This window comes from Thamnophis elegans, chromosome 2 (genome assembly GCF_009769535.1).
Source record: "Thamnophis elegans isolate rThaEle1 chromosome 2, rThaEle1.pri, whole genome shotgun sequence".
Classification (NCBI taxonomy): Eukaryota; Metazoa; Chordata; class Lepidosauria; order Squamata; family Colubridae; genus Thamnophis; species Thamnophis elegans.
The window spans coordinates 59,765,359-60,053,716 of NC_045542.1; the positions used below are offsets into that span (position 1 = coordinate 59,765,359).

A 288,358-nucleotide genomic window follows, 5' to 3' on the forward strand; every position below is an offset into this window, starting at 1 on the left:
GCCTCCTTTGGCAGAAGAGTATTACAAAGAGTGGCTGAAATGCCAGAGGCTTCGGCGCTTCCCCACCCTGGGACTCAATAGCTTGGGCATGTCCCAGCATTTGGGCTCTCTGAGCAGTGCACTGGAGAAAGACCGTTGGCTTACCTGAACGGTCGTTCTCAGGGCACTGCGAAGAGAGCCCAAACCCACCCGGGTGTTTGTATTTTGAACGATGTGGCTGTATTGACTGTAATTGATTACAGGACGGTTCCTTCGTTTTCGAATTGAGCATGTGCAGGCAAAGGGAGGCGTGGTCAAGAAAAACATCACTCAGTCCAAGGGCAGATAGGCTGTGTTAACCCAGCATTTGGGCTCCCTTCGCAGTGCCCTGAGAACGACCGTTCAGGTAAGCCAACGGTCTTTTCCAACATAGAAAGCATTGACGGGGGCTAAAGTTGAAACCATTCTTTCATATTGTCCATACCTCGAGTTACAAGGAGAAGGAATTGCAGCTGGATCTGATGCTATGAAAAGCGGAGCTGTCTCTTTTTCCCATCAAAGCCAGGAATGTTCTGGGTCAAGTGTTCCATTGCACACTAAAAAGGTCTGGTTTTTGAAGGCAGGCCTGTGCCATTTAGCAACAGGGAGGAGGAAGCTTCTTTTAAAAGCAATAGTGGCAGCTGTGGGGCCAGTGAAAGACTGTGCAGTAATGGGAAGGCCTATATTCCCCCCTCATTTCTCTTTAAGATGTCCCCTTTCCAAAGGGGCACTAGTTCAACAAGGTAACTTCAGTGGAGCCCAGGCGGGAAGGCAGATTGGGGTGGAGGCAGGACTCTGAAGCAATTTAAGGTTGGCAAATACAATGAGCTCAGGCCTGGGCCTTTAGGCGGCTTAAGGTTGTGACCATGAAATAGAACTAGAAAGCAGATAATGCAGGGAGGAAACTGCAGCTTTCCAGAGACAGTCATGGCTACTTCAGCCTTTGTGACTGGGAGAGAAATTAGGTCGGTTAAGTATAGCCCTGGAATTTCAAAAAGCCACAATTTCAAAAAGATATGTGTACAGTACAAATAGAGAATTGCATATGAAGTAGAAAACAAAATAGTAATATAATTTCTAGAAAAGAAGAGATGAAACTGCTTGATTTGTAAAGACTTTCTAGAAATAATCCCGATCGTAACAGAATTCTGTGTCTGTCTTTGGTGCCATCTCATAAACCATATTCATTACACAAGAGGTATGGTGGACATCGTCAAGACATGATGTTAAGTAGTGGCAAGACAGATTCTGGATATATTTGAAAAACATTTTTTGCAGGGTATATTAAGCGTTATGCACACACAGTTTTTGTGTTTAATTTGAAAATTACTGTTTACATTGTAACTAAAATTCTTCTGCAGCATTTTGAGAAGGTAGGTTGCTAAAAGAAAATGGACTGACTACTCCAGACACCAATAAGAGGGGGGAAAAATAGGTGACATTAGTTAGATTTGTCTCCATGTTGATTTGCTTCTTATAAGCATATAGCTCTTCCACCATTTTCACCTCTTAATCCATATGTTCTTCCCAGTAACTAAAGATATGCCTTCCACAGCCCAAGTGACATCGAAACTTGTGAAAATATTACAGCCACATCAATATGGATTTCTTGGGAATAATACTGAAAAGATTTGCCACTATCACCTTCTGAATTTGATTCCGGAGTTTTCTTAGGTGAATTGGCTACATTCATACAGGCAGAGTCCTATCTGTGGAATGACTCTTAACTAGCTAAACTTCAATTCACTTAGCTTGATGCTATACTACCTCTAGTTGATTTTTATGACTTGAGATAATATTTTAACATTTGCATAGATTAATATTTCTTCTGAGAGGAGTTATAGAGAATCTTGACTAAAATAATATTGTATCTCCTCTAGTACATTTCATGATGAGAAGCTTGCCAATAAACCACGCTCATCAATTAAAATGATAGTAATCCACACCTTCTTTCAAATTCAATAGGCTCAAATTTTCCTCAAACTGTCCATCTGTGAGATCCTGCAGAAACGAAGAGAAAGATCACAATCAGAAAGTTTCACCAAGATACATCATACATCTGAAGACTTCTGCAATCACAGTACCTATTGTCAATACAGAAATAAGCCGTGCTTAAGACTTTGTAACTGAATCCAAAGTTATCTTACACTAGAAATTCCCGAACATATACAATGTTATTTATGCCACTGCAGTGAAAGAGACAATATTTTCTTGCTTATCTTTCTATACCTCTTTTTCAGCCCTAATTTTTTTTTGCCTGGGTTGTACTACATAGAAAATTGGGTTGGTTAAAAATCTAAGGACTGCATTTTACTAGTGAAACTTCATTAATTTTGACCTTGATTAGGATTTGTTTTGGTATTTTAGAATTTTATGCAAATCCAACCTTGGGCCACAGAGATCCCCTCCTTCTCTTTTTATCTGAGAACTGCTAATGAATAGATACGAGTTTCTAACAATCAATTCTAGAGTTTGATAATGACTTATTCATACATTACATGTAATAGTGGATGCTGGCTGTGCCCTTACCCCCTACCACATAGGCTCTTATTCAGCTCATTCATATAGAACATGAAAGTTTATGTTTTATGATATGGGTGTCAAACTCGCCAGGTCACATTGCCATCACGTGATGTATCACTATGTTTTTCCCCTTCAAGGAGCTGTGGTGGGCATGGCCTGTACATGACGCATCTGGTGCATGGGCTGCCAATTTGACACCCGTTCTATTACATTTTTTCACATTCAACCCTAGAAGTCTGCTAGTGCCAAAGTATCATTGTGGAATCAAGGCCAGGAGTTTTGTTGCTAATTCTGATTACCTTATCCTATACAAAAGGAACTCTAGAAGTTGAAGGCTTTCTGCTGCCCCTGATATAAGATATTAATGCCAAAGCAAAAGTAATTTTATTTTCATTCTGTGATTAAGTTCTCTTTGACAGTAGTGAAAAGTTAACAAGTTTGGGGTTTTTTAAATTTTTATTATTTTGCAAATTTAGACTCATTGTGCGAGTATGACCAAAAACAGGTGGTAAGTTGGAATCTGCTATTCTTTCCCAGATGATGCTCCCATCTGTGCAGAACAGTCAACTAGCATTGCTAATACTTTTAGCTTCTGCCAGCCCTTAGGGAACACATAATACATTCAAGGGGCATCATAATCTGAACAATAAAGAAAGCAGCAGGTAGACTGAAGATTACAAGGCCCTTAATTTTTAGCAAGGAAGAGTTCTACAAAAAAACTGATGATCATGACAGTGATTTATTGCAGTCAAATGCCTCAAATAGCTATAACAGCCTGGCTCAGACAGGCTGTCAGAACCCCATTTGTTAATTTCTGTAGGAGATAAACTTGCTGCCCCTCTTCCGATTTAAGACAACTACTAAATCTTAGTCTAAACACATGAGAATTCAGCCTTTAGTTTGCATCTTCCAAGGAGGCCTGGTTTTTTTTCCCCAGAGAATTCTTTTTCTTTTAGAAATTAGGTAACATGCACATCCAGTGTGGCATATTTGTACAAAGACCACTCACCAAACTGGTGGGCAATTAATTCCAATTTCTGACTTCTGTTGCCACCCTCAGCCGGGTAGGAACCACTTGATTTTTTTTAGGATTCAGAAATAAATGGCTCATAGAGTGAAAGGATTTTATTGAATCAATATGAAGAGAGTTTTAGAGAAAGAAAAATATACCAATCTACATCCCTTCACCTTGCTATGAACCCCCAATATAGCAGATGGGCTTCTGAACTCTGAGGATTTTGGGTCTCTATAGCAAGCCAAATTGTCTGGAGGCTTTTGCCAACTTTTATAATTAAGAGTTAGGGAATATAAATAATAACAACTGAACGAACCTCGGTACATTACCTTATGACTTGGTCATAACATCAAAAAGGGGACGTTTTGCCAAAGATACTTTTAGAGAAAAAAGGGCTCCTAGCAGACAGCAGCTGGAAAAAATCTAATGACATCTCTGGTCAATAACTAGGCAACTCAGATAACTGATTCTGTTAAAAACAAAGAACTGTGCTGATAGAAACAAATATTGTATTTCAGGGTTGAAAAGAAGGATCCTCTGTGCTCTCTGAGCTTGGTAGTTTTCTTGCAGATGTTTCATTATCAAATAGGTAATGTCACTACTAGTTGGGTAGTGAAATATCTGCAAGAAAACAACTAAGGACACCACAAAACATTGTTTCTGATGTTTTTGGTCAGTAACTGGGAAACCAGCAATCTGGTAAAAATATTTTTGGGAAATGCTGTTCTAGTATGCAGCCATGGCTCCATCTCCACTTAGAAAATGTTAGATTAAGGAATTTATGTTGCCCTTCTTACTTTGTTACTAGTAGGAACATAAAGAAAATAAGCAAAGGTGAGACAATGATGCAATCTTCAAAGCTTACTAAACTCTTTCCACACAGGTATTTCTTATATGGGAAGAAGGGAAAAGAGGTCCACTCCCAACTATCTTTTTATTATAATTGTCTATGATTTCATTCCACTTCTCCATTCAATACATTTGAAAGAAGCTGTGCTTGACCGGGTAACATGGAGAGTACTTGCCTATAAAGTTGCCAAGAGTTGGACATGACTGAATGATTAAAACAACAATTAAAGCATTCAGGAGAGAGCCTTTAGAAATTGTCAGATGAAGTTTAAAACAAAACAAAGCATAGAGCTGTACTAATTCAAAATTGATCAGACTTGAGGTTTTTTGTTAATGTATTAGCAACCTTAATGTTTGAGAGCATTTATAAAACAATCCTTTCGGTTTCTCACAGCTAGACTCAACCCTGGCTCTGCATCCTCCCTTAGAAACAAAGAATGTTCATTAAAGAGGGAGATGTTAATAGCTTCAAAGGAGCCTACTGACCACTTACTGTCTTAGATGACATACTGTATCTTCTGATTTCCCTCCAACCTCCCTAAGACTGACTTACACAGCGAATCCCGAGACTTGGATTCAGGAGGGTGTTTGGTTGGACATGACTTGATACAGGCTTTGTGTAGAGAAATGGTATAGGAAGTAGGGCACGGAAGAATGAACCCTCAGAGCAGGATTGTGCATGGGAATAAAAGGAATAGATGGAGAATTTGATCCTGGAAATGATGCACGTAGGTGGCAAGCTAAAAATGCTTAACTCACTCTAGGTATTACCTACCACTAGTAACAGCCAAGTGATATTTTGCTATTTAGCAATATATGTGAAACACTGACCTCCTTGAAGAAAAAGCCTGAAAGCCCTGTTATAACACTTCGTTTTTAATCACAGGAACTGCACTTTTTTTCCAAGCAGCTTAGCCAGCATAATAGCAGTGACAGCTTAACATATTAGTCTGATGGATTTTGCATAATGAATGGCTTCTTCATTGAAAGGATCCTTTCAACAAGCAGTTGGACTATTAACTCTGGTTAAAGGTGATCCTCCAGTTTACTGTATGAAGAGGAACCTTGTGTCTACTTGCCTCTCTTTTGCCATATAAGGTTATGATAACATATCTCTCCCATCTATACTTCATCAGTAAGTAAATCGGGTGACATCATTCTCAACTTCAGCATTTATTTTGAGCTTTTAATTTCGGAGTACAAGTAATTCATGTTTGCAGCAGCATTAGTCTCAAAAGCACACATCATTCAGATTAGTGAGAACAAAGACCCTATTGCTTTGGCTTTTATGCACACATAACATTTAGTATTTATGCAGGTTTTTCCAAGTGTTCAAAACACATAAACTGTAGCTTCTCAGTAATCTTAATAGCACTCCCCATGGGAAGCCATTATTATTCTATTACAGATGGGGAGCTAAAGCTGGGAGAGAACTCATGATTGCACTTGAACCAGGGATTTCTCATTCTTGCTAGCAAAGCTTGTAACCATAAAGGAAGAGAGGCAATGATACTGTAAAAACAGGCAGTTAGGAAGCCAAAATGACCTCTTTGTAACTGAAAGACTTTGAGGGTAAAAATGTATGTCACCTATCAGTTCATTTGTTAATGCAAATGTTTTAAAACATAGTTAGCCTCCAGTGACCTCTTTCAAAGGGAACTGAATCCAGATTAAGTTCTGGAATCTATAATCTAACTGCAAAATCCTGTGGTATGAACAGCAATCTATAAAATATGTTCAACCGCATGGACAAAGAATTGAATACAATGGTTGGTCAGGAAGTGTACATTTCTCTTCCTAAATACAAGCAAATACAAAGGATATTAAAACTCAGTGGTTGGGCTGAGTTACACCAGATTAAGAACTGTCAACTGCAAATGATTTCTTTTCTTCTCAAGGCTTTACAGAAATCTAAACAATAAAATGTGGACAGCAACATTCTTTGCTTGACTAACTGATACCTTTTTCCGCATGTGTTGTATGTTTTTATTGAAATACCCAGAAAGGAACACACTGAGCCGTTATTTTGTCTTACCAGTAGAACTTTTAAGAGAATGCCAAAACAAGCTAACTTGCAGGATGGAAGGTGTGCTGCACAGTTGGTGCTTGGTCTGCCCAAAGGTTTAATGTGTTTCCAAAGCAAATAGCCAAGCCTTCCAGAGGTATTAGCTAAAGAAAGCCCATCTCCTGCTTCCGGGCACATCCTTTAAAATAGGTCAATGATTTCTGAAAGGCATGATGGATTTTGCAGAGTAGCCAAAGCACAAGGCGGTCAAACTCCTAAAAGTTATGCTCTAAATGAAGCCTCAATCCAATTTTAGATTTTACAATTTAGTGAACTGTTCTTTACAACACGGCTTGGCTTTAGGTCATCCAAGACGGTACCATCTCCTTCAGACGATCACAGTGACCCTGCATTTTCATAAGGGTGATTATTCTATGGCAATGAGAGACTGCATATGCTTAGCAGAAACATATAAACAGAAACTCACACTCACACACCTACAAAGCCATATTTAACAGCCTCAACAAAACAAGTTAAAATAACATTGAACTTGGTCCTGGAATTTGCAAATGAAAGTACATATTCTCAGCAAAGCTGTTATAAGAATACCATATTTTTGGACTATAAGACACACCTTTTTCCTCCAAAAAAGAGGCTGAAAATCTGGGTGCATCTTATACAATGAATACAGCATTTTTTGCCTCCAGAAACCGCAGCCCCTTCATCAAAATGGCCATGCATAGTTTTTAGAGAGCTCCTGGGGGCTGGGGAGGGCAGAAATGAGCAAAAAAGGAACACTTTATAAGCCTCCTAAAGGCCATCCATGCCTTTTCTTTGACAAAAAATGGGAAAAGAAATGCGCCATTTTTTGCTTGTTGGGGGGGGGGCAGCCTCCCAGGAGTACTCTACAAGCCTCTTAAAGGCTATTCATGCCCTTTTATTGAAAAAAAAAAACAGGCCCATTTTCACGAAAAACGAGCCATTTTTGGAAGGTTTGCAGATTGCAACAACTTTTTTTAAAAAAATTTGCCTCTTCAAAACCTTGGTGCATCTTATACTTCGGTGCGTCTTATCCTTCAAAAAATATGGTACATTTCAGAGGGTTTTTCAGTAGCTACAAGATGCGAGAGTAACAGATCTATTTGCAGACACTCCATGAAATGAAATGGAAAGTAACTATTAATTGATCCCTCCTCCTTGGTTACCTTTGTGTTGGGCATCGTTTTGCATTAAGTTGGAGGTTGCTCTGTCCTTTACCTTTATTTTCTCCCTCATGAAATGCTTTCTTTTTTTCTTATAAAGGTTGTATTTTTTTCTTCTAGAATAATGATGGGTAACCTTTTTGCCATCATGTGCCAAAAGCGGAGGGAGCACGGGGAGGTCATGCGTACTATGCACCCTGCCCTGAGGCATGTGCACATAACTCCTTGTCCATGTGCGCATGATCCCCTTCCCCCACTTTTTGTGTGTGATGGCACGGCGCACCCATTTTTCACCCTCCCCAGGCTCCAGAGGCATTCTAGGAGCCTGAGGAGGGAGAAAACACCCCCAACCCCCGGAGGCCCTCCAGAGGACAGAAACAGCCCGTTTCCGCCTTCTGATTTGCGTGTTGGGCCAGTTTTCACCTCTGGGGGCTTCATGAATAGCAATAGCAGTTAGACTTATATACCACTTCATAGGGCTTTCAGCCCCCTCTAAGCGGTTTACAGAGTCAGCATATTGCCCCCAACAACAATCCGGGTCCTCATTTTACCCACCTCGGAAGGATGGAAGACTGAGTCAACCCTGAGCCGGTAAGATTTGAACAGCCAAACTGCAGAACTGCAATCAGTTGAAGTAGCCTGCAGTGCTGCATTTAACCACTGCGCCACCTCGGCTCTATGAAAGCCTCTGGAGGGCAAAAAATGGCAGAAAATGAAGGCCAAAATCAGCTGGCCAGCGCGTGGATGCGCACTGGAACTGAGAGGGCAACGCCTTGCGTGCCCTAAAAATTGGCTCTGTGTGCCACCTGTGCCACACATGCCATAAGTTCGCCATCATGGTTCTAGGGGATTATTTGGGGGACATAACCTCCTTATTTTCACTGGTAGCTTGTCTTCTTCTGTCTGAAGGAGAAGTTGATGTTGTATGGGACTGGCAAAATGGCTAGTGGGAAAGAAAAGGGATAGTGCTGACAAGTAGCCAAGTAACAGGTGAACACCCTCAAGGAACTGGGACTGGGAACAACACACTTTCATCTCTTCACTTATTTTCCACCTCCCTTCTATTTCTACTGTTGTCTCTGTAACTGGCAAGGGAGGAAGGGCTGATGACATAATGATGATTCGCCCTTGGGCAAAGATACATGGGACATCAGGCACTTCTTACAGAAAGTAAGCAAGGCTATAGTTGTCAATTATTTTACAATGTTTTTACAGTTATCTAAAAGGCTCAAAGTGGACAAAAGGCTTATGATATGGAGTAAAATAAGACAATTTGAAGTAGAATTGTGCACTGATGATAAACATGTAAGTACTAAAATGCATAAGCTTTTGCTGACATTGAAAACTGGAAGAACATGTTAAAGACTGTATGAGAACATAGGCTAAGATTTTTGGTTATAATACACAGATGGATTAAAAGGGTTGAAATTTATGTTGTGATATGAAAGAGATTGAATAAATTAATACATCTTGCTGAGAAGAATAAACTACATTGCAAAAAAGACAATATCTATATTTACTGATGGCTGGTAACCCCTTAGGCACCTTTTGAATAAAAATGAAAAAATCTTGTGATTTATGGCTTTGATGATTAGATTGAACAAATTATAGAAAATAATTGTATTTATATCTATTGTGAATAATGTCAGAAACCACATCTTTGTATCTTTTTTCTTTTATTTCCTATTTTTCTTTTAATTTTTTATTTTCTTGCAGATTTCTTTTAGATTTCGCTTTCATTTCTTTTTCTGTTTATATTCCTTATTATATATTAACCTGCATTCATTTATTGTTCTTTTCCTTAAGATCAAAGCTTAATGCATATAAAGAGGATATATAATGTATTAATACAGATGGATTCGGAAACAGAATTAGTTAAAGACTGCATGATAAAGTGGGCTCAAAATATTGAAGCACCAATAATGTTGGATACGTGGGAAAGAATTTGGGTAAGAAATGTGAAATTTACACAAGCCCAAAACCTGAGAGAAAATTTCTACAAGATGTTCTATAGATGGCATTTAGATCCTAAAAAATTGGCCTCAATGTATTCGAATTTACAACCCAGATGTTGGAGATGTGGTTCTCTTGATGCTACATATTTTCATATATGGTGGACTTGCCAAAAGGTTAAGGCATTTTGGATAAAAATATGGTGGATTATACAAAATATTCTTAAAAAAAGGATAAAATTTACTCCTGTTATTTTTGTTAGGTATAATTACTGATTGTACAGTGGTAGAGGTTAATCTGATTTTGCATTTAATAACGGCAGCAAGACTGTTGGTGGCGCAACACTGGAAGAAGGAAGATTTGCCTACAATCCAAGAATGAACACTGAAAGTCACAAATTTAGCTGAGATGGCGAAAATATCTGCATATCTTAAAGACCATTCAAATGAGAGATACAAACGAGACTGGAAAAAATGGATCGATTATATACAAAATAAATATGGAACTAAGAAATTCCAGATAGCCTATGCTTAAGACTAGGAATGATTTGAACTGTTTAAAGTTAATTTAGCAAGGAGGAGCTAAGTTCAATGTAAAGAGGTTATTAATTTCTTACTTCTATTTTTTATCAATATATCTTAGACTGTGGTTGTTAAATATCTATACCGTGTACGGGTTCTGGGAAGTCGGGGGGGTAGGTTGTGGGGACTCGGGGGGGAGGGTGGGGGGAATTATTCCAGGTTTGATTTCAAAGTAGTATGATTGCATATGTATATTGTTTTCTCTTACAACATGATATTCTCTATGTAATAATATACATGTGATTATATGTTATGGAAATGAAAATAAAATATTCTTAAACAAAAAAAAACCTGTTCTAATTTTGGATAAGGAAAGGCATGATCGCAATAATCATTTAAAATATACTTTCGTACTATGGCAAAAATTATAGATTTCACATATTTGACTCCAAGTTGTACTTACCAATTTCACACAAATAATTAAAGGTGGGGAAGCTTCTTTGAAATGAAGAATTGGAATTCTGGGTTTGGAAGTTTCCTGAACAGAGATCAGTACATTTCCTGGTCAGTTTGATGTACTATAGCTGTCCCTTTGAGCTTATTACAATGAAAAGCATAGTTTTTAGAAATAGTTCTGTGGTTGCCAGTTTTCCTTTATACTGCTTCATTAGCATGTGGTTAACCAAATCTCCTTTTTTCCACTCATGGCTTTTGCATCATTATTCTGGTGCAAAATACCTAGTTTTGGAAATCCCCTTGTCGGGTAGGCATTTGCAAAAATACTAAACTTGATCAATGCATGGCCTGGACGCAGAAGGTAATCCATTTCCCCGTTTTGCCTCTAGAAAAGACAATTGAAAGGAAGAGATCCTTCTCTTCCTCTAATATTGTATCCTAACTGCCTAAGGTTAGGAGGATGGCTTCCACTGAGAAATTGCCTTCCTTCACAATACCTCTTGTAGAACTCCTTTCATTCCACTCTACATTATTTATCAAATCAAATGACAACCCAATTTCCTTTAACGTTGCTTTGGCCTCTAAATAGGATCATAAAAGTCCTACACTCCTCCTGGAACAGAATTCAGACGTTAGCCTCTGGAACATTTTTTTTAACTGATTGTTTTTTTAGCATTGAAGAAAAAAAGTGGGATTTACAATACCCAACTCCATTCTATTCTATTGTACACAGTTTTCTTTCCATACATAGATATTTTTTGGGCGGGTGGAGGAGGGGAAAAAATATCAGGATAAAATTTTCAAGTAGGTGATGTTTTATTTGGAAACTTAAATTTTGTTTTTCATTTGTTCTGAAGATTCCTTTATCTTCTGCTTTATTTACGTATGTTTAAGATGACTGTGGTTTATAAGGAGAATAAAGAGTGCCAGCTAGTGGCCAAAACCCTTCTATGGTCAATTCATTTGATGCCATACCAAAATCACAGGGTTTGTTGTGAACCCATGCAGTAAGTTGCATTAAGCCAATTGTTAAACTCAAGCCAATTTTATATTACAAAGTTGAACTTTTCATAAAATATAAAACATAAAAAATAGGGCATAAAAACATGCTCTATAAAATGTAGTGTAGAATGTATTTGACATCTGGAAATTTTCTGAATCTACCTCATTTCTGGAGTTCCTAGGATTAAGAATTACTATTCAATCAAAAACAAGTTTCAACTCTATTCTGTATTTCTATATTTCCTCATTTGAGTCCAGATTTTGGTTCCAAAGGGACAGCTTACAAATCCACACAGCATTTAACAATATACTCTAATCTGCATATTTAATTTAAATTTATATAGAAATTGGATTTCTGAATGAAATACGTTTTACATAAGGAATATGTTAACTCCTAATACATCCTCAATTCTAACATATTAAGAGTGTTGTAGCTCTGTGTGTACTATACTCACATGATAAAAACCATTTCACAAATAATAATGGCTAAAACAAAAACATTACCAACCTTAGATTCTTCATATGTGTAAAATCCTTTAGTGATTTTATTTTTATCCACATCACAAAATGCAGTCACCTAAAGGGCAGAGGTAAGCAAAAAGAAATGGTCTGTTGTTCTATTAAGGACATAAAGAACCTGTTGGTTGGACTGTGTGCTATATATATGCAATTTAGCTGGTGGACTATTTAATACAGAGCCAGGTGGCGCAGTGGTTAAATGCAGCACTGCAGGCTACTTCAGCTGACTGCAGTTCGGCTGTTCAAATCTCACCGGCTCAGGGTTGACTCAGCCTTCCATCCTTCTGAGGTGGGTAAAATGAGGACCCGAATTGTTGTTGGGGGCGATATGCTGACTCTGTAAACCGCTTAGAGAGGGCTGAAAGCCCTATGAAGCGGTATGTAAGTCTAACTGCTAACTGCTATTAATGCAGAGCTGTGCTTCCCTTATTTTATTTGTTCAATTTATATAGCCACTCTTCTCAGATACTGTATGTCTGTGTGGGCTGTCTCATATAAGTAATCAAAATTATAACAGCAAAAAGCTATTAAAACAAATTAAAACAATTAAAACCATAGTGTAGAACAAAGAATCACACCTGACACAATTGCAAAAATTATATAATAAAGAATACATTAACTTATAAAATGTTAACAAGTCTTGTTTATATACACAGACACAAACACACACAGTCCTAGTTTAGTGACCAAAATTGGGACTGATAAGTTGGGTCATTAAATGAAGCAATTAGTAAGTGAAATCAAAACCATGCTTATGATCTTACTTCAGCTCTCCTTTGCTTTATAGACCAGGGAAGGTCATAAATCCAAGGATTGGCCATAAAGTTATTTTTTCATCACTGTTGTAATTCAAAGCAATCAACAACAAAGGCAGTTGCTAAATGAGGACACCCCCCCCACTGCCCCCCCCCCCATATCTTATGGGACTTGAAATCAGTTTGAGCTGTTATCTACATGCAGGATTTTTCATTTAATTTACAAAATGAACATTACAACAAAAATTGCAAGAACGAACAGGATAAAGGCAACATGGATTTTATTATTAGAAATGCTACATGTCTATTTTGAAGATTTGTCTTACTTCAAATCACTCAAAGTACTGAAGAAACTGATTAATAGTTCAGATTACAGCAACAACAAGCAATCTCAGATACTTTCCATACTAACATATATCCACATGGATGGCCCTCATCTTTATTTATCTTTGTACCATCATTGCTTATGTTTTAATGAAATAATAACAAAGGAAAAGTGACATGCATCCAAAAGCAGGAAACAAATGTATGCCTAATTGTTTATGCAATTAGAAGACATCTAGTCTCCTAGGATGCTCTTATGAACTACTTACCTTAGAATATCACTATTAAATTCATTTTTAGAATATTGCAATTAACAATTTTTAAAACTTCTCACCAGTAACAGGCCCTTGTGTCTGCATTTGTATGACTTACATAAAACTCTTCACAAAAGTCTTAAATATGTACAAAATGCCCATGAATGATTACTTTTTATTAGAGATACTACTAAGGAAAATACAAACTATATTTAGCCTTTAAAAATAAATGGTCCTTGTATTGAAGGGGGAAAAAATAAATAGTGCAATTTTTGCTATACTAGTACAGTCTCCTTATACCCATTACATGACATTCTAACTCAGTATTTAGCAGTACCTTCCTGATGATGTTTCCCAGAAGCAAAGTGTTTTAGACTAGAATGCAGGTGGAGACAGCAGTCAGATAGGGGTTAACTCCATCCAGTAACCAATAGGGCTGAGTCTACAGATTATAAAACCATCCTCTGTGCTGCTCCTCCCCAGCTTTAGACGAAGTAGACTGATGTGTAGTTGATATGGAGAAGGAGAATAAAGGAAAACCAGGAAAAAGGAAAGAAAAAGGACTACCCTAGTCCTATCAAAGGATGAAACCTGACTGGAACAGAGTGGGGCTGACTGCTGTCTCCACCTGCAGTGAGAATAAGCATATCAACCAACATCCATTCTCCATGATTGATGGAGACAGCAGTCAGATAGAGGGACATACCCAAGTTTGGCCCGTTTTAAGGGAGGGATCCAGTCCCTGTGGAAGAGGAGTCCAAGGAATGGACTTGTTGTAAAACCCTCCGTCCAAAGGCAGCTTCAGCCGAAGCAAAGCAGTCTATCTTGTAATGGCGGATAAAGGAGACTGGGGATGTCCATGTGGCCACCCTACAAATTTCCTCCACCGAAGACTGAGTAGCCCAGGCTGCTGACGTGGTCGCACTACGAGTGGAGTGGCCCATTATACCATGTGGAGGAATAAAATCGTTCACCCTTTTGCCTTAGATATACAGGCTCTAAGCCAGCACCCTATGGCAGAAGAGGAGACCTTAGAGTCAAGGGAAGCTGGCTGAAAAGAAACTAGTAAGGCCTCAGAACGCCTGAATGCGGCACAGCGTTTGATGTAGATATGTAATGCCCTGTGAACGTCTAGGGTATGCCACTTTTTTTCTAACCCATAAGTGAGATGGGGACAAAAATTAGGTAGTTCTTGAATCTTATGAAAGGCTTAAGGTAATCCTCTGGAGCACTGGCAGCTGCATTAGGAGAGGTCAGGGCCACCACTGGCAGGTCTATGGCAGGAAGGCCGAGAGCCTTAACTAAGGCATGTCCTACGTTATACAAACATTTATCTAGGGAATTAGGCAGAGGACCGATGCCAGGGGAGGCCCATTGTCTTTGTACCACGTTCATAAAGATTCTAGGAGAAGGAACGACCTCCTTTTCAACAGTGGGTTCCAGGAAAAGAGGGTCCTCTGAATCCCATCTCTGCAGCCGCAATCTTAGGCATTGGAGTAGGCTTAAAGCCCGCAATCTTCTTTGCCTTAAACAGCAAGGAATGAAAAAGAGCAGGTTTAAACAATCACACAAATGCGGGTTGATCAGGGCCCAAATCTTCATCCTCAGAGATGAAGGCGCCTGCTCTTCTTCATCCCCCACCGTGGAAGGCCGAGACTCGGAATGGTTGGAAGAAGCCTTAGAGGAATGCTTCTTTTTACTTTTAGATTTGGCTTGGATTTAGAACTGTGAAGATTTCTTGTGTTTGAGGCCAGCAGCTATGCCTTTTTCAATGGCAGAGGATATGATGGCAGCCACATCTAGGGTTATTGCAGGAGTTGGCTGAAACCCTAGAAACCCCAGGGAGGAAGAAGCCTGATCTGCCTCTGGAGAGGGGCCTGCCCCATCCACTGAGTCATCTCCACTATGAGGAGAATCAAAAAATCCTGTACCATCCCCTATCTGAGAAGGGGAAGCTCGATCAGATAGAGAATCCTCTGAATCAGAAGAAAGATCCACAGGAGGAGGGCTACCAGGAGGGACAGGAATCACCTGGAATGGATGAGGGCTCTGTCTGCCATCCTGTGTGCGCTTGCTAGAAGCTGACTTGTGTGACGAGGACTTGAGTTGCCTCTTTCCCCCTTTTTTTGCTGCCCTAGGAGCCTTTGCAAAGGGCTCCTCAGCTGCCTCAGCTATTACCCTTTTTCTTGAAGGCTGAGCTGATGAAGAGCCAGCAATAGGGCTCTCTGGTGGAGAGAGCTGGGGGGAGATTACTGCCCCAACTCCTGTGCTGGAAGCCATCATTAGAAGTCAAGCAGAAACAGCTACCCTCAAGGTAAATGCTGATAAATGAGCTCCGTTACTGACTGTTGGCTTCAAAATGGCGCTCGCTGCTCTTCACACCAAATTCAATTGTCACACACTTCTGCTGGCTTGAAATGGTGCCTGCTGCAATCTCTGAGGGAAACAGTCAGCGATCTTCCTAAGGACTTTGCAGACACAACGCTGTATTCCTGACAATAATCACAGGGTTTCCATCCTTGGGCTTGTCACTGGGGCAACCTCCAGCAATCCAATCGAAAGAGAAGTGTCGGATCCGCTCCGCTGCCTAATAGGAGCCTCCAACAATCACTGCGAGGAAAAAAAAGCCTCCGTCGCTTTAAAACGGCTGTTCCAGCCGCACGGCTAGCTCCGCAGCAGACAAAGCCCCTTGCTGAATATAAGCACTCCCTCTTCCTGCAAGATCTTAAGAATGGCAGGGGTTGAAATATTAAAGTTTTAGAAATAGCCAATTAGTAAGAAAGAGCAATTTAATCAAAGAAATACAACTACACATCCAGCCCAAAACTGGCTAAGTCTAAAGCTGGGGAGGAACAGCACAGAGGATGGTTTTATAATCTGTAGACTCAGCCTTATTGGTTACTGGACGGAGGTAACCCTATCTGACTGCTGTCTCCACCAATCATGGAGAATACAACTGCAGGTCTCTTGAATTATGGAAGAGTTTCTTCTGGAACTACAAGGCCATCATCTATTGATCACGTTCCCAGAAATGTTATATGAATTTGACCACATGCACAGATTTCCAAAGTGAAAGGAGGGTTTCTTCAATAAAGAACTTTAGGCAATGGAAACTCATCCCTCTTGCACTGAACAACCCTCTTAAATGTATGGCTAGATCTGTCTTAGTGGATTGAATATGATAGCAAGAAATAAGGAATAGAAAGAAAGAATGAAGGAAAAGTGCTAATTTCTGCTAATTTCATCCCATATATTGAGCTCTACAAGACAAAAAGAATCCAAAATAACAGGACAAATAATTGTTATGATGCAAATATAACTAAGCAAGTCTTTGTTCTCTGTTCTGCCTCAATGCAATTGGCACTGGAAATGGACTTCAAGTGGGTCTTGCACACTGGCAACTGAGGTGGCGCAGTGGTTAGAGTGCATTACTGCAGGTTACTTCAGTTGACTGCTAGCTGCAGTACGGCAGTTCAAATCCACAGGCTCAAAGTTGACTCAGTTTTCCATCCTTCCAAGGTGGGTAAAATGAGGACCCAGATTGTTGGGGGCAATATGCTGACTCTATAAAACCACTACTTCTTTGTTTTGCTTTATCATAGAAAAGCAAGAAACAACTAATCATGTTTTTTAATGTTATTTCTAAGGCTAAGATATTTCAAGTCATTATGTCAGCAATATATTAAGGATTATGATGAAGCTTTGTTTTGCAAGGGCAATTTCCTGAATTTCCACATCTTTATATATCACTCCTTCTTCCCCTTTTCAAATGAAGTACAATAAAATATGGGCATATACATGAGGCTGTTTGCATAAGTCTATGTATTTCAACATGTAACTTATAATAGGTGAATGGTGACAGAATAGCAGCTTTCCTGACATATTTTATGATATTTGAACTAGAATAGCTTATATTTATTATTTCTTTAAATTCAAAACTTTAACTATTTAGTTGCATAAGATTTTCTGGACAGAAAACTGTACAAATTTGCACATTTTCACATGTGATTGTGGCGGTACCATTTGTTCAACTGAAGGATAGAATTTTTCTTTTTTTTTCTTTTCTCATTAAAATTGCTTTTGCAACTTGAATGGCAGAATGAAGTCATAAAAGTAACTCTTAACATTCATGATACTGGATCTGGATAGACAAGCATAAAGCAGACCTTTAAGCATCCCATAAAAGATTGGTTTTCTCCAGCTGCAAGCTCAAAATGAATTGGATGCTTTTTTTTAAACAAAAAAGGTCTGTTCGGCTTCAGTCTTGCAGAAATACTACAACCATGCTCTGTCAATCCCTTGAATTTGAAAAAAAAAAAGAGATACAGTTAGGAACCCAGTTTCTTAAAACTATTCAGAATCGCAACCATAACAGAATGGCTGTTGTTCCAAAGGGTGGTCCTTGAAATATTATCAACTTTCTAAAAAATAGATTCCTAAACCTTGTCCCAACATTTGAGAAGAAAACATGTAATCCAATGAGTCAGAAATTGCTGTTTTCCAAAGGACCAAAAACAATAACATATAACCTTCTCGCATATATGATGGATTTTAACAGACAACCCTTTTCAATTGGCTCTTTCTGTACATACACATTGCATTTCCCACATGCAATGTGGGAGATATTCTGGGATCCTCTGGGAAAGCTTTAGCAGGCTTGGATAAATCTTAGAAAAGAGAAGGCCTTTTTCTCAGGTGTCTGGGAGTAGGTCTGTCAATGCCTTGGGCTACTCACACAGAACTATGGGAGAAACTTATGCAAAATTCCTATTTGAGAACCAGAATAAGGCCAACTGAAAGCAGAAAATTTGTAAAAGAAGAAAGGGAAAGAAGGAAGGAGAAGAAGAGTGGAAGAGATTATGAAAATACAAATGCAAATACAGAAATACTTGTCCAGCAAATACACATGCATAATACACATTTACACTGTGCAAAAAACAAATCCCTTTAAATCTAGGAGTTTAAATCTAAACTCCTTGGAGTTTCCTTTCAGAGAATTACAGGGAGGAGTCATTTAGGACATCAAATGCAATACCCTATTAAGGATAGGAATCTAAATTAAAGCATCCCTTGTAGATAGCTAAACAGCTTTCTATCAAAACATGCAGTGAAGACAAGCCTTCATCTTCCTAGATGATTGCTGGCTGCCAGCAGTTTGGCAGTTCAATTCTCACTGACTCAAGATTGACTCAGCCTTCCATCCTTCTGAGGTCAGTAAAATGAGGACCCAGATTGTTGGGGGCAATAGGCTGACTCTGTAAACCACTTAGAGAGGACTGTAAAGCAGAGGTGGGTTGCTCCCGATTTGGCCCAGTTTGGCCGAACCAGTAGTGGCGGCAGCAGGAGGCTCCACCCACCTGCCCAGACGCTTTTTTTTTAACCCAAATCACACTTGATTTATACTGTCAGTGACTGACTACAACTCCAATATTCTTTCCATGCATGATACTTCCAAACCAGGTATCTCCTATCTTGTATCTGACTTTTTTTCACTAACAAGTTATCAAAATTAGCAAGTAGCTATTACAGGTGATAGCCAGTTAATTAATAGATCAGATCTATTAGTTTATAGAAACAATTCCAAACAAACCAAACATACGTGAGAAATGAGTTCTGGCTGCAAGAACACTGGTGCTATAAGCTTCGTTTCCCCATGCTTCCAGTGTTGCATATTTTAGTGTTCTCTAGATGTTTGCCTCCCCAATTCTCAGAACCCATTTCCATTGGCAATACTAGTTAGGATTAAGACATGAAATAAAAATCAATTGGAAGGCATCTAGTTGCTTACTCTTCCCTAGTCAATAGGAAATAGGCCATTTCCTTTGCCAGTAACATATACTATAGGAGAACATCATGGAATTCTAAAAGCAAAGAAAGAAAGAAGAACCTTGTCCCATCTAACTTATAGTCTTAATTTCAAAAGATGAAGGGGTGATGGTAATAACAGCAAGAATGATCAAACATATTTAGATATTCTAAGGAATAGAAGGTTTGGGGAATAAAGAAAAGTTAGTAGTCTCTGCTTCTTGGAGGAAGAAAAGTGGTTTTGTGCACCTATTCTGAGAGGAAATTTTAGGCATAAAGTTGCAGCATATATACAGTTACTACTATTTATACTACTTTGGTAAGACCACACTTGGAATATTGTATCCAGTTTTAGTATAGTTCAGAGAAGAGTAACAAACATTAGGGGAGTAAGGCTAAAACATATGAACGGTTGCAGGAACTGGTCTAAATGAAAAGACAGACTAGGGGTGACTTGTTAACAGTTTTCCAATATTTAAGGGGCTGTCAGAGAAGAGAAGATCAATCCAAAGCATGTGAGGGCAGGACAAGAAGTAATGTACAGAAATTTATCAGGGAGAGATCCAATCAGAGCAATGAGAGCAATTAATCAGTGGAAATGACTTGCTTCCTTTGAGAACAGGTTGGATGGTCATTTGTCTGACATGTTTTAGGGTCTCTTGCTTGACCAGGGTATTGGACTAGAAGACCTCCATAGTCCCTTCCAACTCAGCTATTCTGTGTTCTGCATTTCTACTATGTCCTGGATTTTTCTGATAATTTAATATTCTGCTGATATCTTAGCTAAAAAACTACAAAGAAAGCATTCTATTAATACCAATAAGTAAATCAAGACCAAATGCACTTTCTTGAAATCAATCATAACTGAGGAAAGTGGGGGAGGCAAAAACATCTTTTCTCAGATTGTTTCAAAACAATACTCTGTACTGGCTGGGTTAATATTTCCAGCTGTTTTTTCAACTGCCTAGCAAGGCAAAAAAGAAATAACTTTAATTGCAACCTTGATATCCTGGCCTACAGTGTTGCCAAAGCAAATGTTATGCAAAGGTCAGCTTAGAAGAATCTGAGCATCTCAGCTAATTACAGCCACACCAGTAATAAGAAAGGTTTTGCTATTTTGCAATACAGTAAAGAAAAAAGCTGACTTGGCTGATGGTGAAACTCCAAGAATAATTCTATTCTTATAATGCTACTTCTGTTAATTTATGATAATTCTGGGTTTCGGGTCTGCATTGTTATAAAATACACAACAACTGATCAGGAATCACCACATCTGCTACAAACCAGGTTAAGAGAACTACATTGACTCATACTACTAGCCACTTTCAACTATCAGTGAAAAGCTTCACAAACAACTGCAAAGAAAATTTTAGGGATCAATTGCTGTTTTTCATTTCTGAAGTCTCTTTTCTCGACTAAACTCTGAAACCCTACCCTACAGCCCACCATTCTGAAAATATTTCATCACGTGAAAACCATGATAAATGAAAGCATTCAGGGGATTTTACAAAGCACATTGCACAACAGAAGTTATGAAATTTCCATAGCAACAAACAATTTTGGAAAGTGCACTCCAGTGATTAAGATGATTCAACATTTTGGAGTGGAAAACCCTATCAGCTGTAAAAGAAATAATCGTCCGCATGTGTCCAGCAGTTAAGCTGCTCTTATGGACAATAATCTGTTTACTTTTTTATTTACAGTCAAAGGTGGTCTTAAACTACCCAACCAGTTTCATAAACCTGAGTTTGTATGCAACACTTGTGGAGTGAAAGACAAAATGCTAATCAAACCAACACTTTTCTTTTCCTGTACTAAGTCTTTCCTGTGCAAAAGCATGACATCTTATCACCTGAATGGCAGCTATTTTGAACCACCTTGGATATATATTAAGGTAGAATAGAAATATTTCTCTGTATCTGTTTATTTCTTAACAAGCCACCTTCTTCCATACACTGCCTTGGGACATAAAGTAGCTTCCAAGAGCTATTATTTATAATTTAATGACCATATAGCTAATACAATCAAGTATGGAATAAATAAAATATAGTGAGCAGTCTTTTTTTTCAATTCACATCACTATTTTTTTCAAAGAAGATGAAGCAATCAGTGAAACAAATGGCAACTAATATATAATGTTACAGCATTCAGAATTTTCACATGCTCTACACATGTTGCTCTTAAATTATTTTCTGGACAATATTTTGTTAGTAATAACCAGCTAGCATATTCAGTTATCTAATTTATTATTAATATAAATTTTTATTTCAACCCTCTGAAGTTCAGTTTTGTATGTGTATTTGTCATATGTATTACCAACGGGCAAAATGCAACATTTTGAAATAAAAATGAATTAAAAATAATAATCCATGTTTCATACTAATTCATTGAGAGAATGGTTCTGAAAACACATGTCAACAAGAATGAGTGTTTACTGAAGTGATTGCCCACTTGTAAAATATTTGCTCAAACTTACTTTGTTCTGATTAGCTGGAGATAAACTTCTAAAAAGTTTTCTGCCCTGTTTGCCAGCATTCCAAATGGTGAAGGATGTCCAATTACTAAGAATTCTCTCCTCTAGAAACAAAACTCGGTGTGTCCAGATAGTTTCCCTGAGAATTGTACAAAACAACAACAAGAACAAAAACAAGATTTAACATTATTTAGACACAAAAAGGTTCAAAGAGACAACAGGTTAGAATTCTTAAAATGTATCTCAGGAAAATTTTAGATCATGCTGTTTCAAATGTAATTTTGCAATAAAACACAACATAAATACCAATTTCCCCTCTTTTGGGCTTCAAAATAAGGACTAGGGCTTATTTTGGGGTGATGTCTCTCCCCCCGATATATGGGAGACCCACTTCTTCTGCTTGCTCAGGGCCAGGAGGCCCTGTGGTATCCCAGTGATGCCACTTCAAGGCAGGAGGGTGGAGCTAATCCTCACACCACACACTGGCTTACCTCAGGGCCCCTGCAACCAGGCCACCCAAGCCCCAATACCTGCCTCACCTTGTGGCATCAGCTCCAACAGCCCTGTCCAGCAGGACCTTGCATGGCTGCCGACCCACTTCTGCTTGCTTCCAACTGCAATGGAGCAAGAGGTCAAGTGACATACTGCTGCCATGGCCACAAGGCAGTTCTTGGGGCATGTATGGCCTGGCTACAGAGGCCCTGAGGTAAGCCAGTGGCCCTCGGCTCACCTTATGTTGGTTACACCATGAGCAATTAGACAGAATGTGTGAGCGACCAGCTTCACAGGTGCTTAAGTAGGGCTTATTTTGGGAGTATGGCTTATATTAGATACATGTGTAAAATATATTAGGTCTTATTTTGGATAGGTCTTATTTTTGGGAAAACAGGGTACATGCTGTATATGTGTGAGTTGTCTATGTATATATATACATAATATATATATATACATTTGTGTATATATGTGTATGTATATTCTTTTGTCTATTAGGTATTGCCCAGATAGAAGTGCTTAATAATATTATTTCTATACTGCATTTACTTGCTTTTACAAGTAAAATAGAGTTCAAGCAGTAAGTGGAACAACCTAAACTTTGCCCCCCCCCCCCCCAAAGTTTGAAAATTGGGGAATTGGGTAGGTTTTTTTTTTCCACTCGATGTATTTGTCATAATATTTTCTTTCTTTGTTTATATTTTATCACATGAAGATATAGTCAGAAGCATGATCAATTAAGTGTTTTACATTTACATCACTTTACAGGATTATCACTAAAATGTAAATAGACAGAACCCTATTAGACATGTAAAAAATATTGCATAAGATTTTGCTGCAGGTCATCACCAATATTACATTGTCACTTAAGTAGCTGACCAGGCTTCCCCTATCTAGCACTTTTTGATATTCGACAAATTGTTTGCAATGTTCAAGAAACAAAACAGCATACTTTTTCACATTTAACAGTCTGAAACTTCAGTAGCATGGCAACAGTATTTGTAATCAATATTCTCAGCATACACTTCTGCATGACAATTAAAATTAATTTCCCTTTCTTGCTACAAACACTTGAAAGAAGGACAGAGACCTCTTTACAATAAATAAAATACTGACAATATAAAAGCCAAAAACAACATGCAGCATCATTAGTAAAGTTGTGACCTTGGTGCTACTGCTACTGCTACTGCTAAATTCTAAGTTTAATAATACATTCTACAAACCGGCAGATGTCTTTTTATTCAAGTGTGTTTTTATGTCTGAACTTTCAAAATAAAATTCCATTATGTCATAAATAAACATAAGATAACATAAGCAAATGCTTAGATCTATCTGAAATGTTGAATCCATATGGCTTTGGAACTGTAACAAGGAAACATCTGCAAAGGGAGAAAATGGGTCAGGATTATCAATTTTAACTGCCCTCAACAAATTTGGGGGTGGGATTTTTTTTTTTTTTTGCATTTAGTTCCTTTCAACAAAATAAAATCAGTTCTGTTTGGCTTTCAATAACTTTCTTGTTTTGTTTGGGCTCATTTCATACCATCTCAGAGACCTCTTTATCATAATTACAATTTGTTTATTTTCTTAATCAATCATTTCCATAATAAATGCAATATTTCAAAGTGAAATTGTCTAGGGCAGGCGTGTCAAACTGTGGGTGGTGCTCATCTCTGTTTCAAAGCCGAAGAACCAGTGCTATCCAAAGATGTCTCTGTGGCATATGGCCAGCATGATTAAACACACAAGGTGTACAGAATGCTGCTTTCCTCCCACCAAAAGTGGTTCCTATTTTTCTACTTGCATTTTTAAATGCTTTCGAACTGCTAGATTGGCAGAAGCTGGGACAAGTAACAGGAGTCACTCCGTTACCCAGCGCTAGGGATTCACCAAAGTGCCAACCTTCTGATCAACAAGCTCAGTGTCTTAGCCACTGAGTCACTGCATCCCACATAGACCCAGGCTACAAAGGCTATCACAGAAAGATATTTACAGATATGGTTGGTGTTCTACCCAAATTTTCATCCTATTCTCCTTAACCAAATAGCTGAGATCATCTCTAAGTTGTCCTAGGAAAGCGCTAAGACTGTAGAGTTGAACAGAGTTAGTTCAGGATTTCACAGTGTATGAGATAGGACTATATATACTATGTGACCTAAGCAAATAACTAGTCATTAAATGCAATGACAATACTAACAATGTGTTGAAAAAAAGACAACAGAATTACTTCTTGGACTGTAAGTTGTTTTAGAATTCCAAATAATTAATAGTAACATTTAAAGAAAGATAAAAATAGAATACATAGAAAGGGAATTAACCTGAAGAGAATTATGGAAAGGAGAAAGAAGAGTAGCTCCCTTATTTCCTGAAATGTCTCTATTTATAGTGTATAAAGTATATTTGACAGTTAAATGCCAAAAAGTTGGGATAAATAGTAAAAGAACATTTTTCTAATAATTGTTTGGAATCCTTCCAAAGGTTGCTCACAGATAGAATCAAAATGCTGGAAGGATAAAACAGAATTCTTATGTCCCTACATTATGAAACTGAAACTTGTCTTGGATATGAAATATGGTTTCTACTGGAAGCATCTGTAAGGAATGGAGAGACCGTATTTCTATCACTCTAAGAGCAACAAAGACATGTCTAAGCTAGATTACTTACTCTTGTCAAGATTCTTTGATTCTTAACAGAAATTTTCTCATTGTTTAAAATTTATTTCTGCTTTAAGAAAAGGTTTTGGCTTTTGCCAAACTTCTTGATGTGGGAAAATGGGAATTGGGACAAGACCAAGTAATCAAATTCTTTGACTTTTCACCTAGAGTAAAATGTGTGTAGTACTCTTCTCTTTAGAGACAAGTCTAAATATTATACTATCAGCTAGCCAAGCCTATTAAAAATTACTCTCTAGTAATTCAACTCTAAGTAGTTCTCATTATTATCTGTTCAAGTGAATACCTGAACAATACTTTTAAGGTGCAATCTGCACCAAGCACCACTACTCCTGCAGGCAAAAAGTAGCTGGAGGAAGCAGCACAGACTAATCAAAAGGCTCTTCTCCCTATGCCACGTCCTAATCAGGATGGGAGCTGCCAGGGGTTGGCTTATTATCATGAAAACACAAATTCACTGTTCCCATAGAGAGAAGTTTGGCCCTTAAGGAATTGGGTGCCTAAATGAGATGAGGTAAGCAAGAAAATATCTATCTAAATTTGCATCCTGGCCCTCACATGCTCTTTTCTGCGAAGGTTAAGTCAGAAAGTCTGTACCACAAAGCTTTATCTTGGGAATATTTTCGTAGCTTCAGGTTGTGTCATAAGGACAAACAGTGGGTGGATCTTCAGTTCTTGCAGAGAAGTGTGTGACTGAGCCTTCAGGCTAATTACATGATAATTACAGATGTTCTGTGAAAACCTGTAATGAGTGCATCTTAATGTTACTAATATTGGTAAAATATGTTGCTTAAGGAGTGTCAAAAGACAGAGATGATTTGGGGGTTTCCCCTTAGGGTTTCCGGTTCACCTAGGTTGTCTTGTACACTGAGAGCTGTTCCCAGGGCCAGTAGCTGGGATTCCTGCCTTGGGGGATAAGGGAATGCCATTTTCCCAGACGCCCAGAGCCAACACAGGTGCAAGGAACTGCAGCAACTTGCAAGCAGCAATTAAGGAACTGTTTGAAACAATATGAAACTAAAAGCAGTTCTTAAAAAGTTACATAAACCACCTCCAGAGAAGATTCTCACTGGTTAATTTCAATTTTCACACAAATTTCATAGCTAGAAGCAACGGCAATGCGTCATGAGGACCAGTTGGAATGCCAAACTGGGGCTCCACAGCTCATAATCCTGATGCAAAGTAACTTTAAATTGTAGTAAAAGGATAAGATTTATTTTTGTAAGGCCCTGAAATTCTTGTATTCTTTTAATAATTTTGATGATTAGAACCAAACCAAGAAGAATCAGAACACACTTTTATTATATTTCTGTTGGCTTATTACACTTACTTTTTGTAGTGAAATCACATCAAAATTTTAAAAAATATGAATATCAAATCCACTCCTTTTATAAATGGAACTGGAAAAATAAGGATATATGCCCCATCAAATCTTTTTATTAACAAAATACTCAAAATCAGATAGGAATGAAATGCAAAGAAAGGGAATTAAATCTTTTTCTTGAGATTACTAATAAAATAAAAACTCTCTATTGATAATCCAAACTCTAATTTGGCACCACCCTAGTCTTAAGGTACAAACACTCCAGTTAAAAAAACTAGAAAAAGATGTAGAATGAAAGTTTTTTTTAAAAAAAATTATGTCCTCTAATCTATTTAGAAGACATATAACAAATTTCAAATGTTTCAAATTCAATTTCCTCCTCTATTAAATACCAGAATTGATATATAATGTGGAAAACACAATTATAGGTATATTTTTAATTCGTGGCTTTTGATTCTTCAACATACAACAACTTACTATTAAAATAACCACAGCTGTAGGAATGGAAAAGAAGGTTCAGAAAAGACCCTATAATTATTATTAATTATATGCTAATATATTGTATGCACAGATAGATATGTATATATAAATTATATAGATAAAATATAATGTAGCATACATTATAATGATAATAATGGAAAGCCAGTTTAGTCTAGTGGTTAAGACACCAGGCCAGAAATCAGGAGACTGAGTCCCGTCTTGAACATGAAAGCCAGCTAGTGACTTTGGGTCAGTCACTCTTTCTCAGCATAACCATCTCACAAGGCTGTTCTTGTGTGGAAAATAGGAGCAGGAAGAAATATTAGATACATTCATCACCCTGAGTTACTTATGAAAAATAATAAAGATGGGTTACACAAAAACTATATTTATCTGAAAACAATAAAATGCTATATAAATAAAATTACATTACTGTCCTGACCCTCAAAGTCCAAATATGTTAGTGGGTAGGTTAAAATATATTTTCAACATTATTAAGTGACAATATTGAAATATTTGTAAGCAGGCAGAAAAATTTATGATTACGTTGTTTCTATTAATTATATTCATACTACTTCAGTTAGATTCTACCAGAGGTGGTGAGGTCTATCCATCCTAGTGATTCTGCTGGATACTGCGCATCCATTAGGTGGTGCTGAGCTGAACATAATCAAACCAACATCAGGCTCAGGCAATAAGACGGCCAGTCGTTTTTTGTCGCAATGGAGCTACAGCCTTCTCCCTCTTAATGCAAACATGACCCACATGGTGCATTTGATCACTCGAGGTGGCATTTGACGATCCAAAAAGTGGACCCTCCACCTGCGGGAATAACACTAAGAAGATGATGAATGATGATTTAGATTCTGTCATCACAAAGCCCATGCCATTTAACAGGATATCCCCAAGCCTCTACTATAGGAGACTATGTGAGTAAGGCTTTTTCTTCTTCTCATATCCTTTTTGCCATTCAGTAATCTATTCTGTAGAACAAATTAATCATGGGAATTCCCAGAGGGGTAAAAACAGTAATTTATTCCTATATTTAAATGTTGCAAATGTATAAAACGTAGCTCCCCCCACTAGCCAATCAGACATTAACTTCTTTTCCTCTTGCAATGGGAATTGCAAAATTAGATAAATACTATTAGATTAGTAAATTAAATAAATAGTTTCTGTCTGTAGGGCATGTCGGCTCTGACAAAGTATGATTAGAACGCTGATAACTTAGGCTGATTGCTATCTATACTGAAAATTTAAGATGGCACATCTTTCTTCAAACAATCTATATTCTTTTGTAATCGTCATAGAGATTAATTTCTGAAGATACATGTACTAAATGACAGATTGTTTAACTATGATTTCAGATATATACCTACATTTCAATCTGAAATAGTATATTCCAAATGGTTGATTTCAAGTATTATATTTTTCTTTCAAATTTGAAATATTACCTAAATTAGCCAAATCAGTTTTAACTTTATTTAGAATATTTGCACAGGTGTCACTGCTGGAGGTAAATGATTTCAACTGAGTACTATCAAGAAAAGAAATTAGTTGAACATTAGCTATGTGAATCTGCCCTCAGAGACATAAAGGCAGAGCACTTCAGCACCACACCTATTATGAAATCTGAAAATTCCTGTACAAGTTGCTTCAGGCATATGTAAGGATTCCTAGGGAAAATTGCTTGCCTATAGATATAAAAGGATATAACTCAAATAAACTGAGTGCAGTGCAATAAAGCTCCACATTGTTCTTTATAAAAAAGATTATTAAAAGTTACAATAAAAAAATGAAATACAAACTAAAAAAATGAAAAAGAGAAAAGAAAGTGCAGAAAAGAAAACAATAGAAAGGAAATTGGAAAGGAAAAAAAAATAAGAATATAGCAAAGAATAAAAAGAATATAAAGAAATGAATTCTTCATCACAAGTATAAACGATTTAAGTAAATTATCACTTCTCTTAAAATACAACAAATAATCTCTTCTCATATTTTATGCAAACATTCTAAATAAATCAATTGAGCAAGAATTGCTTTAAACATTTTGGAGGTAAAAATGATTAAAAGGGAGATGCCCTCCTTGCTTTCAAGCAAACCAATAATTCTAAAAAAGGGGCAAACTTTATAAGAGCAAACAGCCAGTGACTTTGTCCAGCCTTTTTGACCAGCGTTTTTCAAAGGATTTATTCTTTTAAGGAAAACCTAGTAATGATTCTAATTTTCACCCTTCCAAGTATTATGAATCTTGACTATAAGAGAGAGAAGGCTGTGGATTTCAATGCATTCTTGAAACGATATTTGTTCAGGTCAGACAGAGAAAATCCAGGTGATACCCTGAAATTCTATCTCTCAATGGTGGAACAAAACATTATCAGTGAGATATCAAAAATAACCAGTCAATCACAAGGAAGAATTAATGTTATAATCTCTAATCTCTACCAGATGTTTTTTGGGGGGCTCAAAACAGCAGCTCAATTATAATTCTGTTCAGCATTCCGACTTCTTACCCCATGTTTGCTAATGTACAACTTTGTAGACCTGTCAATCCTTCCACTTCTGTGGAGATAGCCTTTTATGTTTTTTTTTAAGTGTCTGAAAGCTAGATGTATGATTCTTGGGTCAATTAGGCATCTAACATTCAATGGGATTAATCCTCTGTATAATTAGATCTCTAGATGAGCTCCCTGATCTTGTAGATTAGTATTGGTCTTTTCCTCACAGGCTTGTTGTGTGGGGACGAGAATGCTATATGTTGCTACTAACTCCTGAGAAAAGGTAGAACACAAATCTAGCAAATTAATAAAATAAATAGGCCCCTGATCAGTACAAAGAATAATTTTATCTTGAAATCCATGACTCAATGGAAATACTCAATGAAAATACAACAGCATTAAATAGACATCAGTCAACAAAGTGGTCAAAAGAGCACATAATCATTTGGTTTTACGTTTCAAGTCTTTTTTATTGTTATCAATGAATAACAGAACATGTAGAGATAATTGAAGCTGAGGAAAACCCGAGAGACCTAAAAGTCTCTGCACAGATCTGTCTTGGCCCTTTTCATTTTAGGAACCCTGGAAGAGGAACAATCTGAATTACAGTATGGCTTTTAGAAGCCTTTATACACAGACTTGCATAACTTTCCCCCAAACACAGTAGAAGGGAAAAATAAAAGTTTCTCAGACAGAATAAAGATTGTACTAAAAGGCATGACTTAAGTACTGCCATGCTAGTATCCCTTTTCAGATCATGGGCTCCATCGCTGAAATATATGCAATTGTCATCTTATGCAATTGGACCTGAATGTTTCAAGAATTGTATTATTAATTACAAAATAATCAATGCTCAATTTGTTTGCATTACATTGGGAAAAATATTTTAAAATTGAAATATGTTATTCATTTCAGAACCAAAAAGCAAGGGAGGGAATAAGGGAAAGAGGGGGAGAAAGGAAGAGATAAATGGAAGCTTCGTATTTGTGTGTGTACAGAACCCATCTGAAATTGCTTTGTGCCATTTTCTCATTCTGCAAGTATGCTGTAATCCAGGGGTCTGTGCCATACAGTCTTGTAAAATGGACTTAACAGCTTGCTGTTAATTCATAACAAATCCATTTCCAATAAAACATTTTTCCCACAGAAAAATAAACTGTCTTCCAAATACTTGAAATATCATTAGAAAAGGATGCAAAAATTCTAACAATCATATCACATACTGAACAATATGATGCCATTTAAGTAGTAATAGGAAGTCAAATTTTTGCTTTCCACTCTCTATATTCCTTTCTAGTGGTGATCAAACTCTTTCTAGTACATTGTTTGTTACATTTTACAAACTTATCTCAGTAAATAACATATGGATACAAAGAACCACAAAAAAATCACTGATACTCGACAACAGGTATTGGGCAAAAATTCATTTTTTTCCTTTTTTTATGTGCAAAATTCATATCAAGTGTGTTGCTCATAACTTTTGAAACGAAACAAATTATATATACTGAATACTTTTACAGACATTTACTATGCAACTGATGCAATAGTTTCTATGTACAAAAAGGATTTTTCATTATAAAATTGCTCACATTTAATGAGCCTATACTTAACACTGGCTAAAACTTTATGGGCTCATATTTTTCTGTCAAAATGCAAGTGTGTGATGGAGAAAACCTTTTATTAAGAATCTCAGCAAATGACAGAAACATTTAAAGTATGTCTCCATTTTTTATCAAATTTGGAACATTACTTTTAGAATCTCCATAAACTCTAAAAAGATGGGCTTTTAAGGCTTCAATCTCTGTAAAGAACTCTGCATGATCTCTGAACTTCTGTGAACAAATACCAGTAAGTTGTGCAATTGATTTAAAGCTCAATATCCCGTGATATTGAGTCTACCTGATATAATAGAAAAAGATCTTAAAATCAGTTCTAAAGGTCTAGGACAACTTACCATGACCAACTTGCCACTGCCAACTCACTAAGGGACAACTCAATGCAAGATAACTGTACTCTAGACCCATTCCTCTCCTAATATTATTAGTAATATTAATATTAATATAATAATAAATTAATATAATAATAAAATCCCAATGATTTTAATAAAACTAAGAAAGAAGGAAGAGGCGGATGGTCATCTTAATATTATTAATATATAGTAATATCTAACGTACAATTATCTCGCATTGAGTTGTTCCACTGTGACTTGTCTGTGGCAAGTTGTCTCGTGGTGAGTTAGCCAATTCTACAGTTCTAGTCTGGAATCACATGGATCACTGTCAGATGAAAAAGAATGGATCCACACATGAGAGTTCAAGCTAACTACTTTATTGTACTCTGTCTATAATGTAGGAATCTCCCTGGACTGCTTGTCTTCCCTTGGGAGCTAATAGAATCAGTTTCATGGAGATTAGGTGAGGTCAATGATTCAAGGCTAACTCACTGCTTGATTCCTCCTCCCTGCCTGCTGGGTGTTTCCCAATACTTATAAAACAGACAGCCAAAATGATTAAAGCTAGAAACCAGTCAGGTGAAATGTTTATAGGATTGGATCATAATAACTAATTTTCGGGTTAAAAGTTATGTGTTGTAAAAATTCAACTAACATATCCCCAAAAATAATTTGAGACCACAGTTGTTGAGCATCAGGCAACTTACAAGTTTAAAAAAATATTGTAAGTTTGCAAGCAAATTATCCAAAGAAATGCCTCTATTGTTAGGAGATAAACCTATAAACTCTTATCTAATACTCCAAGACATTTGATACAAAACATGACTTACTCTAAAACTGTGTTAGTGGCTGCCTGTGCATGGTAACGATACAGGAGGAGGCAATCATCAACTCGAAACACCTCTCCACCTTTTCGAAGATGTTCATAAAAGAAAAGCAGATCCTCTGGGGTCCCCTGCAACAGACAAATCAAAAGAACTTGATACAGTAAACTATCTATAGTAATGTAAGTCTAATATAATGTATTAGAACCTATGAATAAATTTATTTAATGGATATTCAGAAATATCTTCTACAGCTAATATGTAGTAAAGACAATGCAAAAACTTTATACTACTGGAAATATTTGAAAAAACATTTGATTTCTGTTTGATTTTCGAGAGTAAAAATACCCCTCCCCCACATCTTTAAAGAACATAATATAGCTGTGCATTATGAAATTGAGAGGAACTATGAGGAAGTGCTGCTTTGGCAAAAATACCATGCCACGCAATCTTGACAAGAATAAAAAAAAATTGAGGTTGTTGAGAAAGTGGTGGCCTTTCAACTCCGGCGGTCCTTGGATGAAACCGATTATCTGGATTCCTTTCAGTCCGGTTCCAGGCCTGGGCCTGGTTACAGCACGGAAACTGCTTTGGTTGCGCTGATCGATGATCTCTGGTGAGCCAGGGATAGGGGTCACTCCTCTATCCTAGTGCTCCTTGACCTCTCAGCGGCCTTCGATACCATCGACCATGGTATCCTTCTGCGACAGTTGCAGGAGGTGAGAGTGGGAGGCATCATTCTGTGGTGGTTCTTCTCCTACCTCTCGGACAGGTCACAGTCAGTGTTGGTCGGAGGGCAGAGGCCGACCCCTAGGCCCCTCAATTATGGGGTGCCGCAGGGTTCGGTCCTGTCCCTCCTCCTATTTAACATCTACATGAAGCCGCTGGGTGAGATCATACGCCGGCACGGGATTAAAAACCATCAATATGCGGACGATACACAATTGTATCTGTCTGCCCCGTGCCAACTCAGTGAAGCGGTAGAAGTGATGTGCCAGTGCCTGGAGGCTGTCAGGGTCTGGATGGGAACGAACAAGCTTGCACTCAATCCCGACAAAACTGAGTGGCTATTGATGCTCCCTCCCAAGGATGGTCCAGCTATTCCATCTCTTAGCCTGGGGGGGTGAAATTATACGCCCCTCAGAGAGGGCTCGCAATTTGGGAGTCCTCCTGGATCCACAGCTGACTTTAGAACATCACTTGTCGGCTGTGACCAGGGGGGCCTTTGCCCAGGTTCGCCTGGTGCACCAATTGCGACCGGGAGGCCCTTCGGATGGTCACTCACGCCCTCATCACCTCAAGACTGGATTACTGTAACGCGCTCTACATGGGGCTGCCCTTAAAGAGTGTTTGAAGACTTCAGTTAGTCCAGAATGCAGCCGCGTGAGCGATTGTGGGTGCACCTAGGTACACCCACGTTTCACCTATCCTCCGCGAGCTGCACTGGCTTCCCATTGGTCTCCGAACACGCTTCAAAGTGCTAGTTGTTACTTTTAAAGCCCTACATGGCATTGGACCTGGCTACCTGAGAGACCGCCTCCTGCCAATTACCTCCCACAGACCTATTAGATCGCACAGGTTAGGCCTCCTCCGGATTCCATCTGCCGGTCAATGTCGGCTGGTGACTCCCCGGGGGAGGGCCTTCTCTGTAGCTGCTCCGGCCCTCTGGAACGATCTCCCCGTTGAGATCCGGACCCTTACTACCCTTCCGGCCTTCCGCAAAGCGACTAAGACCTGGCTGTTTTGGCAGGCCTGGGGCTGTTGAATTATCCAGCCCCATTCTAAGTTATGAATGTTGTTGCAATTTTAAACTGTTGTTTTTATTTTTATATTCCCCTTCCCTTTTTATTGTAAGCCGCCCTGAGTCTTCCGAGAGTGGGCGGCATACAAAACTAATAAATAAAAATAAATAAATAAATAGATTGATAGATGCCCAAATAAGGAAACATGTAAAAATGATCATAATTATTTAAAAGAACCTTCCATCAGGAAACTGACATACCTTAACAACATCTCTTGAAAATTTTGTAATTTATGAAACTAAATTCTAACCCTTTTTTGCATTCCGAAGCTTTTTGTGTAACTATTTAAAGGATCTGTAGTATTAACTAATCTAACCTAAATTAAACTAATTTAACATAAACTAAACTAAATTAAAAGCTCAGTTCCACCTTTATCTTAGTGTTCATATTTTCCAAGAAGCAAAGACAGAAGCAAACATTGACACAATCTAAATTAAACACAAAGAAGCAGCTTAATTTGGAAGATTTTGTACAGATCAGGACTAACTATATTGTCCAGCTTTTTATCATTCAAGGGTTTTCTAAGCTTATTACCTTGCAAGTATTTTACCATGGATGCTTTGGTAATATCCCTTCTTCATGATTCAGCTGCATGATTCTCTGTGAGATCTAATATTCAGATATTATTCTGAGTATATGTAATTCTTATACAGGAATTGAATATTTTGGGGTGCCATTTTCATAGTACTGTGTTGTGACTCAGCAGAAGCTTGCTGTGAGTTGCATCGGGATGCAGGAATAATGAGCAGCTGTTGCTCGTTAGGGTCGTCTTCTGCAGATAAAAGACGGATGGTGCCACGCCTTAGTTGCAGAAGTCAACGTCGTTCGTCGTTCGTGGTTCATCATTCGTTTGTTCGTGAGTTCAGTTTTGAGATTCAAAGAGGCACTTGGATAAGTGATTTGCTTTTGTAAACCTGGTTTGCTGTAAGAGCTTTTTGTTTTTGCTTTTGCTGTGTAACTTTTTGCCAGAGACTTTATCTACGCTTATTTTTGGGCTCGCAGCCAGCTTGAGCCAGGACTGATAAAGATATGTTCTGTCTGACTGTCATTTGTGAACGAGCGAAGAGGGGGGTCAGAACAGTTTGACTTCTGCCCAACAAACCTCCATTTAATTAATTATGGAGCAATTACTTGCTGAAAATAGGCAACTGGCTCAACAGATAGCAGTATTGGTGGACCAAATTGCTCAGCTGCAGAGAGCTGCAAAAACCCCCCAGCCAAGGGGGAAGTGCCCAGTAGCCATGCCAGATAAATTTGATGGGAGTCAGGCCATGTTTGCCGCGTTTCTGGGACAATGCCAGCTGTTCCTGAGTTTGAGAGTGAAGGACTTTCCCACTGACCGAAGGTGGGATTTATTATCAGTTTGCTCTCAGGTACAGCTGCCCGTTGGGCTACCTCCTTGTTAACTCAGCCGAGCCCTTTGTTGGATGATTTCCAGGGTTTTTGTCAATACTTTAAACGGATGTTTGAGGATCCTATTAAGGGGGAAACATCAACTAGACGTCTGAAGTCACTGCAGCAGGGGAGTGGTTCATTGCAAGACTATGTGAGTGAATTCAGGCTGCGTAGCCAGGATTCAACGTGGAATGAACCAGCTCTGATGGACACATTCCAAGATGGATTGTCCGAGGCCTTGCAAGATGAACTGGCAAGGGTGGACAGGCCACCAACATTGACGCGTTGGTCCACTTGTGCCTCCGGATAGATGCCTGGCTGCAGAGGCGAAGGCCTCGCTGTGCCTTCCAGGAGACCACCAGCATGCCAGGTCATCAAGAGACTGCAGTGGACTGGGAGGAGCCCATGGAGTTGGGTGCTGTCAGGCCTCAAGTGTCTATTGTGGGGATCTTGGACACCTGGCGGGGAGTTACCCCAAGAATTGAAGGGTTGCGCGGACTGCGGCCGTCCCTCAGCAACAAACTATCATGTCAGACAACTGGCACGTTTGTGCAGCTGTGATACCCCGTTTGCACAACGTAGCGTGCATTCATGGGGTGTGTAATCCCAGGGCAGATGCCCTACCTAGGAAATCGGAGAACTCTGACCCTGCGAACTCGCTTCCACCTTGGACTGTTCTACCCATTGCATCCTGCGCTGCAGTTTATCATCCTGTGAGCATACAGTCTCTGATACGGGATGCGCAGCAGGGTGACGAATGGGTGGAGCGACAAAAGGCGAAAGTAGAGCCGGCTTCCCCGTGGACTTTGGAAGGGGATCTTTTGAAGTATCAGGGCCGGCTCTATGTTCCCACAGGGCACATCCGTCGACGGATGCTCTCTCAGGTTCATGGCGCTTCTGCATCAAGACATTGGGGGGGTTTTCCGGACATTACGCCTGGCATCCCGTCAGTTTTGGTGGTCCAATTTAAGAAATGACGTGCGGAAGTGCGTGGAGTCATGTGTCCAGTGCCAATGGGCCAGGTCTGCGAGGAGGGCTTCGCCAAGATTCCAGCCCTTGCCAACCCCAGTCCCCGCAGGACTTCATTTCTAGGTTCCCGGCGGGGTACCAGCGTCATGGACTGTGTTCCATGGAGGCCGTCACCAACCCTTCTGGTCCGCATTCCGAGCGTCAGAACTGGGGGAAGGGCCCTGCGGTGGGGGATAGTGTGGTGGCCCGGCAGGAGTCGGTGGAGCGGCCGCTAGACTCCGACAGTGAGGGGTCATGAGTTGGCCTTGGAGGAGATGGAGGATCCTGGACAGGGTGTTAGGGCTCGGCCGGAGCTGTTAGAGCTGCCGCCAGACTCCGACAGGGGCTGGTGGTTCAGCCTTGGAGAGGGTGGAGGACCCTGGACGGGGTGTCGACACCAGGCAGGGTGGGAGGAGACGTGGTGGCCACCGGATACCTGGGGAGCATTGGATCAAGGGGAATGTTCCTGCAGGTATTTGGGAATCACGAAGGAGGAAGCACAGGAGATGAGTGTGGGCCATCTTATGGACAATCCATTCTGACTGCATCCAGACCATCGGAACCTGGGGAAGGCTATTCATGCCATCTTTGGGAGATTTGCAGAGTGCAAAAACTTTTTTTCCCCCTTTCGGAAAGCTCTTTATCTGATTGATGAGAATTACATTGATCAAGTGCTGTGCCAGCAGAAACAAAATCTTAGGTGCTGCAGATGGTCAGCTATTTCCTTCTCCAGAACATGGAAACATCCACCTACCTACCTATTCTCTCTCTCCCTACCTACCTACTGTATTTCTCTCTCTTTCTCTCTCTCTCTCTATCCCTCTACCTACCTACCTACACACTCTCTCACTACCTACCTATTGTATTTCTCTCTCTCTCTCTCTCTCTCCCTTTATCTACCTACCTACCTACCTACCTAATTAACTAACTAACTAACTAACTAACTAGTCTCTCTCTCCCTATCTACTGTACTTCTCTCTCTTTCTCTCCCTTTCTATCCTTCTACCTACCTACTTTTTTTAAAATTTGCCTCTTCAAAACCTTGGTGTGTCTTATACTCCGGTGTATCTTATACTCCGAAAAATATGGTACTGCTACTAAGTATGAAGTAACATAAAATTTGGTTTCTGTAGGAGCCATAGATACCACAGATGCAACACTACAGACTGAAAAAGTCTGCTTATTTTTTGCCATTGGGTAAGAAGAACTGTGTAACAAATCTGCTGCAGCTTTCTATTAACCTTTTAATTTTGACGCTGAAAAGAAGTATCTTACATATGTTTCTATTAGGTTTACTAATTAAGGGTATTAAAGAATTTAGCAGAGAATAATGAATACTTGCAATGGGAATGTGAAAAACAACATAACCACCAGAAAAAGAAAACACCAGTTGCTTCAACTTACATTCTAGTGAGATTTATTCTTCCCTGGTGCTCAACATTGTGGTGATGCTATGTCAATGGCAAAATTTAACCTGGCTTCTGTTCTTCATGTCATGCTCCAAGTTAAGTCAAGTTAACCACATGGTTCTAATTACAAAGCAACCTGCTGCCCAAGTTTTTGTGTGTGTCTCTGTATGTGTATATGTTACCACATGCATATTTGAAGAATTTATTACACCATATACCATTCCCAGTGCTTACATATTTCCCCATTCAAACTATTACTTTCAGTAGGTTCCATAATTAAGAATACTGTGATTTAAATGTTCCGTGACTTATTTCAGCACCAATGTATGGAAGTGCTACTTTAAAATATGTATATATTTTCATGCCAAAATGGAAAGGGGCCCACTTCAAATAAAAAGGGTTACAAATTTGAGAAGTATTACCATAATAAGGAAACAATGAACAGCTTGGTAGTTATATATCTTCAGAAACAAATACTGCTACTAATATGTTAATTGTGATAAGGATAAATACTTATTCAGAAACAGGCATAACACTTTAAAGCAACTTTAACCCAAAGAACATCTACTGAGAAATAATTAAAAATATCCGCCTAATATGGACTTTTAGAAAAAGACAATCTCCTCTATGCAGAATCCTTGAAAACATCATTACAGTCAAGGAACACAAGTCAAGATATGTATCTGAACAGTTATCAACATAACACTCATCTATCTACATCTTGAATTCACTTATCTGTATTATTTCTTAACAGATCACAGAGTCCTACTTTTCTATTTGCTTGCAGACACATGTATGCATAAGGAGACCTATAGCCAATGTATAGTTTTCATAATCGTTTCAAACTCTGGTTCTTTCTAGAGCCATCACCAAAGATATGTCTATAAAACCTGTTACAACAATTCATTCATCTAATGGTTAGCCTTAGACTTTCCCCAAATGATACAAATCCAGTTAAGACTTTTCCTAGTGCCCTGATAGGTTTGTAAATTATGTTGGTCCAATTTCAAAGCAGGAAATTTGTGATAAAGTTATAATTGCTTGGTTGTTTTGAAAAACAAAGTTAAAGGATTAACCTCCCGAAACAAAAATATGTGAGCAGCCACAGTTCACTTGGAAAGGAGTAAAGATCAAGCAATGGATTGGATTAATTACCTCAGCATGCTTAACAACATACTATTAAGTTATGCTGTTAATAAGGGCTGTTTTAAAGAATTTTATAAGTATAATTTATTTCGCTTAAAAACTTCATCTTGGACTCAGCTCAAGAACTGATCTCTGTTCAGTTTTATCCATAATGTGCCAAAAATATCAGAGTCTGCATTTTGTCTTTCTTTTTCCCCAGAGCAGCTAGACAAATCCCTAGGCAACCTTACAATATTTTAATTCAGCTATTTAAAAAATTGGATCTAATATTTTCACATTCCATCAGTCATCAGAAAAAAATCCTACTTTCATTTTTACTGTAAATATTCATTTTCTAATTTCTAATATTTTTCCTGTGACCCTACTGAAATATGCTATTCTCTTTTCAATTTTTCTCCTTAGCACTGAACAGAATTAAGGAGAAAATATATCTAATGATTTTTCAGTTACCATTAAACTTTCTCTTTCTGGGATGTGGATATATTTTCTGAAATACAATAAAATATATAATTATGTTAATAAATTTCAGAAAATCAGTAGTGTTGAGACTAAAGCTCACTTTTCTTCATGTAAAGAAAATAATGTAAAGGGATGGGAATATTTCAAGAGCCGAGGTGGCGCAGTGGTCAGCTTCAGCTGACTGTTATCTGCAGTTCAGCGGTTCTAATCTCACCGGCTCAAGGTTAACTCAACCTTCCATCCTTCCGAGGTGGGTGAAATGAGGACCCAGACTGTGGGGGCGATATGCTGACTCTGTAAACCGCTTAGAGAGGGCTGAAAGCCCTATGAAGCGGTATATAAGTCTAACTGCTATTGCTATATTGGAAAAGAAATTATTCTGAAACTTTTAAAAATAAATATTATGAATGGACAAAAGGACTATTCTTCACCTTCTTCCAAAACATTATTTTCATTTCCAACAGAATCCATTTCTATTGTATCAGCCTCTTTTAATCTTATCAATTCATTGTTTCTTTTTCTCTACATGCACATTATGCAATATATGTCCCTTTACTACAATTTTTGCAGCTAACATTTCCATAGCCTCTTTCACTTCAGTCTCTTTTACTTAATCATTCCATTAAACATCTTTCATACTTTTTATTAATATAACTCTATTAAACTTTACATTAGTATGCTTTTTAACTCAATTCAAGCAGATTTTCTCGCATACACTTCCCATTTATTCTGCTGGAAAATTTATCTTCTAATTCTTTTACATACAGGATTTATACTTTGCCTTTTTTGCATTATTCTATGTTCGATTTTTTCCTTCTCCACCATGTCAATTTTCCCCCGAGATTCATTCAGCACTATCAAATAATATGCCCCTTATTTAAAACCAGAAAGTCTTGTCACTTTGTATCATTCACTAATTATCTAAATCTTTCATCAGAAATAATCAAAACAGTCATATTTTAGCTCTATATTTCATTGACATGTGTATCGAAGGATTTATGCTTAAACCACAATTTAAACAACTGGATCTTTTTCCAAAGAGATATACACAAAATCAGTCACCATTCTTACTCATTCAAGTGGTCTCCCCTCAGTTGCTTTATTCCATTCATTTATGTCACCAAACAAAGTAATTATATCAGTAAGTCAGAATACTGCAAATTTTCTAAAAATTCCATTTATGCTTCTTTTCTTATCACCATTCACTGGTGAAAACATGACATATCATCAACTTATGACATCCCATTTTCATACAGAGAACTCCATGACAAGATAATTCTATTACTTTATGCCAAGCTGAAGAGATGCCCATTTTATCTGCTTACATTGGATTTTTTGGGAAATTGTATTTCTCACATCTGCATATCTGTCTTTTATATTATAACTTACCTTGTGTTTCTTTGCATAACAGCAATATGTAACAACATACATACAGGACTCTTCTATCTTATATAATATGCGTTCATTATTATAAGATTTCATGTGTAATGTCTGACATCACTTCAATACACTACTTTGCACTGAAGTTGCCATTCAAAACAATTCATGTGTAATGCTGTATTATGTAAGTACCTTCTGAGTCAATTCTCAAATAGAAGCTGTGATTCACACTGTTTTGTGATGTCTCTTTCAAATGCCAATCAGGGCCCTGTGTCTCACAATAAGTCACAGAGTTCAGTACTAGGCGAAATATTTAAAATGCTGTGTTAATAGCGGGAAAATTCTAGAATTACTTGTAGTGAAAAAGTTGATGTTCCTTATGTGCTTGAAAAATGTCAATGTCAGACCTGGAAGCCATCTTTTACCTTTTGGATTTGAAGGTCTGCTACATTTTCTACTGTAGGAAAATGGGAGGGGGGATTATACAGGGTATGGGTGATATGTAGCCATAACAACATTCCTTCTCAGAAAGTCAAGGTCGCCTTGTCCCTGCATCTGGACGGATGTACGTAGATTGGAGGAATCTTCCTTCGTGGCCATGACTGATTGGACCATGTGATGGACATGTGGGTGCTGGGCAGGGTCTTGAACTTTCAACTGGGTGGGAAAACTTGGACGCTTTCAGATTCAGGTTTTCCCAGATATGCCAATATGACATCTCTAATAAAATGGAACTTTGAGGAAACTCAAGCCTCAGAGTCTTTTTTCACTGCAGGTGTTACTTGGAACCCTGACAGTCAATACAAATTGGCAATAATGTCTTCACAAATAACAGAACAAATAGCATCACATTAGTGCTCCTTTTTTTGTGCTTCCCCAGAGGTAATATTAAAGCAAGCAATAGCAATAGTTAGACTTATATACCGCTTCATAGGGCTTTCAGCCCTCTCTAAGCGGTTTACAGAGTCAGCATATTGCCCCCAACAACAATCCGGGTCCTCATTTTACCCACCTCGGAAGGATGGAAGGCTGAGTCAACCCTGAGCCAGTGAGATTTGAACAGCCGAACTGCAGAACTGCAGTCAGCTGAAGTAGCCTGCAGTGCTGCATTTAACCACTGCGCCACCTCGGCTCTTACTGAGGCTATTACTGCTGACAATATTAACATTTTTATATCATGAATTACAGTGATGATGGTGTTCTCCTGGAAGAGCTGAAGGAACAGGTTGGGGACAGATTGCCTTGGAGAAAATCTAGCTATATGAGTTTGCATCAATTTGATGGCACATAATCAATCAACAAAAACACCATAGTAATAGATCTGTGTTGCTCAGTTCCTCTATCAATGACACTTTGAAAAACAGGCTAATTTCTTAATTAAATATAACTCAGTGAAGTGTTTGATGAAGAATTTCAACCTTGATTAGGATCGCATGGTGCAAGCATCTCTTGAGACATTATTGCACAGATTTCCCAACCTAGAGGCCTCTAGATATGTTAGGAATATAACTCACAGAATTTCTAGCCAAAAGCACTGCTGGGTGGAGATTCTCATAACCGTACTTCTAACATATCTGGAGGGCATCCAACTGGGAAAGAGTAAGATCAATCTTTCCCATAATTAGGTTATGTTCCTCTCCTTTTCATATTACGTACCTTTCCTTCTTCATTAAATCTTCCTACAAGATAAAACCATTCCCGAGAACAGAACCAAGTTGGCATAATTACTGTTGGTCCATGGGATGTGAAAACCTAGAAACAGAATGAGAAAATAGCCTTTTATTTTTCAAAGAAGCATAGTTCTTAAGAAATACATTTGGGGACCTAATACTTCTTGTCTGTTAAAACTCAAAGCCTGGTAAGTATTTCTTTTGAGATAAATGGGCTGTTTTGTTAAGAAAACTGAGTAATTTTTAATGATAAGTAAGAAATGCTATGAATACTATAATAAATTATGAATATTTTATTACAAAGCTGCAGTGGGTAAGAGTACTGTTAATTAGTAGAGTGGTACTGAAAAAGGTAATAAATTCTTTAAATGAACTGTATTTCCTCTCTATTACTTTCTCCTTAGAACAATTTAAAGAATAGGCTACATTTTACATAACACCATTTACATCACAAAATCAACAAGGCAAGAATGAAACATGGTTCCCAAGTAATCATTTTTTCACGCTAAATCAAAGCTGAACTCAAGAACTCAGATTACAAATCTGAGATCATGTGTTTTGCAATATCTCATTTGGTTTTATTGTCAAAAATTAATGAATTTACATCAAAAATATAACAAACCCAATATAACACACACCCCCATTTTTTTACAACCCTATAAATACTTAATTTGAGATAGAATCAGGGCAACTAGATGGAGCCAACCATTTCCTGGTTGGATGCCCTTCCTGATGCCATGCAGAGTTTGCAGCAGATATTTTTTCTTTGCACCCTAGAAGAAAAATGCCTGCTGGTATTTAAGATTGAACTCTCAACCTTCCGAGTGGGAGGCAAGTGTCTTCACTACTAGGCCACCATGCTGCTCAAAGGAGCCCAATATATGAACCGTTATTCAAATGTGATATTCTACAATGAGCTTGTATTCCCTACATAAAGTGTTGTTGGCATTTTTATCCATTCATTTAGAAGTAGCCCTTGCATCTGAAACTTGTCAATGTTTCTTAGATTCAAATAGAGAAAATTCAGCAGCATTCTATAGCTTGTTCTATGACATGTAGTAAGTTTCCCATAAGATCTAAACTTCACAAACATGAAATAAGGTAGTTGGAAAGTAAGCACACCTGTAATTTTTACTATTTACATAATATATGCCAAAATTAACAACCAATGGAAAGTGCTGTCTTAGAACAAATCAAGTGGAAAATATTTGAATGACTCCGTAATAGCCTTAGGCAATTGGTATTTAGTAACATTTCTTTTATGTCCAAGTAACATCTATAAAATAAGAACAAAAACTGGCATATATGAGTAGAAATATTGGCAAATTTAATAACCTAAATATTTACACAGAAAACTGAAGAAAACTAGTATCTAGGAAAATAAATGAATGTGACCCTTGATTTGTATATTTCTGAAAGACAGTTTCAGTGAATTATACCAACAAAGCCTTTTTTTGCTTTAAACAAGTACGTCTTAAACCTAGAGCTGAAATAAACCAGAATATCCGGATTATGTAAGGTAAATTTATTTTTTTCCATTAATATAAGACAAAATGTCTAACATGTCTGCAGACTAATCGTCTTGTCAAGAAGTTAAAGGAGCATAGTGCATTCTGCCTTAGGTATTATAACTAAAGCTACTTTTATGAGCTATACAAAGATAGACAAATATCAGTTGTTTCCAGCTGCTTCTTGTGGACTTAACCTAGCTCATTCACAGCATATACATGATCCATACAATACCACTATCCAGTTATTATGCTGCCAAATGTTTGCAGTGCTGATTCTAGTTTCCTTGTTCCATTACAACTTTCCTACATATTCTTAAAATGGCCTTTAAAAGTAATATTTTTTTTAAAAAAAATGAACTTAACCTAACAGCCATAATTTAGGAGGCCAGATCTGCACAATATAGCTCAAATCACATTCACTGCATGCTTTGGCTGCAAGAAAAATAATCATATTCCATACCTAATGTTCTACAAATCTCTAAAGTAAAACTATATAAGAAGAAAATGGTCTAATTCTGAAACAATCTAATAACTTAACAACATACTTAAAACCATTATCTCTAGCAACATTGTACATTCCATTCATTATCTTGTTTTTAAGATTTCACATAGTTTATCTTCAAAAATCATTCTGAATGAAATTAATATAAAGGAATAAAGACAATATTGAAACTTTAGGAAGAGTAATTATCCTAAAAGATCACTGAAGAAAAGCTATATAGAAAGTTGTATCCAAGTCATACATTTTCAAATGATTTCTCTGAACTTCTAAAGATTTTCTTATTTTCCCTTATTTGTTGACATTCTTGAGTGAGGTATCTTTTCTTGTTCTTTCTTGGTTTGATATTGAAAGTCTGTGTTCAGTTATCATGTCCTTGTTATCCTAGGCTTTTGACTTTGTTGCTTAGTTTTAAAAGCCATTTTAAATGTTCAGTGAATATCTATTTCTAACAGATACATTCCTTTGGTTTATTTGGTTATAGCTAAGCTCATATTTTACAATATCCATTTTGAGTATCACTGCCATTCCATTCCTTCATTTGGTCATTGTATTATACAATGGATATACAATGGATTAAATGACTTGTTCTGGACCAAATAAGTAAAATATGTTATTAGCTCTGTCTTTCAAAACACATAGTATTCTCTCAAACTCTGTCCACTTTCAGAGTTCTTTTCAATCTTCAATCATAGAGAAGAAACATGAAAGGGGCAAAAGGTATCTCTGCAAATATTTACAAGTGCATCCAAAGCTTAGCAGAATCAAGAATATGAATCCTATCATTATCTTTAACAATAAAAAAATATGCAGCTAATAATGTTCTCTAAAAGATTGTAGAATACATGTTACAGTAAGCGAAATGTGGACTCTCTTTTCTAAAGTTATTTATTGTCTTTGAAGCCTCAAATAAATGTGTTGGTATTGAATTGATTAATACTTCTAAACCAAATGTGCTTTTTTTCAAAAGCACAATTGGACTTTTTTTTTTCCTTTTAGAAAAAAAAAACTTTGGGGACAACCATGACCTGGCTGATTGAGAATTTCCATAGACAATACACCTGAATTTTCATAGGTTAAAAGTAAATCTGTTTTATTTCAGTTTCTTCATTCAAGAACATATATGGAGAGAAGCAGGCAGAAGAAGAAAAAGAAATAATGAATTTAAACATAGAAAATTACAAGTAGCTAAACAGACAACCAGAAACTAAAAAAGGTAACTAAAGACATATACAAGAAACTACATTTTTGAAAACTTCAAAAACAAAACATCCCAGCTGTCTAATACTACACTAAATATATTGGTGTACTTCATCAGATTGCTACTAGCCTTCATTTCAAAATCTTCTACAATATTCAGAATAACTAAGTTCCAAAATACTTCATTATGAATAATCATTATGTTTGCAAAGTGGCCCTGGCAGGCTGGCAGCCCAGCAGGGTGGCTGAGAGCAGCACCACCAGGAGGTCAAAGAGCCCCAACGAGGCCAGCAGCAACAGGGGCAGCCGCTTGGCAGCCAGCATAGAGCCCGCTGCAACCGAGAAGTGTACCAGAAGCAGCTGGGTCAGCAGGCAGGGTGAGTGAGAAGTGCCCCAGCAGCCAGCTACTGAAGCACTGCCACTGGGGGGTGGGGTGTTAGGGGGAGGGAGGGAGGAAGGGAGAGAGAGAGAGATCCGATCCAATGTCGGTGGGCTGGCAGTGATGTTCTCTCTCTCTCTCTCTCTCTCTCTCTCTGTCTCTCTGTCTCTCTCTCTCACACACACACGTCATGAGAAGTTCGAAAGTCTGAACTATTTCTTTTACTGTACCCCCACATACTACTTTTCTTGCCTTGCACGAACAGGGGAGACCAGAGCTGGAAAACAGGTTAGTGAAGGGATGTGGCTGCCCTGGGGGAAGAGGGGGGGGGGTCTTTTCATTTTTTACTAAGTGTAAATGTGTGTGTGTGTGTGTATGCGTGTGGGGGGGAACAGAGCTCTTCACGAGTCTTCTCACTGCCCTGAAAATAGGCAGAGATCGTTGTGTATGACAACCAGTTGATGACAACCTTAAATTGCATCCTTCTCCCTCAGAAAGAGCCCCACTCCACTCCACTCCACGAACACACACACACACACACAAACACTCTTACACTGAGTAAAAAGTGAAAAGACATGGAAAAGCACAGAAATGAAGAGGCTTTCTCTCTCTGGTTTTAACGGTATTGTGCTGCGCCAAGGCGCAAGTGGACTGCGGCTGTACATGTCAGCCCCACATGTCGCCACCTCTAGCACTGGCTGTGCCCATCCTGCCAGGCTTATTTTCGGGGTATGGCTTATATTAGGCCCATCCCAAAAAATCAGACCAGGGCTTATTTTTGGGGTGGCTCTTATTTTCAGGGAAACATGGTAACTAGACCTACCATAAAACATGAATGAGAGGACAACTCTCTCCAACAGACACACTGGCTGAAAATTCTGAGAGATGTATGCCTAATACTGTACATTTGGAAGTATTAGAATGGGACTGATTTAGGTTTATTATATTTAGCCTATAATACATACCAGGCCACTCAGTGATGAAAACACCTTGGGAAATGTATAAGTTAACATACTCTATTAACTGGCAATGTACTTTCAACATGATTCATACACACTTAAGTACTACTGATTCAATAGAAGAAACCAAACTATCCAGCTTTCCTTTACCATAAAATAAATGATATTTTTAAAAAATCTAATTAAGAAAGCCTACACCCCATTAATTACTTATTTAATACATTTATATTCCAGCAAAAATTGGTATATATCTTGCAAAATAAAACACAGTAACTAATAAATGAAATATACTGAAATCTGTTAAAGAATACAAAGTTTAAACATGCATCTATAAAATCACTTAAACAACTAAAACATAAAAACAAATAAACTACCTACAAACAAACCTGACAGAATATTTTTAACGTTCTTTTGTCTACTGAAAATCTGTTATTACAATTACTTGCAATCATATTGCAATCATCCCACCCAGAAACAGGGAACAAAAAGAATAAAACCTACACAGTTCTTTCTTTTTTTCAATAGCTGGGAATTATACCTCCCCCAGCATCTCAAACTTCCACGCATTTCTTGACAGTTACTGCCAAACCCTAGAGCAATGGGAACTCTCTAACTTTGTGTGATGATCCTGAGAAGTGCCTAAGACACTCATACACACGTAAATTATGCCAATTTTTGAAGACAGCAAGACAAACCGGTAGAACAGCATTTTGAATTGATTTATGAATTAATCCATAGGTGTAGATTCAGTTAGATAATGAATTCATTCTCCATTTTCTGCCTTGCCCTAGGGAATATGAAGTCATGTTTTTTTTTTTTAACAAATTGCCTCTTGGTCAGCTTTTTCTAGCTTCAGAGAAAACTTAACAAGTGCTGTGTTTCAGTGCATTTTATACCAAATGGTTAAACTAAAGCAGCATGTGGGTGTCTTTATTTACTGGCACTGTAGAGCAGGTATTGGTACTGATTTAAGTTTTAATTGCTTAGAGAAAATACTGGCAACAAAACTTTATTTTGTTTTTGATTTCTAGCTAATCTTGTTGAAAGCTACACATTGTATTGGCATATGTACAGATATGTATTGGCATTATGAACTGCAAACTGAAACTGGACAGAAAGCTATTCTATTGCAATTAACAGGACGTTTGTCTGTTTTTTTGAGAATTGCATATACAAAATTGATTTTACCAGTTAACTTCTGTATGAGAACAAAAGTATAATGTGAACAACTGAAGCTAATTAACATGAGGCATCCTTGGTGTTCTCTGAGCTTGATTGTTTTCTTGCAGATGTTTCATTACCAAAACTAGGTAACATCATCAGGACCAGCACTGATGAGGTTACCTAATCTGCACAATGAAATGTTTGCAAGAAACCTACCAAGTTCAGAGAGCACCAAGGACCCCTTATTTCAATTCTGAGCCTTTATAAATATTCTCCTTTATTGGCTAATTAACACTTCTAAGCCTAAACAATATATATTTCTCTTTTATACAATGAGTATCTCTGACATAAAACAATGAACACGGTTCCCTTTCAGCATATAATCTACAACCAATAGATTTCTGATCTTTTAAGAAAAGGAGCTTCTTAAATCTCTTTGAGTGGGCAAAGGTACAGGTGGCTTTCACTTAACAACCACACTTTCAGTGCCCATTCGAACATACAATGACACTAAATGAACCAGTCCTCATACTTACAGAGTTCCAATATCCCCACAACCACGTGAACTCTGTTTGTGATCTTCACTGCTAGTTTCTGACAAAATCAATGGTAAAGTCAGCAGGAAGTTGCAAATAGCAATCATGTGATTTAGTGCTTAATAATGGCATAGGATTCACTTAATTATGGCACCAGAAGTGTTGGGTACTACCATCACTAAATAGTGCAGTCACATGACATTGTGCTTTGCAACTGCATCACTTAGCAATTCTGGTCCCAATTACCATCATTAAGTGAAGACTAATTTTAACAGACTTTTAAAAAAATACATGTGTCTATTTAAAATTTCTTAAAGAAATCAGATATGAAATTACTAATTTCAATCTGATTTTTTTAAAAAAAATCTTTTTTTTCTGGTGAGGAGGTACTGCTTACAGAGATCCACCAACCTACCACTGTGGTCTAGAAAGATCCTCCAATTTTCCAGACTTACAGAAATACAGACTCACAGCCTGGTGGTTACTGCTCAGCCTGGTGGTTACTGCAGAAAACCTATGGAAGAGGGAAAAGTGAAATACAATAGGAACCCCTTGGCTAAGTTACCTTGAGTGGCATCAAGAAAAAATTATGACTATTGTCAAAGTCACTGTTACAAGCAAAAAAAGTTGTTACCCCTTGATACTTGTATGGTCTAGTCTAGTGCCATTGGTTAATATAATTTCTGGGAATTAAAATAGTGATATTAAAAGTTCATAAATCAAAATTATTCCATAGTTGGTATTGTAGCTGAATTCATACTATTATCATAATAAAAACAACTATAATAATGGTATTCAAACTCTTAAAATTTTTGGCTTAAAATACTTAAACTCTGTGACCGTTTATTATAATTACAAAGGAAAATGAAAAGGATTATATGGAAAGCAAATGGTGGAATTAACAAAGATGGATGATAATAGAAGATAGAAAAACTACATGTGTTAAATGAAAATAAGCAGTGAACTTCAAACAAGGCAGGCAGCATAAAGTTTTCATAGATTTATTCAAATGGTGCATGATAAATTATTGGGTAATATTTTAATAAAATCTTAAAGGATAAATGGGGAAAGCACAATAAAGAATTTATGTACAAAGATAACAAAATGAATGAAACTACATTATGCTCATAGTAAAAATAAGTCTGACACATTTAAATCAAACAAGAAAAAAAATCATGATAAAACTTTTAACAGAACATACAGCCAATTTTTGTCACTAAATTTCTCTTTTTAAAAATTATCCCCCAAAGTTATTATTTAGTTAAGATATCCTTCATTAACACTCTCTTTTAGCACCTTCTTTCACTTTCTTTATCCATATTAAGGAACTTCCCTCTTTGTTCTTTTAGATTTAAATCACAGTAAAATAAAATAAAATGAAACAATACAAGCTATCAAGCTGTCACATCCCAAACAAAGCCTAGTCTTCACAAGATTACATATTTATTACATCATGTGTAAACCATTCATCTGCTTTGGAAGCTGCAAAGTTACAGAAAAAGTAAGTACACCCTCTCTGAGTTCTATGGTTTTGCATATCAGGACATAGTAAAAAATCATCTGGTTCGTAGCATTTCTTAAAAGTACAAAAATAAATCCAACATGGAGAAGTCATTCCATAGGTATGAAGAGGCTAAGTAGCAGCCAGGTGCTGCTAATTAAGTGCCCTTGATTAATAGATCACCAGCAAGTGGGACTATCTCTACAAAAGCTGAAGTTTTAAGAGTTTGCTGGCCTCCAGCATTGTGGTGTGTGTTAACACACTGCCAAAGAGTAAAGACATCAGCAATGATCTTAGAGAAGTAATTGTTGCTGTACATAAAACGGGGAAGGGTTATAAGCGCATTTCCAAGCAATTTAAAGTTCACCATTCTACAGTGAGGAAGAGTAGTCAAAAGTGGAAAACATTCAAGACAGTTGCCAACCTTCTCACAGTCCCAGCAAAGTCACCCCAAGGTCAGACCGTGCAATGCGCAGACATATTAGCCCATTTGGGTAAAGGGAAAATTTTCACGAATTAGACCTAAGAGAAGCCTTCTACAGAGTCAGAATAAAAGAGGGAGATGAGCCGGGGGGGGGGGGAGAGAGATCCAAGATGTATTACCTCTCAGATTCTGCATGTTTAAATGTTAAAGCATGTTAAATGTTAAAGTTCATTATAGTACAATTAGAAAAAGACTGAACAAGTGTGAATTGTTTGGAACACTGCCAGGAGAAATCGTCCTCTCTCTAAAAAAGAACATGGCACCACAGCTTATGTTTACAATATTGCAACTGAACAAATTACAAGATTTCTAGAACCCGGTCCCTTGGACAGGCAAAGGGGAGGTGTCTGGCCATACTGCATAATGCCATGTTTGGTGAAAACCAAACACAGCAGGGGTAAAATGCTCCAGGTTCGGCCCAATTCGGCTGAACCAGTAGAGACAATTGCCATTGGAAGCTTTTTTCCTGCTTTTTAAAGCATTTTTTCCCTGCTTGTTCGGGCAAATAGGAAGGGGGGAAAATGCTTTAAAAAGCAAAAATGAAAGCTTCCAACTATTGCACAGCTCACAGCTGATCCTTACAATCGTCAGCTTTCCCCCCCCCCCCACTTTTTAAAGCCTTTTTTTCCTGCTTATTCGTCTGAACCGGCAGGAAAAAAATGCTTTAAAAAGTGGGGGGGGAAGCTTCCGATGATCGCACGGGTCAAAACTGAACTGCACAATCATTGGAAGCTTTTTTTTTAAACTTTTTAAAGTATTTTTTTCTGCCTATTCGCCTGAACCGGCAGGAAAAAAAGGTTTTAGAAAGTGAAAAAATGTTGGCCACGCCCACCCAGTCCATGATCCCCCACTAAGCCATACTCACAGAACCAGTGGCAAAAAAAATAGATTTCACCACTGAAACACAGGATATCAGCACAAACACCTCATATCAGTTGTCAAACATGGTAGTGGAGGAGTAATGATTTGGGCTTGTTTTGTAGCCACACTACCCGCAGTACCCAGCAATCCCAAGAAACTACTGGTTACCGTAATTTGATTTTGTGACTTAAAGGATTTTCATAAGTTTTGAAGAAAGTTCTACAATACATTTGGCATGTAACTCACTGAGAAAAATCTTTTATCATTCCCTTATTGGGGGTGAACCATATGTTAGATGTCAATGAGAAAATCATTCAAGCCACTCAGGACAATTGGGAATATATAAGCAGCATTTTAAATCCCAATCTCATGTATATATGCATGATTAAATATGTCTTTGTCATTGATACTGCCATGTGTAACTGTCTAGGTTTCTAGATATTATTTATGGCAATCTCTGAATGTTTTATTAGGTGTGAAACACATAGAAAAACATATAATAGACATTTATTCCTCAGTTTAGAAGTTCCGCCACTAACATCTGGATATATGCCACCACAGCTATGTTATTCTTAAGCAAAGCCCAGCCAACAGGACTCGGCATTTCCTTGTGTGGTTAAGCTAAATTTTATTCCTAAAGAATAGAGCACTGTTTTTCTGATATCCCAAACTGTAGCATTGCTATTAGCTTCCTAGAAACACTTCAAAATCTTTATTTACTTCAGACCACAAATTATATTCAGCAAGAGACTATTTTGAAGAAATCTCTATTTTCCCCCACAGTACAAAATTATAGTAAATTTCCTTCTATGAAATATAATTCACATTTATTAGCAGCTTACAACTCTTTCTTGGATTTGCAGATTCTAGAAAAAATGAATTTATAAAAATGTGAGTCATCTGCAGAACTTTTCAATAATACGTCTTAATTCTAACTGAAAGAGGAAATAAAAGCAGTTAACCTCTAAAGGTTGTTGAACTACAAATCCCAGAACACTTCACAACAAACCATCATAAGTTATTTGGAATTATAAATTCAACGTCACCACTACTGCACGGTCATACTGTAAATTAACTAGTAATTTCAACTGTATTTCAGCTAATAATTTCCTAACTATAAATCTTAGGAAAATTGAAACTACACTGGACTATGGAAGTCAGATCAAGATTGAAAAACTAACCACAAAAAAACAAAAACCCATCTCTGCTAATATTTCTACCAAATTGGTCCAATTTGCAAATCAGATGATTCCAAACAACTTGCTACAAGTTTGTGTTGGAGTAGTTCTCCACAGTATGGCACTGCTTATACAATAAAGAACTGCATGAAATGAAATCTTTCTTTAAACTTTTGCATTAAACAGTTTCTTTCAACGTTATCATAAAAGCGACTATGTAATATGCACAAAAGAAAAACGTGATAAGCATATAACCTTCTGGAATGAAGTATTTTGAAGAAAAATTTCACTATTCAGCCACAACAATACAATATACATTTGGAGAAAAAAGAAAAAAGAAGCATTTGAAGAAAATAACATTTTGCCAACTATTATCTACAGGCATAACTGCATACTTTGTGATTATGCCACAATACATAGCATAGTTTATAATGTCTGGATGAAAAATAAAAAGGATTAAACTAACTCTCTAAGAAACTAATATTCCACAGTCAGTAAAGAAATTAAATCTGAAAAGAGATGTAATACTTCAATAAGAAAACAGTTCCTCCAAAGCAGCCATAAGGTACTTAGAGGAAAGAAACTAAGGTTTTAGAGTGGCCTTCACAGTCCTTAGAACCTGATTATTATTAAAATTCTGGGGAAAAATCTCAAACAAGCAGACCTAATCATATTTTTGCTAATCAATTAACTGGGGTGTGCAGGAAACATACCACTGGGCATCAATTGGGAAACAAACTCTGCAGTGAGTGGAAAATTAAACAGGTTCCTGCCATGTCTGACAACTTTTCCATCTAAAAGGTGGAGGAGGGAAATAGAGGCAGAGGTATTCAGCAGGTTCTAACCAGTTCTGGAGAACTGGTAACAGAAATTTTGAGTAGTTCAGAAAACCCGTAAATACCACCTCTGACTGGCTCCACCCCCATCTATTCTCTGCCTCCCGAATCCCAGCTGATTGGGAGGGAATGGAGATTTTACAATATCATTCTCCTGCCATGCCCACCAAGCCACGCCCACAGAACCGGTAGTAAAAAAATTTGAATCCCACCACTGACTAGAAGGTCAGCTAAACTGGCCTTAATTCTTACTAATAGGGATGAAATGGTTGAGGGAATGTAAACTGTAGGAACTTTGGGGAGAATGACCATTTCGTACTAGAATTCACTATAATGCAGGCATAGGTAACTGAAAAAAGTCAGACTGATGTTTTAGATTTTAAGAAACATAACATCAACAAGCTGAGAGATTAGGAAGGTTTTCTTGGATGGAAATTCTAGAGAGAAAAACAGTTAATGATGTTTGTGAAAAACTGGAAAACAAGATAATAAAGGCCCAAACAAAAGCAATACTACACAGAAAGAAAAACAAGAGGCTCCAAATGAAACCAGCATGGCTGTACAAAGAACTCTCTAACGAAGTACAAAAGACTTAATAACAACTACGTAGAAAAAAACTGAAAACAGGACACATAACTAGAATAGAATACCAAGCCCAAATATAAACAATGGAATCAGTATGGCTAAGAGCTGATGTGGTTCTAATCTTCAAAAAGGGAAAAAGTGGATCCAGGAAACTACAGACTAATCAGCTTGACATCAATACTAGGGAAAAGGGAAATCCTGGAATAGATAATCAAGCAGTGGATTTGTGAGCACCAGGAAATAAGCAAGGTGATTACTAAGCCAGCATGGTTTTGTTAAAAGCAGATCATGTCAAACAAACCTTACTGCCTGCTTTGATAAGGTGACTAATTAGTGGATTAAGGACACACTTTGGATATAGTATTCTTAGACTTCAGTAAGGCATTTGACAAAGTTGACCACAGCCTATTTCTTGATAATATAGAACAATGTGGGATAGACAGAAGTGGGCTCCATATAATTTAACAACTGGTTTGCCCAGAATCGAAAATGTGAGCGTGCGAATAGATATATTCTTAGCTGGCTACAGGAAATAAGAAAGTCTTGAATCTATGAAGAGTTTGCTTGTCAACTAGTATAATGGATAAACAGACATAATAGAGCTTCTGTAATAAAATTGCCAAGTAGATCATTTTAGGTCCCAGCTGTACATACTTCGAATATGATACAAAAGCTGGTGTTTTTGGAGCTGGTAGTAACATTTCTGTTATTTATTAAAATACATGACTTTTTAAGACTTTTTTACAGGTTGAAAAAAGATGTCACTGCTTTAGGATATTACTAATATTACTAAAAGCAGAGGCTTTTTGTTTCTTAGGCTTGCATTTTAAAAAAAACAGCAGAACTTCTGTATCACCATGGAACTAAAACACTTCTTCCAAATCATTTTTAAAGTGTGTACAGTTCTAAGAAATACTTATATGTCTGGTCTTTGAGAACTGCTATAAGAAATACAAAGAGAAGAACTTCGAAAGCCTGCATTAATTTATTACATAAATAATGTTTCTATAATATATGCAATATTATAATACTAAATTTACAAAATAACTTGTTAAAATAGAGTTGAAAACATTGCATTAGTAGTAGCTTTATTTTATTTTCCTAAAATTTGCTATAGTGCCTGTCCACAAGTTCCCCACAGCTGTACTAAATTGGCATATACTTTGTTTTATTTTTTAGGCAAGTAGGCAATATGGTAAGAAAAGTAAAGGAGCAAATAATTGTCAAAGTAATAAGTCAATGTGAAACAGCCATTATTGTGAAAGCAACAATTTTCTTCTGATTACCAAACTAGGTTTTCTAAAATTATATATAAGAATATCATTTGAAATTCTTTGTATATAATTTCCACAAGAAAACTAAACATGGTAACAAAGAGGATTTTTTGTAAATGCAGAGAAGCCATAATTTATGCCAAGAACATGCTGATCTGTTACAAAAACTTGTTCTGCAGTGGGGCAAGAGGTGAATCTTTATAAGTCTTTTTCCGTGGTTCTGAATGAACAGGAAATAAATATGAAGTACCCTTAGTTTGCAATGGAATAAGAAAAGAAAAGGCTGAGGGGAAGAAACCCCATAAACATTCCCTGGATCAACTTTTATAATAACTGTAGTTTGGTTTCTTTCAAAGTGCAGCTTCATTTACTATTTACTAAAGAATATGGCTGAAAAGTGTTTTTATTCTTTCAAAAGCCAAAACTTGAAAAGGCAATCTAGTACAGCATAAAAAGGGCTTGATTTTTAAAGTTTCATTTCCAACACTCACTTTTCACTTTGTATTCCCCATCATTGCCCTAGATTTATTGGTCAAGAGTATACTGAAACACTTTTCAGCTCACAGAAAGATGATAAAAAGATCAGGTATGTTCATCAATATAAAACTAGCAGAAAACCATACTTCCATATAAATCCAGCAGAAACACAAATACAGCTTTTCTTTCACTGAAGACACAATGGATTTACACAAATGAACTCCGCGAGCTGCACTGGCTACCTGTCGATCTCCGGGTGCGCTTCAGGGTATTGATGACCACCTTTAAAGCACTCCATGGTAGTGGATCTGGGTACTTGAGAGACCGCCTTCTGCCGATTACCTCCCTTCGACCGATTAGATCGCACAGATTGGGCCTCCTCCGGATTCCATCTGCCAGTCAATGTCGACTGGCGACTACACGGAGGAGAGCCTTTTCTGTTGCAGCTCCGACCCTGTGGAACGATCTCCCCGTTGAGATTCGTACCCTCACCACCATCCAGACCTTCCGCACGGCCCTTAAGACCTGGCTCTCCCAGCAGGCCTGGGGATAAGTTTTTAAATTACCCGCCTGAGTGTTGACTGTTGAATGCAAGTTGGTGTTTTATTATCTATCTTGTTTACTCACTGTTTTTCTTGTATTATTGCACCCCCTTCCCGTGATTGTAAGCCGCCCTGAGTCCCCTCAGGGAGAAGGGCGGCCTATAAATCATAATAAATGTCTAATAAATGTCTAAATGTCTAAACTACCTATGTAATTCTGTTGATCACTGAAATACGAGACTACCTTACTTTAGGATTAAATAATGTAGACTTCAGGAATGATTTGAAAACGACAGTGTGATGGCCATAATAGCATGGTCAAAGCTCTCATTAAGTTATAACAAAATGCTACAAATGACTGTAATAACAATTTATGGGAATGTTCAAAGTCTGCAACAAAAATTGAAGTATAAAAAATTTAGGAAGGTAGTGCTTTCATACCCCATCATGAAATAAAAATGGTTGTTTAGAGAACAGAAATGGCATTCCTCCATTCTTATTAACTGAAAGGCAGTGGGCACCCATTTTACATTATTTTCTAAAACTTAAGAAATGCGCCCCCCTTCAGACATTTAGATCAATAAAATAAAAGGTGTGACTGTCAATGTTCCTTCTAATTTTTTTTCAGTGTGTGCGGAAAAGTATAGTGTTTGAGCGGCACATTTTCATATCTGAGTACCTGAATTTTTTTTAGCCATAATTGCCATCAGAGCAATTATGGGGAGGGGAGGGGGGCAAGGAGGAAAAGGGTCCCCTCCCTTTCCCTCAGACCCCCAAGAAGGAAGGAAGGAGAGCGGGAGGGAAAGGAAAGGAAATGAGAAAGAAGAAAAGGAAAGGAAAAAGGAAAGGAAATGGGGAAGAAGAAAGGAAAGGAAAAGAGAAAGGAAAGGAAAAAAGAAAGGAAATGGAAAAGAAAGAGGAAAGGAGAACGGAAAGGAAATGGAAAAGAAGGAAAGGAAAAGGAAAGGAAAAGAGAAAGGAAATGGGAAAGAAGAAAGGAAAGAAAAAGAGAAATGAAAGGAAATGGGAAAAAAGGAAAGGAAAAGAGAAAGGAAAGAAATGGGAAAAAGGAAAGGAAAAGGAAAGGAAAAGAGAAAGGAAATGGAAAAGATGGAAAGGAAAAAGGAAAGGAAAGGAGAAAGGAAAGGAAAGGAGAAAGGAAAGGGAAAGGAAAGAAAGATAGAAGGACAGAAAGGAAAGGAAAGAGTAGAAAGGATTGGTATTGCTCAAAAATCAAGTCTCAAGATCCTGTGGACCCCTTTGGCTCAGGCAGTCCAATTCCATGCTGGTTCCCTCTCTGCCCGAAGCGAAGGGATCGCAGAAAGACTTCCCAGTCCAGAACGGGGCTTCGGACAATGCAATGGATGAGAAATCCCGGATGTGCAGAGAAACGCAGGCTACAACCAGCCAATCATGTTTTCCCAGGATCCAACGAAACTCCATAGGACCAATGGGAATTCTCCCTTCTACAGCATCATTGGTCTCTGGGCAGAGTCTTCCTTGATTTCACCAATCACCATATGGAGGAGAGAGTTCGGTGCAGAGAGAGAAGGGAGGGAGGGGGGATATTTTCAGTCACATTTAAAGAAACACTGTGCTGCACTTTGAAACTTCTACGTGGTGTTTTCTTATGTGCACGGCCGCACAGGCGCGCAGCTTAGAAGGAACATTGGTGACTGTCTATAAAGAAGTGTTTTGAAACTTTTCCAGATATGCTCATTGTAATATTTTTGTTCATGCTGGAGTAAAGTAAATCAATTCAATCTAAAATCCATGCTGCATATGCTCTAAACCAGTGTTTTTCAACCACTGTGCCGCGGCACACTAGTGTGCCGTGACATAGTGTAAGGTGTGCCGTGGGAGAATTACTTTATATATAGTCAATATAGGCACAGAGTTAAAAATTTTTAACATTTTCTAATGGTGGTGTGCCTCGTGATTTTTTTCATGAAAAAAGTGTCCCTTTGCACAAAAAAGGTTGAAAAACACTGCTCTAAACTGCATTTAATTTTTTTTAATCCAATTTCAGAAACCAAATATAGACAATTCAATTCATAGCATACATTCTGAGTGTGAGAATTATGTTATTTTGCAGATTAATTAAATCTGAAGAGATATGCAAATAGAAGGATAGGCAATCTTTTTTGTGTAGAGTCCTATTTAATAAGGATAATGAAAATCAAATCTGAATGTAGCTACACTCTCTTTCTCATATCCTTTGTCTCTCTGAAAATGTGGAAGAATTGAATTCATTCGCCAGAAGTTGAATTTATCATAAACAAAGATGGCCTTCAGAATCTGGTATGGAGATCATATGTGTTTTGAGGCTGCAATCTACCCATCCCAAAATAACAGAAGGCAGATTCTTAATAAAAATTATGGTTAGAAGCAGAGCTTTTTGCTTATAACTAAGCTAGACAATTCCAATATGAGGTAGAATGTGAGATAAGAAATTCCTTTAATATACTTCCAGGAGCCTCAGACTCCTGGTTTCTCTACAGATATCTTTCTATCAAAACAAGACAATAGGTTTTCTGATTTCACATGTTTTTAAGAATCTTCATTTTTAAGGAACAAGAAGAAATGTTATATAAAATGTATTAAATATCATTTTGTAATACATGGAGTAGATATTAGATAAGTTGCCTACTTTCATGTTTTAGATCTTTCCTTTGATTATGAAGTGTACTATAACAGACAAAAACAGAAAATTTATTTCAGTTATTTTGGCTGAAGGATGCTAATACAAATAGAACAAATATAACACCAAATCACATTGCAACTATTTTACTGCTAGCATATTTCTTGCAAATGGCCAATAGGAATAAATTGTTCCAAATCAGAAAATATTAACTTGATAATATTAAAGAATTGAAAACTTCTAATTTTTTGATGTGACACTGAAACTATTTTTTATCAAAGTGACATAGAAATAGAATTTCTCTATTTTTTTTTAAATTTTGCTTTGCTTTATCTAAAACTAAAACTAGACTCAGATAGCTGCAACAACCTCTAAAGTTTTCCAGTATCCATATTTGAAGGTTTTGTTGAAGTTTAGGGGAAAAAAATCAATTTCTCTTAAGGTCATTGCCTGGGGAAAATAGTATTTAGTTTAAAATATCCAATTTTGTTTTATATAAACAGATCTGTCAGCAGAGATGTAAATAACTTAATAGTCACTGCTTGCAAAGGACCAGAAATCTTTTGTGCTTTTTGTTGTAAAGACACCAAGAGAGCTTAAGTCCACAAACAAATCTTTACAGAACGGATCTGCCTACTTGGCCCACCCAAGAAAGTAAGCAGATCTACAACATACATATTTCAATTTAGCTAGAAATTTAAGACTGAAAAACAGAAATAGGTGACAAGGTGCAGTAGTTCGTTCCAGATAGAATTAGCCTGCATTCTTTATTCAGCTGAAAGTTATAAACAAACCACAGAAATATGTTGTGGTAGCTCTGCCACTTTGGCATTGAAGTCAAGAAATGTGTCTGAACTAACCAAGTCTTAGTGTTCACTAAACCATGCTTACTTCACAACAGATATGTAGATGTTGAACATACAGAATACCATTGTTGTAAACAGTTTTAGTTGAAGGAAAAAAGAGGGCTGTGAAAATATGTGAGACCCATCACATCCTGGACACAAATTATTTCAACTTCTTTCCTCAAGACAATGCTATAGGGAGTTGTGCACCAAAATAACTAGACACAAGGACAGTTATTCCTCCATGCCATCACTCTGTTAAACAACTACTGTATTTTTCGGACTATAAAAAAATAATATAAAATGCACCAAGATTTTGAAGAGGTAATTTTTTTAAAAAAGTTTTTACACTCTGCAGGCCTCCCAAACCCTCTGAACAACTAATTTTTTGTGGAAAAACGGGGCATGCAGAGAGGTTGTGAGGCCTGCAAAGTGCTCCTGGAGGCTGGGGGGGGGGGGGGGAGCAAGGAAAAAAATGGCCTGGGTTTTTTTTATGAAAACAGGTCCATATTTTGCAAAGAAACAGGACATGCATAGGCTTTGGGAGACTTGCAGAGTGTTCCTGGGGACTGGGGAAAGGCAAAAAATGGCTTATTTGCTGATCATTTTTGCCCTTCCTAGCCCCCAGGAGTACTTTGTAGCCCCCCCAACCCTCTGCACATCCATTTTTCTGACAAAAATGGGATATGCGGGGGCAGAGTTTTGGGAGGCCAAAAATGCTACATTCAATGTATAAGACGCACCCAGATTTTGATTCTCTTTTTGGTCTTATACTCTGAAAAATATGATAATTCCCACAACAGTCAAACTATCTAGTAATGATATATTACTATTATCCTTCTCATTTTCTTATTATCTATTTCATTATCTTCTTATGACTATAACTTTGCTTGTATCTTATAATTTATAGTGTTTTATTTAGTATCCTAGTATGATTTATGTTGATTGATTATTTAATATCCTACGAATATCACCGAGAGTTGTATCTTATGATTTATGATGAATGTATTTTATGGTTATTGTGATCATGATTTATCATTTGTTGTTTGTATGTACACTGAGAGCTTATGCACCAACCACACTTGGCCAATAAAGAATTCTAATTCTTTTAGGTTCTTTAGAACTCAAGCTATGTGCAATTGGTGGGAACAGACCCTGCAAATTATAGCTCTATGCAATTTTACAATCTGCTTTACTAGTAATACAATTCTAGTACAGAATCTTAAAAGGTTAGAAAAATAATGAGTACGTAGAATAAATAATTGTTTCTCATTGGAAAAATAAGTAAAATATTTACTGGAAAGTAATATACTTCATTTTAATTATTTGGTAAAAAAGGTAAAACAACTGAAATTATGTAATGCATATATTTTTCATGGAATTATGCCAACACAGAACTTTATATAACACTTCCTATCTTTCAGAAATTATCAGGAATTTTATTTGGATTCATTCACAGAGATCATTTCCAGTTTATCTAATAGTCTGGTCTCACTAAATCTGCTATTAATAATTTAGATCTTATTTTAAAAAAACATCTATTCGTCCAGGATAAATTCCCTTAAGTTTCTAACATTTAATTTAACTAAGCTCTGTTTATATATAGATAATATGTAAGGGAAAAAGGAAATTCAGAATACTAAACAATCTACTAGGCATCCACAATAAATATAAAAAATAAAAATATTAAAATACAAAGGGAGGCAGAAAACTTTACCAAAAATTGGGCGCCTTAAAAAAGTTTTTATCAAGCTGGCAATGTGTGAAATATTTGCACTGCAGTTGGATATGTCTGTAGAGTCAACTGAATTAATGATAAAACAAGGTTATCTCTCTTATGACTGAAGATCTGCAATTGCTGTTTCAAATACATGTACACTTCTAATGCATTGGCAACATCACATTTAACTTTAGGGAATTGGTCACTTGATGATAAACGGCAGCAAAAAGGAGAATTATCCTAAAGATAAGCATAACATGACTTTTCAAGTTTTTATTTTGAATTATTTTTGGTCATTTAGATTCCAGTATGGATATTATGTACCTCTTTTTCTGGACATTAAAAATGAAAAATAATGAAGATTATTTGCTTAATCAATGGTACCTTTTTTCTTTTCTATTGGTGGTCAGAACTCTGGAAGACAGGTATCAGATAGTATTTATGAATTCCATGGATCATTGTATGAGTTTCAACATTACAGTTTTATGTGTCTGCATCACTGTAAATTTATTAAATTATATTATCATGACAAATCATGCAACCTCTGATACACCCAGACATATTAATGTATTACTGCTCATTTATAGTTACATTTATGATTTATCTGATTACATTCCACCCTTGTGAAGCAATAGCTTGCCAAGGTATGTTAGTCCTAAATTTTAGGAAATGATTTATAAATTGCAGTTATCATTGAACCGAATACGTTTTTATTACTTTGATATCCAGCCTTCAGGAAATGAGCCTTACTTCTATTATTTTCTGAAATGGTATGAACATTAAAAAAAATTACAAACCTGATAGCATTTTTAACTTCAACATTCATTCTTGTTAATGATTTTCTCTAGAAACAATTACTCATATATTTTTTAAAGATCTTAAAATCTTTAAAAACAACTATAACTTAACTTCCTCTTATGTATTAACTCACGCAACACCACAGCAAGTGTCAGTGCTTTAGTACAGATTTACCATAAATCTGGGCCAGTATACCAAATGTTCTCAGTATCAGCATTTCCTCATTCCCTTCAGTATTCATTCAAGGAAAATTGTAAACAAAAGGACTGTAAAATAGGACAACGACTATATCTGAAATATTCCCAAGGACTCATTTGCCTGCTTGGAGGTCGTGCCCTTTGATCAAATTAATGAGGGAGGATTGATGAATTAGTTTTTACATGCTTCAAACTCCATTTACTTTACAGGTTGTCCTGCTAAATCAAGGACCACAGCCATATGTATTGATCAATAAATGACAAGAAATAATTTAAGATGACAGTGTCATTTAATATCTTTAATATCTTTAACAACTATATAAACTCAAAGCAGACATGAAATCTGAATCTCTGGTATAATTCAATGGGAGTTACTGCTACACAATTCATATTTAGATCAAAGGAAGAAAGGTATTGAAGAAAAACAAACTCATATTAACAAATGAAATTCAAGAAAATGCATAATTAAGAACATTAGATATAAAATCAATTAATAGATTAAATTCTTTAAAATCTGGTGTGACTCACTTAACCACCTTGTTAACAAATGAAATTCTGATTTCATTTGTGATTGCAAACTACGGATTATCAATAGTAAGAATTATTATTCTATAAAGATTTATTTTAAAAAAATCTACTTTTCTTCTTGTAAACTCTATTTAAAATCATGTTCTATTTCACTACCAATTCAATTAACTTTTCAAAAGAACCTGGTCATTCCGTTGGAATATAATCTCCTATTTCAATCCTGTCTCTTATTCAGCAAACATTTTGCCATGAAAATATCATGAGCCTCTGAAACAAATTATATACATATTATTTTCAGAATGATGTCTTTTCTGCAAATCTTTTAATGATAAAAAATTTATTTCAAAAATAGCAATCAAGCAAGAATATTGATATATTATGTATATCTTAAGGTTTCAGTTTCAGTTTCAGTTTTGGTTTATTTGTATGCCGCCCTTCTCCAGGAGGGACTCAGGGCGGCGAACTGACTAAAGCCAGAATTACAATATTTTGCTAAATTCTAAAACAAATATTTGCTGATTTTAACTCAATGTAAGATGAGACATCAGATTTCAATAAAACTAGGTTTATCTGATATGTATGGGAGATATTTACCACTTGTACATTTAATTCCCTCTAAAGCTCTTTTGCAAAAATATAATATGAAAAAAATAAATTTGACTCTAAATATTTATTTTCCTTTAAGTAATATTACTATTCTGTATTTAGCATGATTACCAACCTAGCACACAGCTCTGTTAAATATTGTTATTGTTCCAAGCATTTATTTCAGCAGGTCTCCTCGCTTGTCATACCTGTGGCCCATGGGCTGCATGGAGCCCTGAACAGCTAGTAATATGGCCCCACAAGATCATAAACTTTTAACATTATATTAAAATGTGCATGTGTGTGTGTGTGTGTGTGTGTATATGTATGTATAAGTATTATATTAATTATATATCATATATATCATATCATCTTATATTATATTATTATATTTTATATGCAGCCCAAGACAATTTCTCTTCACTGAATGTAGACCAGGTAAGCTTAAGTATTGGACAGCCAAGTTTTTCACTAATTCCTCCCTTTACAAATCATGCTACTTTCTGATACAGCACAGTTAGAGAAGGAAGGAATAGAAAAGAGAGAAAAAACACAGAGATATTGGATATGAGATGGGAGGCAGGTAAATTTTAGAAATAAATAAATTATTAATAAAAATAGATTACTCAGAAATCAAATTAAAATGAAAGACATAGACTGGACCGGAAAAAAAATCCTACTTATTTCTGGCCTCATTTTGTACAAATATTTATATTGAAGTTGAATTTTTCAAACCAAACAGCAAAATGAAATGTTATTGCAGAGCCTAATGCTTGAGTAAATCACTGGGGCCACGCTTCTTAGAAACACAATACAAAACATTAATATATAAATCAGTGATTCACTGATTAAGTGCTATCAACTTAACAACCACATGCAAATCAAGACAGGTCATCTTTCTGTGACTGTCATTGAGTCCCATAGAAGAGAATAAAGGTTATAATCTCATAGGGAAGATAAACTGTCTCATCTTGTTTTTCAGGTCATAACTTTATTATAGTCAGAACTGTAAAAAGAAACTGGGATTTTTTTTGCCAGCATTTTCATTGATCATCATGATCAGAGTGTGTAACACTACCATAAGCTTTAGGGAAGTACCAACCTATCTGCTTGCTCTCTTATTCTGTATTTACAAAACTAGAACTACTTGTTTTTACTTTGGAGAATACCTCTGAATTAAGGATTCCAGAAAGCAATGGCTGCCTGCCTGTGATTCTGCCTTTCTTTAATCATTCATGATACAATACAGGTTTTACCACCTGTCTGCTTCATTCTAAGCAAATAACCATGACTGTATCAGTAGCACTTACAAAGAGTTTGGAGAATAAAGGACTGTTGATAGAGTTCATTCAATAAGCATGACGTTAACTTTCAACAAAATGAAGGCCAAGAATGAATTGTGAATTCCTTGACTAGATTAAAAGCCTTTAATTACACAATTATTACTTGTTCGGACAAGTCTTCCATACAACCTCTGTCATCACCCAACAATCATTTGTGCCCACCTGAATATTGGGATGCCATGGCTTGTAACAAGAAGAGAGTGTCTTCTTTGTCTGCTATAAGACTTTTAACTTTTAGGTCAGATGAAATCATGGGTCTCTCCAAATCACTAGCTCTTCCTCATCAATCACTTTTCTGCACGCGCCTTACTTTTTTTGAAAATGAAAATAAATAGAAGGACTGCCTACAAACATTAACAAGAATAAAGTATAAACTTGCCATTTAATTTTATCTGGGAGGAGGAGGTGGGGAGCAGACATGTGAATAATTTACAGGTTCCCTGCCTTTCCTTGATTGTTTAATCAGCATTATCTAATCCAATAATACATGTTTGCAACACTTATGAAATAAAGTGTTAATTGAATTGTCTTATCAATTGCCAGATTTTTAAATCATTACTGTAACTGTTGCTGTCATGCCACTATAGAATATAATGTTTTGCTTAATGGTTGTTCAAGGTAGTACAGTTAAACATAAGTTTTGCAACCAGTTCTCGATTTTACAGTCATCACAATATCCCAGGTACCTCACAACCAATGCACATTTACAACCATTGCAGTGCCCAGAAGTCACATGATTGCCCTTTGCTAGTTTCAGAATGGCCTTCCATCAAGCAATGGAGAAGTAGAAAGTGAAGTTGCAAGTTGCAATGCAGTCATGTGTTGAAAGCAGAAGTGATGTTCCAAATCATGCATAGTCAAGATGATTTTTCCTTAGTGACCACTGCACTTACCACCTGAGTTACCAATCTCAAATATGGTCAGTAAGCGAGGAGTACCTGCATTTATATCACTCTCCCAGTAAGAGTATTTTACAAATATTCAATTTTATATTATTTATAAAATCTGTGGTCACTCAGACTTCCTAACAGGAATGTCTATAAGATTTTATTGAATAATAAAAGCTATATAAAAATAACCTATAATAAAGGGGTTTGGGCTGCTAGACTGAGTGACCTAAAGATACCCAGGCAAGTTCTGTGTCTAAAAGAGGACTAAAAACATGGCCACAACTTTCTATTCCAACACAAAACTTAATTTACATTTCTAGGTTATTTACAGCCAAATTCACCGCAATGTATCCTATGATTCTCTCACAAGCTAATCAGAAAAAAATATTTTAAAAAACCTGACTGTGTCTAATCTGGTGTCCAATTTGAAACTCAAAACAAAATAACTTATTATCATGAAGAGGAAAGCAGACACAATAGCAAAATAAAGAAGATATTGTTATTGGAAGAGACTTCAAAGACTTTAGTAATGTGGCCTGAGGAAACATTAACATCTTCTGTAGCTGTGAGAATATGTAAATATTTTTGCTTATTATCACATGTCTTGATAGGTGAGCTGAGAATGGATAAAAATACTGAAGAGTTAATAGGCCAGATTCCTAGACTGGGGAAAGGGGTTAGCAGGGAGCTTTCCATTTTTTAAAGCATTTTTCTATTTAAAAGAAACAAGCACCAAATATAGGCCCAATTTTTACAAATTTCCATAGATCCATTAGAACCCATAGAAAATATGCTGATTATTTACCAAACTCTTATACTATTCTCTACCTGCTGTGCTAGTAGTTTTAATATTCGGGTTCTTTTATCCATTTATTTCCTATTTTAATTAATTTTTATAAAACAAATTATTGATTTGATTTATGAAAGATGATTAAATTCAAACAATTCTAATGTTTAGAAATAAGCATTTTGTCTTCAGTTACCCAGTGTTCACAAATGAAACGGGTAATGTAAAATTAGCTAAGCTACATTTGACACATTTCCAAACACTAAGCAGGATCACACTCATTCAACAGAAGTAAACTAAGAAATATCAAGCTATAGGTTAGATTAGGAATTTGGAAGAGTATTCCAGCAAATCATGCATGCATCCACAAAGATATCAAGTGTTGAGCTCAGAGAATCTACAACATCTAACAAAGGATAATTTAAAATTGATTATATGTTTCTTGAGACTATGTTTCTCTCTCTCTTCTCCCCCTTCCCTCCCCCCCAGGGATGGGTTCCAGCAGGCATTACTGCCAGTTCGCTCATGGACATGCTTCACACACATGAGCACATGCGCAGTGCAATAAAAAATGTTCTGTGCATGGGCAGAAGCGAAAAACAAGATGGTGGCTCCTACAGTGCTGCCCGAAGAACCGGTTCAGGGCCATGGCATGCCTGGGCGACCCAGTCTGCCAAACCACTATCGGTTCAGCCGAAGCAGTCCGAACCAGTAGGAACCCACCACTGCCTCCCCCCTTGCTCTCTTTCTTTCTCAGCTGCTGATTTTAAAACAATGCTAATGTAGGCCTTATCAATATGTGCAATGTTTTCTATGTCAGATTATAGCTTTTTGGGTCATAACCCATACATTAATTTCTGTATGCAAAAAAACTATGGGCAGATAATCTATCCCATGAGCACCTTAAAATGATTGATTCACAGAGTACTCTGAGCATTAAATGTGGCTTGTTTAGTTTAGTTTAACATTCTGTGTGAACCAAATCATTACAACTTGAAACTTAAGTATATGATGACTATGATTTAATAAACTATTACATAGCATGGTGTAAAGCCAATCTTTACATATTTTTGACAATTCTAAAATGTGAGTAGTAACTAAACTAAGTGATAGAACAGAGGTGAATAATTCAATACATTTCACTTTTTTGTGTAATCAAAATATAAAATTCAATTTCATTAAGATAATGCTAATTATTAAAAATGCCAAGCAGTATTATTACAGCAACTAAGGCAGAACCTGGACATCTCAAGTGATGTTCTAAAATGTATGCTACATCTTAGCATACTTAGCTAATAACATACTCATATGCTAATATACTTAAATACTTAGTTTATTAAACTATAGTATAGCGTGTTCATATTCTGCTACAGAAGTAGAAGCTTTGTAATTCAATGGAAAATAGTATAAATCATGCTGCTCAGGAAAACAAGTTAGCTTGGGAAAAATATATTTTTATTCATGAGGAAGGATACTTTTTTCTCAGTATTACTGGCATTTTGAGTAACAAGCCCGAACACTTTTAACAACAAAAGTAAATGATTACTATTAATTTATATAAGAGAATATAAAGCAGGTGCTGCTTTCTTCCCTAAATTAAACCTTATAATTATTGCCTTTAGGCCAAGGGTTTTCAGTCAATGCCAATCAGTTGAGCTTTTCAATGACTACATTTTCAATGACTTTCACTATAAACAAATGACAATTATTCCCTATTGTTTAGTCTATGCAGATTGGTTCAACTGCAGCTACATGCTCAACCAATGCACACTATTATGAGATGGCAGTAAACTAGTTGTAAGTTCCTTAGTGATTAATCTAGAGCTAAGCACATTCTTTATGGATATTACAAATATAAAACTCAAGTTGGTCACAAATCCTGCCATGAACCCCATATACTTTCAGAATTATGTTGGGCCAATTTTTGTAGTTTATAAACCACTGAAAGTATATAGATACAAAGGCAGAAAAATACAACACTAAACTGTGGAGTAGGTCTTTTGGTTCAAAGTTTGTTGCACTTGCCTCCAAGGAGTAAAAAAAAACACTAAAAAAAAGTTTGTAATTCTACCTCCTTTTGTTAGGTTGTCATCCTGAATTGAACATGTTGATATTGTTCCAGTGATCTACTATGCTGCCCCTCCCCAAGGGCGTTGCTTTTTTGTATCTAAACGTTTATCAGTAAAAATTAGTAATGAATGCAAATCATAATCAACCACTCTAGGTCAAACAGAAATATATTATACTCTTCCAGAATTATCTAAAATCTCTACTATTTTAGTAAATTATCCATTAACTTTTCCCAATTTTTTTTACCTTGGCTAGAAATGAGCAGGGTATATGTAGGTAACAGCCTATATATATTTGTTTGTTTATCGAATTAATATGGCTACTCATCTCATTCAAGATGACTCTGGGTGTCATGCAATAAAAACAATTTACAAATATTATTAAAACAACTGAATTAGTTGTTATCATCTGCCAGCATATGCTTAAATAACACTGATTTATAACTAAACTTGCATTTATTTGTAAAATTAAAAGTTCAATTTGGAATTATTTCTTTAGTAGTCTTTGCTTATGGAACACTCTCTCACTTTTCTTATGATGGAATTTTTTAAAAAAAGAACACAAAATTGACTTGCAAACTACTACAAAAGCCTCTTGCCATAAAATCAATAGGAAAATATTTACCATTCATGAAATTACAATTTGAACATTACTTGAGAATAAATATAATTAAGATCAAATTATTTTGATAATTTTGGAATCTCAGCTGCAAATAGCAAATTATTCAACTGTTATCAACTAGGAGAAAAATAGAAGACATCTGAAAATTCTAAAAATATTCAGAGAAATCAGTGAATAACTATGTGAAAATATTAATTCCCTGCCTTTGTTGTGAAAATAAGCAGCTACTCCAGTCTCTCTTTTCCAATTCTTTTTTCATGAATAGAGGCAACTGCTTCCGTAGCTTTTCAAAATACCTTACCCAGGTATTCTATTGCTATATTCCTATGGCTCACGGAACTCTATTCAATTGCAACTGTAAAAAATTGGTGCTGTGATTTCCCATCATTCAAGAAGAGAAAATGTTCGCAAATTGTAGCTAAGTCTAAAAATAATATCTTGAAAAAATAATATCTTGAAAAAAACAGAAAGAACTAAAAAAAAAGGTAAAATTCCATCCTAATCTGTATACTGACCCTGCTATGTGTCATTCTGATGCTAACTATTTCAATTGGCAAATATAACAAATTAACACACAATATTTAATAAAGTAAAAAATGAAACATGATAGATAAGTTACATTATATCAATTTATCCATATGTAAAAAAAGAGAATTCAAAGATTAATTGTAAAAAAACCCTTCTTTCATCACTTTTCTTCTTTCCCGGCTCACTGGCACCGTTGGAAACTGAAATAACTATTTGCAGAGATATAAGACTCTGGAGAATTGGGAAACAACATCTTTCTCTGATTCTGCTCTTTTAACATAAAAATAAGATTACCCCTCCCCGCTTAATATGTAAATAGATTATATATGTCAATAATCAAACCACCATGTCCGATTTAGGAATGGAGACGCTTTCTGGGAGGGTGGGAGATACAGACAAATTAGATGTCCCTATTCATTATCCAATCTAAGCAATCCCAGGAGAAAAAAATTGGATGGGTGGAGGGAGAGATGTTCTGCTTATAATATGGCATGTACCCTGCAGTTTCTTGGCAAATAAGCATAACAGAAATCAAAACCATCAGGAACAGGATGTTGGCAAACCATAACTTAAAATAACACATATTTTTAATCACAATATTAGGCAGTTTGAGCCTCAAAAATATATATTTGAGAGAAAGTTCACTGATTTGAGAAATTATACAGTACCCAATTTTACATGGACAAAAAGCTGCTACTTGGGAGCTAAAACAAAATTACATTAGACTTCCTAACAAAACATTAGAATGTTATCTCCTGCCTTTCTAGCTGTAGGCCCCAATTGTCTCACAGAGCTCCCCTCTGCTTTTAGCTCCTTATTAAATACAAAGTCAACTTCAAACAGGGTTAGAAGTTTATTACACATTGCTCATTGCTAGATTTTCTGTAAACATGAATCTAGGCAGTCATTCTTTCTTAGTAGCTTCTTAATACATTCTCATAACAAGATCAATGGCCATATTGGATTTGTGGCAGGTGAACCAAAGGCAAGAAATATTTTTGTGTATCTCTGAATTCATTGGATAGAGTACAGTAATTGGCTTAATGCCTGTGCCAGACACAAAATCTTAATTAATCTACCTCACAATAAGTACAGTGCATGAATCCAAGAGATGAACTCTGAGTTAACACAAACTGTTCTATTTTGTTCCTTAACTGCCAGTGGAAGAGGAATTAAGCAGCATGCCGACTTCCACAAACAACTGTATCACAAAATGGAACAATCCCCCAGTGTCTTAAAATTCATTGTAGCCAGAAGTTGGCCTTGAATTCTCTGCAGCTGGCAGAAAAACGAACAAACATTATTACATGCAGAGTCTGACACCCCACAGCACTGAGCAGGAAGATCTCAAGTGCTTGCTTACACTGGATTCCCTGGTAGCATTTTTTTCTTGGAAAATCTAGAGATATTTAAGTGCATGGAGTCTTGTTTGTAAGTGAAATTCTCAATTGCATATTCCCAACAGAACTAACTCTTTTAATCTTCAACAGATTTATTATATACATGTAATAAATGCATTAAACTGTACATAAAAACCAAGAATAATATGTTTTTATAGTCTTCCTCATTCATACATAATCTCACAGAGCCACACACTAATTAGTTCTCACACGCTTTGGAACTCATCATCTTTCTAAATTTCCCTTTTATAAAAATATAAATTTTATTTAAAGTTTTAAAAGCAACAATAAAAATTAATACAAACGAAAAGAGAGTAAAAACAAGAAACAAGAAAAAAAATAAAAGAAAAACCTAAAGTAAAAAAAAACAAAAGAAAAATGTAGAAGAAAAATAGAAAAGAAAAGATAAAGATAGGAGGAAGTGTCTTCCACTATTCTTTACAGCAGTTAAAAATACTATTTTAGACTTTCTAAATTTACATTCTTTTTCTAAAGTTACATCATGATTCTTTTGTCACCTAATTATAAAGAAAATAGATCATAAGCAGTTTCCAGTCAGCAATAAAAGAAGACATCTATGGAGATTCTCAATCATTCAGGTCATGGTTGCCCCAAAGGTGCTTTTCCAAAAAGAAAAATAATTTTCTTGGGGGGGGGGGGGTTTGAAACTTTTTACTTTTTATCCAAGAAACTTTTTCAGTTGATGGTGAATCAAAAAAGCTTCATGAGAAGAAAAACATTTTTAAAAAAACAAAGTCCAACCAGCTGCCTTTTGGAAAAGCATCTTTGGGACAATAAAAGAAAATACTTATTTTTTCTTCCAATTTATATAGCTGCCCATATCACAAACACATGACTCTGCATTAGATTGCAAGAGGTTATAGGAACCAGGAGCACAACTCAAGTGACCCAGAAGTCCCAGATAAACCTCCAAGTGATTCAGTGACCTTTTAAAAGGATGCAAATGACCAGCTGTCTGCAAGGAATATAAATCCTTCCATTCCTCACCATCCAGTCAGAGCTGAAACAGCTTCTTGGATGAGAAGCAAAATGTCTTCAAAGAAAAAACAAGAAAGTTGTTGCACCTTTGGGACAACCATAACCTGGATGACTGAGAATCTCTACAGACTTACATCTTCAAAGCATGTATTATAATATTATAGTAAATGCTTTATTAATAACAGCCAATATTACAGTATCTCCCTCTTATAATGTCAATACCATATTCTTTTTTTTCTTTTCATAATTTATATGTTCACCATTTCTCTAGTTTCTCTGAAAAAAGATTTTTTCTTTTGCAATAATTCATTGTCATTTCCATTTCTCTTAGCGATAACATAGAAAATTCTCACTGTAGAATTATAATTTGTTGAGAACTATTTACTTTTCCTTGGAAACTTTTAAATGCCATCTGAAATAATTTGTGTCTTGTTGTCTCTCCTTTTTGAATTCCCTTTATGTTGCATAAACTGCTCCTGACAATTTTGCCGAGACCCAAACCATTGTTACATCTGTAGCTTAATTAAGATTGTTTTAAAAAAACTACTTTATTTTTTTTACAGTCCTCTATTATTGTTTCTTTCTGTATCAACATTTTATTTAATCACCATCTGAAACAACTAGGTTTCCATTTAAAAATGAAACTCACTGAATTATAATCTGAAAAGATGTTTGGTAATATTTTCTTTATGAACCTTAAATCCAAAAAATTTTCAAAATCTAAATCATGTTGATTCTCAAAACTTATTTACCTTGTGCAGAAATATAATTATACTCTCTTGAATTGCCATTTTAAAGGCTCCATGAGTCAAGAAACACTAAATTATCATTAATTTTTTAAAAAAATTGTTATAGTTTAACTTATAAATTTTTATATTTTTCTAATAAGCTTCATTGAAGCTGTGAAACTCCTTATTCCTCAACCACTCAATTCACAATTCATTAATCAACCTCTAAAACTTCAATTCCTGAAGTTTCATCATGAAAAGTACCTGTCCAGAGTACAGTTGGGTGATCGGACAATCACTTCTTGTCTGAAAAGTTTGTGCTGGCCAGAATTTACTACCTAGCAAACTATCTCTGCTGCAATCCCATTCCTGTTCCTTGTCTTCTATAGCTATAGCTCTTCTAGTCCGCTACAGATCCTCATTTAGAATGGGGCGTTGGTTCTTACCTGATACACCTCTTCTCAAGGCAGGTGGAGACAGCGGTCATGCATGGGTTAACTCAGTCAGTAACCAATAGAACTGAGTCTACCAAAGTGATGTCATCGCTTCAGAGTGTCCTCCCGCTTTTGTGACGAAGGAGATAAGTAGACTGCTGTGCGTTAGTCGGCTGCTTTCAATCCTCCGAAACTCTAGCCTAGCTCCAGAACTCCCTCTGCAAACTAGGCCAGGAACCAAAGGGTGGGGATGACCACTGTCTCCACCTGCCTTGAGAAGGGGCGTACCAGGTAAGAACCAACGCCCCATTCTCCAACATTGGTGGAGACAGCGGTCATGCATGGGATGTACCAAAGCTGGGCATGTCCCGGGGTGGGAATGAGACTGGGCTAGGAGCTTGAAGAGAAACTTGTTGAAGCACCCGCCTTCCAAATGCTGCATCCGCCAAGGCGTATCTGTCCATCTTATAATGGCGGATAAAGGAATTGGGGGTCGCCTAGGTGGTCACCTTGCAGATCTCTTCCACTGAGGCCTCGCTTGTCCACGTTGCTAATATAGCAGCGCTGCGTGTGGAATGGGCCATGATGTTGGATGGAGGTGTGAGGTAACTCGCCAGGTAAGCTCTAGTTATGGTTGACCAGATCCAGTGCCCAACCATAGATGGAGAAGCCTTTAGACCCTTGTTTGTGGGATGGAAAGACACAAAGAGTACTTCGGAGCGTCTAAAGACGGCCGTCTTGGCAATATAGATCTTAAGAGCACGTCTTACGTCTTACCTGTGCCATTTGCATTTGAGACTGTGCGAGGGATTAGGGCAAAAGTTCGGTAGAGTGAGATCCAGAGACCAATGAAATGTTGAATTGACCTTTGGGACAAAGGTGGGATCAAGTTGAAGGACCACGCGGTCTGAGTGAAAAGTACACAAGTCGGAATGGATGGAAAGGGCCGCCAATTCTGAGACCCGTCGTACAGACGTGATAGCCACCAGAAAGGTTGTTTTCAGTGTGAGGTGATGCAGAGAGGCCGACCTGAGAGGCTCGAAGGGTGGTCCAATGAGAAAGTCAAGGACTTTGGTTAGATCCCACGAGGGGAAGCAGTGAATGACAGGAGGGCAGAGATTAGACACGCCCTTAATGAAGGTGCAAGAAGAGAGGCTCATCCCAGGGAAGAGAGAGAACTGAAGCGAGAGCCGACACCTGCCTCTGTAAGGTGTTAGGCGCAAGTCCTTTATCTAGTCCCTGTTGCAGGAATTCTAAAACCTGGAGAACCAAAGCCTCCAGTGGCGAAACTTCTTTAGAAAAGCACCATGTGCTGAAAGTTTGCCACGTTGATTCGTAAATCCTATTAGTGGCCAGGCATCAAAAAGCCTGAATAGTTTGAATAACAGTCTCAGAAAGGTTTTCCGTCCTCAAGACCTTCCACTCAGCCTCCATGTGGTTAGGCGGAGCCAAAATAGGTCAGGATGGTGGATGGATCCCTGGTGAAGAAGCGACAGTAACAGGGGAAGATGACACTCTGGGCCCACTGAGTGGTTGACTAGGTCCGCAAACCATGGACGGTGCAACCAATGGGGGGCGAGTAGGATGAGCTCGGCCTCTTTATCATTTTCTGAATGACCCTCTGTATCAGGGGGAAGGGAGGGAAGGTGTACAGGAGACCTGCACCTTAAGGTTCCGTCCCTTATGCGCCTGGTGTCATGTAGCGAGATAGGTATCTGGGCAGTTGATTGTTGGATGCCGTTGCGAAGAGATCTAGCACCAGGGTCCCATACTTGGTCAACAGCTGTTTGAAGATGCGACGGTTGAGGGTCCACTCCGCAGGATCGATTGTTGTGCGGCTCAACCAGTCTACTCTAGTGTTGTTGGAGCCCATTGTTGGTGTGGAGGGAGAGAAGATTGGCTTCCACCCAGATCCCTAGATGAAAGACAGACTCCATGAGGGAAACTGCTCTCGTTTCCCCCCCCCCCGGCGGTTGACATGCGCCTTGGCTGTTGTGTTGTCTGTCCGAATTAGTACATGTGTGTTGCGAACTGAAGATTGAAACTGAAGGAGAGCTAGATGGATGGCCCTCAACTCTAGCCAATTCATAGCTAGGGAAACGTCAGAGTCGGACCAGAGACCCTGAGCTATCTGATCCTCCAGGTGAGCGCCCCAACCCGTCAAACTCGCATCTGTCGTTACTACGAGATTAGGTTATTCCCTGAAGAGGGACCCCTGAGAGATGGCCGGGGAGATCCACCAGTCCAGAGAGTAAAAGACCTCTGGAGCAATGTTCCCTCTAATTTTTTTTCAGTGTGAGCGGAAAAGTATAGTGTTTGAGCAGCACATTTTCATGCCTGAGCACCTGAATTTTTTTCACAGATGTTCCACCGAGGAGTATGAAGGAGAGAATAAAGGTGAAAGAACGGGGAGACTGTGATTTTTTTAATGCACTCTTCAAAGCAGTGGTGATGACCTTTAAACAGATAAAGCAATAGCTATGGGAGTAGACCAAATCCAAAGGTCATTATGGGCCAGTGTTTTTATCTGAGCCAGTCAAAATGACATACATGAATATACAACCACTCACTTTTTTTAGTATCTTCTTTCCTTGATGAAGAATTCTGAAGAACTCGAAAGAGCTGTGGTGGAATTTTGTTTCCTCCTGAGAGATGGGGAGTGGCGTACGGTAACCCACCCACCCCTGCATGATTAAAAAATATTTGAAAAACAAAAACCCAAGAGTGTTGTGGCTTCTGTCTCCTCTTTACACCGATCTGTTTAAATCGCCTTCAGTATTGGGGGTGGGTGGGGTGGCATAGAAAGTATTCCCGTTTCAACCACACTTTGTGGCAAAGACACACGTTAGTTGCGTTCTTCCCTGGCTCCTGTATGCAAAGAGGCCAGCCTCAAAACGACTCCGAAAGCGGCAAGTGGTGAAGGGCAGCCACTTCCCTCTTCCAAAAGCCCCTCCCCCCTCTCCGGGAAAGTGGCTTTTTGTCGGTTGCCTTGTGAAACGCCGGAGGTTGCTTCAGTAGAAAGGAAAGCAAATTCAGAGCTATGGCTGGCGTCGGGCCGGCAAAGACTTTCCCCTGAACCCCCCCAGCTCCGATTTCCTGATAGATCGAATTATTTCAGCAACATCTCCCCCCACCACAGCACCTCGCCTCCCCTCGTACATCACCTCCACTCGGTTCTCTAGCAAGCCTCATCCTTTGTTTTTGGCTTTAGGAATAAGAATGTTCCAAAGGCTTTTTTTTATAATTTGGTTTAAAAAAAAAAAAGATTCTGCAAGAGCGAATCTCGGTCGCACGGCTGCGATTGTTATTCCTCCAAATAATGGTCACCGCTGGTTGTACGAGTCAGCCTCCTAACTTCAGTCCAAGTAGAGGCGAAGTGGATTGTGGACCTTTTGCCTTCTCTCTTTGCATTGCTAGACGGCGGTGCACGGACGGGGGGGGAGACCCCATCTTTGCTCTCTTCCCATCTTTCCTTCTTTTAATTTGTCTTTCCTCTTCCCCGTTTTCTTTAACTGCTCCTTCTTGGATGCGCAGATAATTGCACAGAGAAGAAGAAGCCTTCTTTTGGGGAATGGATCACAGCAGAACGCGTCTCGTGTGAAAAATGGCCCTACCGTCAAACTGGAAGTCAAGGAGGTGTCGTTTTGAGGCTGGCCTCTTTGCACACAGAGGCCAGGAAAGAGCGCAACTAACGCATGTCCTTGCCACAAAGTGCCATTGAAACGGCAATACTTTCAATGCCACCCCTCCCCCCAATATTGAAGGAGTTTTAAACAGATGGATGTAAAGAGGAGACAGAAGGAGATAAAGCGAAAGTACAGTTAGAGAGTCAACATCCTCCCACCCCCCACCACCATGCCTCCCTCATTAAAACCCCTGGGGGGATACAACTCTTCTCCCGATCCCCCGTAGGAACTTGATCTCTAGGTCATCGCAAAATATCCACGGCGGAGGAGGGAGGGAGGTGAGGAGGCTGCATTCTTCTTTCCCTCTCCCCTGTCTCTGTCTCTCTGTCTCTCAAAGCCGCAGCGCCGGGCAGCAAATCCAGCGCCTGCAAAGGACCTCCTCCCCAGCTTCCGGAGCCTGTGGCAGTAGAAATCACTGCGCGGGAGTTGAAAAGTCCTGCGCGGTGTTTTCTTGCCATGTGCGCGGCCACGCAGCCGCGCACCTTAGAGGGAACAGTGCTCTGGAGTCAACCTGACTTCCGCTAGGGAACAGCTGCTGTTGGTCTTCTGGAATAGCAGAAGAAACCACTGGAGGCAGCAGCTGTGAAGCCGCACCCAAGGGACGATGGAGAAGTGAGAGACCATCTTCCCCAGCAGTTGAGACAGCTGAAGAAGAGGGGCCTGCTGTCTCCTCCATACCTCGAAGGCTAAATCCCTGAGGCTGATCTGTCATTCCCGAGACAGGAAGACCTTCCCCTGAGCAGAGTCGATGAGGGCTCCCAAGTGCACTAGCCGAGAGGTTTGATGGAGAATCCCACCTCCTGAAGCACCTGCAAGGTGTCTTGAAGATCCCGCAGGGCCTGGTTGCATGATCTGGACAACAGGATGTCATCCAAGTAGCAAAAGATCCGAACGGGTCTTGCACGTAAGTTGGCTGCTACGACTGACAGGAGCTTGGTGAAGATCCTTGGGGCTAATGATAGCCCAAAGGGGAGGGCCCGATACTGAAAGTGACAGCCCGCATAGACAAATCGGAGGAACCGTATGCTTTGTTTATGAATGGGTACATGGAGGTAAGCCTCCGTGAGGTCCACTGATGTGAAGAGATCATGTTTGCGCACACTCTCTAGGATTGACAGGAGAGAGTGCATTTTGAACCTCCTGTACCTGATGAATCGATTTAAGAATTTGAGATTGAGGATCGGACTCCAGCCCCCCAAAGACTTCGGCACGATAAAGAGACAAGAGTAGAACCCCGTCCCACCTGGCCTGGAGGCACAGGTTGAATGGCCCGAATGAGGAGCAGATGATGGATGGCCTGCTCTATTAGGAGCCTCTTTTGAGGGTCCCTGGATATGGGGCATGGGACAAAGTGGTTCGGAGGGCTGGAGCACAAATCCAAGAGAAGGCTGAATCTGATCATGGACCTCATTCACGCATCCCCCTATGGGGAGATCCTTCAGGCAGTCACTTCTGCCTCTTGTAGGATGCAATAAAAGGATTGACTGAGCCCTCTTGTTTCTTAGTGGCCGGCTGCAAGACCTTCCGCTTATCCTTTGATTCTACCAATAGAGGCTCCAATGGGGCCCCAAAGAGAAGGGATGAAGAATAGGGAGAGGAGGCTAGCGTCCACTTGGCACGGGCTTCCGCCTGCCACTGCTTTAGCCAAAGCAGGTGCTGGGTGGAGATGGAGGATACTATGGCCTTGGACGCAAAATGGGCCATGTCCAAGGAAGCATCTGCAGTGTATTCTAGGGCCACCTTTATTTTATTAATATCCCTGCGAGCCCTAGAATCCCTGGCCGGAAGCCTCGCCTGGAGTTGCCTTAGCCATAAGAGAGCAGAGCGACTAAAGAACGAAGCAGGGGTACCAGCCCTAATGGCCCAAGCCAAGGCGTGGTGACTCTTGACCAGAGTTTGTTCTATTCTCTTGTCTTCGGGGCGAAGAGCTGAGGCTGCATTAGGAGAAGAAAGGCCAATTATAGGTAAGTCGATAGAAGGTACCTCTAAAGCCTTGGTGAGTTCTGGTCCCACATTATACAGGTGCTTGTCCAAGGTACTGGGGAGGGGACCTGTACCTGGTGATGCCCATTGGTTCTGGACCACGTCTATGAAGAGTCTGGGAGACGAAGTCACCTCCTTTTCCACCTTAGACTGGATGAAGAGGGGGTCAGTAGTGTCCGCCTTGTCCGCTTCCATTCCTTGAGGTGCTTTAGGGGAAGGGATGCCAGCGATCCTCTTGGCCTTAAAGAGGAGAGAGCGAAAGACAGCATGTTTGAACAAACCGACAAATGCAGGTGGGTCCGGGGGAAGACCTTAGTCTTCCGAGGGATCTGAATCTCTTGCCGGACGTTCCTCTTCACCAAAAACCGAAGGGTGACTGGACGTGCCAGGGAGCTCATGTGATGAAGAGAGATCCCCATCCCTGCATCTGAAACCAGAAGAAGAACTGCTGCGTGGAGTAGAGTGGTTAGAAGACCTATGTTTAAGGGCAGCTGCTACCCACATTCAATGGCCTCAGATATCATGTTTGTCAGGTGAGTAAGAGCGGCGGTGGGGAGGGGAAATTTCCTCCTGGTAGAGGGGCTCCTCACCCGGAGTGATGCTCCTGCCACCCTCAGATTCATCCCCACTGCAGGCGATATAGCCTGAGCCCCTGGCATCCTCAGGTTGAATGATGGATGCAGCAGGGGAGAGGTCATCCTCCGAATCAGAGGATAAGTCAGGAGGAGAACTAGGCTGAGAAGGCCTCTGGGCGGGAAATAGATGGAATTCAGTGTGGTTGGTCTTGGCCTTGCTGGGAAGAACCTGGGTGGCACTGTCCTTTGCCTGTGGCTTGGCTACACCCCTATGGGACTCGCTGGGGGCCTTGGGAGAGGGCTCCGTTGGGGAGGCTTCTGGGGCAGGACTGCGTTTGCAGGTCCCAGAAGAAGGGGTCTCATTGGTTGGTAGAGGCACTTGTGGCTCAGGGGCAGGAGAGAAGCTGTACTCACGACTCCTTGAAGTGCCCAAAATGGCTGTACTCATGACTCCTTGAAGTGCCCAAAATGGCCACTGGAGATCTTCACGCCAAAACAAAATGGCCTCTGAGACTAGAGCCTATGGGCTGGGCGCCATGAGGTAGCCGAGGCTACAGCAGGAGGGAGGGCACTGAAGGCCCTGCGGAGAGGCTGCAGAGGTCAAGAGGAGGAGCAGCAGCAGTGATCCAGTGAGGCAGGAGCGCTGAGGGACGGCGGCTGCGTGTAGCGGTGGCAGCGGCACTTTCCAGTGGCGGCGGCGGCTGGTGGCTCTTTTGCGGCTGCTGGCAGCATTGGCAATGCTTGGAAGCTGCTGCGGGCTTGGCAGCATGAGGGAAAGGCCCGGAGGCCAGCAGAGGCAGCAGCACTGAGTGGACCCTCCAATAGCCGTTGTTGAGAGACGCTGCTTGCAGGAGACCCTGTGAATTGCCGGTAAGCTCAGGAGGCAGAAGCCTCGAAGAAGCCCTGGTGAGTCTCTCCAAGAAGCCCGGGGGCTAATTGAAAGACTTAGCTCTGAGGAGCTATCCATTGATTCCTTCCAGTTTGGATGTAATTTAGGTGAAATTTAGAAAAATATCCAATTGAAGGTAATTATAAAATCTATTAAAGTTGAGGAGAAAACAGTTAGAATAGCCAGTTCAGATCAAACTGAGTCTAAAAAAGCTGGAGGACACTCCTCTGAAGCGATGACATCACTTTGGTAGACTCAGTTCTATTGGTTACTGACTGAGTTAACCCATGCATGACCGCTGTCTCCACCAACGTTGGAGAAATCAGTTTTTCTCAATTTCCTAATTTTATATAAAAGCAATTTCTTTTAATGATTTGCTTTAGATCTTTAAATTCAAGCAGAAATCTACTTGGCTACATGTGCAGAAATGTTGAGAAATGTTATATCACTATCATTCTATTATCTTTCTATATTATCCAATTATGATAACAAACTTAACAATGATGATTTTATTGATTTTATTCAGCAACACATTGCAAAGTTTGCAATGTGAAATCCTAACCTTAACTAAACTAATTTCCACGTATATTTTCTTTTAGAAGCCACCAAAAATGGCTTCATCATTTTTATCTAATGCATCAACACTTTGACAAGGAAAGTTTTGTCAGCGTTCCTGTCCATTCAAACTTCTGTAACCTGGTAGAGCTGAAAAAAGAGCAGCACACAAAAAGTCAACATCACATATACATTTTGGATCATATGCTAATTACATTGTTTAAACTGGATCTCAATCCATATGACTTTGTAAGAAATAACAATGGTTTGCAGATCCATAATGCCACTTGCAGTGCTTAACCCTTGAAGAGCCCTTGTGAGTGATTCAATAGATCCTTTCTTTTTTTCTCTTTCCTGCTTCAGTGAATTCTTGGGAGAACAGAGAAACCTATCAAGAGAATATCTGTTTAATGCAGAAAGAAATGTGAGACAGTTATAGGAAATGTGTATTGATCCCCTCACATTCTGGCCTTGAATTTCCTCTAGTAGAACCCTTTATTATCATATTAGTTAATCCACAAATATTACACAAAGGTTCACTATAATTGATCTAAAATATTTTATAAGCAACTTTTACAATTTGCTCAGGAAAGACTCAATGGGTGATTGCCTGTTCACTTATTCTTAAAACAAAATATTCCTAAAAAGAAAGATTTAGTTGTTTTTGGAGGAAATAGTTTGCTTTAACTTCCAACTCTGAGCTATTTTTCAGACTTTAAAATTATCTGTCTTTTATGAGCTTCAAATGGGAAAACATGCCCTTTGCCAATGACATATATTATCCGTTAAGCATTCCGAAAACAGGAGGAAGCCAAGGAAAAATAAAGTACTAGATTTCATTATTATTTAGCAGTTCAATCTACAGAAATATTATAACATTATAAAGCTAAAGTTTTAGTAGGACTGTTCAGTAAAAACCAACTGGAAATCCTATTTAGGATTCTTAAAATTGAATAACCTGAAAAGCAATAATAAACAGCAATGCAAGAAAAATATTTTTAAATATTTAAATATTTATCTAATAATAAAATATTAGATATTAAAATTATAAATACCAGAGTAATTATCAGAATTAATCAATTACTAGTGGAAATTACACTGGCATATAAAATAAAGCTAATTAAACTAAATAATTTATCCCTTTCTCAAAAAAAAGTCCAAGATAATGTACAAATTTTGCTTCTACTTTTCCACATATTTGGACAAAACAACCATTCTTTGAAATAGGTTACATGAAGGCTAACATGAAATCACCCAGTGGACTTTACAATCAAGCATGAATTTGAATTTGAATCCTGTCCTGGATGAACATTACAGTTCTTTCTAACACTACTGCAATACTGGCTGTTTCAATCTGGACTGTGACAAGCAATTCAAATGAAAATCTGGATGACTAAACTTTGCAAATCTGTGGATAGATGGCAATAGTTTTTTTTATCATCATCCTCAACAAGAATGAGGAAGCAATTAGTGTACTTACCTAAATGGGAAAAAGTTCAAGCCATCAATTAAACATTCAAGGACAGAACGGTGCCAAGAACATACTCAAAGTGCACAGCTGAATTTTTAGACAAAATATATCTATCTAAAATATAAGCTCAGAAAAAAGCAATTTACAAAAATTGACTAGGTTCTTAAGAGAATACTAAAAAGAAATTGGAGAAGCCATCCATTCATCCATCTCTCATTTGGCAGCCTATATGCCTTTTGTACTTAAAACTGAGAAAGGGTCCTGCCTTCATGAAAATATCCTGGGTGTACATTTCTTTTGAATAGATTTGTATGTCTATTTTGTTCATATATCTGAACAAAGAAAATTAATGTAATGCTAGAGGAGAGACAGATTCCTTTATTACATATCCAGGAACATATTTGATAACTCTCTGCCTCAAAAAAGCAGACAGTATAGAACCTCAATCAGTTTTGCATCCAATTCTGAATCAAAGATTGATCACTACTCTATTTGCTGACTAATAGATGACCACTTTCCCTTGATGTTATGTATTTTCTTCTTTATTGCTGTGGCTGAGGTTATACAGCAGTTTTAAGTGGATAGATTGTAGTCATGTCGTCTTCCCCACTTTAATAGACTAGATAAATAATATTGGCAAGCAAACAAGGTAAATCTAATCTTAATTGTACACTGCTTTTAAATACCAAGAATACTTTCATATCCGCAAGCTCTATTTATTAGGTTATGAAAAACTGAATTGTAAATCTGAAAAGGTACAGGCCTTTTACTCTTCTCTTTATTCTTGGGCCAGCAAAATTGAACTTCTTGGAAAATAAATACATGCAAAATATATGAATACACCAACTCTTCATTACCAAAAATGTCAAGGGACATAAAAGTTATCTGAAGGGTTGTACAAACTTCAACCATTTCTAGCCTATTAAAAAATCTGTATGTTTCTAAGATTACCACCATATTATCACTCTTAAATATGTCACGCACGTTGTTCACTCCTGCAAAATCTTCAGTAGACGCCTTTCACTATTTATTATCTCATCCTGGCGTCAGGCAGTCTCTCCACTGTCTGATGGGCATTCTGTGTCCTTTAAAAAAAATTATCATTATAGCTCTAGGAGGTCTATAACAACCATCCAAATGTTCCCCATCTGAATCTTAATAAATTAATTCTGAATAGGAAAATCTTGCAATGTGAAGGATAACAGAGGAAATAAGGTAGAACTCCAGTCTAGATGTTCTGTTTAGTTCTACTAAGTCAGTATATATTTATAATTAATGTATTCACAGAAGATTACACTCACAAAGCATAGTTTCCATCGTTTGGTTCACTTTGGTGTTTTTTTTTTAATGAGGCACTAACTGCAACATCAGTGAAATGTAAAATTATTAATAGTCAAATTGTTCAAACATTGCACAAATCAACAACAACATAGATAATAAAAAACTACAGTGAAAGTAGAAGTTAGGGTAAACAGCCAGTTAAAAACAAAACTAACACTGACAAATGAAGGGATCAGCAAAAATTGCAAGTAAAAACAAGGAAATAGATATTGTTTAGAATTTCTCAAAATCAAAAAGGCAAGCTGTTAGATATCTGTTGAAGTAGTTGTTTAAAAGAAATAAAGAAAGAAAAACCTTCAAGATATAAAACATTTAAAAAAATTAGTCTTTTTCCTTTCCTTTCCATCAGGAAAATTAACTGTGTATAATGCTCAGATCTGCAAACTTTTATTAGCTATGGATAAAGTAATTAAACTACAATTAATATCAGATGAAGGGATGCAAAAGATCATGCTGAAATAAGAGACAGGTCAAATTCTGAGCATGTCTTTTTAACTATGGTATATGTATTGTAGTGATTTGGTCTTATGAGATTCAAGGATGGATAAGTACAAACTACTTATGGGCAAATGGGCAAAACCATATCAGAAAATTAGGTGCATTCTTATCCATTACTATGCCAAATAATTGGTTATCCATTACTACTCCAACTACCAATATGCATATCCTTACCAAATCCCTGCTCTGTGATTTCAGAGTACAGTTTAAGTTCAATAACTAAAATATAAACTCCTTATCCACACTGGTCAGTACCACTTGTTCACCTGCATTAAAAAAAAAACATTTCTCTTCTCAAAAAGGAACTTTTCTTCTCGAATTGTCATATTAATAACATTAGTACTATGTACAGTATATTGTTTCTTGTACTTTTCATATTTATTAATCAATGCAATATTTCATTCAAAAATGATGTACCCTACATCTCCTGTAGAACTGACATCTTGACAGTTCACATTAAAACTACTATTGTAATTTGACCTGTAAATAACTGTAGTAAAGCAAAAAAGCAGGGTACAAATGCCTTAAAATAATACAGGTAGCAAGAACTTTAGGGTAAATGTTCTAAATATTCTGTGAAAGTTGTTCAGCAGCAAAACTATATACCAGTGATGGCTAACCTTTTTGTCGAGGTGGCCAAAAGCAGGGGGGAGATAGGGGGGTCACACATGCACGTGCCCTCACCCATAATGTGATGTGCTCCCCCACACATGTGCGCAGAACCCACCCACCCCCGCGCGTGCATGCGCACAGGCCTCATTGAAGCCACTGGAGGGAGAAAATCGACCCAACAGGCAACCCAGAAGTTTGTTACCGAACTTCCGGTGGGCCCCATTGGTCCGTTTTTCACCTTACCCAGGATTCGAGGAAGCCTCCTGAAGTCTGGTGAGGGTGAAAAACAGCCCAATCCGCAAACCTGACGCCTCCAGGGGGCGAAAAATGGCAGAAAATCAAGGCTGAAAATCAGCCTGCCAGTGTGCGCATGCGTGCTGGAGCTGACAGGGCAACGCCTCATGTGCTCTCAGAAATGGCTCACATGTGGCACGTGTGCCATAGATTCCCCATCACGGGGATATATACACTATTCTGTCCTGATGTAATATTTCTACTAATAAAGTCTTATGAAATTACTGATTTTTTAAGCATTATCGTGGCATTTCTATAAGGAGAGGTTTTGCTACCTCTTTTTCAGTTGGAAAAAGGAGAAAAAATTCTGAAGTATTTTTACAGGTGTTGGATTAAGATCATATATCTCACTTAAGTTGTTTCAAAGAACTGAAAAAATAAGCCTTCTAATGTCAGTGTTAGGCCTCCTGTTAAAAATAATTTCACATAGAACTTTTCATTCCTTTTAGTTTGACTTTTTTAATCAATTCCAAATTAAAGATGATTTACCTATTATTATTATTATTATTATATAATGTTAAATGCAAAATGAACTGCATGGGGAAATAGTTCACTATTTGCTACTGGAAGTGATTTCTTATAATACAAATATTTATTTTGGAGATTCTCATAGCAATATTAAAATCTTTGTTAGAATAAGTGCAAAAGAAAGTTAATTATCGATTATTATGAGCCATGATGGTGCAGTGGATAGAGTACAGTACTGCAGACTACGTCTGCTGACTGCCGCCTGACTGCAATTTGGCAGTTCAAATCTCACCACCATCCTTCAGAGGTTGGTAAAATGAGGACCCAAATTGTTGGGGGCAATATGCTGAGTGATCAAAACTGAATGCAGTATTCCAAGTGTGGCCTTACCAAGGCATTATAAAGTGGTATTAATACTTCATGTGATCTTGATTCTATCCCTCTGTTTATGTAGCCTAGAACTGTGTTGGCTTTTTTGGCAGCTGCTCCACACTGCTGGCTCATATTTAAATGGTTGTCCACTAGGACTCCAAGATCCCTCTCACAGTTACTACTATTGAGCAAGGTACCACCTATACTATACCTGTGCATTTGGTTTTTGTTGCCTAAATATAGAACTTTACTTTTTTCACCATTGAATTTCATTTTGTTAGATAGCGCCCAATGTTCAAGTCTGTCAAGATACTTCTGAATCTTAAACCTATCTTCCGAAGTGTTGGCTATTCCTGCTAGCTTGGTGTGTTCTGCAAACCTGATGAGTTCCCCATTTATCCCGTCAAAATCATTGATGAAGATGTTGAAGAGTACTGGGCCTAAAACAGAGCCTTGGAGTATCCCACTGCATACTTCCCTCCATGTAGATGCAGTTCCATTGAGGACTACAGTTGAGTAACTGGTCAGTCAGTTACGAATCCATCTGGTGGTTATGCTGTCTAACCCACATTTTTCTCTTTTATCTAGTAGTAGGTTATGGTTATCTGATCCAATAATTTTGTCACTTTGTCAAAGAATGCAGTAAGATTAGTCGGGCATCAGAGGTGAAATATCAGCAGGTTCTGATGGGTTCTGGAGAACCGGTAGAGAAATTTTGAGTAGTTCAGAGAATCAGCAAATACCACCTCTGGCTGGCCCCAGAGTGGGGTGGGAATGGAGATTTTGCCGTAGCCTTTCCCTACCACATCCACCAAGCCATGCTCACAGAAACAACAGTAAAAAAAATTAAATGTCACCACTGTCTGGCGTCATCTGTTTTTGACAAACCCATGTTGGCTTTTGGTTATTACTTTGTTTGTTTCTAGGTGTGCGTTAATTCGTTGCTTGATTATCTTTTCTAGAATCTTCTCTGGTATTGACATCAGGCTGATAGGTATGTAGTTTCCTGGATCTATTTTTTTCCCTTTTTTGAAGATCAGAACTACATCAGCTCTTTTCCAGTCCTCTGGCAGTTCCGCAATGCTCCAGGATCTTCGAAAGATATAGTTCAGTGGTTCTGTGATCCCATCTGCCAGTTCCTCCAAAACCTTGGGGTATAATCTATCTGGTCCTGGTGGTTTGAACTCGTCTAGGATAGACAGGTGCTCACTTATCATTTTCTTCCTTATTTTAACGTGTTCCTAATCTGTAGTTTATAACAATGGAACTAGTTTGTATCAGTGGAACAATTCCACTCAACTCCAGAAGTTGTAAATGGTCCAACACTCGGAGTTTTTAAGAAGAGATTGGATAACCATTTGTCTGAAGTGGTGTAGGGCAGGGGTGTCAAATATAAATGGCCAGGGGTTGGATCTGGCCCACAGGGCTGCCCTGAAAACAGTGAAGGACCAGCCTGTGGTACCTCTGCCAGCGAAAAAGGAGCTTGGGAGGGCCGCACACAGCTCCATTTTTGCTGGCAGAGGATTGCAGGAGGCTGTCGCAGTCGAAAACAGAGCTCGGGAGCCCTTTTTCACTGGCAGAGTGCTTGGGCCACCACAGGTGCCCCCGACATGAATGACGTTGAGCTGGCCATGCTCATCCCTGCCTCCCAAGGTCAAACACAACCCTGTTTGACAGCCCTGGTGTAGGGTGTCCTGCCTAAGCAGGGGTTTGGACTGAAGACCTCCAAAGTCACTTCCAACTCTGTTATTCTAAAATCCATTAGCTTTTTTTCAATGTATATGCAATAATACAGGTGATCCTCAACTATCATTCATTAGTGACCATTCAAAGTTAAAACACTACCGAAAAAGTCCCTTATGATCGGTTTTCAAATCTATGACCATTGCAGCATCCCCATTGTTGTGTGATCAAAATATGGGTGTTTGGTAACTGACATGTATTATGACTGTCCTGGGATCATGTGATCACCATTTGTAACCTTCCCAGCCAGTTTTCAACAAACCAAGTCAATTGGGGAAATCAAATTTAACAACATGTTTCACATAACAAATGCAGTGATTCGTTTAACAACTGTGACAAAAAAGATCATAAAATGAGGTAGACCTCACTTAACAACTGTCTCACTTAGCAATGGAAATTTTAGGTGCCACTGTAGTTTTTTTTTTATAGCAATAGCAGTAGACTTATATACCGCTTCATAGGCCTTTCAGGCCTCTCTAAGCGGTTTACAGAGAGTCAGCATATTGCCCCCAACAATCTGGGTCCTCATTTTACCCACCTCGGAAGGATGGAAGGCTGAGTCAACCCTGAGCCGGTGAGATTTGAACCGCTGACCTGCTGATCTAGCAGTAGCCTGCAGTGCTGCATTTAACCACTGCGCCACCTTGGCACCTTGGTTGTACGTCAAAGACTACTTTTATCAATTTGATTTTCTAATCCCAAAAATTTACTGTGAAGTCCCAAGACATGTGTACATTTTTTAGCTATTTGCATAGCCTTTCAGGAAGGCCGTTTTACAAATGCCACTGAAAATATTCCAACAATATTTGAAGAATTGCTAATGGTTTTTAAAAGCACTGATATAATCATGCTTGGTCACAGCATAGAAATTTTGCTATTCTAATAATAATCCATTTAAAATGGCATCTCTTAATATTCAGGATTTTTGTATTTCAATACCAATATTTCATGTCATATAAACAGAGGTGGTATTCAGCCTGTTTGGACCGATTCGCACAAACCGGTAGTGGCGGCCTGTGGGTGTGGGTAGGCCCATCCCCAGCCACTCATCCCAGCTCCAAAATGTCCTATATAGTCTCATTTTTGATGCCATGTGCATGTGCACATGCCACATGTGCAAGCAAAGCACATGCATGGAAAAGCCACACACATGAGTCCAGAACAACACAGTAAGAGAACTCATGTGAGCCACAAACCCATCTACAAAGAAAGACTATGCATAGAGCATTAGGTAAGATTATTTACTTAAGAAAATATCAAAAGATTTAACTTAAATTGTCACAAGATGTTTGCATTTTGTATATGCTTATTTCTGTTTACATAATAATGACTTCACAAACGGTTATATCCAACAGGTGAGCCCTAATGTTAAGCTAAGGATTATGATCACAAATTAAATAATATGATAAACAGAACTGAAGAGCAACTGCAGTAGTAGTTACTATCTATATCAGAAAACAATGGAATTACTAGCCTGTATCTTTCAATCAGTATGTGCTCTCATAGAGTTATGTCATACAATATTCAGGAAAGATTACAACCATTCATAAGGTCCTAGATAATTCAAAGTTAACATTAGACATATTGATCAGAATTCATTCTGAAAATAGTCCTGTGAGGTTTTTTAGCACTTACTGACTGTACCACCTCAATATATGGTGGTCAAATTTTAGAATATTTCCTTCCCCTTAGTAAAGTACCTTCCTGTAATGAGAACATGGCACAGAAAATCTTTATTCTTGGTTTCTCCGTAGTTTTCCATTAATAGCACATGTCATTTGGAGGAACATTCAAACATATAATAAGCAATAATAAGCTATAAGCAATTACCACAGCCATTTGCACATTTCTTTTCATTTTTTCCTTCACTTTTGATTATAACAAATTATGTTATTAAAAACACTTTATGTTAATAAATGAGATGACTATAATCATTTGTAGAATCTTTAAAAATATGGATTAAGAAAAGCATGCGGTATTTTACTTCAGTGTATCTGTTTATCTAACAAAGTTTCAGGGAAACAATTCGTTCGGTCCCAATTTATAATCCTTGAATTCCCACCACTATAAACTATATTATAAATGTTTAACAATTTAAAAATAATTTTATAGGCCAATTCTACAAAGATTTTCTATGCATCACATTTAACTCCGTGGGTTTGTGTTTAAGAAAACATTTCAAGAATTAAACTGTTGCTCTTTCAAATTCCAGTTCTATTCAATGTTTGCCTCATACAGCCAATTATTATCCCATGTTAAAAGAATGCTTTTGTTTCATTAGGCAGAAAAATCACTTTAAAAATGTAGTAATATTTTTTTGTTGTTAAAATCACATTTTTACTGAACAGGAGACAGGAATTTTTAATTTAAAAGGAAAAAAAGAGAGATTAATTACAAAAATGAGGTTGCATGAGTTAACTTGGCTGTTGCCCACACAGGCTGCTCACACTGTCACCCAGCGTGCTAAGAGGAAATAGTTGCAGCTTTGAGCCTTGATCTGCCCACGTGAAATGAAGCATGCTGGCTGACCACAGAACGGCCTCTGTTCCCTTTTGCAATTGCCAACATCTGCTGGGCAGATCCATGCATAATTTTATAACCCAAAGCTATCTCCTACCTTTTCCAAACCAAAGTGTGTTATGTTTTTGAAAATATACATACAGTAATCCAAAGCAGATTTTACTTAAGAGTTCTATATCGCTCATTGATGAAGGTTTTTTAAATACCACAAAAATGGGAAGGTAGGCTAGAATATTTTAGACGGTGAATAAGCTTGAGCCGCTACTGTATGTGATTTCAAAATGTGGAATGTTTATCAAAATCCTAAAATATGAATGAGGGTATGGCTTTTCAATTTGTAGTATTTCAACAATGACAAAATAAGACAGAAAGTATTTATTGTTGATTGATAATTCAGCAACCCACAATTGTGAACAGCAAAATCATCTTTGTAACTCAATCGTCTAGCCACTTGCAGAACGTTCCATAGAAAGAGTGCCCTAATTAGGATATCCTAATTTAAGTAAATTACCCTTGGCTGTTGCTCAACAGCAATAATACCAGTCTGGTGCCATTTTTACCAAAAATATCAATCTCTATGATGATAAATATTACTCTTTTAGGTTTAAATGGAATATTTCAAAGGAGTTTAGTGTTCCATAATAGGAACTTACCTTTAGGGAAAGGATATTGGTATACAATATACCAAAGAGTTATGTAAAATGATTCCGTAAAAAACATGAACTATTTTACTTATGCAATAGATGTTATTTTATTTTTATTTTATTTATTTATATCCTGGATTTATTATTTTTATAAGTAAGGTGGTGGATATGCTCCTTCCACCTCCTATTTCCCCCTCAACAACTATCTTGTCAGATATGTTGGGCTAAGAGAGAATGATTGTCACAAAAGTCACCCAACTAGCTTTCATATCTAGGGGCTAGAATTAACAATACAGTTTGCACTGAGATTAACTTTATCTACCACTGGTTTTAAATCATCCAGTCTCTGGTACTGAGGTTAAATTCAAGAAAAATAATACTGCAAACTACAAATGAGTCTGAAAGTGAAAAAATGTACAATCTGTTAAATTTCAACAGCAGGGATTATTTTATGAAGGCTATTCAATGGAAAAAAAGCACACACCATAGTGTTCCAAGACATTCACTCCCCCATGACAACATACTAGGCACACATTTATCAGAGCAATGTAAAAATGTACACTCTGGTTTTGACATGAAGGTTAGAACATTTCAGGCCTTCCTGTCCATACTAAGAAAGTTATAAATATCACTTGAAGATAAAATTCAGAGAAAGAAGTATTTCAATTTTTATATAAAATTAGAACCTATCCTGTCCATAAGGGCTCAGGACTGTTACATATTATACTGAATATAGTACCTAATTTATTCGCTTGTTTATGCTTAGGAGGGTGCTGAGTTTTCGAGTCACCCTTATATAGGTTCCAGGAAAAATACATGGGAAAATCACTTTGGGGACAATTTACACCAAGGGTTAGGTCTCCATGAATTTGGACAGCAAAATGGACATCGCCAATGGATTTTGGAGAGCTTGATTATGCTTAGTAAGATGCCAAGTTTTCAAGCCAGCCTTATCTATATTTCTGGTAAAATACCATATTTTTCCATGTATAAGACACTACTTTTTCTTTAAAATATTTACTTGAAAATGGAGGGGCGTCTTATACACAGGAGGCAGCGAGGAGAAAGCCACACATGCTGGACAAGCCTCTATTTTATATACAGCTCTGTAATTCCTCTCTATTGTAATTGTTTCCTGTATCACATTGCCAGTCTAGGTTTCATTTCTATTGTTCCTGTAATGAATTTCCTGTTTTTGTTGTATTACGCATTCTAACTAAATGTCTTCTGCACAGTGATGGCTTGTAATGTGTTTACTATATGAAACATGAGGGCGTCTTATACATGGGGTCATCTTATAGATGGAAAAACATGGGACATTTAGAGCCTGCCTTATCTACATTTCCTGGGAAATATATGGGAAAACTCCCTTGGGAAGAATTTCTACCTAGGATTAGGGTTAGGTCTGTATGAATTTGGAAAGGAAAATGGACATTGCCAAAGGATTTGGTGTCCCAGTCCCAGATTTTCAACCCAGCCTTATGTAGCTTTCTGGTAAAATACATGGAAAAAATCACTTGGGAAAAATTTTCACCTAGGGTTAGGGTTAGGTCTACATGAATTTGGAATGCAAAATGGACATCGCCTATGGATTCAGACTGCTTGATTATGCTGCTAATGTTGCCGCCCCCCAAGCATAATCAAGCACTCCAAATCGGTTGGCAATGTCCATTTTGCTCTTCAAATTCATGGAAACCAATCCCTAACCCTAGGTGCATTTTCCCCCAATGGTATTTTCCCATTAATTTTACTAGGAAACATAGATAAGTCTGACTCGGAAAAAAAAGCACCTTCCTAAGTATAATCAAGATCTCAGAATCTGTTGGTGATGTCCATTTTGCTGAGAATTTCCACCTAGGGTTTTGTCTCTATGAATTCAGAGAGCAAAGTGGACATTGCCAATCAATTTGGAGTGCTTTATTATGCTTAGGATGGTGCTGACTTTTCGAGTCAGCGTTATCTACATTTCCTAGTAAAATATATGAGAAAATCCCCTGGGAGAGCAAATCTACCTTGGGTTACGGTTAGGTTTCCTTTAATTCTGAAAGTAAAATGGACATCACCAACAGATTTGGAGCGCTTGAATATGCTTGGGAGAATGCTAACATTTTGAAGGTGCCGTACCTATGTTTCCTGGTAAAATACATGGGGAAATTCCCTTTGGAAGTATTTCCACCTAGGGTTAGGGTTAAGTCTCCATGAATTTGGAGACCAAAATGGATATCGCCAATGGATTAGGAGCATTTGAATATGTTTAGGATGGCACTGATTTTTAGAGTCAGCATTATTTGTATCTCCTGGCAAAATACATGGCAAAATCATCTTGGGGGGCAAATCCACCTAGGGTTAGGGTTAGGTCTCTGTTTTGACCCCCTCCCCCGGCCTGCAAATCACCCAGACACAGGCTTGGCTGTTTGCCACTCTTTAATCATGGAGTTATCGACTCCTTTGGCTGAAGGCCCAGACAAGACTCACATGCAAGAATAGTTGGCAACAACCCAAATCCAACAGTCACAGATACAAGACAAACAAGAGTTTTCCAATACTGTTTCGAATGGCTGTTTCCTGCAAATGCCCCCTCCCAACTCCTCCACTTATATACTCTCTTGGGAGGGGCCAAGCCACATCCACCTGGGCTTAATCATCGTCTATGAGTCTGCCTACGGAGCTGCTGCTTTCGTTTCTCCGCCCTTCTTAATCTTGCGTCAGGGACAAACTCCCTTTGATCCTCCCCACTGCTCCATGCCTCAGGCACCTCCTGGTGGCCAACCAGCCTCTCTGGTCCTCCACATCTTCCCTGGCAGACTCATATGGTTCCTCGCTATCCGAGTCCATCAGGAGCTCAACTGGATCCTGCTGGGCCACAACAGGTCTCCATGAATTCGGAAAGCCAAGTGGACATTGCCTATGGATTCAGAATGCTTGATTAGGCTTAGGAAGGTTTTTGAGCCAGCCTTATCTACGTTTCCTGGGAAAATACAAAGGAAAATCCTCTTGGGGGCAAATGTTTATGAAATTGCCTATGAACTATGTGTTGCACAATTATTTAAAACAGAACAATGTGTAAAGGTACAGTAACAAAACAAGAAAAGAAATTCAATATTTCAACTGAGTCATGATTTGTATATGTCAGTGCTTCCTAAACCTAAAAATTGCCCGAAATTAAGTAAAAGTGTTGTTCCCTTGGGTAACAACAAATTAATGCATTATCAAATCACAATAGGAACAGTTAAAGACTTTCTGATAAGTGGTTTTGGGTAATGTAGGACAGAATTTGGAAGAACTGGCATGTTGAATCAGCAGGAGATTATTTTAAGGAAAGAAAATGAAAAGAAGAACTTTTATTTAGATATATAAATATTTAACAGGAAATCTAGTAGCAAACAAAAAAGAGGATACTTTTACCTTGGTTTTGTTGGTTGGTGGTTAGGGTTGGGTGTTTTGTTTTTAATTCCATTTCAGGATCATTTACTCACTTCTTCAGAGTAACCACTAAAATATTATCACCTAAAATAAACTTGAATCTACTACCAGCAGAAATACAACTTTGAAGCTGGCAGTCTTATAGATCTGTAAAGTGCTTTATATGCATGAATTCCTTCTGATAACAGGTGCTGGTTGTAAGTGTGAAATAATTTAAATGTGGGCTAGCATGAAAAATTGAAGAAAATTCCCCATAAACAACAAAAGCTAACTATTTTACAGAGTTTCTGTTTCAATAAGCTCTTTTAAGACAGCAGTAACTCCTACATGGCATTTCGTTTTCCTTTGTTTGCTAGCCACGTGCATATGACAGTAGATTTTGAAATGTGCATGCTGTTTTTTTTTCTGCAAGCTCAGATTGCACTTGCCCAGATCAGAGAAGCCAGTTCATCCACAGGGCAATGCCCAACAGCTCTGCAGTGGCCTGAAGCAGACCACTTCCTCCTTCTTCATATTCTGGATGCCTTACAACCACTCACATTTTCTTTGGGGCTAGGGCATGGCTAGCATTTTGACTCACCACAGAAACCATGTATGTCCTTCCTCCCCTCCTTTGTGATTACACTACTTCTCAAACTGTTTGTTAGCTGAACAAACTGTACTTTTAGAATAACCACTGATTAATAAGCAAAGAAGGCAGATTATAAACATATAATCTGCCATAGAAGATAGTTGGTTCCAAATACTTTAATACCACAGTATCATACATAGTTCTGGGCTTTGATGCAAATTCAGAAACTAAGAAAATTTTTCTACGAACCAGTAACTGGTTAATAATTTTTAAACATCTAAACAGTACTTTAAGCATTCTAGGAGTCACCTTGAGGCAAGAAGTATGGCAAATAAATCTAATAAACAAACAAACAAATAAATAAATTATAGTTGTCTCTTAAAGGACAAATCTTATTTTTAATATTATGAAAGAAAAAATATATCACCAGGTGGATCAGAAATTGCTACATTAGTATCAGGATTACTCTCTTACCAAGAGAGACTTTTACCGGGCATGCGCCCCACAGCCAGGACCGTCACTGCGCCTCAAGCCGCGTTTCTTCCTGCAAAGACCTTCAGGTGTCAGGCGGAGCTCTCGGGTTGCCCGAAGGGCTTTGCAGGAAGAAACGCGGCTTGAGGCACAATGACGGTCCTGGCTGTGGGGCGCACGCCCGGTAAAAGCCTCTCTTGGTTCCCTTCTCCTCCTCCTTCTCCTTCCACAGCTTGTGTGACGCTGCCGCCGTAGGCCGAGAACTGCCGCCGCCGCTGCTGCACAGCTGAGGGACGGAGAGCACGAAAGCAGAGGCAGGGCGCCAAGCTTTGGTTAAGGCAGGCAAGGGAAACCGCGAGCCGAAAGGAAGTCTTGCTGGGAAGACGCAGCAGCAGGGCTTTAAAGGCTCCCCCCTCCCCAGCCAGCCAGCCCACCCAGCCCATTCCTCCCCCACCACCACTGTGTCCAACAGGCCAGGCGTCTCGCGTTTATGGCAGACATAAATGCGAGACACCTGGCCTGTTGGGACACAGCGGCGAGAACGTCCCTGCCGCCTCCGCGCTCCGCCGCCTCACCCTCCCGCCTCCTCTGACCCCACTGCTGTGAAGAAAGAAACACGCACACACACACACACACACACCTCACAATAAAAAAATTACAAATTAAATTACAATAAATTTGAATCCCCCCCTCCCTCCGTCCGATCCACCTTTTCCAGCTGTGGAAACTCCCTCAACTCTCCTCTTGTCCGCCCAACGTAAGCGTGCTCAACGTAAGCGTGCTCATAAGGCATGATTCGCTGCTCCCCGATCAGGAGGCGGGAGAATCAGTGCCTCTTTTGCATATGAAAGTTTTCGCTTGTTAACTCCTCCTTAACTTTTAAAAGGCGAAAAATTCCTTAGGCAAAAGAGGCCCAGAGTTCTCTGGCCTCCTCCCATAGTTAACACTGAGAGCAGACACCAAGCCACTGTGACTTTGAATCTGGTAGCAACTACCCTGGCTTTAATTATTTAAAAAAAATATTTAAAATTCTTCCTTTCCCTCAGGAGACTGGTGAGGCCCCGCTTCCCCTGCCTCTAGTGACTGCACGTTCCTGGTTCTTATACTGTTTGAGACAACTAACTCTTTCCTGATATCGAATAAGGTCATTCCCATACCTGCACCCAAAAAATTTTATCCAGACATTGTTATTATAAAAGCATCTCAACAGTAGCACTCCCAAACTTAATCCCTAACTCCCAAATGATTTTCATCTTTAAGTAACAAGAATTCTACATGGTAATGAGCCCGATACAGTCTCCCTAATTGTCTTCTCAGCATTTAATCTGTAGTTTATTAATATCCAAGGCTATAATTAGAAGAATTGATTTGGTTTGGTCAGCTCTTAAGAAGAAGGGAACTGCAATCAAGATAGGGAACAACTGTTACCCTGAGGAGAAAGGATCAAATTAGGCTTTCAGTGCTTCAACATCTTAAACTTCCTGGATAACAATGATATAGTTGAGAGAAGTTCTATTTCACTTGAAAGTGAAGGTTATGTTAGCTGCTCTTATGTCCCCTAAGGGAGGTAGAGAGGTGAGAGGACTGGTACTTACGGCTGAACAAATAGTTTTGACTGCCTGCCTGTTCTCATTGTCAGAACATTTTGAAAATAATATGCTTAGGGCCATAGGCCTCAAGGAACAAAATGAGATAAAGATAAGTAATAAAAGAAATGTAGGTTACAAACAAGAATTCTTTTGGGGACAAAAAAAAGGAGGTAAGAAGGGCGGGAGGGAAGCTAAGATCAAAATAAACACTATGGGGGAACTAGGATATTTAATAGATTACCTTTTCTAGATGAGGCATCTTTCAGCGAAGCTACAGAGTTTTCCAGAATATTATGCAAGTAAAATATGTGACAAGAGAGACATCAAGTTGGGTTGATTGGGACAGGGGGTGGAGTTTCATATTGGGGTTTTATTTCTGTAAGCCACATGGCGTCACTGTTAGTGAGTTGGTAGCCATATAAATTTTCTAAATAACTACTAAAGGGGAATGGCACAAAGCGGTTATATTTTAACAGGTCAAAAAACTAGTAAAAAGAGTAGATACTGCTATTAATAACATCTTATTTTTCCATACAATTGTTTATTTGCAAATCTGCTATTTTTGTGCCATTCTTGATTTTTGTTATTTTGTGTTATTTCATTTGCATAAAGCTTAAAGAGATTATTTTACAAATTATTTCACACTTCTAAATACTACATATCTAAATAAACCTGAATAAGTGGGCATTGATGTCCTTAGATTTATAAATTGTGTTTTCTGTATTTTTGTAGTAGTATTTTTGTTTGCCTTTAGTAACAGTGAGTTTAGAGATAATAAGGTAACATTGAGATAAATATAAGTTCTTCTATCTAGTTATTGGAAGCAACCTCAAAAAAGAATCATAAAGAGGGTCTCCCTCCCCTCTCTTCTTTCTCACTCTTTCTCTCTTTGAATTTACCAACCACAATTCTATTCTGCATTCTCATATCCTAAAGCAAATTAAAAATTGCCAGCAATGTGTTACATCAATCCACGCATCCATCCTTAGTATGGGCTACAAAATTCAAAAATGATTCCAAAGTCACAGAAGAATAACTGATACAGAATCACAAACAAATGCTATGGTTTCATAGAAACATAACCATATGTCTCCTTGGCCAATTTTTCTACTACAAACTGGCTTCCCCATAAGATCTAAGAAAATGCAAAGATATGCAATTTTAATTATGTTGGAATCTTAATTATGCTTGCACATTTTAAATAAAGCTAAGATGATAGTTAACAAATTGTTTAGTATGTATAGTTTTTATTAGCAATTTTAATTCATATTTGGCTATTCCTCACTTCCTGAAATTCTGCTTTAATTCACTGATATACAGTATATGCATGCCTTTGTATTATTCTAAGCAGAATTGAGCTCAGATTTTCTTCTGACAGAATTCCATCAGTTGATCATTATCTCATTTCTGCTTTTTCCCCAACCCCAGTCATCCAAATCTATCCTGGAGATTTAAAGTGCATTTTTTGAAGAGAGATATACAAAAAGAAACACCGTGTGAGCAGAATGGGATTATGTCTTACTTTCAGATGGGTTTAAATATCCTGCTTCCATGTTCAAAGCAGACAAAGCAAAGCAAGTTATTATGTACAATATAAATGGGAAAATACACTCTAATTTTCATATAGACAAATACCTGAGTAAGAAGCTGATCATGTGTTAAATTATTGATCCACCTAGTATAGCGTTCAGTAGCTTCTGCTGGTTCTCTCTTAATTTGGCAACCTATAATCTGAAAATAGAAACAAAAACATTTTGATGAATGCAGATAACACAATAAAAAATGGGAAAGGTATTTAAGAAATATGCTGAAGATTTTTTTTAAAGCTGTCTTTGAACTACAGAATATTGCATTAAGTGTCTGGCAAATCAGATTCTTATAATTGGTTTTTATTTTAATGGGGTCAGAATCAGTATTACCATACCTTTCACAGCATAGTGTAACATCATTATTTCTATAATAGTTACAGTTTTAGCTGGAGAAAATTAAGGATATGTTTTCAATAGTCTGTTCTGTTTACATGCCTTTTCATTTTTCTTCCTTTTCATTTATACTATAGGCAAGCCACCTATAGTAACCCCAGATAAATGACAAATTTAACAAATAAATAAATATAAATAAATATAAAAATAATTACATAATTCTGCATACTATATACAATTAGTGTTTATTTTAGATCATTTACAAGTTATTACACGACAATAATTTATTAGAAGTTATGCAAAATATTTTCTTTCCAAAATTAGAAACAAGCTACATGGCAGATTTGGCTAAAAGCATAAGAGTAATTGGAACAAACATGAAATTAGTTTTCATATAATCATGCAACTGAAACGGACCATTGAGACCACTGCAGTCATTTCACTACTCAAAGTTAAGAAATTCAAATCAGATTTCACCTATTCTATTTTTATGCATTTGATTTGCTTTCTAAGTAAATCATGTTGCATTTGTTTCTGTCAATTTTCACTGTTATTTTCAATATTTTACTCTATGCCCGTGATGGCGAACCTATGGGACACCTGCCACATGTGGCACACAGAGCCATTATCTGCTGGCATGTGAGCCGTCAGATCTGGCACCCATGTGTGTTCTGGCCAGCTGATTTTAGGCCTTTTGAAAGGCCGGGGGAGGCCATTTTCACCCTCCCCAGGCTTCAGGAAAGCATTCAGAGCCTTGGGAGGGCAAAAACCCATTCACACATGCACCAGTTGGGGAGCATTGAATTGTGGTGTGGGCATGCAGGCCCGTGCAATTGCGCACACACACACAATTTTGGCATGCCTTTACAAAAAGGTTCACCATCACTGCTCTATGCTATCGGTTTGAATTTAATTATCATTCTACAATATTGCTATCTCATTTGAAGTTATGTTAGTGGCAAATCTGATAAGCATTTACTACACTTCATAATCCCAATAATAGATACAAATGTTAAGGTGCATCAAGGAGTTAATCTTATGGTATTCTTGAAACTTGATTTGTATCAGACAGCTACTATTTAACCTGTTACCAGTTTACATTTAATTAATTAGTTTGCTTATTAAAATGCTACAGAATATTCTGTCAAATGTATCTATCAGAGACTATTCAGAACCTGAGAAAGTAAATAATCATTTGCAAAACAATACTGGCTCAAAACACCTGCACATTCCTCCAGTATTAGGAAAACCATTAGTCAATTCTCTGGTTCTTCAAATAGTTTTCACGGAGAGAATGAAGAAGTCCCTGCCTTAATAACTTAAAAATAAATTGGGTGCTAAAGTGAAAGTATTCAATTGCTGAGATTTCTGAACACTAATCCCTCTTCTAATTATAAAGGACTTTACAAGAATCTTGTTTTCTGTTTCAAAGAGTTTGAGAAAACCCCTAGCATCATGGTATGTTTCTGACATCAAGGTATGTTACATTCAGCATCAACTTTGCTTGTTGGAAGCGACTGGAAAGGATGCAAATGGCAATCACATTACTCCAAGATGCTGCAATCATTGTGAATACATGCTGGTGGCCAAGTGCCCATCTTTTCATGTGTAACTCAGTGGTGGGTTCCTATCGGCGTTACTACCAGTTCACTGAGTACGCACTAAACATGCAGTAATTAAGTCAAAGATTACCTGTAGAATTTTCATCCTCAGGAAGTACTAGGGTTACAAATTACAAACCACCAAATGTAATGAATTTATGTTATTTGCACTGTCATAAAGGTACTCTGATTTGAGCCTATCAGTTGCCATCAATCCAATCAGCTATTAAATAAAAATACTGAGCCACTGAAGGAAGGAAGGTGGAAGGAGTCTATAACAATTATACTAAATATTTATAATAAGAAAATGCGCTACTTGCTAATATTAGATCAGAAAAAGGCTTCTGTAAAATCTTATCCATTTAAAGGAGCATTATTTTAAAGCACAGATCTTTCTAAACTAATGTCAGATAACTTGTTTTCATTTAAGAATGAGATATTGTTTGTATCTAAAGGTTTTTTTTCTTTTACCTTCATTTTTATTTCATGAGCTTTATAAAATAAATCTGATGAACATGAGAATTATACATGGGATAATTCAGAAAAATAGATGAAAACAAATACGAAGTGCTGGGCAAACACAATTCTGCTGTTCTGAAAGGCATTTCTTTAGAAAAAGATAAGAAAGCTTAGCTTTTGTACACAAAGCAGACTGACCCGGCCAAAGCTACACAAATACAAATTAATGAACAGCTGCCAGGAGGTGACAGATTAGTCTTAGTTCTGCTTTTATTAAAGCCACATATCCAATTAAAATACAGTACAATGTATAAGCTAGTCCACTCCAAACTGTGAAAGACATTAATGAAAAAGTAGCCAGCTTGTAGCCATGTTCGTATCTTTGAAATATCAAAAAACCATATTAAGGCTTCTAGAAATTACAAGGCATTGTCATCCACTAGCTGTTTGTGAGTCAGATGAACTAAAGTAGCTGTGTTTTCAGAAAAGCTAATAGATTGATAGTTTTCTAAAGAAATGTTTTTAGATTCATTTTCAGAAGAAACACATTTTAAAGCTTGCTGTTTCAGAACTTACCATAAAAAGTTGCTGAATTGCCAATAAACAAGATATACTAAGTGTCAACTTGTAGAGTGTTGCCATGACTACTATCAAGTGGCATAGAGAAGGTAGGAGAATTCCATGCATACTTTTGACCAGAGTCAGATTTTATATTCTTGCAGCTGGCATGTGAATGTGCATGCCCATAACCTGCCATAGCATTTTGTTGGTGAATGTGAGTTGTGAACAAGGCAGAGGGGAGGGGACACAGGGGTAAAGTTCAGACGCCATTAAGTGTATATCATTTTCGGCTCCACAGAAGGACATGCCAAGATGTTAATCCTAATAAATGAATGGTTTTTGTTTGAACTTTGTCTTGAGGCTCATAAATTAATTAGGTCATCTCTTGGGAACTTCACAGAGAGCCTTTGTGATCCAGGCAGACGCCAGCGATATGGCAGTGGGAGTGGTGCTACTCCAAAAAACAACCAAGGAAACTTACAACCCTGCACCTACACCTCCCGCAAGCTCACAGACACAAAGAGATGATGGGCTGCGTGGGAAAAGGAGGCTTTCGCAGTGAGATGGGCACTGCTGACCTGGAGACACCTGTTGGAAGGGAGCCAGAAACCACTCAAAGTCTGGACTGACCACAAAAATCTGGAGGCACTTAGGATGGGCTCAATACTTTAATCATTTTGATTTTGTGTTAATGCACATTCAAGGGGGGAGGAACTTTCTAGCTGACACCCTCTCCCGCATTCCTCAGTACAAATGTGAACAGGAGCACATAGTGGATGCCATCATTCCCTCTACTCAAACGGCTGCCCAAGTGACCACCAGATGGCAACACCGTGATCGGCAAAACCAACCCACAAGTGACCTAACCACGAGGCTAAAAACCGAACTGTTAGCAGACCCTTGGTTCCAAAACAACCAACACATCTTAACAAAAAGACATGACATTGCATGGAAGGGGACGAAACTCTATGTCCCAGAATCCCTACGCACCCTATTTTTTCAGAGGAGCCATGACGTCAAACTGGCAGGCCACTTTGGGTTCCTAAAGACTTTACACTTAGCCCGAAGGCAATTCTGGTGGCCCGGCATAAAGAAAGATGTGGATAGTTACGTGAAAGTTGCACTATCTGTGCCACAATGAAGAGACGACTGGGAAAAAACCCCAGACTGCTGCAAACAGTAGCAGAGCCAACGAGGTCATGGGAGGAGATCACAATGGACTTTATAGTAGAGTTGCTGAAAAGTGGGGGAAACACAGTGATTTGAACTGTAATAGACCTGTTCTCCAAACAGGCACACTTCATACCCTGCAGCAGACTACCCTTGGCTCACAAGCTGGCTAAACTGTTTGTGAAGCATATCTATCAACTGCATGGAGTACCTTGAAGAATTTCAGACAGAGGGGTCCAGTTCATGGCTAAGTTCTGGAGGGAGTTCCTGTGGTCCATTGGGTCATCTCAGGGTCTTAGTTCAGCTTTTCATGCAAGCACCAATGGGGCAGCAGAGAGACTGAACACCATAGTAAAACAGTACCTGAGGTGCTATGTGAACTATCAGCAGTCCAATTGGGCAGATCTTTTATCTTTTGCTGAGGTCGCATACAATAATGCTGTTCACAATAGCACAGGACTCACGCCGTTCAAAATAGTAAGTGGTATGGACTTTGTCCAAATGCCTGAGTATCCAAGCTCCTCAGTCAGCTTGACTGATTGGATGTTGATGCTGAAAGCAACCTGGGAAAATGTCAAAAAAGCACTGGCTAAAGCGTCACAAACCTATAAGAAACAGGCAGATAAGCACCGGGCTTCACAACGGTCATTCCAGGTGGGAGAGAAGGTTTACCTCTCCACAAAATATTTGAGATTAAAACTGCCTAGCAAGAAACTGGGGCCAAAGTGCAATTGAAACTGCCTCAATTGCTGGGGAAGATACACCCGGCATTTCATAGTAGCCTCTTAAAACCCGGGAACTTCCGGGCCCTGTGGTCATAGGGGGCCAAACCCATTATGAAGTTCAACATCCTTGATTCGAGGTGGCACAGGAGACAACTCCAATACTTAAGTGGAAGGGCTACCCATTATCAGAGGCATCTTGGGTAAAAAGTAGGAATATCCAGGCTGATCACCTTATAGCAAAATTCCATGCAGAAAATCCAGGCGAACGTGGGGGAGGAACGCATCCAGCTGTACTCAAATTGCTTTGTTTTACACAAGTCGCTTTCAGGAAGTGAGGGGAGCCGGATGTCAACTTGTAAAGTTTGCCATGACTACTATCAAGTAGCATAGAGAAGGGAGGAGAATTCCATGCATACTTTTGGCCAGAGCCAGGTTTCATATTCTTGCAGGTGGCATGTGAATGTGCATGTCAATAACCTGCCGTAGTATCTTGTTGGTGAATGTGAGTTATGACCAAGGCAGAGGGGAGGGGACACAGGTGTAAAGTTCAGACACCATTAAGTGTAAATCAATTTCTGCTCCACAGAAGGACATGCCCAGATGTTGATCCTAATAAATGAATGGTTTTTGTTTGAACTTTGTCTCGAGGCTCGTAAATTAATTAGGTCATCTTTTGGGAACTTCACACTAAGCATGAAGTAGTGGACAAGGAACACAACACAGAAATATTATTTAAGCTCCATAGTTTTCCCAAAAGAAATGTGTGTGTGTGTGTGTGTGTGTGTGTGTGTGTGTGTGTGTGCATGCACGCATATCTGAATAGATGAATGGCATCACAATGAATACTAATTTCCATCCTCTTCTAACAAGGAGATCTGAAAGTATGTCCCATATAGACCACCAATTTTTTCCTCTCATCTAGTTATGTCCATTTTCAGCATGGCAACCAATTCATATGATATTCAATAATACAGGCATTATTACCGTATGTCCATGTACATAGTATTTGCAGCTTAAAATCCAAGGATATTTTAGCTCAGAAAATTTACAGATTGGGTTTATTATTGTTCAGTTGTGGTTCAGACTAACAAGTTTAAAATCCTTCTATTTATTTTAAATATTTTAAGGCTCTTTTCAAAATAACATAGTACAATTTAAGGTAATTATTTGGGGAAGCTGATCTGCTTGTCTTAGTTATAATATTCAATGTCCACTTAAATATTAAACTAAAACATACAGAACTATTGAAAATTATTCTAATACTTGGCCCATAGCAGAAAATTTAAGCATCCCACTACTATTTAAGAAAAGGGTCTCAAAACATAGCAGATAGTTTAATATTTTAGGGGATGAGAAAAAACACACATGATGGTTGATACCCACCCATCTGTTCCATGTATCTTAGCTCATCATGATAAAAATTCCAGAGGATAAGGTATAAAAAAGTCTCCTTCAACAAATTATCATTCCTAAATTCCCTTTTGAATCTGAAGCAAAAAAAAAACCTTTGTCACGTTGCTGGTTACTGACCATAGAATTACTTCTATTGGCTGCCCACTTTTGAAGCCTAGATGTGTTGACTATTCTTGAAAATCATGGGGTATCATCATCTATCAGAAAATATTGAAAAATTATATATGTTGTGACAATCTGTTAAATCAACAGTTTTAGGCACTGGGTAAAAACAGGGACTATATCATTTATAAATTCCATCAGGATCTTACCATCTCTTGGTTAAAATGATGAAGATTGACAACCCCTTGAAAATGAATATTAACCACTTTCTTCTACCACCAATGTTCTTCTTTTTCAGAATCAGAAAGATGACACAGGAGCTAAACAACCAACAATTATACAACATTCCAACATACCTTTCCAACAATCTGTTACAACTGTTGCAATTTATAAATCTTTCTGTTAAGATTGATAAAAAGCAGAATTTATTCACGTAAAATTAAATTAAATTTAAAATAATTTATACCATCTTTCTAAGAACAGCCAGAGGTATATTTAAGCAATATAGCTACAATTATTTGAATTTGAAAAATCTCATGCAATGTTTCATCTAATTTTTTCTGCATGATCATGATTCTATTATTTCTATTTTTTTTATTTTACTTTCTGTATATGCCACTAATGGAACAGAAAGAAAGCAAAGAAGCAATTACTATCATCAAAATATCAGTTTTAAAAAAAAATAGTAAGAACATACCACTGAATTTAAATTATTTTAAGTGTTTTAAGGTCAAACTAAAGAAACAGTATAATAAAAGCAAACCCTAACAATCTATGGCTCAACTACTTTGTATTAAAACATGTAATAGGAAAAAATGAAATGAAGCTACAACAAAATGCTAATAGTTTCACTATAATCTATTAAACTTTATAAATGTCAAAGAAACATGTAGCTAGGCATGCTCAGTCTCTTGTTATGTAACTAATAATTTTATTATGAACAAAAGGTATCTTGGAACAACTACAAACACTATTAGTAAATTTGCCTTATAAAAACCACTGGAGATCAGGCTGTAATTTTAAAAGGAATTCTGTGTTAAGAATATCTTTATTTGAAAGCCCACTATTTAGGAAAATATCTCAAAATATGTTTTGGAAAAAGAACTTTCAAAAAATATCAAATCAAAGCAAATACACAAAGCAAATCACATGTGGTCAGGAAGCTTCCTCAAGCATTAGTATGAGACTAATGAAATATCTGTATCCAAACCCCAAATTTCTCATTCTCTTTCAAATCATCTCCTAAAAGTAGAATGTAACTTTATCAAGAATGAACTGCTAAACTAAATTCCTAAATGAAGAGCAGATTATTAGATATGCTCCTAACCCATAAATAAATACTGAGTTTCTTTGAAGTTTGGCTTATCCTCTTTGATCTATCCAAGACCTTTCGAAATTCTGACCTTCAACTGTGGGTGTTGAACTCCTTTGAAATCAGTCCTTGCTTTCTAAGTAATGAACATACAAAAAAACCTAAAGATGGGAGAAGGAGTCCAACTGTTGCATTTAATGTTTTCAGAAAATAATATAGGGACAATATCAAACTGTATAACAAAATACCATTTGAAATAAAATCTCTGCTCAACACTGTCCATATATACAGCCAAGATATTGCAATGGAGTTTGGGCTGGACAAATGTGCCATCCTTACCATCCAAAAAAGAAAAAAAAAGTGAAAACTGAAGGAATCAAGATGTCCTTATGGAAATGGCATCAGAGTATGGATGAAGACCATCAGTACAAATACCTGGGCATCCTTCAAGCTGGCAACATCAAGCACACTGAAGTCAAGAAGGTTAGAAGCGAATATATCATAAGAGTGAAGAAGATCTTAAACTTCAAACTCAGTAGATGAAATACTATCAAGGCAATTAACATCTGGGTAATTACAGTCATTAAATACACAGCTGAAATAGTGGACTGGACTCAAGTAGAACTCTATAGAAAGCCCCCAAAAAAATAATGACAATGAATAACACCCTTCATCTGCACAGAGATTTTGACTCTACTTATCCAAGAAAACAGGTGGGAGTGAAATGTTGCAAGTACACCAGACTGTTGAAGAAGAAGAAAATAGCATTGGAAGAATATCTGATGAATAGTGAAGAACATGCACTGAAACTAACATGAAGTCTTACATAGATAGATAGGTAGGTGTTCTGACCCCCACCTTGTTCGTTCAGAAACGAAAGCCAGACAGAACTTCAAAGGAAATATTTGTATCAGTCCCGGCTTTTGCTGGCTGCGAGCCCAAAATAAACACAGATAAATTTTCTGGCAAAAAGTTAAACAGCAAATGCAAAAACAAACTCGTACAGCAAACCACTTCTCCAAGTTGGTTTCTCTGAATCATGAACACGAACGGGGAACCTAGACTAGAACAGGAACGGAACAGAATGGAACGAACGAACGAACGTTGACTTCTGCAACTACGGCGTGGCCACATCAGTCTTTTATCCGCAGGAGAAGACCCTAACGAGCAACAGCTGCTCATTATCCTCTCCTGTGAGTCGGTCAGCCCTGCATCCCAAAACAACTCACAGGAGGTTTCTGCTGAGTCACAACAGGTAGGTAGGTAGGTAGGTAGGTAGGTAGGTAAATATTTAGATGATAGGTAGGTAGGTAGGTAGGTAGGTAGGTAGGTAGGTACTTGTACTTGTACTTGACGCCTCTTCACCCATCGTGGGTATAGGCGACTTCCATGGAAATTTGACGCCACTGTTTTCGGTTCTGGGCTAGGGTAGTCAGGTGGTGCAGCCAGTCGCTATTATATGATTTTCGGCTAAGATTGAATGGGCGCATGACTATATCTTCCGCTACCGGTAGGTAGGTAGGTAGGTAGGTAGGTAGGTAGGTAGGTAGGTAGGTAGGTAGGTAGATAGATAGATAGATAGATAGATAGATAGATAGATAGATAGATAGATAGATACACACACACAGACACAGACACACACAGACACACACACAGACACACAGACCAAAGTGGCCTACAAGAACAACAAAATAAAGGACAGAAAAAATAAATGGCAAAGCAAAATATTACAATAAATGGCCAGTATACTTAAAAAAAGTCAGGCATAGCAGATAACAATAAACCTGGCAATGGCTAAGAGAAGGAAAGTTGGAGAGCGACAAATTCTGGCTGCACAAGAGCAGGTTTTAGGAACAAAAGCATACAGAATTGAGAAGAGCACAATAGATGCCTCTGGAAAAAAGCTAATGAAACAGTAGACAATCTACAGTAGTTAGTTGCTGGAAGAAGATGATATAGACCCGTGATGGCAATCCTATGGCACGTGTGCCACAGGTGGCACACAGAGCGATTTGTTAGGGCATGTGAGGCGTTGTCCTGTCAGCTCCAGCACGCATGGCCAGCTGACTTCAGCCTTTATTTTCAACCGTTTTTCGGGCAAAAAACAACTCAACATGCAAACCAGAACTTCCAAGGTTTCTAAGGTTGCCCCTTAGGGCCATTTTTCATCCTCTCCGGAGGGCCTCCGGGGGGACAGCGGAGGCGGTTTTCCTCCTTGCCAGGCTCCTAGAAAGCCTCTGGAGCCTGTCGAGGGCGAAAAATGGGTCTATCAGGCACCAAAAGTGGGGGGAGGGTGGGGGTTGCGTCCATGTGTGCGGTGGATCACTGCACTCCCCCCGCTTTTGGCACATGATGGGAAAAAGGTTAGCCATCACTGATATAGACTAACTACAAGCAACACTATGACAAAGTAGCAACAATAATACACCGAAAGATCTGTTAAAAAATGCCATTTGCCTGCAAGCAACAACTGGTGGGACTATAAAATAGGCAAAGTAATAGAACAGGAAGAAGCTAAAATGTTCTGGAATTTTAGATTTCAAACAGACAAGCACCTGCCACAGAACATCCAGACTTAACAACTGTCAACATGAAAGACAAAAAAGATTCAGATACTGGATAGTAGAAGAGAAGAGAAAGAACTGTAGAAAAGATAAGTGGATGAACCATGATGGGAGATTGGAAGAAGGGGGTGGGGCCCAGTGTTCTGGGCCGCATGTCCAAAGGCCCGTGGAGACCCAACTGGGCAGAATGGGAGAGTCCCTGTGGTTGGTTATAAGGTCAGGTTGATTGCCAAGCACCAGAATTTTATTGATGTGACCGCAGGTCCACTGCAGCAACTTCTGGCAGGGGTCATAAGTCTCTTCATTCAGCACCATAATTTCAAACAGTCACTGAACAAATCATAAGTCAAGGAGTACCTGTAGCATGCACCATACAACCAATAAGGAGAAAGAAAACCAAAAACAAGTGAATTTTTGTTGTTCAAATGTCATGTATCTGCACTATAAATATGTTCATATTATGGGTGGACAGAAATTTAGTTTAATCTTCATTTAATATGAATCATTCTTATTTATTCTTGAACAAACAAGAATGCAATTATTTTTTGGTTTCACATTTCCTCCTATTACTGTAATGCCATCATTAGATTTTAAAAATATGTGTATGTATTTTTCTGTTGAACAGTTATTTTTAATCCTAAAATAAACACAAATGTTCAAAATATTAGAATGTCAAGCTCAGCTCCTAATGACTATATTAATACTTCTTTTACAGTTGTATTGCCAATGATATGGAAGTGATTAGCTACTGGCTTTTTTTCTCTTTTTATTTCCAGTCTACATATGAAATACTTAAGGACAACTCAACATTCTGGAAAGAGAGAGTTAGTTTCCTGAGGATGGGCTCCAGCACGAGTCCAAAATCTTGATAGAATAAACCTTTGGTCTGGTGACAAACTCAGATTGGATCCTGCAACGTTATCCTGGGACACATATATTTGCCTTTATTCACAACTCAACATTGAACGATTGCAACATTTTTCCATCAATTGCAATCAAGCTCAGCATGTCAGTTAAAGCTTTAAAAAGGTTCAGGTATTCATATTATTGAGGGGAATTAAGGAATAATTATCCCCTTCATAACTTAACATAATACATATGTTTAGCACAAAATGATACAATTCAATGGGAGTCAAAAGGAATCTGGAGCAACAAAGTTTCAAAAATTCAACATAAGATAATAGGTGAAAGCATGCTGTAGTGACTTGGATTGAAGAAGTTGCAAGCTGCATTAGATTATGATGGAATGCAAATTAAATGAGTTTCAGAAGTGCTGCCCCAGGTAAAAACAAAAGGAAAATTAGAAGGAAGTTCTAAGATTTCACCAATAAGCTGCCCCCTTTTATTTTACTTTGAAGAAAAGTCGTGTTTTCATGTGTTCATGATTATAGTTAATGACTGCTGTAGAGATGGGCCAGGGCCAAAGCCATATACCCGATCAGCTCTAAAACTCCAGGAGAGATTTGGCTTTGAAATGATTTCCTTTGCCTCAGGTCTACATGGAAAACATTGCAAAGCTATCACTGCAGCTGCCACTAAATAAATCTTGCTTTGACAAATGGCTATATTATATAGGTATATGTGTATAATATGTTATCCTTAATACAGGACTCTTCACCTTCATTTTATGGAAATTAACTAAAATCTATTTACAAACATTATAATGAGCACCAAAACAGTAAGAGTGATATGAATCAACTGCGTAAAAGAATATTAGTGAGGTCATAATTCCAAGAAGAAGAGCAAAGTACATCCCCATTTATATCCTGAGACTCTGGCAGCTAAGTATTTTGCTTCTGTGCTGTCAAAACCTGAGCTATGGAAGTTTATGTCAACATATGATTAAAATAGTTAGGGTTTTTTTTTATATGCCCAGAAATAGAAATATTTGACACTACCCAATATAGAGAAATAGTTGGTGAAATTAACATATTTTGCTGAAATGGATAAATTAATTTCTTTGATTAGAAAATAGACATCTACATTCACTGCTGACTAGAAGCCTCTTATGGAAATTTTGTGTAAAAATGAAAAAAAATGAACTTGTGACTTATGGTTTTGACAGTTAGGATAGATAATAGAAAGAAGAGTAATGTGATGCAGCGTTAGAGATTAAAATGTATTTGTATTATAACTGCTGTGAAGAAGCCATTACTTTTTTCTTTCGTTTCTATTTTTCTTAACTTCTTTCTTTTCTTACACTATTTTGTTTTCTTTTTCCCTTTTAATAGCCAATTAGTTTGGGTTAATTTTTATCTATTTATTTAAAATAATATAAATTATTTTGAAAAATATGAAAGTAAATAGACTTCTGTTACTTGTGATACACTGACACCTATCAAAATGACCCCATTTTTTGAAAAAGCAGGTGCAAATAAAAAACAAAAGACATATTAACTAGGTAAGATTTATATTAATAAAGACTTGATATTTTAATTTCTTTCTGATCTTCAATTAATATAGTAAGATTTCCCTGTCATTTATCCATCAGTTTTTTCAGATTAATATATCTGTATTTATCTTTTTCATTTCAGAAATATGCAAAAAAATCCAAGTCTACCAAAAGAAGCATTAGCAAAAATGTATTTTTAATTTTCTATATGTGAACAGCTGCTAGTGAACAGCTAGCTAGGAAAGAAGTTAATATTAAAACTTATGAAATTTTCAGTTATATTGATTGACTGAAGTCTTCAACACTCTGGCATCATATTAATATAATCTCCCAATATTGAAATGCTTAAAAGCACTAAAAAGATATCCAACCCATGAACAAATAATATAAAAAGCAATTATTTTGCTAGAAAGTTGGAACAAGATTTATCTATATATTTATTCCGAAAGAATATAGATGAATCCCATAAAAGTTCTTACAATGCCAATGTTTAGCTATTTAAAACATAAAAAAACAACTCTGTTAGTACCTTCACTTGTGGTTTTAGCATACGAATAAAATATGATCATCTATTGAGTAACCATTTTGTAATACTGCAATAATAGCATCATTGTTAGATGTGGTTATTGGCATGTGGAGACCATACTGGATTTAACATTTAATTACTAAGTTGTATCAGAGAGAATGGTTTAGATTTATACTATTTCATTAAAATGTAGAACAGACTTGAACTAACAGTTGCTTTGAAAATCCACTGTGGTTTTGCAGAAACTCCAAACTGGAAAAAGAAGTCTGAAAGCCCAGTTTAATGAAAAGCAAACACACTGCTGAATTTAAGCATGTTTCAAGCAAACTATGTGGAAATATGCATTAAACCATCATAAGCACTAGACTTCCAATTTTTCTTTTTTTTAATGATAAAATGTAGTGAATCTTTTTATTAATATCAATATGATTTTTTAAAATGGCTATAGTTCTAGTTCAACATCTTTTAAAAAAGCACATAGGGCTGCTTTACTAAACCCCATCAGTCAGCAAAGCAGATAAACTACACTGGGTTTTAGACATGAACACGTTTTTATAAAAGAATCATACCAGAATCACATTAAAGCAACAGGACATTTCTTGAATTCTAATGCAATCTTGAACTTTCAGCATGAAAAATCTATTCAGATGTTTCCTGATTTATAGAAAGCATTTTATTTTATGTTGTTAATATAGCTTTCTCAGAACCTTATCATTCCGAAGAGAAATTTGAATTTAATTTAATTTGAATTTACTTTATTTGTATGCAGAATATTATATAAAAGTATAATAGAGTTGGTGGTCTTTCTGTTTTCCTAACTCCTGGAAATTAACAGATTTTAAGACTATTTATCTGAAGTAAAATGATTTTAAAAATTACTGAAACTAAAAGATTTACATTATTTAAAAATATATTTTGTGCATATTAATCTATGTGAAAGTGTAATGATGGAAAGAATATTGCAGCATAATATGGAAAATTTCTACGCCTGTTAGCCAATATTTCCTTTGGAAGTACTCAATTCTGCTTCACCTTCTTTCCCTTGAACATATAGAGTAAGTGAACATAGCTGAATATTTTGAGATCTGATCTCCACGATTCTAAGTTTGCATCTCATACTTTTCTTATCCAATGCAGTTTCATTTCTCAGTGTTAAGTTCCATTCTATTCATTTCAGCTCATAGAGCACAGACATTTTTAATCTTCACTCTTATCTACAGTATCACTTCTCAGTGCAAACTTTCTGAATATGCTTTAACCTCTTCATTCATACTGACAAAAATGTTGAACAGCACAGAGCCAAGACAGAGCCATTCTAACATTCTAAATTTTATATCCCACCAAGCCATGTGGACCCATTGAGCACTGTTTGAATATAGTTATTCAGTCAACTAATCACATATCCTTTGAACAATAATATCATCTACCAAGTAGTGAAATTCATTTTTTTTACTACCGGTTCTGTGGGCGTGGCTTGGGTGTGATATGGCTCGGTGGGCGTGGCAGGGGAATGATACTGCAAAATCTCCATTCCCACCCCCACTCTGAGGCCAGCCAGAGGTTGCATTTGCCAATTCTCCGAACTCCTCAAAATTTCCACTCCAGGTTCTCCAAAACCTGTCAGAAGCCGCTGGATTTCACCCCTGCATTTACCCCATATTTACCATTTTATTCAAGTATGCACATGAGGCACTCTGACAAAGACTTTGCCAAATAAACTGGCAAAGACATCATCTAGGTAAACTAATCTATGACATGCCCAACTAATTCTTATAACACAAGGAGATAAGCTTAGTCTTGCAAACTTTTTTGTGACAATCCCATTTTGGCTCATGTTAATGCTATGTGCATATCCAACTGTTACTAGATAATCTGTTCGAAGTATATTAATATTTTAATTATGACTTTTTATGTATTTTATGTATTTATAGTTTTTTTAATTAAGTGCTATACATCATCCAGAGTCACTTTCATGTAAGATTGGCAGCTATACAAATATGATAGATAAATAAATGAGAAAAAACACAGATTTTAAACAAACAAATCTACAGTTTTTTCTCCTTATTTCCCATTTTGAAAATGAGGAAGTAATCTGAAGACCTCATTCTTCAGCTACCTGACTAGTACTCTTAAGAGTCCTCAAAGATTATGAAAAGCAGATCTGTGGTCACCCTCTAGTAATCTAAGAAGATAATTCATCTATCCCAGGATACTTGGATGTGCATTAATTAGCTACATAATCATCTTTTTGTCTTCCCCAAACTACAATTTCCTCCCCCAAGCCAAGTGCCATAATGTTGACAAGCTGAGGCTCCATTTTCCTTCCATGAGGAGAGAGATGCAGATTAAAAATTAAAATATTCTGCCTCCTCACCACTATCCATTATGAAATCACCATTTTTTTCCTAGCAATGAACTGTATGCTCTTTGTATTTCCCTTTATTTCTAAAACATCCCAAGACTTTTTTTTTGTCTATTTTTGGAATCTCTTAAAAGCCTCCACTTATGTTGAACTTTAGCCCTTTTTATAGGCAGAAAAAATGACCTTGAGGGACAGGAGGAAGAGTTACAACCAATTAGATAAAACAAGTTTTTTGATAGTTGTAGCAGAACTGTAATAAAAGAAAATGTCTCAGATAAGACATGTCTCCTTAGTTCTCACAAATATAAACTGAAAGAGGAGAGAAGCATATTCAGACTTGCAAGGTTATGTCTTTATAATAAAACTAGTATTGGCCTATGTGATTTTGGTTTCCTAGTCTGGTGTACCTCAAAAGGCTAACGTCAATCTTGCAAGTCTATCAAAGAACTTCTTTGTCCAACCTCTGATTACTTTCCCTGTTTACTAGCTAACTTTATATAAATAACATTGAAAACAATACAGGGTCTGGTAGCAGCTCTCAAGTGTTATTTTCTGGATTTACTGAGGGTATAGAAAGAAATTATTGAAGATAATGTTCTCAGTGAGCATATTTAACTGGAAAGGATTGATATTAGAATTTGTTGAGTTACCAGATAAGGGTAATAGATTCTCACCAAACAGGTTATCAATCAGTGCAATCAAGACAATTAATCAGGCCAGACACAAGAGTGAGATATTTTTTAAGATAACTGGTATCTCCCAGAATATTTATGGTTGGATTGTTGTGATCCTCTCATTTACCTCACAAAGGAATATATTCACCATAATCACGTTTGTTTTTTTTAATTTTGGGACTAATTCCTGTGACTATACTAATGTTTCCTTTATAGAGAAAACCACCCTGTGATATAATGATGTCTTGACCACTCCATAACGATTTCTGGAGGCTCTCGTCCAGAGAGCCGAGACCATGCAGATAACCTAAATTACCCTGGGCCAAGAAAACATGCAATGGAAAAAATCACTATAAATCACTATCACAGTCTCAGGCTGCAAAATATGAAACTATCTCCTGAAACTTGAACAAGATGGTGCATGTTCTACTTCATTAATAACACTAAGATAGCTGTTTGTCTATCAGGCAACTTACTCATCCATTATCCACTATGGGAACAAGACAAATAAAAAAGATAACAGAAACAGACATCAAAAGCAGTGATTTTGCTTACAATATAACATTGCACATAGTAAGTAAGTAAGATCTTTATTATGGTCAAAGACCAGCAATATACATTTGTCCTTACACTATATTAAAAATACTAACATTAAAATATAATTAGAAGTATTTACATTAAAAGTGGATAATAACATTATGGTCCAAAGATTGTTAAAAGTATGTCCAGATAATTGGTACAAGATGGTACTATACTGTAGCCAATTTTTTTCTTATGGACATTGCAGCAGCACAGAACTTTGCCACTGCATACGTGGTAACCGGGTTAGTGTCCTGGAGGAGAAAGCCTAGATAAAAATTGTCTGCCCTCCCTGGCAATCTCTCTAATAAGGGGAGAATATATGCAGACCTACAAGCTCTGTATAGCTCGCAATGTAATAGTACATGTGAATTATCTTCCACTTCTCCTTTACCACATATACAAACGCATTTGGCTATAGGTGTTCTCTTATACCTGCCCTGGAGGAGTGCTGAAGGAAGAATGTTAAATCTGGCTCTGAAGAAAGCTATTCTTTGTTTTGGAGAGATCAGGTCATTTAAATATCTTGCCGATTCCCACACACCCTGTTTGATTCTGTCCCTACTGTGGAAAGGCAACCTATTTAGTTTTTCTTTGAACTCCATGTCCCTCATTCTATTGATTACTACTTGCTTTGCTTGCTGAAAACCTAGGGACATTAAGAATAATGGTGAAAGCCCATAAGAGCCTAGCTTGTGATCAATTGCTTGTTTCCAGGGGGAAGGGAAATTGTCAGTCAACACTAGTGGGGACAGTCCCTCTGGAAAGAAATGCATTTTAAGCCAATAAATGACCATCATCTTCCAGGCTCTTACTTGAATTTTTTGGCATGCCTGTCTCAATTCTTAATTGGGCATTTGGAGTTCCATTGGGAGCAGCTAAGATGGGTCGCAGGAATTTTGTTTGAATGGTTTCTAACAAGTCTCTCTTTGCAAGGATTCCTGTTTGTGCCCCGTAAACAATTTGTGCCAATGTTTTGGCCTCAAAAAGTTTTAAGGCAGCAGGTACTAACTGACCTCCACCTGTATAAAAGAAATGTTTGAATGTTTAAAACAGAAAGCTTTACTATAAAACATTTCAGTTGCATTTTAGTTTATTGTAATGTTGCCTCCAAATGAAGAGACTAAGTTTGATAACACTTTGGATTTGCCAGATAAGAAACAATGATAGGAAGACTGTAGGATGCCTATTTGTTTTACAATCCAAACAAGTCAAGATGGATACTTTCATTGTATATATTCCCATGCCATCCTTTTTATCTAAAAGCAGAAAGCACTGAGAATCGGGCAACAAACAGGGCAAAAACAAATAAAATACTTATTAGAAGAAAGCAAATCCATTACAAGGACAGTCTACCCAGGTCAAGCATACACAAGACTAATTTAACAACTGCTACAGTTGTGGACCCTGCAAGCCACATATTTGTTCAATTCCATCTTTTTCTGTCATCTGCCTACTATGCAACATGTTCAGACAAGTGAAATGAGACCTAGGAAAATATGAGCTCATATTTGAATTTGAATTTGAAAGTTTATTTATAGGCCGCCCTTTTCCCTGGGGGGACTCAGGGCGGCTTACAACTCATGGGGAAGGGGATACAAACAATGACACATAAGAACAATACATAATTAAAAAGAACACAACATTCATACCATTCGGGTGGGGGTGGGTTAATCTTTAGCCCCAGGCCTGACGGGATAGCCAGATTTTAAGGGCTGTGCGGAAGGTCTGGAGGGTGGTGAGGGTACGAATCTCCACGGGGAGATCGTTCCAAAGGGTCGGAGCTACTACCGAGAAGGCTCTCCTCCGCGTAGTTGCCAGTCGACACTGACTGGCAGATGGGATTCGGAGGAGGCCTAATCTGTGTGATCTAATTGGTCGCGAGGAGGTAATTGGCAGGAGGCGGTCTCTCAAGTATCCAGATCCACTACCATGAAGGGCTTTATGGGTGGCAAGTAGCACCTTGAAGCGCACCCGGAGATCAACAGGTAGCCAGCGCAGCTCGCGGAGGATAGGTGTTATGTGGGTGAACCGAGGTGCACCCACAATCGCTCGCGCGGCCGCATTCTGGACTAGCTGAAGTCGCCAGATGCTCTTCAAGGGCAGCCCCATGTAGAGCACGTTGCAGTACTCCAGCCTAGAGGTCACAAGGGCATGAGTGACTGTTGTGAGGGCCTCCCGGTTCAGGTAGGGTCGCAACTGGTGCACCAGGTGAACCTGGGCAAATGCCCCCCTGGTCACAGCTGACAAATGGTGGTCAAAGGTCAGCTGTGGGTCCAGGAGGACTCCCAAGTTGCGAACCCTGTCTGAGGGGTGTAGTGTTTGACCCCCCAGCCTGAGAGATGGAACACTTGCCAAATTATTGGGAGGGAAACACAACAGCCACTCGGTCTTATCCGGGTTGAGCACAAGCTTGTTAGCCCTCATCCAGTCCCTAACAGCTTCAAGGCCCCGGTTCATCACGTCCACCGCTTCATTGAGTTGCCACGGGGCGGACAGATACAACTGGGTATCGTCCGCATATTGATGGTATCTTATCCCGTGCCGCCGAATGATCTCACCCAGCGGTTTCATGTAGATGTTGAATAGTAGGGGGGATAAGACCGAACCCTGCGGCACCCCATATGTTAGGGGCCTAGGGGTCGATCTCTGCCCTCCAACTAACACCGACTGCGACCTGTCCAAGAGGTAAGAGGAGAACCACTGCAAAACAGTGCCTCCCACCCCCACCTCCCGCAGTCGTCGCAGAAGGATACCATGGTCGATGGTATCGAAAGCCGCTGAGAGGTCAAGGAGAACCAGGATGGAGGCGTGGCCTCCATCCCTGGCTCTCCAGAGGTCATCGGTCAATGCGACCAAAGTGGTTTCTGTGCTGTAACCAGGCCTGAAGCCGGAATGGAATGGGTCGAGATAACTAGCTTCCTCCAAGGACCGCTGGAGCTGGAAGGCCACCACCTTCTCAACAACCTTCCCCACAAAGGGGAGGTTGGAGACTGGACGATAATTGTTAAGAACGGCTGGATCCAAGGATGGTTTCTTCAGGAGGGGTCTCACCACCGCCGCTTTAAGTGCGGAGGGGAAGACCCCCTCCCGAAGGGAGGCGGTAACAACCTCCTGGATCCAGCCCCGTGTCACCTCCCTGCTGTTAGCAACCAGCCAGGAGGGGCACGGGTCCAGTACACAAGTGGAGGCACTCACAGCTCTCATGGCCTTGTCCACATCCCCCGGGGCAACATCCTGAAACTCAACCCAGCGATGATCTATCAGATTATTCCCTTGTGCCTCGGCTGGATCTGCAGAATCGGAGTCCAAGTCCGACCGAAACCGAGCAACTTTGTCCGCCAAGAACTGGACATAATCCTCAGCCCTACCCTGCAGGGGGTCCCCCGTATCCCTCCTATTTAGGAGGGAGCGGGTTATCCTGAACAGGGCGGCTGGGCGCGACTCAGCGGACGCAATCAAGGTGGCAATATAAGATCTTTTTGCCGTCCTAATTGCCCTGATGTACTCCTTGATGCAAGATGTTAAAAGTGCTCGGTTCGATTCGGATTTGTTGGACCTCCATGCGTGCTCTAGGCGTCTCTTCCGGCGCTTCCTCTCCCGGAGCTCCTCGGTAAACCAAGGTGGCCTCCAGAATCCACTGCCTCGGAGCGGCCGTAGTGGCGCAATCCGGTCAAGAGACTCCGTCGCTGCTGAGTTCCAGGCAGCAACCAGAGTCTCCACTGTGGGCAAGGGTATCAGGAATAACCCCAAGCTCCGTCTGGAACCTCAAGGGGTCCATAAGTCGCCTGGGGCGGAACCATCTGGTCGGTTCCTCCTCCCTACAGTGGGGGTTTGGTCTCCGAAAGTCAAGCCTCAGTAGGCAGTGGTCTGACCACGACAGGGGTATGATCTCATTACCCCTCAGACCAAGATCACAAGTCCACTGCTCCAAGAGGAATACGAGGTCGAGCATGTGACCCGCTGAGTGGGTTGGGCCCCGAACTACTTGGGTCAAGCCCATGGCTGTCATGGAAGCCATGAACTCCTGCGCCCCATCAGAGTGTTCACCGAGCGAAGGCAAATTGAAATCCCCCAGGACCATAAGCCTGGGGAACTCAATTGCTAGCTCGGCTACCGACTCGAGGAGCGAGGGGAGGGCTACTGCAACGCTGTTGGGAGGCAGGTACGTTAACAGCAAACCCACTTGACCCTTGAGGTCCGACTTCACCAGTAGGGACTCACACCTGACAAGCTCCGGAGCAGGGATCCTACGAGGTGCTAAAGACTCTCGGATAACAATAGCCACACCCCCACCCCTTCTCTGAGCTCTCGGCTGATGGAGCACCTGAAATCCTTCTGGGCACATCTCTACGAGGGGGACTCCTCCCTCCGGGCCCAGCCAGGTTTCAGTAATACATGCCAGGTCTGCCCTCTCGTCTAAAATTAAGTCCCGGACGAGGGGAGCCTTGTGAACTACAGACCTGGCATTTAGCGACAACAGCCTGAGACCAGGGTCCTGATTACTCGCGCCATCTGGCCTTGGAGTGGGACTCATAGGGCCGGAAGGAGGGATCTCTATAACGTAGCGAGCCCTCCTTCCCCGGTAATGGCCAGCCCTAAAGTCCCCGCCATATCTGCCCCTCCCCGTTACGACCGTGATGCTCCGGCCCACTCCCGTGTCCATGGTCCCCCCGACCACCCCAATGACCCCCGCATTCCTCGGCAGGTCCTCCGAATCAAACGTACTCATTCACTCACCCAAGCAATCCCCACGTAATAATTAAAATACAGAAATACAACGATAATAGCAATAAAAAGTGGGACCATTCACTCACTTACATACATATCACATGCATATCCCATACTAAGAGAGAAAAGAAGGGGGAGAGAAAAGAAAGAAAGATAAAAGAAAAAAATAGTTTGCGCAGTTGTTAGATTACGAGTTCAAGGAGAGCCAGATGGTTCTCAACAGATGGCTCTGTAGCAGGCAATGATGGTGTTAGCACAAAGGCTAAGCCACAGGGGGAGGAGGGAGGAGGAGGGTGTCTGGAAGGGTTATAGTGGTGGCAGTTGCAGTCAGTCACACAAAGTAGCCAGTCTCTACAGACGCCCAAGTCGTCTCCCCCTCCTCTAGAATAATGTTGGTTCAATAAAGAGCCCAAAAGTTCAGCAGGCTGGGCAAATATAATTGGAAGGTAGGTATCAGGTAGCAATGGCCATGACAGATGGAAATGCAGTCCAAAAACCGCGCTCAAAAAAGAGTCAAATGTCGAACAGCAGAAGGCCCTGTAGAAGGCTCTGCAGCGGCGGCGGCCAGGTGGGGGGGAGAATTCACCGAAAGGAGAGGCCAAGCCGAAGGGAGAGGGAGGGGGGGTGTCCAAACGAGCTGCAATGGCAGCAGATGAAAACAGCCTCCCATTCTCTCCCAGTACTGTTCCAGGCTGACCACCTTCTCCATGGGGCGATGGATAGCCCGGCGTGAATCCCAAATTCCTCACAAGGCGCAGCTGAAGTGCCGAAAAGCCGAAAAAACGCCGGCTTCACCAGCAGTAGAGGGTGGGGGCGAGGCTCTCTTAGCCAGCAGTTAGAAAGGGCCGAAGTTCCCTCAGGCCAGGATTGTAGGTTGGCCTCGTTAAGAAGGCGCCGTTACTGTCTGTTGTTCATATGGCGAGGGGAGGGGGTGCGGCGAGGGGGGGGTGCCTAGCAGTTGCTCACCACCAGTAATTATCAGGCCACTGAAGCAGTCTCCTTCAGCCTCCCTCCGGATGAGAAACGCCGCTCTCCCCGATGGAAAACGCTGCCTCTCTCGCTCCACGCCAGCAAAAACGCTGCCTGTCGGCTAAGAAACCACCATCCGTGGGGGGGGAGGGAACGCCGCCCGAAGGCCGTCCCACACTGACCAACACCGCCGAGGCTCGTCCCAGGACGCCCAAGAATGTCTCTCCAGCAGGCAGCCCTCCGGACACTCTGGATTCCTCTCTCCCAAAAGCCTCCCGTTTGAGAGGTCCAGCGGTCGGCAGAAACACAGACCGGGTATTTTCTCTGTGTTCCAACCTGAGCGGCAAGCTCAGGCAGCCATCTTCCTTCGCCAATCCAGAGCGACTTGCTGGGAATTGCAACTTGCACAGTTGGAGAGCCCCCTCCCCTTTCGGTGTCTCAGGGCTGCGGCTTTCTTCCCAGCTGCCGCCCGCCCCCCCCCTTTCCTGGGGGTCTCACGGCGGCTCTTTGCTGGAGCATATGTGTCTACATGCACACCTATCTTTTATTTACAAAAAATAAATATACACACTCAACTCATTTAGAACATAGTCCGCTCGGGATTTCTTTGACTATGATGCTGCCAAGTTAGACATGACAATGTTGTGGTACAAATAAAGGCCTAAAAGTTAACTCTAACAGTTTATTTGTGTTGTTTTCATTCTGGTTTAAAGAAAAAGAGAATTATCCATTTGGCCCAGTGGTGGGTTACAACCGGTATGCCCCGGTATGGGCGTACCAGTGCCTGCCAGGAGCACCAGGTACCGTTCTAGTATGGTGCTCCGGAGGGCCCACCCATCCGCCTGCGCTCCTTACCGGTATTTGAAGTTTTTGGGGCTTCCGTGCAGGCACACGGAGCATATGGCACCTGCACGACCCTCTCCTGAGCAGCTGGAGCATTGCAGGCAGTAAGCATGTGTGCATGCACACTGTGTGCATACATGTGGTGGGCGCCCCGCCCCGTTGCACTGTACCGGTTGCAACGGGATCTGGAATCCACCACTGATCTGGCGTTATCCTCTTTCAGCCTCCCCAAAGATTCTTTGCTTTGCTACTTTTCTTTTTCAAAAGGACGCTTATGGAAAACAAGTGCCAAACATTTTAAGTCAGAACATATTGTAAAGGTATAAAATTGAAAATGAAATTGAGAATTAATCATAATAATATATTTTCTCACATCACAAATCTATTCCCACGCCTTTTTTTATAAGAAAGCCCATTCACTTCAAAAGACAACTTCTTCATACTTGTAACTTAAACAACTGCCTGAAAGGTGCAGCAGAATGAGATCAGTAAAATAACTAAATGTTATATGGTATTTTATGATACTGCTTATTAAAAGTAATCCATCTGTAGTGACTACATGTGTTGGCAGTTATTTTGCCAAACTGTCTCTTTCACAACATGGTATAACTGTAAAAAGTTTTACTCCTCTGCAACTTGCCATACATATCTGAGAATTTCATCTGGTGGGACCATAACATACTCTTTTACAAAAAAAAAAAAGAGCTTGTTTTATTTTCTCCTTATCCAGCTTTTACACCCCTTTCACAAGAATGCCCAATCTTCTCAACCTAAACCAATCGAAAATAAACAATATTAAGAGGGCTGCTTACAGTTGCACTAAGAACACAACCTGACTTTGCAGAGTGCCTTCTAAAATTAATTACACACATATACAGAATAAAATAAAAGAATGCATACACATACAGAATAAAATCTACCCAAACCAAAATGGTTATAATTTCATCTAAATTCATTATTGGATTTTTTGTATCTGCAACTCTGATAAGTGTTCTATTTTAACTAAAGGATTTTATAATTACAAACTCTGTAATTTAGCAGGTTGAATGTCATCAGCCCACCAGTTATTTAGGTAATCCACTAGAAACCTCAGTTATACTGTATATGGTAAGCTGTAGTAAGTTTTGTAGTAAAACTTATTAGTTATCACATGTTGCTCTATTATAATCTGTAACAATCTTAAATCATAATTTCTTTTTCTGCATCCAGTTCACTGTAGGATAATGTTCCAGTTAATTTTACTATATAGCCTACTTCAAACCTGAACTCAGCCATGTATTTACCAGGTACAACTAGTACACTAATACTAAAAGTACTTCTTGTTTGACAATGGCAATAGGGACTTATGTCACTAACAACTACATTCCAATATGGTCAATGTTATCACAGAGATTTCCAAGCCTTTATGTTAAAAGTCATTGCAAATGAAAATACTCACACTCCTTGGATACTTAATATTAGCTTCCCGTTGCAGCCTTATTCTCTGTGGCATCATCACATCATCCTGTAATAAATGGCATTCATTACTGAATCAGAAAGAGAATCCACCTGAAACAATCACATCATCCTGTAATAAATGGCATTCATTACTGAATCAGAAAGAGAATCCACCTGAAACAATTAACTAGAAAAAGCTGTCAGATCAATCTTCAATTTTCTACCTTAAAAGTCAAAATTACAAGGACCCAGTAGGATGCAAGCACTGGAAAGATTCCAGATACAAAATTACTTGAAAACTGTTGCATAGCCATCACAACATTAAGATTTAAAAATGATTAAAATTTGAAGTCAAAAATCAAAACTTTAGACATGAAACGTACTGCCTTTTTCTGTGTTGTATTGTTTAAAAATAATAATACGATTTTATTTTAAACCATGAGAAATAATATAAAATGAGAAAGATATAACATTGGTGCCTAAATTACTAGCACTATTTTTCTATACCACTTTTTATCTAATGATAGCATACCGATTTATATCAACAGAATACAAACATAAAAGCATTAATTTAAAAATTAATGGAATTAAAGGCTGCGTTAAAGGAAGGAATATTTTGTATAAGACCTAAAATTCCCCACCTGGGTAAACTAGCATATGTGAAAAATCTAGCTTATTTGGGAGCTGTTTGCCATAATTATTTTTAATGGGGAACCCTTAGTAGAAGAGTTCTGCAATAAAATTTCAAATTACTCCAACATTCCAGTTTGTACCACAAGCCTCCTTAAATTTTGTAACAGAGAAAGAACAGCATGCATAAGTGGAAAAAGATAACAAAGATGAGGACAATAGTATAAAAACAAATAAGCAGCCAATGCACATTGTAGAAATAGGTGTACTATAGCATTAGTCTTCCATCTGCATGCTAAGTGGACAATGGCAGGACATATCCACAAAAAGCTTACCACAGTAATTTGGATGAATGGTTGCTATGGCAAGCAATATTGTAGACAGGAAAAGTTGAAATTAGCAAACCAGCTAGAATTAAAAATAGGATTTCTTAGTCACTATGCAGAACCAGTCACATAATTATCTGTTTCTCATCTTTGCAAAGCTTGATGGATTTATAAAAAGGCAAACTCATTTTCACTAGTTTTGCCATTGTTTAAGTGTCCACCAAATGTGTTGATATATAAATGACATTACATGGGAGAAGCATTTTGGGGGATCACTTCAATCTTTTCCCCACATCTCTTCACCACCCATATATGTGAATCCATCCATGAGGGTAATTCTTGCCACCAAAAGGTTGCCACAACTCCACTACAGTTATTCTAATTCCTCTTACAAAGATGGACCCAGGAATATGCTCTCAGGCCTTAATCTCACCTTGTATACTCTCTTTCCTGATTCCAACAGAATGAGTCCATAGACTTTGTGGCAATCAGAAAGTGACCAAAAAGATCTCAGGAATGTAATAAAATGTAGCTTTAATAAATGTGTCCTGGTTTATTTTTCCTTAATGGATTAAAGAGAATGGATTAAAGAGGAAAATATTATTGCACTGCTTCAACTCATCAGAAAAGATTTTGACTGCTATAGCAGATGTAATGTTGTATGGAAGATTCTGACAGGAAGTAAGCTATCAACACTGCCAATTCAGTACAATCAGAGAATGATTCAGAGTATTTCGGTTTAAACCTGCTCATATGCTTCAAAAAAGTGTTGTTCCAAAAACGATTAATGTCTTCAAAGGACTCAAAACTCTTGCAACAGTTATGTCAGGAATATTTTTTTCTGATTTTTCATTTGTGGAGATAATAAATCTATTAACATTTGAGTAAAATTTTAAATTCATTCAAATTAAAATTAAAAATTTGCACCTGACTTCAGAATGTGCACCTCTTATTTAGCTAAGAAATAAATTTTTAATATGCCTTGGTACTAATGATCAGCAAAAATAAACAAGTCATAGTTTTAACTGAGCAATATTAAAGAGCTAAGAACACTAGCAAAAATGAAAGGATATTTTTACTTCTCTCTTCAGCTATATAAAAAGTAACAGAGATGCTGAGTCTTAGCTTTGCATACATACATAGATACAAAGGTTCTAGAAACATGATAGCAGAATATTGTTGAATACAGATTAGTTTACCACGAGTGGGGAGGAGGAGATGGATATTGGGCAATAATAAGTAATATAATCCAGAATTTGACCATTTCAGTCTACTACTTGATCCTACAAAATTTGTAGAATTTATAAAGACTTATCAACATATATTTCTCCAAATGTATTTCCACACAGTAACAATGTAAGCTTTGCCAATGGTCTTCTATGTACTTCATCTGTCCATTTTCATTTTTTATGCTTTAGCTGTAGCATGTGAATAATTATCTTGTGATGTTTTCATGGTGGAAATTCTGACAAAATCCCTGTTTCTTATATATGGTACAGAAAGGAGGATCTTAACCTTCTATATATGGATGTCTAGTGCTGAAGAAAGTAACCAAAAAAGTTTAAATAGCCAGAAAATACTTAGTATCAGCCCCTAATCTGAGGGAAAGAGATTAAAAGACTTTGGAGCCAAACTAAACTATTGTTTTTCCTTCTTTCAGGGAGTGAATGGCCTTGAAACTAAATCAACACCACTGAATACCAAACACAGAGAGTAATAAGATAAGGAGAAAAAAATCTGTGCTCGGTAGCTCCATGTAATTATTTGAAGGTTAAAGATAAACGAAAAAAATAAAATAAAACAGATTATCAAATGTAGAAAAGCTGGTTATACAGTTAAATGTCTTTCTCTATTGAAGATGCACAATGACTTTTCAAAAGGTGTCTCAAGAAGATGATCTATTTATCTGACCATTTAAATATATGATTATGAGGAGACAGATTATTAATACTAAATAAAAGATAACACTAGAAACACTACATGTATTCAATGGGCATACATCAAGCAACAATTTAAAGTTTTGTAGAACTCGTTTTGAAATTGAAAGGATTTCAATAAGCCTTACTTTAAAAGCACTGTGCTACATAATCTTTTTAAAAATCCTCATTAATCAGGTTATTCTTAACTGAACAAAAGGTTGTAATATCCATTGATCACAGGATTTAAAATACATCTCACACACTTATATATTTGTGCTTTTCAACCCACTTTTAAATATATCAGTGTACTCTCAAGATTTTGCCCTCAACAGTCCATCTCCATTTTCAGTTTCTGATTTCAATCAATGCAGTTGTCAATGCAGACTGTACATACTGTATGTTAGAACAAAAAAATGCAGTAATGTTACTGAGACAGAACCTAATACTTTAATAAATATTTAATGATAATTCTTTTCTACATAATAGAAAAACTTGTATTTTAGCTATTTAAAAACTCCCTTTTTATGACCCTATAATGCCTGAATTTGGGGAAGAGTTGGGGTGAATGGATGGAGATGACCGTTTACTGATGGATGCCCTTCCTGATGTCATACAGAATTATAGCAGATATTTTTCTTTATGTCCTAGAAGAGAAACACCTACTGATACCTAGCATTGAACTCCCAACCTTCCAAGCGGGAGGTGCGCATCTTCACCACTAGGCTACCACACCATTCTTGACTTTATTAAATACTGACAAAATATGAGATTGGCAAAAAAGAATAACACTGGAAAATATATGGCTGATCCTGCCCTGGACTTCAGAAATATAAGCCAGAGCTTGAAGACAGTATCATGTGAAAGAAACACATATTTTTGAAGGATAGTTCTCTATAAAATGCAATCAAAACTGTGGCATAAGAATTTGACTTGAATTTAAGTAAGCACTAAATAATAAATAATAAATCATCTCTGTTTCAAAGCTGAAGAGCCAGCGCTGTCCAAAGATGTCTCCATGGTCATGTGGTCATGTGGTCGGCAAAGCCATGGAGACATAAACGCCGAAGGTGCACAGAATGCTGTTCCTAATTTTTTACTTACATTTTTACATGCTTTCGAACTGCTAGGTTGGCAGAAGCTGGGACAAGTAACGGAAGCTTACTCTGTTACGCGGCGCTAGGGATTTGAATCGCTGAACTGTTTACCTTTCTGAGTGACAAGCTCAGCACCTTAGCCACTGAGCCACTGCATCCATATTTTTATTGTACTGTGCTCTATTCAATCGTATTGTCCATACAATTCAGTGCACAACATAAAGACTCTGCTATCAGCTATGTTGCGTTACAGTCGAAGTACAGCATCTTGCAGAAATATCAATTAACTATACTAAAATAATTAAGAGACCTATTCATTTTATTTCTAATAAAGAATCTAGAAACTTAGGTTATACTCCCCAAAAATATGCCACTAAAACTAAAGAGGTACTTAATCTAGTTAAATATTGTTTCTGTTAAAAATGACATCATTCAATGGAAGGAAATTATCATAAAATTCTAATAAGCCAAAATGATCCAAGGCTGATTACCAATTTTTATCATGCAGTCCATATTGCAGAATAGTATTTCAGTTAATTTTTTAAAAAAATCCCGCACATTTACAATATATAAAAACTCCCTCTCACTTTTTTAATAGTTACAGTTCCCAAGATCCATATTCAGACACATTCTACATGAGTGACACCAACATTTTATTCTAGATAATTCATTACCAACTTAGAGAACTGAAAGTGATAAGTAAGAAATGTACATAAAAACAATCATAGACATAGAAATTTAACTGTGAAGTTAAATTTCACAGTTGGTAACATGTTTTCATAAATTATTGCATAGTATTAAACTGTTTTCAACAAGAATAGAAAGTAATTCCTAGATGTGTATCAATTTGAGGAATGTTTCTCTTCTTTCTGTACTCTTAAACACGGAAAGTAATGGGAAGAACATCCATTTCTTTAACAACATATCACATGTTTAACTTATTGTGGAAAAGTAACTCTTAAAACATTGCGGTAATTCAAAATTCTTCTACTAAGCAAATAGAATAGAGAAGAGGGAAAGGCATGGGCTCACTGATGAGTTCTTGTGCTGAAGCAGATTATTAGCATTTGATTGGGAACAGATTTGGAATGGTTAAATGATAAAGCAGAAAACTGATTCCACATATTCCAGTTCAGCGGCAATCAAATATATTTAATTCTGACAAAAGTAGCACTGTAGTGGGGGTTGCAAAGTCCAGTTCTTTTGGACAAGTGTGTAACATTGGGCTTCCATCAAACATTACAACACTGTTTTCATTATCTGCTATGCAGATAAGAATTTTCAAACGCCTAAAAGTAAAGAAAAACATACTTCTAATTACTACTTCTACAATACTTCTCAGTTTTTGAAAGCAAATAAACACATTGCTTACAGGAATATGGTTGTTGTTTCACCAGAAATATTGCATATTGTATTGTATAGACAAGCAGAGAGTTTGCATATTGATCAAATGAACGCCCTTTCTCATCTAAGACTTTAATTACTTGTAAAACATTTCTATTGTTGTCTAGTTCATTATTATATCTGCACCAAGGAAAAAATAATTTTTAAAAAATCCATCATTTCCATTTCCACTTTAACATAAATTGTTTATTTCCCAAGACAGACGTTGTCCAAGATCAGATATAACATTATGTCTGTGAAAGTAACAATGTTTTAAATCATGATTTAACCTTTCACAAGACAAAAATTGACAGTTTTTGTTCAATAAAAAATCAGAACATATAGTTAGTCTAACCATGGAGAAAATAAGACAACTGCACTATTTTTGACTACCAGTAGCAATTTGCAAATTATGTAGAAGCCAGTGAAGTAATTGCTTCATTCTATAAATATGATTATATCTGTGCATGTTGACATTTTCTGTATTTTCACTTAAAAAAACTGAAATAGCTTTTTACATTTTTGACTTCTACAAAATATTATTTCAAATATCCAAAAACTGCCTCCCAAAAACTGGGAAACTATCAGATTAGATTTGTATTCAGCAGCTTCTTAAACTATAAAGTTCATCTAGCAAAATTACTGTTGCCATAGTAAAGAACAATTAATATTGTTCAAGCATTTATTGTAAAAATAGCTTGCTTTAGTTGTTTTGAAGTCTTTTAAAATACACATATGTTCTTAATAATGCATTTGTGTATAAATTGAATATTCTATCCCCTATTAGCATGGGCACAGCTTCTGACTGAATATCCTGGATATTTTTTGCTTCATCAGAAATTTAAAAATTTAAAAAGTTCCTTCCACTTTTCCCTCAATTCAATGACCAATACTTTCTCTTTCAATTTTCCCCATATCAACAATTATGGAAAGCTGGATAAAATACAAAGACTGGCCCCAAATCACACAATGAGCTTCCAATGCTTTGATTGGACTTGAACCTGGGTATTCTTGGCCTAGTCCAACATTCTAGCTATTTTGCCATATTGACTCATTCTTCTCTGCCTCAATAGATCAGAATTCAATTGGTCTGGTACAATTAACTCTGTGCTTCCTGACACTAGTTCTAATTCACCAAGTGCTTCCTGAAATTAAAATCGCCTGTTCCTTATTCACATTTTGAAAATTAGTAAAAACAGTCCGGAAAATGGAATCATTTGTATTTGTATTTGTATTTGTTTATTATTTATAGGCCGCCCTTTTCCCTGAGGGGACTCAGGGCGGCTTACAATTTGTGGGGAGGGGAATACAAGACAAGACATGAGACAATACATAAGTAAAAATAGAACACAACATTCATTCATCATTCGGGTGGGGACGGATTAGAATCTTTATCCCCAGGCCTGATGGGATAGCCAGGTCTTGAGGGCTGTGCAGAAGGTCTGGACGGTGGTGAGGGTGCGAATCTCCACGGGGAGATCGTTCCAAAGGGTCGGAGCTACTACTGAAAAGGCTCTCCTCCGCGTAGTTGCCAGTCGACACTGACTGGCGGATGGAACTCGGAGGAGGCCTAATCTGTGTGATCTAATAGGTCGTAGGGAGGTAATTGGCAGGAGGCGGTCTCTCAAGTACTCAGATCAACTACCATGGAGGGCTTTATGGGTGGTAAGTAACACCTTGAAGCGCACCCGGAGATCAACAGGTAGCCAGCGCAGCTCGCGGAGGATAGGTGTTATGTGGGCGAACCGCGGTGCGCCCACAATCACTCGCGCGGCCGCATTCTGGACTAGCTGAAGTCGCCGGATGCTCTTCAAGGGCAGCCCCATGTAGAGCACGTTGCAGTATTCCAGCCTAGAGGTCACAAGGGCCCGAGTGACCGTTGTGAGAGCCTCCCGGTTCAGGTAGGGTCTCAACTGGCGCACCAGGCGAACCTGGGCAAATGCCCCCCTGGTCACAGCCGACAGGTGGTGGTCAAAGGTCAGCTGTGGGTCCAGGAGGACTCCCAAGTTGCGAACCCTGTCTGAGGGGTATAAAATTTGGCCCCCAGCCTGAGTGATGGAACACTAGCCAAATTATTGGGAGGGAAACACAACAGCCACTCGGTCTTGTCCGGGTTGAGTACCAGTTTGTTAGCTCTCATCCAGTCCCTAACGGCTTCGAGACCCCGGTTCATCACGTCCACCGCTTCATTGAGTTGGCACGGGGCGGACAGATACAGCTGAGTATCGTCCGCGTATTGGTGGTATCTTATCCCGGGCCTCCGAATGATCTCGCCCAGCGGTTTCATGTAGATGTTAAATAGTAGGGGGGATAAGACCGAACCCTGCGGCACCCCATATGTTAGGGGCCTAGGGGTCGATCTCTGCCCCCCAACCAACACCGACTGCGACCTGTCCAAGAGGTAGGAGAACCACTGCAAAACAGTGCCTCCCACCCCCACCTCCCGCAGTCGTCGCAGAAGGATACCATGGTCGATGGTATCGAAAGCCGCCGAGAGGTCAAGGAGAACCAGGATGGATGCATGGCCTCCATCCCTGGCTCTCCAGAGATCATCGGTCAATGCGACCAAAGCGGTTTCTGTGCTGTAACCAGGTCTGAAGCGGGACTGGAAAGGGTCAAGGTAACTAGCTTCCTCCAAGGACCGTTGAAGCTGGAAGGCCACCACCTTCTCAACAACCTTCCCAACAAAGGGGAGGTTGGAGACTGGACGGTAATTGTTAAGAACGGCTGGATCCAAAGATGGTTTCTTCAGGAGGGGTCTCACCACCGCCGCTTTAAGTGCGGCGGGGAAGTGCCCCTCCCGAAGGGAGGCGGTAACGACCGCCTGGATCCAGCCTCGTGTCACCTCACTGCTGTTGGCAACCAGCCAGGAGGGACACGGGTCCAGTACACAAGTGGAGGCACTCACAGCTCTTATGGCCTTGTCCACATCTCCAGGGGCAACATCCTGAAACTCAACCCAGAGATGGTCTGCCAATTTATCCCCTTGTGCCTCGGCTGGATCTGCAAAGGTGGAGTCCAAATCCGACCGAAACCGGGCAACTTTCTCCACTAAGAACTGGACATAATCCTCAGCCCTACCCTGCAAGGGGTCCCCCGTATCCCTCCTATTTAGGAGGGAGCGGGTTATCCTAAACAGGGCGGCTGGGCGGGACTCAGCAGAACGCAACCAAGGTGGCAATATACGTTCTTTTTGCTGTCCTCAATGCCCTGATGTATTCCTTGGTGCAGGTTGTTAAGAGTGCTTGGTTCGATTCGGATTTATCGTACCTCCATAGGTGCTCTAGGCATCTCCAAGGAAGCCTCCGGGATCTGCCGACCCGGAGGGGCCGTAGTGGCGCAATCCGGTCAAGGGATTCCGATGCTGCCGAGTGCCAGGCAGCAACCAGAGTCTCCACCGAACTGTGGGCGAGAGTATCAGGAATAACCCCAAGCTCCGTCTGGAACCTCAAAGGGTCCATAAGTCGCCTGGGGTGGAACCACCTGGTCGGTTCCTCCTCCCTACAGTGGGGGTTTGGCCTCCGAAAGTCAAGCCTCAGTAGGCAGTGGTCTGACCACGACAGGGGTATGACCTCATTACCCCTCAGACCAAGATCACAAGTCCACTGCTCCGAGAGGAATACGAGGTCGAGCATGTGACCCGCTGAATGGGTTGGGCCCCGAATTACCTGGGTCACGCCCATGGCCGTCATGGAAGCCATGAACTCCTGCGCCCCATCAGAGTGTTCACCGAGCGAAGGCAGATTGAAGTCCCCCAGGACCATAAGCCTGGGGAACTCAATTGCTAGCTCGGCTACTGACTCGAGGAGCGAGGGGAGGGCTGCTGCAACGCTGTTGGGAGGCAGGTACGTTAGCAGCAGGCCCACTTGACCCTTGAGGTCCAACTTCACCAGCAGGGACTCACACCCGACAAGCTCCGGAGCAGGGATCCTACGAGGTACTAAAGACTCCCGGATAACAATAGCCACACCGCCACCCCTTCCCTGGGCTCTCGGCTGATGAAGCACCTGAAATCCGTCTGGGCACATCTCTACGAGGGGGACTCCTCCCTCCGCGCCCAGCCAGGTTTCAGTAATACATGCCAGATCTGCCCTCTCGTCTAAAATTAAGTCCCATGGCAACTGAACTTATTTTTTATGGGTTTAAGACTTTTTTACTACTCATCCAAGCAGCTTCTTCAGTCTGAACAAGTTGACTCAGCAGAGTCATGAGTGAAGAAACTGCTTGGAAAAGCAGCAAAACATCTCAAACATAACATAAAATAAGTCCATGATTCTATTTTCCAGACAATTTTACATGGATGACTCAGAATCTTCATCGACATATAGTAAAAAAAACTAGTGTTTCTCCAAAGAACCTTTAAACAAGAACAACAAGACTGGTAGTAAATATGAATCTAGCATAGGTGCAATTATATTTGTTTGTGATAAAATCTTTTTCATTTGGGAATTCATTTTCTTGTAACCTATCATTTGATGAGGTAACGCACAAATATGATAAATAAGGAAATACAAATTATAGAAATATCTTTGTTATTAATGCATTTTCTCCACAGCTCAGGGTCATTAATAAGTATGGTCTCACAGTCAAACATACTTTGTTTTGATGATGTTATGCTAACTTGATAGCCATCAAGACAAGAAAGGAGAGAAGAAAAAAAAAGAAAAAATAGTCAAATTCATGTTTTGGGTAAAGCAAGGATCATAGGACTTAAGCAAATCCAATACCTCTTGTTATATATTCAGAAGCAAAATAGCAGAATGAGTAAGGATAAATTAACAAAAAAGATGTTCTCTACTATAGGAGAAAACAGAATTGCTTCAAGAACATTCATCACTTGATGGATGGCATCTCTTTTTGGAACAAGTAGAGTCTTGGATTTTAAGAGAGCTAATTTCAATAAACTTAGAGAGAGCTTGGGAAGAATTCCATGGATGAGAATCCTCAAGGTGAAAACAACTCAAGAAGCTTGAGAAATTTTGAAAAATGAGATTACAAAAGCCCAGTCTAGCACAATACCAATGAAGAAGAAAAATAACAGCTCCCAAAAGAAACAAGCATGGCTGCATAAACAATTCTCTGACAAATTGAAAGACAAAAAGGATAAGTATAAAAAGTGGAAAGAGGGGGACATAACTAAGGCAGAATATCAGCAAATAGCCTGAGCCTGTAAAGATGAAGTAAGGAAAGCTAAGGCTCACAATGAAGAAAGGTTTGCCACAAAAGTAAAAAAATAACAAAAAAAGCTTCTTCCAACATGTTAAAAACAAGAAAAAGTTTAAGGAAACAATTGGTCCATTGTTGAGAGAAAGTGGCAAGAAGGTGACAAGCAACAGCGAGAAAGCAGAACTATTTAACTCATTTTAGACGCAAGGCATCTGTCTTTACACAATTATGCTAGGTGACATTCTGCCCACCTTCCCAGAGACTCCACTTCAGTCATGAGCCTCCTGGAGTGGGTGCTGCCCTGCCGGTTTATGTGGGCCTTTGTTGCAATGTTGTCTGTAGGTAACAGTACATGGCGACCCACAATCTGCGCCGAAAACCATCATAGGGCGATCCTGACCACTCTCAGCTCTAGCCAATTTATGCTTTGAGCTGCCTCCCCCTGCAACCATCTTCCTTGTGTCAGCTGCCCCTGGCAATGTGCTCCCCATCCATAGAGAATGGCATCTGACATGACTACGACTCTTTCGGGTTCCTTGAACTGCAGTCAAGTGCCACCAGTCGAGGGAACACAGCACTTTCTGAGGAGGACGAACCTGTCTGGGATAATATCTGACCTTTGACTGCTGCATCGGCAGAGGAACCACTGTAGTTCCCTGGCATGAAGTCACGCCCAGAGAACTATCTTCAGGCAAGAGATCATGATGCCAAGAAGCTGTGATAGTTTGACAATCGGTACTGATTTGGTCCTCCTGCACAAATGAATTCTATTCTTGAGATTGCATAGATGGTCTGGAGAGAGGAACACCTGGCAAGATATCGAGTCTATAATGGTGCCGAGGTGTTGAATTCTTGTGGTTGGCTCGAGATGATTCTTCTTTCGGTTAACCAAAAAGCCATTGTCGTTGTAGAGTCCATATGTCTCTCTGGGCTTGGTCGCGACTCGAGGACTGGATGATGATGTCGTCCAGGTAGCGTATCGGACACAGGCGTATTGGACACATGCGGAGATGAGCCGCTCTTGCTGCCAGAAGCTTTGTGATGGTCCTGGGCACTGACGAGAGGCCGAAGGGGAGTGCCCTGTACTGATAATGTCTCCCGTCGTAATGGAATCGCAGGAACCTTCTGTGCGATGCATGGATGGGCATGTGCAGGTAAGCTTCTTTCAAGTCTATGGAGGTTAGCAGGTCCCCCTGCTTTATGCAGTCCAGGATCGACTGGAGGGACTGCATCTTGAAGTGCTTGTAGGCCAGATGTTGTTTTAGGCGCTTCAGTTCCAAGATGGCCCTCCACTCCCCTGTGCTGTTGGGGACCAGGAAGAGAATGGAATAGATTCCACTCCCTTCCTGGTTTGTTGGAATGGGCGCTACGGCTTTTATTTGCAGCAGGTGTTGAATCTCTGCCTGCATGAGGGACCTCTGGAGGGGGTTTTGGTGGAGGGGGCAACAGATGAACGTTCGCAGAGGGAATGTCAGAAATTCTAGGACAAGAACCCTCCTGATGGTGTTGAGAATCCACGTATCCATGGTGATTTCCTCCACCAGTTGGCATAGAGTTGTAGCCGGCTGCTGATAGGAGGATCGCTTTGGCGGTCACTTGCCTTGCCTAATTGGTGGTTGTTGGAACTGCCATGAAAGGGCTTTTGAAAGGAACCTTGTTGCTGCCTACCTCGGTACCCAAAGGAATTCCTGTCCTGGTTCCTATCGCTAGATTGGGGGTATGCTTTTTGATAAGAGTAGGAGGAAGAAGTCTGCACGCTGTCTTGAGCACGAAATGGCTGTTTCCTGAAGGAGTTGGAGCCCTTCCTCTCATTCTTTTTATGGGTGGATAGAAGGATCTTTCGTTTGTCCTTCGTCTCTATTAATAGTTTGTCTAATGAATTTCCAAAGAGATGTTCAACCCCCTTAAATGGAGCTGAGGCCAGCTTCCATTTTGCCTTCATATCCGCCTGCCAGTGGCGAAGCCATAGCAGGCAGCGTGAGGTCACATTGGGGGCCAGTGCTTGAGAGGCGAACTTTGCCACATTCAAGGAAGCGTCTGCGGAGTATTCCACAGCTATTACAATCCTATTGAGATCATGACACCACCGAGACCCCTCCGAGGGAGGTTTAGATCTCAATTGGCGTAACCAGAGTAAGGATGCCCTCGTGAAGAATGATGCAGAAGTTGATGCCTTGATGGCCCGGGTGGCCGCCTGGTGAGTCTTATGGCAGGCTCTTTACGCCCTTTTGTCCTCTGCCTTGAGATTGTTTAGAAGGCCTGCCGGCAAGGCTGAATTAAAAGTCAATGAGACCACCGGGGCATACCCTCCATCTTAGCTTCTAGGGAGTATACATTTCTGTCTCCCCCACTAGGATTAGCCAATGTACCTGGCTGCGCCCATTGGCGCTGGACAACATCCATAAACAAGTCGGGGACCGGAATCAGCTCCTGAGCTGGAGCGTTCTCCTTAAAGAGGTCTTGCTTGGGATCCTGGGAAGTAGAGGGTACAGCTTTATCTTTAGGATCAGATGGACCTAGTTCCGTGGAAGCCCTGGCCTTGTACAAGAAGGCTTTCAATACAGACAGTTTGAAGAGGCCCATTAAGGCAGGTTTATCGGGGGGCATATCCTCATCCTCCAACAATTCAAATTAGTCTGCGGCCTCCTCTTCCCAGTCAGATGCCTCTGGCGTAACTGAGGTGCCTGGAGAATTGGGGGTGCAATCCCTGTTGTCAATGGAATGATGACTGGCCTTGGAAGGCCTGCCACCTCAGGATTCCTTTTGACCGATCCCTTCTGCAATGCCCTGGGAGATGGTTAGGGAGATTACCTCCCTCATTTCAGCTGACAGCGCCAGACCTGTGTCCTCTGCACGTGTAGACCAGGAGGAGCCCAGGTGATGCTTGCGCCTAACAGGGGCTGAGGAATCCTCCTCAGGAAGGATACATTGAAAGGGCTCCAATTCCTCCCTCATGGAGGAACTAGGAGAATCTGGATACCTCAGGGAGGCCTTGGGAGACCCGACCTGAGATTCCCGGTCACTGAAGGATGGTGACTGAACCCCTTGGTGTGAGGGAGCTTCCCCATCCTCAGGCCTGGCAGGAGAGGAATGTGCCACTGCTGCTTCACACTCAGGTGATATGTCCTGGCCCTGAGGCTTATCACACCTCCCCTCTAAGGCCTCATGTTTCTCTGAGTTCTTGCTCCCTGAGGAACTATGGGATTTCTTCCCCTCAGTGCCCTTCTGCCCTTTCCCCCCTTGAGGTGGAAGATCTGGCCTACTGCGCTTCGAAGAGGGTCCTGCCAGCTCCTCCCTTGCAACCAAACCTTCATCTGCCATCTTCACTGGTCTTGGGGGTTGAGATAAAAGCGGATGAGCTGGCTTATTGAAAATGGAAGCTACAGTAATTTGAAGGACACCAGACGCTAGTCAGCCGGCTTCGCACTGAGAAAAGTCCTCTGGTGCTTGCTGGTGTCTCAATTAGCGGCCCAGGAAAGCGCACGAAGAAACATGCTTCCAAGACGGCTGCCACGCTCCTCGAACTGAAAGAAACGCTGCCGCGTCCACTATGGCTCGATTCGGAGGCTCCTAATGCTGTGGACGGCCTGGAAATGCGCAGGAAGCCTCCTGCTGTCCCCGCACTTGCCGGCAGCCTCCGGACAAGTTGCTTCTGCCTTTCCGACCTCTGCGTGCCACCAGCAGCAGGTCGGAGGTCCAACAGCTACCTCAGCAGGATTTCAAAGGCAAGCCAATTCTTTTTCCTTACCTAATCTACCTAGTACAGCACTAATTAATTAATAGCTAAAATCTACTGTGAATTGCTTGGAGAGGCCCAGTCTATCTGACAAAGGACTGAGGAGCTCCCCAAAAATAGTCCTGACGGGCGGACTGAGTTTTTAAACTGAACTCAACGAGGCAAAGGGAAGCTTGGTTAAGAAAAAATCTACTCAGTCCTAGGGCAGATAGACTGAATTTAACCCATGCTTGGACTCTCCAAGCAGCGCACAGGAGGATGACAATTCTCATATTCTTGGGAGGATCTGTCAATCTCCTGATGAGGGCTACAGGCCCCATTCTGCTGTTCTTTACTTTAGTTTTCTTTTACGATCTTGAAATAAAATCTCCATGATATTCAGGAAACAGATACTTGCAGAAAGACAATTTATGCTTTCTCCTGAGTCTGAGCATTTGTAGTTTAGAATTAACAGAAGAGGTCTGCTGAAAGTAAAGTTTCCAGGAAGCAAACATTTCAATGCTGTCACTCTCAACCAAACACTATAGCAAAATCAACCAAAGGCACTGGAGGGTTGGGGGGGTGTCAGATTATGAATACCAAGGAAGAAGGGATATTGTAATCTCATGTACTCCTTTATATCTGCCAGGCAAAGTGATTATGGTCACTATTGTCCAGTCAGAGATGAACAACACAGAACCAGTCTCCTAGAACTCAAGTCTCACAAGCAATCCAAGATTACTGTGTTGAAATGCAACAGCAAAAACAGAATTTGGCAGGGATCCAGTATTTTATTAGATACTTTCAAACCAAGAAACACTGCTAGCTAATCCAAGAGAGAATAATTACTCCACTAATAAAGTAGACATAAGCTTTAAAATCTAGATCTTCAAACTTGACTTTTAGTTTTGAAGTTCTACTGGGGGAAAAGAGTGGATGGGGAAACAAAAGTTAACTGGGATTAACTTCCCAGTTTCATTGGCCAACTAATTCAGTTAGTGACCAATAAGTAGCCCATATTTTTTTTAATGTAAAAAATATATACTGATGAACTGTCACAATTTTCTAAATAAGCTTACCACATTAGAGATACCTTATTAAGTAACTTTTGAGAAGTAGCAACAGCAAACTAAAAATTAATACCTGAGAGACTCTGATTGTTTAAGTTTTTTCTTATGTATTCATGATGTAATTCAGGAGTGTCAAACTGGCCACGCGCGAGCCAGATGCATCATGTGCAAGCCACGCCCACCCCAGCTCCACTAAGGAAAAAAATGTTGCAAAACGTCACATTACGGCAATTTGATGCCATGAGGTTGACACCTGTGATGTGGATGAGCTATCCCAACAACTTTAACTATAATTGTTCATGATAGCAATATTATAATAGAAGCATCTACAGTACAGAGGGTTTCTTGAGATGTAAAATTCCAGGTGCAAATTTATATTTGATAAGAAGGGATTTGAAGTTAGAACTGTGCAGACATATAAGACTAATTATTCATACAGTATTCATACAGTAAGCTAATTCAATAAAGCTTGTTTGCTTATATTAGAAATTAACTGTCTCTAGTTTTGTTCTCATCATTGTTATGGCTCCTTTAAGGTAAAAGAAGGAAAAGCACACTGGGAGGTCTAAATGATTCTGGCAAGACAATTAATATAGCAATCTGCCAAAAGCAGCATTTCTGCTAGATTAGCCTCCTCCTAATTGCCAAATGCTTACATGCTTCTGGCAGCAACACAGAGAAGGTCTCTGGAGGAAAAGAAAAGGTGTCATTTGTTGCTGTAGTTAAAGCACTCATCCTCCTAAGAAACATGATCTCATCAATTCTGGGTTCACTTGTAGAAGCTCTTACCTGCAATGTTGAATATTTAAACAGAACATAACGTAACTTATTTAAGTCCCACTCCACTATTCTGAGAATCTGAAAGTATTAGTTAGCAATGCTGTTGTGACCCCATGGACTACCACTAAATTTTCTCACACAACTAATATATGTATTTTTTATCTAAGATACTGGACTTGAAGTAAAAGTACCACCTATTTAACTTATATGGTTAAAAAAGAATGGGAAAGGTTCAAACACTTCGAAAGTCAACCATGAGAATTATGGGAACAATAATCAAAAACATTTGGAGAGCACCTTGTTGAATAAAATTGTCTTACTTTATGCCTGAAGCAATGTCATAGTTTGTAACATTCCATTGTTCCAAATCAATGGAGTGTGTCATTTCAATTTTGATCATTAAATCAAAGATCAAAAAAATGTGGCCCACTAGCTATTTATGGGAATCTCAGCAACCTTCACTTCTGGTGACACTATAGTCTTTATAATCCTATTTTAATAAGTAAGGGTCTATGTAGAAATAGCTGCAATATGTATCAAATAATTCTCCATGAAACACACATAAATCTATCAAAAACTATCAGCCACATTTATATGATAAGAAAAAGAGATGAACAAGACAGTTGAAAATATACATTTTTATATTACATTTAATAAACAATTCCTGGAAAAGACTTACCGAGTCCAGAAAGCAGAGATACTCCCCTGAGCTCTGATCAATAGCATGATTTTTAGCAAAGCCAACTGTTGATAAAATAAAGTCAATGCAGTATATGAAAATCAATGCAATTTATATTTTATACTTGAAATTATGTAACATTAAACTTAAAAGGCCCAAATACCTATACAAATTAGCATTCTTTCCAAAATACATCTGAAGTATATTCTCATTAAGCAGCTATAGTTTGGCTTGAGCATCCAAAATAAATCCTGATTTGCATCCATATGAAATGACAATGTTTTCCTTCTCTTTCTATGGTTTGAAAGAAACATTATAGTAAAGCTCCGTTTGGAGTAAAGGTCCAAACCTCAGATACAAGAGGAAAAAATTTATTTAACATTTCATTTCCAAACAATGGGCAAAGCCAAGTATTTCCAAAGAAGTTTACTGTATACAATTGACATGATGTGCATCAATGCACTTTTGTTTAAGTATGTATTGTATTTTACACTAATTTATGTATGCAAATATTATTATGTTAATTGGACAGATGGAATGGACACCCCTACCATTCAAATTTTATTTAATCAAGGTTTAATGTTGTTCAGATGCCAGCAATTTATAATGTATCTATGTAGAGTGCTGCATTATTATCCAAATAATAGAATTACACAGTTGGAAGGGACCTTGAAGGTCTTCTAATCCAAGTCACTGCTCAAGCAGGAGATACCATTCCAGACAAATGTGTGTTCAATTCCTTCTTAAAAACCTCCAGTGATGGAGCATGCACAACTTCAATAGCCAAGCCATTCCACTGATTATTTTTTCCATGGTTCTAGATTGAACAAAAAAAAGATGGTTCCTGTGAACATATGCATTATTCATTTTTAGTACTATAATTGGAACTAGTTTGATCCCTTCTTAGAAAAATCTGTTTTTATCCCCACTTTCTTGATTTTTGCAGTCTCAATATATCAATCTAATATTTTTCTAAAAATTTTATAGCAAAAGACATTGAGAATGAAAATTCTTTGTTGACCTTTGTGGCTTAAACGTATATAGTTATAACTCCTATATGAACTAAACTTTGTATCCGTCAGCTCGTGATTTCATGTGGCCACAGGAATGAAAACATTCATTTGATTCAATATGTTAACAACATACACACACCAAATGCAAGTATAAAAATATAGTTCAATCACTAAGCATAAAATTGTAGTTTTTGAAAATGTAAAGCAAAAATTCAAATGTTCTATTTGATATCCTTCATGTTTATTTGCCATTCATTATCATTTTACCCTGCATCTAGTACTTTGTTCTGCACATTTGTTTTTATGCTATTTTATGTTGTTTTTCATACTTTGTCCAGCTAACTCATATTATTAGACAGTAAAAAATACAATGGACCAATGAATAACAATTATTCAATTACTACAAATTAATCAACTAAAATAATTATAATGCAAAAATGAAATATATATTTTTTTAAAAATGAAATAAACATTGAAATGTAAATAAACAGACAAGACAGTGAGCAGTGATGAGTTTGAGCCAAAGGAAAAAAACAACCTGCTCGTGTGAAATAATTATTAAGAGATTTAAGAATTAAGTTATTTGAGGCAAAGGAGGAACAACCTGTTGAAGTGCAGATTATAATGGAACAAGGTATTAAATTGGAGAAACAGATGTTTAAGGTACTAAAACAGTTTAGCCATCAGCTGTTCACAGCAACCTTTTTTGATATCAAGGCAACTATGATTCTAGATATTTCATTCTGTACTATGCTGTTGCTACTAATAATTCCTGTTAATAAACTGATCTGAGAAACACCAATCCTAAAGCGTGAAGTTTAAAGCTGACTGGCCCCTGGCATGGTTGCACGCCGGGTCCAGAACATGTACAAAAACTTTAAAACGGGACTATGAATCTTGCCTTTGGCATGAGCAAGGAATGCATTGTGATACTGCTCTACTGAGGAGAGTCAAATGTCTGTGCCAGGCCTTGGTGATTTTGTAAGGCCTGCTCCATTACTGAAAAGAACATGTTGCCATGGCCACAGGAGTAAAAACCTAAGACCCCATGAGATATTAACATTCCTCACTCTTGGAAAGAAGTAGTTTTGTGGTAGTTTCTTTAAAAGCACTGACCCTCTCTTTTGTGGGGAGTTTTCCCTTTTGTTTTTCTTGTTCCTTTTCCATGACAGAAAAGAACCAGAAATGAATCTTAATCCAGTGTAAACACGGGATGTGAAGACTGTCACATTGTTTCATCCCTGGGGGCTGGAGAGGGGCTTGTTTCAAAGGGAATACTCTCTACACATGTTAACTAATCATAACTACAGCAAACTAAACCACTAAGGATATAGGGACCAACATTTCCAGCTAAACAGGCTCTTCAAATGCACATATTCTGCATTAAAAAGGATTTATACCTAGCAATCCCTCTTCTTATACACCTTTCCTCAACTTACATAGCAAAACCTGAGAAAATCTAAAGTAATGTAAATAGAAAAAACATTTTTTCCATTTTGCAGAAAAAAATGTAGATTTTTTTTTAAAAATTATTCCAATGTGACAATTTAAAGATTTAAAAATTAATTTCTAATTAATTTTTAAGTAATTAACCCTAGTAGCAGAAATCCAAAACAAATATTTTTTTTCTGAAAATGTATAAATAGTCAACTTTAAAAAGTGTTAAACTGGTTTCAAGAAAAAGTCTATTTTTGGAGCATGTCTAAAGAATGAAATTCAAAGCTTGTGAAACATAAATATGGAATAACTTTAATGAATTACTGAACAATCCAAGCAACAGATAGAGATAATCTGAATTAACTGTAGGTTAATTAGCCTTAAATGTTTAACTTATCTACGAAACTAGAACACACAAGGACTAGACACAGTGTTTGAACAGACTAGTGTATGAATAAAACTGGGAATATTTTCTCACAATATGTTCACAGTATGTTGCAAAAATGGCTAAAAATCTTCTTTTTTAATATTAAAAAAACTCCACCAAGCAACATGGCCTTGGGAAAAAAAGTAATATTGAGAGAAGTGATTAATGGTACACTTTAATGTGAAGCTATTTGCTGCTATGGTGTTTTACAACACTCAAGAATGCTAGTTAGTAATGATAATCATACTAAGCCAAAAGTCCCCACAAACAGTTATGGCTTAGTATTATGAGTGATCCTGACTTTGTGGGTCACTATTCATAATTAAAATCAAATTTTGAAAGCATGTGTCCATTCTTCTTAAAATTTCTGGGTTTCAAACCAACAGAAAAGTTCCTGAGATAGTTACCCCTATTTCCACAATGGAGTATTGAATGTGCTGAATGTGGGCACATTTTGGGAATGTAGTGTGACCAGTATGTTGTGGGTGCCTAGTTTTCTTGAGGCTTTCTATCACTTTTTTTAACCCTATTACTGAATGCATACTGTAAAGCACTTATGTGTCTTCTTATTGGAGCAGACAAAAAGTAAACAATGAAATCAAACTATTTATATTCCATTCTTCTGAGGTCGGTAAAATGACGACCCAGTTTGTTGAGGACAATATGCTGACTCTGTAAACCACTCAGAGAGGGCTGTAAAGCACTATGAAGTGGTATATAAGTCTAAGTGCTATTGCTATATGCTAGGTGAAATGCAATTAACCCTGCTGGCTTATACATTACAAGTAGAGAAAAAAGCTTTTTTTAAACATAAGAATAGAGGAGGCGTTTCAAATGATTATAGATGGCTAAAAAACAGTGGATGCCTGGGATGAGTTATTTGCATGCTACATGTTAACCTTTTCTGTTTTGCCAAAAGAATTCTTTCTTTTCTTCCATTTCCTGTTCATTCTCTTTCCCTTGCCTCATCTCCATCAAATTTTATTCCCACTTTTGTGTCACTTTCTCTCCCTTAAACAGTTACCTATTATCTTTATCCCAGCCCAGCCTTTTTGTTTTCTTTTGCTTTGTTGTTATTGTTGTTTTGGATCTGGGTAGAAAGATGAAAAAGTGTGTGTGTGTGTTTGTGCTCGCACATGCGCGAGCACACATTTGAGCACACACTTTTGATTGTTTCTACCTATCAGAGTGGGCTGCAAAAGAAAAAAATGGTTGGAATTTCATGTGAAAGATTCATTCATTTTATAAATGGGATATTTTATTTTACAGGCAATTTATTTTATTCAGTGGGTGTTAAATTCAGTTAATATTATTTTTTCCTGCTGTGCGATTTTTCTGGAGTGTGGATCCAGCAGTGCACCTATGTACATGATTATTAGAGAAAAAAAATACCTCCAGGACTGGAGTAAGGACTTGAATAGTCATGGTGACATATTGGGAAAACAGAAACATGCAAGATGTTTGTCTGTATTTAGAAATAATTTTCTTTTCACTATTTTCCATTTCTGGGAAATGGGTCATCTTAAAGTCACATTTTTCTTTCTCATAAATAAAATACAAACTGTGAAGGTATATACATAGTTATACGAAGATGTGTGTGTGACAGAGAAAAAGAGATGATTAGCATATCCACAGCACATTTTCCAGCTTTTTCATTTAATTGCAGCTTCCAAATAATCTTAATAGCAAAAGGCAATCCTGATTGCATTACCCATTGCATAAAGTGTTTATGAGCATACAAAAATTAAAGTGGAAACAAATTAAAATGTCTTAGTAACATTCTCTAAATGCAATTTATTCTTTCTCCTGCTTTTTTTTTAGCCATCTCACCCAAAAAGTACAACAACTTTAAAACTCAATACAAACCATTCACAGTTCACACCCCAACAAACTGCTCTCCATTCTAGACTGGTTACACTTGGCAATTCAATTTGAATCCGTTACTTTCCAGCCATTTCCAACAACACTGGAGCTATTTGTTTTGGCTGGTATCACAAATTTAACATTATTCATACTTTTCAGTCTAGCATACAACCGGACTGGCTTCTTCCCAGCCTACAACAAACACTTTTTCTTTACTGGCCCTTTCAACCAAGTTATACCTTGTACAAGAACAGATATGTGTTTCTGAAGTGCATATTAAAAATTGACAAGAAAACAAAACAAAAAAAAAACAGGGATATATTTCCAGAAATGTAAGATACAAAATATTTCTTTTTTTTTTTTTGCCAGGCAAGGCAGGGTGATTTACAGTGGATTTTTAAATGTATCCAACTGATGCTCACTGATTTCCAAATTTTATCTGGCAACATCCCCATTCAATTATATTTAATAAAATTTATTAATTTTGCAGTTATGGCTTAATATTAGATCAAACTTTAAGAAGGTATTTCTCTTTGGCAGTAAAAATGGAGCATCTAAGTCTAACGCATGTGCAAATGACACTGGATGATGTTCAAAGGAGCTGGGTTAGTTCTTTAGTAGGATGTAAGTAACTGCATTCTCCAAAGAGGAAAATCAGGATAAGTCAAAAAAAAAATCAAGAAAGCAGTTAGGGCATCACAAAGCTCAACTTTTCTGTACTTGTCCAAGACAATGTGCAAGCAAAAGAGGTGAGCTTCAATCACACTGCCACAATAGCCTCCTTTCCTGGATCCTACTAGATATGCTTTCTTTAATTGATATGATTCATAATTGGCATTAGCATTTAGACTTATATACTGCTTCACAGTTCTTTACAGCCCTCTCAAAGTGGTTTACAGCATATTTTCAACAATCTGGCTCATCATAATATGCTTTTTCTGCAATATCTAATGGGATGGGTAGAAATGATCAGGGAGAGGCAGTCCTGCAAATAACTCACTCCTATGTTATAAAGTACCAACATCACTAGGAACTTGAACTGCACTTAGAAGCATACTAATTCAGCCTATGGAGCAAAGGTGTAATGTGCACACATTAAAGGGCACTCATGTGCCACCATTTTCTGAAGCAGCTGCAGCTTCTGGATGCTCTTCAAGGACAATTTCATGAAAGCGCATTCCAGTAATCCATTCAAGAGATGGCTAAACCATCAGTAACTTAAAAGGAATTTTCCACTCCAAGTAAGGACACAATTGGAATACAATACAAAGCTACGCAAAATCACCGCTAGGCACACAGCCATCTAATCCTCAAACGGGAATTGCGGGTTCAGGGGGAAGCTCAAATGGTCCTACTTAATAAGTTCTAGTTTGTTCAACAAACATTATATTAGGGGAGACCAAAGAAAAAGCAAATAGGCTGAGTTCTTAGCCCATAGGCTCAATTATATTTGTACTGTATGTCTATACAAAGTATCATAAATATCTCCTGATTTCTCATGCTGAGGAAAATGTTACACATGCAGTTTTAAAGCTCCTACCTCCACCTGGATGAGTTGAGTAGTTCTCTCCCAGTATTACCTGAATGCCCGCTTCTTCCAACAAAATCTGCCATTTTTTAATTATATTTATAGAATTATCCTGGTAAGAAAAAGCACCAAAAGGTTAATTTTTAACATTTAAAGATTAAACGTTAACTGGAACTGGTATTCAAATTATAGTAGTACAGTAAAAGTAAAAATAGATTATTATGAATGTACATACCGTGCTGGAATCATTAAAAACAGACAGTTCAATAGAACCTTGGTAATCTTGATCCAGAACAGACTTCAGACATTCATCCAGCCAAGACTCGGCATTATAGACTGGCATAATCACAGACTATAATGAATAAAAATAAATAAACCAGTAGGCTGCATTATCATTCTTCAAGTCCGATTTAAACAAATACAACATTTTTATTATGTATACTATAGAACAATGATTTCTGAGCAGAAAAAAGTATTAACCTTTTCCTCACAAATGATTCCTTTTTCCTTGTTTAAAACTTGTGCAAACACAATTATATATCTCCCAGTGTTGATGTCTTTCTCTTGTTCTGGTCCCTTCTTTCTTTCCAATGCTATCTTGGCTTCTCACTATTTCAAGATATTATCAGAACTGATCTGGGGACATGCTTGCTCATCTGAGATCAACAAAGAACAACTCTTTCTGAATATAATCCTATATAAAGATGCAGATTTCAAACAAACTATTATATTCATATATGCACTGTATACATTTACTAAATTTATAACCGACATTTCATTCAACTGTTGAAAACAGTAATTCTTTTTCAAAAGTTAGGTTTGTAACTTTTATTTTAATATCCCCAATCTGCATCAAACAAAATCAGAAATTGTTCTGTAAAAGGTATTAACAATATAAGTCATTATAAACTAATTCCAATTTTCATTATTGCAATTACAACTGCATCAGCAACTATTCTTTTTCAAAGTCAAATGTGAGCTACATTATATTTATTCCAGTATTCTTACATAAAAGTACTAATAAACTTTGAGGAAAAGCAATATGAATATGCATATTTAAGAGATAACAATCTATCTCATAAGAAAAACAACAGATAGTATAAGGAGTCAATTAATCTGCATCCCAATCTGCCATGGTGTGCACACTTTCCCCCTCTAGCAAGTGTGATGAACTCTTTTGTTGCACTGAACTTGGATCTCAGGAGATTATTTTTATAATTGCCCTGGGTTTTAGAGCAACTCGGCATCCACAATTTAGCATAACACAGACAAACTGCATCATCCTTATAGTCTGAACTGGGAGGGGGGGTCACAGGGATGGCCTTTGACCTCATGCTGTGCTTTCAAGATGTTTCAAGAACCTTTAAAGCTAAGTGCATCAAAAGCGAAGGCTCTACCCTGCCAACATGTCAAAATAACCACAGGGTCACAGCAGGCAAGCATTTTGGCAGGTTACCAAGGCTCTCAGGAAATTTAGTGAATATTAAGAGCAACTTTCCTAAATTGGTATCCTCCAGATCCCTTTTATTACAGCTCTCACCACAAACAGCTAGTTTAGTCAACTTAAGAGTTTGGATTCCTAATCTTACACATTTTAAAAACAACCAAATGAGCATTTTTAAAGAAATATATTATTTTAAAACAATATTTATGATTATTTTCAAGGATTGGTTCTTAGACATCTATATTCTACAAATGGTTCCCCCACAATTGTTTCTTTTGCTTAAGGCACAAAAAACGAATTATTTGTGTCATGGCTCAAATTATAAATGGAAAAGCCTGTCTTTAGTTGACCTCAGCTCCTGTTGTTCTATTGACATATCCATACTATTTTCTTGGCAAAAATATGAAGCTAGATTCAGAATCCTCCTTCCTTCTGGTCTCACCTGGTTTATTTTTTCTAGTTCAATCCAGATCATTTAAGTGCTTCCACTTTCAGTGAAAATAAAGTGAAGTCTTAATAAGTAAAAAATTGAAATTACTTTTAAAAGCTGATTATGAACTAATTATACATAATATAAGAAAGCCAGTTTTGTGTACTGGTTAAGGCATCAAGCTAGAAACCAGAAGACCACTAGTTGTAGTACCACCTTAGGCACAAAGTCAGTTTGGTGATCTTGGGTTAATCACATTCTCTCAGTCTTAGAAAGTTGGACATGACTGAACTGTAGAAAATAAAATTATATAAATATGCATGTGATAGAACTGCAGCTGTTATATTATACAATATAATACAGTAAAAGAATAGGAGCAAATCTTAAGCACACTGTTCTCTATTTCAAAATATACAGTTTTGGGGTGTTTTGATCCTTAAGAGTACACAAATTTATCCCACTGATGTCAGTGTATTGCAAATACACATTTGTAACCAATGCTTAGATCTATTCTTCTACACATGTTAATACGGAAGCATACTTAAAAATAAATGATGAATTGTTATGAGTTCAACCACTTTGCACCCTTCTTGATTACCATGTCAGTAGCAAGGTCCTTCAGTTAAGTATGTACCTTTTTCATGATCAATGATAGTTCATGATCCTACATATATCTGCAATCTTGTATTTGGTATTTCTGCACAAAACCAGTCAAGCCACAGTGAATTTGGAAGAAATAGGGAACATACCACTTGAATCCTACACTCTCCTCCTGCTTTCCTGTTGAAAGGAGCAACAGGTTGCAATTCAGTGTTGCCAAAGAAAGGAGATGATGAACTGTGTGAATGGTCTTGCTTGACAAGTCCAGGATCATTTGCACAAACATCGTCTGGTAAAAGGGGAGGTGATTTACCAGCTTCCTGACAGACTGTTTCAGAGACATCCATTTGCAATTATAAATTCAGAAAAAAATAAACCAAGGCAGGATAGGTATAAAAGAAGACATGCAATCAAATAGAACCTGACCTCTCACAAGCAAGAATTTATCATTCCACTGGTAATTCCCCCTCTCTCTCAACTCCTGCTATAATTTCGGATTATATAGCTACAAGATAATATCATGATGAAAAAAAGAAGCTCCTAAAAAACTCAAGTGACCCTCGGAAAGGATGAAGGAAATGCAGTTGCCAACAGAGAAATTTAAGTCATAGAGTTTCACCAATGCTGCACAAAGGTAATAGAAGAAAGGGGCACAGAAAGAGGAAGAGGCCACCCAGCAGGAAACAGGGGGCGGATAGAAAAAAAGGTCGGCGAGTGCAATGGTTTCGGCTGGTCTTTCCTTCCTGTGAACGCTCTCCGATCCGTCCCCCCCTCCCACACCTCCTCTTTTGCGGGCGCCAGAACTGAGCAGGCACGCGCTCATCCACCCGGTTTCGTGGAAGAATAGAGAGAGAAAGGCTAGAGCGGCAGCGGGGGTGGGGCCTAAGGCGGCTGTATTGTTCCGCCGCCGCTCCGAAAGCAGCAAGCGTGTTTTCAGAGTCAGTGGGAGGTGTAGCGCGGAAATGTAACGTGAGTTAGGCGTATGTGAAAAGTTGCGGGGAGGGAAAATGTTAGCCCGCGAAGCTAGTGTGCTTCTTGGATGCGTCCCCTTTGAGTGCTGTCTCTACTGTATTGTTTCCCGTAAGAATCGTTTCAATAGGAAAGAAACCCTTTGCACAACCCCCAGATGTTAAATCGCGCAAGGCGCTATTATACTAAGCAAGCTCCAATATTTACTTGTTTGCTTGCTTAGTTTGTCAAACATGTACGAGATAACAGGTATAAGTATAAAATGGACATGACCTTTCTATCCAAATCTAATTCTAACTCTCAGAGAGCTTACGCCATACTGATATATATGTATGTATGTAGATGTAGATGTATGTATGTATGTGTGTGTGTGTGTGTGTATGTATGTATGTATGTATGTGTATATATATATATATATATATATATATATATATATATATATATATACACACACACACACACATATATACATACATATATATACACACACACACACATATATACATACATACATACATACATACATACATACATACATATATATATATATATATATATATATATATATATTCAAGGTTTTTGACCATGATACAATAAATCAAACAATTGTCTCATTCTCCTATTCGGCAACCTTTAAAAACGTCCGTTCTTCTTTCCCGACGAAACCACATTTCTTCTTACTCTTTGGAATCACCATCCGCCAATGTGTTTTTCTTCTAGTGAATCCATCAATTAAAATCCTTTTATCCAACCATGTGTCCTCCAGATGTATTGGATTTTATTAATAGTAGAAGTGGTTTTTGTTTTCAGTCTCAAAGCTTACATATGTGTCTATAAATGTTGATGTGGGTAAGCCCCATTTCTTGTTTGCATTAATTGTTGTGAATGATTACTTTTACTGTCTATTATCTTTTCCTAGTTATTTATGTTACTTATATTTTCATTACATTGTCTTATTTTGTTCGTAACAATTGTTAGCCACCAAGAGTTATGTACTTGACATGGGCGACCATACTAATAACCATCATATTGTTTTAATCAATCCATGTTGAAATTTAGGATTTTTTTAAATTAATGAATGGAGTAAGATTATTTTGAAACTGATTCATTTGCATATACTGTTGGGGCTGGGGGGTGTATATTGGATGCCTTATAACTTTATCTGCCTAATCCATTTCCCAATTTTTTGTTGAATATTTAAGTGAATCAATATGCTGTTATAATGTGTGTGGCCACATGCAAGGAAGTTTTGACACTCAAACAAATCCTAACATTTCTTGTTATGACCTTTTGCTTTTAGTATTGCCTACTGTATGATCTTTCTGAAGTTTTAGATATTAGTCATAATGCATGTTATCTTCAGGAGAAAAGCCTGAAGTAAATCTTCAGAGTCACTTTTTCCCCTTCTTTTCTGAAGTTGCCTAATTCATGTGTAATGACTGTGTTCACTGTAAAAATGTGAACAATCATAAACTAGGTATATGAATACACAGTAACTTTAAAATGATTTCTCTGAAACCAATCCCCACCCAAGGTCATGCTCCATAACAACTTGCTTATGAAAGTACACAGTTGTGCTTTTGCTTGTATAAAATGACATTTTGGAATTGACTAACACAAGATGTGCTGGCTTAGTTGGCTTGGAAAAAAAGAGATTGGATCAATTCATGAAATCATGAGGGTATTGACCATTAGCCGTGACAACAATGTGACTGTCTCTAAAAATTATCTACTGGGAGAATAGAGGACTTCTTTGTGCAGTTGGTTGGCCATTGTGAGAATAAACTGGAGAACAGACTAGATGGGCCAATGTTCCCACCCAGAGATACCAATTCCTCAGAGGTCCTTGTATTTTGTTTTATATGTAACTCTTCTATATAAATATATGTTTATATTTGGAAGAATTTCAGTTTGAAGTTTGTTCCTATTGGGTTTCAGATATGTACATGCATAATGATCTTCATTTCATTATGCTTATTTCAGAAAAAAGGATCCCTATTTACCTGTACATTATTTCTAAAGTAGATCCTAGAGTTAACTCCTACATTAAGGGAAAAGAATGCACACATTTACCACTCCATATATGTTTATTTTTCCCTTTACTTTTTTTGGATTTTTTTTTCAAATTGTACTTTAAATATTACAGATTGAACATTTTGTCAGATTGAGTAAACCAGCAGAGATTGCATGGAAGGCAGGGGTTTATTAACTGAATAAAGTGATACAAGAAAAAATAAATGTTCCTTTTGGTTATGCTAAATCTTTGGAATCTTAAATGTGCTAAACATTTTTTTCAGATTTTTAAAATTGTTCTTTTCCAATATTTATCCTAGTCACCACATAAGACTTGTCAACAAGGAGGCCAATTCTAGTGAATTTGAGTGCTTCCATCAAAGTGTTATGCAAAAATATCACAGAAGTAGTATGTAGTAGTTATTGCTTCTGAAGCAAGACTGTCAAACTCCTAGCCTGCGGGCTGGATGCATTACACACTGGCCATCCCCATGCTCGGTTTAGCGAAGGGAGAAAAAGTCCCGATACATCATATGATGCCGCCATGATGATGTGACATCCCTGTTCTGAACGATTGAGTTATCGTAAACAGGGCTGCTGGACAACAACTCCAGGTACAGTAATGAAGAAGTTAGAATACACCTTAGTCCTGATTACCATAATGTAAGATTAAATATGAACTTTTATTTTAATAGTTTCAGTTGCTAGATTTCTTCTTTAAAGTTACTTAATTCTTCTCTAAAAATTTTCTAATTAGCAATAGCAATAGCAATAGCAGTAGACTTATATACCGCTTCATAGGCCTTTCAGGCCTCTCTAAGCAGTTTACAGAGAGTCAGCATATTGCCCCCAACAATCTGGGTCCTCATTTTACCCACCTCGGAAGGATGGAAGGCTGAGTCAACCCTGAGCCGGTGAGATTTGAACCGCTGACCTGCTGATCTAGCAGTAGCCTGCAGTGCTGCATTTAACCACTGCGCCACCTTGGCTCTTAGACTTGTATCCTTGAATTGCTGCCTATAAGTCATTCAGTATCAGCCAGAAGATGAGTGACAGGTGATGCAGAAAGGGGGGGATAAATGATGTCACCTATTCATGGCTTTTTTACACCACCACCCCTTGCTTCAGTTATGTCCACTATTGGCATGCATCCCTCAATAAACTATATTTAAGGGAATATGTCCTTGATGGGGGGGTGGGGAAACACTTCGTACTCCAATTTCCATGAAGTTGCTAACCATATTATTTTGCTACATTTGCTTGACTGTCCAAATTCGTTATCACCTGCATGACATTGTTACGCTGAAAAGAGCAATAGGATAGTATTTTCATTAAACATGCTTTTTTTAAAGTAAGCCCTATTGAATTTATTGGGATTTATTTCTGAACAAATACAAACTGGTTACATAAACTAAAATATTAAGGTACATTATAACGGATGTCTTTAGAAAATAATGAACAGAATGCACTGAAGGCAACTGCTTAGGCGCATGATTGAACTAACATTTCAGATATGTAATGAAAAAAATAAATTAAAGCTATAATAGTGTTGGAAGAAATATTCATCCAGTTCAGTTCCAAACTGAGAGAAAATGGAGGGTGATTGGAAAGAGGGTCCATTTATTGATGAACAGGACCATATGGGTGGTTTTGAGCAGCTGACCACATGGAGTTGAGAGTGAGGAGTTTTTATACCTTCTCTTGGGCTTTGAACTTGAGCTTCCTGTTCCTGTGCAAGAACACATATTCTATTAGCCATTGTAGGGGTCATAGCTGGCTCTAGGTTAACTGAGCTAGTTTGGATGAAGTTTGGAGAGTGATGCAATGTCTTTAGGAGATTGTGAAATGTGATGAGGTCTGCTGCTAGATAGTAGTGGATTAATCCTACCTTTGTTCAGACCTTGCTGCAGGGATTAATGGTTTACCAAATCTGTATTTTAAAAGCTGTCCCAGCTCAGTATCTCCTGAGGGAGATGGGGCAGGGATCTGGGCTCTGAGTTTCTGTCTCCCTGTTAGGGGAAATATTTTATCCTCCCTTTTTTGTAATATTTCTCAAAATATTTCATTCTTCTAGGAAAGGGGTAGCTTCCCACAATAGAATAAATGAGAACATTCTTTTCTCTTTATGGGCATGTGGCTTCTTTGATCTTTACATCATATAAAGTTAAAACATTTATTAAACATTAGAACGTACTTGTAATTTCATACGTGCCTTCTAAATATCAGTATTATAAGATCTTAATAAGACTGTTCATAGATTCTGTCTCTACTTGAGAAAAAAATCAATTGGCCAGCCAAATGAATTCAGTATTACAGTGTTAGAATTTTGCTTTCCACTGTATATTGAGAGGTTAAACATTCTGTTTTATAAGTACAGGAAACATCTGACAACTTAAAATGGGAAAGTGCTTATAGAAATAAATCATAATCTGACAAAGGAATGTACACACAACTGGAAAAAATCCATACCAGACATCATGCAAGATAAATTGCACATGCAGTGTTATATGCTATTCCAGAAGAAAAGAAGATATGTTATAAAGAGTGTTCAAAGAATAAGACCCACAAATAGATATTTTCACTAGGCTTGACATTAATGAATGCCACAAGGACTGGAAAGTCAGTCAGTCACATTGTCTCTAACTCTGCCTAAGAGGAAATAAATTAGCTGACTTGTTTAAAATATAGCTGATTTCTACCCTGGTAATAAATAAAAAAGCATGTTCGTTCTTATGCATATTGTCTTTCACTGAATTATGTTCTTAATGTTATCTGTTCATATGGTTCAGATAGCCTACATTCTAAAAAATCAAAGGTCAGTATTTTTAGCTTCTGTGTAGAAATCAACTTCAGCCAAAATCACTTTCTGTGCAATAAAATATTTTAATCATCAAATAATTCTAAATAATTGTGATTATTTTTAAATGTACTAATATTATCTAAGGAACAGAGGTGACGCTGGATTACACCTAGTATGGCTCAATGCATCAATCAAATGTATCAAGATGTCAATCTCACATTCAGACTCATCTTTTGGAGCATTTGCTATTGAGAGACACATTTTATTTATATATTACCTTTGACACTACTAATTACTCAAAAATCAGATATTAAAACTGTCATCTAATCACAATTCTATAATTTAAGCAACATTATTCTTCCAACTTCAAACAAGTCCTGAGAAAAGGGCCATTTTCAATTTCAGGACATCAGATTCCAGATGTAGTAAGTAGGGTATTCAATACCAAATAAGTAGTAAATGAGAGAAACTTAAAGTAGCTGTTCTAATCTATGGAAAAACTAATGCTGATTCAACAGTCAATCCTCAAACTGAAAATACAGGAATGTGAAGTGCAATCACGTTCAAATAGATGTTTCTCTGTTCAATGCCTAGATTGCAAACACCAGCAATTAAAAAGTATACCTCTCAAAGACCCACCCAATGTAAAGATTGATAAAAGGTAGAAAATAGCAGTAGTTTGGAAAAGATTCAGACAGCCTGATCCACAAATTTTGAACCTGAACCAAAGATTGGAAAGTGACCACAGAAAGATCTACCAAAAATCTGCCGCAACAGACAATGCAAAATACAAACCCTGAAATAACTGCTTAGTTATCTCAATAAGGAAATGTTTGAATTCTCAGGATAATCAAGAAATTCATTACCATTAAACTGGCAAAAATCAGAAAATGTTTGAGGATGAACAATCAGAATAAAAAACAGTAAATTCAATATTGTGTAGATCCAACTAAAGGCCTCAGCAAAACAATCAGAAAAGGAAGCATACGTCACATCATCCAAAACAGGCACACAAAAATATAGCCAGATAATATCAGCTTAACTATGATAGTTAAATCAAAAAGAAGAAATCAAAGAATCCAAAGTCAGATTTAATTGACTCACTGTGATACAAACAGCAACAGACATACTCATTAATATCAGCATTTGAGCAATGTGGTAAGACAATAGGTTATTCCTAACTAGGTGGATCACATATGAAAAAGTAAGAATGTCAGTTGTCATTATGTACATTTGTATATATGTCTTAATCAAACCATTGGCCAATTCCCCCTCGGCAGGATGATTATATGTAAACATGAAAGCAGCAATAAAGACTTTCACTCAGAATTAATTACTATTAAGATTAATGCACTTCCTACTTTTGTTATCGAATATGCAGTACTATGCATTATCAAATATGCACTACTAATTTTGTGGCATTGCAATATTCTCACTTCTATTAACCTTTCTCTTTTAAGTAGGACGTTGCATATTGTAACAATAGGATTGGGTGTTCTTTCTCAACACAAGTCATTTTTGCTAATACTGCTGACAAAAGTTGGACGAGAGAATGTCACTTGTGACTTTTCATAAAAAATAGTATTTCTTCAAAATGTATCATTTCTATGTAATTCAAGTTTTAAATATATGGATACAGAAAATGTATGAATGGTTTAAGAACAACATGTACATAAAACTCAGGGCCAGCTGAAAAGTGCAATTTGTGCATTTTCTATATTTCAAATATAACTTAATTTCATATCAGATTAAAATGTGTGTCTTTGTATTTCATTGCTCCATTTTGTATAATTCTCCTTAAAGTTTGAGAAGATAACATTCTAAGTCTGGGATCACACCATGCATAATTTATTTAGCCATGTTTTATTAAAAGCTAAATCTGGGTTCACACAACATGTTGCAAATGTGGTTTTTTTTTTGGGGGGGGGGGTGGTGCTTGAAAACATTTCACTTCTCATCCAAGAAGATTCTTCAGTTCTAACTGACAGGAGGGTAATGGAAAAAGTGTGTATTCTTTGCAGTCACTTGATGGTCATTCTAAGGGTCAGGTCATTAATTCTCCCAGAGCAGTTGAGGCCATGGGGTTTATCTGTATCCTCAGGTCACCTGAATCAGAATATACATGGGTGTGGAATCTTATTGGGACTGCTGAAAGGACTGCATTGTAAACAGGAGAACTTCCACAGATATTCAAACAACATGCTAAATAAAAACCTAATCATGTGGTAATCTAATATAATGAACAAATCCAAACAATATATTCCCAGCCTAAAAGTAAAGGAGAAATGTGTGTGCAGTACAAGCGTGACATTAAACACCTTCAACTATAATGCTAGACAGTGACAATGCTTGACAAACCTCAGCTCAAAAGTCATTTAAATAATCTGGACCTGCCACTATATGTTATGAACATTTGTTCTTAACTTTATTAGCAGTGTATTGGAATCGGTCAACAAATCAAAAATTATGGATTTTTCAGACATGGAGTTTAGCTGAAAGAGTGATTGTAAAAGTCAAATCAAACCTTTATTATGGTCATAGACAAGCATAAGAGTGATTGTACAATCCTGGAAAGTGACATCTATTGCCAGTTTGTATGAATATTTGATATGTGCTCTATGTTGACATTTGCATTAGTTTAATTTTGATACAGGTGCAGGCAAGCAACATGGTCAAAATAGTGGTGAAATTCAAACATTTTTATTACCGGTTCTGAGGGCATGGCAGGGGAAAGATACTGCAAAATCCCCATTCCCATCCCACTCCGTGGCCAATCAGAGGTGGTATTTACCAGTTCGCCAAACTATTCAAATTTTCCGCTATTGGTTCTTTAGAACCTGTCGGGACCTGCTGAATTTTACCCTGGGTCAAAGGTCTTAAAGATGTTAAGTTTTATGTATCACTTCAGAGACTGTATTACTCCTTTTATACTATAGTGTGTATTTTTCTGATTAATTTAAAATGGTGAAATAAAATGAAATAATAAAAATAATTCTCTCACTCTCCATGCACATGTTGAAAAAATGTAAAGCAATACACTATATAGCAGTCTAAATTTGACATTATTGTTAAATTCTCCGGTTCAGTAAAAATATTGTGTGCATGTGTGTTTGTAACACAGAGACTAGCTGTCTATCATATATATAAAAACTTCCTATTTAATATTTTCATTCAACTATTGGAGAAGGAAAAGATCATACAGAAAATGAAATAATTAACTGTGTACTGTTTAAATATTGTGATTTCAGATTGAGAGACAGTACAACAAAGACACATTTTTCTAATGCCCAGCTGAGCCAACATGCAATGAATGAGCAAACCATAGTCAATAGAGCAAGTTCAAGCCATCACTAAGAATGACTCAAAGAATGTGGACATTGAGAAATATTGGAATGCGCTGCAAAATACCATGCTCCTGGGAAGGCATATTTTAAAAAAAAGAAAGACATCCCAAAAGAAAATTAATGTTTGTTAGCAAATATTAGAGCAAGGAGAAGGAGATAAATTTGAGCCTAACATATGTGTCCATCTCTGTCCAAACAGGACACAAAGTGTGCATCAGAGGAATCAAATTATTTCCACCTTACCCACAGATTAATTAATGTATTTATTAATAATAAATCATTTAATTAATTTAATTAATTAAAATCAGTATATGTGAGGTCAAAGTAATAATTATTATATTATTCAGAGTTCAGTTAGAGCAAAATTTAGCTCTTCCAAGGACAGAGCCAATTTGGTGTAATAGTTAAGGTGCTGGCCTTGAAAAGAGGCAGAGCCAGGGGACACTGGATTATAGTCACTCCTCAGAGTTTAGGCATGAAAGCTGGCTGGGAGACTTTGAGTCAGTCACTCTCTCTCTACCTCATAGGCTTGTTGTGGAGAAAATAGGAGAACAAAGGAAAATTGGTGAGTTCATCACCTTGAGTTGTGCGTGCATGCATGTGGGTATAGTAATAGCAATAGCACTTAGACATATATATATATATATATATATATATATATATAAATAAATCCCAATTGAATATCCCTGTCCATATAATAAACTATTTATTTGTAGTTGGCATTTCTCTTCCCAGCATATTCAACCAACAGTGCAAATTTCTTATAATTCATCATGAGGCAAACTAGGTAGCAGATTTTTTTTTTTTAAAAAAAAATTCTGCTAAAGCTTTGACAATATGTTTTACAGTACTATAAAAGCAGTTAAAAATAAAGCTTAATACTAATAATGGTGGAAATAATGGTTTATCTTCCATTAAACTTGACAATTGTTTTCATAAGTTATTTTAAAAATAACTTGTGCATATGTGAAAAGCAACTGGGTATCACCATAATCTTAATTTCATTGTTAGAATTCTAGGCCAACCAATAGCATGGCTGACACATCCTTAGGTACCTTATTTAACACATGCATTTGTTCTCAAATAAAATAATATACTTTTCCTGGCTATGTTATCTGATTAGTTGGGTATAATCCTCAATTTGCTCATTCTTACCTCAGTAAGAGACTGCTGGAACTAAGCAAACATTTTCTCTCATTTACTAAGGAATCTCCTTTGTCCCAGCACAGAGCAAATAAATCATAGAGACAAATGGCAGTCCAGCAATTGTCAAAACACACCTGAAGTACTTTATGTTAGTTTTATCATTCAGGAAATGATTGATATACAATATTTGTCCTATGACTTCCTGAGATAGAATGAAGAAGATATCTATAGAAACAGGTTTTCAGAAAGAGAGAAAGAGAGGGAGGGAGGGAGGGATTGAGGGAGAGAGTGAGAGATTGGTGAAGGTGAAGAGGCACCTTCAGTGATGGAAGATTTTCCATTTGAATCAGATTGGGCTTTTAAAGTTCTTTTATATTGTAAACTTGAGGTTAGTCACTATACCTTTTTTGGCTTGCTAGTGGAATAAAATGCTTAAATTAAATCAATAAAGATTTCTTCAGTTAATAACTGTGTGGAAGAATAGGGAAAAGGGCTTGTGAGCATCATTCATTGAGTTGATTTTGATGTTGATGTTTAATAAATTTATAGGCCGCCCAATCCCGAAGGGCTCCGGGCGGCTTACAACAACACATTTAAAAATAGAAGTTAAAAACACAAAAAACATTGATTAAAAAGACCACAACATACAACAATACATTTAAAAATAAAGTTAAAAACACAAAAAACATTGATTAAAAAGACCACAACATACACCCAGTCTGATCGGGGCTGGAACTCAATCGTGAGTTCAACAGCCCGTGGCTTGCCGGAATAGACAGGTCTTAAGAGCCTTACGGAAGGCCATGAGCGTGGGTAGGGTCCGGATCTCTGGGGGCAGTTTATTCCAGAGGGTCGGAGCAGCTACAGAGAAGGCCCTCCCCCAGGTAGTTGCCAGCCGACATTGTCTGGCTGACGGCACCTGGAGAAGGCCCTCCCTGTGCGATCTTATCGGCCGTTGGGAAGTATGCGGCAGAAGACGGTCTCGCAGATATCTGGGTCCTAAGCCATGTAGCGCTTTAAAGGTGATAACCAGCACCTTGAATTCTGCCCGGACACCAATGGGAAGCCAGTGCAGCTCGCAGAGGATAGGTGTGATGTGGGTGTACCTTGGTACACCCTATATCACTCGTGCGGCTGCATTCTGGACTAGTTGTAGTCTCCGAACACTTTTCAGGGGCAGCCCCAAGTAGAGCGCGTTACAGTAGTCAAGCCTCGAAGTAACAAAGGCGTGAGTGACCATGTGAAGTGCCTCCCAATCCAGATAGGGCCACAACTGGTGCACCAGGTGAACTGGGCAAAGGCCCCCCTGGTCACAGCCGACAAGTGATGTTCTAATGTCAGCTGTGGGTCCAGGAGGACTCCCAAGTTGCGAGCCCTCTCTGAGAGGAGTAGGTTTTCACCCCCCAGGCATAAGGATGGACTAATCGAACTGTCCCTGGGAGGCAACATCCATAGCCACTCGGTCTTGTCAGGATTGAGTGCAAGTTGTTCACCCCCATCCAGACCCTGACAGTTTCCAGGCACTGGCACATCACTTCCACCGCTACACTGAGTTGGCACGGGGCGGACAGATACAACTGGGTATCATCCGCATATTGGTGGTATTTGATCCCGTGCCGGTGAATGATCTCACCCAATGGCTTCATGTAGATGTTAAATAGGAGGGGGGACAAGACCGAGCCCTGCTGCACCCCATATTTAAGGGGCCTAGGGGTCGACCTTTGTCCCCCAATGTTCATGTTAGAAAGACAGATGTTTTCCCTTTTTAGCTGCAAATGATTTGTCATTTAAACAAGTACAGGTAAAATTAATTAAACAAAAGCGATGCTTGTTCCTATCTTTAAAAGTGTTGTCTAAATAATCTGTCAGATTAGTAAATATAATCATCAGGAATATCTCCAGACGATCTCATCCTGCCAACCTGCATGAGATCACATGCTGTTTGTCTTAAATGACTTCTCTTGCATAAATGACTAATTCCAAAAATGATGATCGGATAAGATTATGAATTGAAATTATATACACTGACCTATTAAATTATGTGCATATGAGATAAATTAATTACTTTAGGCATATGTGATTAGACACAAATATTTGTTATTAGGCAATATTTTAGAGCTTTGCCAAGCTAACCATATTATATCAACCCTCCCATTTCAATTTAATTAAGAGCTAATTACATTTTATGTAATTTATATCAACAGGGGAGCCTCCTATATAGATGGCTGATTAAGACTGTAGCTCTCCTTTGAAATGCATTTCATATCTGTTTCTCAGTGGAACATGATTGAATAGGTCATGTACCATGGTGCTACCAACCTCCATTTACCCTTTCTGCGTTCTCTGTAAATAGCTTTGAATGAGTCACATTGATGAAGATTAAATTAAAGCACAAATGCAGTTGATAGTGTACTGAGTTCACTTTAAAATCAATTATACATTTCTTAAGGACCTGTTCAAGGAAATGTTCCATTTATTATCGTAAAGCTGGAAGCGGGTATTTGCCTGTAGGTAATCAAACCCAGCCTCCTGCACAGGGTAGACTTTATATTAATTCTATTTCTTTGATAGCCTTGATATTAAATACTTTTGCTTCTCTATACATTCAAAGTTTCATTGGCATTGAATTACAGTTCCCAGCCAGTTTTGCATGACGAGGACATTTCTTGCTGAACAAGATTTATTCCATTATATTAGGTACAGGATAGTATGAAGAGTAATATATCCAAAGACTGCTGGGCAAGAAGTTTTGTCAAAGCCAAAATCATATTAAGAATAAGCAATATTTTAGAGCAATTGGATATATTTGGAACATTGAAAACATAATGTTAATGGTAACAAAATGGTTGCCATTAACAGGAGATTTTGGCATTCATAACTTATGTTTTGGTAAATTACTGACACTAGTTGTGGTCAGTAATAAATATCCATTTACAGCAGACAAAAATTGAGGACATTGCCATTAACTTTCCAGGAAACTGTACTATACTAGCTTACTTGTTTCTTTATTTCTAGGGGTTGATTTGGAAGAAAAGAGGGAGTTGAAGGCATCAGTGGATACAGTGTTTTTGATATGAAGGCAAATATCCCTCTGGAATATATACGGGAATTGTGTACTATAAGACGTAACTCAATATCTTAAGATTTTCAGGGCAGAGATGTCAGTTATGTCAACTACTAACCAATGTATTACAAAGCCAGTGACCACAGAAATGAAGAGACTGTTGAAAGGTAAGGAAAGGATGGAAAGACCATTGGCATCAAAAAGAACTGCACTCTCATGCCGACACGGGGCAATTCACCATTCAATGTTGCTTCATTCCTGTTTGCGGTAATGATGCTTACCTAAGTGTCTGTGACTGAGAGAGTCTACGCCTAGGAGCCATGTTAAGCCATCTGAAGTTGGGAAAACGAAACGTAATGCCTCTTCCTAGAGTGAGGAGTCTAGTGTGCACACAATTTCTGCAACACCTTAAACTGGGCCCACATTGCTGTGTTCCATAGCAGCAACAATAGCAGCATAGTTCCAGGAAATGTTACATTTGGTTCAAAGAGTTGCCGAAAATTACATGGGCATGCCTTAGCACGTTTCAAAGCATTATATTTTGCCTCTGAATCTGAATTGCTGCGTGTGTGCTATTGGGTTAAGCTCACTAATTTATTTCCATTTTACATATTACAACATATGAAGATATCTTTCTATCATGCACAAGAATCCTTTTATGAACACAACATGCAAAAAATCAGTAGACGTATGTAGAAAAATGAAGAATTGTAAAATTGCAAAGTTGGAAAAGACTATAAGTATCATCTAGTCCAACCCTCAGGATTCTGAAAAACCATTTAAACCATGAGGGATGGCTGTCCAATCTTTACTTAAAAACCCGATATGATTTTGGAAATCTGAATGCCTAAAACAAAACAAAAAACCAGCACAATTAAGTGGAAAGGAATGCAACAAACAGCAATGGTTATGACAAAAAAACCCTCAGAGTTTGACAAAAAATATAGTATAATTCAATTACCTTTATAGCAGAGAATGCTGGAAAAGAAAAGAAAATCTGACAATGCTTAGCAAACAAAGATGAGCAATATTTCTGGTTTCTAGAAATTAATCTTGACCTGATGGAGACAGAAATGTCTCCCATGGTGAAAACCAACCCTTCATTATGATATCTAAACATTGCCATCCAGATAATCATTGTATTGTAACTTCTGTTTCAAAAATGTTTTACAAGTAATTATGGCTCATGTGATGTTTGTCATTGGTGAAGTTCTAGACCAAAGATTATGTAACATTTCCAATGGTGAAACTTCACAGACTATAGACGTTTAATTTATCTTCCATCTATAAACTCTGTAAAAGAGGATCTGAAAAAGAAAATGGGATTCTATTTTCATAGAAACAGTATATTTTGTTTAAAAACAAATAAGCTACAGACTGGATTCACACACATGGTAAATCATTGTTTAAACATTATTTATTGTATACAGTTTGAATAAACCACAATAGCTGGAACGGTTCAGCCTAATGAGCCATAAAGTGCGCTTCAAAATGGCAGGCTATACACTAAGGCAAAACTATTTTTAATTTGTATGCAGATACTTGCTACTCAAAGCCATTTAAGCTCAGTAGAGAGAGTTTACTCAATAGCAGATCAGGGCAGTCCACAAGGCATTTTCTGGAGACTATAAAGATCAGAGAGGCTTATAGTGGAAAAAGCAATTTTTCCAATAAGCCAGTGTCAAGCCAGTATCAAAAATTATACAAATGAAGGCAAATACACATGTCTCAGGATAATGTTGCATGATGCAATCTGGGTCAGTCACCGGGACCAGAGGTTTAATCTTCCAAGCTTTTGGACTCGTGCTTGATCTCATCCTCAAGGAATCTCTCTCTCTATCACAATCTGGCCCAGATTGGAGCCTACAAAAATTACGGTATACTTTTAAAATGAGTCCATGCCTAACAGCAACCCTGACATAAACTTCCCTTTGAGACTGTATTGATCAATCTAGTGGCTACGTTCTGCATCACCACCTATCTCGGTCCCCCAAAATACAATTATAGGAAGACCATATTTTAATAGCAATTGTCCAGGCCAGTTTAAAGACAATAATCCCTAAACCCTGCCCTCATGTCCATATTTTGTTCCAGGTACTGTAGTTCAGGTAGTTACTTTGGCTTCCCCCCTCCCCAACTGAGGTCTCTCTTGAAATGTTAGGATTTTAACTTCCAAACTTCCCAGCCAACTTCATCTTCAACACATTTGGAGCTGAGAGCACTAGAAAAATGAAGCCGCAAAGAGATTATCTTTGCATTCTGCTTTCTCCATGACTGTTTCTCCAGCTGTGCAAATGATGGTTTTGAAGAGTAAAAAGGCTTGAAAGTATTAGAGCAACAAAAGAATTCTAGCAGAGGATTTTGAAGAAAAAGTATTGACACTAAATCTATGGGCAATCTTTTAGACCTAGATTAAAAGTACTCTTTTGTCATTGATTAATGAAATTAAAAACCTGGAAATAATCCCTGGTGGCAATGCTAAAATACTTAGTCCCTTGATTCTAGCCAGCATCTACACAGTAGTATAAATATCTGAATTTGGCTGGTGCTTTTCAGCCTTGCTTTGAAAAGAGAAGTAAAGAATTGCAAAATCATTGAACAAATTTATATATAAAATGCAAAAAATATTTTTTTCAATCTTGTAATGTTGCAATTGTTACAATATAGAATTGGTTTTTTCCCCTAGTTCTGACTGCATTTTGACTCTATTTTGGTTAAGTATCAGATTTATTTAACTTACTCTTGCTATTATTGTGTCAAAATCCTGGGATTTTGCTTTCTATGTAACTTCATGAGCTGGCTTTGTCTCTTGGTCTTTGATTATAAGAACTTCCTGCCCAGATCTGGAATTGCAATACCTTGTTTATTTGCCACACTTCTGAACTCTTGTACTGAAGTCTGCCGGTTGTATTGCCAATATCTAGGCCGGCTGGATATTTTGCAGCAAATGAAAAAATAAATCTGCCAAGAGGATGTGCATCAAGATAAATATCTGTTTTAACAGTCCCATAAATGGTTTGTAAAACAGGAAATTAATGTTTATTAGATGCAAGGTTAACCATAGGTTATCTTGTTTTTAATGTACAGGTCATCTGTGCTGAAATGAAGTTTTCAAGGGAAGGAATAACATTATACACATAAATATATATATATAGACATACACACACATCTAAATCATTAACATCTCTACAGAGAGTAATATAGATCTTTCTTACAAACAGTTTTTTGTGAACTGCAAGCAAAATTGATTTGAGGTTTGGAGCAAACCACTAGCCTACACATTCAAGTATTCATGTAAAATCCTGACAGATCAGACTCCTATTCCAGTATTCCTTTTCCAACAATGGTTAACTATTTTCTAGGCTAGCTGAGCCTTTGAGCTCATCCAGTATGATTATTAATGGTTAACAAGCTACTTTTTATTCAATAAAAACCCTATGATTTTTCAGGGCAATCCTATTTTCTAAAAATCAAGGTATTGACCGAATTCATGAAACATACTAAACATGGCATGGAGCACATTCAAACAACTTTTTAATTCTTACCTAAGGTTTTCTTAAGTGAGTTGCTCAGCTACCATGAGCAAACCATTTATATCTGAGCTAAAGAAAATAAAAAGCAGATTTATCCTTATTGGAAAAATATATATCCAGATGACTGATTATCTGTCCTTTTGTCCATCCATCTAACCATGCAATCATCTATGGAAACACGAACCCCTATCTTTTTTAGTTAGTGCAATAGCAAATTGAATGCTAGTTGAATTTACTAGGTTGGTCAGTCAGTTGTTCATTTATTTATTTTTATTCATTTAGTATGAATAAACAGAAACAAGCAAAATCAAAACTGTCTAGCAGCTGAATCAGAATCAATCTACTCCATGCAGCATAGAGAAAGGCTAATCCTTTGTCTCCTTTGTATGAAAGACAAAAGTGGAGAAGTAAAGAAGTAGTTCCATTTTAGTACCATAATGCAGTAACATTTTTCCATCACCATCAACTAACTATTTATTTAGATACTGATAAACATCAGGCCACATTAAGTGCTACTTAACCAATAAATCACAGTTAATGTACCACCTTTAGTTAATATTTTTTCCATCATAATGCCAAGATTTAAACAAAAGACGCCAATCTGCAAACATCCGTAGTACTTCATACCAAGTAGTTGATTTTAGACAAATGGTGCTTGCTTAAGATTCAGATATCTATCAAAACCACTGCCAGTAAAGCTGACAAAAGAGAGGAGTGGAGACCAGTTTCCCCATTCAAATGTGCAATACAATCTGGGGTTTTCGCTGGACTCACAACTCCCCTCAATTATCAGGTGGCAGTTGTGGCCAGGAAAACCTTTGCACAGCTTCATCCGGTACAACAGTCACACCATTTCCTGGATCAGGATGTCACTCAGAAAAAAAGAACTCATGCCTTGATCACCTCATAGCTTGTCTACTGTAATGTACTCTACATGGAGCTGGCCTTGAAGACCATTCAGAAGATGAGAAAGGATGCAGTGGCGCAGGCATTGAGGCCATGCATTGGATGCTCATGTGAATCCCTGCTTTGTGAGCCACATTAGTTGCCACTTTGTTTTAATGTATGGTTCAAGGTGCTAGGTATGACTATAAAGTCTTATATGCCATAGAAATTGGTTACGTGAGGAACTGCCTGTCTTCTGTTTTCTGTCTGGCCAGTTCAAGCATACACTGCTGGTACACTCATTTTCTCTCTTAATTAAACAGAGTCATATATTGGAACCTAAGAAATGTGCCTTCTTTGTTGCCCTCTGGAATGAGTTCCCACCACATCCCAAGATCAAGGTGAATTTCATCATAATGATGTTCTATATTATTTGGGGTCTTGAAATCCAAAGTCTCTTGTTTTGTTTACGTTTCAGAAAGACTGTCCCACGGTTTCCCCAGCTTCCTATTCCTTACTGGTGAACCACAATTCCTTTTTCCTTGCTCCATCATGATTACTGTAGGTACATGTCAGTCTATTCTTAAAGAGATGGGGGCAACATACTAATCAACCATTTTTCTTTCTGTAAATATTTGTGGTTAAAGTAAAACTTACACTGTTCCCATTTAATACTTGTCAATGAGTTAATTTATCCTCTTTAACTTAGTTTGGCACGTAAGCTAGCACATGCATTCCACACCTTTGAAATACATCCCATTTGTTGCCTGGATATCTGCAAGCCAGAGATGGGTTGCTACTGGTTCATATCAGTTCAGGCGAACCGGTAGTGGAAATTGCAACTGGGTTGCCAAACTGGTAGGGACAGCAGGCTCGCCACATCCCTGAACCATTTCCCTGGTCGCCATGGCATGGTTTTTGTGGCATTTTTAATGTTCTGTGCATGCGCAGACCTACTTACAGGCAACTGCAAAGCATGTGCGCACTGAACGGGCAGTAACTCCGGCAGCAACTCATCCCTGCTACAGGCATGAAAAGGCCATAGTTTGGATGATGATGTTGTTCTTAGAGTCTTTGAAGACACCGTTCTCCCTCGTGGATACTGCTGCTTCACTGAGTTTCCTTTATATGCATTTGTTTATGTGTGATTCATTGTACGTCTACTTGTGAAAAAAAAAATGCAGGAAAAGTACAGATAGCAAGTGCTCTTAAGCTCAAGTGATTTACTCACAGGAGTGTTACTGTATAAAATATAAGAGGCATATAAGAGATTCTATGAAACTGTTGAAAGAAATGTCCTTTTGGGTTCGGCTCCAAGTGGGGAAAAAGACACTGGAGACATGGAGGCTGCTTGGAAAGATGGTTTAATGGTGGACAGGACCACATGGCTTGAGTCCTGAACAGAAAAGGTGATCACATGCTTCAACGTTGGGTGGAGAAGAACAGAAGGGGCCGAGGAAGGGGCTTGCTGGGATTTTTATGATCTTTTCAGCCCCACCTCTCTGTTTCCTGTTCCTGTGTAAGAAATGTATTCTGATTGGTTGTCAGACTCCCATGGGGCCACAGGGGCAACTCTCTAGACTGTGTTTTGAATCCAGGTTTGGTTGAGTTCTCAGATGCCATGTGGTGAGTGGGTAAAGGCTAATCATGCCTCAATCCCATCACCCTGGAGCTGAAGGGGAGAACTCTTTATTATGTAAAGGGATTGGCTTGGGTATCTTAATGGCCCATTGACAAAGGAGGGGGGGCAGGAAGCTGCAGGGAACTACTCTGTCTTTAAAACATGTTTCTCCCTTTTCACATCCATGGAAATGTAATATTCTGCCTTTTCAATATTTCCTAGAATATTTCATTTTTCTAGGAGAGGGCTGGGTGATAACTTCCTACAAAACTTTGAAAACTAGGCATCTCTAGGCCTGCCCCTCTATGTTTCATTAAAGTTTCACAGAAAACCTTGACGAAAGGAAGCATGAGAGTTTCTTTGCATTCTACTCAAGTGAACAGGTCTGTTTATTTAATATTTGGAATTATGACCTAGGCTGATGTTTGTGATAACAATCTTTTAGAAATGAACTCTGAAACATTGCCCTAAGTAAATACATATGTAATATTATTTGTAAAAAACTGTGCTTACCTCCTCTTCCTCCTCCTCCTCTTCCTCCTCCTTCTTCTTCCCCCTCCCCCTCCCCCTCCCCCTCCCCCCTCCTCCTCCTCGTTCTTACAGCCAGACTCTTGTGGGCTATAAAGCATTCTTGAAAAGAAAATTAAAGTCCTGAGAAGGCAAGTTCACATTATGAGACAAGCCCAAGAAAACAAAGTATTGTGCAATATTTCATCTCAGAATGCTGCTGTTTGATACTGTTTTTGTCTGGTAATTAGATGTTTCATCTACTGCATTATCATTTGATGCAATTAAATGTAAGCCACATTGGAACTTTGCAATCAACTGATTTGGTTTTTCAAACAAACAAAAACCATAATTTGCCATACAAAATTGACATGGAAAAAAATCCACAAATAGATGGTCATACAATTATAAGATTGAAGCCTATTCCCTCATAAGCACTATGGGAACATAATCCACAAACCAGAAGAGAGTAACCTGTATTTCACAAGTATTAACAATACCACCAGGGGTGTAATGGGCTCTTTGCAAAACAGCACCAGTGCTGATGAACTACACTGCAGTTTTCTAGTTGGTTTGCCTACCCCACATTGTATTTATGAGCTTTTTGATTCTACCTTTGTGTATCTGTGTGCTGGCAGTGGTGGGGGGGAGGGGGGGAGATAATATAGGTAGTCCTCAATTACCAACTATTTATTTAGTAACCCTTTGAAGTTAACAGAAAAAAATGACTTACAACAGGTTCACATACTTACAAGTCTTATAGCGTTCTTAGGGTCATGCATTCAAAATTCAGGAACAGGCATGTATGATGATTGCAGTATTCCAAGATCATGTGATCACCATTTGTGACCTTTCCAGCTGACTTCCAATAAGCAGAGTCAATGTGGAAAGCCAGATTCACTTATCAACGACAATGATTTGCTTAACAGCCATGGCAACAAAGATGATAAAATCAGGCACGACTCATTTAACAACTGGCTTGCTTAGTAACAGAAATTCTGGTCCCAATTGCAGCCGTAAGTCAAGGACTACCTGTGTTCCCAACTACTACTTCAATACTATGAGAATAAGATACAGTATTGAGGGCAAGATTAGTTTGACTTCCATAGTTGCCTGGAAATAGCTAATTTAAGACAAGTCTTTTATTTAAATTCAGATGTGAATTTATGGATTGTGATAATAAGTCTTCGATTTTCCTTCAGCTCTTCTTTCAGCTGTCAGGTCACTGAAAGCACCAGGTGGGAATAATGGATTTATAGTCTGAGTGTTGTTTTTATTACAGTTATTGAAATTCCATGTTTTTCAACAAAATAGTATGATTTTAAAACAAAAACTCATTCAGCATTCATCCCTCAGTGACATAGATAGTAATAGTTTCATTCCTTGCAAGCACTTGCCTTGCTTCTGCAAAATCTTCCAACATCCGTGGTGGTTAGACTGGTTAGAATGCAGTATTGCAGGCAAACTCTAACAACTGCCAGGAATTTAATCCTGACCAGCTCAAGGTTGACTCAGCCTTCCGAGGTCAGGAAAATGAGGATCCAGATTGTTGGGGGCAATATGCTGACATGGTAGAGCCCTCTCTGCTTAGAGAGGGCTGGAAAGCACTATAGAGCAATATATAAGTCTAAATGCTATTGCTATCACAATGTTGAAAATTGGCAGCAAATGCTGGGAATTAAATGCAGCTTCTCTTAGACATTTAGTAGAAAACAAAAGAAAACATGCAGATAGTTTACCAAAGAGGTTAAACATAATGTAAGAAGCTCCTCAATCTCCTCCTAAACAGTCTCTCAACTGGACAAAAAGAGTTCAAACATCCTGTCCTTTCTCCTCCAGTGACTTTATTAAGTATTGGTGCAATCTGGTCAACAAGAAACAGTTTAGAAATATTAATTTCGGCAGTATTAATGTATATATTTCTAAATATATGCAACAAGTTTCATTTCCTAGTGAGCAATTGCTTCACAAATGAAGAATAAGATTTCCTTCCAAAGACCTCTAAAGGACCTCTGTATATAATGTCCTTAAAAACGGATGGGTAGTTCTTACTTCCTTTTAACACATTTTGAGAGCTCTGTTCAATTAAAAAGGTTAGAATAGCGTTGTCCTTTCGCAGTTAAGCTTTACAATAGTGGTATTGTAAAGTGACCAGATTTTAAGATGGGTAAAGCGGGACACCATTGACGGGGGGGGGGGGGGGCTCGGAGCACCTGAGCTGTAAAAAAAAAGCCTTCCCCCAACGCCCCCAACCCTTTCAAAAGCCACCCCTATCGCCAGCCTCTCCCAACCGGATCCCTGCCTGCCTCCCCTCGGCTCACCCAGACCAGGTTGCTGACGGCGGCTTGCACGGCATGGCTGCAGGGAGAACGGCACCCGAGAGAAGCAGGAAAAAAAAACCCTTCCGACGGCTGAGCCGTTTGGCCCGGGGCCGAGCCTCCTCCTCGCTGTGCTGCCACCACCGGAAAGTCCCCCCTGTCCGAGGCCGCCGGACAGCTGTCACAAAAATGTTGCGCGTCAGCGCACACATGCGCAGGAGGGGAGGGAGCCTCACCCCTTGTCGGGGGCTGCAAGCGAGCCGAGCGGAGGGGCGGAAACCACTGCTCTCTAAAGGCCACATCAGGAACGACACTTCAGAGAAATAAAAACTTTTTTTTAACGGCGTCCTTTTTAAAATTGATGATTCGGCATCTTTTCTTTCTTTTGGAAAATCGGGACTTTTTCAACACGCCGCGGGACACGGGACAAATTTTGAAAAATCGTGACTGTCCCGCCAAAAGTGGGACGTCTGGTCACCTTAGGTATTGGGTAATTGGCCAGACTTGTTCATAGGAGTGGGCTTCAAAAATTGCAGCAACAGGTTTGCTGCCCCGTTGCTGGGTGGGTGTGACCATGGTGGACATGGCCCAGTCAGCACCATGGGGAGGGAGATGATTTTCACCCTCCCCAGGCTCTGGAGGCTTTCCTTGAGCCTCCAGTAGGACAAAACTGCTTCCCCTGGGCTCTGAAGGCCCTCTGGAGGCTGAAAACAGGCCCGTTTCCGGACTTTCAGAAGCTCCGGTAGGCCAGTTTACCCCTCTCTGAACCTCCATGTGGGTCCTGCACTTACCTGGAATGATGAATGGGCTGTGTGGAGACTCCTGGGAGGGGAAGATCAAGATGGGAGGGGTGTGTTGGAGTGGATGTGGCCAGCCAGGGGTGGCATTTGGCAGTTCGCTGAACTAGGCAGAATCCTAGCTAGAGAATCGCCCGAACCCCTGCGAACCCCCTGCATCTCACCCTGCTATTCATCTCCACCAATCTTCTTTTCCCATGCAATACCAACTCCTACTTAGTGTACATATTTATGTCGAATCCATCAGGATGTTTTTAAACAATATCTGTGCCAGTCAGCTTTTTGTGTGGTGCACTGAGGCACAAATTAAGACCAACTTTAAATAGCATGTTGTTGATGCTATTTAATTGCACAATTAACACTTTAAATGGTCACAACTGCATAATTTCAGATTCCACATCAACATTATTTTAAGTGCCTTCTCGCTCCAGGTTCAGAAACAGATCTTTAACTGGGCTTGTACTTCAACTTACATCAGAAATCTGTTTGTATAGGTGTGTGGACAAACATGTATTATAAGTAAAATATAAGTAAAAATATCCAGGAGGAACTGTATACACTTCACAAATAATTCAGAAGAAGTGGACCTTGAAGAAATGGACCCAGAAATTGTACCTGTCTGTTATTCATTAAAATTTGAATTTACTGTTTGAGCTTGAAATAGAATGTGCCTTTTTGATGAATCAGATTTTTTTTGCAGATTACTACTAATAAGTTGTTCCGGCAGAGATCCATATCTCTTCACTGATGAGCACATGTGAAGATACAGTTTTTTTTAAAGGGGCTTGTCCAACTGAGTTTATGAATCATAGTGATTGGGATGACACAATATTCTGAATGAAAATTAAGAAGGATATATGATATAGTTTAGTACAATAAGTAAGGCCAGCCACTTGTGGTTGATTTGATTAGCAAGCACAGTAAATAGATGCAATTAGCAGGTACTTTCTTTGTAAGTAGATATGATCCTTAGAGCGGAATATAGTACTTTCAAGTGGAAACCAATTATTCTGATCTGTTTTATTCTAGAATCAAGGTCCCACATGGTTATTAAACCTGCCCCTATTGGATAACACTTGCAAGAAGAAAGGCCAGAAGATTCTGTTCTGCTTATTGTAACCTCTCACCAACTTTTGATACCAATGGTCATGTTATCTGATGAACTGAAATTTCTGGGTAATACATGAGTGTACTGAGAGATATCCAGAGTTGCGTTTCTTAAAATGAAGATCTTAATCTGAGTAAGGTTCAGTAAATTGAGACTTGTCTGCCAGTCATTGAATGTGCCTCATTCAGCAATTTATTAAGTGATTTACATCAGTTGTGCTATAAACTCAAAGGCAAGTACATAGTTGTATTTATTTAACTGATTTATAAGTATAATTTGCATGATGTTGTAACAACAAACATGTCATCCTTTGCTCCACTGAAGTTTCATTCTTCCCACTCAGTTTTGTGTTCAAATGCTGGTGCTTTCTACAGTGACAACTTTTCAAGCCACTTCTCCTTAACTGCATGCTGATGCCCAGATATAATGCTCAGAGATGGCTTCAAATAGGAATTCAGTAATGTAATGTCAGTTTGAAATGGTCGCAAGCCATATTTGCTGGCACTGCAGCCCTCAGCTCCAGTGTGCATCCACTCACCGGCCAGCTGATTTTTGGCCTTGCAGAAAGCTGGGTGAGGCAGTTTTCGCCCTCCCCAGGCTTCAGGAAAGCCTCCGGAGCCTTAGGAAGGCAAAAAACAGGCCCAATGGGCCAACCAGAAGTTCTTTCCCAAACTTCCAGTTGGGCCGTTGGGCTGTTTTTCACCCTCCCCAGGCTCCAAAGGCTTTCTTGAAACCTGGGGAGGGTGAAAACGGCCTAACGGGCAAACCGGAAGTTCGTTCTCAAACTTTCAGGAAAGCCTCCGGAGCCTGGGGAGGGTGAAAACTTTCACCCGTGGGGGGCGCATGAACATAAGCGGGGAGTGTCATGCGCATATGCGCAGGTAGGTGGTCACATGCACATGCATGTTAACATACGCGCACACAATTTTGGCACATCTTTAGAAAAAGGTTAGCTATCACTGTTCTATACTGTATAGTTAATGTAGAAGTACTAAAAGTGAGAAATATCTTCGAAGCTTTGATCACTAGACTTACTGGGCTTTTGTATGTCTGGGATGGGCCTGTTTGCTCCTGATGCTTGTCTCGTCTCTAGTGAACATTTGTCATGTGCAGGCCTGGATTTTGGCCTCTGTCTTGCCCTACATGTACTAAGGGAAGTGCTGAGTTGGCATGCATTTCCCCCACTTCACATTTGCTTCTCGATTTTTTTATAAAAATGTCAAAGCTTCTCCCTTCTTTATGTCTCACATCAGACTGCCTTGAATTTTATTATTTTAAAAACTTGCATTTTTTTTAAAAAAAACGAGAAACACTCCTAGCAGAAGTTCCAGTGTTCTTTTAGCTTCCTCTTTCTTAAACACCCTAAAAGAGAGCAGTGAACGTTTAAAATTGCCGTCACTCTGAAAACTTTTTTCGGCTTTAGTTAGAAAAGCGAAGTTAAGAAAGGCCAGGAGGGCACGGAATCCGCTCCGTGAAAAAAATCCAGTGCCGGTTTTAACCGCGGTCTCTGGAGTGGGTGGTTTCCGAGGCGCAGCGGCTCCCCGCCCTCCACTAAGCTTGGGACGCGGAGCGAGCGCCGGCTTAGGAGAGCGAGAGCAACGTTGAGCCGAGTGGCCGGACGGTGGGGATGGGCTCGCGCTAGCGGTTTGCTCTGGCTCAGGTTTGCTCTCGCCATGTAAGCGCAGGCTACGGGCGCTCTCCTCTTTTTCTCTCTTCTGCTGGATCCGTTCTAGGGCAGCCCCGGCGGGGATCATGCGGAGAGCCCCGGCGCCCGGGCTGCTGCTCCCGCCGCCGTCACCGCTGTTGCTGCTGCTGGGCTTTTTGGTACTGGACAGGGGCTGCACGGCGCAATACTCGAGCGACTTGTGCAGTTGGAGAGGAAGGTAAGAAGTTGCTCACCGGGCAAGGGGCTGCGGGAGGTTGGCGGGCTTGCCAACACGCTGTAAGGTGTGTTCCCAAAGGTTGGGTCTTTGTCCGGGCATATCCCCGTTCCTGGGATCTTGTTTCCCAAGGTGCGCTCCTGAGGAAATCTAGACTTCAGGACACCCCCCTCCCCTTGCCCGATCATATTTTTCTCTGGGTTGATGTTGTTAAGTCGGAGGCGATTAACGCTGATTTTAAAGAGAACAAGGATCCTTTGGGGAATCTTTCCTTCCTCTTATGGAGGTGGGGTTGGTGGGTTGGAGGGAGAGATGAAACACTACTTTGTAGAGGGTCGCTTTTCTTTTTCTTTTTCCTTCCAGCCTGTTTCCCCCTCTGTTGCGATTGGAGAGTTGGAGTGGGGTTCACAGCGAAACGAATGCCAGGCTTGGAAATCTTGGATCCAGGAGGGCTGGTTCTCTTCCTCCCCCGCTCCCGCTCTTCCCCCTCATCCCAGAATTGCCGGGTGTGCGTGTTTGGGAGTAGCTATTGTGAGGGGTGGGTGTTGGTATTGAATCTTAGCCGTCCTCGAAACCGCTCTTCGGAGAAGTTTCGTTCGGAAAGGGAAAAAGGGGGGCGCATAGTTCCATGTGGGCTTTCTAGCTCCAGAAGCTCCGGGACACATGGATTTGATTGTTGCAAGGGGAATAAAAGAAATCCTCCCTTTTTCCCCATTCACCCCCTCGGCTGTTTGCTCTGATTTATTGGAAAGAAGAAGGAGAGGGACAGTTTGATTAACATTCCAGGAGTGTTCAGGATGAGTATATTGCCAAAGCAACGAGCGAAGGAGAGGCGTGGGGGGCGGGGGGGAGGAAGGGAAGCCGGAGAGCGCTCGGCAGACAAAGGTAGAGTTTCTCTCTCTCCTGACCACCGCGGCACCCTCCGCATCTGTGCAACTCAACACCACAATAACATACTTGAAAATTGGTGACCTCCTACCTTTTTTGCACTAACTTCAGCGTAACTCGGTTAGGCTTTTTCAGCCTCCCTCGAGAGAGAGAGAGGGAGGGAAAATGGATAAGGGCTTATAATCGGCGTGTTTACGAATGTGTAAAGATTGCTTCGCCCTTATCAAACTTGTGACGCTGTGCTCTCCTCCCTCCCCCACTCTCTTTTGGCAGCCTGCAGCTTTTTTTTTTTTTGAGGAAATAAACCCCAATATATATATTATTTTCATTAATACCTGACTTCGCGCCGGGCTTGTTTACCTCAAAACGCCTTGGATGACTGAAGTTGGGGTTTTTTTTTTGTTTTTTGTTTTTGGGGTTTACTGGGGGTGGAGAGGTTGTTTGTTTAGATTGGAAACTTGGGCGTTTACACGTTTTGAAGTTGTTCCCTGGAAATTGTAAAACTAGGGTCCCTATGTGTGGGCAAGGAGGTCTCCAGAGAGAGGGTGGCTATGGTTCTCGGGAGTTCCTTCGGAGTTCACCTGCTATATTGTATAAGACTAGGATATCATAAATGTTCTGAGCTGAGGCTCTGTCTCTCTTACACTTGTGGCATAACGTCACCGCTGCTACTTTAGATTTTAATCGGGATTGCTAACAGAAAGCTCTTGGCCATAATTCCTTAGTTGCCACAGCTATTTTAATCGTCCTGCTTGTGAAATCTTTAAAACTCCTTGGCCTCTACATTTTTCCCTCTCTTGTGTCTGACTTTCCCTCTCTCCCACACCTTCAGTAATAGTCCTCAACTTACAACAAACAGTTTGTTTAGTGACTGATCAAAGTTACAACATGGCTTATGGCCGTTTCTCACACTTAAACCATTGCAGCATCCCTACCAAGAAGTGATCAAAATCCAGATGCTTGGCAACTGACTTGTATTTATGACAGTTGTTGTATCCTGGGGTTATGTGATCTCTTTTGCAATCTTCTGACAAGCAAAGTCAATGGGGAAGCCAGATTCACGTAACAATGGTGTTACTAACTCAACAACTGCCGTGATTTGCTTAATAAATGTGGCAAGAAAGGTCATAAAACGGGGGCAAACTCAAACGTTTCATTTGGTGAAATAAATGGGCTCTATTGTGGTCATAAGTTAAGGACTACTTGCACTTTAAATCTGTTCCTATGGTTTTCAGAAATCTTCTGTAGATCTCAAAAGGCTTTCATTTAGTCATTAATCCATGGCTAAATTATGTGCATCTGCAACCTGAATTTGAAGTTTACAAAACAATTTATTTTTAAACAAGTAGAATGACAGTGAATTATTTCTTTGGATTTATGCAAACAGGAAAGTTTAAATGAATAGAAACAGGAGGCAATATCAGGGCAGTAGCCTCAGGCTTAAATGGTGGGGATCAGAGGTGTGTGTGTTTGTGTTGCTTTGTTTTATGGAAGAGACAATCCTTTTTGGAAATCCTTCGGGGAAAGGTTTAACTCCAGCTATCACAGATTATCTCACCTGTTACGAATTGTCACATGCCCTGTAGCAAAATAATTCCATTATCTAGAAAGATAAGTCCCTGAAAATAGTGGCATGGAAAACTTGTTGAATGTTATCAGATAACTTTACAAGACCTGTGCCTAAAACAAAGTTCAGCTTATTTAGGGAACCATTTAAAGTTTTGCTGCCACAGTCCTGTTGATATAATTTGCTACAATTGCTTTGTGTAACAAACCAAACAATTCTTAGGCAACAGAGTTCTAATCATTGTAGAACCAACTTCTCTCAACATCAGTATGATTTATTGCTCAAAATTAGTTGTGGACTCCTACAAAAATTGCTGTGGCCACTGAATCTACACTTCATATGATTCACAAGTTTACTTGAACTTATTTTGTATATCTATAATTATAGATATTGAAAGTATGTTAAAGACATTGTGTCTAAGAGCCAAGGTGGCGCAGTGGTTAAATGCAGCACTGCAGGCTACTGCTAGATCAGCAGGTCAGCGGTTCAAATCTCACCGGCTCAGGGTTGACTCAGCCTTCCATCCTTCCGAGGTGGGTAAAATGAGGACCCAGATTGTTGGGGGCAATATGCTGACTCTCTGTAAACCGCTTAGAGAGGCCTGAAAGGCCTATGAAGCGGTATATAAGTCTACTGCTATTGCTATTGCTATTGCTTTATTAGACCAAAGCTATTCCAGACCAAAAATTCTTGGAACCATCTTCTGTTTGTTCATGTATTGAATGAACAATGTCTTTCATGCCTGATTTTTCTTTTAATTGAAGTTCATAAATGTGCAGGCATGGATTTGATCACATATATGCCCCCCCTTTTTAATGGGCATTGGCTTGATGATGTCTCCCAAGATTTCTTTTTAAAATACCACATTTGATTTGGATGTGATTAGTAAGGAGATTGTGTGTGGGGGGGTGGGGTAAGGTCATATCCTTGTCTGGATAATCTCTTCCTAAAATTAGTGGCAACAGTATTTCCATAACATAAAAGAGAAATATTATTTGGGGGAGGAGCAACTTGAAGAGCCTGACTTGTTTAACTCACTTCATAAAATAAAAGACAGAGGCAGTATTCCCGATTTATATCTGTCTCAGCTGCAACACTAAACCATTAATATATTACTCTACTGATGAATGAAGTCTCTCTTCTGGGCTTGCCAGTGTCCTGAATGCCAACCACAAGGGATGTGTGTGAGCAGCATGACTCACTTCCCTGTTATGGGGTTTACCCAACACTTCCCCCCCTCCCCAATCTGTCATTAAATATTTTAGTTTGGGGGAATGACGCATGCTTGCTGACACTTGCAATTGCACAAGAAAACATCAGATGTCTGAAAAATAGATGGAATTGACCAAACAGGTGGCTGTGGTATAAGTCAGACTGCTCTGGCCAGCAGAGTATTTATAAGAGAGAGCAAAAGCTTCATGGTTTTAAGTCCCATCTCAGGCAGCCTCAGGTAGGACTAGGAAAGTTCTATCTGGAACCTTGCCTGGAATTCCTGCCTGTCAATACATTTGGTTGTATGGAAGTTTTTCCTTAGGGCTACCTCTATCTTCCTAAATGTATTAAGATGCATAATGTCTAGCAATAGGCATGTGCTTCTGAGTCCTAGTCAGTAAGGAGCAATAGTAGGAGATGACTGTTGCCTTCATATCTTACTCATGGGCTTTGAGTAATCTTTTTGTTGGCCAATAGTGCAAGGGAGGATGTTGGACTATATAATGGTGCCTTGCAATACTTTACAAGGTAAAGTATACAAAGTTAAAGAGTTTAGTATTGAAGGCTCAGAGGGGCTTCAGTGTTCATGGAGGGGTTCATCCAGCCCCTCTCAGCAGCTTCTCAAAGTAATTGTGTTTTTCTTAATATCACACAGCTGCCTTTTACGCAGCTCTGTGATGGAGGTTGGGGGGTGGTTTAGTTCCAGCAAGTGCTGTTTATCTTTTCTCCCTTTCTCAAAAACACTCCCCTCCCCCCTGAAGTATTGGTAAAATGTCCTTAATCCAGTGTTTCTCCACCTTGGTGTCTTGAAGAAATGTGGACTTCAAATCCACAACTACTTTAGGTTGTCAGGATTGCCTTCATTAAAATCTGGCAGGCTGCTATTATAAGTAAGAAAAAGGATGAACTAATGCATATGAAGGGATATATAGGTCACAAATTCAGCTTGGCCTTCTGGAAAGGCAAGTTCAGCAGGGCCAGTAGTGAGAGGGACTCCGCATTTTACTTCAAGAGAAGCACAAGCTTCTGACAATGTTACTGATGCTGCTTTCCTTTCCAAAATAGCTTTCCTTTCTTCTGTCTAACATGAGTTGGTGGTCTCTCCTTAGAATCTGTTGACACTGGTGATGAATAAATAGGCATTTATGTGTACGGGAGAATTCTTAAGAACTGTTAGCTTTTAAAAGTAGGCTTTTTAAAAAGTTTGGCGCAGTTGAGCTTCTCATATACTAGGATAGCTGTGTGCCCTGTGGATGCATTGGGCTACAGTTCTCAGTATCCCCTGGCCAGCATAAACAATTCTGAATTCTGAAGGCTTTTTGTCTAGCCTTAATTGCCCATCTTCAAAATTCTGGCACTTTTTCTCTAAAGATTTTTATACAGTGATTATCCCATTGTTATATGCAGGATTACAGCCTATTCTTTCTGGTTGTGTAACCTTAGAAGTTATATTTGTTACTGTGGCAGCAGATGAGGTCTAAAGTACAAGCTGCCACTAATCTGTGGTATCCGGCCTTCAAAGTTAAAGATTTCAATGATAACAGAGGTGTAAATGCCAGGCCTTCCACTTCTTCAGAAAAAAAACCCCAAACTCTGTTTTTTCTAAATTGTCAAGCTGTTCCAGTAGCAGGTTGGTCTTAGAAATGCCTGAACTTCCCATTAGTAGTTATAAATAACATTGTTTTGAACAAAAAGGAGAACCACAGTTTTATATATATTCATAACTACTGTAGCTGTCAATGCATGTTTCACTGGGTAAGAATGAATACTGTTGATATATCTCAGTTTGGTTTGGAAGTAAACAAGGCAATTTATTATCTGTGGGTGGGATTAGGTAATTCTGAAGTTTTTCCATTAAGGCTTTAAACGGAATTATTTGGCCTTATGGTCATGCGTAGGTAAAACTAAAATACTGCATGGATGTAATAGTCTTCTACCAGCAAATGGGACGAAGTAAGTTATGAGTTTTGGTTGTCTTGTTTGTGTAAGGACTTTGGACATTTATTTTTGGCCTTGAAATCAAGCCAACATCATTTTATATTTATAATGAAAGTGAATGCAGGTTTGCTTCAAAACATGGGCAGTTAACCTGCTTGGTTTAATACATTGAATAATCCTTTACATACAGTACATATCAGGAACAGGAGATGATTTAGCAATTGGTCCTGGAACTGGCTATATATAAATGTGGATTAGAGAAGTGGCTTTGTTCTTAGTTCAGACATTTAATATCACCATATTTATCCGGAAAGGAAAGATTTGTTAGTCCATCAGACCTCTTAACACCTTCTGATAATGAATCATCTAAATTCTCTCTAGGCAGATGTTTTCTGTCTCCACCAAATTGTTCAAGCCATAGAGAGCTCTCCATCTCCACCAACTCTTGACAGCTTTAACTAGGTCATGAGCTTTTAGCCAAGTCAACTCAAGCTGTTTTGAAATGCATTCAGTATTGTGAATCATCTATTCCAGTGGTCCCCAACCCCCGGTCCGCGGACCGGTGCCGGGCCGTGGAGTACCTGGCACCGGGCCGCGCAGCGGCCGGGGGCCATGATCACTGCAGCGGCCGGGGGCCATATTTGCAACTTTGTAGTCCTCATGATAGCGCCCTTTCTCTGCCCCCCCGCCACCCCAGTTGTGCGGGGCTGGGGGGGCGAGGGGAGGCCCGATCTCCCCCCCGCCCTCTTGCTCTGCTCGCCCCGGGAGGGAGGGGGCAGCGGCGGCGGCCTCAGCCCGAACTTGGGATGCTGCTGGCGGAGGCTGCCTGGGAGACGAAACTTTGTCCGCAGACTCGCCCGGCCCGCCTGCCCCGTGGAATGACGAGGGGGGGGCAGGAGGGGGCAGCGGCGCTGCATTTTCCTCCCAAGGAGAAACTAAGGTTGCGGGGGGAGGGGCGCAGCGCGGCCGTTTCGGGGGAACTTGGGGAGCTTCGCCATTCCGAGAGGCGCTTCGCGCGCAGCCCCACCCAGGTGGGAGATGTTTTCCTCCGCCGAGGCGGGGAGGGGGGGCTTTATGTAAGACTCGTGGTGCAGCTCTGCCCCCCCTCCTGGAGTGTCACCTGCCTCCCGCCCCTCCCCCCCGCCGCTCCGCCGAAGCGCTTTTTGTGTCAGGCCGGCGGGGCTCTCGGGGGCCCTTCGGCCGCAGCCCGCCTTCTCCCCCTCTTCCCTTCATGGAGCGCGGCGCGGAGGCCCACCCCCTCGGAAGCAGCCGGCCTCCGCCGCGCCAGCCGCCCGCCCGCCCGAAGTAGGACACAGGGCCATCTTTTTCCCCCGCTGAACTGCAGCGAGGAAAAAGGGCTGCCCGAGCGAGCGGATCGCGGGGTCGGTTCCCCCTCCCTTCCCCCGGCGGCCGAGGAGGAGGAGGCGGGGCGGCCTCGCGGGCTGTCGGCCTTGGCGTGAAGGAAGCCCCCCCCCCGCGGAACGTGCGCCCAGGATGGCCGCCTTCCCACCCGCCGGTCCGGAAGGCCGAGGGAGGCTCGTCTGACTGGTCCGCGGTGATAAAAAGGTTGGGGACCACTGATCTATTCAGTAGGAACTTGGTGGATTTGTATCCTGACTTGCTTGTCTTTTTAATTCTGCTTTATTCCTTTATGGTTTCTTTGATAACATTAACTTCAATGAAAACAATGCACCCTCTTTCCTTTTAGTCACAAGTAAAGCTTGCAGACCTGTGTTTGTGCTTAGTGCCAGAGTCACTTATTGCTAAAAACTTCAAAGCATGAATACTCTCTTCTTTTCTTTCAAACTGAAAGGTCACATTTTGGCATTGGAGAAGTTTCAAATAATCCATGGTATTTTGAAGTGGGAACTTCTTCCACTCAGGAAATTACATTAAGGCCATTGATAAAGTATAGGTTGTATGTGGATTAATGAGTTTTGGGACTCGGTGTTTTACACTTTTTATATTTTGGAACAAACAATGTGCTTCTGAGCCAACTGCACTGACTTTATTGTGAAGAAATAGCAAATTCACACTTTCAAGTAGGATTTTATATAAATACTGTAGCGCTTGTACTATGGCTGCTCTATTCTGGCTGCATTCAGCCATGCAACAATCCTGTAAGCTTTGGTTGAATTATAATTCTAATTTGATGAATGGAGGTGATCAGGAACCCAGAAGTGGTAGGATCAGCAGTTGGAGCTTTGAGAAGTGGCTTGATTCAGTCTTGAGTTTAACTTGCTGCCACAACAATGCATTGACATTTTGAGAAGAGTATTTTTGTAATCTGGAACCATACCCACCAACAGATTGCCACTTATGATGTTATGATGAAGCTAATGATTAAAATTTAAGTTTCTTGGAGTTTTCTCATGAAACCTCTGAATTTTGTTGCATCTCCAGTATGGCAAGTATTTTATTTCAAATAAGAATTGTATGTTGTCCCTTGTTTTCTCCCCACACTGCAAATCATATGTCCCAAAGCTAATTTCTGCACAAGATTAACATTAACATTTATATTATTAAAATGATGTTGATCACTTTTTAATGTAATGTATTGGAAATCTAATGTCTGGTTAAATGCATTCAACATGTCGGTTGGTAGGGTTGTCACATAAGGTTGGACTTGAGGCTGAAAGTTTTGTCTAGTCCATTTGTCTCATAAACAGTTTGGTCTTGTTGCTTACTTTATTTTATGGAAGGACTTAATTTGAACATTACACCATGGTTTGGAATGGACTTGATGTTAACAGACTTGATTAATTTGTCTATTTGAGGCAAGTGCCAATACAACTTAATAGAATTGGAAGCTTTTCTAAACCCTTAAAAAAGCCTGAACCCATTATTTCATTGTACTTTTCCACAATCGTTTTTCAAGTCTTTCACAGTGGCTTTTGTCTGAGTGCATATAATATTCTTGTAGAATAAATCAAGGCACTTTCCTTATAATCTTTCTTTTTCCCCCCTAGTGGATTAACTCATGAGTCCCACAGAAAAGATGTCGAACAAGTCTACCTCCGTTGTTCTGAAGGGACCATAGAATGGATGTATCCCACCGGAGCATTGATCATCAATCTGCGACCCAATATTATCTCTTCTTCTTACAAACATTGGACTGTTTGCATAAAACCTTATAAGAACTCTGCAGGAGCAAATATTTATTTGGAAAAAACTGGAGAACTAAAACTACTGGTCCAGGAGGGAGATCACAGTCCTAACAGAGTGTATTGCTTCAACTTTGACCAAGGGGGCCTTTTTGTTGAGGCAACCCCACAGCAGGACATTAGTAGGAAGATTACAGGCTTCCAGTATGAACTGATAAGCAAGGGGATGGCATCTGATTTGCACATGATTTCCGGTGAGTTGTGATACGTTACTTCTATTTGGCCTTGCATCTGATTTACAGTTTGATTGGCTTTTCTGTTGTTATTTGAAAGGTAGTAATGTTGTTCAATCCCAGGCCTGTTCAGTCTTCAAACTAATTCCTTTTACAAAGGAAAAGTGTTGAAAACTTTAAACATAAACAACATATATAAGTAACTTGTTAATGGGCTCCTCCTGAGTCTGCCTATGAAAGTTTTTGCTTGTTCAACTCCAAATGTCGAACTTGTTTGCTTTGCAATTGTTACCTTGAGGTGAGAGTCACATACCGGTTTATCCATGTTGTGGGGTTGCTTCCCTTTCCTGCTCTCCTTATGAATATATTTAGATGGTGAGATAGGTTTAATAACTTAAAAGAGAGGTACACCTATTTATAGGCTTAAGGCTTCTTTATACATGGGTTGGTTCTCTATGTAGATCGTGCTTCCAAAGAAGAAGTTGGCATCCAAATATTAAAATTACATGCCCATGATGTTCCATGCATCCTGTCCGGCAATTCACCCAGGCTGTTGTTGCTCATCCTTTCCCCTCTCCATTTGTTTGCTTTTGTTTTTATATTGTGGAAGAGGTTCCTTTCACCTCTCTAATCACCCTACAAGGGTGTATTAAAGAGGCGAAATATATTCTACCTTGTGTGGAGTATATTATATATACTACCTTGTGTGGTGTGGTAAGTTGTAGTTTTGCCAATTCAGCTCCTATAAACGGCACAACTGTCTCTTTAAACACATTATAACTGCCTTGCAGATGAAAATCATTTTGAGTCATTGGCAAACACTTCATCCACTATTGATGTCTCTGAAAGCAAACTGGGAAAATAAGTGCTACTTCCTTCCTAGGGACCATCACTGATGTGCAGATAGGTGAAAGAACCATTGACTTCAACAGTCTTTCAGAGCTAACAATTCATATTTTCAACAGTTATCTCTTACCTCTAGTAGGATGTACTACAGATATTAGTAATGATTGCAACACAACTTCTTTTTAGTTTTTAGCATGTTTTTCCCTATTTTTAAACAGGCTCCATTTTTTATCTGTGCAGCAAAATGTGTCTTGCTGTATATAATTTTTCTAACTAATTTTTTTTCCTTGTAAGGTTGACTTGGTTCAACTCAAAGTATTAGAAATGTCTGCTTTGTATTGACCTTGATGTGTAATGTCTTGACCTTTGGCTGCTATAAAACTGTAATGTCCCTTAGTAGCTGATAGGTGGCGCATTTGCCATTATAACTAACTTAACACATCTTGCTTTCAAAAACATTTGTAATTCAGTAGCATCGACTATCCTGCTTTTAAAGTTGAATATTTTAAATATGTCTGTTACTGCTGTAAAATCACAATTTTTAAATGTGTTTTCAGGATTTTTCACAAAGAATTATCTTTGTTTTGGAAATCAACACCCTCTCCCCATTTTCCATGTCGCATACAATATAAATGCTGTCCTTCAATTATTTCTCATTGTTATTTGCCTTAGCTGGCTAAACCTCTTAGAACATATTTCTATTTCTTTAATTGGAAGTCATTTTTTGATAGTTGGATATTATTTGGGACATCTGAACCAAACATTAGCTCAGCAGGTTAAAATAGGATATATTTTATGCCTAGGATATTGCTCTTTAGATGTAAAGCTTTGTTTTTAGTCCGAATTCTAGTTTAGTTTTCCAGATTTGCATGCCTCTCCTGGAATGCAGATGTGTAACTTGGTACCCATAGTATTTCCCCTGGTATTGAAGTCCCATTTTCTCTATATAGTGCAATTCATAGTAATGTTTGTTAAATAAAATTTTCTTCCCAGGTAAATGCAGATAGGATTGTGGTCTTAATCTGCTCTTTTGTGGAACTGAAAGTAGATTGCAGGTTTTTTCTCCTCAAGTCAGGCTTGCATACAGTAGATCCTATTCTGACATGAGAAAAATAGTCACTTTGTCCCTTTTTATGGAAATATTCACATGCTGGTCCTCACCATCAGAAAACCTACTAATCACACCTGAAGCTCTTATAAACAGAAGAACACTGACATTGACATCCCCTAAACTGTGCTGAAGATGTTACCTAGCCTGCTAATGAAACATTTGGAAACCAGCCCACAAGCTCGGAGAATGAACCTTCACCCTCATCCTATACCCGAGCTATACCCGACCTAGATATTTGCCATTATTGCATGCTTTTTTTTAATAGAAGAGAGAGGAAATGGCTCTAAAGCTTTGATAAGTCATACAATTGTTAATCTACCCTTTTCCTAAACGTTTTATTTTTTTTAGCAGACTGACTGTTTTTGGATAATATTATTGGAATCTGCCTTTATTTTTGTTCTGCTCTCATCCTAATCCAGCTGTGATCAAAGTTCATGTGTCATCCTACTTTAAGGCCCTGCTGTGGCCCTAGTCATAACACTGCTGCGAGGATCAATGCATAAGCAAACTGTACTTGGTGGAGGACCAGGGTTTTGATTGATACATTCAGCATTTTATTATTTACACTCTTCTTTTGACTCAGTCTTCACTTTGCAAATAACTGCTGTGAAAATCACTGCCTATGAATTAGCAGCATATGGACATTGTTTTGCAAATGAATGGATCCTAAGCTGCTGTGCTATATAGCATTATCTATCCAAATTGTCTGGTTTTTGGAAAGTCCTGAAAATAGAGTTGGAGCAAGAAACACTGTGAATGAAGAAGCCATGCTGGATTTACTCCTACATTGCTTGTAGGCTGGGTTGTAGGCATGATGACAAATCCTTATCCTTATGATTGATAGAAGCAACTGTACCTTTCTTCGATTCATCACACTTTATCCCAAGATGAGTTTGAGGCAATATTGTTATGGTGATGTATTGAGTTCCTCTATGGTAGATACCAACATTCTCGTCAGTTCAAGAGCTGGAAATTGAGCTGCTAGTTTGCTGAAGTTTGCTATCTTATGGTTAGAATTACACCATTAGGAAGAACTAATGCAAGAGTTGCTCAGAAATTCTGCAAAGGAGAAGAGCACGTCATCCTTTTGCTGCTTCTGTCAGTCTTTCCTATGAGCATGACATTAGGAAAAACACCATGTTTAAAGTGCTTTTCTGCATTTTCACTTTCATCGTTGTTTTCTTCTTCTTCTTCTTCTTCTTCTTCTTCTTCTTCTTCTTCTTCTTCTTCTTCTTCTTCTTCTTCTTCTTCTTCTAATGAAATCTTTCTCAATCTAATCCAGTAAAACAGACTGTATTTCCAATTTACCTGTTTCAAATCAAGACAAGTACTTCACTAGCAGCATTCCTGATCATGGTGAAGAAAATTAGGAAAATGTATCATTTCCTTTCTGCCTCCGATCCCACTGTGCAGTTTCATCAGTTACTTTAGAATGAACAGAGGGCATTTGGTGAAGAGTTTGTCAAAAGTAACAACTGTGCATGAACACACGTGCACACACACACACACACACTAAGAGTGTTTTGCCTGAGTTTGTTTTTTAATGAAAGGAAGAAAAGTTGGGGGTCCCTCACTGAGTTTGAATAATCTTCTTCTGCAGCTGTTCATCAAGGATTCCAATCCTTTTATTCATTTAAAAAAAGTACTTTAGTTTGTGACAGTTTTTTCCATGTATTTTAAGTGCTTAAAAATGTTCAAGCTCTTGGTTTTCCCTGAAAACCTATTCCTGTTCCAGAGCCAAGGTCTGCAAACTTAATTTACTGGAATTCAGAAATATAAAGCCCTGTTACCTTCAGGGTTTTTAACATATATTTTTTTACACAGGCAAGTTAAACTTTAACAAACATTTCTTCTATCTTGATGAGATCTGTTTCTTATAAGGCAGCTGGTTCTGCTGGTTAATGGGCTTCCTATATTTTAATGTCCAGTATGTAGTTGTAGGAATTTATAAATGCCAACATTCAACTATAATCAAGTTAAGGGATAATAACCAAACATTTCCCATACGATTTTTGCTGAATTGAAGGAATATGCCCCTTGGGTATAGTACTTCTTCAGGTGTGGTGTAAGGATTTATGGGGGTGGTGATGAGATGGTCTCTCTCCAGACATCTGCATGTGATAAATTATAGACCAGTTCTGGGTAACAGCATTCCCATACCAGCTGTATAGGATCTCTTTTGATCCAATGATTCAGTTCCACTTCCTAACAGGAAAGAATAACTATTTTTCCAGCTGTACTGTATATTGTTGAAAAAACATATAGTCTAACCATCAATGTCATACTATCATTCTCCTTAGTCAGTGATGGCAAACCTATGATACATGCATCACATGCCATCATTTACCAATACCCCACAAATATTCATGGCAAAGAATGGGGTGGGCTCCTGCGTGGACTCCAGGGTGGATTTGATTTAAATCAAGTCGCTTTAAATCATGATTTAAATCACTAGGAAAAACACTAGATTTAAATCAACTCAATTTAAATCATAATTTTTAAAGTGCAGCTGTCATCTTGATCCCACAGTAGTTTCTCCTCTGACATGTTGTTGACTCACTGACAGTCCCAATACTGCAGAATATACAGCTATGTATGCTATGTAACTAAGCTCCATTTCATTCTGAATAAACTAAATGATTAATGTATCTTAAATATAAAACAATCTTTAAATAGATATTTACTCCAAAAGCATTTTATTAAAATAAATTTACTAAAAAAATAAAAAAAATCCATTAAATTATTTTTTAAAAATCATTGATCCAGAGCATCTGTACATGAACGGGGCTTGCTTTCACGTGGTTTTCAGATGCTGTGGAGACAGCGCAAGTCTCCAGAGCCTTGGAAAATTGCATGAGAATGGGACCTGCTTTTGTGTACACAGTTAGTTACATACTGCTGTTCAAGGTAGTTTAGATGGGTGGGGAAGTAGAGAATTGTTTGTCTGTTGCTCAGAGGCACTCAAGTTAGGCACTTTCTGAATGTTTGACAGGCCAAGTCAAAAAGGTTTGCCATCAGTTTTTTAAAACGTGCCAAAAGGGTAGTCATAAGTAGTAGTTTATCAGCTACAGAATCTGGGACCTATTTACACACCCTGCTATATAAACAAGCTCATTCAAACAAAGCTACAAATATCATTATGAAATTTAACCAGAATTCCTTATCTTCCTTATTTAGTAAAGAATGCACTCCATAAGAGCTACATGGTAGTTTTATTACCCAGAAACTTTGACTGCAGGTGATCAAATTTTATAGTTAGCGTGGCATATTTAATGTTTACACAGGAGATTTATATGAAGGAAGGCCTTATGCCTGACTCATTGTTTCTCCGTGCTCTTGCACTGTTCTTTGAAATTCCTCTGAAGTGCTGACCTCTGGATTTGCTTTATTTTGATTTTTTTTTAAAAAAAACTAGCGGATAACGCGGCATTGCCCAGGTATTTATTTATAGGAGGGAAATGTCTAGACCAAATGTAATTTCTCATGTTGTATTTTCCCCCTTATCAGAGGGAGCCTCCTTGTGGAGTACTGTGAAGCCATTACCATGGCAACTCCACTGTGTTGTACAGTAGAAGCCAGTACAGCAGTACGGCACAACAGGCTGTATCGTAACAGAACACACATCCCGAGGGGTATTAGTGGGTGTCTTACCCTCACAGTACTTTTTCCCAAAGAGTAAGTCATCTGTGTACCACGTTTGGTTGAAATTTCTCAAGGCGTTCCAGAGTTATGCTGTAAAACACACACACACACACACACACACACACACACACACACACACACACACAGCCATTGATAGATAGATAGATAGATAGATAGATAGATAGATAGATAGATAGATAGATAGATTAAGATCTTCTGTACTGTTTTCTTTTTCGTTGTATGGGAACACCAGTGGTGGGATATGACCAGTACGCCCCGGTATGGGGCCTGCTGGAAACACCAGGTACCATTCCGGTATGGTGCTTTGGAGGGCTCACCTGCCTACCCACAGTCCTTACCTGTATTTGAACCGATCGGGGCTTCCGCGCACCGAGCATATGGCATTTGCACGACGCTCTGATGAGCAGCTGGAGCCGTCACAGAGTGTTGCGGATAGTAAGTACGAATGCGCGTGCTGTGCACGTGCATGTGGAAGACGCCCGGCCCCATTGCATCGTACCGGTTGCACCAGGATCTGGAACCCATCACTGGGGAACAACATTGTTAGGGGGGCTACAGCTAAAATATTGTCATGTTGACTCTTTAATTCCATTATCAGTGGATGGGATTATCCACTGAGCTACCAAACAAAATATTTCTTCCAATCAGTACCAGCTTCTTGGATTGATTCCCTGTCAACCAATACTCTTAGAAAACCCTGATAATTCCACTTATTTAGCAAGGAAATGAAGGTGTCTCTGATTGCATGCTATAAAAAAACAATCATAAATTCTTTTTAGTTTTTCACAGGTTTCATGTTAAAAAATATTGTGGGCTCAGGTGCACAGGAAAATGTTAAGAGCCTTTTTGGATATGAATCAAGGTATTTAATCCTTTCAGGACTGAATTGCCAGAACTTAGTGCTGCTTACAGTGAACGCCTCAATCCTGGTAATGTCCAAAACAGAGAGTAAAATAGTTTCAGGATGACAAATAACTATTTGGCCCAAAACCAACATTTTAATTAGGCTTTAAAGGGTAGCTGATACGCCTGGGCCAGATTCTGTTGTTTTTCACATTTTTCTTTAAATGTAATCCTCTTTCCAATAGCAAAAAATCTAGAAGGGCTGGATTTTTGAAGGAGAAAAATGCCAACAGTTCTTAGGTGACCTTAAAGAGTCATGATTTACCTTGGTCTTGAAGTAAGACTTGATTTTTCCATCTTGTTTTTCCATGTTTGTTTCTATCTTTAATGTCTTTGCAGTTGTTGTTGTAATACTGTTTATTGCCTCTTGGAACACCACTCTGAAATTTCTTTGCTAAGTTCCTGAGATCCTTGTCTTTCTTGGGTTTGCATTTGGCATGGACTTCTCTTCTTGGCAAACTCCACTGTTCTGACATCCAGTTTGTTTTCTTCTATTTCTTGATCTCTTTCACATTTATTCTGAAGAACCCCGGTTCTTTTCTGAATGAGACTCAGGACTTCAAAGCAACTCCTAGTGTTGTTCTTGACAATGACGTACACATGCTAAAGATCATACTGTGGAAACTTTTTGGTTTTGTTCTTCCACTTTAGCTTGATTCGCAACTTGCATGCGAGGAGCAGTTCCACAGTCACCTTCAGGACACATTTTTGCTGTAATAAAAGACCTCTTCAGTTTTCTTATAGCAATAATTAGTCAATTTGATTTTAGCGTACTTCCTCTGATGGATAAAAGTGTTGTTTTGATGGTTTGAAAACTGTATTAACAATGGGGGGCGGGGAAAGCCATTGGATTGGCAGAAATGAATAATTTATTCAGGCCATATAATCCAACCCCATTTTCTTCCTTCTCTTTCCAACTTTTTTTAGCCTCCAGTTAAAAGGAGCACAACTTCTTTGCCTGTTCTGTCAATTTCGGATTGAATTTTACCATAAAACTCATTCAACTCCACTCTCTCTTTTGTATCAACATAAACTTGTAATAAATGTCATATTACTGAATTGCCCATGAAATCTGATTGATATTATTCAGTCACTGATCATGTTGTATTCAAGTACAGCTAGTCCTAGACTTTTAACCATTCCTGTATGACCATTCAAAATTACAACGGCACAGAAAAAGGTGACTTGTGGCAAGTTTTATGACCATTGCAGTACCCTCCTGGTCATATAACCAAAATCCAGGCATTTGGCAACTGGTTTGTATTAATGACAGTTACATTGTCCTGGGGTCATATGATTACCATTGGTAGCCTTCCCAGATGGCTTCCAACAAGCAAAGTCAATTGGGGGAAGCCAGATTATCTTAATAATCACATGATTCAGTTAACAACTGCAGTGATTTGCTTAAAATCTGTGGCAAAAAAGGTCACGAAATGGGTCACAACTCACTTAACAACTGTCTTGCTTAGCAACAGAAATGATAGGCTCAATTTTGGTCATAAGTCGAGGACTATCTATACTGTCTTTACTATATCTTCCTGACTATGAAAGCAATGTATTTTCTTTTTGTGTCCTGAGCAGTAAACAGTGTAATTTTCTGAATGAATGTGTTCAATTTATTTCTCAAATACTAATGTAGACATTCTATGTGTTATCCAAGTGCCTATGGGCCAGCATCAACTACTTGGCTGTACAATTCTGTAGGACTACATCGTCTTAAAAATTTCTTTCCTGAATGGTGGTATTAAGAGCAAATCATCTTATCCAATTCAATAAAAAAGAACAAGAATTATACAAGAAGCTAGTGCTAGCTTAGAACTGACTGGGCTTTTTTTAAAAATAAGGCTATGGGGTTATGTTTCCAATAATCTGTATCACGTTTTTCCAAATACTGGCAGAACCAGTTAGTGTATGTGGAAGATTAGCACAAGAAAGAAAGGTCTCTTTTATGGATTATAATATTTGATTTTATAGGAGGATCCATCACTGGGAAGGGAGAGTTTTCCTCATGCCATTGCTTTTGAGTATAACATACTTTGAAGCTGAAAATGCAGCTTTTTGCATTATGTTTCTAGGGGCCTAAGTTGCTTTAAAATAATCTAGAGGAAGTGACACTATCCTCTCATATTTTTCATCATTTTTCTTCTAAATTTAAGCCCCCCCAGAACAATTGAATGTCTACTTGATACCTTAGAAAATAACTTAATCCCTTTTTTTAAATGATCCACTGGAAGTTAGATCAGCATTCTGATCATTACCAAGTTAGAAGGCTAGAGAAATCAGTGGCATATTAACAGAAATATGGCAAGCATCAGATAATAATAATTAAAGTTTCTAACTGAATATTGCCAACAAATTTAAAACATGACATAGTAGTAAATAGATTGAAAGAGGTCAATGTGTATATCACCCTGGTGGAGGCTTATATTTGTGGTCACTAAAAGTCATGGAGCATAATGACGAGAAAGGAAACTGTCATACTGTATTATCTGAAGATGATGTGGTTATGCATGAAATAGGATGGGCATATGGTCTTCAAGTTGAGTCTTGAGTCCCAATTATTGCCTCCAGAAGTTGTAAATGCTCCAACACTGGAAGTTTTTAAGAAGCTGTTGGATAGCCATTTGTCTGAAATGGTATAGGATTTCCTGCCTAGGCAGAGGGTTGGGCTAGAAGACCTGCAAGGTCCCTTCCAACTCTGTTGTTCTGTTCTGTTATGTTGGCTTGATGTATAAAATTTACTTATAAGGTTATTAAATTTAATATCTTAGTGCTTATCTCAGTGGGACAAAACTGAGTAAATAGGCCTAGGATTATATTACAGTTAAGATGATAGACTGAAGACATTTATCTGCCCTTGAGTAGAGTTGAATAGAATGGAACAGGGCACATACAAGCCCTGTCCCCGGAATCGGTATGTACTTGGATGCTAATAGAGATCTCTATGCACTTCATTCAGATGTCCGAAAGGAATATAAGCCATTGAAAAGCTCTTTGCAAGCTTATCCAGGAATCCAGATAAGATGGTGATTAAACACACAACCATTTTTGTTATTAGGAAAATACTGAGCAGAATTGCCAGAGGCAGACACTTCAGTGCTTAGCTGTGGCTCTTTCTGTAGCTTATATGGATATCAATGTAAGCTTAATTGATGTTAGTTCTAGAATTTAAATTACCAGATCTTGAGTTACCTGACTGCTTATAACCAGAAAGTACCTAACCACACTAGAACGGCCAAATAACACTGAAATAGTCCAAGAATGGCAGAGTTTTCTGAATTTCTGTGGTCAAGAATATTCTGTTGTCAAAATGACTCAGAGGAGTATGTTCTCTAAGGTCGCTTTGTCATACAGTTTTCATTCCATTTTGGAAGAAATTACTCCAGGACCTTTTTCTCTCTGATTATGCTGTTTTAGTCAGCAATGGCCCTGGACTATTTTGAACATTGACTATGGCTTTAAATGTTACAATAAATTGCACAATTAAGTGGCACAAATCTGAAATGAGTCCAAATCCATGCCTTCTCAAACCTATTCCTTTTTTTAGAAACAATATAAAATATTGCTTAGGTTCTTTTAAAAAGTTCCCTTTAAGGCTTATTTACACTTTGATCTTTTTTTCACCAACTTGCTCTCCAAGTTTAAGTTTAACCAGCTTCTAGTCATTTAATTCAATTCCACTCCAATCTGGATTCCATATGAGATTGAGACATTTTACTGGAAGGATTCCAGCCTGGGTTAATATATACAGTGCTTGCTGTTATTGTCCTGATACCAGAGGCCAATGGAAAGTTATTTTTGTGCTGGAGCGGAATACCAGATAAGAACTTTTATGTACTAAAGAACAGGAAACTTGTGGTGAGCTACTTTCTTGTACCTTTTCCCCCCTCTTCTTCTTTGCATTTGAAGACTTTCCCTCTCTGCTCTTATCAAAATGAATATTTAGTAGAGATGGAATTCCTAGTTTCTGAAAATGAAGGTTGTTTGAGTCATGAAGCAATAAGATATGCCTCCAAGCTTCGGAGGGTTCACAATAGCCTAAGGAAATTGATACCTGAGCTGGTCTCACAACTTCAGAGCCACTAGTGCATGTGATTGTTCCACAATACCACATGTGTACAGAGCACATTGATTGCTACATCACTGGTAGATGTCATAATAAATGACATCTATTAATGGATTATTAATAGGGATGGGGAGTGGTTAGCAAATTAAAAAGTTTATTAGCTTTGAACTTCACAAATGAATTGGTTCCAAACCAACATTGCACTGGTTGCAGTATGAGCTATTTTACCATTGGGAAGGCTCCTCTGCAACTTTTTAGACACAGTTCTAATCACAATGACAAAGAGTTAAAGCCCCAGGCACTACCAATGCTTCAGTGCTTTCTTTTTCTCTTGCCAGATGTGATTATTGTTGGGTTGTTATTTTTGGTTTTAGCCCCCGAAATATTTGAACAAGATGAAAAACATATCTGCTTTGATTTTCAGAACAGAGTGGATAGTGGACTGTATACTGTATAACCTTAGCAGTGAGCCACTGGATAGTCAGATGATGATTTCTATCCTGTCTTTTGGAGGAATCCGCACAAAGCAGTCTACAAAAAAAATGTTGCTGCAATCCTTGTGGGAAAAGCACACTTGAAGGATCACATATTCAGGCTTGCTTCATAAAAGCCTATTTCTTTTCACTGTTCAGAAGTCAAGGATATGCCAATTAAAAATAATTGGTGAGCCAAGAAGATTGTAGTAATCTCTCCACGCTGTGTCAAACTACAATTAGAAGAAGGACTGAAATTATGAGAAATTGGCATTAACTTTTCCAGGTCTGCAGAATGTCTGATTCACTAACTGCACTGGAGCCTTTTAACGTGTAACCCTCCCTCTCCCCTGTATTTTTACAGTGTCAAATAGGAAGCAGAAGCAGGAAGCTTATTGAGTCATAGTGGGCAAACATGAACAGTTGTGTTTGGGTCACAGATAGATGCATGCCTGGAGTATCTTTTAATGCAACATATGAATTGTGGTGGATGACAGAGGAGGATAAGATCAGACCATTTAAATAGCTGATACTTATTTACCTGATTTTGGTGAAAGCTTTTCCTTTTAAAACTGTACCCCATTGAAACTGTGGGTCTAATCCTTTTGCAGAAAGAGTTTAACAGAAACTACATGAAACCAAGTTAGACGTCAACAGGATCTTTGATTCCTCTCACACTATTAAAGAGTTTACATTCATTTATAGTCCTCTAGGGAGCTGTATGTGCAGGGTTTATCCCTCTTGAGTTGCAGTAGCTCATCCCAGCTGAAAACTGAGCTTGCAAGCCCATTTTCAGAGTGCTCCGGCCACCACAGGCACCCCTGACATAATGATGTCAAGCTGGCCACGCCCCCACCCCCTCAAGGTCAAACACAACCCTGATGCGGCCTTCAATGAAATTGAGTTTGATACCCCTGCTCTAGAGTATCCTTATGAGATACTAAGCAGTGAGCCATGGTGCTTGTCAAATTTATGCCTGGCATCTTAGTTTTCCAAATTCTTCAGGAATTTGCTTCCAGTAGAAGCTCATTGATATAATGAGTTTTAAAGAGCTGTTTAATGCTAGGAGCTATTTCTGTGTGTAAAATACACCTGCTGTACAATACAGAAATCAAAGTCTAAATATACTTGTACATAAACTCTAGGAATTGAGCCTTTTTCAAATAAGTGGAAATTTGGCCATTCTCTTCCTCGCCTGGCAATTGAGAGCCACCTCTCTAGTGTTTACATAACTGTTCCATCTAGTCCAGTGATGGCTAACCTTTTTGGCACTGAGTGCTGAAGCACGCCTGTGCACTGGAGCACCGGAACCCGGAAGAGAACAGCTGGCCCGTGTGCATGTGTGTGGCAGCCAACTGCTTTTCTGGTTCCATTGCATGCATGCATGCTGGAAAGCTGCTCTTTTCCGGATTCTGGCATCTATGCGCACTAGCCAGCTGCTCTCTTCTGGGTTCCAGCGCATGCCGGAACCCAGAAAAGAGCAGTTGGCTGATGGGCATGCATGCAACGGAGAGGGCGCATGTGTGCAACAGAGAGGCCTCTGTGTGTTACATGTGCCACAAGTTTGCCATCACGGATCTAGCCTGAAAAGGGTTGAATTCCACTGCCAGCTTCAGCTTTTATACTACCATGACTGTGGTTGAAGAGACTTTAGAAGAGCACATAAGAATGGAGGGTTGCAGGGGGGGGGGGATCAGGTTACACACCCCAAATTAGAGCAACACTCTTAAGAGACATGCCTAAGTAGCACACACTATGAATCAAGCTTGGGTTTCTATATTCTCCTCTGTTTTCCCTGCGTGTGGTGATTTCTGGGTTTCTAATATCAAGGCAAATATGAGTTAGCTTGAATTTCTGAAGAAGCTAGATTATTTTTCCATAAAGTTGGAAGTGGAAGAAGCTAGCTCACATAAGGCTTGTTTTTCTTTCTTTCTTGTCAGACACCAAGCTACTATCCCATGGGAATTCTGAAATACAGTTTAGCCCTTAAACGCTTTTAATAAAACATTGTAATCCCAGTAGGCATAGTTCTGTCTTGGAAACAGTTTTACACATGGAGTATTCAGAAAGTGGATTTTCCCCTTAATGTTTTCTTTGTCTTGCGATAAACTAGGAGTCCTATCAAAAATCAAAGGGAATTAAGGTTAATAAATTATACACGTTACTAGTTTTTAGAAAAAGGATTCTAACTCTGAGAACGCTTGCATTTTGTTAATATATTCTATAGGAGGAAAACCATGCTAGGCTAATCAGATGGAATCTGATAGCTCCTTTATTTCATTTTATTCAAAGTGCAAGTTTTTGAAAGCTTGTGTATTTGTTAGTTGGAAAGAACCATTAGAGACCTTCCAATAGTATATTCTTTTTTTCTTTTCAGCTATAGATCTAAATTGCTAGGATCCTATAGTGAAAACTTTACCCCTGATGTGCAGGGCTTGGATTTTCAGTTACTTATGGTGGTCATTGTCATTTTTTAAACTTGTTATTTTATTGTATTCTTACATTCTCATGCAGAACTTATATCTGACCCAGGTTTGAACTGATTAATTTGCCAAAATATGAAGATGTTGGATGAAGAGTGTTAAGAGACTTGATTTATGAGTCATATCAGAAATGGGGAATAAGAGATACGATTCACTTCTTCTCCAGAACATTTGGTATTCTTATATGCTACTAAATACCTCAGGGTTTCCCTTCTCTGAGGAGATAACCTCTTCCTAATTTGAACATTCTGGAACTTTGGGAGAAGTTTGAAGTATTTTGAAATAATGTATTATTTTTCTTTTTTCTTTTTAAAATCTAAAGTAGCATCAGAACGCTAGAAGTTAAGAAGGCTACATCTAATCTGTCATGTGATGAATAGGACCTGTTGCTTGTATTAATTCAGTGTAGCAGATGAGTAGGAGATTCAGTATAAACAAAAGAGTACATCCCCCCCAGTTTATACCTAAACTACAAAATCTGCCGTTGTGAATTTGTCTGATGTGGATTCAATAATTAAGCTGAGTCTCTGTTTACACAGACAGCTATAGTAAAAAAAAAAACCATGCAAATGTGAGTGCTTCCTCCATCAAAAAAGAATAGGCAACCTGTTTGAGCTTCAGCAATTACAACTTTCATGAACCCTTACAGTAGCCGTGCTTGGTTGGATTGATGAGAATTGTAATCTAAAATATAATGGAAGGCATCAAGATACCTATCACTTTTTTCTAAAGTAAATGTTTCAGAGGCAGTTATAAGGAGAGGGTTAGTAACCTTTTGCTGCTATTGTCACCTAAGCCTAGCTTACTTATACCTTATATATTATACTAGACTGAGTATATAATTCAATGGTGCTTATTTACAGGGAAGCACCAGCTGCAAAAGCTATAACATCTAATTAGTGGGCAGCCTTTATTTCCTTGTTTATCATGTTTAATTGGCTTGAAAAACAGGTATTTGATGGAACCTGTTTAGGAAATACTTGAACTACAAACAATATATTAATAAATAATTGCATTGTTTTCTATTGATGATAAATAGTAGTAAACCGTGCACTCACTTTTTACGTATTAAAAGCAGTTCTGCCTCTTCTTTTTAAAAACAAATATAAAGGGCGTAGTATGATACTTTTTAGAGTGGCAGCAGCATTTCTTTCTCCGCCTGCTGTTGTGGTTGTTTGGCCCTTGAAGACCTCTTAGTTGAAAACAATTCCCAGCTGTTCCTAAGTTCCCCATTTAAAGTTTTCAGTCCAGTCAGATTTCATCATAATTGTTGTCAGCCTTGTGGAAAATTTGACTGTCAGAACCCATATATAATTATGGAAGAACTACTAGTGTTGGAACAGATTTCCTTCTACAATGAATATAATCAAGGCCTGACCACTACTATGCCAATAGTTCAGCAAGTAGTTTATTTTTGTCTACATTGTGGATCAAAATGTTGCTGCAAAACCCTATAGATTAGGCTCTCCCTTACAGTAATAGAAGTATCAAATAATTTGCTTTTAATGAAACTTGTAAACAAAAATCTGCTTCATATTCTGCTTCGGAATCATTCTAAAGATGAATGTTAAAATCACAGAACTGCATCTCATTTAAAAATTTCAATGTTGACATTAGATATAATTTATATTACTTTTTTACATAAGCATATTGAGGACACACTCACATGGATTGGATGCTTTAATGCTGTGCCTATGACACCGCTTTATATAGTAAAACCAAAATGAGAATATTCTAGGAGAAAAGCAGTCCAGTCTCAAGAAATTTGGGGCTTCCCCCCAACATACCACCTAGCCTCATTGATAATATTAAGTGGCTAAGGATGGAGAGGAGAAGATAGATGTTGTCAAGTTTAGTTGACACACTGGTTAGAATGCAGTACTGTAAGCTATTTCTGCCACCTGCCAGCAATTTGGCAGTTCGATTCTCACCAGCTCAAGGCTGACTCAGCTTTCCAATCTTCTTAGGTTGGTAAAATGAGGTCCTAGATAGTTGGGGGCAATATGCTGACCCTGTAAACCACTTAGAAGGGCCAAAAAACACTATGAAATGGTATATAAGTCTAAGTACTACTGCTATTTTCTGTTCAACCTGGTCATGATGCAAGGCAAATCAAAATTGATAGGTTATGCCAAAAGAGCCCTTGCTATGGTTTGATAGACATTTCTTTTACAAATTAGAAGAGCCGAGGTGGTGCAGTGGTTAGAGTGCTGTACTGCAGTCACTTCAGCTGACTGTTATCTGCAGTTCGGCGGTTCAAATCTCACCGGCTCAGGGTTGACTCAGCCTCCCATCCTTCCGAGGTGGGTAAAATGAGGACCCAGATTGTGGGGGCGATATGCTGACTCTTTAAACTGCTTAGAGAGGGCTGAAAGCCCTATGAAGCGGTATATAAGTCTAATTGCTGTTGCTAAGAATATCTTTATGGTATTCTAAAATATTTTCTAACAAAAATAAAACAAACATTGCTTTGTTCCTGGAGGATTATTATGGACACCTATGAAAAACATTCTGCTTTTTTTCTTGCTTGTTTTTCAAGAGTAGAGAAAGCTTCCAAGTATTAATAGCAAAAGCACTTAGATTTATATACTGCTTCACAGTGTTTTACAGGCCTCTCTAAGCTGTTTACAGAGTCAGCATATTGCCCCCATCAATCTGGGTTCTCGTTTACTGACCTTGGAAGGATGGAAGGATGAGTCAACCTTGAGCCAGTGAGAATCAGACTGCCAAACTGCTGGCACCCAGAAGTCAGCAGAAGTAACCTGCAATGCTGCATTCTAACCACTGTGCCACCACGACACAGTAATGAGGGATGAATTGTTATTGGCAGCTATAACATTGCTGGAAGGTAACTAAACAATCATAAATCTGATTAAAAACAAACAAAAACAACTCTCAGAAGACAAAGCATTTTAATGCCCAGTATAAATTTAGTTGTGACAATTTCATATCCAGTTTCCCCTGAAATTGCAGAAAAGAATTTGAAAGAAAATTGGTCTATTAACCATTGCAGGGGAGATTATTTGCATGACTTTCTTCGAGTATAAATGGATAAGGCAGGAACTCAGGCACCTGAACCTCTAATGCACCTTATATTGTGACACTATAAAAATTCATCTTTCTCCACTCCCTTCCTACCACTCCATAAAGGTCTTTGGATGAACTAGGTACTAAAGGTGAAGAGGTTGCAAGGCATATCTTCACTTAGTTCAGGTCATGATACTCCCATCAGAGGAACTCCTACCTGACTTAACAGTGAGTCACTACAATGACAGCAATATGCCATAACCTCCTTAGCATCCAGGCATTTGAAAGTGCACTGAAACTACTCTTCTTTTCTTGTACTTTCGGGTATTATTGTTGACCATCTATGAGGTTTGTTTTGGCTTAGAGTCCTGTGCACTGAAATTGTCTAAGCCATCTGAAGCAGGAAATAGAATAGTATTGTTGTTCTTAACACATGGTCCAATGTTGAAGAAAATAGACAGCTCATAACTTGTAGTAGTAAGAGATGATACACTAACTAGAAAATCAATATGAAGGCGTAGGAACATTCTATTGGTAAGAATTCCTTTCTTCTTGTAAATGTCTTTATAGAAGAACAATACTGTATCAACCGTGGCAGCTGCTTAATAACCAACTAGATTTTGGACAATCATAATTCTTTTGGACTTTAGTTTCTTTTAGAATATCCCTCGTTTGTTCGTATCCTGTTTCCCTGAAAATAAGACCTTTCCAGATAATAAGACCTCTCCAGATAATAAGCCCAATCGGGCTTTTGAGTGCATGCTCAAATAAGCTTTCTCCCCAAAATAAGCCCTCCCCGAAAATATTGCAACACAGTAGCAGCCATGAGGTGACCATGCTCACTGCTTCCTGCACCTCAAAAATAATAAGACCTCCAAGAAAAAAAGGCCAAGCACTTATTTTTTGGGGGGTGGGGGTGGTCAAAAGAAAATAAGACCCTGTCTTATTTTCAGGGAAACACAGTATTTCTTCTACTTTCTCATGCAACAGCACCTGCAGACTCAAGTTTTCATAAAAAGTAGCAAATGATTTTAGCTCCACTGTTATTTTTTATTCAGCATTGGTACTGAATAAAGCCACCTATTTTCAAGGTACACTTATATAATAAGTTGAATTTCTCTTCCAATTGTATGAATGACCCTCTCCTTAAAATAGAAAGGACTTTTAGCTAGCAACATGCCTGTTAAAATGACATCACACGAACTGTTATTGCTGTACTCTATTTGAAAGTCTCTACAGTTTAAAAATACATCTAAATATAGATATAATTATTCATGTTTTGAATAATTACTACATAAATCTGAATGTAACACGAAGATTTAAATTCATTAAAGCAAGAATCTTCCAGTTTTCTTTTCCCTAAGTGCCATCTTGTCATGTTCGCTGGTGACACTGAGCATAGATGCTTAGTTAAATTGATGACTTCTCATTTTTATGATGAATGTAAATGCCCTGCTGGGATAACAAAGGAAGTTGTAGTTCTCCACCCATTCCATTTTTGGGTCTCCAATGGGTAGATTTAATTAGCCTGCTGCTAGAGAGGGCAGAGTTCTGAGTGAAAAGGAATTCCATAACTGAATAGGGCATTATAGAAACATCTGCACCACCTTCTCTGTAGAAGTAGCTGGCTGAGTATAAAAAGCAGCTACATTCCTTCCTTGATTAGATTAGTGTGGGTTGTCTCTACTATTTCCAGGCTACACAGTTCTTAACGTTGTAACAGATCTGGTCTTGAGTTTACCCTTGATCTTCCTGTCGTGAGATGTATGTGTCAGCTATTTCTCCTCTAACATACTTTAGAATTGGTTTTCTTATATGAAAAAAAAATAAGTTAGCCATCCATGGTTTCATTGTGTGAATGTTTATGCACATTTATATCCTAATTTTCACATAATCCTATAATATATTTGTCTTCCATAACAATTATTGCTACAATAACTAACATGTTCTACACACAAGTTTTCAACTAGTTTTTTTTATCATGGGAATCATTACCCAAGTTCATCAAAATCTGTATAGGGGAAAATCCTGTCCACACTTGAAAGATGCTGTTTAAGCCACCAAATCTAATTCCATGCTTGGTATAGAAATACAAATTAAGAATTCAGGATTGATGGTTGTTCCTCCACTCATGAGTCCAAGGTTATATCTGATTACATTCCGATTTAATTTTAATTGAAAACAGGAATTCTAACATCACATAGCCATTTTCCATTGTGTTTCTTGCTACTTCCATCTCTTTGACTAGGTGAAATATGGTAATTTTATGGCCATGAATAGTTTTTTTTTCCCTCTTGGCAATAACACCAGTCCAATGTGTAGCCCTAACATTTCCTGGTAGACTTCGATCCAAACATTAACGAGGTCTGAATCTTGCTTGGCTTCCAAGCAAGATTAGGTTTAGCCAACTGCTCTGACTATTTCATTGTCTGTACCATAACTATTGGTTACTGAATCAAAGATAACAATCCTCCTGTGCCTTCCGTGACCCTCTGAAAGAAAAGACAATCAGATACCCAGGACACTTGGCAAAATTTGTCTCCCAAATGATGTCATGGTAATTTAAATCCCTATCATGCCTCTTTGAAAGAATTGCACTTTGCTTCTGGAAAGCATTATCCATATCTCTTTGGTTGGATAAGCCATAGTAGAGGCTAATAGTATTGCCCACATTCATCCCTCTGCTTATTTAAGCCCAGATATCTTCTGCAGTATGTTAATTCATTTGAATTCCTTAGCAGATATGATACTTTTAATACACAGTGCAACTTCTCTTTCTTAACTATTACTGATGTTTAGAAATGTTCTGTTATTTTGAGTCTGAAATTTTCCAAACAAGCTTGCAACAGTTATTAAGCCAGGTTTTTTTCAAAGTTGAAAGGTTTTTTTGATCTTGAAACAGGATTATTTACAGGTGGTCCTCAATTATCACCGCAATTGGGATAGAACATTCATTGATAAATTGTTTGGTTGTTTAGTGAAACATTAGGGGACCATAACTTGTAATCTTCCTGCTGGCTCCCCCATTGTCAGAAGCCAGGTGGAAATATGCCAGATGGAAATCACATGATCCTGAGATACCACCATGATCACATGATCATGGAGATGCTACACTGATCATAAATGTGAGGACTGGTCATAAGTCCCTTTTTTCAGTGCTTTGAAATTTCAAACAGTTCCTAAACAAATGGTCCTAATTCAGAGACTACCTGTAGAATCTGGAACAGTTGACACAATGTGATTCAGATTCCATACATTCTGAATATAAAATATTCTGAACATCCTTGAAACTTCTCCTTTTGAATAAAATATATCTTTCTTTGCTGTATTCCAGTTACTTCATCAGTTCTTTACCATGTCTATTAAATCACATTTGTTTTTCTGAAATAAAGAGTTCAAGCTCGTCTTTATTTCTAACATTTGAGAATCAGTGTTAGGCAACCCATCTGATAAATTTATGAGCCAGTTCTCAACTCTGATTCCCATTAAACATTTTAATAGGCCCCACCAGACCAACTGTCTTCTACATGATACAAGTCCTTACATGATCCTTCATTTGAGGTTTTGGCTTTGAATTCCACCAGAGACAGTTACAACCTTTCTGATGAAGGACATGTTTACCAATCTTTATGAACCCAACTCACGTAACCTGGTAATACAGACTATATGATATAATATTCCCATAATGGTGAATGTTGAATACCATAAAATATAATGTGGATAAATTTAGGAGCTAAGCAAATAAATGTCTTTATGATAAAACCAGGATGATCTTCCCAGTGTATGTATTTCTGTGGTTTCTAGCCTTTGATAAAAAAAATCTCACTCTACAGCTGTTGTTTCATTATAGACCTGTAAACTATTTGACCATTTCCAATATTTCTGTAACTCAGTGTTTATCCACCCTAGCAATTTTTAAGGTGAGTGGACTTCAACTTGCAGAATGCCACAGCCATCCCAAATTCTGGGAGTTGAAGTTCACAAATATTCAGATCTCTACAAGTGATAAACTCTGTAGTTATTAATAGCAAAGAACTCCTTCTGAAAGGACTGATAGAACCAGGTTCACCCCACCTCCTTTTGCATGCCTTAGAGCAGGGGTGTCAAACTGGCAGCCTGCGGTCTGGATGTATCATGTGCAGACCACACCCATTCCAGCTCCATGAATGGGGAAAATGTTGCAAAAGGCACGTGATGGCAACGTGATGCAGCGAGTTTGATATCCGTGCCTTAGAGCCTTATCTAGTCTTTCCCATATGAAACCTGCCAGTCTGGAGACATTCCTGTATTATAGGCAGAGAACAATCAAGTAGCTAGTTTGAACTCTATACATATGGGTCTGGTTATACATGTCTGACTGTCACATTATAAGTGGGATAGACAGAACGGATAGACAAAATATACTGTATTTTTACCCCCATTCCAAATCTCATGAAAGAAAATGGAGGAAGTGACCACAAGATCATTTAATAGAGTAGGATAAATTGAGAGCCAAACTTGATTTCCCAAAGAAGAAAAATGAGGAGAAATCAGTAACAACTCAGAGTTTATTTACTTACTCTTATGCCATCATATGCCATGTGCTAAATAAATAAACAACAAACAAACAAATAATAAATATCACCCCTTTTATTTTATTTTTATATATAAATAAGTCAAGGCAGCAAACATACCTCAGATTCCTTCCTCCTCCTATTTTCCCCACAATAACAAACCTGTGATGTAAGTTGGCTTAAGAAAGACAGAATAACTCAAAGCTGGCCTAAGAAAGAAAGACTAACTCAAAGTTGACCTAAGAAAGAAAGACTAACTCAAAGTCACCCAGCCAGCTTCCATGCCTAAAACAGGACTAGAACTCACAGTCTCCTGGTTTCTAGGCCAGCAGTCTTTAAGCAGTACAACAAGGGAACAGTTAAGAGGATTCAGAGGCTTGAAATGCATAAAATGTATGCTGACTGGCCTTTTTAAAGCCAGAAAGTAAGCATGAATGGGTTCTTTAGTTTCAGTCACTAATTACTATGCTGAGGGAAGAGGCAGCTTTCACAGAGGAACTGTGGCCCAAGCAAGAGAGGTTAACCCCCCTGTCCCAATATGCTGTGGTACTGAACTGTATCAGGTCTACAGCCTTTACTTTGTAGCTTAAGACAAAGTCCAAGGGAAAAACATGAAGCTACACATGGTATCTTTAATGTATAGTGTGACCTTCAGACCTCTGCCTAGCTTCACAAACCAGGGATGCAGGTGTAGGCTGCCTCTGGCTTTGTCCCACAGCCTTGTGGTGCAACTGCTCATGAATAAAGGCTACTGTGTAAGGGTACAAAACAGCTGCTGTCTCTTTCCTAGATGATTTTCTCTCTTTTTTTAAAAAAAAAAACCTTCCTCTCTGTAGTCTAGGCTCAACTACATCTTATGTTTAAGGCATGGCTACCAGCTGCATCTTTATTTATGTTCTTATTTTAAATGGGCAAGCCAGTTTTGTTGGGATAATTAGGAATAAGTTTTCCTATTGCAAGTTCTGACACTTGGAATAAATTCCTAGAATCAAAGATCTTGAATTCCGAATGCATGCGGGGATGTTTGCTTGCTGAATCTTGAGGAATTGTGTTTTAAAAGTTTATCTTGACAAGTTAGCATCTGCTAACTGAAGGGAACTATTCTGCCAGGGGATACAATTCAATGTAGAATATAGATAGATATCAAAGGATTATTGTAAGAGAAAAGGTCATATTCTGGTTATGACATTAAATATAATGCCCAGAATATGGATATTTTCACAGAAAATATTGCTCTGAAGACGTAGACTACACATTTGCTGACTGAATTGCATGGTGCATTAAGGTTGATCTTTAAGAAGTTCCTGGTAGAACATTTACCTTCTTGAGATACTAAAATGCCCTTCTTTGTTTCATTCTCAGCTCCCTGCCAACCTTGCAGTGACACGGAAGTCCTCTTGGCTGTCTGCTCCAATGACTTTGGTAAGTTTCCTTGATTTCTGGATGACTGCTGAGTTCACCATTGCTCTGTAAAATCCCATTCTTCCCTTGTGATAATCTGCTGGATTTGGCCTACAGAAACATCACCAAACAGTGAACAAACTGAAAGCCCCAGATTGTAACCAACAAGGGAGCCCTTTTCTGCTCATTTTGGAGTAAACAAAGTGTATCCAAGAAGTACAAAGGGGACAAGGGAGGAAAAGCCTTTATATGGGGTTTTAGCTCTGAAGAGCTTCAATTAAATCATTGTGTTTGGCTAGTTCTTTTCTACCATGGACAAAGAAAGAGACAGGCTGTGGTAATAGTGGTGGAAGTTCAAAGGTTTTTAGGAGCAAGTAATAGGAATTATCCTCTTGATGTTTCTAAATAGACCCTTGATAAAAAACTAAATCCCTGTTTCTGTGGAAGTTGTTGCTTTTAAAGATGAAGTTTATACTTAATTCTGCAGGAAATAACTACAACAGGGTCTTTTATTTTATTGGGCTCCTGACCTATAAGAAAGGAAGGATTTTCTCAAAATGTACAGAAGGAATAAAATATTGGTGAATGAAACTTTTTATGGAATAGAAAATATTCTCTTTTACACTGGTCCAAATATAATTTGAGGAAAGGGTTTTATAAAACCTGAAAGCAAAGCAGATTCAATTCAGATAATCTTCTCTGAGTCATTAAAAAAATCATTTGATGCATAGATATCCAACAGAAATCTGTAGACTCTCTGGAAAGAAAGTGCTACAATACAGTTAGACTTTATCAGTATGCTTAGCAGAGATCCAACAGAATTATGTATTATTTTTCTCCAACTACATTTTGCTTGCAAAGATTGCCTGCCTGAAATGCTTAGATCTCAAATAGACATAAACACAGTGATCTGTGCCAGCAAAAGGTATCCCCTTTTCTGTTATGTCTCCCCCCCCCCACACCCCCAAAGAGACAAGTGGTTTTCCTTAGTATGACTAGTGGGGTAACTGTTTTCCTCTTTATGGTAGTGAAATAGCATTAAAGCAATTTTCCCACGCTTGGAATCCAAAGTAAATGTTGTAATGAAACAGCTGGGCATGTCTGGTCTTGGACATGTGCTACAGATATAAATACAGTCTATTAGTATTGTGGATATAATAGGGGTATATTCTGAACAAGGAGGAGGATGCAACACCCAGACATTGTGGTGGGATTGCTCTTGCTCCGTCTTGATGGAAAATGTTGCCTAGACAGGTGGTGGCTTGCTGTGTGTATTTCTTCAGGGCAGAATGCCAAAGAATTCAATGTAAATGTTACTGGCCATTAATAGAATGTGATTTAAATTTCTAGGGTGAGTTTGGTGTAGGCATTTATTTATTTTAATGGTGAGGCTTATCCTGTTTAACTAATAGGCAAACTGGTCTTCTCCATGTGTTTTGACCCCTCCAGGTGTTTTGTTTTGTTTTTTTAGGTTCCATGACACATGGTTATTTGCAACTGTATTCTGAACTTCCCAAAAGCTAAACATTGCTCCTTTCTTCATGCTAGCTTTATAGATGAACTCTTAACTTTATGCAAATGAAGAAAATATTTGTTTCCCTATTTTGTCAACTTTTGCAGTGGATAGATTGAACATTAATGAAGCGAATACTTGTTTTCCTATTTTGTGATATTTTGTAGTGGATAGATTGACTGTTGCTTTAGACACAGTTGAAATCAAGAACTGTCGTGGCTCTAAACCCCAAGATTATTGCAGTTGGCTTTAGTAGATTAAACATGAATCATAGCCTTTCTCAATTGTGAGCCCTTCAAATCTGTTGGACTAACACTTTCCAGAATTTCCAGCTTTTGTCAGAATTGTAGTCCAACATATCTGGTTGGCAAAAAATTGGAGGCAGATAGTTTATGATACATTTCTTTTCTGAGGATTTAATAATTAGCAATTCCTAAAAGAGATGATTTTCCCAATATTTTTCTGGTTTTTGCACTGAGGCGATAATTTGACTTACATTGATGCATCCCATACATCAATATTAAGTCTTATTGGAAAGCCATACCGGGCATTTCCCAAACTGGTAAAAGTAAAAGTTTCCCTGTCCAGTTGCTTCCGACTCTAGAGGGTGATGCTCCTCTCTGTTCTTAGCCAAGGGAGCCAGTGTTGTCCAAAGATACTTCTGTGGTCATGTGGCCAGCATGATTATATATGCCGAGGCACATGGAACGCTGTTACCTTCCCCTCAAAGTGATATCTGTTTACCTACTCACATTTGTATGCTTTTGAATTGCTAGATGGGCAGGAGCTGGGGCAAGTAACAGGAACTCATGCTGTCACACAGTGCTCGGGTCTCGAACCTGGGCTGTCAGCCTTCCAGCTGACAAGCTCAGTGTCTTTTAACTGCTGAGCCATTGTGCCCCTTGCTTCCCAAACTGATGTCTCACATTTGTCCTCAATCTGGATGATTTGGAGGAACGTTAACCGAGGAGAACTAGAGTTAAATACATCGAGGAAGGCTGCTTTAGGAATATTACTTTTCAGAAATTGTGATCTGGACATCAGCTTACAAATAAACACTAATTGTTTTCTTTTTAACTTTCTCTGAAATATCTAATGATATTTATATATGAAGCTAGTTAAACTCTAGTTTGGTGCAATACTGTAAGATAGATCTTCCCCAAGCTGGGGATTATGAGAGTTAGGAACTAATATATTCAGAATGCAATGTTTTTGGCAACATTATTAGTTTTTGTTTAGTTTTGAAAAATGGATTTAAAACAGACCATTCTTAATCCAACCATGTTTCATATTTGTTTTTAATTTTAATTTTTAAAAATTGTAGTTTGGGGAATCACTAATAACAAACAATGAGGTGAAGCTGGAAATGGGCTCATATAAAACTATAACGTTGCTTTTCCTGGATGTGTTTTAAGTACCTGAAACGGAACAAAACCCTTTCAAAAATATTACTATATGTGCATAAACTCAGATACAGAACTTAAGGTTTCAATGCAGCAATGTATAATTAAACTCACAAATGGTGTAAGAATTTAAGAACACAACAGAATTTGCCTCATTTGGGGAGGGATCTTAACATCTGGTCCTGTCATTCTTTTTCTTCCAGGATGCCACTGAATAAATATTTTGTTAACCAAAATCCCATATATGTATATTAAAGACAATGATAAATGCTCATGTAAAAGTGGATCTCAGGGTAGCTCTGTATCTAACTGGGCTTTTCTTTTCTGCCTGTGTTTCTTCCTAGTTGTCAGAGGTACCATCCAAAGTGTAATCAACGAGGAGGATCAGCAAGATTCCATTATCAGTATAAACATCAATAGAATCTACAGGCAGAAAACAAGGATCTTCAACTCTGCTGAGGAGAGCGGTCGGTGGCAAGGACAGATCAAGACTCTGCTTCAATGTGGGGTAAAACCAGGAGAGGGAGACTTCCTCTTCACAGGCAGTATGCACTTTGGGGAGGTCAGGTTAGGCTGTGCCCCACGTTTCAAAGACTTCCAAAGGATGTACAAAGAAGCCAAGGACAAAGGACTAAATCCATGCGAAATTGGCCCAGACTGAAACGATGTTCTTCAGCTGTAGGTTACTCTTAGAGCTCAGCCAGAACTAATTCTTAGTTGCTGCAGATCTGCTGATTTAAATGGAACTAATAACAGAGAGGAACCATCTGATGTCAGAAACAAAATATTCTCCTTTAAAGAGGTCTGTAAGAGGAGACTGGATGAGCGTTGAGTATGGAGGATCCTTGAAGCCTAGAGACTCCTTATTGCTGCTTGGAGGCTGGGCTTCTTACAAATCCCGAGGTACTTTCTAACCCTATGACCTTATGACTATAAGAACCACACAAGCTGGTCTTTGCGGCCAATGGCTTGCTTATGGAATTGACTGAAGTACAAAGCTAGAACGCAATCCCGCATTTAGTCCATTTGAACTAAATTATTTTTATAGGTTCCCCAGGGTGGGGAGGAATGAAATGCGTCACAGTCCTTGTCTTAAAAATATCAATCAACCAACGAACCTTTGAATCTTTGTAATGCTAATGTGTAAAATGTGTTAAGCAGATGTAGCATTTTGCATGGTATACGCAGACGACAATGTGGTAGAAGCTGGCGAACCCATTTTAACATTGATGCTTTGTTGAAAAAGAAAAAAAATAGGCTTGTTATACAATTTTTTTAAAAAATGGTTTCCCATGACAGGAATTTATGGAATTAAACACTTGCTTTTCTTTTTTAAAGAGAGAGAATGTACAATTACCACCTGCAGTTTGTGTTCAGCGTGGATGAGTTGATTCCATTCCAGAGAAATAAAATGTTCCTGGATTTGAGCCAATGTTGTTGTGATTCCCATGCTGCTTCTGCCTTCTGCACTTTTAAATTTAACTGATTGGTATCTGCACCAAGGTGGCAAAAGGGCTATTTTAAGTACAGATTTTGTTTATGTAAAACACTTGCACCACCTTCCAGGGACTGAAAACTTGCCTTCTTTCTGAAGGCATTTGAAAAGCTGATAGCATCTTGAATGGTAACACTACTCGGTACACCATACCAGCTTTGCTCAAATCTGAGCAGCTCTTGTGTCGTTGCTCTTCATTTACAAAATTTACATGCTTTTTTATAAATGAGGTTTAGTGTTTCATTAAAAAAGTTAAAATACAAATACATTTGTATTAAATAGATTTGAAATACAAATTTAATATAATGGAGATGTCTTAGTACAATCCACTCGTGCCTGATGTTATCACTACTTTTTCATTGGGAATTGAATTTCTGTTTATTCTCAGTTCTCTTATCTTCATAATATTCTTCGGCACCAGACTTTCACATTCTCGGCTTTCTGTGTTTATTGTGAGGACTAAAAAAATAGCAGCAATCATATAAAACAATAGTAAAGAAATTGATTATTTAGCATTCCACAAGAACTTTGAAGGCATGGGATAGCATCTGTACATTATAAAGCCAATGATTGATGTAAATTGGTGTTGCTATAGAAGAACAACTGAAAAGGTTTTTCTGCATATTTTTTTTCATTTTTACTTATATAGTAATATATATTGGGTCCAAATATTCAGCTACTTCCATTTGACCCTTTTATAAATGTATATACTCCACTTTTGATTAAATGAATCTCCCGATTTATTTTGTCTGCCTTCAAGTTCAGTGTTGACTCCTGGCAACTGCCTGGACAAGTCCCTGCAGTTTTCTTGGCAAGATGTCAGAAGTGGTTTCCCTTTGTCTCCTTCCAAGAGCTGAGAGTGTATGACAGACCCAAGTGCCTAAAGTGGACTAGAACTCATTCTCCCAGTGTCCAGCCTGCTGCCTTAATCGCTACATCAAACTATATCTCCCCAAATTCACTTGCAACAGATTAAAATATGTCTATTACAATAGTTGCAAATTAAAAATTGCAATAAAATCAACAATAAACGCTCAATAATCGCACACTGAATTGTTGTTGTTGTTCTATGCCCTGCCAATGCAAATAAAAACACCCACAGTGTAATATCTCTTTCCCTCTTGGGCCCTTATTTAAGTCAGTTTCCTGAATAAGTCTTCAGGCTTTTCAGGTTTCTTCTGAAGGAAAAGTTGTTCTGATTATATCCCCATATTTTAAAGTTAATTTATGCCTTCCCAGCATGTCCATGAAGCATCTATTTTTGTCCTATAAATATTGGCTGGAGCCTGGCTTTTCTCTTGAAGTTACCAGCCACGCTGATCACTCCCTTTCCAGCTCTATTCTAAGTTCTTTGTCCTCCCTACATCTTAGGCTTTGCCATATGGCAAGTTCTCTTTTGTGTGGGAAGTTTTCAAAATTGCTGACATGCATTGCTACATGCTTATTATCTCAATACTGGCAGGTGCACTCATAAAAATTAAAGACTCTATAAGGGAGGAGTCAACAACAGTAATTTAATACACAGCCCATTTTTTAACAACAAAAAGTCTTTAAGTGGAATATCATGATCATGATCTTCATGATGGGCCACACCGGATGGCCAGTGATGCTACTCTCTGTTTTTATGTTGTGTTGTCAAACTTAACCTGTGGCTAAGGCTGTTTCTCTTGAAAGGCTGTCAGATCACTTGAAAAGAAGGGATGGTGAGTTGTAAATTGAAGTGAAGAGCCACTTCTTGCTATGAAAGGAAATCTTAAGTATCTCTTATGAATTGCTATTTTCCTTCACACTAAAGCTAATATAGAAGATTATATGGTGTTTAGGATTTGGCAGCATTTTAAGATCCAAGGGTGTTTTTTTTCTTAAAAATATTTTAAAGATCCTTTTGAAAGTTGAAGCTGATTGATTTCAAAAACAGCAATATGCATTTGAATGCTGCAGTTGCAATGAATTAATTTAAAGAAATAATGTTAGTATGTCTGAGCTTTCTAAGTCAGAAAATCTATGATATTGATAATGGGAAATGTTGGGAAAATAAAAACTACAAATTTTCAGCTATAGCCTTTAGCAGCTTGACTTGTCGGTTTGACCTGACAGGCTCCTAAGGGGAGTGGAAGAGGAGGCCAGTGTATTGACCTCACTCTTTGATAGAGAAGAACTGGAATTCATGATATGAAGAATGGTAAAGCCACGGGATTAAATGATATTCATGTTGAACAAATAAACATTTTGGAGATTTTTCCAAGCAAATGGTTGTCATTACTTTTTAATGAATGTGTGGCCTCAAATTGTATTCTGGAGATTTGGAGGAAAGCCCAGGTTATTGGACTTCTGAAACTCAGAAAAGAACTGAACGACCCAAAGAATTTTAGTCCAATTTCCCTCTTTTGCTATCCTTTCAAACTCTATGAGAGAGTTCTATTAAGTAGAATGTTTCCTGTCATTTAACAAACTCTTATTCCTCAATAAGCTGGTTTCCTCACAGAGCAGATAGTTAAACACATCCAGCACACAGAGGATGGTTTTCATTTAGGTCTAATCATGGGAGCTGCTTTTATGGATTTATCTGCGGCTTATGACACAATTGATCACAGGAAGCTTCTCTTAGAATTATATAATATCACACATGGCCTTGCTCTGACTATTTGTATTGATGAATTTCCAGGGGAAAAAGAGCTGGTGGAAGCCCAGCAATATGGTCTTCACCAGGGGAATGTTCTTGCCCTGCTATTATTCAATATATACACCAATAATCAATCCATTGGTCTTAATACATTATCTTTTATCTATGCTGATGATTTGTCACTTACCACTCAGGGAACTAACTTCTGGTTCTTAAGAATATGTCAGAATACTATAATGTGAATGGGCTAAAACCTGACTATCAAAAAAAAATTCAGTGCATTCCATCCCCCAAAACAGGCAGGCCAGATGTAGGCTCGATATTACCTGGAATGAAGTGGCGCATTGTGAAAATCCACATTACCTTGGTGTTACACTGGACCAAACATTCACCTTTAAAAGACATCATTGCAATTTAATGCAAAAGATATCTACCTGTAATAATCTCCTCAGAAAGCTGGCTGGACCTATTTGGGGTGACCACACCATTACTCTTCGAATGGCCACCCTTGTATTGTGTGACTCGGTGGGAGAGTACGCCTGCCCTGTTTGGGACCGGTTTGCACACCTTACACAGGTGGATAGGAGGTTTAATGATACATGCTGCATCATTAATGGATGCTTGCGCTCCTCCCCAGATGGCTATATATCTTGGCGAAATAGCCCTTCCAGGCATTATTCTCCAACAAACTGGCTTATGGAATATGGGAAGGTATTACATGATCCAGCAGACCACTTATTGGCTAAGTACCCCCCACAAAAAAATTGAAATCAAGAAAGAGCTTTTTAGATTGTGCCAAGGAGATTGTTACTACACCTCAAAAAGAACAATTTAAAAGATATAAACTTCTAGTTAAAACATCTTCATAATTGGATAGAACTGATTGAGGAGTTGCCTGAGGTTCAGAGAAGGAATGGACAATTTTAAGATGTTTAAACAGACTACACACTATTTTGTCTAGGACTAAAGACCACAGAGGACAAGGATATGTGCTATTCAAACAACTATCCATCTTTTACAGTGCCCTCTGGACTGACATGCATATAGAATGACTTGCTGGTTTGAAATATTCTTGCCATCAATGTGGCCGAGCATTGGGCTAGGACTATATAAATTTATGTTGTATTTAAATTTAAATTTAAATTAATAATTTCTCCATTTCTAGTTCCAGCATGTCTGACACAAGGCGAGATGAACTTGACTTGTCCTTACATTTCCTGGGGTGGTTGGGGACTTTTCTACAGATGGAGAGAAGCCGTTATTACCCATCTATCCTAGAAGAATATGCTTCATATTAAATTTAGGAGTACTCTATACCAGTTTAATTTCCATGGAAAACAAAATAATATCTTCCTAGGATGAAAGAAGAATTATCCTTGCAAATAATAACTCATTCAATATGGCTACCCTGAAAATCATTATTTCAAAGGAAGAAACTTCTTAATTTCTAATCTCTTTGATTAGAAGTTTCAAGAGTGGATTGTTTGGATTGGCAGAGGTGTGTACACCCTGAACTGGAATAATAAGGGTGTGGCAAATAACATCTTCCTGTGGTAACTTTGGAGCATACCATTGTATTATTATTATTTTGGTATTGTACCTGCTTGTTAAGGTAAGGTTTTTTTGCTTTGTAATAGGATCAGTTTTTATGTAAACAACTTGTGCAAACTGGCCCCTACCCAAGAAGAGCTCATCTATTTATTGTAACAAAATGTTCAATACAATGTCCTAGAAAAGCATGAGGCAATCAGATTTCCAATCCACTCAAGAGCATCTGTTCTTGAGTCCCTGTTCCTTCTGATACTTGGTGGGCAAACATTTCTCTTCCAGCAAGTAATGAAATGACCTATCACATTGGTAATTGGTTGGGAAATAAGGCTGCTGAATGATAGAGGATAGGCATCCATATGACATTTATTTTTTATTATATAATATATATCTTATCAATCCATCCATTCAAAGAAAACTGATACAAAAATTAGACAAATGTATTTTAGAAATAAATATACATGCTATTTTAATAGAAGCATTTAGATTAGGATTTCTGAACCTAAGTGTCACTGTTCCGAGCAATACACCCAATTCAATCAGAACTCTTACACACCACATAGATTCAAAAGACCTTTTTTTGAGTACATAGTCTTGGCACTTAATGAAGTGAAGCTAGCTCTACAGAATTTCCACCTTTCAGTGACATAAGAGGTCTTGCAACTCCCTGTCTCCTCCAGGTGTTCTTGGTCACGTAGGTTAATCAGTAGTAATGTCTCCTTCGGTCTCATCAGCTCTTTGGTGCTATGACCTTGCTGTCCATGCTGCATCTGGTTGCTATTACTATCAGATAGTTAGGAAATACACCCTACTCCTCAAATCCCACCGTGTTTCATCCCTCATCCCTCTCCTTGCTGGCCCACTTTCCTCTCCTCATGTGTGGCAAATAAGAAATGGAACACAGTTAACCATGGTTTCAACTTACGCTGTTTCAGAAGTTAACCCTGGGATCTTCCAGATGTACACATTTGTAAGATGAATTGGGAGGAGCAGATGTAGTTTGCACTGTAAAGCTAGGGAAAGCCAAGTTGTCTATTTGAGAACAATTACTAAGGCTGAGAGTCCCTTCTTTGAATCTCCTCAACCTAATGTGCACCTGAATCCATTTATAGCATAAAAGGTAAAGGTTCCCCTCACACATATGTGCTAGTTGTTCCGGAATCTAGGAGGCGGTGCTCATCTCTGTTTCAAAGCCGAAGAGCCAGTGCTGTCCGAAGACATTTCCGTGGTCATGTGGCTGGCATGGCTAAATGCCAAAGGTGCATGGAATGCTGTTACCTTCCCACCAAAGGTGGTCCCTATGTTTCTACTTGCATTTTTTACTTGCTTTTAAAATGCTAGGTTGGCAGAAGATGGAACAAGTAATGGGAGCTCACCCCGTTACGTGGCACTAGGGATTCGAACCGCCAAACTGCCAATCTTCTGATTGACAAGCTCAGCATCTTAGTCACTGAGCCTTCTTTATAGCATAGCAATTACAAAACACATCCGTTGCCTGTGTTTAAAAATTATTTATAATGTGTTCGTATTTCAACCCTAACCAAATTTTCCCAGCACAGTTTGCAATACAATAATGTATACTGATCCTATCACAAACTTGCAGAAGGAAATTTCCCTGAAGACAATAGAGTTTTTTCCCCAAAGGTAAGTGCACTTTTAAATCTAAAAATGGACATTAACCGTTAAACAAAATTGGAGAGACAATGATTTTTGGAAACTGACTGAAAGTGTAGGGTTTTTTAAAATTCTAAGATAAAAATTTCTCTTTAACTCAAGATAGCTCACATTCTCTTGATACATTTTTAGAATTTCTATAGAAATCGCTGCATGGAACATAGATGTGATTTCAACTTTGAAGCTGCAAAAGTTTTCCTTGGGCAGAGGGTGGATTAAAGTCTTACAAGGAAGCATATATAATGTCTTTTCAAAGTTTGAGTATCTACCAATATAATCAATTTGTTTTCTTTTTGATCCTTCTCACTATTATGGGTTGGTTATAATGAGATTGGTAGGTGAGTTCTCTCCCCCCTCCTTTTAACAGAAATCTATATAAGGGAACTTGCTTGTGTAGAAAGAATAGTTTAGTTCATAGAAAGTAAGTAATTCATTACTATCCATTCAATTCCTAGTGGGTAACACATCAATTTACAGTATATGGTGATGGGAGATTACTTCAGCATGTTCCTTCCTTCCTTCCTTCCTTCCTTCCTTCCTTTTGTATTGCCACCATCATGATATTTGTCTTTGGATGAAAAATAGCAAGTTAAAAATATCAATAAGGACAAGAAAAACTGAGCACATTAGACAGCACAAATATCCGTATTAAAATGCCCCCACGCCCTGGATAACCTTTAATGTCTGTGGAGATTATCAGTCATCCAGGTCATAATTGTCTCAAAGGTCCTTTTTTTCTTCAAAAGGCAACCGGATTGTTTTTTCCTTGAGGAGGAAGAAGAAAACATTTAGCTTGTCATCCAAGAAGCTTCATCAAGAAGCCCCACCATTAGAACTGCTGAAGCTTTTAGATGAGAACCAAAGTGTTTTCATTTTCTTCCTCAAGGAAAAAAAAACCAGTCCAGATGGCTTCTGAAGAAGAAAAAAAGCAACTCTGAGACCAATTTTTAATGTTGCTTGAAAGACCACCAAGGTCAGGCCAACTAACTTTCTTACTTTATGCTGATCCACAGGGTAGGTGCGGTGATTACATTTGGATCTCAAGAATACACAAGAGAATTACAATGAAAATAACTTCTTGACATGAAATCATAAACAGGGTTTTATAAGCATATGCATATGTATATGTGGATGAGCATACAGGAAGAATACTGAGGGGCTGCTTAAGAGGGCAATATTAAATATTGAAAACAGCCTAATTCTCTTAAGTGATTTCAGGAATTAGATTTCCTTGCAAGTCACTAGATTATTAGATAATCTATTAGATAATTGTGCCAGTGTCGCATAGTGGTTGAAAGTGCTGAACTAGCCTGGAAAAACCCATGTTCGAGTCAGTGGTGGGTTCCAGATCCCGCTGCAACCGGTATGGTGTAACATGGGCCAGCGTACACCATCTGAACGCATGCAGCACGCGCACACATGCGTACTTACCATCTGCGATGCTTCACGACGCCTCTGTGATGCTCCAGTTGCTCGGCGGAGCATCGTGCAGGCACCGTATGCTCCGTGCACGGGTGAGGAAGCCCCGAAGAGCTCAAATACAGGTAAGGACAGAGGGTGGATGGGCAGGCCCTCCAGAGCACTGTACCGGAATGGTACCCGGTGGTCCCGGCAGGCACTGGTATGCCCGTACATGGGCATACCGGTCATAACCTACCACTGGTTCAAGTCCTCACTTGATTTCAAAGCACACTGTAGCTCATCCATTCTCTTTCACCTCAAATCCCATATTTCTTGTTGAGTAAAGTTTCTTTTTGTCCTTAAGAAAAAAAGGGGGACAAAAAAAGCATTCATAGAGATAGGCTGGAGGAGTCACATTGCTTGTGTAAGAACATCATATTCTTTAGAGGAAATAAATGTCAACTAAATGAATAGAGCTGTACTACATATTGAATTTTTAACTTTTTATTGCTTTTAGAGAGGCAGGAATGATCCTACTGTGCTCCCTACATCATCACTGCACTTTTCAAGCCACTGTTTGTCCTCTGTTTTAAAGAACTGCAATAGAAAAATGATGTAAGGATTTATAACTCAAAGTGACAGAAAACAACCATAGGAAGATATGATAAAATGGGCTTTAATTCCTGAATGTTTTGCTGTAAGAAACATGGTGCCTTTTTAAGATGTTGCAAAACATTGGTGGATAATGTCCCGAACTGCAGATAGAACAAATAAATATAGTACAGCCACCTATCTTACAGTAACTTTAATGACTGGGTAAGTCATGATTGGAGCAGTATATTGAATGGGGTAATACACCCTAAAACAAATAGGTGAATCAGAGTACTAAATTCTTTCTTTGATGTTTGAAAACTTGCAGGAGCCACCCTGTTTCATTTTGGAAAATGAGAAATGTTACGTATGAATCAGAGTAGAATGAAGGTGAGGAGGATACTTACCTGACTAGTGATGTAGACATGACAGGACATGGATTTCTAAGGCTAGAAAAGACCAAACAGAACTATCTGCGTGCAGCACTGTGGATAGCACATGGATCCCAATATAGTCATGAGCTGTTTCATCTAGAGAGGTTTGGTTTTGGTTTTGGTCCTCTTTAGAGTTATGTATCTCTCTGGAGAGTTAGAAAACAGCTAACAAAGTCCTTTCCATGTGAAGAAATGGTGTTGAGCTCATAAAAGAAATTTTACAGGCAAACACTTCCATTGGGAGAGCAGGACAGGCCCATGGAAAAGAGGTAGTTAACTGACTTATGTATACAGTATGTAGGTTTTGTGTGAAATTTGTGGTCCTTGTATGTTACTGAATTACACCTCCCAGCTTTATTGACAATTAGTCATGCTAGCTGAGATCTCTGGAAGTTATATTCTCACTACACCTGGAGGATCACAAATTCCCCTTTCCAGCATATGACACAGGAAAGGCAAAATTGCACTATCAAACACCATTCCAGGTTTTTCCACTCCAGGTTCTTCAATGGAGACATGAACATTGGAACTGAAGTTGGTACACCCTCCCTCTCTCGGCATTTAAAGTAAGATAGATAGATAGATAGATAGATAGATAGATAGATAGATAGATGGATGGATGGATGGATGGATGGATGGATGGATGGATGGATGGGGATGGATGGATGGATGGATGGATGGATAGATGGATGGATGAGGATGGATGGATGGATGGATGGATGGATAGATAGATAGATAGATAGATAGATAGATAGATAGATAGATAGATAGATAGATAGATAGATAGATAGATAGATAGATGATAGAATTACTATTTCTTCCCTCCCCAAATAATGATCCAATAATAAAGTTGTTGATACTGGAAGGAAGAAATAGTAGCAAACGTTTCACTATGAGTCAAGATCTAAGGTTATCTGCTTTTTATTACAGTTTTAAAATTATTTTTGTGATTTGAGTACTTGCAATGTTCTATCCTGTAAACTGCACAAGTTTTATTTAGAAATAAAGTTGAGTGGTAGATGGTTTTCTTAAATATAACCTTACAAGAAAAGAATAGTTTAATAGTTGTATACAGAACCTTTTCATCCTACATGACTGGAAGGATCCAAGTCAAGACATTCATTGTTCTCTGGCAATGCTTCTATGATAAACAAAATCTGAAATACATTCTTAAGCAGCCCTAGGTGAACAGTGGTTAGAATGCAGTATTTTAGGCTAACTCTGCTGAATGCCAGGAGCTTGATCCTCACTGGCTCAAGGTTGACTCAGACTTCTATCCTTCCAAAGTCCGTAAAATGAAGACCCAGATTGTTGGGGACAATATGCTGACTCTGTAAACTTCTTAGTGTTCCAAAGCACTATGAAGGGGTACATTAGTCTAAGTCCTATTGTTATTAAGGGTGAGATTCCATGACATGAATGTCATTCATTGCAATATGACATCTATTCTTCCTGCAACCATCTCACCAGTTCATATCTTGAGAAGGTCAGACATTATGAGCATCCCCACCAGTGTTCATATGGGGTGGTTGACATTGTCTTTGTTTTATAAGAGACACCACAGTACATAATATCCTTTTCCAGTTGTTACAGAAGCTTCTGTTCCTTTAATACATTCATAAAGGAAGACTTTAACAATATATGTCACATTTAGGAATTAATAAAGAGCTGTCCAACCACAGAACTCTTTGTGGCATGTACAAAAGAGGAATATTAAATTGATATTATACTAGTGGAACAGAACCAGTAATTTGAGATGCTCATATGCTTTGGCAAGTCAGAAGAACCAGCTTTCCTGTGCAGTCATGTCTGTTGACAGCAGTATTTAAAGTGGAAAGAAGAGGAGGTGTATGGGTAGGTGGATCCGCCAGCAGCTGGCAGCCAATTCTGGAACAGGTCTCTCCAGTTAATGAAAAGAATGCTGACTCAGTCAAAGTCAAACCAGTTTGGACTGAGCTATTATCTGCATCTATTTAGAAAACCTTTAAAAAAAAAAGTCAGGTTAACTTGGACATGGTGAGAACATGTGCAGAAAAGGATCATGGTAAAGGAATTCTTGTATGTAAATTTTATTCCCACATATGTTAAATACAAATATTAATCTTCCATTAAAAGGCTAAATGTTTCTCCTATTTCGTTTTCCTGTCTTAGTTCTGTTTTTTAAATATTTTAGTTAATGCTTTTTAAATAAGTATTATATAATGGTTTTAAGTAGTGATTGTTTTATATTAGTTTTTTTTCTTGGATTGTTGCTGGCTTCTCAGAGTCACTTTTTGTGTGATGGGTGATCATATAAATTTGATAAATAAATGAAGTATTTTGCTATTGAGTTATGTATAGTCAGCTCTTCTTCCTCTCTTCTGCCTTTTATAATATATGAGCGAAGCAAGTGAAGCGGAGATCAATAACATCACAGTGTTGAGTACTGTATGTCTTCTTGGAATTTAATTGGACTTAAATAACAACGTATGGGAATAATATATGTAGTAGCCTTCTCCAATCTGTTCTCTTCTAAACATGTTGGATTACTGTCACCATTCTGAGCTGCTACAGTCATATGATTGTAGGCTGCAGTATAGGACTGCAGCCCCAGATGAGGTTCCAAGCATAATAAAATCAAGATCTGGTTTGGAAAAGATGTTATGATTTTAATTAAGAAAATAAAACATAATTTCTCTCTAAGCATTCAGTTACAGTGGATGGTTCTTACTGTCATATTTTAGAAAATAGTTTGAATTTGATTTGCAAAGTTACTCCATGCAAATGAACATGGACAAAGCAAAATATGCAAAGTATATAATAAATGAAACATAAGCATGCCATGTAGTAATAATAACAACAACAGCAACAACAACAACAACTTATTAAATGTATATCTGTTGCTTGACTCCCAGTGAATCTGATTGGATTACAAATGTTTAAAAACATTTAAAAACAGAAAAGCATCTCCCTTCACACACATATCTCCCTCCAAAAAAACTAAATTACAACACAATCCAAGAAGCAAAGATGGTAGGGAAATCAAATATGAATGGGGAAAAGGAAAAGAGGAAAGGGGACATCAATCATCCTTGTTAAAGGCCTGGGCAAAGAACCATGTCTTCAGGGCCCTTTGAATTCCCAGAGGGTGAGGAGGGTTGGGTTTTTTTTAAAAAAATCTTTGGAGGGACTGTATTCCAGAGGGCAAGTATTGATTGCCCTCTGGCATGAAGGCATGATTCTGTGGTTCTGATTGGTGGCATTGTATAATTGAAGGAATCCAGATTGTGCCAAGGAGACCAGATCAGACCAACTGAACAGATAATATTGAAGACACACCATACTTCCAAGGAAGACACAAGGAACTGAAAAGAGATCCACTAAAAGCAGAACTGACAATCATGAGGAATAGTCTGGTCCATTGTAATTCCTCTCCAGATAAGGAGAGGACTCAAGATCAACCAAAAGGATTCCATACAGTTCCTCATGAGGAAAGCACAAGACAATGGTCTCTGGTGGGTTTAAATCTCTGAGAGATTACAAAAGAGCCATCATTTGAAACAAAGTGAGATTGCCGTTTCAAAAGGATACTTCCTTTTTGAATCACTTTTGATTACAAGCTTATTAACTGCTTTTCAGCTACTATGAACCCTTGCATTAACAGGTTTTACAGCATAGGGTGAGTTTTCTTCAATCCTTAGTGAAAGAAGTTAAAATATAAGTTTAAGGACTTAATCCTTTTTTCCTTTTGGAATAAACAATGAAGAGGGATTAGAATTTTGATTTTGGAAAGTTACAACTAGAGTGAGGACTGAAATAAATTTAAAATAAGATCTTTGAATTAATTATAAGAATCCTTCCCATGGGAAAATGTTTTGGTTTTGAATTCTCTTTTAAAAAAATGATAGGATGAGTATTTCAAGATTGTACACTAGAGAGGTCCAGAAGGCACTAAATATTACAATTAAAAAGTAGAAGAACACTGATATTTGATTTACTAATCCAGAATGATGTAAAATATTTTGGAAATATTAGAGGCATCTTTTTAACAATGGACTCAGGAGTTAATTTTAAATTAACTGAATAGATAGAATATATTTAAAAGATGCTATGGAAGAGAAACATGTTTTTCCTCACAAGATGAGACTGATTTGAAAATGGATTTAAAAATGACCAATTACAAGAATCATCAGCCCGAGGGAATTTAGCTGGAAGAGTTGTCTAGCAACCAGGAAAGGCAACTATTGCTGGACTCAGAAGACAAACACGAAGAGCTAAAACCTCCCACAATGCAAGGGCCATCCTGGAGAGGATGGCTATACTACTGTGCTCAGCAAAAGCATTGACCAGAAAGAACCTTGCCCTATTAAAGGAACAATCCCCTATATAAGGGGAGAGAGCCGAGGTGGTGCAGTGGTTAGAGTGCAGGACTGCAGGCCACTTCAGCTGACTGTTATCTGCAGTTCAGCGGTTCTAATCTCACCGGCTCAAGGTTGACTCAGCCTTCCATCCTTCCGAGGTGGGTGAAATGAGGACCCAGACTGTGGGGGCGATATGCTGACTCTGTAAACCGCTTAGAGAGGGCTGAAAGCCCTATGAAGTGGTATATAAGTCTAACTGCTATTGCTATAAGGGGAGCCCCATGACTCACAGATCCATTGGCAACAATTCTCCAACTACTTCACCATTGTGCTTCTCAATTCCTTAGTTGCCTTATTGGTTATCTAACTTTTTGTCATTAGAGTTTTGTTTGAAAACCATTCTTTTGTAAAGATAAAAGATTTACCTACCATATATGTCAACAAATTTCATGGAGCTGGAATCCATGGAACAGATCAGGACAATGACCAACACCATGAATTGCACCCAGAACCAAACTGGCAACCAGTATTACTTCCATCATGTCAAAACTCTTTTATACCTCTGAAGGGAATGAACATTGAATACAAACTTTTTATGACTTATGACAAACTTTATGACTTTTTATCTTAGCAAAAAAATTAAATAATCTTGTAGCATATATAATGTATGCTGCTCAGATAGGACTTGTTCTGAAGAGATATATGACTGGTGCAGTGGTGGAAAATTCAAAATTTACAGGTTCTGTGGGTGTGGCAGGGGAAGGATACTGCAAAAATCCCCATTCTCACCTGATCAGCTGGGACTTGGGAGGCAGAGAATAGATGGGGGCAGGTCAAGTCAGAGATGGTATTTACCAGTTCTTCGAACTACACACAATTTCCGCTACCGGTTCTCCAGAACTGGTCAGAACCTACTGAATACCACATCTGGTGATGTAAGATATATAATATTTTGAATAACATTGATATTATTTGCAGTGCAAAAAAAACATAATTATTTTCCTTGATGCAGAAAATGCTTTTGATTCATGAAGATGAACTGCAGTTGAAATTTTTAAGTCATGGATTCAATGTATTTAACAGCAAAGTTAAAAGGAAATGGGCCTATTTCAAAAACTTGTTTTATTATATAAGGAATAAGACAAGGGTTGTTGTAGAAGGATACAATATTTTTTGAATTAAATGACAAGTCAAAAATATAAATAAAACTACATGCTGTTGACATTGTACTTAAAGGAACTCATCTAAGTTATTCTTTAGAATTGATAATGAAACAAATATAACAGTGTAATATGGATGGTAATTAGTGGTATGGCAACAGGAAACAGATGATTACATGGAATTTATTCAGAAATTACCTAAGATGATGATGAATGTTAATATTCCCAGTGACTCTGGGTGGTTTAAAATTATATAAAAAAAATTAAAACATGAAAACAGTGCAAAAAGAACAAATATGTCATACTAAACTAACTCAGATATAAACATAGAAAAAGAAGCAAAGGGACATAAGACATGGTTGCCAAAGGCTGGACTAAACTGCCAGGGTTTCAAGGCCCTTCAAAATACCTGTAGGTTGGGATCATTCAAATATTAAAGGAAACGTCATTCCAGAAGTCAGGAGCTGCTAAATAGAAGATGCATTTCTGGAGCTCTAATAAGTGCCATTGTTCAATCAGTAGAAACCAGAGCATGATAACTCTGCCGGATCAGATTGGCTAGGCAGATATAATAGGAGTTGGAAAAAAAAACATTCAACATTAGTATTAAAGCAATTAAATACTTGGGTATTTATTTAACTATAAATAATAAAGTTATTCAGAAATAATTATTTGCATAATTGGAAGAGTATAATGGCAGATTCTTAAATGGGAAAATTTGAAGTTATCTTGATTAGGAAGTAAATAATAAAAATCAACATTCTTCCAAGGGTTAATTTCCTATTCCAAAACATGCCAGTTAAAGATTGATGAAAAGATGCAAAATGACTAACGAAGACAAATAAGCATTTTCATCTTGCTAAAGAACGATGGAGGATTAGATTTAGGATTTTACAAGATGTAAAAATAAAGAGCGAGGCTGGGCTATCAGATAGGAAGTTATATTATCAAGCCAGCTGTTTGACTTGAATCACAGACTCAATCATAGTTCCATGTGGTTGGATCACATTTATAGAAGGAATAGAATGCACAGAAAGTCTACATAGATATTTTTTGACTGATATAAAAAAGTGCAGTTAAGTGTAAGAAATCAATCCGTTAAAATTACCTTATTAAAAAAGTATATGACAAATACAAAAAAGGTACAAGTCCAGACTTATGAACTGTGTCTTTGATATTAAATATATATTTTCATCAAAAATATGCTAAAAATGGATCAGTAATGAGAAAAATCTTATAATATACAAATCTTAATTATTAAGACAAAATGTAGTAATTTAAGACTCTCAGAATGGTCAGAAATACTTTGTGGTCTCGGTATCTGCAAATAAACTGTATAATCCAGAAGGAATGATTTAAAAAAAACAAGGTGGTCAGCCCAAGGACTTGATTTAATTTGAAATACTTCTAATACATAACATCTGCCAGGGTTTATATAGGAATTGTTACTGAAACATGATTTGGAGACTGAACGAGTTAAAGAATGCATTATCAAATGGATACAGAACTTCAATAGAACAATGGGAGTGTCAAAGGAACAGAAACATAAAATTCATTGGGATTAATACATTAAGAGAAAATTGGTACAAGACATTCTTCTGTTGGTACATTACCACAGTGGTGATTGCTTAAATGGACAATACACATTCAGAAAATTGTTGCAAATGTAAAATGAAGTTGGAACATTTTAGCATATTTGGCAGCAATGTCCTAAAGCTAAGTTATTCTTGAATATGATCTTATAGAAAGAAATAACTCCTAATGCTGATTTTCCTTTTCTATCAGTTATTTTCTGTTATTTATTACTAAATCTTATGTACCTAGAATATGTTGATTTGGCTTTATATATGATTAATGTTGCTAGAATTCTTTACATTGGAAATCACATTTAATTCCTTCATTGGATGAATGGCAGTTTAACTATAGTAGAATGCATGTTTCCAAAACAACTTTATATAGAAAAAACAAATGTGATGTCAGTTTCAATTTAACCTGGAAACCATTTGTGAAATACAATTGTGTACATGGCTTGAAGTGTTTTTTTTAATAGTTTTGAACTAACTATGATTGTGTACTTTTTATCATATGGATCTTTCAACTGATTTAATATTTTATTTTAGAAATAGTAAAGGCATTTTGAAGCATTAAGCTATCATGAAACCATTTTTGTAATTTGATTTAATCTACATTGATATATAGGTAATCCCCGGGTTATGAGCGTTCCTTTAGCGAACATTCGAAGTTACGCAATAAGCGCCCCCTAGCATTTGCAAACAAGGCCTGAAACTACAAAATTTGCAGTACCACGGCAGTTGTTTGCCCTTACGAACAACCACAGGGGCTCTGCAAAATTCATTCTTCATGTTGCCAGCCCAAATGGAGCTTCTGAGGTGCAGCTCCACCCCTCAGAAGCTCCATTTGAGCAGCCAGAGGCCTCGCTTGGCATGTTGCTGGCCGAAATGGAGCTTCTGAGGAGCAGAGCTGGTCCTCATTGCAAGCCATTTCAGCCTGCAATGGGCCAAGGGAGGCCCATGGAGGGCTGAATGGAACTGCAGAGGGGCACATCTGTCTGAGAGGCTGGAGAGAAGACTTCTTGCTAAATCTTCACAAGGTAAGTGCCCCAGTGTGACAGGTTGGGAGGGGGGGAGGAAGCAATTGTGGGGATCATGAGGTATTTCAGTGGGTTGGGAAGATCTTGGGTGGTCTTAGGCAAGTGGCCTGTTCCATCAGTAGCCCCCCCCCCCATGGCCTTCCCCACCCTGAAATACCTCATGTGCACTTAATGAGCTTCGTATTCAATTAGCGAATGTGTGAGCAAAAAGAGGGAGTGATTCTGTTCAAGATACAAGATTCACTTTCACAAATCCTCGGGTTACTAATGGAATGGGCAGACTCCATTACATTCATAACTCTACCTGCATAAAGATAAAGTGAAGGGTTTTTTTTTCTAATGGAACGGTTTCTTTTAATCTTCTCTTACATTGCTCTGCAAACTTTTCCATGCAATACTTGTATTTGTAGATTACAAATAAACATTATTTGCAATTTCTATTATGTTTCTTTTCACTTTCTTTTCAAAAGAAAAGAAAAGGGAGTTGACTATGATATGAGTCCCCATGAGCAAGGTGAATTACTTAGGGCAGGCATGATGAAGAGAAAGCCAGATAATATTGCTTAAATGATGGGACCTGCCTACCCTGTCCACTCTGTTGGGTGTTGTCAGATCTTATGTGCCTTCAAGAACCGAGGTCAGTCTCTAGGGAGACTTTATTAAGGTAGAAAAATGTGTACTATTCTTCTTCATGTAAACTAATCCAGAAATGGAAGGAATTATTAGAAGCCCAGCATCCTGATGGTTCAACCATTAACAGATACATAGAGATAAATTCAGTCTCCACACTATGCCAAAGCAAACAAGAACCTGAGAAAGAACAAGCTTGGGTGATCTTTCCCACCCAGATCAACAATAGTTAGATAAGCAAGGACCAATACACTAGGCAAAGAAGATCCACTATAGCTAACCAAACCAGGTCTGCCAATCAGATACAGGCAAATTACTGCGACCCACCTTCCCATATCAAATTACTGAGAAAGTTACCTTGATTGGTATTGAAAAGTCTACACAAAGAAATACAAGTTCAGAAAATATCACAAGTTCAAAAACGCGCTTTCTGAATCGAACAAACTGGAAGGTCCTTTGACCTAAGATAACCGTTTAATCTGTCTCCAGAATGTAAAGTTAAAACTGGCATCCTGGGATTGCCTATTTCTGCATAAATGATGAATTAGGGAGATAAACTGTCTTCAATCATCAACCTTTATTACCATCAAAGAGGATAGTGTACAAAAAATTTAAAAACATACAAAATGCAAAAATAAAATTACATAAAAACTAAAAACTGTAAAGACCACAATCTAAAACAAAAATCTTTTTAAAAGTCTAAAAATAAAAACAAAACAATAAATGGACAAAAATCAACCACAACCTAAATCTTAATAAATAAATATAAAACGGTCTTCAAGTAACCATAATGCTTATTAGACTTATTTCTATTGCTTCAGAATCAGTGGGTCAAAACTACAAGAAAATAAATCTAGAGTAGTTGCCAAGAGAAGTCTCTTGACTATATGAGTACTAGTGGAATAAGTTGCCACATGAAGTAGTGAATTGTCCTTCACTGAAGGTTGTCAAGAAGATTCTGGATGGTTATCTGTCAGAAAGGCTGTAAGGGATCCTGATTTATAAAAATTGGGATAAGAATCTCTTATTACTTTCCAACTTCTTTCTAAATATTCTGGAGTTTGCGAAGTATATAGTATATAGCTTTGCCTTCTCTAAATGTTTATAAAATAGTTAAAAGTGGAAAGTAATTTAACAGAAATGGGATATAAATGTAAGTTCATATCTATAATTAGTAATGGCAGAAGCACCAATTAGCACTAATAATGGATTAGATACTGTTTGCTTTAATGATATAGATGGACCCAACAAAAATACAACAAATATTATTATATTCTTCCAAGTTCTACATATAGAGAATTTAACCAGGTGAGGAAATGAGGAAATCACACCTGATTGATTTACAAAAGCTCTCCAGTCACAAGACATAAGGGAAGCAATATTGGATTTGTTAATATATCACAAATCATTGTAGAATTCAGCATTGGTTGCTATATTTCTCTGTCAGAAACAGAAATGTTAAGCATTTTTAGTGTGGTGAAGTTTTATGAAACTTGAGAAGATGTAACTTTGAATGCTTCCCTGAAAGGCATTACTATAAGAACACCTTAAATCAGGGGTGTCAAACTCACATCATCACGGTGGCATTATGTGACGTATTGGGACTTTCCCCCCTTCACTAAATCAGGCATAGGCATGGCCAGCATGTGACACACTTGGTCTGCGGGCTGGGAGTTTGATAGCCCTACCGTAGATGTATTATATTATTGCATTGCTTTTTTTTCAATTTTTTGTTTTATTCTTTTTTCTGAGGAAGATACAACTTCCAGGACTTAAGTGTGACTCTAGGGTGTGAAAACTAATCTTCTTTATGAAGCAGCAAGTCACATTTCATTCTTGGTCTCATCAGATCTGCTTACATTTCTGCAATTTCCAAACAAATAAATGATTTGTTAGCTCCGTTACTCATCTTTCCACCAGAAGCTTATGGCAACATGCATAGCAGCTGGGGTGTCTTCTGGGCATGGTTAAAAAAAAGTCAAGGAGGTAGGCATGATGGTACAATTGAAGCTCCATCATTTTTAAGTGTGTTGCATGTACAACATACATTCGAAAAATCAATCTTCGATCCACCCTTGCTGTCCTTATCTTGATAATTTTTGAAAATGCCTTATTGATGACCTTGCATATCTATCTATCTATCTATCTATCTATCTATCTATCTATCTATCTATCTATCCATCCATCCATCCATCCATCCATCCATCCATCCAATTAATTTAAAGACATGTTTTCCTTCATTAATTCATCCATCCATCCATCCATCCATCCATCCATCCAATCAATCTCTATAGCCTCCCAACTCAACGAAGTACCTATCTTCCTCATAGACTCTTCACAAACCTAGGAGGTCAATTGAACTGAAAGAGAGTGAAGATAGCAGATGGTAGACTTGAATTTGGCTTTTCCAGCTCCCAAACCCATCACTTAACCATTTCACCTTATAGTATACAATTTTTAATTGATTTGGCAGATCAATTTTAGGAGTTATAGAAAAAGATGTAAAACAACCCTGCCATACAGAGGGTGAAGTTGTCTGCTTCATTGACCTCAAACCAAAGGGATGGAACAGATAAAGCAGACAACTGGTATCTGATGGTGAAATATGAAAGGAAGAACCACTTTCACTATCAGGGCTTCCAATCTTTAATTCTGTGTATCTCTGATCAGTACTACTGATGTTTGTGAGTCATACAAGAATCCTCATCTCCAACTGAGAACTTATCTGGGCTCACAGTGACTTTACAGAAGTTAGAAATTGCTGTAGACAGTAATTTAAAGCAAGAATTAGATTGGAAAATACACAAAGCCAAGTTCTGCTTTGTTTTCAGCTGAAATTGCAGATAGAATGGCTAGGGGCCAGTCACTGTTAAGGGCGGGACTGAGACCTCTCTGGTTCCAGTTGCCCAATGTCAGTGTACTCTCTTGGTGCCAGATTGCAGTAAATGAATGGATTTGTATTTGCAATGCTGTATTTGGTTAGTGCTCCAAGGCATTTGTTGGTTGGCATTGATGCTGATGCCTCCGGCTTCTTTTGTTCTTTCTCCTTTCCCAACATCTCTGTTCTTTTTGATGAACTTGCTGTAGGCAGAAAGCCTCTTGACATGATGCTAACTAATCTTACCCTAACCATGCTCTGTATTTTTTGTAGCACCACCAAAATTGCATCTCTGGGTTATCAAAGCAATGCTGTCATTGATATGATTAATACTCTGTGACAATATGATTATTATTGCTTTAAGCAGTCAGGATGTGAGGGCAATCTGGTTGCGACATCTGTTACCCTATTGATTGCCAAGGTTGATTCAGCTGATCTGGCTGGCTTCCCCTTTCTCCTTCATTGCTCCATGTACGTCCCTCCCAAAGCTGTGTGCTCGGTGGAAGAAGATGACCATCCCAGATAGGAGGAGTGTACCGATCTTCAGTCACAGGTATACGATAGCTTTTTAAGCATTCAGGAATAAATTTTCAACTAAAGAAAATAACATTTTGGTAAGAACAATACATTTTTCTGTTATTAACTTTTTCCAAAATGTCTCAACTACCACCTGTATCAAATTTGTTCATTTCATTAGGACAAGAAACTTACATTTTTTTTAAATTCTAAAGCATTCAAAATAATATTAAATTTTTGAATGGGGTGAGGATGATGATATGCATCATGCAAACCAATCTTTTGCTTATCTGTATTGTTTCTTTGATTAATATGAGCATTAAAATTATGAGTAGGCTTGGGAAGCTTATCTGAAATGGAATCACTTGGCTTTTCAAAGAGTAACCAGGTTTGTGTAAAAGCTAATTCATTTTCTCCTTTGGCAACTGATTTTAATGTTTAATCATGTTATGCTAAGGCTTTCTATCTAATTTGAATTGCAATATCTTGGCGCCTTAATAGGGCGGTTCATACTATGTAAGTAATTCAAAGAAGCAGATCATAGGTAGGTATTTGTTTTCTCATTTGTGACACTTTACCTCTTAGCAATATAGGCTTGTTCATACAAAGCTTACAAATTGCTTAAGAGAGGGGATGAGCACTGCTATAGTTTGAGCTCTGAGGGAAGGCACAGAGACCATGCCAGTTGGAACAACTGCTTTTATTAACTACTAACAGCAAACGAACAACACTTTAACCTGACAGCTCTTATATAGTCAAGCTGTCAAAACAGTTAACCAATGGGAAGCCTGGAATCTTCCTGCCAGAGTGCAGTTGCGTCTGGATCAATCAGAACTTGCCAATTACTTAACTGACATTCCTGGCCATAGTCATGGCAACGTAGCACTACTTCCCCCCGGATTGCGCAGACGTAGGTGGGTTTCCGGTGCGTCCTTCCTGAGTGTCTTAGTTCTGGGTTGGCTGCCGGGGAAGGAGGTTGTGCTGACTCCACCTCTGCTGTTGGTGTTTGCTGGTCGAGGCCTTTGGAGATTCTGTCCTCGCTGGACTACGGGAAATAACAGGTACATGTCCGACGAGAATGAGGCGGGTGTAGAAGTGAGGTTGTCTCAGATGAATTGAAGTCTGGCCGGCAGGCAGCAGAGATGGGCAGGTTTGGAACTGCCTTCCCGCTAAGCACAGCGGGCTGAGCTAATTGTGTGGGTTGCATGTCATGGCACTGCATCTGGTCCACATGGCGGTGCCACTGTCGTCCATCTTGTAACTGGACCCTATAAGAACATGGGCCAGTTACTTGAATGATATGTCCCTCAACCCACTTCGGGTCTGCTATGAAATTTTGTGCAAATACCCTATCCCCTATTCCAAAGGTACGGGTATGTCCAAACGGCTCAGGAGGGGAGTCTGCGTGATAGATTGGATGCAATCGGTCCAGTAAAGTGTAGAGACGCTGGCCCATTAAAAGTTCTGCCGGACTTTCCCCCAAGTTGGGCATGGTATAGTGTGTTGGGCCAGTAAGTATTGATTAATTTTCTGTTCCCACTGGCCAGGGCCCATGCGCTGTAGGGCCTCCTTAGCAGATCGGACAGCCGATTCTGCCTGCCCATTGCTAGATGAATGATAGGGAAGCGACCAATGCGTGTCTAATACCCAGACTGGACAGGAAGGCCTGGAAAACTGCAGATGTCAATTGTGGCCCGTTATCAGACACTATGGTGTCCGGTAAGCTGTGTGTGGCAAAAAGGCACCACAATTATCTTGCGGTGACCTCTGATGTGGTAGTATGCATGGTAGATATTTCTACCTACTTTGAAAAAGCATCTACCACTATCAGAAAATTGTGTCCGTTCACTGGGCCAGCAAAATCTAAATGCAAGTGGGCCCATGGCCCCTTGGGCAGTTCCCATGTCCTGGCAGGGGCTGCTGGAGGATTAGGTTGAGATAACTGACCTGGTTGACATTCCACCACCCAGATAGTTATTTCTGCATCTAATTTGGGCCACCAGACGTAGCTGCGGCCTAAAGCCTTCATTCTGCTACTCCTGGGTGCCCTTCATGGAGGTGGTGCAATATGGGAGTACGAAGAGATGGGGACACCACAACCCTCTTGTTGCCTTGTTTCATCCTAGTTAGATCCCTGTGCTACGTTGGTAAGATACTTTTTACCCATTACTGGAATATTCTGGCTACTGTACTGTACCATTTAATATTTTTTTTCTTAGGGAAAATATTTCTGTTGAAAAAAAAATTGGACTAGCAAACCCCACAATATTATTTACTTACTGTAAATCTATAGCCTGCTTTTAAAATTATAGAATACTCAAGTAGGCTAACAGTGGAATGCTCATACGGTCTTGACCATATTCCCTGCTCCCCAAAAGACAAACATAATCAAAATCAAAATAAGTAATTAAAGCTACACAAAACAATATTATTGTATGAAAGCTGCTGAAACCACTAACAGAGTCTCAGTTGAGCAGCAAGACTGGAGGCTAAATATGTCGATAGGGTGTATTGCATAGCCTGGGAGCTATATATTTAAAAATTCTAACCAAACCTTAAAAGAGCCAATATTACAAGAACCTCCATAATAAAGAAGCAGTCACCAAAAAGGAAACTTCTTTGTGGGGACTAACCTGACCATTCTAGTGTTACACCAAAATGATTCATGTGACAATAGCAGTGACGTGCAGTCAGGGGAGGCAGGGGAGGCAAAGCCTCACCACTGTCATCATGAAAAGAAAAAAAAATGTAAAAGGAAAAAGGCTGAGGTAGTTGCTGCCAGAGTCACAGTGGATAACTCTGCTTAGTGCTTAACTGTTTAAAAAAGCCTCTAAAAAAGTGCCCTCTTCAGGAGGAGGCGAGAGAACCATGTACCTCCTTTAGTCTATCTTTATGATCACTTGAGCAGAGTTAAGCAAGGGTTAAAAGGCAAAAAATTCCTTATGTAGAGGAGACACGTGGTTCTCTCACTTCCTCCTGTAGAGGGCACTTTTTTTAGAGGCTTTTTTGAAACAGCTAAGCAGAGTCATCCATTGAAGACTCTGGCAGCAGCTAATCCAGTCTTACTTCAGCAGCTCTTGCCTTTTTCTTTTTACCTTTTTTACATTTACATCATGGCAGACAAGAGCAGAGTTGAAATCCTCTGTGACACAGCTGGAAAAGGTATGTGGGTCGGAGGGAGAGGGGAGAAATTCAAAATTAATGTAATTTGTAAGTATTGTATTATTGTAAGTAATTTTTGTATCTGTGTGTTTTACCCGCCTCTGTTGGTGTGTGGGCTGGCACTTTATTTCCCAGTCCCGGGGCACCTTTCCGCTGTTGGCCAAGCTCCTGCTCTCCCCGCAAAAAACAACCTCACCGCCGCCTCTCTCTATTCCCTTTGCCCGCTGTCGGTTAAGAACAAAGCCCACGGTGGGGAAGCTGCTTGTTTGTCTGTCTGGGATTCTTTGGTGTGTGTGTTTGTGTGTGTGTATGTGTGTGTGTGTGTATGGCGGACATACCGCTGGAGCTGCCAAAAGCCTCTTTCTTGACAGTGCTTTCAAGAAAGAGGCTTTTGGCCGCTCTGGCGGTATGTCCGCCATTAGAGGTGGAGCGGCCAAAAGCCTCTTTCTTGAAAGCGCTGTCAAGAAAGAGGCTTTTGGCCACTCCTGGCGGTATGTCTGCCATTAAAATGGCCAATTAATGGATTAAGATCTCTTGAATTGACAGCAGACCTCTTTCTTGACAGCAGCCAAAAGCCGCTTTCTTTCTTTTTGCCTTACCAGCCATAAACCTCACCGCACATCACTGGACAATAGGTATATAATGGTAATCAACAGTACCATAAACTATGATAAAATTGAATTGGATTGGTACATAGATGATGCGCACAATTAATGTTATGTACTTTCTAAATCCTAGATTACAATAATAATCTGAGCATGGGGTAAGGACAAACATCATCCTTACTAGGTCAATGTACTTCAGTGGCCACAGTTGATATACCAATGTAATCTGTAGGAATATCCCCCAAGATGGAGCAAACTTCTGAGCATCTGAAGACAAAGCTAGGCTGGAGAGACTCTCTCTTGTTTTTTTTTTCCTTTCAGAAGAATTGTAAGCCCACCCAGAGTCAAAAATGCCAATTTGAATCTGTTTCTCAGAAACATTTCCATTTTATCTGGGTTTATGTTCAGTTTATTGATTCTTATTCAGATTGTTGGTTTATTATTCCAAGATGTTTGTTTAGGATAGCTACAGCCACCTCAGATAACAGAATAACAGAGTTGGAAGGAACCTCGGAAGTCTTCTAGTCTAACCCCCTGCACAGGAAGAGAACCTTATACCATTTCAGACAAATGGTTGTCCAATATCTTCTTAAAAATCTCCAGTGTTGGAGCACCCACAACTTCTGGAGGCAAATCATTTCACTGATTCTGATTCCACTGGTTCTAACTGTCAGGAAATTTCTTCTTAGTGCTAGGTTGCTTCTCTCCTTGATTAGTTTCAATTCATTGCTTTTTGTCCTGCCTTCAGGTGCTTTGATGAGCTAGGAGTGGAAAATGTAATTGGAGACCTATGTAAGAGTGGTATCTCACTCCAAGCCTGGATCGTTCAAATGGTTACAGAAAGCTAAGCTATTAGGATTTCTGGATAATGCCAAAGGACAATAATAGCCACAGCAAGCAGATATTCCCCAGCACCACATTCTCTGAGGTAAGATTTAAACTGCTATGGAATGGTTCTTCCTAAGTCTATCCATTCCTAGCATTGTATATACAGGTCTTCGTGTATATCATCAGCCATAACTGTTTCACTACCAAACACAGCCATACTATAATCTGTTTCTTTCAAGGGTTGTTACAGATGGGATGTCAATCACTGATCTCTCAAATTGAGAATTCAGACTGCATGATAATTATTCTACCTGTCAAACATCTTAGGGATTTCACATCTTCCACATGGGACAAGCTATTGTTTCGTGCTTAATTTCTTACTCCATCTGTCAAGGCAATGAGCCAAAAAGAGTGCCAGAATAATAGAATTATTATAGATAGATACTGGCATTCATTAAATATTAAAAATGTAAAGTACAAGTCATATACAGAAAGGAAAACAATCCATTCATCAATGTGGTTCACTTTACTAAAATTGACATGATATTGAGAAGATTAACATGGCTCTGGTGGCCAGAAAGCAGAAAGTTATTTTAAGTTCTTTTTTTTTTTTAAAAAAAGATCTTTTAAAAAAAGATCTATAAGATGACCTTCAGTAGATGCAATACTGACAGAGATGTATTTTACACATGTGGGTGTCGGTACGTGTGTGCACTCACAATTCAGCACTACCATAATTAGGACCAGCCATGGATTCTAATAGATATCAGTTTGATTAGTCCACCATTTCTATAGGGTTACACAGTCAAAATATTGAAGAAAACCAGAACTGATTCTGATTTTATAGGTTGGCTGAAGATACTTGGGAGTGATTGAATCCATAGCCTGATTCATTCCTGATTCGGTGCCAAAGCTCTTTAGGAGTCTCAGCGGATACCTGTCATTTTGCCAGTAAACTCCCTATAAAAATTCCACCCATCTCTGAAGTTGAACCATTAGGTTAGTGGGCCCAGTGAATCTTCTCTGCCAAAACTCTTGGTCTCTCGCCTGTTATTTTATTAGTTGTGAGAAGTTATGAAAATAGAATATTGTGGATGGTCATGGATAACAATACACAATGTTTACACCACAGATTTGTCTAATAAACATTCTGAGCTAAGAGTGTTTTGTGGTTCCTTGAAGGAATCCTCTATGGGGTAACCACATTTTTATGATATAGTCTATTTTTAAAATAAATGTTTATTGAAAGTTTTACCAAGAGCATAACAACTAATACAAACAAAAAATAAAAGCAGAAATGAGAGGGGTGGGAGACAAAAATGCAGAAGAATAAAATAAAATAAAAAGAAGCGTCCAATTTTCTTTACAATCAAATATAAGTATAATTACAACTACCTCTTACTCTATGATTACAAAAGAAAACTCACTCTTTTCAATTATCTAGCTTTTTCCTAGCCATTAAAACCACAAAACATAAGTGCATTTTTTTCCATTTTATTTTTAAAAAATCTATAAAGAATTTCCAGTCAACCATACATGCAAATATTTTTTTTAAAATCAAAGAAGCTAACTTACTCATCTCTGCATGTTTTTCACAAAAGATTCCTCCCTTATAGGTATTGTCAATGTAGTAATTTCACTGTAATTGTCATACATACAAACAACTTTGTCTTGATTCTTGACTAGTTGCCCATTCGTCCATTAGTATTTAGCAGGTTCTGACCAGTTCTATAGAACCGATAGCGGAAATTTTGAGTAGTTCAGAGAACTGATAAATACCACCTTTGACTACCCCTGCCCCCATCTATTCTTTGCTTCCCGAGTCCCAGCTGATCAGGAGGAAATAGAAATTTTACAGTATCGTATCCTTCCCCTGCCACACCCACCAAGACATGCCACATCCATCAAGCCACACACACAGAACAGTAGTAAAGTAATTTAAATCCCACCACTGCATTAGTCCCATGACACTGTATATATTCTGTCAAAACTGATGAGTTTCCCTATTCAAGATATAATGCTCTTCTATAAACATGTTTCCCTCACTATTTTGATTATTCTCAACTATCTGATTATTATTTTCTTCATGTAACGGTATATTGGTACTCCTTGACTTACGACCACAATTCAGCCCAAAATGTATGTTGCTAAATGAGAAATTTGTTAAGTCAGTTTTGCCCCATTTTTGCCCACATTTGTTAAGTGAATCACTGCAGATGTTCAATGAGTAGCACCATTGTTAAGTGAATCTGGCTTCCTCATTGACTTTGTTTTCTAGAACTCACAAAAAGTGATCACATGACCCTGGGACACTGCAGCGATCATAAATATGAACCACTTGTCAAGTATCCAAATGTAAATCACATGACCTTGGAAATGTTGAAATGGTGATAAGTCACTTTTTTCTGTGCTGCTGTAACCTCTTGCTTGCCTGGCTGCTTTTACAATGAACGGTTGTAAATTGACAACGACCTGAATTGATATTTTAGAAAAGAAATGTGATAAAGGGAAATGTAGTGAAAGTACAGATGAAGAGCCAAGGTGGTGCAGTGGTTAAATGCAGCACTGCAGGCTACTGCTAGATCAGCAGGTCAGCGGTTCAAATCTCACCGGCTCAGGGTTGACTCAGCCTTCCATCCTTCCGAGGTGGGTAAAATGAGGACCCAGATTGTTGGGGGCAATATGCTGACTCTCTGTAAACCGCTTAGAGAGGCCTGAAAGGCCTATGAAGCGGTATATAAGTCTACTGCTATTGAAGTTCCTTTAAAAAAGCCAGTTTTGTTAACCCCACCCTGCCCACAAAATAGAAAAAGAAAAAATATGAGACAGGTCCTTTTTATGCTTGTTATACAATCCAACCTGGCCTTCATCTAACTACCATATTTTTCAGAGTATAAGGCGCAGTGGAGTATAAGACACACCAAGATTTTGAAGAGATAAATTAAAAAAAAGTTTTTGCACTCTGCAGACTTCCCAAACCCTCTGCACACCTCATTTTTTTTTGTGAAAAATGGGGCATGCAGAGAATTTGAGAGGCCTGTAAGGTGCTCCTAGGGGCTGGGGAAGGGCAAAAACGAGCAAAAAATGGTCCTTTTTTTTTTTGCAAAAGCAGGCCCGGTTTTTTTTGCCCAAAAGGGGCATGCATAGCCTTTAGGAGGCTTGTAGAGTGCTCCTGGGGGGGTGGGGAAAAAACAAGCAAAAAATGACCCTTTTTTGCTTGTTTTTGCCCTCCCCAGCCCCAGGAGCACTTTGCAGGCATCCCAAACCCTCTGTACGTCCATTTTTGAAAAGGGGGTGGGGTTTTGGGAGGCCAAAAATGCTGTATTCAGTATATAAGATGCACCCAGATTTTCACCCTCTTTTTTGGGGAAAAAAGGTGCATCTTATACTCTGAAAAATACGATAGTTACAACTGATTTATTGTAATTGCTAGGTTATAACTAAATATTAATTTCCTTTTCGTATTTACTCATGCTTATTATTTTTATATGATTGCCGTTTGGCTTTTAATTGTAAAAGCAGCCAGGCAATCAAGAAGAAAGAGCTTCATCAACATGGAATACCAAAATGTTTTTCTTCTGGGAATATTGAAACCTCAAAATAATATTGTCATTTTTTGGTTGAAGGACGAGGATCAGAGATGGCATCCTGCCGTTCAGGTGAACTGGTAGTGGTGGTTGCAGGAAGCTCTGCCCATCCACCCAGACATCATCACGGACACTCTGCACATGCACAGAAGGTTCCTTGCATGCACAGAAGTGCTGTGCGTGGGCTCCCAGTTTTGAACTGGTTGGGAAGGTAAGAGAAAACCATTACCGTTGAGGATTCTGTTGAAAACTTATGGACTCATCGAAATATACTTGTCTTTCCATTAAGCTGAGTCAGATATACAGTACGGCAGTGAAGCACTGCATAATCAGTTTTGTTGAACTGCAGAATGCTATTGAGTTTCATTGATATTTCCAAAAGGATATGGGCAATTCTTTCCTTGGCAAAAATTCCCTTGCTACAGCTGGTCAGAATCTTTGAAGTCTAAATCCAGAGGCTTCACTTGTAATTGTTCAAGCTTCTAAAATGATACTAATAAAAGACAGGGGAGGGGGAAGAGAGAGAGGAATGTGATTTATTTGGTTATAGATAGGAAGTGCTTTAACAATAAGAAATAATTAAAATGATAAGGATACACTGTTGCCCTTATATTAGGATATATTGATTTTATTTTATAAACTTTCAGAGCTGCCATTCATGGAGGAAAATTCTTACTCTTATCTAAGGGAAAAAAGTTTGTTTGTTTAGCAACATTCCTTGCAACCTTATGCATATTATATATATGCATATATATTACGTATGTATGTATGTATGTATGTATGTATGTATGTATGTATGTATGTATGTATGTAATCTGGATCTAAAACATTGTAAAGGGATTCTGAGTCTCAATAGGGAGCTGAAGTATAACTGGTAAAGAAGGAGGAGGAAGAAGAGTCAGAAAGGGAAAAATGTTGTTTTCAATAGTTTGCAGTTAGACGGTAATCTTAGATACCAGATCAGGTGTCATTTTGTTATGCCAAATTAGACATAACTAATGTGTACCATACTGACAGAGATGGAAGACTGTTATGGTCATTATATACATTCACATGCAATTAATCATTCATAATCTTAGTACCTGGCAAGTTTTTTAACACATAAAACAATTTTCTAAGGTAAGAGAAAAGGTAACTTTAAATTTAAATTTATGCTCTGTTATTAATCTAAATAATTTAATATTAACAATATTTCTGATAGTTGGTTAAAAACCTTACTGTGCTTAACTTCAGACTTTCTGACCAATATATATGTATCTCTGATTGTCATGTTGATTAAGCATGCCTACTAATGACAGTATAAAGCAAATTAATGTTCATTTGATTTATTTTTTTGTGGAATCAAACAAATATAGACTAGGCCTTTTCCCACACCTTGTTCTTATTAAAAAATATTTAGCCTAAAGCTTTCTTTTAGATTTCTTTCTCTGAAAGAAATCTTTACAGTATATGCAATATTTAAAGTATATGCAGAAATATTTGTAAATAAATATTTACAGCATATGCAATTTCAGAACCATTCTATTTTGTCCAAAATGATAGTTATCCCTCATCTCATTATCCTGAATCTTTTTCACAGAAACAAATGAACTGAAACAGTTGATATTACTGTATATTTTTGTTAAATTAAAAAAATATATTCTTCAGCAGACATATATGATTGACACAGCATTCCTAATCCTAACCAAAGAGCTGAATAAGATAGCACAGCTGTTAAGTTCCTCTTTTAGCAGATCCCAAAAGATATTGCCATTAAAGTTTCCTGTATCAAGCTGTAATAGCAAAAGTGTGTACTAATTCAACATTTGCAGTCATCAGAGTTAGGTGGAGTTTCTCTTTGTTCTTTTTTTTAAAAACAGTTGCCATAATATGGGCAAAGAATCAGTTTGGTCTTTTGGTTAAGGCATCAAGTTAGAAACCAGACACTGTGAATTTTACTTCCACTTTAGGTACCAAATTATCTTCAGGTACCAAATCTTCTTTCTCTCTGCACTAAGGAAGAAAGCAATTGCAAGCCACTTCCAAAATCTTGCTAAGAAAACTGAGAGGGATTGGTCCAGACCAGGGGTGGGTTTCTGCAGAGACTACTGCCAGTTTGCTCAGGGACGCGCTGCACACGCTTGATGCGCTTGATGCACTTGATGCACACTACAGCTAAAATTGGTCTGCACATGCCCAGAAGCAAAAAAACAAAAGAGAACTGGTTGAGGGCATGGGAGGCCTGGGTTACTGCCAGTTCCAGTGACCCAGACCGCCATGTTACTACCGATTTGGCCAAACTAGTCCGAACCGGTAGGAACGCACCACTGGTCCAGACAGTGGCCATGAGTCAACACTGACTCAAAGGCACCAAAAACAAAAACCAACATCCCACCCCACCTCAAAATAAAGAAAATCAGAATAATATACAAAATCTGTTTAATAAAATAACGAGAAAAAGAAAGGAAAAGAAACCTATACTGTCTGTATGTAGGCACACACAAACACACAACTGGAACTGGTGAGTTTTATATATATGTATTTGATGTTGGAAAGGGAACATTACTGTCCCCCATACCTTTTACTTATTTATTTTGAATTTGGAAAGGAGGAAGAACATGATGAATTATCACGTACAATTTTGTTTATTTATTTATTAAATTTACATGCTACCTTATTTCACTGTTAAGGAAACTCTGGATGGCTCACAGATCATTAAAAAAAATGGGAAAAGAGTTAAAATGTTAAAACTAGGCAAATAAAAAAATTAAACTATGCAAAAAAAAAAAAAACCTAACTACCCAGGAAATAGATGGTATAGGGATGAGGATTACCCTGTCAACCACCTCCAGTTGTGAGCCCTAAATCAACCCAACAAAACCAAGTTTTAATGCTCTTCCAGAAGGCCAAAGGGTGTGTGTGTGCTCTCACCTCCAGTGATAGAAAGTGTCCCTGGGTTGGGGGGTCTCTTTGACCCTGCACACCAGAATTCCTTGGCAGATGAAGTTGGTAGCAGGCTTCTTCTACTGGCGCAAGTGAGGTGGGCTAGTCCCATTGAGGTGAGACAGTTCCTCAGATATCAGCCACAAGAAACCAGGAGCCAGGATAAAATTCAAAAACACAGCAAATGTATTCCATGCAGCCTATACACTGCAACCTATGCTCTACTAACAGTTGCTGTGATAAGAGTAAATGAATTTCAAGGTGGCTGAATTAAATTGTCTCTTGAGGGTGTAGGGATTCCAGACTGATAATATGTTTGACCCCACCCTTGGGCTCAGCCTGATCATCTCCTACAATGTTCCTTCAGCAACATTTAGAAAATTTCCTACAGGCTCATAGGAATAATTAACCTTCTATTCATACTGATATTTTAATCCAGCTAGTTCAAATTATTAATACTGACAAAGGAAGAATTTCACCCAGAAATAATTATTCCAAGTTAATATATAACAAACAGCAAAACCTCAACCCCCCCTACAAATTTCCATAGACATTGTAGATTGGAAGTATATCTCCTGTTAAATAACTAGATAGTTTTCTACTATGTGGTAAAACCTCTTTCATTTAAGTCATAAACTATGATTTACAAAGCACAATGATGGATTCATATGTTACATACAATCAAAACATAAATTGCATTATGGCATATGATGTGATGTTATGATTCCTGCTGAGATCATGCATGAGATTCATTACTGAGTTGAAATTATGACTGGAGATTATGACTCAAGCTTTTTCTTAATAATGGGTTTTTATCAGCTTGACCAAGATAAAAAGTTTGTGAGAAGTCTACTGTGATTGTTCAGCAAAATAAAAATGATTATGACTTTTTTAGTTTGATTCCAACACTGCATTCTATCCACAAGCTGAGGAAGAGGCAGAAACAATCAAACAAACAAACAGTGGGAGAACCTATTATGAGTGTCATAGATCAGGTCCTACTGTTCATTTTTTGGGCATGTTGCTTAAGTGTCTCTTGATCAGTGTTTCTCAAGTTTGGAAACTTGAAGATGTGTGTTCTTCAACTCTCAGAATGTTGTTTGGGGAATTCTGGGAGTTGAAGTCCACACATCGTCAAGCTGCCAAGGTTGAGAAACACTAGAGAGAGAGATAGAGAGAGAGAGGAGGGGGGGAGATTTGACACAGACTGGGAAGTCCTGGAATGTGGAGAATTTGGTGACTTGACACAGGATTTATTGTACTGCCTCTGCAACTCTAGAAGTCAGCCTAATGTAATCTAAGAAGTACTACTTGTTTGAGCTATGGCTAATTTATATTTTGCAGCTAATTTGTAAGGCAACAACAACAGCACTGATGCATTGAGGTTGCATAAACTTTTTTCTCTGAAATAGGAGAGCAGGAACTGCTTTTTTTTTTTTTTTTTACTGCTGCTTCCCCCTTTATCTTGTTGTTGTGGAAACTCAGTCCAGCAACTCTTGTGTTTATATATTCACCATGTTTATTGACCTGGGAGCAAAGTGGAAATGAGCCAGAATTTCAGGGGAAAAAAGAGCCCTTTGTGTCTTTAGTTAGAATGCTATATTTGGGTCAAACACGCAGCCAGAAATTCCCTGTGATAGATGCAATTCATCTGCAAAAATTTAATAATGTCTTGGAAATCCTGGAGGTCATGAACCGGTGCATGAACTGATGATTGTTTTCCTCCCCAGGAGATGGTGAAAACGAGGCTGTGCAAGAAAAAAGGTGTAGAAGCCAATTCAGTTCCCTGCAGAGTGCCAGCTATGCTGCTTTTCTGGATAAATCTGTATTGGATTATGGCTACATGGAAAGATTTTTAGAATCAACATTTATACTATTACATTTTTATTTTGCTTTTTCTGCAGAACGAAGGAGAGGATTTGTAACACATATTTTCAGCCTCAAACAGAAGAAGGGTGGGGGTGGGAGATAAGGCCAGAATTTTGGGCTCTCCCCTTCCATTTTGTGTGCTTGAAATTCTGGGATTTTTTTAAACATTAAGGTGCACTATTTTGGTTTTTATTTAAAATATATATACAAAAAATGTTCTTGTGTCAAAAAATCAGTGGCTTTTTTCACCAGATTTTGGTGGTTCATGTATTCAAGTTTCAATAAAGAACTCCTTACTTCTACATTGGGAAATACACATAATACCATTGCCATCTTCATGAGAACCCTGGGAAATGATGACAGATCCACAGTTGTGCCATGGTTAAGACAGGATTCAAACTTAACTTCTTTATCCCTGACTTTATGGTTTTCTTTATACCAATTCACAGCATTGACCAATTAAATATAGAACACAGGTAATTTTCAGATTGCAACCATTAATTTAGCAACTGTTCCAAAATTACAATGGCACTAAAAAGTGACTTATGACTGGTCCTTACACTTATGACTGTCCTAGCAGCCCCCCGGTCAGGTGATCTAAATTTGGGGACTTGGCAACCAGCATGTATTCATGCACGGGCGAAGCAAAGTGAACTGGTAGCAGACTTCAGAGCAGTTCAGCCAGGCTCTAATTTTTGTTACTGGTTCATAACTGAGACCGTGCACGGCCGCAGGCCCACTTACTTCACTCACGCACAGCACTTCTGCATATGCACAGAGCATCTGTGATGACAATTGGGTGGGTGGGTGGAGCATCCTGCTGCCACCACTACCAGTTTGCCTGAACCAGGGCGAACTGGCAGAATATCACCTCTGATTTCACCCCTGGTTTAACTAATCCTGAGAACTATAAATCTGGACGTTAATCTTCATGATCTCTCTGCCTTCTATGAATAAGCCAGATTCAATGCTAGTCTTCCATAAAAATTGACCTCTGGCAGCTTTCTTCTATCAGAGGACTAGGGGTAAAATGCTACCAGTTCGCACAGGTTTGCGTTAACCAGTAGGGATGATTGTCATTGGTTCCATGAACCAGCAGTAAAATAAAAGCTTCAAAGGATCGCGCACCCCAGCTGTGAGACGCGTGACCATCGGAAGCTTTGTTTTTTGCTTTTTAAAGCATTTTTTTCCCGAGGGTTTGAGCAAATGGGCAGGAAAAAATGCTTTAAAAAGCAAAAAAAAAAAAAAAAAAAAAGCTTTAACTGTGAGCCGCGTGATTTTCGGAAGCTTCCCCCCCATTAAAGCACTTCCCTGCCTATTTGCCCAAACCGGTAGTAAAAAAACGCTTGAAAAAGTGAAAAAAAAGTTCCCACGATCATGCGGCACAGCTGAGCACACCAAGTCACATGATCCTCCCCACTAAGCCACACCCACTGGTGGCATATTTTTTTTACATTTCACTACTGCAGAGGACTATTGTGAGGTTAAAATGGGAACTTCCATTATTCTGACTTTCTGAGTGAAGGACATGGGTTGTTTTTTTTTACATTCAGAGTCTCCAAAATGTAGAGCTTCTCATAGAACGCCCTTCCTGGGCCAACAATCCCTACTCACGGCCACTCATATCCTAGTCCCCTCCCATTTTGACTATTGCAATATGCTCTACATGGGGCTACCTTGAAAAACATCTGGAAACTCTGGTTGGTGCAAAATGCAGTGATACATGTACATGTATCACTTCTCCTGTGGGAGCTGCCTTGGTTGCCAATTTGCTTCTAGGTGCAATTCCAGATGCTGGTTGCCACGTTTAAAGCCCTTCATGGCTTGAGACCAAGTTATCTGAGGGACCATCTCTTGCTGGACACATCTACCAGACCCACTACAGCAGGGAGGCAAGGAATGTTGTGGGTCTGTATGTTGTATGTTGTATGTTGATTTTATTTATATGCTGCCCTTTTCCCCCGAAGGGGACTCAGGGCGGCTCACAACTCAACCAGGGAAGGGGGGTACAAACAAAAAATTTAAAAATGACACAAAAAACAATGCATAATTAAAACACAACAGTCATACCAATTCGAGCCGGGGGCAACAGTTCTTTAGCCCCAGGCCTGTCGGAACAGCCAGGTTTTAAGGGCTTTGCGGAAGGCCTGGAGGGTGGTGAGGGTTCAAATCTCCACGGGGAGTTCGTTCCAGAGGGTCGGAGCAGCCACAGAGAAGGCTCTCCTCTGGGTAGTCGCCAGTCGACACTGGCCGGTGGATGGAATTCGGAGGAGGCCTAATCTGTGGGATCTAATCGGTCTAGTGGAGGTAATTGGCAGCAGGCGGTCTCTCAAGTACCCAGGTCCAATACCATGAAGGGCTTTATAAGTAACGACTAGCGCCTTGAAGCGTATCCGGAGACCAATAGGCAGCCAGTGCAGCTCGCGGAGGATAGGTGTTACGTGGGTGAACCGAGGTGCACCCACGATCGCTCGCGTGGCTGAATTCTGGACAAGCTGAAGTCGCCGAATGCTCTTCAAGGGCTGCCCCATGTAGAGCATGTTGCAGTAGTCCAGTCTAGAGGTCACAAGGGCACGAGTGACTGTTGTGAGGGCCTCCCGGTTCAGGTAGGGACGCAACTGGTGCACCAGGCGAGCCTGGGCAAATGCCCCCCTGGTCACAGCCGACAGGTGGTGTTCAAAAGTCAGCTGTGGGTCCAGGAGGACTCCCAAATTGCGAACCCTGTCTGAGGGGCGTACTGTTTGACCCCCCAGCCTGAGAGATGGAACACTTGGCCAATTAGTAGGAGGGAAACACACCAGCCACTCGGTCTTATCTGGGTTGAGTACAAGCTTGTTAACCCCCATCCAGTCCCTAACAGCCTCGAGGCCCTGGCACATCACGTCAACTGCTTCACTGAGTTGGCACAGGGCGGACAGATACAGCTGTGTATCGTCCGCATACTGATGGTATTTTATCCCGTGCCGTCGAATGATCTCACCCAGCGGCTTCATGTAGATATTAAACTGGAGGGGGGACAGGACCGATCCCTGCGGCACCCCATAATTCAGGGGCCTAGGGGTCGATCTCTGCCCTCTGACCAACACCGACTGCGACCTGTCCGAGAGGTAAGAGGAGAACCACCGTAGGACAGTGCCTCCCACCCCCACCTTCCGCAGTCGTCGCAGAAGGATACCATGGTCAATGGTATCGAAAGCCACTGAGAGGTCAAGGAGCACTAGGACGGAGGCATAACCTCCATCCCTGGCTCTCCAGATCAATGCGACCAAAGCGGTTTCCATGCTGTAGCCCGGCCTATATCCTGACTGGAAGGGATCTAGATAATCGGTTTCCTCCAAGGACCGCCGGAGCTGAAAGGCTACCACCTTCTCAACAACCTTCCCCACAAAGGGTAGGTTGGAGACTGGATGATAGTTATTTAAAATGGCTGGATCCAGAGATGGCTTCTTCAGAAGGGGTCTCACCACCGCCGCCTTTAGAGCGAGGGGAAAGAACCCCTCCCGAAGGGAGGCGGCAACAACCGCCTGGATCCAGCCCCGTGTCACCTCCCTGCTGTTAGCAACCAGCCAGGAGGGGCACGGGTCCACAGGTGGAGGCACTTGCAGCTCCCATGGCCTTGTCCACGTCCTCAGGGGTAACAGCCTGAAAATCAACCCAGTGATGTCCTGTCAGATTCTCCCCTGGTGCCTCAGCTGGTTCTGCGCAATTGGAGTCCAGGTCCGTGTGAAGCCGAGCAACTTTATCCGCGAGGAATTGGACGTAATCCTCAGCTCTGCCTTGCAAAGGATCGCTCGTATCCCTCCTATTTAGGAGGGAACGGGTTATCCTGAACAAGGCGGCTGGGCGCGACTCAGCGGAAGCAATCAGAGAGGCAATGTGTGTTCTTTTAGTCGTCCTAATTGCCCGAAGGTAAGCTCTGATGCTGGATGTTAAGAGCGCTCGGTCTGACTCGGACTTACTGGATCTCCATCGTTGCTCTAGGCGTCTCTTTCGGCGCTTCATCTCCCGGAGTTCCTCAGTAAACCAAGGAGCCCTCCTGGATCCACTGCCTCGGATCGGCCGTAAAGGCGCAATCCGGTTAAGAGCCCCTGCTGCTGCTGAATTCCAAGCAGCAATCAGAGTCTCCGCCAGACTGCGGACGAGGGTATCAGGAACAACGCCAAGCTCCATCTGAAAGCCCAAAGGGTCCATAAGTCGCCTGGGGTGGAACCACCTAATCAGTTCCTCCTCCCTACAGTGGGGGTTTGGTCTCCGAAAGTCAAGCCTCAGTAGGTAGTGGTCTGACCATGACAGGGGCAAGATCTCACTACCCCTCAAACCAAGATCACAACTCCACTGCTCCGAGAGGAATACGAGGTCAAGCATGTGACCTGCCGAGTGAGTCGGGCCCCGAATTACTTGGGTCAAGCCCATGGCTGTCATGGAAGCCATGAACTCCTGCGCCCCATCAGAGTGTTCACCGAGCGAAGGCAAATTGAAATCCCCCAGAACTATAAGCCTGGGAAACTCAATTGCCAGCTCAACTACTGACTCGAGGAGCAAGGGGAGGGCTGCTGCAACACTGTTGGGAGGCAGGTACATTAACAGCAGACCCACTTGACCCTTGAGGTCCAACTTCACCAGCAGGGACTCACACCCGACAAGCTCCGGAGCAGGGATCCTACGAGGTACTAGAGACTCTCGGATAACAATAGCCACACCCCCACCCCTTCACTTGGGATCGCGGCTGATGAAGCACCTGAAAGCCCTCTGGGCACATCTCTACGAGGGGGACTCCTCCCTCCCGGCCCAGCCATAATACATGCCAGGTCTGCCCTCTCGTCTAATATTAGGTCCCGGACGAGGGGAGCTTTGTGAACTACAGACCTGGCATTTAGCGACAGCAGCCTGAGACCAGGGTCCTGATTACTCGCGCCATCTGGCCTTGGAGTGGGACTCATAGGGCCGGAAGGAGGGATCTCTGTAACGTAGCGAGCCCTCCTTCCCCAGTAATGGCCAGCCCTAAAGTCCCCGCCATATCTGCCCCTCCCTGTTAAGACCGTAATGCTCCGGCCCACTCCCGTGTCAGTGGTCCCTCCACCCACCCCTATGGCCCCCGCGTTCCCCGACAGGACCTTCGAATCAATCATCCTCTCACACAAACACAGCCACTCATCCATGCATCCCCCACATAGGTCAGTTAAAACACAGAAAATACAGCAATAATGAGGTTAAAAAGGTGGGTACAGTCATCAATCAGACATACCATTCACACCGCGTCCCATCCCCTATGGAGATACATCTAGCAGGACCTAGAAGAAGAGCCTTCTCCATGGTGGATCCCTCCCTTTAGAACATCATCTTTTTGGAAATTAGACTGGCCCCCACTTTAACATTCTTTTGAAAGGCCCTGAAGACATAGTTCTGTCAGCAGGCCTGAGGAACCCAGAGCAGGATGGAGCCCATTAAATGGCTGTTATGAGTGTGTAGAGGATGGGGGATTGTTATTTCATTATTTTTATTATTTATTATTTTAATCTCTTTTATATTGTGTTTATATTTCCTGTAAGCTGCCTTGAGTCACCATGTGCAAGTAGGCAGCAATATAAATTTTTCAAATAAATAAATAAACTTGTAGTTTGTTATTCTATTAACAAAATAAAAAAAACCTGTTTCATGTGGAGACTCAGCAGTTATTTTTTGTGGTATTTGTAGAATGTCATATAAACTGACTTGAAAATGTTCTGAAACTAAACATTTGCTAAAAATTATTAAACTACTTATATAGTAGAGGCAATCACTTTTTTAACAAACAAAAATGTACAACAACTTTTCCTCTGCAAATATCTCCATGCTGCACATGGTAACCCAAGTGCTATAAAGCTCTCCCCACTCTTCATTTGATGCAATGTATTTTACACATTGGATCCCTTTCTAACTTTATGCATGCTTGAGAATGGAAACTTGGAAGCATCATGGTCGCAGAGAATGCAAATGAAGGTGCTTATCTCCCCGCCCGGCTGTCCTTGTATTCAAATCGGAGTCACGCTGAGTCCCATTCAGAGGGCAGAGGGACGCTGTGCTTTTTTTTGTTTTGTTTCACCTATGTTCTCACAACCATGCAAAGGTGGGTTTTGTGCTACAAGGATCTTTCTTTCTTTCTTTCTTTCCCTGTCTGTGGTTCCGATTGCAGTTGCTTCGGATTAAAGCACCGTTTCTCATTCCTTGCAAAACTGGGGAAAGGGCACCCTCGGTTGCAAAATGTTCCCCTGATTTGGTTTATAAGTTCGCAGCAATGCAATCCAACAAATAGGAAAGTTTTAATAAGATTTTCTGACTTTATTTGGTCTCTGCTGCCCCCCCAACCCCTCCCAAGAAGAGAGTGGGAAGGAGAGGAAGGAAGGAGGGAGGGGGGAAGGAAAAGAAGGGAGGGAGAAAAGAGGGAAGGAGGTAGGAAGAAAAGGGGAAGAGAGGGAAAGAACAGAAAGACAAAGAGGATGAAGTTGATAGGCAAGAGGAAGGAGGAAGGAAGGAAGAAAGAAAAAGGGAGGGAGAGAAGAAAGAAGAAAAGATGGAACTAGAAAGGAAAGAAGGGAGGGAGGGAGGAAAGAGGAAGACAGAGAAAGAGCAGAAAGACAGAGAAGGTGAAGGTAGATAGGTGGAAGGAAGGAAGAAGGAAGAAATAGGAAGGAAGGAAGGTGAAAGGATGGAAGGAGGAAGGAACAGAAGCGAAGAGGAAGAGAGAAATGGAAAGAGCAGAAATACAGAGAAGGTAGATAGGCAAAAGAAAGGAAGCTGAAAGAATGGAAGGAGGAAGGAAGAGAAAAGGAGGAAGGGGATGAGTGAGGAAAGAAGAGAGGATGGAAGGAGAAAGGAAGGAAGAGAAGGAAAGAGCAGAAGACGGATAAGGTGAAGGTAGATAAGCAAGAGGAATGAAGGAAGAAGTGAGGTGTCTTGAGGAGGGGGAAAACATTTAGTGACCAAAGTTACAATGGCATTGAAAAAGTGACTGATGACCATTTTTCACACTTAGCGACCGTTGCAGCATCCTCATGGTCACGTGATCAAAATTTTGTTTGGCAACAGATTTGTATTTATGATGGTTTCAATGTCCTGGGGTGACCTTTTGACAAAATATAAAATTTTTAATCAACCCCCCCCCCCCGTCAATGGTGTCCCTCTTTACCAATCTGGTCACCTTAAACTCACATGACACCTGAGGGATTTGCAGATTGGACTCAGGATGGGGTTACCAGGGGGAGGGGGTTGGGTTACATATTGATATCTATGATTACGCGTGCTTTTGCCTCAAATCTTGCTTTGCTTAGCTGCTATCTTTTCATAACCAGTAAAAGTACTCTTAATTCTGCAAAATTGAGTTAAGTGGTTTCTTTCTTGGTTGCTGAGGGAGGCTGGCTTGACAATTCCTTCACTTGAATTTAGAATGAGGAAATTGTGCTGATTTTTAATTTTGCTGGCTACTTATGAATAAAGCAGTTGGACATACATTTAGAATCAGCCCCCCACCCCATAATTGGTCTCTCTAGAAAGGCAGCCAGATGTTTACATAAACTGGACTCTGTCTGATTTACACATTGTACTAAATTCAAGCTGGCTTAACCATAGTTCATTGAGTTACTAGAATGTATGTATTCAGTTATCACACTAAACCATACCTCATGGTTATTTTAACCACAGTAAACTGTGTTTGTGCACCATGTTAATCCAAAATCAAACAAACCCCATTTTAGCTTAGTGCCATAGTGCTAAAGTTCAGTTTTGGACTTCAGTGACTGCACACTGTAGGCTGCCCTTTGTTATAAAAGTTCTAGATAGAAAGAGGAAAGAGAAGAGATGTTTCCAGCAATAACCATTCTATCCTCCACAATTTTCCTTGTTCAACAGATCATTCACTGTCTCACAGTCTGGCCTTCTAGTCCCTCTTGATTAGATAGTATGACCATCATAACATCTGAGAAGTGAAATACTTAACATTTTTGTTGATATCCACTCCCTCCTGCGCCCACAGAACTGCTGGAAACTTTCATAGCGACACATTTGATAAAGAGTTGATAAAGAGAGACATATCAGTTGACAAAGAAAGACAAAACACAGGATGATACACAATCCTACCATAGGAATTCCTAGCCCAATGACAATAGTAGGATAAGAAAAAGTAGTTTGAAGATAAGGTGCTACAGGCCAGATAATCCCTTACATTTTTTCTTTCAAACTATGTTCAAATAGAGTCAGAATAATCACTGAATCATGCTGAAACTAGTCATATATAAAATAGGAGTGTTAAGATTGATATGATCAAAAGCTGATGAGAAATGCTTAGTAACTCTGTTGTCAGGTATCAGGCTCCTATGCTGATAGCATGACTGCTTCCTGCCCAAAACCTCAGGTTTAAATTAAAATTAGAAAGGATCCAAATGTCAATCTGATCCAGGAAAACCTTGCATTACTCACCAGCTTATGACTTCATTAAAAAAAAATGAATAATGGATGTTAATTATCTAGAGTAGGACTGAGAGATGCTTCCTCTGATTTTAGATGGTATTGTGTGTTTGCGCAATTATAGCTATGGAAAGAGAAAAAGTATTGTCAGGCACAAGTAACAAAGGAACAGGAATTTAATTCAAAGCACCTCAAATTTATTACATACTATCTATATGCTCTTGTGAAAGCGTAGCAACTCCAAACTGATTATATGTTTGACCCCACTCTCAGGCTCAACCTGGTCATCTCCTACAAGCATCATAGCAGTGGTGGGTTCTGGATCCTGTTCTGGATCCTGTTCCAACCAGTACAGTTGGAACGGGCCCTGTGGTGTCCACATGGATGCGTGCAGTGCATGCGCAGATGCAGGCAGCATGCGCATGTGTCTTATTGCCTCCGCGACGCTCCCGCTGCTCAACAAAGTGCCTCGCAGATGCTGTACGTACCATGTGCATGCGCAGAAGTGTGGAAGCCTTAAAAGACAGGTAAGGAGCTTGGGCGGGCAGGTGGGCCCTCCGGAGCACTGTACCGGAACAGTGCTCCGGACAGGCTCTGGTATGCCTGTACTGGGGCATACCACCTGCAACCCACCACTCACAGCATCATAGGATGATAAGGTTTCCTGTTGTGGGAAACAGACTTTCTCATTCTCTCAGGCTTCTTATTTGTCACATGGAAGTAAAGTTCAGAAAAGTCACAAAAAGCTTACTATTTTACAGCCGCTTATTCCTTTATAGATCTGGGGGAACCCTCTAGATTCCTTTTTGGACTGCATGATCTCTGTCTTAAGTAATGACTGCATCAAATGCTTCATTCTATCTTCCTTCAGATGCCAAGTTATTTAGTAAAGGATGAAGCAGTGGTGTTTAAGATTCCCACCCAGTCTCTGAAGGTTTGTATTTTACTGCCAAGAGAAAAACAACATAAATCATTTTTATGTTGGTCTGTTTTGCAGATTCAGGGTGGGACATGAAGACACAATGGCAAATGTTACAAAGAGAAAGAAAGAATCCCCTTTTTTAGATCCAGTTGAGCCTGGGAGGGAAGGAGGCAGCAGCTTTTGCTGGCCTTATCCATGGCAGATGTGCTGAGTAATTCTCAGAAATGTATGAGTGGGGGAGACAGTCTGGGGAGCTGACCCATTGCAGCAGGAGTGTCTTCTTCTGGCTTCCAAGGAGATATAAATGCATTTTGCTTAAAATTCATCATATCAGATGATGTCATGACATGATGAGACATAAGATCATAAATTCAAGAAGAAGAAGTCCCCACTGTGGGTCAGATGCTGGCAGTCAATCCAGAAAAGTTTACTCCAAGCTTGCTTTATTTTCTTTCTCTCTCTTCTCTGTTTTTTTTAAAAGGCGAAGATCTGGTGAAAAGCATATGTTTTCCATCTGTTCACTTTGCAGATGTTATGACACATCTCATCAGCTATCACTGCTCCTCTCGTTCTAACAGCCTCTCAGGGTGGACTCTTTCTGCCCTCTCTTGCTCTTCTCTGTCGTTAGGGTGGGGGTGTTACTCTGAACTCTGCTTTCTGGTCATACATCATTACCTTCAGATGCTGGGATAAACAGAGCAAAGGGGTTAGTTTTTAAAACTATGCTGAGGCAGCAATTGCTTGATAAGCTGAGCCTTTCCCCCCATGAAATAACCACGAATAAATCAAGGTTATGATGCCTGCATCTTGCAAGACTGAAAGTCCTAATTTAGATTAGCTCACATTGCATTTACCGAAAAAACAGTCCTCTCTGTTAGATAATCTCTTGGTGTGATGCTTATGTTGCCCTTGGATCATAATAGGGCGATTTCTAAGCAAATGTACAAAATATAAGGATTGTTGTCAGCTATCTTGGAAAACGAATACTGTTGGAAGAAATGTCCTTCTGGGTTCAGTTCCAAGTGGGGAGAAAGACACTGGAAACACGGAGACTGCTTGGAAATATGGTTTTAATGGTGGACAGGATCACATGCCTTGAAGATGTTGGGTGAAGAAAAAAGGGAAGAGATGCTGAGAGTGCCTAAGTTTTATACCCTCTCTGGGCTTTTGAATCTGAGCTTATTTTCTGATTGGTTGTCAGACTCCCATTGGGCCATGCAGGGGAAATTCTGTAGGCTGTCCTGAGTTCCCAGCTTGGTTGACTCTTGCTGGGTGATGAAATAATGAAAGGGCTTTGGGCAATTACTACTATGGCTCTGCCTAAAGGAGGTAGATCTTTGTTATGTAGACTAAACTGGCTCAGGCCTTAAGGCCCATTGACAAAGGTGTGGAGGGGTGAGTTTGTGCCCTTCCTTTAGGGGAAATATTTCCTAAAATATTTCATTTTTCTAGGAGAGAGATGGGTGTTAACCCTACAATACTATGATAGTTATGTTTGTGTTTTGTTTTAATAATACCACTGCTGATGCAGCAGAGAGATCAGTATCTTGATGAATAAATGGATGATAAAAAACAGGATTGCTCTCTCGATTCTCTCTCATCTAGTTCTTCACCAGAGACTGTACTTTTCATCCTTCCATCACATAAGTCAACCCAATTTGATAAGTCAGAGAGTTGGCCTCTTATAGCATCAGTCACAGAGCTGGAAGGGATCTCACTGTTCCAAAAAATCCCCCTAAATCTCCACATTTTACAATAACTCTAGTTTCTGTACCTTGGTAGAAAGGAATGTCTGAGAGACTGCTTGAGCAGATGTGTAATTTATTTGTGGCTGCAATCTGTATATTTTAGGCAAATTGAGCCTCCCAAATATGTCACTTTGGATCAACTTGTTTCCTTTGTGGTCACTTTTAAAACTAAAAGCTGTGCCTACTCTACCTCGGAATGCTTGCGGGAAATTTATTCATCCCAGACATTTATTAGCTCAGCATTTTGGTCTTGGTGCATGTGCCACTGCTGAAACTCCACCTTCAGCATTACATTTGATTTTTCTTTTTAGCCAATGTATCTAGGCCATAACTTATTTTTCTCCAGAAACCTATGGAAGTAGATAGCAATTTTATTTTATTTATTTTTAAAATATTTTTATTAAACAGATTTTTTTCCATTAAAAAAACATAAATATAATATTTGCAAAATTTCTACATCCTTAAGTTCCATTATACTCCTTTTATCTTTACATATATACCCCCCCTCTCTCCATCTATCATCTATCTCTATCTCTCTATCTCTCTATCTATCTCTATGTCTGTCTGTCTGACTGTCTATTTTTACACATTTTTCATCTACTCATATGAAAAAAGGCTGGAAGAGATAATTACACAACCAATAGAATTAAAACCGCAATTATTTTTATTAGGGATAATTACAGGGAATTATGAGAAAAAAATCAAATACTTAATATTACATGTAATAACTGCAGCAAGTTATATGCACAGAACTGGAAAAACAAAAATACATCAACAGAAGAAAATGTGATAAAAATAATATTAGAATGTGCTGAAATGGACAGACTTACAAAAGAAATAAAAGACAAGAAGAATCTGAGTATTACTCAGTGTGGAATTTATGATACAAATGGCTAGAGGAAAGATGCAAAGAATAAGAAAGCAATAAAGGGAAAAAAAGATTAAGAAATTAGAAAATAATCATAAAACTGCAGAATTAACAAGGGGCAGAAAATGTAAGATAGATTGTAAATAAAATAGTACTGAATAAGAAGTATAAGAGAAATATATGTACATAGAAGGATATAAAATATATTGTATAGAAATAAGTGCATGGAAAGAACAATAGGAATAGAAGAAATATAAATATAAATAACTAGATAGCAATTTTATCTACAAGCTTTAGAATGTCACATTAAAATTTTATATTCTACTCAGCAGGAAAATGCAACTGAAACCACTAAAATATCTATTTTGAAATTTTGTTTTGAACACTTAAGCAAATGTTTAAAAAGACTGGCAATAGACTTGTTGGGTGAATAATTTGGAAGTAGATTAGTGAAGTAGAGTGACAAGCCTTGTACTTAGTTATAGATTTTTATTTGAAATTCATGGAATTGTCAGTACATTCTAACAATTAGTTTTGAAAATTAAAGATGCATATTTTAAGCTATGTCTTGATCTATATATATAAAAGCCAAGTACCACTCACTCATCATGAAATTTCCACCATTGTAAAGCTTACAATTTGGCACATATGTTCCTCTTGGCTTCTAGATGCTTGCTAAGAAAGGTTTTTTCAAAATGACCATCAGATCATTATAATTTTTATAGAATAATTAGCACACTCTGATTCTAAGGAGTTCTACTCCCCTTCCCCACATTCCGTTACCTCAGTTCAAACTGGCAGACATTCCACTCCTTCACTCAAGAGCTGTCTGGGGCTCCTTATGGTACTAAACATCAGTACCTCACCAGAATGTCTACACCTTCCACCTATGGAACTGCTTCCAGACTTATGTCGGCGGGATTGATATTCCCTTATATGTTTCAATCACTGACCACCACTGAGCCAAAGAATTGAACCAGAGTCAACTGGATTTCTCTTGCATTGCCCGATCACATAGTTTAATTGTGAAGCTAGTTATCAGTATATGACAGAGCCAGTTTGGTTTAGTGATTAGGCTAGAAACCAGGAATGGAATTCTAGTCCTGCCTTAATCATGAAAGCTGGCTGGGTGACTTTGGCCCAGTCACACTCTCTATCAGGCCAATCCATCTCACAGGGTTGTTGTTGTGGGGAAATAGGAGGAGGAGGAGGAGGAAGGAGTATTTTGTATGTTCACCACTTTGAGTTTGTTATACAATAATAAAAGAGGGATAAAAATACAATAAATAAATCTAATAAAATGAGTGCTTTTTCTCTCCCTCATATTGAAAATTAAGAACACTTTGAAACAGGATGTAGCTAACATAGCCATTGTACAATACTGGGAAGATAAATCCACCTCTCATTTGCAGCAGTGAATAGCTGACATGTGTTCTCTGTAAACATTTCAGTTGGCACTTTTTCAACAGAAAGGCTAGAAAAAAAATACTTTGAAGTGATCTGGTCTAAGTTAAGCTTTTCTAGATTTTTTTCCTCTTTCACTTTCTCTCTGTTTTGGGGTTACACAAACTGATGTATTAGATTACATTTAAAATTATTGTATTATTAATTTAAAGTGATTGGCCATGTGATATTTGTTTATATATTTGGATAGCTTGCTAGTTTAAAAAAAAGAAAACAGCCACATCATCACTTATGTCAGACAGTTTTTAACTCATAATTGATCTTCCTATTATTTATTTCTTCAGTATAAATGGTAAGCATTTAGGGTTATTGTACTCTCTAATTCATTAGAATGATTGATTATTTTCCCCCCAGAAATAACAAACTGATCAATAAAGAATTTTCAAGCTGATATGATATTGTGAATGTTGTGTTCAGAGTAAGCAAGCTTTTCTGGTTTTGTCTTGACTTTTTTTCTGTTTATAAATATAGGCATAATTTGAAAGATCAATCAATCAGACTAGAGCTGCAAGGGACCTTGGAGGTCTTCTAGTCCAATCCCTTGCTCAAGCAGGAGACCCTAAACCATTTTAGACAGGTGGCTACCCAGTCTTTTCTTAAAAACCTCCAGAGATGGGCCATCCACAACTTCTGATGGCAAGCTGTTCCACTTATTAATTTTTTTCATTGTTAGGAAGTTTCTCTTTAATTCCAGGCTACTTCTCTCCTTGATTAGTTTCCATCCATTTTTTTTGTCTTGCCTTCTCATGCTTTGGAAAATAAATTGAACCCCTTCTCTTTGTGGCAGCCTGTCAAATATTGGAGCAATGCTATCATGTCATCTCTAGTCCTTCTTTTCTCTAAACTAGATGTACATAATTTCTGCAACTGTTCATTAAAGATTTTTATCTCCAGGCCCTTAATCATCTTAGTTGCTCTTCTTTGTACTTTTTCCAAAGTCTCAACATCTTTTTTGTAAAGTGGTGACCAAAGCTGGATGCAGTATTCTAGGTGTGATCTTACTAAGGATTTATAAAGCGGTACTATTACTTCACTTGATTTTGATTCTATGCCTCTGTTTATACATATTGGACTGCTGTTGCATACTGCTGGATCATGTTGTCTATTAGACGCCAAGATATCTGTCACAGTTACTGTTTTTGAGCCAGGTTTTGCCTAATCTGTGCTTGTACCTTTAGTTTTTTCCTGCCTAGGTGTAAAAGTTTTCCACATTAAATTTCAGGTTGTCAGATAGGGCCAGAGGTGGGCTGCACTTACCTTAACAACTGGTTCGCTGGTTGTGAGCGCGCTTTCATGGGCATGCTCACTTTGCTCATGCACGCTGCTTCGGGGCTGAAATGGAGCTTCAAACATGCAGCTAATTAACTCAGGCAGCTCAATGAGTACAGCAGGTGTGACACGGAACTCAGCTGGGTAGCATGGCCAGGGGGAACGAGCCATAAAGTTAGTAATAAATGGAAAAGATAGTTCTAGGGTGGAAAGGCAGGTGGGCCCAGCTAGTGATCACAACTACAGGTTTTCCCAACCTGGTCCAACCAGACAGCAGCCCACCACTGGTTAGGGCCCATTGTTCAAGTCTGTCAAGATCTTTTTGGATGCTGAGTTTGTCTTGTGTTGGCTATTCCTGTCATCTGCAAATTTGTTGAGTTCCCCTTCTATTCCCTCATCTAAGTCATTAATGAAGTTATTGAAGAGTACTGGGCCAAGATGGAACCTTGTGGTACCCCACTGCTTACTTCCCCCAATGTAGATATAGTACCATTAAGTACGACTTGCTGAGTAGGTTTGTCAACCAGTTACAAATCCAACTGGCGGTAATGCTGTCTATCCCACATTTTTCTAGCTTACCAAGAAGTAGGTTGTGGTCTACTTTATCAAAGACGAATGCAACTATTTTATACCTAATTTTCTTTCATCATTCTGGCTGTTATTAATGTTTTGAGCAGATTAATCTCCTTAACAGAACTTGTTGGTTAATGAATGAACAGATTCAGACTAGAAAAATCACTGCAGATTATTTTAGTCTACATTTTCTATCATTGGCTGATGGTCATGATAAAAATCCATTTTTTAAGTCCATCCAAAAAATTATGTCCCATAACAAATGGCAGGCATATTTTGGAATATGAAAAATCTTTGAATGAATGCCAAAATTCTAGAATCATACATCATATCGTATCATAGCAATGCATCAGATTAAGGATAGCCTCTCTTAGACAATAGAAATGGAAAAATCTTCCTGGATCAGTTTTTAGGAGCTACTCAAATCAGATAGGTATGCAGTAAACATACTTTGTCAAAGAGCACATGTATTTTGGAACTAATGGAGTATTTTAAATGGAGGCCAGCCATTTGACTTAGGTATATTAGTTGATTTAGTCAAAACTGGATTATATCACCACTTGTGCTAGGTGTGCACCAGTTGAAGGATGTCTGTAACTCAGTGTTTGAGCATAATAAAATTAAACGGTCCTTAGGAACAGAGTCTTGACTTAGAACATTGCTACATATGATACTACTGAACAATGAGCAAGAGCATTTGCCATGTCTTTTTGAAGAGTTGTTTATTTAGTAACAATGCTAGTGATTGTTTTACTGAACTCCAAAGTCTACTTTACAGCTATGACTTTATTTGACAAACTTACAGACATTAAAAATATAAACAAACATTAGTTGCTTACACATATTTGTGATGTGTTTGATCTCTATCTCCCTACCACCTTCTTTCTGTCTCTCTCCCATCTATCTATTATCAGCATCTACCATCTACCATTTCTCTCTCTCTCTTTCTATCATTAAAAGGCTGCTACTTCTGCCTTCTATGTGACAATTTTTTTCTGTCTATTACACAAGTTGTTATAAATAAATACATATTTATTGTCTAGTCTCAGTTCCAGGGAGGGAAAGATCAACATCTACAGTATATTTGATGAATATAAAAACAGGAAAAGGAATATGCCAAATAAGATCATAGACAAATATGTACTTAAAATGCTAGATGATAGTAGAGTCAGCACTGTAAACTGGAAAATTATTCCATATTCTTTTTTAAAATTGGAAGAGAAAGAACTGCTCTAATAGAAACAGGGAATCAAGTAGTTTGTTAAGAATCATTATAATGTGTCAAAATGTTTGTGTAAGTGAGAGTAGAGCTGTTGGTAAAGGGTTACAGCTGGGGGGGAAGTTGAAGATTACTAAGCAATGGAATCAAGTTAAGATTTAATAGCTGTCTCTCCTTGAAGTGGTGGTGGTGGTGGGGAACTACCAAGATAACTAAGAAGTTAAAGCAGCAGTTGTTGAATGAACAAAATTACCCCCACCCCTTTCATTTTAGTTCTAAGTTCAGTCCCAGGTTAACAGCTCTGAGGATGCGGTTGCAACCATAATGAGTTCAAGAGTTAACTCTTTTCTAAACATAAGTTTCATTTAATTTAGAAAAGGATAACTCTGGGCTATTATGTTTCAGGAGGGCAGAATGTATGATCAAAGAAAAGGAGTGATGCCTGAGTTCTTTTAATAATAATAATAATAATAATAATAATAATAATAATAATAATAATAATAACTCCGCCGTTGCCGGTCCCAAGCCCGGATGAGAAAGGAGGAAGGTTGGGATCAGGTTGGCATCTGGTCCCGTAAAAAACCCCCCGCCAACCCATACAATATGGTGAAAAAAACGAATAAGAATTCCATACCGCATCGGTCGTCGCGCGGGTTAACAAGGGCCGCGGCGGATGTTGGGGTCCCTGGACATCCGTCGACAAGTGGGCTACAAGTGGACCAGCCAACAAAACGACAAAAATATAGTGCAGATGAAAACCGTGCCATAATGGCCTGTTACTACAACTCAGAGCCAGAAAAAAGAGGATATTTAAAGCGAATGTATGAATTATGGAAACAACAATATCCAGATTCAAATGTTAGTGAACAACGACTAGCAGATCAAAGGCGATTTATTATACGGAATAAAGTGTTTAGTGAAGTTGAACATGAGGAAATTCAGGCAAATTGCAAAACCCAAAAAACAATATCACAAGCGGAAATAACTGATATTCAAGACACAACTAAAGACACTATAGTAGAACTCCCAGAAGAAGCTCTCGGGGAGGAAATAACATCACCACCACTAGAACCAGTTATCATTGAACCAACTGATGAACTAACTCAAAAACAAAAAGAATTGAAGGATAAGATCATGGAGCATTTTCTGCTTAATGAGGAAAGGCAACGTTTACCATCACTAAAAACTGTGCCTAAGAAAATTTTGGCCCCTATCATGAAAATGGTTAATGCAGTGTTTTCAACAATTGAACCGGGATCCATCTTGGAAACAAACCAGTTAATGTACAGCGCAGCTGTAATAGTCACTAATGAACTAGGCATTAAAATTAAAGTACCTAGTCACACAACAGAAAAAGCATCAAAGCCAAAGTGGAAAATCCGTCTAGAACAAAAAATCAAAAAATTAATTGCAGATGCTAGTAACTTAAAGAACATGCATGAGCAACGGCTTAAAAACAACAAAATCATAGATTGGCTAATCAGAAGATATAGATTGGATACAAGAAACATCAATGAAGCTGTAGAGATTGTAAAACAGCAGATAACAGCAACAGCTAGAAAAATTGAAAGATATGAGGCACGAATCATCCAATATAAACAAAATCAGCAATTTCGATCAGACCAACGGCGTTTTTATCAAAGTCTTAATGTGAATGGTGACACCAAAAGTGAAAAACCAGAAAAGCAGGCCACAGTTGAATTCTGGAAAGAATTGTGGGAAAATGCAAAGGACTACAACAAGGAAGCAAAGTGGATACATGACTTTGAGAAAAGCATTGGCAACAAACAAATGCAAGTATTAGAAATAACAACTGAGATGATCAAAAATCGAGTTAAAAAGGTAAAGAATTGGACATCACCTGGAAAGGACCAATTACATGGTTTCTGGCTCAAATATCTGACCAGTTTACATGCAATATTAGCCAGGCAACTGAATGAAATTTTACAAAAGGGCCAAATTGATGAATGGTTGACAACTGGAAAAACATACTTGATTCAGAAAGATCCAACTAAAGGAACAACACCTGAAAACTATAGACCAATAACATGCTTACCAACAACCTTCAAATTACTCACAGGCATTATTGCAGATAACATGATGGATTATTTGGAAACAAACAACATCTTGCCAGTAGAGCAAAAAGGCAACAAAAGAAGGAGCAGGGGCACAAAAGATCAGCTTCTAATTGATAAAATGATATTAGAAAATTGTAAGAACAGAAAAACGAACTTGAATATGGTCTGGATTGATTACAAAAAGGCATTTGACTCACTGCCACATAGTTGGATCATAAAATGCTTAGAAACAACTGGCATTAGCAAAAATATTACATCCTTTACTGAAAAGGCAATGAAACAATGGAGAACTGAGTTGGCAGTAGGGAATGAGAGCTACGGAATGGTTAATATCAAGCGAGGAATTTTCCAGGGTGATTCACTTTCACCTCTTCTCTTCATCATCGCAATGATCCCACTATCAGTAATCTTTAAAAAAAATGAAATTAGGCTACCAAACAGCCAAAAAAGCTGAAAAAATTTCGCATTTACTATATATGGATGATTTGAAACTCTATGGCAAGTCAGAAATAGAATAGCAATAGCAGTAGACTTATATACCGCTTCATAGGCCTTTCAGGCCTCTCTAAGCGGTTTACAGAGAGTCAGCATATTGCCCCCAACAATCTGGGTCCTCATTTTACCCACCTCGGAAGGATGGAAGGCTGAGTCAACCCTGAGCCGGTGAGATTTGAACCGCTGACCTGCTGATCTAGCAGTAGCCTGCAGTGCTGCATTTAACCACTGCGCCACCTTGGCTCTAGAAATCCAATCATTGACAAATACAGTCCGAGTATTCAGCACCGATATTTCAATGCAGTTTGGCATGGAAAAATGCGCCACTGTATCCATAAAAAGGGGCAAAATCACTGCATCTGAGGGAATTGAAATGCCCAATGGCCAACTAATTAAATGCAAAGAAAATGAAGCCTACAAATACTTAGGCATTCTGCAGTTGGATAACATCAAGCATGGAGAAGTAAAAACTATTGTCAGGCGAGAGTACACCAACAGAGTTAGGAAAATTTTGAAATCTAAATTGAATGGTGGAAATACAATCAAGGCCATAAATACCTGGGCAATACCAGTTATAAGATACACAGCTGGCATAGTTAACTGGACACAAGCTGATTTGGACCTTTTGGACCGAAAAACCAGGAAACTAATGACAATGCACTACAGTTTACATCCACGTGGTGATACTGATAGACTATATCTGCCCCGAAAATCAGGTGGCAGAGGATTATTACAAGTGAAGCAAACAGTTGAAGAAGAAAAACATGCACTGGCTGATTATTTAAAAGAAAGTCAAGAACATCTATTAATCGAAGTAAAGAACAAAAATCTACTGAAGGCCCAACAGACAAAACAAGAATACAGAAAAGATGTGATAAAATCAAGAATGGAGAGTTGGCAGAACAAAGCACTGCATGGTCAATTTCTGGAAAAAATAAAAGATAAAGTGGACAGTGAACAAACTTGGTTATGGTTAACAACAGGTACATTAAAGAAAGAAACAGAGTCACTACTCCTGGCTGCGCAAGAACAAGCTATCCGCACAAATGCCATTAAGGCCAAAATCGAAAAATCCTCTGATGATGCCAAATGCAGACTTTGCAAAGAAGCTGATGAAACTGTTGATCACATACTCAGCTGCTGTAAAAAAATCGCGCAGACTGATTATAAATTGCGGCACAATTCAGTAGCACAAATGATCCATTGGAATTTGTGCAAAAATTATAATATTAAAACAGCAACAAACTGGTGGGAACATCAGCCTGAAAAAGTCACCGAAAATCAGATGGTCAAGATCTTGTGGGATTTCCGTATACAAACCGACAAAATACTGGCGCATAATACACCAGACATCACACTGGTTGAGAAAAATAAGGTCACAATCATAGACATCGCAATACCAGGTGATAGCAGGGTCGCCGAGAAGGAACATGAAAAAATCACAAGATACCAGGACTTAAAAATCGAAATTCAACGACTATGGTACAAACCAGCAGTGGTAATTCCAATGGTAATTGGCACACTGGGTGCTATTCCAAAAGCACTGGAATTACATTTAAAACAGTTAAAAATTGACAAAATCACCATCAGTCAAATGCAAAAAGCCGCACTGCTTGGATCTGCACGCATATTACGAAAATACGTTACGACGTCCTAGGCCCCTGGGTGGGGCCCGACTAGTAACCAATGCCAAATCCGGCGAAACAACTGGCCGCTGTGATACAATTGTACAACAACAACAACAACAACAACAACAACAATAATAATAATAATAATAATAATAATAATAATAATAACTCCGCCGTTGCCGGTCCCAAGCCCGGATGAGAAAGGAGGAAGGTTGGGATCAGGTTGGCATCTGGTCCCGTAAAAAACCCCCCGCCAACCCATACAATATGGTGAAAAAAACGAATAAGAATTCCATACCGCATCGGTCGTCGCGCGGGTTAACAAGGGCCGCGGCGGATGTTGGGGTCCCTGGACATCCGTCGACAAGTGGGCTACAAGTGGACCAGCCAACAAAACGACAAAAATATAGTGCAGATGAAAACCGTGCCATAATGGCCTGTTACTACAACTCAGAGCCAGAAAAAAGAGGATATTTAAAGCGAATGTATGAATTATGGAAACAACAATATCCAGATTCAAATGTTAGTGAACAACGACTAGCAGATCAAAGGCGATTTATTATACGGAATAAAGTGTTTAGTGAAGTTGAACATGAGGAGATTCAGGCAAATTGCAAAACCCAAAAAACAATATCACAAGCGGAAATAACTGATATTCAAGACACAACTAAAGACACTATAGTAGAACTCCCAGAAGAAGCTCTCAGGGAGGAAATAACATCACCACCACTAGAACCAGTTATCATTGAACCAACTGATGAACTAACTCAAAAACAAAAAGAATTGAAGGATAAGATCATGGAGCATTTTCTACTTAATGAGGAAAGGCAACGTTTACCATCACTAAAAACTGTGCCTAAGAAAATTTTGGCCCCTATCATGAAAATGGTTAATGCAGTGTTTTCAACAATTGAACCGGGATCCATCTTGGAAACAAACCAGTTAATGTACAGCGCAGCTGTAATAGTCACAAATGAACTAGGCATTAAAATTAAAGTACCTAGTCACACAACAGAAAAAGCATCAAAGCCAAAGTGGAAAATCCGTTTAGAACAAAAAATCAAAAAATTAAGGGCAGATGCTAGTAACTTAAAGAACATGCATGAGCAACGGCTTAAAAACAACAAAATCATAGATCGGCTAATCAGAAGATATAGATTGGATACAAGAAACATCAATGAAGCTGTAGAGATTGTAAAACAGCAGATAACAGCAACAGCTAGAAAAATTGAAAGATATGAGGCACGAATCATCCAATATAAACAAAATCAGCAATTTCGATCAGACCAACGGTGTTTTTATCAAAGTCTTAATGTGAATGGTGACACCAAAAGTGAAAAACCAGAAAAGCAGGCCACAGTTGAATTCTGGAAAGAATTGTGGGAAAATGCAAAGGACTACAACAAGGAAGCAAAGTGGATACATGACTTTGAGAAAAGCATTGGCAACAAACAAATGCAAGTATTAGAAATAACAACTGAGATGATCAAAAATCGAGTTAAAAAGGTAAAGAATTGGACATCACCTGGAAAGGACCAATTACATGGTTTCTGGCTCAAATATCTGACCAGTTTACATGCAATATTGGCCAGGCAACTGAATGAAATTTTACAAAAGGGCCAAATTGATGAATGGTTGACAACTGGAAAAACATACTTGATTCAGAAAGATCCAACTAAAGGAACAACACCTGAAAACTATAGACCAATAACATGCTTGCCAACAACCTTCAAATTACTCACAGGCATTATTGCAGATAACATGATGGATTATTTGGAAACAAACAACATCTTGCCAGTAGAGCAAAAAGGCAACAAAAGAAGGAGCAGGGGCACAAAAGATCAGCTTCTAATTGATAAAATGATATTAGAAAATTGTAAGAACAGAAAAACGAACTTGAATATGGTCTGGATTGATTACAAAAAGGCATTTGACTCACTGCCACATAGTTGGATCATAAAATGCTTAGAAACAACTGGCATTAGCAAAAATATTACATCCTTTACTGAAAAGGCAATGAAACAATGGAGAACTGAGTTGGCAGTAGGGAATGAGAGCTACGGAATGGTTAATATCAAGCGAGGAATTTTCCAGGGTGATTCACTTTCACCTCTTCTCTTCATCATCGCAATGATCCCACTATCAGTAATCTTAAAAAAAATGAAATTAGGCTACCAAACAGCCAAAAAAGCTGAAAAAAAATTCGCATTTACTATATATGGATGATTTGAAACTCTATGGAAAGTCAGAAATAGAAATCCAATCATTGACAAATACAGTCCGAGTATTCAGCACCGATATTTCAATGCAGTTTGGCATGGAAAAATGCGCCACTGTATCCATAAAAAGGGGCAAAATCACTGCATCTGAGGGAATTGAAATGCCCAATGGCCAACTAATTAAATGCAAAGAAAATGAAGCCTACAAATACTTAGGCATTCTGCAGTTGGATAACATCAAGCATGGAGAAGTAAAAACTATTGTCAGGCGAGAGTACACCAACAGAGTTAGGAAAATTTTGAAATCTAAATTGAATGGTGGAAATACAATCAAGGCCATAAATACCTGGGCAATACCAGTTATAAGATACACAGCTGGCATAGTTAACTGGACACAAGCTGATTTGGACCTTTTGGACCGAAAAACCAGGAAACTAATGACAATGCACTACAGTTTACATCCACGTGGTGATACTGATAGACTATATCTGCCCCGAAAATCAGGTGGCAGAGGATTATTACAAGTGAAGCAAACAGTTGAAGAAGAAAAACATGCACTGGCTGATTATTTAAAAGAAAGTCAAGAACATCTATTAATCGAAGTAAAGAACAAAAATCTACTGAAGGCCCAACAGACAAAACAAGAATACAGAAAAGATGTGATAAAATCAAGAATGGAGAGTTGGCAGAACAAAGCACTGCATGGTCAATTTCTGGAAAAAATAAAAGATAAAGTGGACAGTGAACAAACTTGGTTATGGTTAAAAACAGGTACATTAAAGAAAGAAACAGAGTCACTAATCCTGGCTGCGCAAGAACAAGCTATCCGCACAAATGCCATTAAGGCCAAAATCGAAAAATCCTCTGATGATGCCAAATGCAGACTTTGCAAAGAAGCTGATGAAACTGTTGATCACATACTCAGCTGCTGTAAAAATATCGCGCAGACTGATTATAAATTGCGGCACAATTCAGTAGCACAAATGATCCATTGGAATTTGTGCAAAAATTATAATATTAAAACAGCAACAAACTGGTGGGAACATCAGCCTGAAAAAGTCACCGAAAATCAGATGGTCAAGATCTTGTGGGATTTCCGTATACAAACCGACAAAATACTGGCGCATAATACACCAGACATCACACTGGTTGAGAAAAATAAGGTCACAATCATAGACATCGCAATACCAGGTGATAGCAGGGTCGCCGAGAAGGAACATGAAAAAATCGCAAGATACCAGGACTTAAAAATTGAAATTCAACGACTATGGCACAAACCAGCAGTGGTAATTCCAGTGGTAATTGGCACACTGGGTGCTATTCCAAAAGCACTGGAATTACATTTAAAACAGTTAAAAATTGACAAAATCACCATCAGTCAAATGCAAAAAGCCGCACTGCTTGGATCTGCACGCATATTACGAAAATACGTTACGACGTCCTAGGCCCCTGGGTGGGGCCCGACTAGTAACCAATGCCAAATCCGGTGAAACAACTGGCCGCTGTGATACAATTGTATAATAATAATAATAGTAATAGCAGAAAAGTTGAAGAAAGTCACAGAACGGTTAATTTTGGCTGCATGGGACCAACCTTAAGAACAAATGCATACAAAGCCAGAATTGAAATTATAACAGACAGCAAGTGCTGCCTCTACAATGCTGAAGACTTAACAATTGTCAACAAGAAAGACAAAAGTAGGATAGTGGACACGGCAGAATCTAAAGACAATAGAATAGAAGAACAGGAACTTGAGAAGGTAACCAAATACAAATACCTACAAATAGAAGTAGAATGACTGTGGCAAAAGAAAGCAAAGGTAGTAACAATAGTAATAAGCACCATGAATGCAATCCCAAAATAATTGAAGTACCTTTGGCATTGAAAAAATCACTATTAATCAATTGCAAAAACCTTTACCCAAACAGCTTACATCCTGTGACAATACCTTAAACACCATCAAACATCCACAACTGCTTATTCTTAGGTCTTCAGGAAAAATTTGAGAGATAAATAAAAATGCAAAATCAACTCTAAACAGCTGACCACATGACGAATTATAACAACAATAATAACTGAATTTGTGGATAGGGAAGTATACCTGGATTTCAGTCTGTTAGGAGTTAGGAAGCATTGCTTCTCCAAAACTCACATCAGACTAGAATGTTTTGTCTGGTTGTGGTTTTGGATATTGTATGCATATATTGCTTTATATAGAAATGAATGAAAGAAGTGAAATGGAAGCCTGGAGTATGTTCCTCACATTGTAGCAGAGATTAGAAATTGAATGCAAAAGTCTTATAATGGTTTCTAGCTACCAGGTTTTTAAATAATGAGCCTTTCTGAAAGTCTAAATTGGAAATTCTTGATCCAGGTTAACCAAAATCTAGATTTCTATATGCAGACACTCCCAAACTCAGTAGTGCATTTCTTAAGGCAGCATTTTGCTTTTGGAGCACCTTGGAGGCTCAGTTAAAATTCAAAGTAGATTTTCTAAATATTGAGACATGAATGAAGAATTGTTTACACCAGACCTCCCAGGTCTGACAACTGCAGATGTGTCAAACGGTGACTCCCATGTTGGCAGTTGTTAATGAGTATAGTACAATGCATTTAGAGGGCTCCATGTTGAGAAAGCAGATTGACTCTGAGTGATACAGGACCTACAGATACATGTCTTCCATGGTACTCTAACTGGACATTTTATGGATTATTTTAGAACAATGTGAAAATGACACAGGATAGCACCTGTAAGAACAGTTCTGCTTTCCTCCCAGCCATTTCTAGCTGCATGAAATATTGGATGACACTGTGCCTCAGATAGGCGGGTGTGAGTCCCTTTTTGTGAAATGGGGCCTTGGAGCTCAGGTGGGCCTTTTTGTTACGTACTTGTCTCCCTGCTACGTTTCATCAGCCCTGCCGGAGCTGCTGGATGTGTTAGCTGGATTGGCGGTTGATTTCCCCAGGCTGATGATCCTGGGGAATTTCAGTCTGCCTTCCATTGGCGAAACATCTGAGTCAGCTCGGGAGTTCATGGCTTCCATGATGGCTATGGACCTAACTCAGTTAATTCAAGACCCCACTCATAATGGGGGACACACGCTCGACCTGATTTTTGTCTCTGGGCAGTGGATGAATGATCTAGATTTAGGGGATATTTCTATCCAACCCTTGTCATGGTCGGATCATTTCCTCATCAGGCTTGACTTCCGTACTGCTACCCCTCACCGCAGGGAGGCGGAACCGACTAGATGGTTCTGCCCCAGGTGCCTGATGGACCCAGAAAGGTTCCTGATGGAGCTTGGGACTTTTCCTGAATCCCTTGCTCACAACTTGACTGAAGCTCTAGTGGAAGCCTGGGATAGGGCGGCCACTGGGGCTTTGGATCGTGTTGTGCCTTTGCAGCCTCTGACCCAGTGTTGATCCCGGGTAGCTCCCTGGTTTACTGAGGAGCTCCGGGAGATGAAACGCTGAAAAAGACGCCTACAGAGTGGTTGGAGGACCAGCCTGTCCGAATCTGATTGAACACTAGTAAGGATTCATATTGAATCTTACTTAGTGGCGATAAAAGCGGCAAAACGGCAACATTTTTCCGCTCTTATCCCGTCCGCAGATAACTGTCCAGTCGCCCTGTTTAGGGTGACCCGCTCCTTACTAAAACCAAGGAGCTGGGAAAGACCCTTTGCAGGGTAGGGCTGAAGAATCTGCAGGATAAAATCGCTCAGATCCGGACAGGCTTGGACTCTGACTGGGTAGGTTTGGGCGAGTCGACGGGGATGAATCTTATGGAGACCATCTGGGATGAGTTTGATCCTGTGACCCCCAAGGGCATGGACAGGATTATGGGGAGACTCAGTGCTGCCACTTGTGTGCTGGACCCGTGTCCCTCTTGGTTAGTCTCGCCTTCCTGGGAGGTGACTCAAGGCTGGCTCCAGGCGATTACCAATGCTTCGTTGAGAGAGGGGGTCTTTCCCACCATCTTGAAGGAGGCGGTGGTGAGGCCCTTCCTTAAGAAGACTTCCCTGGACCCAGATTCTTTAGCCAACTATTGTCCGGTCTCCAACCTTCGCTTTGTGGCGAAGGTTGTTGAGAATGCGGTAGCGCATCAGCTTCCCCAGTCCCTGGATGAAGCTGTCTACCTGGATCTGTTTCAGTCAGGTTTCAGGCCCGGATACAGCACGGAGACGGCATTGGTCGCATTGGTCAATGATCTCTGGCAGGCCCGGGATAAGGGCTGTTCCTCTGTCCTGGTCCTATTAGACCTCTCAACGGCTTTCGATAGCATCAACCATGGTATCCTACTGTGACGACTCGAGGGGTTGGGAGTGGGGGGCACCATTTTACGGTGGTTCTCCTCCTACCCGTCGGATCGATCGCAGTTTGTGTTGACTGGAGGGCAGGGTTCGACCCTGAGGCGCGTCACTTGTGGGGTGCTCCAGGGGTCGGTTCTCTCACCCCTCCTGTTCAATGTATATATGAAACCACTGGGTGAGATCATCCGTGGTTTTGGGGTACGGTATCATCAATATGCTGATGATACCCAACTTTTCATCTCTACCCCAAACCACCCAAACAATGCCCTCGACATGATGTCCCGATGCCTGGAGGCTGTGCGGATCTGGATGAGAAGGAACAGGCTCAAGGTCAATCCCTCCAAGACGGAGTGGCTGTGGTTTCCGTCATCCCGATTTGTATATCTTGTTCCATCTTTGATGATAGGGGGAGAAATTTTAGCCCCCTCAGAGAGGGCCCGCAATCTGGGCGTCCTCCTGGCTTAGTTTAGAAGAACACCTGACGGCCGTGACCAGGGGGGCCTTTTACCAGGTTCGCCTGGTACGTCAGTTGTGCCCCTTTCTGGATCGGGATGCTCTGTGCACAGTCACTCATGCCCTCATCCTTTCTCGCCTGGACTACTGTAACACTCTCTACATGGGGCTGCCCTTGAAGAGCACCCGGAAGCTTCCAGAATGCAGCTGCGTGGGTTGTCATGGGGGCACCCAGGTACTCCCATGTTACACCCCTTTTAGGCGGCCTGCACTGGTTGCCGGTTGTGTTCTGTGTGTGATTCAAGGTACTAATTATGACCTTTAAAGCGCTCCATGGCTTAGGCCCACTACTGCCACTGGTAGCCTCCCATCGTCCAGTGCGATCCCACAGAGTTGACCTCCTCAGGATGCCGTCGGCAAGACAGTGTCGGCTAGTGACCCCCAGGGGGAGACCCTTCTCTGTGGGAGCGCCTTCCCTCTGGAATGAGCTGCCCCCGGAGCTTCGCATAATCCCCGACCTCCGGTCCTTCCGACGCACCCTAAAAAGTTGGATTTTCCAGCAAGCCAGCCTGGCGTGAACAAAACAAATCAAATTATTGATTACTGTTAATTTTAATTTTAATTCTTTTTTTAAAAATGCGTCATTGTCAATTTTAATTGGGTTTGGGATATCCTGTTTAATTTCTTCTAAACTTTGGTATTATATGTTTCTTTTAATGTTGTACACCGCCCTGAGTCCTTGGGAGAAGGGCTGCATATAAATCGAATAAACCTAAACCTAAATCTAATAATACAAATTACAATTACTTACAAACTACAATAATTTTGAATTCCTCCCCCCTCCCTCCGACCCACATACCTTTTCCAGCTGTGTCACAGAGGACTCTGCTCTTGTCTGCCATGATGAAAATGTAAAAAATGTAAAATGAAAAAGGCAAGAGCTGCTGAAGTCAGGCTGGATTAGCTGCTGCCAGAGCCTCCAATTGTTGACTCTGCTTAACTGTTTAAAAAAAGCCTCTAAAAAAGTGCCCTCTACAGGAGGAGGCGAGAGAACCATGTGCCTCATCTACATAAGGAATTTTTCGGCTTTTAACCCTTGCTTAACTCTGCTCAAGTGATCATAAAGTCAGAATAAATGAGGCACGTGGTTCTCTCGCCTCCTCCTGTAGAGGGCACTTTTTTAAGAGGCTTTTTTAAACAGTTAAGTACTAAGCAGAGTCATCCACTGTGACTCTGGCAGCAACTACCTCAGCCTTTTTCCTTTTAATTTTTTTTCTTTTCATGATGACAGTGGTGAGGCCCTGCCTCCACTGCCTCCGCTGCCTCCCCTGACTGCACGTCACTGGATTTGACCCTAAATCATGAATTTTCCTGATGTAGCCATCCTCCTAAAACATGAATTTGGTATCCTATGAATGGCCATGTGACCTGAAATGTTTTAAGTGGTCCTTATTTTTATTTGTTTCCACATGGCTCCCATCCTAATAATGGGAGCCAAGGTGGCGCAGTGGTTAAATGCAGCACTGCAGGCTACTGCTAGATCAGCAGTTCAGCGGTTCAAATCTCACCGGCTCAGGGTTGACTCAGCCTTCCATCCTTCCGAGGTGGGTAAAATGAGGACCCAGATTGTTGGGGGCAATATGCTGACTCTCTGTAAACCGCTTAGAGAGGGCTGAAAGCCCTATGAAGCGGTATATAAGTCTACTGCTATTGCTATTGCTATGTTATAAAAATCTTTGAAAACCTGACAGTTCTCCCAGGCTGGTAGCTGAAGGTTGTTTTTTTGTTGCTAAGTTTGATTTCTCCCCCCCTTGGACATTTCTGATCTGTTTAATTATATTTAATTGTTCCTACTTTTAAAGTGTAATCTTCCTGGGGTTTTATGGAGACAGACAGCCTTAAATTAGGAATAAATAAGTATGAATAAAAAGTGGAAATGAGCATTAGTTTTCAGAGAGTTTCAGAGGTTGACCGAGTTGTGTGTTGGTGGTTCTTGGCCTGAAGAATTAAAGGGAATTTGTGATGAGACTTTTCTGAAGAATCTATATTTAACCCTTATTACTTTCCAGAAAGTCGGGCTACAAAATACCTGATCTGTTGTGTTATAAGCACTACAACAATTTCTCCAACTTTTCTATGGTGTGAGATTGAATCTCAGCTATAGGCCTGGGGTAAAACTGGACCTTCTTTCCATGAATTATTAAAGAAATTGGATTAGGACAACCTCAGTAAAGTTCTATGTCTCTAGTAGTCTTCCTTACATGTGATGCTTAGGAAGTGGTAGCTTCTCAGCCAGCATTACTATTGGCCATGTTGCAGGGATGTTGGAAGTTGTAATCCAACACAACCGGTCACTGGAGAAAAAAAGCATGTAATAGATATATTTGGTAGGCTAACTGGTGTATAGATACATTCACATTCACAATTGCCACCATTAGACAACCTAGCAAATACCGGTATGTGTCTTTTAGTGGCTATGTGTAGCACTGATCTCTGCTGTGCCTTTCTGAGTTGATAACTTGTGACAAACTCCAGGCATCTCAGTGCCTTGATACCATTAAAATCTCCACTCTGTTTCAGAGTCCTAATTGCCCCTAATTTACATGTTTTTCTTCAGTGTGAAACACTAGACTGCTGATGATAACATCACAAGTGACAGAAGCGGGTATCTGTTATTAATTACCGGGAAACATGATGGACAAGGCAACAAGGGGGGCCAACATAATCTTTTTCAGAGTTGCTTTTGTACCCATTCAAAATTGGGCCGAATACAATGGTTTGCATGTTCTGTTTTGCTCAGGGCAATTCCTTTTAAGTAGAGTCATCAGTGAAGATTTTAAAGGACAGAATAACTAAAGTGGAACTAGGGGTTTCAACTGTGAGGAAAGAATATTTTTTGTAAGCTGTCTAGACCCAGGGATGTTTTCAGGGAAGGTGGTTCAAAGAAAGGCAAGGAAGTTTGTGGCTTGGCTAGTCTTGAGGAATAAAGGTATAGAGCATATCCTTATGATTACCAAACACAGTATTGCCTTTGTGCCAGTGGTGAAATTCAAATTTTTTACTACTGGTTCTGTTGGTGTGGCTTGGTGAGTATGACTTGGTGGGCATGGCAGGGGAAGGATACTGCAAAATCTCCATTCCCACCCTACTCTGGGGCCAACCAGAGGTGGCATTTGCCGGCTCTCTGAAGTACTCAAAATTTCCGCTACCGGTTGTCCAAACTACTAAAAAATTCCGCTACTGGTTCTCCAGAACCTGTCAGAACCTGCTGGATTTCACCCCTGCTTTGTGCCCTTTGTCATGTTCATCTCCTTTTTCCTGAACTGATGAGCTATTTTCTGAGATTATGAAGTAGTAATAGTTCTCCAGGACAAATTCAAGACCAGATTAAAATATTGTCATCTGAGTATCCAACACATAGCTGAATACTGGTAGTCCTCAACTCACGACCACAATCGGGCCCAACATTTATGTTGCTAAGCAAGAAATTTGCTAAGTGAGCTTTGTCCCATTTTACAACTTTTCTTGCCACATTTGTTAAGTGAATCACTGCAGTTGCTAAGTGATTAACATGGTTGTTAAGTGAATCTGATTTTTCCCCATTGCCTTTGCCTGTCAGAAGAGAGCACATGATCCCCAGGACACTGCAACCATCATAAATGTGAGTCAGTTGTCAAGCATCCTAATGTAAATCACGTGACCATGGGGATGCTGCAACAGTCATAAGTGTGAAAAATGGCCATAAGTCACTTTTTTCCAGTGTTGTTGTAACTTCAAATGGGCACAAAGCGAATTGTTGTAAGTCAAGGACTATCTGTATATCATCTTATATCCCACAAGCATTGCCCACCGAAATATGTCTAAAATGCTAAAATATGGTTATATCTACTGTAGCAGGTTTTGAAAATTTCAAGGAAGTAGTTTTCAGGAAGCATGATCTGGAATCTCAGTTCGGTTCCAAAAGAAAAGAACCCATGAAAAAAAAATCTGTGCTGCCCAACATGTATTTTCCTGTGATAATCAGCCTGTATTTTGTTTTTAAATGAATATGGCCCTAAGCCTTTTCTTTTGATAACACACAACTTTTTAAAAGCTCCAGTTTAGGTTCCCAGACATCAAAATGAATACTCCTCTGAAAAGAATTGGCAATCCTAATTTACATCCCATAATGTGGACAGTTCACCTTTGATCTTTTAAGAAGATTTCTTGGGGCTGTTGACTCAACCTGGAAAAGCTTCTGGTGCCTTTTGAGTGCTGTGGCTGGAGATGTATTGGGGGAAAATGGGTGGGGTTAGAACAATGCTACATTTGCTTGCCATTTTCATTGAATTAAAATTAATATGATCTCTCTGCAATCAGTAACTCCCATCTCCCATTATAAATTGTAATTTATTATTACAACCCTGTATGTGACAACCCTAGTTGGAAGGCCTCTGAGATTTACATGCAATGCATTCATGAGGATAGCATGAATGAGCTTTTGTACCTTTGCTTTAGCAGTTGAGTGACCTGGAACAGGAAATTGATAAGACTTCCCAAAGATTGTTGAATTATTGAAGTATATGAGCTTTGGTTTGATCAGTTGAATGCTCTGATCTCACTCTACATTGTAGAAATCAAGGGGAATTTTGGAGTATAAAAACAGTATTTATTAGAACATTAATCCAAGTATAATAGTCAGCACATTTCAAGGAATGTTGTGTCAGGCATAATAAACTAACCACCTTGGTTTTCCTGTAAGGTCATGATTTCATTCTTAAAGCTCTTGATTTGCATTTTTATCTGCTAGACACATTTCTGGCATCTTCCCTACCTACACATGTGTGTCCCTGTTCTATGATAAGTAAAATAAACAGATGGTAAAAAAAAATCTTACCCATATCAGAATACAACAGGTAAAGTTGCACAAGGAAATGACACTAAAATCCTCTTAGCACATAGGTTTGGGTCAGATCTCCTGCCAAGATGGCAAAAGAGCATTTGATAAAGCAACAGTCACTTATATTTAAGGCAATGCCTCTGGAAGAAATTTTCTTAGGTGACTGGTGCAAGAGGTCAGCTGGTGGCGTGATGAAGACACTGTATTAGCTTCATCCCCACAGAGAAGCAATGTGGAGATTAGAGGAGAATTCACTACATTATCAGCTGTGTTGAAGAGAGTGTCTGGTTGCAGAAAGAGATGGGAAGGGTGATTTATATGTCCCTTGGTCACTCTTGACAAAGACTTCAATAGCCTGCTCAGCTTTCTTAATTTATGGCCTTGTCATCACAAACTTAAAGGTCCTACAGGATTCTTTGTTGATTAAAGGATCTCAGTGCAAACTCAAAGACATTTTGAGTAAAAAGCCAGGGTAGATTTAACTGGAATTGGTACAATAAGTTGGAGTCCAATGTAAAAACAATTCCATATTTTTTAAAATAATTTTTTCATAAAAATGAGATTTCCCAATGTCACTTTGAAATGTATCTGTATATGAAAGTTTGTAATCTGGCACCAGTAAATTAATTAAGATTTTGGAGAACTAGCCATCAATCTATAATTTTCAGGCAAAATATATCTGATGCCACAAATTTATTTCAATATGCAGAATATATCAACAAATAGAATTTCAGAGTATACAAGAAGCCTAAACCATATAAATTGAAGCAAGTGGGTAGGTGAATTATGATGGCAAGAATATAGTTTACCAATATGCTACTTTCCCTAGAAAACATATCAGGATCCTCAAAGAGAGCTTCCATATTTGGGCGGATGATCCATAGAGAGTACCAATGTTTAATTCAAGATAAATGTGTACTTAGACCAAAATCTTAGAATGGTAAAAATGGATTCTGTAATGTTATTTAATGTTCAGGATTAGAATTGAGTTTCTCTGGGAGCTAAGTACTCAGCAATTCTTTTTACCATTCCTGTGGAATCCCCTGGGAAAATCTATATCCTGAGGACTCAAAATATTTAAAATGCTCAGTTTCGGAACAATGCATTTTCTGCTGTAGTAAAAATTCAAGGGGTATTAAAAAGCAGACACTTAATAGAGATGATCAACTATGGATATGAAGTATTTATAACTAATTGTCATCAACTTAATGAGGTCTTCAAAGAAGGAGAAGTAGATCTATCATTTTTATTTTTCAATACGCCCAAGAAATGTATGGCAATACTGCTAGCTAGTTTACTTTACTAGAAATCAGATAAGAAGTGCAAGAGATATATATTCCCTCAAGAACTCAAGGCTCTGCAATCATTTGCTTCCTATTCTATCATAATTTGCAACCCTAGAATAGTTTTGTTCTTTGAAATGATTGATATGAATTTCTACATTTGCTATTCCCAGACAAGGGTGTTCATAAAAAGAAAGAGAGGCTGTCTATACAAAGAAAGAGAGATGGAAGACTCTTAAATCCCTTTCATATATTATGAATTTCAATTGTCCTATCCTCAAGCAACACTGCTTATTAATTCTGGACTGAGTTTATAGAAAACCATAGCTTCTATCATTAGTGTGAACTCATTAGTTTGACAGAGAAAGGGATTACCGTATTTATCGGCGTATAACACGCACCGGCGTATAACACGCACCCCCCATTTTAACACAAAAATTTGAGTAAAAATTTTTTTCATTAAAAATAAATGACTTGGAAGCTCGGAACTTAATGTTGGATTAAAATTTATAACATTGGAACATGAATTATAACATTAACTCCTCTTAAAAGGCAAATATGAAATGAAAAAACACCTCTTTGAGCAAAAAAACTTAATCAGAATCACTGCTTTTTGGAAAACCAAAAACCTCTTCCTCATCTTCACTCTCTCCCTCTTTTTTCCCTTCCTTCCCCCTTCCTCTTGCCTATCAACTTCATCCTCTTTGTCTTTCTGCTCTTTCCCTCTCTTCCCCTTTTCTTCCTACCTCCTTCCTTCTCCCTCCCTTCTTCTTTTTCTTCCTTTCTTCTTCCATCTTCCTCCTTCTCCTTCCATTCTTTCTCCTTCCATCCATCTTTTCTCCTTCCATCTTCTCCCCCCCCTCCCTTCTTCTTTTCCTCCCCCCTCCCTCCTTCCTTCCTCTCCTTCCCTTTCTCACACACAGGAAGGGGAGGGGGGCTATCTAGTCGCTTTCACAGCATAATTTCTTTATCTAACTTTTAAAAAACAGTGTGCAAATCAAACGAGATTTTCGTAACCTGCGAAGCACCAAGTTATATTATGTTGTTACAAATTCGCAGCTACTCCATTCTTTCTGATAGGGAACTACATTTCCCAAGATGCCTCAGGTCCTCAAAGCGCTGAACGCAGCTTTGCAATTGACTCCAGCGAGGCCTGGCAGCCGCCGGCTGGGGTGGTTGTCAGGGCGATGCGGAGCGGACGCGCCGTTTGTTACTGCTTCCAGCAATCAAGACGGACAAGGGAAGCGACTGAAACGGACGCTGGCCTCGCTCTCCTGCTGCGGCTTCTGTTTCAGTAGGGAAGAAAACTTCCTTTCGCTTCCCGAATTTGACTGGGTCCCGGGGCTTCTGCCGGGCGGCAGAAGCCCGGGAAGCGAAAGGAAGTTTTCTTCCCTATTGAAACAGAAGCCGCAGCAGGAGAGCAGGGCTGCTGCCGGCCGTTTCACCTTGCGCAGCGAATTTGACTGGGTCCCGGGCTTCTGCCACCCGGAGTATCGGCGTATAACACGCAGGCAGGGTTTAAGCTTGCAATTTTAGTTTTAAAACTGCGTGTTATACGCCGATAAATACGGTACTTAAAAGTGGAATGGATAAAACTGGGTCCTGGAACAGAGCCCACTGGCTCCTTTTCAACTATTTCACAGATGCTTCCAACAGTGAAAAAAATGAAATGGAATATAAAAGAACCCTTCCCCTGCTACAAATGAGGCATAAATTAGTGTTCTGATACACTTTATTAAGTTTTATTTATTTTACTATCATGATTTTTTTTCAAGAACCAGACTGTAAAACCACATCTGATTCTTGGAGGCTGCCTTGGCAAATCCCTGCAGTTTTCTTGATAAGAGTTTTCAGAAGTGGTTTGCCATTGCCCTCTTGGTAGGGTTGAGAGAAAGTGACTGGCCCAAGGTCACCCAGCTAGCTTTGTGCCTAAATCAGGATTAGAACTCACAGTCTCCCAGTGTATAGCTTGATGTCTTAACCACTACACAGAACTAGTTTCTCCCCATCATTATATTCATACATTGTTGTTGTTGTTGTTACTTGCAAAGTCATGTCCAACCCATTGCGACCCCATGGACAACTTTCCTCCAGGCCTTCCTGTCCTCTACCATCCTCTGGAGTCCATTTAAGATCACACCCTCTTACATCTTCAGTGACTCCATCCAACCACCTCATTCTCTGTCATCCCATTCTTCTTTTGCCCTCAGTCTTTCCCAACATTAGGCTCTTCTCCAGTGAGTCCTTCCTTCTCATTAGGTGGCCAAAGTATTTAAGTTTCATCTTCAGGATCTGGCCTTCTAAAGAGCAGTCAGGGTTGATCTTCTCTAGGACTGACCGATTTGATCGCCTTGCAATCCAAGGGACTCGCAGAAGTCTTATCCAGCATGATAGTTCAAAGGCCTCAATTCTTTTGGGGCTCAATCTTTCCTATGGTCCAACAGCTATACATTGCAACTGGGAAAACCATAGCCTTGGCTATATGCACTTTTGTTGGCAGGGTGATGCCTCTGCTTTTTACTATGTTGTCCAGATGTGCCATAGCTTCCCTCCTCATGAGCCAGCATCTTTTAATTTCTTGGCGTTTATATTATACATGTATAATTATACATTATACAATTATCATAGTAGAATTTTGCAAATATAGGATTTTAAAGACAGAAAATTATATAGCCTTTGAAATGTACACATTGTATCTTAGGTATAGAATCAAAGGTGTACGTCAGCATACAATTCAATAGGTAGTGAAGATTTTATTATAAAAGGTGAGAACATATTTAAGGCTAGATACAAATAATGTTAAGAGTCTTGTGATAGAGTATCTATAATCAGCACATGCAAATAAATAGAGGTGTCAAATGTCATAGACATTTTTAACAAGACTGAGCTATCTCAGTATTTGGAAACTTTTTCAGTATACTAGGGCATATGACTTGGTCTGGCTCCTGTCTTTTCCAACAGGATACGTATGTGAGGAATGAACAAAGATAGCACATGGAAGCTACATTGCTTCATGTTCTCTGAAATAGAAGCGCTTGTAGAACTTGGATGAGGAAGTTTTCTCTTTGATCCCTGTCAGCTGACACTATGGGGCACTTTGAGAAGCCTGGGAAATAATTTTGAAGAAAACTAATCAGATCCTGCACCATACAGCTTATTAAAATGCTGGTGTTTATAACTGATGTTTTGATGTGAATTGCAGTGGTTCTTTTTTCTCTATGTTTTACTCAATTTAAAAATAAAATAAAAATTAAATAATCTTATGTTTTAACATTGTAACATTGACACCTTAAAAATAGATAGATATTGATAGATTTTTTTTTAACTTTTCTCTTTTTTATTTTTGGAACTTTAAACTTTCCTAAACACTTTTCTATGGAAAAATGTAGTACTTTTTAAATTGCACAGTATCAGTAAAAATCCAAAAATATAGATTTCCTAATCTAATTGGAAATAATTTCTATTGGCTGGAAAGTCAGATGAGGAATATGGTCCCTCTCAAAACTCCATCTATCATGGAATGTAATGTAGACACACTTCCATCTATCCTTCCCACTGCCTCAACAAACTTGTTGAATCACATTATCAAACTCACTGAGTTTGCATTATTCTTCCATTTTGGCAGGAATTAGCCAAGTGATTTCCTTCCGAGGTGGGTGAAATGAGGACCCAGACTGTGGGGGCAATATGCTGACTCTGTAAACCACTTAGAGAGGGCTGAAAGCCCTATGAAGTGGTATATAAGTCTAACTGCTATTGCTATTGCTATTTGATGAAATAGATACTATTGGGTTCTTGTGTGGATCCTATTGATCTCTTGCAGCCCAAACATGATTGTTGTTCACTAGTAAACAATGCCGACTATTGGATGTGAGGGTCATCAGGCTGCAATATCTGTCACCCCATTGATTGCCAGGGTTGATTTGGCTGATCTAGCTGGGACTGTCCCCTTCCTACCTCACAGCTCCCATGTGCATTCCTCCCAAAGCTGCATGCTTGATGGAAGGGCGCAACTATCCCTGGTAGAAGGAGTGAACCAATTTTCAGTCAAAGGTATATGGCAGTTACATACCCATGCTAGAACCTAGAAAGAAAGAAAGAAAGAAAGAAAGAAAGAAAGAAAGAAAGAAAGAAAGAAAGAGACTACTGATGCCTCTTCTGTTTTGCTTTGAATCTGCACACTCAACAATCTCAATTAGCCTATGAATATTTGGGGATTAAATGGTATAACATGTAATATGACTGGACAGCATACAAATGGCTTGGCGATTGTATAAACTTCATTCCCTAACATCAGCACATGTCTTCAGCAACACTATGGAAACCACTAGTGACCACTGTCTGCTTCCATGGAAACCCCCTTGCTTTTTCTATTAATGCAAAGAAACTAATGGAAGGTTGATGTAATGGTCAGCATCTTCAATGAGGGGAAGCCTCAAAGCTTAAGACTCCTGGTGTCAAAAATAAATTAAATCTTGGTAAAGAATGAGGATAAGATTGCTGCCTTCACAGCCTGAGATTACACCCTGAATCAATGGGGACTCTCAGAACTTCTTGGACAGCTTTGTGGCAGCTCTAAATCTGACACACACCCCCCAGTAGGCAAATAAAAAGCAAGGATCTATAAGTAAATGATTTCACTGAGTACAAAGTCAAATTAAAGCATGGAATTATTGACTGTCTTATTAACAGAGGAGCCAAGCCTGAGAAAAGCTATCAAAAAGCAAATACAATGAACTCTGACCTTGTTAAGAAAATATAAGAAAAGGTGACAGTTCTAAGTTGGGTTTCCTCACTTTGACAAATTTATATATAGAAACTCCTGCACAGATCCACTGTCTCTTATTGCCTTATCTTAGCAACCAAAACTCCTCAACCTTTGTAAAACAGGCACATGTTTCTGATTTGCTTCAGTTGGAAACTTATGGTAAATTAATAGTCAGGAGAATTGAACGTTATTGGATTTTTCAGTCTGAACTTTATACTTCTTCAGGTCTAGATTAGAAACATTGCAGGTTGAAGTGTTCCATTTGTGTTTGAAACATTCTTTAATCTGACCCGAACAAGAATTGGTGAAGCAAGTTTTATAATTATTAATGGAAAGGAGATTCATTTATAGAAAATTAGGGGGTAGGCAAAGCTTAGTCCCCAGATAATTACAGTCAGGGTACATGATGATCTGGGTACTAAGCTTTGCCTGCCTCTTAATTTTCTATAAATGAATCTCCATTCATGTGCTCTGTTTTTTGTGCTAGAGAAGAAAGACAGAAGGAAATGATATCACATTAACAATGTGATAGACAAAGAGCAGGCAGAGTGATGGACAAGGTGCGAAACACTTTAAGAATAGATGTTTAAAATACAATATTTATTTATATTTTCTATTCAAAATTTACTTGAAGGAATACACAAATTCTAGACCACATGTTCCAAATATATTGTTGTGGCCCACCAGCGACCAGCAGAACTGGCAGCAGAATCGCACAGTGAGAAGGTTGGGGAGGAGCATGGGCCAGTCCTGGAGACTGGGGGAAGCTTGGATGAGGGCTCTGTATCAGAGGCAGAGATGGGGCCGAGGCCCTCTGGCAGTGATCAAGTGCCTACAGAGCTAGATAGCAGTGAGGCAGAGGAACGGCTAGAGCCTGTTCCCAGTTTGTGTTTGTGCAGAGCTGCCAGAAGAAAAGAACAACTCAGAAATCAGGGTCGACTTGGGAGTAAAGTCACAGGTAGAAGATGATTGGCCCCTTCCATAGGAAATAAAAGAGGAGCGAAAGGAGAGTGGACTTTTGCAGGAAGCAATTCATTCGGTCAGTGGTTAGATTCATTTCAGGAGTATGAAGATCTGTCCGTGAATCTCAGAGGCTCTGTGCCCAGTCTCACAGCACATCATTTGGAAAATATTTACGTGTTAGCTTTCTGATACAGATAAGGTCTGTAGTCATAATTACTTCTTTAAAATACTGTTTGCCAGGCCTTGCTGAATGTGAATGAGAGGAATTCACATTCATTTAATAAAAAGGGGTTTTGTGGGGAGCAGGACTCTGCTTCATACTTTTTAGGAAAGCCTAGGTCAGAACATATATAGCCTAAAGGTGCTTTAGGAAGGAAGATATAATAGTAGTTTTGCGGTAAATTAACAGAATTCACACATACATAATCCTATAGATTAAGAAAACAACTACTGGAGGAGGCCTTCTTCAGCCGCTTGCCAGACACTGAATCTTTAGGGAAGTTCAGTTTCTCAATGCTTTGATGAAGTCTTGTGGTTGCCTTTGGAATTGCTTAACATCTAAGGAAATGTTCTTTGCACGTATCTCTGCAAAAGAGGAACTGGGATTATCTGAAGAAGTCATGTAATTGACACCGAGTGCAACAACTGCAAAACCATTCTCATTAGAAATGTTTGTAGACTGTGGTGAACTATGTGACATGCTGAAAATGGATATGGATGAGATCTTGGCTCTCTCCTTCTGTGGGATATCCAAAGAAGAAAGGAAGACAGGGGTATATTTTACAAACATGTTGGGGATCCAAATACAGACAAAGAATGAAGATGGTTCCTAACTGTCCACCAGACTTCCTTAATCTCCTGATAAAAAAACTTCTAGGTGATTAATCACTTCCCATTTGGCTCTTTCATTCATTCATTGACTAAGGCCTTAAGGCTGGTGTCCTGTTTGAGCTATCAAACAAGTGGTAGATGACTTATAAATGAATAAACATAAGTAGTACAAATTTTTAGAAGGCATTCATTATTATGTTTTCTATTTCCTATTATCGTGAGATACTAAAACTAGAAGAGAAAAAAATCCTGGTGTGAGGAAGTAAAAAATTAAGTGTCTTATCAACCCTGTTTCATTGTGTGTTACTTTTTAAAAAATTAGAAATGGCTGAATTTAAAACATGTGTGATTTGAAGGTATTAAAAGTGGAATAGACTTGTAGGAGGGGGTTCGCAGCAAGTGCATTTACTATAGTGACGATAGCCATTTTTCTACCAATATCTTAAAAGCAAAGAATTAGGAAGCTTGCAAGCTGCTTTCCATTTTACAAAATATGTGTACCCCATACCTGTTTTCAAAACATGTGCCTTCAATTGGTTTCCCCAAGCCTGATATACTCTGGGTTTTATTCTGTGGTTTTGGGTTATGACTTCTGTCAACCTCATTAACATAGAAACTTAAACATTACATTTCATAATACAATGTTGAACTATATACCAAAGCACTGGAATCTGACTGTTTATCAGGAATTTTGGTTGAACCAAGCATGGAAGGGAGATAGTTACAAATCATGTTGAGAAATTGGAAATATTTTATTATCCCAGACATCAAGGAATGGTTGTCCAAAATATGGGATTTACCTGCTTTGGAAAAGACAATATTTTTACTACTGTGTTACCATGGCAGAGAGTTGATAATATTTTATAATACTATTTTGTGCTGTTCATGTTATAGCATATTCTGTAAAGTACAGGTAGTCCTTGACTTATAATATTTCATTTAGTAACCATTCAAAGTCATGACGACATTGAAAAAAGTGTGTGATTGTTTTTCACAGTTTCGATTGTTGCAGGTTCCCCGAGGTCCAAATTCAGACGCTTGTCAAATATTTATAAAGGTTGCAGTGTCTTGGAGTCATGTGATCTTCTTTTGCAACTACTTGACAAGCAAAGTCAATGGAGAAGCCAGTTTCACTTAACAACTGTGTCACAACTTTAACAACCGCACTTAACAACAGGGGCAAGAAAGATTGTAAAATGGGGCAAAATTCATTTAACAAATGTTTTACCCAACAACAAAAATGTTGGGCTCAATTGTGGTCATAAGTCAAGGACTACCATTACTGTATATAGAAGTGCTGGCAAACTTTTTTGGCACTGAGTGCCAAAACGGGAGCGGGTGTTTGTGTTCGTGTGTGCCAGAAACCAGAAGAGCAGCCGCCCTGTGTGTATGCGCATGCCCGGAGAGATGGCTCTGTGTGCCATTTCCGGCACATGTGCCATAGGTTCGCCATTATGGGTATATAGTAATATATAGAATCACAATATCAGTGAGATGGAAATCAATTAAATAAATAAATATTCATTACTAACTCAGTGAACATTGTAAGTATACAATATAAAATACAGATTTTTTTTCTGTCATGGTAGTATATTTTATTTTGTTTGGACGTTTGTTTTAAAGTTTAAAGATTATTTTATTAATTGTGTGTGCATCCAAAAATTTTTAAAAAAAGAATCGTTAATTCTTTACCATTAAAAAATTTAAAAAGATTTTAAATCTGAAGTTGAGGATGATTGCTTGAGATCCTGTTACAGAGCTTTTTAACATGTCTTCCGAGGTTGAAATTGTTAAAAAAACAACGTGTCTCTTTATGGGTGCAACAGCTGTTGGTTTAAATTCTGCTTAAATCGCTCTTAGATTTTATGGATAGAGTTGGGCAGTAATATACAAGTTTAAATTTATAGCAGCCTTGAAACAAAACACACTTTCTTTCCTTTGATTTTTCTTTCTCTCAGAGCAAAGGGGCTTCATGTTCCTCAGGTGCTTTGTTTTATGTTGAAACTGCACTGCTGTCACTGTTGCTTTTGAAGAGAAATGCAACTTGTAAGGAGTTTCAATATCACTTAGCAAGAATGCAGCCCAGTAATTTCCTTCTATGCTGTGGAAATAAGACATTTGTTATTTCGCCAGCTCATAGTACTTGCTGGAAGTGAGTACTCCATGCATGATGACATAAAGAGAAACTTCTGTTTAACAAACAGCGTGAAGGTCTTTAGATTCTAATCCTTGCTGGACTTTCATCACAAAAGCCAGTTCTGCAGTTCAATATATAAGATTAAGGAAAGTTAAATCCATCTTCCCAGACTTGGCAAGCTTCAAATTTATTAAACTTCTGTATTATAATTCCAGGCTAAGCTGGGTGGACATTATGAGAGCTGATCTAACATATCTAGAGGATGCCTTGTGGTGGAGGCCGCCCTGAACCAAGCAGAAGATAATCTTGGCACTGAAAATTAATTCAACCCAATGTACGTCAGAATAGTTGGTTTCTGGCTTTTGTTGGCTTTCCAAATTACTGCCTTGTTTTTCTCCTTGGTCATTATCTCCCCAGAGATCCATTTCCTTAGTTATATACTTTGTTGGTTAAAAAGAGAGTGGCATTTAAGAAGTAAAAAATGGGCATGTGGGCACACTGCAGAGTTGGTACAAACAAGGTGGGCAAATTATTTTTCTAAAGAAGTTATAAAAATAATCTGTGACTCAACCAAGTTGTTGTTTTTCTAAGGTATTCTTGTTCTGCTTTTGATGGAATCATCAATGTTCAAGAATGAACCACAGAGTAGTTTGATATAGTGGTTAAGGCACCAAGCTAGAAAGCAGGAAATTGTGGGTTCTAGTCCCACCTTGGGCGTGAAAACCAGCTGGGTAACTTTGGGCTGCTAGTCACTCTCTCTCAGCCCAATCCACCTCACAGGGTTGTGCTGGGGAAAATGGAAGGAGGAAGGAGCATTGGTATGTTTTCCACTTTGAGTTGTAAAAGTAGAATAAAAAATAAATCTAAAAAAATATCATGGAAGGATACAGAAGGCTACAGCAAATGCCCCCTGTAATCCTGTACAGGGCCATGTACTAGAATCAGATTCAGAAGAAGCTATTTAGCTATTAGGACCAGTCCTAGGTTTCTTTGAGTGAAGGGTGAACTCTGTAAATTTCATAGACATATCCATACAGTTTTCTTGTCAACGCTACTGAAGTTTTTTTTGGGGGGGGGGCAGTCATCTTTTTTTAAAAAAAAAACAAAAACCCTAGTCTACAATCCTGGTAGTCTCCTATCCCAGTACTAAACTTCTCTAAGTTTATTTATTTGGTTTGTCAAACATGTACAAGAGAATAGGTGTAAGTATAAACATAGACATGAACAAAGGAAATGAGTACAAATAAATGGGGCCAGTAGGACAGGGATGGGGGGTGCATAAGCACTGGTGGTCCAAGGTGGACAGTTTAAGGTTGAAGCTGTGAGGATGTTTGAGGATGTAACAACAGAGTTAGGTAGAGCATTCCAGGCATTGGCCACTCTGTTGCTAAAGTTGCATTTTCTGCAATCGAGTTTGGAGCAGTTTACCTTGAGTTTGTATCTATTGTTTGCCTGTGTATTATTGAGGCTGAAGCTGAAGTAGCCATTGACAGGTAGGACATTGTGGCAGACAATTTTGTGTAGTATGCTTAGGTCAGACTGCAGTTACTTAGTGTTTTTTAAAAAGATCAATCAAAATAAGCTAAAGGCTTTCTTCTGGTCTGAGTCCTGTTCCAAATAATGATCCAAATTAAAGTGCATTTATCAAATAGATGCCCAGCTTCTGTTTCAATGCATTCAGTAATTAGGGACTTCACTAATTAATTGGTTCCATAGTTAAGCTGCTCTTAC

The 288,358-nt window shown here is 38.8% G+C and overlaps 2 protein-coding genes across 3 annotated transcripts; one reads left to right on the plus strand and one right to left on the minus strand.

Annotated features, from left to right (window-relative positions):
• Positions 1-1,318: 1,318 nt before the first annotated feature.
• Positions 1,319-149,651, minus strand: B3GNTL1 (UDP-GlcNAc:betaGal beta-1,3-N-acetylglucosaminyltransferase like 1). Of its 2 annotated transcripts, XM_032212032.1 has the most exons (12): positions 148,985-149,651; positions 146,597-146,713; positions 146,374-146,473; positions 140,094-140,158; positions 123,333-123,398; positions 98,625-98,720; positions 42,171-42,266; positions 31,922-32,046; positions 21,678-21,813; positions 12,053-12,121; positions 10,550-10,624; positions 1,319-2,019 (listed from the first exon to the last, which is right to left on the minus strand). In XM_032212032.1, exons 1-12 carry the CDS (start codon positions 149,180-149,182, stop codon positions 1,939-1,941), a joined length of 1,224 nt encoding a protein of 407 aa, XP_032067923.1. In that variant the 5' UTR covers positions 149,183-149,651; the 3' UTR covers positions 1,319-1,938. The 2 variants fall into 2 exon arrangements, with proteins under 2 accessions (XP_032067923.1, XP_032067924.1); XM_032212033.1 differs by lacking the exons at positions 140,094-140,158; positions 146,374-146,473; positions 146,597-146,713; positions 148,985-149,651 and adding an exon at positions 124,297-124,370.
• Positions 149,652-174,495: 24,844 nt separating this feature from the next.
• On the plus strand, positions 174,496-212,176 carry METRNL (meteorin like, glial cell differentiation regulator). Its single transcript, XM_032210616.1, has 4 exons — positions 174,496-174,823; positions 183,395-183,783; positions 206,250-206,309; positions 209,549-212,176. Exons 1-4 carry the CDS (start codon positions 174,693-174,695, stop codon positions 209,863-209,865), a joined length of 897 nt encoding a protein of 298 aa, XP_032066507.1. The 5' UTR covers positions 174,496-174,692; the 3' UTR covers positions 209,866-212,176.
• The last annotated feature ends 76,182 nt before the right edge of the window (positions 212,177-288,358 follow it).

Excerpts from the sequence above, each read along its gene's own strand:
- B3GNTL1 (XM_032212032.1), bottom strand. The coding sequence starts at position 149,182 with ATGGATGTCTCTGAAACAGTCTGTCAGGAAGCTGGTAAATCACCTCCC. Across the intron at positions 10,625-12,052 it reads ACACATATGAAGAATCTAAG|GAAACTTCCAAACCCAGAAT; the intron begins GTTGGTAATGTT and ends ATCTCTGTTCAG. Across the intron at positions 2,020-10,549 it reads TAATTATTTGTGTGAAATTG|GATCTCACAGATGGACAGTT; the intron begins GTAAGTACAACT and ends TCGTTTCTGCAG.
- METRNL (XM_032210616.1), top strand. The coding sequence starts at position 174,693 with ATGCGGAGAGCCCCGGCGCCCGGGCTGCTGCTCCCGCCGCCGTCACCG. Across the intron at positions 174,824-183,394 it reads TTGTGCAGTTGGAGAGGAAG|TGGATTAACTCATGAGTCCC; the intron begins GTAAGAAGTTGC and ends TTTCCCCCCTAG. Across the intron at positions 206,310-209,548 it reads TGTCTGCTCCAATGACTTTG|TTGTCAGAGGTACCATCCAA; the intron begins GTAAGTTTCCTT and ends GTTTCTTCCTAG.